The following is a 203,931-nucleotide window of genomic DNA, read 5'->3' on the forward strand; positions in this document are numbered from 1 at the left end:
TTAGGTGTATGAGAATGTGGTGTGGGGTCCAAACCTGCCCCCAGGCCCCCTCTCTCTCCTCCTGAGCTCACAGCACTGCTCACTCACAGCCATTCTGCCCTGCTCCAAGCCGCAGTGCGGGGACAGTGGTAGCTGTCTTGCCACCTCCTCTGCCAAGCACCCTGGCTGGGTGCCTTCAGCGGTGGGCGAAGGGCATTTCATCTGCTACTGGCACAGCTCCCCTCCCGGCATGGCTCTCGGGACCGGTGAGGCTTCTGTTTCTTGCAAAACTTTTGGTTGACAGAGGGTGAAAGTACATGTTTTTCCCTTGATCAAGGGCAGCAGCTGGAAGGTGGCCAAAGCCCGGGCTCCAACCTGCCACCCCTTGTGCTGAAAGCTGTTTCTCCTTTACCAGCCATCACCTAAAGTGCAGGGCTGGCTGCAGCACCCTGGCCCTCTGGGTGAGCAGGGCAGCTTGCCGGATAAATATCGAAGGGCATCTGGTGTTGTGTATCTGGCTGCATTAATCTTCCCCGAAGAAAGGAAGGGCTGCTGGAGAGGGGCCTTTTCCCACCTCGAGCCCCCTGTTTGCGTGGGTGTCACCCAAAAGTCTTATTTTGCAGGAGCTCTGTTGATCAATCTGTTTGCCCGCGGGGAAGCCGTGTCAGATGTTTCTGCAGCCGTGCTGAGCACAGCGGGTCCTGGGAGCCCCCCATGCCGCTCCTCGGGCTGTGGCTGGTGCTGGGCTCCCTTCCCAGCGTGTCCCTCCTCCCCCTCCTGCACAGGAAGGAAACAAGAAAGGAGATGGGGATCAAGGAGCCAAATGGATGTTGGAGACAGGCTCAAGTCCAGCCTCCCCGGGGCCCCCAGCCCTTGCAGCCCCTTAATTGCTTTGTGTGCAATTCTTCAACTCGTTCAAATTATTGCAGGTTTAGAAAACGGGCTCGAAGGGACCAGGATTTTCCATGAACTTGCAGATAATTTAATAGCAATGTTTACATCAAGCTGCTCTCCCAAGAGGTGTCTCGGGTATTTGGGATGCATGGGAAGAGTGATTTCCCAGCATGGGGTGTGGGATGGGGCTGTCTGTACAAACCAGACCCTGGAGGACTGAGGCCCCCCACACCTGCCCTTCGGGAGCAGGCACAGCTCCCTCACCGATTTATTTCAACCCTAAAGAAAACTCGATGCGGTGAAGAGGAGCATCCCGCTCTCCTGTGCGCAGGGCTGTGCCTGTCGCTGCTTCATAAACTCCCCATCTTTTCTGCCTCCTTCGGCACAGGCTAGGGCGAAGGAAGGGGCCCTGGTGCCTCTGTCCCTGTCACCTCTGCGGGCACAGGGCTTGTCCCCCTCCCTGCTTCCCACAGCCTTCAATGATGCTTTAAAACAGAGGGGCTCCCACCTGGGCAGTGCTGCAGGTGAGCAGGGTAGGGGCAGTCTCTGCCCCCCAGGGCCTTCCACCCCTTTTCCAGCACCCACTACATGTCCAGGGCAGCCCCGTGTCCCATGGGGAGGGCACTGGTCTGGGTGCTCCCCACTGGGGGTGAGCCAGTGCGGGGCTGGGGGATCCCTGCAGCACCGGTCTCCCTTGTACCCCAGCTCAGGCCGGTGCGGGCTGACCCGGGGTCTCTCCTCACCTGGACCATCGGGGCAAAGCATGAAGTAGGTCTGGTTTTTGGCAGGGTCTGCCCCCCCCCCCCCCCCCCCCCCGTACCCCTGGGTCACCCACGGGCTGGGTGCAGCCTCTGCTCCCACCGCGGCGGGGCCTGGGGCTCAGCCCCGCCAAGGGAAGGGCTCGCTCCGTACCGGGGGGATGCTCCGTACCGGGGGGATGCTCCATAGCGGAGGCTGCTCCGGACCGGCCACGTCCCGTGCTCGGATGCTCTGTACCGGGGACGCTCCGTGCCGGGACGCTCCGTTACCAGGAGGATGCTCCGTAGCAGGGATGCCCCGTACCGGGATGCTCCGTGCAGGCGCGGCCGCCGCCCGGTCCCGGCGGCTGCTTTAAGGGGAGGGACGGAAACCCGACCCGTCCCAGGGCTCGGCCGGGTCCTTAAAGCCTCCGCGGGGCGGCCGAGCCCCGCCGCGGCCAGGTCCGACCCGCCGGCCCCGCCATGGGCTCCCTGGGGCGCTGCCTGGCCCGGAGCCTGCTGCGGGGGCAGCCGGGCCTGAGCCGGCCCCCCGGGCCCCGCTGCTACGGCTCCGGTGAGACACGGTCCCCGTCCTGCCCCCGGCCCCTTCCTGCCCTGGGACCCTGTCCCCGTCCTTGTCCTGCCCCTGGGGACCCAGTCCCCGTCGCTGTCCTGCCCTCGGCCCCTTCCCTATCCTGCCCCTGGGGACCCTGTCCCCATCCTCATCCTGCCCTGGGGACCTGGTCCCCATCCCTGTCCTGCCCCAGAGGACCCTGTCCCCGTCCCCATGCTGCTCTCAGCCCCTTCCTCATCCTGCCCCTGGGGACCCATTCCCGATCCCTGTCCTGCCCCTGGGGGACCCCGTCCCCATCCTCATCCTGCCCCTGGGGGACCCTGTCCCCATCCTCGTCCTGCCCCTGGGGACCAAGTCTCCATCCCCTGCCTGTCCTGCCCCTCGGGGCTCCCGTCCCCATCCTGCCCCCATGGTGCCCACTGCCCCATCCCCTCCCAGAGCCCCCAGTCCCCCAGCGCCCCATCCCTCCATCCTGGGGGCAACCCCCCCAGGCAGGGTGTCCGGCTCACGGGGTCCTTCACTTCTTTGTGGTGAGGCCAGGGTCCCCTGCCCCCCTGTCCTGTGTGCCAGGACAGGGCAGAGGCCGGAGCTGGTGGTTCCCCCCGGCACCACCCTGAAGGTCCCAAGGGGTTTGGTGTCCCCAGTGCCATCCTGGGGGGGACGGGGTGGGAGCCTGGCGAAGCCGGGCCATGTCCAGCAACGCCCAGAGAAGCGGGTGAACTTGTGGGGTCGCTTATCCCGCTCTGCCCCCGCCGGCACCGGGCCGGCCTGGCCTCGCAGCCCAGGACAGGACCCCAAATCCTGGGGCTGGCAGCGAAACACCCTGGCTTGGTGTCCTCTCTTCCTCTGCCTTCCTCTCCTTCCTGTCCCTGCTGCCCATCCGGCAGACGGGATGTGCTGTCCCTTGGGGGACTTGTGTCCCCTCCTGCCAACGCGGCTCCGGCAGGGCCAGCGGCGGGGTGAGGGGGGTGGCAGCGATGTCGGACCCTGCTGTCCCACGGTGCCACGGGTGATGGTGATGCCAGACCCTGCCGTGCCACGGGTGACAGCGATGCCAGACCCTGCCATCCCACGGTGCTCGATTTTGCTCTCCACCAGTGGAGGGCTGCGGCCAGGGACCTGCTTTGTGCCAGGGCTGGCGCCTGGGCAGCGGGAAGCACCCGAGGCCGGGCAGGAGCGATGGCACACAGGGTGGCACCTGCAGCCCCGGCTGTGGGACACGGTGGTACGGTGCGCTCGGCCGAAACCAGAGCCAGCTTGTCCCACGCTGGGTTAAAGGGTGTTTCCCAGCCACGGACGTGTCCCCAGTGGCTGTCAGGGCTTTGCAGCTCGTCCCTTGGGTCCCTGCTGGGACCCTGCCAGTCTGCGAGGCACAGCTCGGCCAGGGGAACACGGCCCTGGGATGGAGACAGGGACGGGGACGGGGTCACCCCGTGGCAGCCGCTGCCCACTGGCACCGAGCAGCAACCTGTGGTGCCCCGGGAACAGTTTGGGGTCCTGCTGCCGCAACCCGTGCCCATGTCCCATGTCTGATGGTGACCTGTGTCCCATACCCGGCGGTGATGCCGGCCCCTCCGTCACCGCGCAGCTCCCCCAGAGCTGCAGGAGAAGACGCTGGTGCTGGTGAAGCCGGACGCGGTGCAGCGGCGGCTGGTGGGGAACGTCATCCAGCGCTTCGAGCGGCGCGGCTTCAAGCTGGTGGCCATGAAGCTGCTCCAGGTACCCATCCCCACCGAGCTGCCAGCCGTCCCCCCGGGGGACCCTGCTCCCCGTGCCCTGCAGCCGGCTCATGGGGGTGCCGGGAGGCGGGTGTCAGCGGGGGGCACTGGCCGGGTGTCCCCACCGTCACCCTGCGCTGCCGTCAGGCGGACCGGGGTCTCCTGGACAAGCACTACCAGCAGCTGCAGCAGAAGCCCTTCTACCCGGCGCTCCTCGCCTACATGACCTCGGGGCCGCTGGTGGCCATGGTGAGGGGCCGGGACGGGGGGTTTGGGGGTCCCATGGGGGTCCGGGGGGGCTCAGGTGTCCCCTGTCCCACAGGTGTGGGAGGGCTACAACGTGGTCAGGTCCACCGGGCCATGGTGGGGGACACCGACTCGGCGGTGGCGGCGGCGGGCACCATCCGGGGGGACTTCAGCATGCACGTCAGCAGGTAGGGGCGCGGGGTGGGCGGTGAGGCCGGCGGCGGGACCCCACGGCCACGGCACCGTCCCCGTCCCCACGCAGGAACGTGGTCCATGCTAGTGACTCGGTGGAGACGGCCCGGCGGGAGATCGGCTTCTGGTTCCAGCAGGATGAGCTGGTGGCCTGGGAGAGCGGAGACCGGGACTACACCTACGGGCCCTAGGGTGGCCCTGGCCGGAACGGACCCCCGGCCGTGGGAGGACCCCCCGGCCCCACAATAAATCCCAGTGCCTCCAGCCATGGCTCCGGCCTCCTCCCTCGGATGTCACCAGCAAGCGCTGTGTGGCTCTGGGGTGCACTGGGATGTCCCCAGGGGGCAATGGGAGGGACACGGGGAAGCTCTGGGAAGCACTGGTGTGTCCCTGGGCGGTACTGGGAAGCTCTGGGAGGCACTGGCATGTTACTGTGAAGTGCTGGGATGTCCCTGGGGGGCACTGGGGAGCTCTGGGAGGCACTGGCATGTTACTGTGAAGTGCTGGGATGTCCCTGGGGGGCACTGGGAGGCTCTGGGAGAACCTGGGATGTCCTCAGGGGGCACTGGAGCAGTACTGGGAAGCTCTGGGAGGCACTGGGATGTCACTGGGAGACTGGGATGGTACTGGAAAGCCCTAGGATGCACTGAGGTATCCCCAGGGGGCACTGAGGTGGTACTGGGAAGCTCTGGGAGGCACTGGGCTGTCCCCGGGGGCAGCAGGAGGCTCTGCAGGTCACTGGAAGAGACCGGGGAAAGGGGTCTGGGCTGGCAAGGGGGGGGGGGGTCCGGGTGACACTGGGATATCACTGGGAGGGACGCGGGTGTCGCTGGGATGTCTCTGGCACACCAGTATGTCACTGGGGACGCTGGGCGGCACTGTGGGACGCTGCTCCAGCCCGGCGCCGTTGCCAGGCAACGCCTGCCGACGCCTGCGCATGCGCAGGGCGGGCGGTGTCCCGGCGAGGACTACACCTCCCGGCAGGCAGTGCGGGGCGCACTGTCCCGGCGTGCTCTGCGGCGCGGCCGCAGCGGGTCCCGGTGCCGGCGGCGGGGTATCGCGCCGCCATGGCGGAGGCCGCCGCAGGCTCTCGGCTGCCGCCGGACGTGGACACCGACGACTGCCTCCGCGAGTACCGCTACCTCTTCAACCCCGATATCCTGGCGTGAGTGCCGGGGCGCTGAGGGCTCCGGGGCGCCGGGCGGAGGGCTACGGCCTGGGGGGCACGGCATCCGCCGCCCGCGGCCTGCGCGCTGGTCGGGGCCGCCTCGACCGGGGGCTGTGCCCGGCGCTCGGCTCTGACTGTCCCTTTGTTCCCCCAGGGGCCAGGTGGCGTTCATCACCGGTGGCGGCTCGGGCATCGGCTTCCGCATCGCCGAGATCTTCATGAGGTGCGGGAGCCCGGCGGGGCTGCGGGGTGGCGGCAGTGCCCGGGGGGGGGGCCTTGCCCAGCCTCCTTGGGCGCCGGTGGGACGGACGGCATACAAAGCTTCCCTTCCCTTGAGGTGGCTGTGGTAACGGGGCCTAGAAGAGGTAGGGTGCGAAGCCGGGGCAACAGAGCCTTCGTGAGAGCTGCGGGCAGGAGGTGTGGGCAGCCCTGCCTGCTGCAGGCTCTGATGGTTCGTGGGGGTGTGGGAGGCAGGGGCTGGCCTGTCACAGGGCTGGGACAGGTCTCTGTTGCGCTGTGACTCTCCCCGTCTTTGAGCTCTGCGGGCTTGGAGGAGCAGCAGTTCCTCCAAGGGCGTTGCGCTACTTCCCGCCGCTCACCGATGGAACTCCTGGTAAGCCCCGGAGGTCCGAGATGGCTGTGAGGAGCCGGCGCTGCGTGGTCCTTCTCACCAGCCCCTTCTTTGCAGGCACGGCTGCCGGACGGTTATTGCAAGCCGGAACCTGCAGCGAGTGTCAGAGGTGAGTCTGTGGGCTCCAGTGGAACAGGCGGGCAGAAGGGAGAGCCGTGAACGCCTGGAAATCCTTCTGCCCTCTCCTCTGGGTGGAGCTGGGAGTAGTGCAACAGGAGAAATGGCTTACCAGTGCTGCCCTGTCTTCTCCCGGCTCTAAGTGCTTCAGCACCAGCAGGCAGTGGTGATGGGCAGGATGGGTGCGGGTTTAGGGTGGGCTGCACCCGCCGCACCTCACGGTAGAGCTCAGTTAATCGTGGAACTTGCTACCTTCCCCTGCCAGCTTTGGGGGTGTCTGTTCCAGATATCGCGTTGCCTTTTTGTTGATGAGACAGAAAGAAACTGGTGAAGGTTTGTCAGCGGGGAAGTGGCAGAGCCCGAGGTCAAGCTTAAATCTCAGCTTCAAGTAGGACAAGACCCCCTTGTCCAAGGGTTACGTGGGTTGAGGTGGGTACGCTGAGCCCCAAAATCTCAATTATCTTGCGTTTTGAGATGGAGGGGAAGATGCAGGTCTGGAAAGAAGTGGCTGAAGAAGCTGTATGAGATCAGCTGCCCTACGGATGGCTGGGCAGGACAAACGCCCACCCCTGCGTGTCTGACCCCGGGCTGGAGTTTGGCTGGTCACAGTTTCCGTTCCTCGCCGTGGCTTGTGCTGCGGTCTCGGGCTGAAAACAGCCATGAGAAAGCTTTGCGGTAGCTGTGTGTGGACTTCACTGAAATACAATAAAGATCAAAACCAGCGCTTGGGAGTGAGCTGGCATGACCCAGCTGCCTCCCGGAGGTGGTTAGTGCTGTCATTTCGCATTCCCTCATGCTCACATGCCAAAAAACAAGCTGCAAAGCTCAGCAGCTTTTTAGTCCTCGGGGGCTGGAGTCTTCCAAGTACACAGTGACTGCTTGCCCAGGCTCTTGGCGCTCGGTGTACGTGTGGGCTAGTTGGGGCTCAAAGCTTCTCACAGGAGGGACCGACGAGCCCAAGCAGGAACGTGGAGCGTCGCTGGGTGTTGTGCGGGATTGCTGCTGAGTTTGCGCGTCCCCTGTGCTTAATTTGCTGGGGGGAGTCACGTTCTTAATGAGCGCCTCGGGGGTGGTTTGTGGCACACGCTGAGCCACAGAACTGGCCCGCTCTGCCTCGTGGGCAGAGACCCTGGCAACTGCTGGTCCACGTTTGCCCTTTTGCCTAGTGATGTTTTTTGGATCTAAAGGTTAATTATGTCTGCGCTCGTGCCAAAAATGCCTCGTTGGGGTCCAGCCTTTGTACTTGCCCTGCAGAGACGTTGCTCGGGATGTGCTGTGTCGATGACAGGCCACGGAGATAACTGGGCTTACCGAGTTGTGGCCTCAGCCCGGCGTTCGGTTGGGACACGACGTGCAGGAGCTTTCTCTGGCCACCCCAGGGCTTTAGCTGCAGGGTGCTGCCGGGCTGAAGTTGGCCGTGTTTAGGCAGGTCTCTCTCCTGCCTACAGTGTTTGCTGTGTGCTGACAGGGATGTGGCTCCTGCCTGACTTCTTGCTTGCCTGTTACAAGGTCTGGGTCTAACCCTTGTTGAAGGAGGGAGTCCCAGAAAGAATCTCACCTTTTTTTTTTTTTTTTTTTTTTTTCTTTTTGCAGGCCTCTAAAAAGCTGGTGGCAGCCACAGGCCAGCAGTGCCTGCCTCTGTCCCTAGATGTTAGGCAGCCCCAAACCATTATGGCAGCGGTGGATAAGGCACTGAAAGAATTCAAGCGGATTGACATCCTTGTTAACGGTGAGCTGCTGGAGTGGGCAGAGGGAAGATTTGGCACCGACTCACTGCATTTTCCTCCACGGGGATTGTGTTTGCCTAGTGTTTGGCTTATGCTGCTTTGGCCGGGGAGCATCTGGACAGCCCCTGGGAGCGCAGAGGGGATGGGCTCAGAGGAAGCGAAGACCTGTTCTTAATGCATGGCCATCCGATCATCCCTGCTCTCACTGCACCAGCACCCTCCTGCCCTCAGGCTTGCCGTGCTGCCGGGCACCCAGAGTCACAAGCTGTTTATCCCCTTGTCAGGGCTGTTTCCACGTGCTCTCCAGTCCACCCAGACAGTATCGCTCACCGTCCCTCTCGCAGAAGTGCCCTGAACCTGCCTGATCTCTCCTGGCCCAGTCCTGACTGTGCCCCCGGCTCCTTGTTCTTCAGGTGCTGCGGGAAACTTTCTGTGCCCAGCCAGCGCCCTGTCCTTCAATGCCTTCAAGACAGTGATAGATATCGACACCATTGGCACCTTCAACACCTCCAAAGTCCTCTTTGAGAAATATTTCCGGGTAAGTGGAACCAGAGCCAGAGGACTCGGGGGAGAGGCTCCTGGTAGGCAGGGGGGTTAGTGTCAAACAAACCACACTTTGCTCCTGAGACATTCAGGGAAGCGTGGAGGGCAGAAGGGAGCACAGCACCCGTGTACCCAGGGCTGTGCTGCCGGGTCTCTGCCACCCACCTTGCTCAGATCCAGTCCGTTCCCTCCCAGGGAGGACAGCCCCTGTGCAGGAACTGGGAATGCTGCCTGTCCCTAGCCCTGGGGCTTTTTAACTGTTGTGGCACCTTTCCATGCTCTGCCACCTGCCGGGGAAGAAGCTGTGATCTTCGGCTTCTTTTCCAGCTCTTCTGCTTTCCCTTGGCCTTTGCTTGTCCCCTGCATCTCCCGCCTCCCTGGAAGGGCCCCGCTGGCTGCCCCGGCTCAGTGAGGCCGGGTGGGCAGTGCTGCCCCGGTGATGGGTTAGCTACACAGAGGTGGCAGTGCCCACGGGTGACCGTCCCTCCTGGCCCAGCTCTCTTGTCCCCACCACTCCCCTACATGACCCCTTGTGCTGCTCCCTGCCTAACGCCACGTCTCCTTTCCTTCCCCAGGACCACGGTGGGGTCATCGTTAACATCACGGCAACGCTGAGCTACCGAGGGCAGGCCCTCCAGGTGCATGCTGGTACTGCTAAGGCTGCCATAGGTACCTAAACGCTCCTTGCTGGGGCTCTGTGAGCTGTGTGCGGCCAGTAAGGAAGCCGGTTCTTCCCGAATATTGGGATGGGAAGATGTCCTTGGGAGAGGCGAATACGAATCAGTGTGGTTACTACATGCCTGGGTTTGGGATGAGGCGCTACTCTCCCCCAGGGCTCTTCTAGGGCCCTTTGCTCTTGGCTAGAGTCTCCTGTGGCTTTTTGGCTCCCCCCCAAAAGTTACTGGAATGGCTCTGCTCTCCATTTCTCATTCCTGGTGTAATCCCTTCCCAGATGCCATGACCCGTCACCTTGCTGTGGAGTGGGGACCCAACAACGTTCGAGTGAACAGCTTGGCGCCAGGCCCCATTACAGGCACTGAGGGCTACCGGCGGCTGGGTGAGGCAACCTGGGGCTCCCGTCTCTGCCTCGGCGGTGGCTTGCTGGCGTCTCTCTGGGAGGGGACTGTGAGGGACCACCGGTGCCATGCAGCTCGTGGGGTGTGTGATGCGGCCGGGGCCGTTGCTGCTGGGCACGGCTGTCCTGTGACTCTGCTGGCACGTCTCTTTGGGGGAGCAGCCCTTCCCGCAGCCTCGGTGCCTCGCAGGGCACTGACGTTTCTCTGTCGAGTGGCAGCTTTTTGTGCTCTGACACCATGACGTAACGTGCTCCCCCAGAGCTCAGCCTGGCCAGCTGATGGTGTAGCTCTTGCAGTCCATCAGCGGAGTGCCAGTTCAGCCCTGGAGGCTGGGAAAGCTCTCTGAGGTCCTGTCTTGAACTCACTGTTGCAGCGCAAATCCCACTGCTAGGCTTGAGCTCGCCTCATTTAACTCTTTTTCTCAGGCCATTGTCCCAGGGCTGCCCCCAGGGCTGTGCTAGGATCTCATCTAGGTTCCCTGGGGCTCTCGGCAAGCCCCCTGCAAGCAGTGCTGCAGTGTCTGGCAGGCGGTGGTGGTGGGCAGGTGGTCCCGTGGTCCTAGCTGGCTCTTTCTTCTACCGCTCTTAGGTGGGAAATTTGCCGAGGAAGCAAGCCAGTTTGACACGATCCCCCTCCAGCGCGCTGGGAACAAGACGGAGATCGCCCACAGCACGCTGTACCTGGCGAGCTCCCTCTCTTCCTACGTGACGGGCACCACCCTGGTCGTGGATGGCGGGAGCTGGCTGACCTCTGCCAACAACTTCCCCGCCTTGCTGGGTATTGCTTCATCCTCTGCTAAACTCTAGGTGACGTGCATTTCCCCCTCCGTGGGATTAGAGCAGGGCTCGTGTCAGAAACCCTGTTGCCCCATGGTATAGGGGCATGGCTGCCGTAGCAGCGGGTATGGCATTACCTTCTTCAAGTGCCTTGGTCGCCTTGTAGCGGTACGAGGCTCTGCCTCTCCTGAGGCAGCTGCGTGGCACACGCCGTGTTGGGGAAGAGGGGGCAGATGCTGGGTGGCAGGGTCTCCGGGTGAGGGAAGCCAGCCCAGGTCTCGACTTAGCAGCCCTTGTTCTCAAACCTTCCTCTGCTTTTGGGCAGGTGGAGCAGGGTGACGACCCCCCCCGTGCTGTTGTCAGAGCAGGCACAGAGCAACATGGGGAACATCTCTGAGTCCTCCTGGACAGTCTAGGGATGACTTGGGAAGGGCTTGCTGGGTTTTTCCTCTGAGCCTGCAGATGACACGGTATCTCTTGTCGTTCCTGCTGGAGGATGCTTGTCTGGACACCTCTGAGTGTCCCCTGAAGCGACGTGATGCCCCTTTTCTGTACCCCACCAGCAGGATTGGGCACAGAGAGTGCTGACAGCCTCTGCCTCCTCTTTCTTCCTCGCCTGAGTTACTGCAGCGTGTCTTGTGTTGCGATTGAATTGCACGCAGGACTCGTGTTGGCTGCGTATGTCTGCAGGGGTGGGAAGGGAGCTGGCGCCTGGTTACTGGGGCCTGGCGCTTTCTGGGAGAGGGGTCTCCTTTCTTCTCCTCTCCCCCTGCTTGGGTCCTGCCTGGCAGCCTCTGTGAGCAGGGCAGGCCCAGGCAGGACTGCGTACCCACCTCCGTGCTGTCTTGCAGATTTCTGGGCTGCGGGAGCAAACAAAAATCAATGATGGATAGCCTGAGATTGACCAACGGACAGAAACGTGACCGAACACCGCTGCTCTGGGACATCTCGGGGTGACGTCTCCCAGAGTCGGAGCCGATAGCTGCCGCCTCTGATCAGCGACTGGTGGCGGTGGTGACGCTGCCGATCCTGCGCCCGCCTGGGGGAGGGAGCGCCGGGGGTGCTGGGGGGGGGAGCAAGCCCACCCCCGTTCTGTGCTGTTACTTTCTTCTGAGCTGACATGGCTGAGGGCGCAGGGACGGCGCCGGGTGGGAGGGCTGTGCTGTTCACTGTCCATTTGCGTCTCCCTCTGAGTTGCTTTCCTGGCCTTTCCCGAGTCCCAGGCAGTGCCGCCCATGGATATCCGTCCTCTTTCTCCCCTCTCCCCCATCTCAGCCTGAGAGCTGCCCAAGACCCCCAGCAGCAGCTCCCTTTTTGGGAAGGGGGAATAGTTCAGCCCGTCTGGGGTTGAGATCAGCCTTCACGCTGGGGCCAGCTCTGGCTTGGCAGCGGTAGCTGGCAGCTCTTGGAGGGGAAACAAGGACCCCAGCTGGCCCCTGGCAGGGGGAAATGGCCCCATCCCCTCCGGGGGGGGTTCCTGGATGGGGCAGTGGTCCCCGGAGGCTGACGCAGATGCAGCTGGGCTGTCCCTGTCCCAGGAACAGAGGTGGTGTGAGGTCAAATCCCACCAGAGCTGGCTCTGTACTGCTGCGGACCGTAGCACTGTATCTGTTGGGAGCCTGAGATGTCCAGTTGTCTGGCTGGCACCCATCTGTCTGTCACGCCAATCTCATGCTCTCTCATTTCTTCGTACAGACACTACAGCTGAGGGTAAATCAAGGGCTAGCTGAAATTCAGTCTTTTCCGAGCCGGGAGCTGAGCTGACGAGCTGCAGGGGCCGCACCGGGTCTGCACTGGGCTGCTGGAGCCAAACACGTCCCTGGTGCCAGCGCCTCAGGGGACACACACCGCTCGCGTGCAGCGGCCTCCTGCTGCTGACGGTGATTTTTAAGCTTATCCTGAATTCCGTCAAGCTTGTTTTCCTACTTGATTGCATTTCCTACTTGATTGTAGACTTGCCAGGTTTTGCTCCTTCCTCCAGGCCACGAATAAAGAACTTCCACCCTGAGCTGCGACACTTCTCATCTGTTTGCCTGCGCAGGGAGTTGATCCTGCAGCCTCTGACTGCTGGGAGCTCGGGCAGGTTTCCTTGTGCTCCTTGTCGTCTTGCGAGCCGGCAGTGGCAGGAGCTTGAGGAGGCTAAGTCACGTCTTTGGTCACTGCTGCACGAGCAAAGCCAGCACCTGTGCCCTGCCGTGCTGACTGATGCTGGTGGTCCGAACTGGGCCCTGAGGGAGGATGGAAAACCAGTGTTCCCACTAGCAGAGCCTTGTGCAGCCCCAGTCCTTGGTGGCTGTTGTGTCCCAAGCACTCCAGGCCAGCGGTGCTTGGGGACCTGCCACCTCCTCGGCCCCAGCTGGCTCTGGGGAGATGGTTCCAGCAGCCGTTGGGCCCATCAGCAGAGGTGATGGGGAGGTGCTGAAGGACTCGGTGAGAGACATGCCGACCCCTTCGGAGGGGATGGGGATATGGTGCTTGGACTGGGGTGTGGGCATTGTCCTTTGCCTGGGTCTCTCCTGGGATTTGCCTCCAGCCACAGTATCTTTCTTCCCAGATAACGGGACAAGTATTTTTCTCCTGGAGAAGGTACTTGTGTGATGTTTGTTGGTCCTAGCTGCCCAGTGCAGTCTTCTGCGCCCTGACCTCCCAAGCACAAATACAGGCTGGGCGGAGAATGGATTGAGAGCAGCCCTGAGGAGAAGGACTTGGGGGTGTTGGTTGATGAGAAGCTCAACGTGACCTGGCAACGTGCACTCACAGCCCAGAAAGCCAGCCGTATCCTGGGCTGCATCAAAAGCAGCGTGGCCAGCAGGTTGAGGGAGGGGATTCTGCCCCTCTGCTGCGCTCTGGTGAGACCCCACCTGCAGCACTGCGTTCAGCTCTGGAGCCCTCAGCACAGGAAGACATGGACCCGTTGGAGCGAGTCCAGAGGAGGGCCATGAAGATGATCAGAGGGCTGGAGCACCTCTCCTGTGAAGACAGGCTGAGAGAGTTGGGGTTGTTCAGCCTGGAGAAGAGAAGGCTCCGGAGAGACCTTATGGCAGCCTTCCAGTACCTAAAGGGGGCCTACAGGAAAGCCGGAGAGGGACTTTCCACAAGGGCATGTAGTGACAGGACAAGGGGGAATGGCTTTGAACTGCAAGAGGGGAGATTTAGATTAGATGTAGGGAAGAAGTTCTTCACTGTGAGGGTGGTGAGGCACAGGAACAGGCTGCCCAGAGAGGCTGTGGATCCCTGGCAGTGTTCAAGGCCAGGCTGGATGGGGCTTTGAGCAGCCTGGTCTAGTGGAAGGTGTCCCTGGCCATGGCAGGGGGGTTGGAACGAGATGATCTTTAAGGTCCCTTCCAACCCAAACCATTCTGGGATTCTATGACCTGCATCCCTTGTTCTGGAAGGCTCCACATATTTAACTGCGTCTTGTTTAACCACAACCAAGCGAGCTGGGGACCGTCCCTGCGTGTAGTAACAGACGTGGTCCCTCCCGGAGGCTTAGCTTTAGCCAAAGCCCTGGCAGCCCCTCGGTGAGTGTGGGGGGGGACGCAGAGACACTTCACGGGCTCCAGGGGGGGAATCTGTGCTGTGATGTGCTGACCTCAGGCTGGGGTGACATGGGGCAGAGGTGAAGGGAGAGCCCTGTGCCCACAGGGAGCAAGGTGAGGCTTCCACCCTCCCTGCAGCAAGAAGAGACGCACAAAGGAAAGGTGCTGCAGGAGAGGCAGCCCCGGAGCTGCTGCCACGGCCAGGCTGTGCCACGCTGCTCCGGGCTCGCTGCTGAGCTGGGCTCCTGGCCCAGCTGGCGTGGGTGCCACCCCATTCGGTGAGGACGGAGCCAGGCAGAGCTGCTTGCGTTGCTTGCCGGTGTGTGGAAACCTCCGTGGGGGCCACAGCCTGAGCGGAGGCCGGGGGTGTCAGAAGCAGGGAGAGCTCCTGCGCAGGGGCTCAGGGCTGTCCCGGCTCCGTGGCCGCTGAAGGAAGGGGGAATGCCGCAGGGCGGCAGCCTGGCTGTGCACCTCCAGTGCCAGGGGAAGGAAGGAAGGAGCTCTGAGCCCGGCCTTGATCCTGGAGCTGCAGAAACCCATCGAGGGGTGCAAAGCTGCAGCTCGCAGCGTCAGGCTTGCCCCTCCAGCCCTGCGGGCACGTTATCCCCCTGCCCAGCCCGGGCAGCAGCGAGCACAGGCAGGAAACCTGGGCGCTTGAGCTGTCTGGAAACTGGGGGAATTATAATTCCGAGGGGATTTTGCGGAGGATGGTTTAGGCAGATGTCGCCCAGGGAGGGCAGCCGGTGCAGCCGAGAGCTTTCCTCCTGTGGGACTGACAAACGAGCCCCCTCCCGCCCCGTGAGCTTTGGGGATGGCTACGATGAGAAAAAGGATCTGGAGCGGGGGTTTCAATCCTTCCCAGCGCCGGTCTGATCAGACGGGGTTTTTTTTTCCTCCCTCCCATCCGGGGATGCTGCTGAACTCCGGCTTTTGGGGCCAAATGTGCCGGGGCTCCCCAGCTTTGGGAAAGCCATGCTGGGGGACACGTCGTGCCCCAACCAGGCTTGTCGTGAGACGTCACACGCATCCATCACCTGGGCAGCCTGGCGACGAGGGGCCCTGGGCAGGCCAGGGACGCTCTTGCTCATCAGGTTTGCTGCTAATTATACCCAGGGGTTGCGATTCTGTCTGCTCGGCCAGCTCACGGGTGCGTTAGCAGGGTCGCCCCAGTGTGTCCTGCGGGGCCGATGGCTCGATGGTCCAGGCAGCGTCGAGCCCAGCAACGTGCAGGCGGGTGCGGAAGCGAGTGGAGGAGAGCACTGTGGCTGCTGGGCACCGACATTGCCGGCACCGGGCGGGTGCAGGCAGCCCAGGGACCTGCCTTCACCCCTGCACGGGAGATGAAGGTGCAAACACTGACGGGGCCCCGCTGGCGTGCGCGTGTGCGTGCAGAAATTGCCGGTGCACTGAGTCTGCAGGCTGCAAGCCCCTGAAGTTGTGAATTAATTCATTAAAAGGACAGCAATCGGACGGTGGTTTGTGCAGGCAGCCCTAGGCAGCGCGAGGGGTGTGTGTGCACCGCGGACCCTCGCCGGCGGCCGACAGCCTAAACCCTCTGCCTGCTCTTTCCCCGCGTCGTGGCACCCATTTCCAGACGCTAGTGGCGGCCGGTCGTGCCGCGGCGGCTGAGACCGGGCACAACCGGTGTTTGGTGATGCCGAACTGCCGTAACAGGCTGGAACCGTCAACAGCCGCGTTGATAAAATCTGTGGGTTCGTGCCCGTTACCGGCAGCCGTGCTGGCCAAGGGGGAGCTGGGGTGGCAGAGCCCCGGGCCGGGGCTCCGAGGGGCGGCTCGGCGGGGCGGCTGACGCTGGGGGGATGCGAAGGGCACGGGGAGGCTGGTGGGGTGCACGGGGCAGGGCGGTGCTGGTGGGGCGCGCAGGGCCTGGCGCACGGTGACCACCCGGTGGGGTGCATGGGGCCCGCTCTACGGTGCTCCCTCCGGTGCGTGGTTACCACCCCCCCCCCGCCGAGGGGTGTGCAGGCCCCGGTGCACGGTGCCCCCCCCCCCACCCCGGTGCACGGTTCACCCCCGGAGGGGTGCACGAGGCGTGGTGCACGCTGGTACCGTGGTGGGGTGCACGGGGCCCGGTGCACGGTGACCCCCCCGCCCCCCCGGAGGGAGCCGCGGGCGGCACGTGCTCGCGCACCGCGTGGCCCTTCCCCGCCCGCCCCGGGCCGCGCACGAGCCGGGGCGGGGGAAGGGGCGGGGCCTCCGCACGGTGTCGCGCCGCGTCGGGGGGGGGGGGGGGGCGCGCACTGGCAGACGAGTGACGTCACCGCCCGGCTACTGCGGCGGCTACCGGGTTGGATCTGGCGGTTCGCCGCGGGCTGACCCGGAGCGGCGGCGCGGGCGGGCGGGCGGGCGGCGGGGTTGTTTCTCGGCGCCGCCGCCTCCTTCCCACTCACCCGCGACCGCGGGGAGGAACCGCGTCCCCCCGGCGCTCGGAGCCGCCGCTCCCGGGCGGGCGGGGCGGGTCGACGGGGCCGCCCCCGGTGTCGGCGCGGCGGGCGGGGCCGGCGCCGCCTCGCACAAAGCGGTGTGCCCGGGCGCGGGCGGAGCTACCGCTGGGATCGCACCGGCACCGGCATTCGCCGCACCGGTACCGGGTACCGCCCCGCCGGGCGGCCGCGATGTGAGGGGGTGATGGCCGCGGGGCATGGCCGCCGGGCAGCGGCGGGGCGGGCGGCGGCGGCGGCCGGCGCTGAGCGCCGCCGGTGAAAATGGAGCCGCATCCGCCGGCGGCCGTGCCCGAGCCCCCGCTCCCCCGGGGGCCGCGGCGGGACGGGCCGGAGCTGGAGCTGGAGCTGGAGCCGGGCCTCTGGGCACCTGAGGCCGCCGAGCCCGCCCAGGGGCCGCCGCCGTGGTCCCCGCCGGAGCAGGGGAGCTCCCCGACCCTGGGGGTCCCCGCCGAACCCCCGGCCCGGCCGGAGGAGGAGCCGCGCCTCCGCCCCGTCTTCGACGCCCTGGACCGGGACGGCGACGGCTTCGTGCGTGTGGAGGAGTTCGTCCAGTTCGCCACGGCCTACGGTGCCGAGCAGGTGAGGCCGGCGGCTCCCCCCCCCCGAGCACCGGGGCCTGCACCGGGCCTGGGCCCACCCCGGGGCCCGGTGAGGCCTGTGGGGCCCTGTCAGGCCGGGGCCTCCCCTCACACCTGCCCAACGCTCGTGTCCGTGGGGCTGCGTGTTCCGGGTGCCCCCCAGGGAAGGAGCCGCGGGCGCTGGGCGTGAGGCGAGTCGGTGGCTCCCTGCCACGGGGCACCGGGGTTGGCGTAACCCGGCGGGGAGCCTCCGCACTGGGCCTTCGGTGGTCCCCTGTCTGCTGAAGGGGTGATGAGCAAAGGCGGCTCGTGTCGACGGCGGCAGCCCTTGGAAGAGCTTTTAACATGAGCAAGGGCAGCGTCTGCATCGCCGGCCTTTGGGTTGTCCCGGGTGAAGGGCATGCGTGGGCTTAAATGGAGGCAGGAGGTATGGAGGGAGCCCAGTGAAGCTGGAGCTCACCTTTCCCGGGTCCCAATCCGCTGGGAACAGAGCATCTCGGCAATGCCACTGGAAGCCCGCATCCCCTCTCTTTGTTCTCCATCAATAACACGTTTAGGTTTGTGTGAGCGGCTCCCATGTGTAAGGGACCGGCAGCGAGATCCCGGGATCTCAAGCTGCTCCTTGCCCCCCTCGCTGCTGAGGGTCCCTGCGTGGGCTTGCTGGCACCGTGCCGAGTACGGAGTACCTCGCTTATCACGGGTTTCACAATCCTGAATGCACTTTTTTTTTTTCTCCTTTCTGTTGCTTTGTACCATGGTGAGCTTGTGTTTCCTTGCAGCGGATCAGATGCGGTGTAATTTGAAGCTGCCTGGTATGACCCAAAATGGAGAGAGCTCTAGCAGCATACCAGGGGATGGAAATGAATTTGTTGACGTTTTGTACGTTGGCCTGTGCTGGCGTTGCTACAAGAAAAAAGGTGGTTTTTTTGAGGCGTGCAGGTATTGTCATGAAATTTCTATGTGCTCACCCAGGAGATCTGCTTTAATTCTCTAGCTGTAGCTGCTGTGCGTGTATTAAAGTGGCATGACAAAGCAAATCATCATGTGTGAAGGAGTGTTTTGGTGGAGGGTTTTTTATCTCTGTCCTCATGGTAAAAACACCTCTTAAAGATAAAATAGAGGCATTTCTTTTAGAAAACACCTCTATAAAGTGGAGACGTGTAACTTCTTTGTCAGATTGTTGCTGGTAAGGGGCACTGTGCAGACGGCATCGCTTACTGCCTCATTGCGTGATTAACCAGGTAGCGTCATGGCACCCGGGGGGAGTTACGAGATCATCTCGGCAATGCGCTCCTGCATCTGCCGGGTGAGAGAAGCTTTATTCAGCATAAAGCCTCTGACTTGCATCTTCCCGCTGCGGTCTGGGCGCTCTGTGCCGCTGCACATCCCCCCCCGTTGCTGTTGCTGGCAGAGAAAGCAGAAGCAGACGGTCCGCTCACGTCGGCGTGCGAGTCGCTCCGTGGAGGCTCACAGACTCCATGCATGATGGCCATCGCTTCGGGGCACGGTGGGAGCTTACCAGGGGACCGTTGGCCTTAGCGTGCCTCTCTCTGCGCGTTTGGTATGGAGCGGCCCAAGTACGTAGGAAATAAGGGCAGGCAGACCGCGGGTGCGTGGCAGGCAGGTCTGGCATTTGTTAGTGCCGGCAGCGTGTGTGGCTCAGCCCAGACCTGCCGCTCCGGCCCCGTGCAGCGCCTTGTGCCTTGATTCTGACATGGGAATTGTGCCGGAGCTTTAAAGGTGTGACAATAAGCCTGTAAAGTGCTTTGAGATCTTGACCTGAGTGAGGACTGGTTGCGAACTGTTAAGGTCTCTCCTAAATTGAAGCAGGATGTCCAGGGAGGTTTTGTGCCACTAAAAGCTGTCTGTTTGTATGGACCCAGCTTAGAAGTGGTTGTCTACAGGCTTCTTGCCTTGGCTGTCCCTTTTAAGTCGCTTGTTGCTTCCCACTGAGCACAGCTACCAGTAATGCTGTCCATGCTGAAATACGTTCTGCTTTTTAGATACGTGTATCTTCAGCAAGAGATTTGGATAGCTAGCTCTTGGTGTGCAGAACAACCGTCTCTCGGTACAGCAAGTGCTGAACGCCGTGGTGCGGTTGATGGGACAACGGCTGAGGCCACAGGTACTGGGCTCTCCAGGGAACGCAGCCTGGTACCTTTTGCAGAGGTATGACAGAAGAGAAAAAGTAATGTTTGTGATGCCTCTGTGTGCAAGAGGACTTAGTGCGAGCCTGCAGCTTAGAAAAGCAAGAAGGCACACTGAGTGTGGAGGAGAAGGGGTTGGTGATGGGGTCTGTAAGCTCCCAGCAGATGTGCAGGGTAATAAAGGGAGGAGTTCTGGGAAAGTTTCTTGACCTATTTTGTTTTAAGCAGACGTAACTTGGGCCAAAAAGGGGTCTTTTGAAAAATGGAAATCCAGCTCAGGTGAAAGTTAAAGGATAGGACCATCAGCAGGTGGGTAAAATGGTGTTAAGATGACTAAAAGGAAGCTTCAACATGTAAACAAAGGTTGTACTGTAACTGGAACTGGGAAGCTTGCAAGGGAGGTGCCAGGGTTTGATGGCTCATGAAGGTATCCGGTAGCAATCGGCAGGGAGTTAACGAGGAGCAAATTCCAGTCCTCTTACTATCCCTCTGGCCTCCTCGCAAGAGGAGGAGGAACCTGCTTCCTCTTCTCCCCCTCCTTCCTCCTGGCTTCTGCCCACACGGGTGGATGCGTGGAAGGTATGCATGGGGTGGTGGTGGAACAAACTGCTAAATTTAAGCACAGCAAGTCATCGCAGCCAGCTGATTCATTGAAGGGTTCAGAGAGGGTTGAAGGGTTAAGGAAAGCATGTGTGTGTGTACCCACATGTACCAGGGAGCTGGAGAGCAGCAAGTGTTGCCTTTAGTGTTCAGTAAAACACCAGAGGCATTTATGGGCTACTGAGCTCATTGCTGTCAGATTATTTGGCTGAAATGATTATTAGCTAAATCTCAAAGGAAAGAGACCAACTGGCATCTATTCCATAAAGATTACATGGTTGTGAATTTCTGTTATGATTTTTTTTTTTTGCTTTGCATGATGAAAACCATGGGTAGAAAAACTGGGGGGGCGGGGAGTTGGTTTGGTTTTTTGCTTAAGTAGCTTGGGTTGTTGAAAGACTGCCTTAAAGAGCTTCATGGTTGTGGTATTGGCGGTGAAGTGCTGGTGTGGACTAGAAGAGATCAAGGCACGGAAGTCTAGAGACAGTTTGTTCTTCTCTGAAATGATAAAAGTTGATAGGGACCGAGGTTATTGCCAGCACCTTCATATTAAAAGGTGTATGGAAAGGATGGTGCTGAGGTCCCAGCAGCTGGGGATGACACCCCCTCGATAGGGGTAGCCTTGAGCGGAGAGGATACAGCCATGTGATGGTCCTCCAGCAATCTGTAACGGGTGGCTGTTTGTCAAACACGGACTGTTGTGCCACTTGAAAAGCTTGCTGGGACCCATTACATGCTCCGTGGACTTGTAAACAAGATGCGGGGCGGAAAGGTCTTGAGGACAACTTGACTTTTCATGCAAAACGTCTGGACCGCTCACGGGTAGCATGCGAGGCAGTTTATAACGGTGTTGTATTTTTATTGTCTCCTTTCCCTCCCCTTTATCACTACACTTCACCGGGGATCTGATGCTCCCTTGGAGCTGCTGTGCATTCTGTAGCAGCGAAAGGGGTTCCTGCTGGCTGGTACTGAAGACTGGAGTAAGGTTGGTTTAGACAGTGAGTCGGGAGGTAGAGGCACACATGTACATAACTTTTATGTCACCTTGTGAAGCAAGAAGGGTTGTGTCTTGCAGTTCTGTGGGTTATGCAGAACCTAAGGCCATTGTGCAATGTTTTTAAAACAGCAAATACGTAACTTGGCTTGCTGCTTGTACAGTTGCAGTGTGTCTGTCCGATTGTGGTGACAGAGGCCAAGATTTTTCTCACTAGATTTGTTGCTAGCTAGAAATGCAGGGTCGTGTCAGGGTGGAGGAGAACCGAGTGTTTGTAAGGCATGAGGAGAAGCTATCCTGCTGGCATCTTGGGGTTTTTTTTCTTTTTTTTTTGTTTTGATCTAGAAGATAATTGGAGGTGAAAAAGCTGCTTGCACCACGTGATCTCGCTGCCTCTGCTCAATTAAGAGAAGTCCCAGAGTTTGTCTAACCTATTTTCAAATGCTCCAAGCTCTATGGCATCTCTGCCCTCTGTGCTCTGGCAGAGATCTTCAGCCTTTTTTTTTTTTTCTCCTGATGATCAGTTCAAGCTTCATTTCAATGTGCTTTGTTTTGCTTTTTTTAACATTTACATCCGTCAAGTATCTGTCCTTGACTACCAGTCTTCCTCTGCCCCCACATTGGCTAATTCTCAGCTGAGTTCTCCATATTCAGCTTTAAACTTTTCCTTGCGTGATGGTTTCTGAAGCTTTTTGTCAGGTTTGTTGTGCTTTTCTGACCTCCCACCACCTTTTCAGCTTCTTGTAATGAGGTGCCCAGCCTGTGCTGAGTGCTGCAGAAGAAATCACATTTTCGGGGTAGCCGGTGTCACTCCAGACAGTGGCTGCAGAGAATCGTGGGGTTTATTTTTAAATAGAATAATCTGCAAGATTTGGCAATTACTTTCTGGAATGAAGTCTGGATAGTGTCAAACTACAGCTTTTTAGTGGCTTCCCCCGGTGAATCCAGGCTTGCTTTTCCTGCTCACCTCCGATGGATCCCTCGGGAATTGTGCACAGACGCTGGATCAAATGCTTCTTACCTGCAGCATAGTCCTCTCTTGGAGTTGCTGACATTGCATCTGATCTTGGACGCCCTCCCTATTCCCCCTAGTCTTCTCCTACTTCCCTGTGAAATCTAATAGTTTGGATCACTGTCATGAGGAAACCTCAATTATTTGTGTTTTAAATTTTTTGAGGGTTCTTATACCCATTGAGCAGAGGAAACACTGGCTTTGCTTGTAAAGAGATTTCTAAAATTGTCTGGCATGGATTCGCAGGCCATGTAAATATGAGTGAAGCTTAAATTGCTTCCAACTGCGGTGCTGCTGCTGTACCTTTCGGAGGTTTTAATTGCTGTTTAACTTTGGTCTCTGCTATTGAGAGTGGAGCTGGGATTGCAGTGAGGGTGATACTGTGGGTGTATAATAGGTTTGAGCGTGCCTGTGGACATGCATGTGTGTTTTGGAAGAGGAACGAATCTGAAGTATTTTGCTTGCTTTGTCCAAGGGCCCAGTTTTGCACCAGAGAAATTCATGGCAAAACTCCCGTTCATTTTGCTGGTTCAGGCGTGAGCCCTTCCTCACCTCAAATACCGGGCTGGCTTGGCTGGGTGCAGACCGCAGCGCTCAGTCTGCCTCTGCCCGCCTCCCTCTTCAAAGGATGTTTTATCATCATTAATAACACATCTGTATTCTGTGGGAGCTCAAAGATGGGAGTTTTTCTTTCTCCCTCTGAGAGGAAAACGCTTCCAAGCCAACATATTTCATGTAATGTATTTTGGGCGAGGTGGTTGCTGGTTAGCTGAAAACGGAATTTGCAAAGAAGTGTAGTCATTTGTAAATGTCCCAAAGACTCCAATAAAGAGATGATTTCTGTGCTCCCGGGTTTTTGCTTCTCCTGCTAAGTTTTGGCTTTAAGCTTCTTGAAGGCGTTCCTTCTCAGATTGGCTGGGAAGGGTTAGGAGCGTATCATACCACAAACAGATCTTTCTGATGATACGTTTCATACTTAACGTTTGTGGCCGTAATCAGATTGATGGTTTATCCGGGCTGGATCAAGTCTGGCAGGACCGTGAATACTCAAAGGCATGGTTTGTCTGCACGGGCTGCGAGGAGGGCGGCAATGGTAATTTTATCCCAGCTACCAGTTTATTTAAGAAACCTTTTTATTCTTCCTTTCTCCTTCAGATTGAGAATACAGCTATTGCTGAGCAGTATATTGCTATATTTTAGTTACAGATTTTGATAAAAGTTAATGTGTTCCTCTGGAATTTGAGATCACTTCTGCAAATAAAGAAACGTTATTCCCCCTGCTTCCCAGAAGAAAGAAAAAGCATCAGTTCCACCTTTGTAGAGTTGGCAAATGCTGTGGGCAAGGGGGAAAACGTGGGATTTCCAGGGAAGTGGGGTGTGGATGTGGCACCCAGTAATCCCCAGCTGTGAGGCCAGTTTGTACTGGGTGAGCGCTGCCAAAGGCTGGGTCAGGAGCCCTAGCAGGGAAAAGGACCCCATCTAAAGGTTTTCAGTGTTGTGGGTTTTTTTAATTAGTTGTTAAAAATGCTTGCAAGGGCTTTTTCCTGGGGTTGTTTTTTTATGCAATAAAAATTCTTCCAAAGTTTTGCTTAATGTTTGCCACACGAGGTGGGGCAGAATCCCTGTAAGATAGAGGTGGATTCATGAGAGGCTTTCTACCTTCTCAGGAGCAGGGTATTTTCTAAGGCTATGACTAATAAAAATTGGATTGGGGTCATCATAATTAACTGACTGGAATATGATACTGCACCACAACGCAGTGATTCGGCTCTTTCAGAGTCATTTTGATCTGGTATTGCTTATAACTGAACGCTCTCAAAGCATTTCAGAGTTGCTTGTATCATTATGTAATTCAATACAGCCAGTAATTGATAGTCATTACAACAATTGCCTACATAATTTCTCTCAATTTTATTCTTGTTTTGACTTTCGTTTGCCGCTTGTTGTCACATGAGATCTGCTTTGAACTCGGAGACTTTTTTTTTTTCCCCCCTGGCTTCCAATTTTGCAAAACAAATGACTTACCATTAGCCGCAGCCTATGGCTCTGCTTGGGCAGGGGGATCTGCTTCTGCTGGGCCACCCTCAGCTTCCCCTCGCCCCTGGGACCATCGAGTTCCCGGTGCTAGAAAGCTGCTGGTACAGTCCCTGTGAGAGCAGGCAATGGGATGGGAGCGGACCAGGGTTTGCTTTTTGCTATTCCTCCTGCCTGGCTCCATCCTTCCAAAATCCTGCTTGGATTTCTGGTGTAGGGCCCAGGACTGGTTCCTCCACGTGAGCCTGGTGTGAGCAATGCCAGCCCTTCCCTCTGCTTGTTTGCTTAAATTCAAACACCCATGGAAAATGTGGGTACAATTCTGCCAGACTGGTTCCGGTGAGCTTCTCCTTAGAGGCAGTGGTGCTTCTCTGGTGGCACATTTTATCTGGTGTGCTGCGGTGTCGGGGTTTAACCCCAGCCGGCAACGAAGCCCCACACAGCCGCTCGCTCACTCCTCCCCCAGTGGGATGGGGGAGAGAATCAGAAGAGTAAAAGTGAGAAAACTCGTGGGTTGAGATAAAGACAGTTTAATAGGTTATGCAAAAGCTGCGCATGCAAGCAAAGCAAAACAAGGAATTCATTCACCACTTCCCATCGGCAGGCAGGTGCTCAGCCATCTCCAGGAAAGCAGGGCTCCATCACGCGTAACGGTTACTTGGGCAGACAAACGCCATCACTCTGAACGTCCCCCCTTCCTCCTCCTTCCCCCAGCTTTCTATGCTGAGCACGACGTCCTATGGTCTGGAATGTCCCTTTGGGCAGTCGGGGTCAGCTGTCCCAGCTGCGTCCCCTCCCAACTCCTTGTGCACCCCCAGCCTCCTCGCTGGTGGGGTGGGGTGAGGAGCAGCAAAGGCCCTGACTCTGTGTAAGCACTGCTCAGTAGTAGGGAAAACATCCCTGTATTATCAACCCTGTTTCCAGCACAAATCCAAAAGGTAGCCCCATACCAGCTACTATGAAGAAAATTAACTCTATCCCAGCCAAAACCAGCACATGCGGTCGGGGAGTGTGGTGCCAGTTAGGGATGCGGCAGAGAGCGAGCTCCAACAACTTGAAGCTTAAAATGCCATCTGACTCATCAGGTCCGAGCCAGTGGCTTGGCAGGAAGGCACGTTCATGGGGATGAATAGGATTAGGTAGTGATTTGAGATCTTGCTACTGTGTTCACATTGTGAAATGTGCCTGCTGACACAGATAGTGAATTTGTCCTTGGGGAATTGTGCATTTTGTACTTTCAATGACTCTTGCGCTCCCACATGCCAAAAACATTTCCACCTCCTCTTGGACTATAATGTATGTTCTCAGTGCTGCAGTAAGCTGCCCGGAGCTGCTCTCCTGACGGTGTTTTTTTGTGACATCTGCAGTACAGCTGTTTGCTTAACTAGTCAAACCAAGTGTGTGAGACAGTCGTGCTTCTCTAGTTGTTCAAGTCTGGCAGACCCCCTCCAAAGCTCCTCTCAGCCTTCATTTTCCACTTTAAAAGCATTGCATCTTTCATTCCCCTTTCAAATTCATCTTTAACAGGATGCTTCTGCCTAGAGGAGGTCAGTGCTGAGCTGCGCTGTAGCGTTGGTGGGGGCAGCAGGGCTGTGATGGCCCATGCATCGCTGGTGACGCAGGTGGAGGCAGCAGGGTGGTCGGCGCATGGCCGGGCTGTGTGACGATGGCGAAGCACGCGTGGGATGCTGCTGAAGGCTGATGCTTGCCACGGGTGCTGCTGAGCCGTAGGTCCAAGTCTGAGGCTTCCCAGTGCAGACAGGGCTTTATCCAAACACAGTGGGAGAGAGACATCGTGGATTTCATAAGGCATAAAAATCACTGTTTCTTAATATCTTTGCGTGTTTCTGTTTGACAGCAGGAAGATAGGAATACCTACAGGCCTAAAGGGAGCTCATCCTCCGTACATGTAGTGGGGGGTCACAGTTCATATCAGTGGTGCCTGGCATGAACCTTGTTTTGGGAACCCAAAACGTCCAAGCCCGAGGAATAGCCCCAAAGATGTAATGGGGCATTGGAAATGGCAGCTTGGGCTTTCGGTATTGCTCAGAGTTGGACAGAAATTGTCTCTTCTTCCTAAACTTTGATTCGTGATGAGGTTTCCCTTCTCTGTAGAGTCTCTGCTGGAGTTGGTACAGGTCAGAGAGTAAGTTATTAATGGCGTTGTGGGTTGTAGGGGAAGAGGAGGAAACATGACCAAGGGCAACCTTGGGGACAGCTTCCTCCCAAACTGCTGCTACTGCTAAGCTCAAGTGGATGGCATTTGCTCCGCAGGGGAAGAGCAGGCTGAAAGTGAGTTTAAGCAGAACTAAAAGAAAATCAATGCCGCATAAGCGGTGGTAGGTACTTCCGCGGTACGCTGCTGTTGTGGTTTTGGGGCTGGGCTGGGGTTTTTCTCAATGGAGGTGAGGAAGCGGGAGCCCCGGCAAGCAGCCATGCAGCAGGAGCGCTGCCGGCCCCTTGCCTCCCAGCTGCAGGTCTGGGATGGGGATCCACCGCTGCTGGTGTGAGGCTTCCTTGCAGCTGTGAATGTCCTGGGGTCGATGCCTGCTTTAGCCCTGGTTTTGGTCAGGGTCTTTCCCCTTCTCTAGGGAGAAACCTGCTCTTAAAGCAGAGAGATGCGTGGAGGCTGCTGGGGAGAAGGGGTCCAGGCTGCCAGGTATGCTCTGAGCACTGCTTCTCCCCGGCCAGCTCCTTATATTGTAACAGCAAAAACCCCTTTTATTTGAAAGAAATACCAGTGATACCAAACTGCTGAATTTGGTCGCTGAGTGTTATCTTATTTGAGGCGACTAATTAAGCTGAAGCAAGCAATCGGGTGGCAGTGGTATTTGATGCAAACTTGAGTGCTTGCTTAAATGACACCAGTTCTGGTGTTGCCTGCATGGGTCCTGGCTCTGGACTCAGCACTGCAGAGGCCACCGGGGTCCTGGCATGGGACAGTGACAGCTCTGGGGATGTCCTGTGGTGCTGTATGGGAAGAGCAGCACTGCTGTCTGTGTCACAAGGGTTGGTTACAGCTGGTGGCCAGGCTTTGTTTGTATGCTGAATGCCCCTCTGTTAGGTTACGTTGTGAGCAGCCTGGTAGTCTCCTGGTTTGTTGTTTGTTGTGTTTGTTTTTTTTTTTTAATAATGCATTGTAGTTCTTCAGAAAAAAGAGCTACTGTTCCTTCTGCTACAACATCCCTTGGTGAAATACCAGTAGTGTTACATTGAGTTTGAGTGACTGCTGCTTCTGGAAGGGGTTTTCAGCTTGCAGACTGCCGGGCTGTTCCTGCTTACTCTCTTCCCTGAGGAGGAGTAAAACTGAAGGGAGAGGACCTGGTGCTGGGAGCTGTGTAATCTGGCAAGACTCAGCGGAGCCGACTGCTGACAGCCCTGTGGAAAATCCATTTGCCAGAGTCCAATAGGAAACTGGGCTCAAGGAAAATGTGCAGGAGGTAAAAGGAGCCCAAACCAACAGTTTTTAGAGAAAAAGAGCTGTCAAGGGCAGGAAACAAATGGGGAGCATTTGCTGCGGTGGGGCGCAGGGCATGGTGCTGGACTGGGATCCACGCGGCTGCTCCGCGGTTCTGCGGTCCCGAGCAAACGCGATATGAAACGGGGGGCTGCTTGAGGGGCCCTTCTCTTGCTTGCAGAAAGTGTAGCTGTGTTGAAAGTGAAACTCTTCTAATGGGAAAATAATGTTCAGTTCCACTTTGGCTTTAAAAGCTGATCAGGACTTTGTGGCTTTCACCACCGCCTTTGGCTGTGGAACGATTAAAAGGCATGTGTTGCCTCCCTTTTGCATGGCCACATTCCTTATTTTTTCCAGGGGAGTGGCAGTTCTTCACCCTGCTCACTGTGTGTGCATGTGGAGATTGCAGCTGGGGGGGGTAAAAACTAAAATTTGGATATCCTTCTGGAATTCTTTTCCTATGCCTGCTAAATGAATGCAGTGACTAGCTCATCCTCTCCTGGCTACTTGGAGCTCTGGGACTACTGTGCTGGCAGGAGCACAGCGGAAGGATGCAAAGAGCAGAAGCAAGGCTTGTGGGAGGCTACTTGCCCTGAAAGGTCCAAGGGAGATGCTGGAGACCTTGGTGTGCAACAGGAGGGTGCTGGAGACCTTGGTGTGCAACAGGGAACTCGCTGTTGGACTTTGTGCTGCACCTCTTCAGGCTCCGTGGAGCATCCATCCCTTGGTGGGATCATGGGGGCGGCTGGCAGCACGGGTGGCATGGCAGAGGTGTAGCAGATGAAGGAGGGATGCTGGTGGGAGAGGTAGGACTGAAAGCTGAGAGTGCAGAGGCAGGTTCCCTGTGAAGGGCAGGTGACTTGGCTGCCAGCCTGGCAGAGACGTGCAAAGCCGTGGTGGAGTGTGGGGAGCAAAATCCAGACCTCTTGTTGCTCCTCTGTTTGCAGGAGCTGATGGGTGCTGGGCATGGTGAGATACCTGGGTATGTGGTGGCTGCTGGAGAAGCATTAACATTGTCATGGCAGGTTTTTTTGTTGTGGTGAGACTTGTACGCCCGGTGCTTACAATCCCACCCTGAATTCCTGGGCTTCCCAAGCTATGCATTGGCATCTTAGCCTCTTCTCCCTTCTTCTGAGAATCTACCTCTGAGCCCAGAAACAGTTCTGGGCTCCCCCCCCCAGCATGTCTGCTTTGTATACTTGCCTTTGCACAAACAGCCCTTTCTGAAGGCTGCGTGAAGGGTTGCCAAAAGGAGGGAAATAATTTGAAGCAGTTCTAAAAAAGAAATGAGTCTTTCTGCTTTGCTGGTCTCTGAATCACGCTTGTTTGTATTACGATAAACTTAGTTTTGACAGTGTGGCAGGCTCAGTCTGGCTGGGGAAGGCGAATTAGTTCCCTCATGCTGAGCTCGCTCTCAATATTTAGCTGCCTGGTTGGGGACAGGCTCGTGCCTTGCACTAACCTGGGCTTCACGTCTGCAGCCTGAGACGCTTCTTGTGCTCACCAGATTCCCAGGGTTTGCAAATTGAGAGATGCAACTCTGACTCCTGCTTTCGTGGTTTGCTTGTTTGTGCATTGGCAGTAATAGGTTTCTCCTGTTTCTGGTTATGATGATCTCTTTTTAGAGATTATAGCATGTAAATTGTATTTTGGAGAGGGAGTTAGTAAAAGCGAGTCCTGAGCTAGTGAGAGGATTTATTCTGGGATATGCCATGGGATTTTTTTGAGCTGCTTTCTAACCTGATTGGGAGGAAACAGGAGCAAAAGTTGCAGTCCTGGATTTATAAGCCCGGACAGTCTGTTCTGTAACCAAACAGCCCCCATCACAGAAATACCTGGGTTTGTTGCAGGGGACTTCACATGGAACTACACCAGGCGCTGCAAAATGTTCAGTGTCTTAAAATGCCTGGTCCTCAGTATGTGACCTCCTGGCATGTTTTATTGAGTTGCTTTTTGTCTGTTCAGATCAGCTCTGAAATCCTGCCTAGGCTTTCTGCCCCAGTTCTGCGCTCCGGCAGGATGCAGCCGTCCCGCCTCGAGCCCGGGGTGACTTCGGTTGTGGCTCTTCGCTCTTCCCCCAGGGGTGGCTCCAGCCTACATTAATGCATGTGTTTTATGTAAGAAGTAACCTAGCACTAAACTTTTTTTTTTTTGATCCAGTCTCTGACCTGTGTGTTTGGAAGGGTGAGAACAGGTTTCCTGTGTCATTAGAGGAACAAAAGCTAAAAACAAAGCCTTCGATGTTTTGGAGGGTGGAGGAAGAACACTTTTCAAGTTTCATTAAACAAATGAATGTGTTTATAGTAGAGCATCGCTGCTGAAGCCTTTGAGCACTTAGGTAGTGACAGGAAATCTGGAACAGTTGAGACAAACGCAATTAAATATGGATAAAACCATTTCAGTGTAACTTATGTTCCTGTTAATGTTTTCAAACCATCCTTGAAGTTGTTTCTTTAAATATGTTTTTACGCTTCAGTGACAACAACTGATGGACATTTTGGAAATAGTCATACTTGACGTTTGAGAACACACTTAAAAATATGACAAAATAAGGCTCCTGAAGCCATGGTGAGCGTAGAGGTATTAAGGCTGCTTGCGGATAAGCCTTGGAGCTGGTAGGGTTAGTCCAAAAAGGTCCTGTACTCACGCCTGTTACGTAGTACAGACCAGAGGAATTTCTACCAGCAGGTAAAAAACCCAAAACTGCTGAATATGGGTAATCTGGGCGGGCGAAGACATCCTGCAGTTCGGCTCCATGCTACGCGCCGAGGGTCTGGCTGGATGCACTGATTTGTTCTGGTTTCTTGTGAGAGTGGGCAGGAAGGTCTGGGTCGTCAGGCTTTTTTGGCTGCCAGCTCTTTAAAACATATTCTGGCTTCTCTTTCTTCTTCCTGTTGAATTTTGAGCATTGGAAGGAAAGTCTTTTCCTTTGCATGCTCCCGATGTGTGTAGCAGTCAGTGGCTTTGGGAAGGAAATGCAGGAGACTTGCTCCTCTGCATCAGCTTTGGGCTTGTTTTTGGCTCGTGGTTGACTTGGAGACTTCTTCCTTCCCCCTTCCAGAAAGGGAAAGTAATAGTTTGCTGGGGAGGGAGTTCTCTCCTGTTCGTCATGTTTTCCCATCTCTCTCCTCTGGTATTTCCTGCGCCTGCAGAAAGAGCCCGCAGACCCTGGGAGAGGCTGGCGAGCGGCATCGTGCCTCGTGGTTCAAGGCCAAAGTCGACTGGGTGCAAGATTGGTGTAGAAACTGCCCAAAGTAGGTGACATGCATCAAAAGTCAATGGTGTGCCGAGCAGCTTTTGTCTTGGATAAATAGGAGGAAGGAGGATTTGTTAGGCAAGTGGGTGTGTTAAATGCTGAGGATATCATCTTCCTGGGCAGGTAGGAAAGGAGGGGAGCTTGTGCCCTTTGGGGAACTTGCTCACTTTGTTTCAAGGAAACGGTTGAGCTGCTGGGGCTTCTCTCCCGTGGTTTGTGGGTGATCCCTCTCCTGTTCCAGTTCTTTAAATACTTGCAGGCTGATGGAGAACCACAGGAGGCTTATTCCCCTTTTCTCTTAAATAGTAGGTTTGATTATTTCTTCTGTAGCAGGAAGAGATGAGAATAAACCAGGCTCAGTCTTTATCTTTGTCTCCTTCTCAGAAAGATGTCTTGATTCTTGGTTTCAAGTACTAGACTGATCGCAGAGGGCCCTGCAGTCCTTGGAGTCTCTGGGACTGAAATGACAGCAAGGACCGGTGACCTGATGTGGGAGGGACGTTGCAGAAAGTGTCTTCACTGAGTGTTGCTTATGGTGGACCTTTAAACAGAGACTTGACCAGACACAATCTGCCTGCTGATCTCCTCCTGGAGCTTGTGAAAAGGCTCAGAGCGCAACACGCTCGCAGCAGCCCTGGATAAGTGCCGCCACTTGCAAAATAAATAATGCAGCTCTTGCACTGCTTACTCACAATTGACCATTGCTTCTCCCTGTAATGAGGTCTGCCCCCTTGAGGGTATTTTAAAGGTTAGTTAATTAGGTGTAATTGCAGCAGAATAAAAACCTGCTCTGAGGTTCTGCCTACTTTTTGTAGTGCCAGATCCTTTAACAACTTACGGAGTCGGTTCCTATAAACATTGCTGGAGCCAGTGTAATCCCGAGTTTTCAGCATTCCACTCAGCCTCCTTGTTTATATTGATGAAGCCGCAGAAGTGAAGTGCTGGAAAGGGTGTTCCTGGCTTTGGGATCCTTGCGACCGTGGTTCAGATCACAGCAGCAGTGTGGGAAATACGTTGCATGAAGCAACATTAAGTTATGCTCACATTGTCGGCATGTTAATGCTTTCTCAGCACCCAGCATGGGGGGGGGGGGGGGGATAGATGTGGTCTTAGCCCAGACAAATGCTGCATTAACAGGGATCAGTTCGTTTCAGCTGATCACATTGCACCCCATTGATTTAGTGACTGTGGGATCTAAAGAGAACGGCTGTATAGGGACAGCTATGTCTTTGGCAAGTTGCACAGCTGCTCCGGTATTTGGCTGCAGGAGGTTCAGCAGTTGCAGCATGTTTGCACATTTCCCAAAGATTAAAAAATACAACTACTCTGACTTCTGTATTTAGCATTTTAAAATAGTATTATTTTTTTCTTGAAAGGATGGGTTTAGCCCTGAGAGACAAAGTGGGTTTTTACAAACAAATGAGTACGTTGGCTTATACCCTTCTGTTAAATGCGGAGGGTAGAGATGCTGCATCCACCTTTGCATAACCATGAGAGATTTTTACATTGCATGTGCTTGCTCTGTTAAATTCCTGTGTACCACTTCAGGCCAAAGAGCTGGCTAAACATAGAGGAGAGCATCTGGCGTGAGCCCTCTCCTGCACTTTAGAGTATCGCTAGCTAAAAATCTCCTCTATTTGGCATTTATGCCAATGTGGCACTTGGCTTTCGCTCTGCTTGAGTTCAGGGATTGTGTGACTTACAATACTGTTTTGCCCCCAAAGACAAAAGATGTTCAGAGCAGATTTAGGCTTCTTGCAGACAGAAGAGGGTAGTCGGAGTTACGTGAGAGGTGCCTGGATCTCCGTGTCCTGTCTCAGTCAAGCAGGCTTTGTGGACTCCTGTACACCCAGAATTGGCCTGGACCTGGTTATTCAATGTAAATGAGTTTCCTATATTTAAAGCTCCAAGACCCACTGGATTTTAGGACATTTTTGATCTTCTGTTTTGCTTGAAACTCCCCAGGTTGTAAACTGGCAGAGGAGGTATGCTGGCACATGCAGTGGCTGGTGGCTGACAGGGCTCTGCTCCTGCTGTCCCATGTGTTGGCCCTTCTTGAGACCCTTCTTACTGGCAGTATGAAGTAGGTGAGCCCAGTACTGCTGGACATGGCAGGCTGTCTGCAAACAGGTCCTTGTAAATCAGACTCTGCTACAATCCAAAGACTTTGGATGGGGAGAGGTGGTTTGAGCAGCCTTTTTTTAAGGCCAAACAGAAGATAAAGGCTGGCTTTGGACATGCTTAACATAGCGTGGAGCCTTGCACCAAGCTGGGCAGAAATCCAAGCAGCAGAGCATCTGGGCAGCAAAGGGGAGTGCAGTCCAGCTGGAGAAAATGAAAAGTGGAGGCTGATAGAAAAAGCTCAGCATTGGATTCAAAGCGAAGTTTTATTTTCTGTTTGTACTGCTTCACAGTCCGTGTTCAAGCCGAATGTCCAGATGCGTGGGGAACGATGTCTGCATTCACTGTGCTTGATCATGCAAAGCTGATTAAACAGCTACACAAACGTTTTGGAAACCTTTCTGGCCTGTCAACAGTGATGGTGAAAAGCTGCAGTTACTCACTTCCCCTTGTGCGTACCCAGGGTCCTTGCTCACTGAAGGAGTGGCTGCTTTCCTTCCGTCGACTTTCCTTTAAGGCACCGGGTGGAACCTGGCCCTTTGGAAGCTGATGCTGAAGCTGCAGCTTGTCTAGTGTGGACCCTGCTTCTTTGCCTGGTCCTGCCTCGCTCTGTGTTTAAATTTGACCACGAAGGCTCCCATTTCTTCTGGAGGGGAACAGACAAGGGGAAGGTCCTTAAACCTGTTAGTCTCCTGGAATATTCCACTCAGGAGAGAAAAATTTCCTATTGGTAAATAGTTTGGGAAGAGGTGGTGGTAAGAAGTGCATGGAACTGGTGTGGGTTTGTAGGAGGGGGCTGTGTAGGTGTCAGGAGCCCAAGGTGTCTCCGTTCTCGTTTCATCCCTCCGTAGCAGAGCTCTGCTCCTTTTGAGCCGTGCAGTGGGATGGTCTTTCCCTGCCCCGGTCCCTGCCTTGCAGCCTGCTGACAACTGCATGTTCATGTTGAGGGGGCTTGTGTGCACAGCCTGGCTTGCTGAGCCCAGCAGTCAGCGGCAGAGGGGCCAGGAACCGGAGCCGGCCAGGATGTACATGTGAAACCACGTATTTTCTCTGCCCACCACAACCTCGTCGTTGGAATGCCTGCCTGAGGTGGGGGTACCCAACCCGCCCTTGCGCTGAGCAGTTGCTTTCAAAGCTCTGGTTTGAGTGCCTCAGTGCTCACTTTTTAGGCTAAACCTTTGCCTTTCTGTGGAAATAGTTTTTAGTAAGTGAAATGCAAATATGTTTTGAACTGCTCACAGGTAGCTGCTGCTTTTTGCAACAGTCCCCAGCCAGCGCTGGCTGCTGCCATCAGGTCAAAGTATGGCAACAAGTTCCCCGGTGAAGGTCTTTCTCTGGTGGTTGTGTTAACAGTTCACCTGATGTTTTGGGCTAAAAATCAAAGCCCAGCCAGCAATAAGCATACTGTGTCACCCAGTCAGAATCTGGACTGGGCTTACTGGTTTTGTGGACTTTTTCCTGGATGGACTGGTCTGTCCCTGTTGATTGCTCAAGTGGCTAAAACATGCCAAGCCAGATGCCCAGTTCAACCAGACTCTTGGTAAGACTACGGCATGTTGTTCCTTATCTGGACAGGTCTCTTGGTGTCTTTCTAACAGCTCTCTGGGTTCTCTAGGTCTCTGACATCTCTCTAGGTTCTTTTTGCACATAATCCGTGTGGTTTGTCCCTTTGGGGGCCTGAGAGTAGAAGTCGTCTGTTAAGCAGACTAGATCTTCACCCTCACTCAGTTTCCCATGACTTACCTCGGTGCTTGTCCTATTACTCAGAAGACTGAGACCAGACATCGAATCCTTTCCAAGGAAAGGAGGAAGCTGCAGGTGCACAAGTTCTTGGTGGGAGCTGCAGCCTGCTTTCTGGCCTGCCTTGAGTATTTGGGGATATTTATCAGGAATATGTCAGTATTGATTCTTCCTCTTTGTCTCCTTTGGATTTGCTTCCAGAGTCTGTGTAGAGTAAAGCAGTACTGAAATGCTGACTTACTGCTCTCGCTATGGTATCATCAAATAACTAGCTTACGTGGTGTGGAGGGCAAGACGTGGCCCTGGTTGTGGCTAGGCTGGAAGCATCATCCGTGTGAGATACCATACGTCTGTAGGAGCTGAGCTCCACCGGCTCTTCCTGGTGAGGTGCCTGACTGCTGTGGCCATTAGAAATCTCCCACCCTCATTTCACCCCTCAAAAGAATTTCTTTTTGGAAGCTGATTCAGCCCCGGTCTCTGCCAGAATACGAAGGAAAACTTCTGGCAGACTCAGGGGTTACAAGGAGGGTGTCTGCTGGCCAGCGCAGCCCTTGCTTCCTTCGGAGACCAACGCTTAAAACAAACGCAGTGGGTATTTTGTTCTGCTGAATCCATCTGCTATGTGGTGGAGACATGGAGCATCCATGAGGATAAAGAGAAAAGGCCTGCAGCTTCCTTTTCCTTTTCCTCCAGCCTGCTTAACAGGGCCACTCACAGCTGGGGAATCCCTCACCTCCCTGGAAAACTTTCGTTGTGTGGCTGCCAAGCCTTTGTGTTAATTTGAGTTTGGAGTTGTCACCATTGGCTTAGCTGAGGCTCGAAATCACTTACTGAACTGATTTTACTGTGTCAAAGCAAGGAAGCTCTTTTTGTGCTCCCCGTGGTGGGGAAGCTGTTAACAGCCGGTACAGCAGTACGGCGTGGTGGTGGCATACGTGCTCGGAGGGGGTTGTTGGAGATGGGTGTTGGTTGGCAGCAAATCTTGTTGGTTTTGGAAGGCAAACGCCCTGCCAGTGTGCAGAGCTCTTTCATACAGAGGAAGACGTGGTAGTGTGGTTGGTGCAATGAGTAGTTCTCGTTCTGTTGTTGAGATGCTGAATGACCACCCTCCTCCTCCCCAATCCGCTTCCCTCAGTGTCCCTGACCAGGAGAAATCCCTTACGGACTCGTGCCAGGAGCTCGTTCTGCCTTTGCCTGGGCTGTGCCTCGTCCCCGGCGCAGGGGTGAGCGGAGCCCCTTTGGCAGTTCTTGCCACCGGTTCTGCTTCTGCAGGCTTGTGTCTGTGTTCAGCTTAAGGGACATTGACTTCAGGTAGTTTAAACCTCTCACTTTCCACCAGGCTTTAAATCAGCTATTTAAACCACATCATCCTCTTTTGACTCTTTAATGCTCTGTATTTCTAGCTGCTCTTTCTTCAAGAAGAGTTTGTAACCAGCTACAAACACACACATTAAGCAAAACCTTTATTTTGAATTTTTCTTGCTGGCCAAAAGCAGGAACCTCCCTGTGGCTTATATCTGCCTGTTTTTAGCTTAACATTGCAGTTTGGTAGAGTGTTAACTTTTGCTTTTGTCCTAACAGGAGTGTGGTGTTAACTACTCCACTCTTGCAGATTAGTCTTCAGCTAAAAACAACAAAGCTGTGACTTCAGAACTGCTAAGATTTGCTAATCTAAAACAGTTTGAGCCATAATGCTTGGGGTTTTTCCCAGCTGTCCTAATAAGGTAGGGGTTTTAGCCTAGATGTCAAAATGAAGAAATGGAGAAAACTGGCAGTTACAACCCAGGAGCGAGATGCTGGAGCTGTTGTTGGCCGTTCCCGATGCGGGTGGCTCAGTGCCGTGACAGCTCGGGTGTGAACAAGACGGTGGCCCTCGGGAGGGGGGTATCGGAGTAATGCTGAGGACCTCCGTTTGGCATCGTTCAAGATCTTGATGTACCCTGTCTTGAATAGTGTGTGCAGTTCTTGCCTTTATCTTCAGAAAGGATGGAGGGGCTGGAGAGGGAACAGGAAACATGATTAAAAGGGCCAAGGGGCTGGAGCAGCTGCCTTGCAAGGGGAGGGTGGGCAGGCTGGGACCCCTCGGGGAGGAGAGTATGGTCCAGGGGATTCACACTTGCGCCTCGTCACATCTTTCGGTGGTAGAACTGGGAGGCAGTTGATGAAATAGCAGAAAATAGGTGCAGAAGAGTTAAAAGATGGCACTCCTGTACAGAGCAGGTAGTAAGCTTCTGGAGCGTGCAGGCCCAGAGGCAATGGAGGCAGGTTCAGATGCTCATGGGCAGTAAAGGGCCTGGGCAGGGATGTCCCCCCCAAAGCATCCCCAGCTCTGTTGCTGTGGGTGCTGGGAGATGCTGGGTGCTGGCCTGCAGGACACAACCTCTGCTCTCCCTGGACAGCTTCTTGGCAGGGGCTGGGGGACCAGGCAGGCACTGCTGATGTTCTTGTTTTCTGTGTGTTGTGAGCTCTTCTGAGTGTCAGCGACCACTCACTCTCAGTCTGGCAATGTTGTCTTGATTGGTTATTTAATGGTCAGAGTTCTTTTTAAGCCTGGACAGCAAATACAGGCAGGTTTGGATCAGCACAGACACACTACCATGGGCTTGAGCTTCATCAGTTGTGTGGCTTTTGTTTGTTTGCATCCATAATATCAGGGTTGTGATGTCTTAAGAAACATTTCTCATTTCCCCCTGCCCACAGCTTAATTTAAATACATAGGTGGCTCTTTTGCATGAACAAAGTACTTGTCCGGCTGCTCTGTCTCTTGCACAAGCGCCGGTGTGGGAGAGGTCCCTTGCTGGGGTATTGGCACAGGGCTTGAAACCTTCCTTGGCCCTGAGAAGCTGCCTGCACTGCCGCAGTGCTGTGAGCAGCCCTGCCTTGCATGTCCCATGTGTCATCGTGGCTGGATCTTTACAGAAACTATACTTTAGAGTGTGTCATGGTAATCACTTAGAGGCTTCTCAAGTCTGATTAAATGTCACTTGCATTTCTGTTATCTATATACACAGATAACAAATTAAGCTACAGCTTTTGAACTCAAAGAAGCTGCCAGATGCATTAACTGGAACCGACACATTCCTAAGAGTTGTTTTTATTAGTCTAAAATACCTTTGTTTAACATGGAAGAAGCCTGACTCATCCAAGTCAATGTGTGCTTTGTGAGTTCAGCAGTTTTGTTATCTGTCTACCATAAAAGTTCCCCAGAAAACTGGAAAAGATGCTTGTGTTGTCTTCTCCCTGTTCATGACGGTGTAAGCCGGCAGGCAGGCCTGGATCATGCTGGGGCTTGAACGTTTCTCTCGTGGCAACCCTGCAGGGGCACAGCTAAGGGTTTTAATGGTCTCAGCCCTGTGGTTTCCTCCGTGCTGGCAGTGTGCTCACCACTGCTGCGGGGAGGTGGGATGTCTGAAGCAGAGACGTCTCCTGCCTCGCCCCATCGTGTTTGAAACCACATGGACACGCGGGTGAGCAGCTCTGAGCATGTTGCAGATGTGATTTTTCCTGTATAAACACATACCTGGGTTTAAGAAAAACAAAACAAAAAGAAAGCAAACCAACCCCCCCTGCTGATGCATAATGAGTCAGGCTGGGCTCGGTTGTCCTCCTTATCCTTAGATGTTAAGTCTCCTCTTAGATGTGAGGTTTCCTTCCCTGGAAGGAGAGATTTGGTGATTCACCGTCTCTTTCCACAAGAACAAACCAAAACCGAGAGATCACCCGGGTGAGTCAAAAGGCAACTGGTTGTGTTCATGAGAGCTGAACAAATCCAGCACTGCAGACCGACTGAAGACTTCCTCCTGTGCGTCAGCTCCGGAGGAGGAGGAGAGGTCGATGTGTTTGGCAGGGCGAGGGCAGCAGTGCAGGCAGCCTTTGAGTACGGAGCTAATTGTGCAATTCCTTCTTTCACGTCTTACACTCTGCTTCCTCACAGGCTTGTTTCTGAGCTGAAGGATGCGGCTCTAAAATACACAAAGGTGCCTCAGTATCTCTTAAAATGAGGGTCTGCATTTTTTTTTAAAGCAGAAGGAATGTCTCGTTGTCTCAGCTTGAGAAGCATCAGTGGTGTAAAGGGTTTTCTGAAGGGAAGGCTTGTGGCAGCCTGGAAGGAAGGAACCAAATGCACCTTTCTGAAGACTTACTTTGGGCCATGAGGAATGACTGCAGTTTTGCCCTCAAACTTTAGCTTCTTCTGTTTGAAGAGCCCAGATCCTTGCCAGGTCTCACAAATGTCCCTTGCTCCGCATGTGTGCCTGCTCCGGCACCCGCATCCTAATCCTCGCTAGCTGATGTGATTCCTTTCCCCTTGGGCGTTGTCTAATTGTGAAAATGTTTCCATTATATGGCCTACATTCATAACGTGGAACAGTTCATTATCACTGAATCCTCTTAATTGGGCCCTCCTACTAGGCAGCCTATTACTGAGTTTTCCCAATTAAGATAGGACCTCTTTAAAAAACATAAAAATAAACAAATCCCTGGTGGAGAAGGACCACATTGCAAGAAATACTGCCCTAACCTATGTTTCAAGACTAAGCAATAGTTTCAGCACCAGCCAAGTACTAATTAACCCTTCTGTACTGATTACTTTTGTTCCCTTCAAGGCGAACGGCCACAGTTCGGTGTCAGTTTAAGAAATTCGCTGCCATTAGCTCAAATCTTTTTCTTGTAAGGAGCTAAAATTTGTTACAAGGTGCTTCTCTGATAGAAGCTACCGTCTCCCCAAAGGGCTCTATGGGTAACACTGCTTTTGTGGTTGCAGGTAAAGGACCTAACAAAGTACCTCGATCCGAGCGGACTTGGAGTCATCAGCTTCGAAGATTTCCATCGGGGGATCAGAGCTATCAAAAATGGAGGTGAGTTTGCTGCTGTGCTGCGAGGGAGGACAGGGAGATGCCAAATTTAACACCACAGGGGTTAACCGAGCTGAGAAGTTGCTTGGTGAAAACAAACTGGGTTTGGTTTTCTGAAAGTCAGTACTCTGTGTTGGGCGGAGAGGAAGGGGGAGAGGTTGGGTACCTTTAATAATAGAGTTGAAAAAGGTGGTCCAGCAATTGTGGTGGTGGTTGCATATTTTCCTGTTTATCAGGAAAGTTCCTTCCTAAATGTATGTTGGAAACAGAAAAGCCGTTGAGGGAAAATCCCTTCTGGTTTGGTGTGTGCTCTCACCTATGGTTTTGTGGAGGTTTGCTGCTCTGATAGAGGAGTGACTCTTGGCTGACAAGCTGCTGGAGATGTCCATCTGTCTGCTGCAGAGTGCAATATCTTCCGAACACTGGGTGCTAATGCGTTTGCCTTCACTCCAACTATTTGGAGGATCAACATGCTCAGAGAATTTCTAGCGAGAAGCACATTAAACAAGAGCTTTGAACTCACTGACTGGTAGGTAATCTTTAAACAGGCCCCCAAAACAGGCCTGTGACAATCCCCATGTTGCTCTCGATGGGCTTGTTGCGAGTGCTTCCAGAGCAATAGCTTGGTGAAATGTGAAGTATCTTTCTGGCTGGTTGGCATTTGAACTTCTTTGCTGAAGAAAAGATATTGTTGTTTCAATTTGGGATTCATCTCATTTTGGGGCAAGCGTGTTGTTAAGGGCAGGGTGTGAAAAATATTGGAAGCCTCCTGCTGAGCAGATGTAATTTTAAATGTGCAAATATGGATTAACATACTTGCACATTAATCAATTCTGTTCACAGCAATGCTTATCTTAAACTTCAGCATTGCTTTCATGCAGCAATGAACATGCACCATGTTGTCAGCCCTATGCACTGAGCATGCTTTTGAGCGCCGATACAAGCAAAGATGTGAAAAGACCGATTATTCCTATACAAACCGTGTTGTTTCAGGAGTAGAAAACCCTCAAAATAGAAGTGACTTCAGTTTTTCTGTTGGTTGTCCACCCCTCCTCCTGCTCCCACCTCCCACCCCCAGCTTATTTGTGCTCGGGAATGTAGGGTTTTATGGCAGCTCCAAAGTTTTCGTGGCTGGTGTAGCTTGACAGTGCAGCTGATTCCCGGTTCTCATGATGCAGGAGGAAATGCAGCATGCTATTAATTTGTAATAAATTGCTATTGGAGTAGAGTGTGTTTGTGAAAGCTCTGGCTTGTATTTCTCTTCAATAATTCATTGCTCTGGTATTGTGTTATATTAATTGAATGGAAAAAGCAGATCCAGACAAAGCTTTTAGGATCTCTATTTATTAAACTTGAAAGAGATTGATATGTATTTATTACAGTGGTTAAGAAAGGCAGAGCTCTCTAACATTGCACGGCATTAAACAGTTATAAAAGAAACCCAGGAGAGGGTACCGAGAGAGTTTCTTTGAGTCTCACCAGCTGAGCAGTTGCTCACGTTGAAGTGATCTTGAGGATTTGCTGCTGCTGTTGAGTCAGTCAATATTGATCATCCCTTTGTAAAGAAAGAAGAGGTGATGCTTGCTGGGTGTCCCTTTTCACAAGGTTTTGTTAATTAGCTGGGCCTATTTTTAGCCAGAGATAGTTCTGTTGCATTTCCTGGTACTCTGTCGTTCTTCGGTCAGTCACTGAAGTGAGACCTGATGTAAGCTTGTACCTTGCAGTGTCTGTTTTAATGTAGGTAAGGGTTTATTTCTAAAGATGCTCCACTTTTCTTTCCCTCTTCCCCCTCTCTTGGAGACTCTCCGTAGGAATTCTCCTATTCTCCTAAAGCTGTGATTTTACTTGAGCTCTTACAGTCTAGCTTAGCAAACTGAAGGTGCAGTTACAAAACTAGCAAAACTTGCATAGTCAGCTGCTTTTCTTACAACTGCTTTCGTGTTCAGTTGGCCTTTATGTCCAGGGAGAATACTAAACTCCTCGGTCCTATTCCTGTGCCAGCTCTTTGAGGTATGTTCCCACTGGCTGAGGAACATGCTGATCTAGGACTCCTTGAACTTGCCTCCGCCTTCAGTGCGGAGCAAAGCACCGTTTAACCACTCAGGCAGCGCTGAAAGCCCCGATGCCACCTCTCTTACCATGAAACAATTCTGATCTCTCTGCTGCTGTAATCTTTGTCTGGCCAGGTAATGTTGACCGGGGTGGGGGGAAAGAGCAAAGTGACTTGCATGCTATGGAAGCTGGATTTGAGACTTTCATGGGAGTCTTTAGGTAGTTGTGGCTGCCTTATCTTCTACCCTTCCCAATGAGAAGACTTAATAGGAAAATGTGGTCTTTGTGTATGTATCTGTGCCTGCTGCATGTATATATGATTGTCATTAGAGTGCTTTGGGTGGTGGAGTCTGAAGGGCCCCTGGGGTCTCCCCTCTGCGGGAGGGGGTGAGCCCGTGGCGCTCGGCGGTTGGGCTCAGTTCTCAGGCCCAGCTCCGAGCTGTTCCTCAGGAGCAGGCTGGCACGGGGACCGCGAGGGACTGCCTGGGCACGGGGAGGCAGGCTCGGAGATGCTGCTGGGACAGATTCAGCTCCTCGCAACCTGCTGTGTCCCAGCCCTTCCAGCTCAGGGGGTGGTGTGGCTGCTGGGACACCCTTGTCCTCCCCCTGCTCCACGAAGCGTGCGGTTTGCCTGCTTTTAAAGTTTGTGTGAATGGTGCCTGGACGACTGGCCAATCCTGCAATATGTAAATGGCAAAGCAGAGGGCGAAACTGTGGAACAAACATTGGCGGCGAGTCAGGGATGATAAATAACTCTGAAAAGTGGAATTTTACGGCCTTGTATTGTAAAACTTGAGAAGCTGATAATGTAGTGGAGGCAGTAATGATACTGGTTTGAAGGAGGAGAGTATGTTATAGAGCATGCTTAAAGAAGCCAGATAAGGTGTGTAAAGCCTGGGGAATCCACAGCCAGAGGAAAACCTGGTGCACCTGGCTACCATCAGTGAGATCCAACGGGACATCTTTCTAGTCTGCAGGGGAAAAGAAATGGGGAGGGAGCCAGCGTGACTGCTGCATTCATCATGCTTAGAGTCTGCAGCTCATGGGGGATCTTCTCTGTGAGAAACAGGTATGAGGGATTGTATGCAAGCCACTTAGAAAACTCAGACCAGGAGTAAGGTCTCTGTCTATTTGTATGGCAAGGAGCTGACCGTGGGACAGGGGGTAGTGAGACGGTGTCTATAATTTGAAGCCAAGGTGCCTGGACCAAAAAGCAACTCTAGTCTGCTGCGTGTTGGATGCAGAAACTGCTGGAGGGGAGTTAGTTGGCAAACACAAAATCCGGGTAGTATCAGCCACAGCTGGATGCAAACAAACAACAAGGGTTGTGCTCACAAGCAGATTCCTTTCTTTGTCAGCATATTTAAAACCCTTTTAAGCTTCAGATACCTGTTTTTTCTAGAGGCCTCTCTACATCCAGTAGGACATATTTAATGTCTCCTCTTTGTAGCAGACCAGTGCTCTTACTCGAACTCAAAAGCAGTAATGAACAAGTCGTGTAATTCACGCACATGCTCTGAGCTGAAACATCTGTAACATCTGTCTTCCAAAGAAAAACCCGCTGGGAATGGGCTCTGTGCAGGTACCCCCCTGCATGCGGGGGGATTGCTGTTGGAGTCAGTTCAAATAACCGCGATGTCAGGCAGGGGAAGGTGCGTTCCTGGAGCTCGCGGCCTCGTCCATCCCTTCTGCCGTGGCTTCTGATCCCTGAACAAAGGGGCCACTGTGCATTGAGAGCAGACAGTGCATCCACTGAGAAATAGATGTGTTCATGAGCTCAGGGGAGGGCCTGAGGATGGAAATAGTCAAATCTTTTTTCAAATGCTTCAACTAAAAGCTCTTTGGATTTAGGAAGATGGAAAATCCAACTCCAGAGCCAACACCCAAACCTGGAAGCTATAACAGAGTTCCTGTTTGCAGGGACAGCAGGCCGCTGGCAGGAGCGAGCCAGGGGCAAGACTGCAGGAGACCCCGGCAGCGCCAGCTTTGGGAGGTAGACGGTTCAGGAGTTGGCCGCCGTGCCGAACGAACGAGCCGCAGCTCAGCGGAGATACCCCCGTGGGGTTGAATAAGAGGCATTTAGCAGGAGGAGGGTGTTCAGCTTACCAAAGGCATTTGATAGGTTTCCAAACGACAGGCTGAAGGGAAAAAGTGTAGAACTGCAGAGCGAGGCAGGGCTGGGGCGGGTGCAGGGCAGGGTGTTGAACAGCAAATAAAGGGCTGGCCGGCAGTCAGGGCTTTGGCTGGGCTGGCTGGCTTGCTTTGGCAGCGTGCGGGCAGGCTGCTGCAAAGAGCCTGTGTAAAAAGCACCGTGCCGTTGCTAATTGGAACTGGCAGCAGCGTGAACTCGAGTCGGTCAGAGTCGTTGTGGGGCTGCATCACTCGGTTCCCGAGAGCAGCCCTGGGAGGATTTCAGTGGGTGTATCCCTGGAGCAGAGGCTGCAGTTTCTGCAGTTGGCATTTCGTGTTCCGAAATGGTTTCTGTGCTCCTGGTAGCTGGTCCTGGTTTCGGCTGGGATAGAGTTAATTTTCCTCCTAGAAGCTGGTATAGTGCTGTGTTTTGGATTTAGTAGGAAAATAATGTTGATAACACACTGATGTTTTCAGTTGTAGCTAAGTAGTGTTTATACCAAGTCAAGGATTTTTCAGCTTCTCATGCCCAGCCAGCAAGAAGGCTGGAGGGGCACAAGAAGCTGGGAGGGGACACAGCCAGGACAGCTGACCCAAACTGGCCAAGGGAATATTCCATACCATATGATGTCATGCCCAGTATATAAACTGGGGCAGTTGGCCGGGAGGGGCGGATCGCTGCTCAGAACTGACTGGGCATCGGTCGGCGAGTGGTGAGCAATTGCATCGTGCATCACTTGTTTTGTATATTCTAATTCTTTTAGTATTATTATTGTCATTTTATGATTGTCATTATTATTATTTTCTTCCTTTCTGTCCTATTAATCTGTCTTTATCTCAACCCACGAGTTGGGGTTTTTTTTTCCGATTCTGTCCCCCATCCCATCCTGCTGGGTGGGGAGAGTGAGTGAGCGGCTGCGTGGTGCTTAGTTGCCGGCTGGGGTTAAACCACAACATAGCTGGATGCCAATTTGGGAATTTCCTGAAAGAAAAGCACATATCCAGCCCTCCCCCGGATGAAGGCCGGGAGTGTTACATCTTAAAAGCTTACAGCCAAGAGAGGGAACTGCGCATCAGTTCTCCAAACCAGATCTGAGTAATTATCCCTGCGTTGCTCACCGCACGTGCAGGTCGTGCTCTGCAGCCTTGCTGCAAGGGGAGCAGTAGTGTTCCCCGCTCCCGCGGCTGCACTGCTTACTTGCTGATCCGGCGTCTCGCAGACGCCTCTGGATCTGATAGTGCTTAGATGACATCTCTGAGAATCACGGCTCTGGGTGCTCGTGAACCACTTAGTGCTTGTATGAATCTGCTAGACAGCACGCGGTGGCTGTGAATTAATTTCTGGAGAGCCAGGCTGGCTGCTGCCCTGGTGACACGGATCTGCTCTGGCTCCGCAGAGTGTTTGAAGGTGCAGAGCGTGTTGGATATCTGGCTCCATCTGGTAACATAAACCACTGTTTGGTTTGTGTGTAGTTTTGTGTGTGTCCCCCCCCCAGGATCTGCATTGCAGATGGCTTTTGCTATGCAAAATGAAAGCTTTCCTTGCACAGGGATAATTCCAGAAGCCAAAGCTTGCATTCCCTTACACACTCCCAATCCAGTAATTATTTCTGAGGCTGCGTTTGTGTGCATCTTCAGTGGTCTCTCTTCCAGACTGATGCTGGAAATATGGTAGTATTTGCAACAGGCTACTGCTGACATCTAAGCATGCTTTCTCAGTGGGGGTACCCAGGCCCAATTTAATATTCAAGGCGTTTGCTTTTTAAAAGGAAAGTCTTCACCGAAGCTTAGCAGATGGAAGGAGAGCTTGTGTGCATGTTTGACTAAACTCGGTGAGTATCTGGCACTGGTATGAGCACTTCCTACGTTCTCATCAGATCTGCTGATCTCTTTATTCATGCAGCATTGCTGCAGTGAAGACTGTCCCGCTGATCTTGCCTGTTCCTAACCCTGGTTAAACCATCACCGATTAGGGAGACGGCTCATTTGATGGCTGAAGGTAGGACAGATGCCTCTTTGTGTACAGCTGTCGTTCAGGGAACGGGGGCTGCCATGAATGGGAAATTAAGATTGATTCATGAGCAAGAATAAAATCAAAATTGCTCTGATTATGTCTTCTGCATTTTTTTTTTTTGCATTGCATCTTGCTCGGCTCTGGCAGAGATATATATGTATGTACTATATGTACTGCTTGTTGGGATAAGGAGTTTATGAAGATGAGTGTTAATTCTGCCCCTGAAAGGAGTGAAGACTTAAATGTCATTTTAAAATTTATAGTTATACTTGGGGGAAAAAAAAAAATCCCCCCACTGTTCTTTGTAGGGCTGTTCTTTGTAGATCAGAGTTCTCCTCATCCCTGTAGTGCAGAGGGATGCTCGTAGCACCATTACTGTGCTTAAGTTTGGAGTCCACGTGCTCGTCGTCTGTGACCCCTTCTGCGAGGGACAGAAGCAGCCAAGCCCTTCTTGGAAATACTGAACTTGCTTTTTTTTTCTTGAAATAGTGGTACTTAAACACTTGTCTTGGAAACCACTGGGCCTGCCCATGAAAATGTGTGAGGGCTGTCTATTGAGTCTATGTAACTCTCCCTGCTCACAGGGGATGGGGAATTAGGGGTGGACATGCTAGTCTGTAATGGAGGCGAGCTGCTTTGGTGGTACCCTGTGGTCAAAATGGCCTGAAGGTCTCTCTCCATCCCTCTGCCGCAGATGCATCTCTAACGGGAGAGGGTCAGGGGTATCTGGGGGCACAGAGGCACTCTCCTGTGAAAGGCTGCTGCTCAGGGCATGAAGGGAATAAGGGTGGGATGGAGGTCCTCTGCATGAAGGCACAAATAGATGAAGAACTGAGCAGCTGTGAGTCCAGCCCAACTTTCATCCCTAGAAGCTGTTCCTAGGCGAGGGGAGGACACAAGAGAAAGCCTCAGGGCAGGTGGCACTGGGGTGTTTGCTCTCTTCCCCCCAGCCCACATCACGCTATGTCTTTGGAAAAGTCAAGTCAGTCTTCTGCTCCTAGGAGCCCCAAAATGCTGCAAAGCGCGTGCGGCTGCTAGCCCAGCCTCAAAGAGGCTGCCTCCTCGGATGCTATGGCCAAATCCTTTGTTATCATGCCCCTTGAAATAAGGGGACAGCTGTACCACTTGGACACCTATCTCTGCAAATGTAGCTTTGTTCTCCACACTTGTTTTTAATAGCCGCTTGTACCCCCGCTGTGGCTCCTGCATTGCTGCCACTGAGCGAAGTACAGGCTGCGTGGCTGGAGGGTGAGGATGCTCCTCAGCTCGCCCGCAGCCCGTGTGGGGCAGGGAGCAGCTTTGCTACCTCCACGAGAGCAGTGGAGAGATGGGAGGTCAGTGCATGGCACTCCCAATGCACATGCTTATCCTCTGTTTTGGAATACTTTCATGCTAGAAAGGATAACTCCAAACCGGTTCAGCTGGGAGGAAGGATATTTACTTCTTAAAAGCAAAACCAGGAACAAAAACACCACCCACAAAACTATTTATCTCCAGCCGTGCAGCTGCCAGGATTCAGCAAGGTTAACTCTGACTACAAACTTTCCCCACGTTAGCGTAAGCAGGGAGATTTGGATGAGCAGGGGTAACCGCTTGTTCTCCTTCAAAGCAGGAGCAGTGGCTGGGGCGGCGGGGAGTGAGGAGATGCTCCTCAGCTGTGAAACCTGTCCCGCTGCTGAGCTGTGGAGCAGCAGTGAGCAGAACCGCGCAGCCCACATTGCCCTCAAGCTCTTTTAAGTCACTATTTATTTCTGCTATAATATGCTAGGGAAAGGACTCGGATGCTGATGGGGGGGGGGAGGCGGCACTTCCAGCTCTCCATGGCTTTTTTTGGTTTGCATTTCTCTTAATTTACGTAAACAGTTGGTTTTATTCATTTTTGTGACTTGGCAGCTGGGTGAGGGGTTACATCAGGGACGAGGCTGGCCTGCTTGATGTGCGCCATGCCTGAGCAGGGAGCATGTCTTCCCAAAAACAGCCTGGCAGATGACATACTGCATTGACCTACTTTCGGGAGAAGCACAGAAGTGTTGGAGAAACTGTGTCCGTAGGCCTCCTCGCAGCTCTGGGATGAGAACGGCAGGGAATTACTCAAACGTGCTGCCATAAAACTGCTGCTAAGGCTCAGCAGCCCTCGGGGTACTGGGGAATGGGAGATTGGCACGAGAATCTCTCTCATTTTGAGAATTCTTTCTTTATGAATATTTTGAAGCATATGCCAGAGAAATCTTGCTGCGTCCGGTCACCGTCATGGAGTGTAACAGGCTGCAGGTCCAAAATACACACGCAGTCCAAGGGAAATCTAGTTCATAGCACTGCAAAGCTGCCCCTCTCTTACTGCGGTGAGCAGCTGACCTGTGATAGAATGCCCAGAGCATCACCATTTGTACACAATTCCTTGTGAGGGGAAAGCATTACTGTGTAGCCAGATCTCTTGCAAATCACAGCAAATTACAGAGGGAAGGACTTCCATGTGTCCTGATGAAGTAAAGGGAACTTGTGGTGGCTGCTGAGACCCTCAGACCATAACTCAAGCCTGATAAAGGCAACCTGGGGTGAGTTTAGATTGCAAATGGAAGGCCTAAGTTTGATGCCCAAAAGAAAACTAATTTCTCTGGCAAAGGAGAAGAAAAAACACTGCAGGGACTACCTGTTTTCTTGGGGAGATGGTCAATATAAAAATAGAGAGCAGTGTTTTATTAGAGCCTTGGAGTGATTCTTAGCACACTCTTCTATGGAGATGACTAAAAAGAAAACAAAGGCAACTTCTGTTAGAAAATAGACATTTCTCATCATCCATCTGCTGTCTCAGTATTTCTCCATTATAATTTTTATCTTCTGTGTTGGGAGTATGCTGTTTTGTTCCACATCTGTTGCTGCTAATACTTTTGGGAGACTGGGCTAGCCTGCAGTTTGGGGAGTGCGTGGGAAGAGGCTGGGCTGGTGGCTCCAGATGGGTGGTGGTGGTTTCGGTCCTGCCTGTTTTGATTTCTCAGGTTTGGATGTTAGCTCTGGAGTGAGGGATTATTAATGTGTGGCTGAACCCAGGAAGCTGGGGAATGTCTCCTTCATCCTCACCAGAAATGTCTGGCCAGAGATCAGGTAGCGTTGGCTTCCCGAGCTTAGGTAAAGGAAAGTAGGTAGCCCATCATTCTGTCTCTGCATCAGCAGGCAAGCCAGAGCTGTCAGACCATTTCTCGTTAGGAATCCAGTCAATCTGGTGTTATTAGTGAAGGGATAATTACTCACCTACGACTCTCGCTCCTCCGAGAGCCCTGCTCGGCTCTGTCACAGCCTGGAGGCTTGTGACTGTGCGGTGAGTGTATCCTTGTGACACCTTGACAGATTGATGTGGCAAAAGCTTGGTTCTTCTGAGTGTTTCCTGGTCTCACTCGTAGACAGGAGAGGCTGTGTGTGATGTGGCTTTGCTGGGAAATTGGTCCTAATTGCAGAGCCGCTGGGTTGGGCTGTGATGGGTGAGCAGCAGGCGGGCTGGCTCCGGTGGGCATCCCCCTGCATTGAGAGAAACCTTCCCCTGGTGTTCTGACTAACCATGGCTCGCTTCTTCATCTTGGTCCTGTTCTGCCTGTACCAAGCCATGTCTCCTCCTGGGTTGGTGTGTGTCCCTCGGATGTCTTTCTCCTTGATGATCATCTTTGCCAAGTGCATACAGTCTGACTGCTGCTGTAAATCTGTCTAGCCACTGGGCAGCTTATTTCTCCTTCAGATAGGAAAGACTCCTTCTAACAAGCTGACCAGTGCTGAATTCACCGATTAGAGATTCACAGGGCGGCAGTGAAGGACTGCTGTCAAGGCGGCTTTGCTCCTGTGCTGCTCTTGTGACTTTGAGAGCAGAGCTGTACTGAGTCAGCGACTTGCGTTCTCCCATCGCTTCTCCACTTGCTTGTTTTTGAAACATGTTTTGGTTTTGCATGTGGTTTTATTAATGCAGTCAATAGTTACAGAGAGGTTAGCAGAGATAATGTGGCAACTTCTAATAAAAACGCTTCTGTTGAGGCGGTAGGAATTGGGCAACGTCATGTTTGTAATCTCTCAGCCCCTTGGTTCCCTTCTTAGAGATCTCGTACTCTGCATTGAAAAGGTCTTAACGCTTCTGATGCAGTCATGTTCCTCAGCTGGCCTCCTTCCATCTGCAAGAGAGTGGTCAGGCACAAATAAGGGTGGTGGATTCTCTTCTAGCCAACAAAATGTTACCAAAACCTTTTTGAAAACTGTCCGAATGAGTTTTAATAAAAGTTTATATCCCTAGTAGTTAAGTCGGCTTTGAATGAAGCGCTGATGATCCCTGCTGGTGCCTGCATTGCATAGTTTGTGGGTTTGGAGTGCTGCATTAAGTCAGTCATTTATTTGCATTGTCTCAGTAACAGCAGGAAGGAAGGGCTGTCAACCTGTGCGATGTCTCTGACACTGTCCTCGCCTTGCGGAATCTTATGCTGGAAAAAGGGTTAAAACCCAATCTTATAGGACCCTCCTCCATTACTTTGTTTTTCTTTGGGCAATGTTTCTTTTACAGAAGCCAGTTGGAGCAAAAGCACTTTAAAAAGTACAGCTTCCCTCTCCTTCAGTGACACGTGGGACACAGTTTGGCTCATTTTAGAAGGGATTTTTTGGCAATGTTGAGTGTTAGGGGGAGAAACAGGGAAGGATATTCAATCATGTAGCCTTCAGGAGCATCTTCCTGTCAATCTGCATAGCTTTCAAGGGACTTTGAAGGACAGGGACTCCAAACTGCTCTGCTATGGCCAGCAGCAGGAGGGCAAACTGGCTGCTTGACACTCACTATAATAGACAGCACATTTTTGAGCAACACAACCATCACTTCTAAGACATGGCTCAGAACTGTGAAATACCACATTGGAAAGAATTCTTCCTGCAGGTGTAGTTTAATGTCTTCTCTTTGTATTTTCTTTCCCTAATTTCCCCCCAAAGTCAGGCTGAGTTCTGGTCAGGACCTAGCCTCTGATCTCAGACTTGCCCACTTTATAAATAACTGTATTTAGTTTTTACTGACAGTTTTGCAACTTACCTTTTGAAGTCAGAGCCTTGGTTGGAGTAGGTGTTTGTACAGTTGTTGGCCAGCCTTGCACTTCACCCGTAGATACGTCTTGCCCAAAGGCAGGTGGGTGGTTCTGATCCAAATCACTTACCAGGGCTCGGCGATTGCTTTGAAAAGGCTTTTAGCATCAGCTTTGCATTAGTTGTCCTCAGCTTGCGGTATGGCTAGTGGGGGGACAGAAATGGCACGTAGGACCTGCAGGTGCTGAATGACAAATACAAATGTCTGCATGTTATGATTTGCAAGTGCTGTAGGTGTTTTAAGGGCTTCTTTTAGTGCTCGCATCCAGGCCATGGGTTCTTCTGCAGGCAAGCTGTGCCTAGATTCACGCAGGCATTGCATTGATAATGGTATTTAGCTATGCTTAAAGGTTAAGTACATTGCAAGCACTTCTCAGGAAGCTATGAGCTGTGAGCTGGGGAGGATTGAACAGGTTTTAACTGCTATCTTGATTTCTTCATGCGGGAGCTTTGAGCTGGAGCTGGTGTGGAAGGCTGAAATGCTTTGTGGTGGGATGGTGCCATCCAGCCAGTGCCCCAGCTGACGTGAGTGGCCTCTAGTGAGCGGGCTGAGAAACTGCTTTGTTTCTGGCCATGTTACCTGGTACGTCAAAAGCTCTGGTGCATCCGGGCTCCTGAGCCAGGGTTCTCTTTAATTTTATTTTGTTTGCGAGGCCATCTTATCTAGGAGGTGCCACTTATCTTCTGTGTGCTCCTGCCCAAATCAGGCTGGATGTGGAGCATCTAGAAGAGTTTCTACTTCAGTGTACTCAAACGCTTGACAAGAGACGGGCCACTGGATGTCCCAAAGGTTGTGTCTGCATTGAGTGTGCTCTGGGAAGCTAAGTTAGGATGTTCTGTTGCTTGCATAGTTGCATGCACTCTTTCCAGAGGTCCTGCCTCAGTCTGTTCACAGAACAGGGAACAAAGCTGTTGGCTGCAAAATCCAGCTTTGTTTCCTGAAACGTAGAGTTGTTGAAAGTAGAAGCTAGTGTGAAGGAGATGGAGGACATCAGGAGGTCTCCTCACCAGGGCAGCTTGTGCTATTTTGGAGGCTCGGTCTCTCGGCCTTTTCTGCTGGTATGTCACAAAGTGGCTCTGAACCATGTGCTGGTGGCCACAAGCCTGCTCCCCATTTTCCACACCTCCGGCAGTAGAGCCTTTGTTCCAGGCTGACACAAGTCTGGAGGAATTTGAGCTGGTCTTGATGACTAGCACACACTGAAAAGACAGCTCAAATTGCTGAGAATTAAAAACGAAGACCCATATGTTAAACTCGGTACCAAATGTGGTGGCTTCCTGCCTCTGGTCCGTCGCTGCAGCAGAGGCAGCAATGCTCACCTGATCTCCGAGATGAAGTGAAGGCAGCTAGATTTATGCTTCCAAAGTGCTTGCATACCATGAAGTTAATTCTTTTTATTATGTCTTTAGATGGTATGTATAAACAAAACTTGAGGGCCTGCACTGTATGAAGAGGATCAAAAGGAATATGTGATAAGTACCAATCCGTGAGCAGTGATATTCAGGAAATGAAGGACTGCTAAAGCGCATTAGCTGAGAGGGGCTCGGATGAGGATTGTGTAAGCAACCTTAATTCTGACACTGCCTCCTTGGGAGCCTGAGCTTGCCACTCAGTTATTCTGTTGTGTAATTTTTGGTTGTAAAATGATAGCCTTCAGTAAGTGCTCCTGGCCCGTTGTCTCATCTCTGGAGGAGTCAGCAGGTTGAGCTACAGGAAAAGCAGATAGAAAGCTGCTCTTTCCAGCTCTGATCAGTGCTACCACTTTGTATGTGAGCATCAGATTATAAACGTACTCCTGGATCACCTATGGAAAGCAAAAGGGTGGATGGTTGGACTGGTGCTAGGCTTTATCCTGCAAGGACTAACAACACATGGGTGCTTGAGCTCCGGTGAAAGCGCAAGACCCTGAGCTGCCTCTGGAAATACTGGACAGTGGCTTCCCCTCTGTCTCTTTGCTCTGGATGCAAGATCCTCCTAAATGCCTGTAACTTTTTAATACTTGGCTGTGTGTCTTTTTTGCCACCTTGTTTTCAAGCAGCGTGCCCAGTAAGGGAGTGCGGTTTATATCAGTTGTCTTCTCTTAAGCCAACCATAACTTCGTCTTGCATTTTTTTGGGTCTGTTTTGTTTTGTGCCATTCGTGCAGGTTCCCAGCTCTATTCCTGCATTGAATAATTCGGGTCTGTTAGCTGCACATAATCCATACTGTTTGAATCACTTTGAGTTTGTGGCTCTGTGGCTTGCAGCAGTATGTACAGTGTGTGTTGGCAGATGACTTAAATACTTCTGAAAGGCTCTGTTTTTCTAGGTCATTCCTATATGAAGCCGATTAAAACTGGCTCTGTTTCTGACCTGTGTGTCACTACTGTACCTACAGCTTTTCACTCAAGGTGCCTTTTTACTGAAATCCTGTCTTCTGAAAGCAGTTTTTAGAATCTATTTCAGGAGCCTTCTGTACCCCGGGACTTCTGTTCCTGTAGCTCTACGCTCTGTTGTGCTTCTTGAAAAGCCCAGGTTACTATTGCATGTCCAAGCCCTTTTGAAGCACAGCGATTCTCCCGTCAGCACAACGAGATGGCGAAGGGTGCATCTCTGGCCGCTGCCAGAACTCAGCACGCATTCACCCCTGCGAAGAGCCCAGAACCTTCTTGTCCTCTAGCTGCATGTATGCCGTACGTCCAGGAGAAATCTCCGTGCAGCTGGCTGTGTCTCTGCTGTTGGCAGTGCTGCTCCTCGGAGTTGGCCGGTGGCTCTAGAGGCTTGACAAATACTGGACAGAGGTTGCCCTTGGTTTGCAGTTGGCATAAAAGACGAGAGTGAATACTCCATCAGTGGGAGAGCACGCAGATTTGTTCAGAGGTGATCCTTGTCAGAAGCTTTACATAGCAGTGTTTGGACAATGATTTTTTTGAAACGCTGGGAGGAATGAGGGCATCTTAAGAATAGAGGGAGATGCAGGATTTCATGCAGAAGCATAAGCCAGCAAGAAACAGGGCAGCACTGGGGAACACAGAAAATCAAATATGTGGGAGAAGAAGTGCTGTGGCTGACTGGTCAGAGCCGGACTCACGGCAAAATTTGTATGACGGCGAATCTCCATCTGCCAAGTGAGTGGTGTGGTTGATGCGATGAGCTTGGAAGGTGGTGATCTCAGTGGGGCTTGAATGAGCACATGCTGGGCAACAGGAAGCTTCAACGCAGGGATGGGAAAAGGTGTCAAAAGGATGCTGCAGGTGCTTCATAGTAGACTTGATTTGCTTTTTACATCATCTCTTTTTTTTTTTTTTTTTTTCCCAAAATCACTTTAGCTTCGCTGGATGATATAGTACATGTGCCTGGTCTTACTGGTTACAATTACTTGTGTAAATTCTACATCAGCCACATTACTCTGGTAAAACCGTGCTGCCGCAATAATTCAACTGAAGCTTTATCCAGATGCTTGGTATCCTGCCCACGTATTCCGGTCAAATAAATTAGTGCAATTAATTTGGGAAAAAGACGTAGCATATAGCTTATAGCCTCTTTGCAGGGAGATTGTTGGTCAGTAAGGCTCTCTGTAGGGTCTCTTGGAGCCTGATTTTTTTTTTTTTTTTTTTAGCTTTGAGATTTTTGGCTGTGCGCGGATGTAATGGGACTAGCAGTGGGAGTGACAGATAGAGCTGAAACCACAGGAGAAGCTGGTCGTGGACGCTCAGGTGTGAGGACAAAAGGCAGTCCCTAATGCCGTCTGCATCTCTGGGCAAAAGCTGTGATTTTGAGCAGCATTGGAAAGAGGTGACTCCAAGTGTCCTGACCACATCGACTCTCAAAGAGGAGGAAGGAAAGAGGTCAAAGTGAAATCAGGCATTGGTGTAAGAGATGAAAGTATGCTTTATGGCGTGAGGAGCATGGAGAAGGGGATGTGAAGGAGAGCAAGGTGTCGGCTGGGATTTGGCTTTGAGGTCCAAGGACGAGAGCAGAGGGAATTCGAGCGTTTGTGCTCACCATGTGCTGCTGGAGCTGGGCTGTGCAGTGCTGCTGCTGGTGGCCCACGGCCATCCTCTTGTGCCGCTCGTGGTGCAGGATGGGGAGCACAGCCCTCCGGCTCTCACCGCATGCCTTTTTCTGCTCCTGGTGGATGGTGCTCTTCACATGGGGAGTGCCAGTTGAGCAGCACAGGTCTCTCGGGTTTTTTGGCTCTTTTGGACAGGAATTTGAAAGCTTAATGCAGCCTGTTGTGCTGGAAGTCTTGCAGGCAAGCTCTCCATGGCAACTCTCCCTATACACAAAGCACCATATGGCTTTTTTGGAGGGGGAGGGAATGAATCGAGCAGAAAAGTCAACCTTTGTTTGTGGTGGTGTTTGTCTTTGCTCTCTGATGTAGAGCATGGGGAGGCGGAAACAGGGAGTGCTGTCTCCTGGGCATGGCTTCTGCTGGCCACGCCACCAGCAAGGGTGCAGGTGACCTCTGAAATGGTCTTTCCTTGGTTTTTTACAGTGGAGCTTGCTGTAAAAATAAACCCTGCCTGCGCAGAGACCCCCTCTTTGGGCTGGGTGCTCTGCAGACAGATGGAGCAACCAGTCTCATGTTCGTCCCTACACCAAGAAACACCTGAAGGACTGGGAAGGCTCCAGGAGCACTTGATTTGGGCAAGAGCTGTACAGGAGGCAGCTGATGTTGGGGAGCTGTTTGTGCGTTGTCTGCCCATGCTTTATACCCCTGCTTCCAAAGGGAGCTGGAAGCCTTCACTTGACTGTAAATCCTCCCTTTTCAAGTCCCTTTGGAAGGAATGAGCGGAATAAATATCTTTATCTGTGTCTGTAGAAAAGCAGGAAGCTTTTGTGTGCCTACTTAGAGGGGGAGGAAAAGAAATGATATGGAAATAAGCAGAAGGGAGCAGCCTGTGCCTGGCTCTGCTGCCTTCGGGGTGCTCCGTGGTTCCCGGGGCTGCTGCGGGGTACCACCAGCAGCACTGGAGATAGCCTTGCAGGGTGGGCACCGGTAAGGCTGGCTGGGTTGCCCGGCCGTGCCCGGTAGAGGTGCAAGATCAGGCAGCTAGAAGCACTGGCAGCTGCCCAGCACCCAGCTGTTTGGCTGGAGTCTTGCCGCTATCGGCTCGGGGATTCAGATGTGCTGCAGATGAAGCATTTGCGCTGTGCTAGGGCATGCTTGGAGGCTGCAGAGAACAGAGCTGTCATCGGGGCTCGTGCTGGGTGGGACATGCTGCAGGGCAGAGCCTTGGCCGGGCACAGGACCAGGGCACTGTGCCTGCAGACTGTGTCCCAGTGAGCTGCTCTGGCTCTTTGGATGCTCCTGTGCACGTCACAGCCACCTCTCTGGAGGTGGCCGCTCCCTGCATGCTGCGGTCTGTAGTTGGCAAGAGACGTGGCTGGCTGTCCCTTCTGTTTTGATGATGTGACATGGATTGCCTTTCAGGAGCACTGTTTGGTTTTCCCAGAAGTGGGCAGAGGCACTTCTTGGTGAGACCCACTCTCAGGTGCTCCCATGGCTTTGCAGCAAGGAGGTCGCTGTCCCCATCCCCTCGGTCCTCCCTGCTGTCAGCAAGGAGGCTCTCAAATCCCAGAATAGCGACAGGGATAACTAATGGGAAAACTCCTCCTGATTGTAGGCTCAGACCCATGGGTGAAGCTGTGCAGGTGGGGACAGAGTAACATTTGAGGAGAGGGAGAATACCATCTTAAGATACTTCAGTGCAAACCCATTAGTTAGAGTAGGAGGTGGTCTGAGGCTGCCTTGCCTTGAGCAGCGTGCTCAGGCAGCAGCGTTTTCACGTGCGTCTTGCTGCCTTGCTCAGGGTTACACGCAGGAGCTCCGGCAGCTGGAAGCACAGCTCATAGCAGCACCGCTGCCCGGCGCTGCGAGCAGGGAAAGCGGTGGGGATATTGAAGTCATAAATTGTGAACAAGAGCACATTTCATCTGCTGAAGCCATGACCCTGCCATGTGCTTACTGTAGAGCACAGCATTGTATGCTGGTTTCTGGAAAAGCAATTTGGCTTATAGCTGGTTTTGATTTACAGTCTAACCCCTGGGAGCCCCAGACCCAGGTTAGGGGAGGGCTCGTTTCTCCGTGCCCCATGCTCAGCTTCTGCCATCCCCATGGGTTGCCGGTACCCATCGGGTTGGTGGCTTCAGTATCTCCTGGGGCCTTGACTGTGTTAATGGTGAGCTGAAAAAGGCACTGGGGAGGGTGTTTGGGTGGGAGGGGTGTTGCTGCAAGCCTGACTCCTTACTCTCTCCTGTGCCCTAATCCCTTGACTTTGTACTAGATGTACAGATCCCTTAATGAAAAATGGCCTTTCTTGATATCTGGAGATGGACCCAAAGCGGGAGCCCTGGCTGTGACTATATGGGGAATATACCCTTTGAGGGAGGCCGCGTACAATCCCATCTGAGTGGCTGTGCCGCTCGACTGCAGCAAAACGTCATGCGACTTACGTGCCCCTTCGGTTTGGACTTGAGCCTGGGAGCTGTTTGAATTGGCTGTGCTACCAGCCTGCTGGGAAGCCACCAGCCTGAAGGATGCAGAGAGCAGACCCTGCTTTGTAGCTCTGCTCTCATCCTCTGCCTTGAGCAGCTGTAGAAGGAAAGCCTGTCCCTCCCCAAATCCGGGTGATCCCTGAGCTCTCCTAGGAGCACTGACATAATGACTCCCTCTGCCCGGCCAAGTTTATCAACATCAGATAAACCTAGTGCCGCAACGTTTGCAGCTCCAAGGCATGTGGTTTTGAGCCTGCTATTTATTTTGGGACTGCAGCATCTGATCTTGATTTGGTGTTTCCAGCCTGTGATCTAGGTCGTGTGCTGGATCAGGCAATAGCTGTTGCTTCAGGGAGCACAGGGAATTTACGCTCCCTTCCTCAATTGAAAGGCTTGGAGAAATGCTGCTCTGCTCTGCTGCAGATGGGTGTTTGGGGATGGGAGGAGTAATTTTTTTTTTTTTTTTAAGAAATCTCCTTGAAAACCTCCTATTTTCCTGTCCCCCTGTGAGGATGGCTCCTGATGTGGCTGGCCACGGGAGGAGCAGTAGATGATAAAAGCTTCGGCGCAGCCTGCTTTCTCTGCGGTTCCCATGGTAGTTGGCTGTCACACATAGATCTAATGTATTCCCTGCCCACAGCAGGATTAAAGCCTTCTGGGAGAAGAATAAGAAGATGCAGGAAACGGAGATAGGGAAGAAACCAGGAAAAGGAATGGAGACCATGGCGGGGTAGGGATGAATCCAAGTGCTAGCCCCATTGGAGCAGCAAGGGGCCTCATAGGACCTCTGCCAGGGAGCAGCTGTCCCAGTTGCCTTCCACCCGAGGTGATGGTGGGATGCCTGGAAGCAGAGGTCTTTTCTGAAAGCTGAAGGTACCGGTGCGTGCAAGAGGAAGTTCCCGTCCTTCTGCTGTCGTGTCTTCCAAAGCTGTCCTTCATTTGAGGGTGCGCGTTTCCTTTTGGTGATTCTCTTTCTGTTTTTTATTTTCCTCTGCAGATCCTGACAGCCAGTTGTATGATATGGGATATACCCCTGAGGAGGAAGCCCCAGCCTGTCCTGATGAGTTTGATGACTTTGTCACGTTTGAGGCAAGTATGAGCGCTGTTAACTCCCACAAATGCCGACTGTATACAGTGTGAGACTTGAGCATGGAGGGTTTGGCTGGGGGAGAAGAGCATTTGCTGTGACAGGGCTCAGGGATGCTTAACATGTAGTGAAGACGAATCCTTCAATCTGCGGGTGACTGGCCCAGAGAATTTGCCCCAATTATTTGGTGCTGTTTAAGTTAAAATTGGTGTTCAAGCAAAAACCCACGGCTAGTGCTGTCTTAGCTTGCAGAATTGCCAGAGCATGGTGCCCTGGGTGAAAGAGGGAGACCCTTTTTGCGGTGAAACACTAGCGATACAGGAAGGGTGCCTGCTGCCGTTGTGGTTGTCTTGTTGGTGGAGTTTCTGAGGTTGGAGACCTGAGCCTGATTTTGAGATGTACCGGCCGGGAGCCTACCTGAGAGGCACAGCGGAGCAGTCGGACGTTGGCACTCGGTGCTGTTTGGCCAGTAAAAGGCAGAGCAGAAGACAAAAATGTAGATTTTTCTCTCTATTCTTGGGCTTGATCAAGGATGCTTATCTGACATGTTTTTTTCCTTTTGTTAAAGTTATAACCTCCATCCCTCAGTTCCCTCCTGTAATCCTTAGCACAGGAGCATATTGCAGTGATGTCCTGTATCTGCTCTCCCCAGCTAGAAAGGAGGCTGCTGCTACAGTGACCTGTTGTCTGTGTTTATGGGCTTTTGGGCTTTGCTTGGTAGGCTTCCGCTGTTCCTGCTCCGTGCCTTCCAGCCTGGAGCAGAAGGGCCTGCAGGTGCCTTCTCAGCAAAGGGCCGGCTGGCTCCCTAGTCCCATGTGGGGACTGAATAGCTTCCTTCCGCTTTTCCTTTTCCAAACGTTCCTCTTCAGGTTTTTGACTCTTGTGTCTTGGTAGCCTGGATGTTTTTATCACACAATTTGTCACTTGCAAAGGGACTCCCAGCCTCCTTTATGTTGCATGCAAATATACATGTCTTTGCTTTGTATAGTCTGTAATATGTTATTTTGGCCTCGTGACTTCTTGATGAAAGGCTCAAGCTATTCTTTTGAGTTTCCTAACAATAAAGTGGGTGTTGGGCAACTGGTCTTGCCCATGTTAGTGAGAAGCACAGGTCCATCACTTCAGATGGCTTGAAGCTCTCACTTTGACGATTTATGCTTGACAGTCAACCAGGTCATCATCCCATTTCGCAGCCAGGCACGGGTGTTCTCTTGAGCCGGTTTGCTGGCTCCTGTTCTCGATCAAGTCAGTGGACTTGCACTGTCACCCTGAGCAAGTCGCTTATTCCCTTAGGACTGCGTGGATGAACACAGCCTTAGGAGCACGTGATCCCGGGTTCTTCCCCCAGAAGGCTTTCAAGGCTGTGTTGAATATTAGATTATTTTTCCTTTTTGAAAGATAGTTACAAAAGCCAGTGATAGCTGGGTAGAAGGGGGCAGGAAGGGAGATAGGTTTTCGTATTCTTTCTCTATCTAGTACAAGGTCACAAATGTGCTTTTTAACCGCTGGACTGAGCGGTTTAGAGGCTGTGACAGTCTGCGTCGCAGTGCTCGTGCAGGCAAGGGCTTTTGCTTCTTGCTTCTCAGACCTGCGTCAAGGGACAGTCTTCTGAGATTCAGAGCAGGGATGTTTTCTAAGGGCTAGTTTAACATAGATGAGCTCTGTCAGTGCTGCAAGCTATTCTGGGCAGGAATACCAACAAGCCAGGTGTGTGCCCCGCTGGGATGAAATACTTCTGCTGCTGGGCCATCGTTTCCTTGAAACGACAAGGTGACCCAAAGGAAAAAGGTGATGAATCCTGAAATCTCCTTTTTCGGAAAGATGTAAATGGATTCGTATACTGAATTCAGGGTAATCGTCTAAAGATCAGAGCTCTGTCAGTGTCTACGTTTAATATGCCGGGGAAGAATTACCTTTGTTGTCTTGGATACATGATTCAAAATAATTTCCAGCCTGCAAGGATTTCGTAGAGGTTCAGCAAATAAGAACATGATCGAGAAATACCGCTCAGCGTTGTGAGTGTAAAAATAAATTGGTGTCTTGGGGCGCGTGGTTTTTTTGTTCTCGTTCAGCTGAGCAGTGAGCTCCCAACGTGCGTTTTATTCCACATGTCCTGTAGTGCTGTACCTTGGAAAGCTTGAGCTGTTTCAGGGAGGGGGGGATGAGAGAATCCGTCGTACAAAGCAACCTGCTGGGAGCAGCAAACGAGTGTTTTTCACCAGTGCACCGTGCTGCCCTGCGTGGCAGAGCTGTCTGCTGGTGGGGGGGGCTCCGGCAGGCCCTTCTTCGTTAGGGGGAGCAGGCAGCTGCTCTGGAAATTGTTAAGACAGAAAACAGAATAAATGGCCTTTCCCAATATATATTCCACCTTGCTTGGATTCACCTGGAAGAGAGGAGGGGGGAGAAAAGCACCCTTCCAAAAGTGAAGGTGTTGCCTTTCCTCCAAGTAGATCTCCCACACCACCAAAAAGCAGTTTGTATTCTCAAATGTCCCCGTTTCAGACCTGGGAAGATGGTGCACAGCGAGCACGCAGCTCTAAAACTTGCCGCTACGTGGGACCACCAGGTAGTTAAACAGACTCTTTAACACGACAGCTTCTTTCTCGGCCCCCAAAACGCAGCTGGTGGACTTCAGACACGGGGTGAGCCCCTCTTGCTTTGGCAGGGCCATGGGGTGAAGGAGCACAGCTAGCTTTTCTCCTCTCATGTCACATCAGAGGACGTTTGAAAGGTGAGCTGAAGGAGAGGTGCTGTGTTTGCTGTGCTGTGGTACTGAGAGTAGTTGTGATTACTGGATTTGGAGTATCGGCTGTGGTCCCCCTTAAACAGCACAAAATTGTCAGTGGCTTGAGTGCTTGGCTCTTACAAGTGTTGGGGCCTTGACAGGCGAGCTTTTCTCCTAAATGTTTGTTCAAACAAGTGCTTTGTAGTCTACATGAAAATGTCTTCTCTTTGTTAATGAGGTTGCTCTTCTTGGTGACTCGTCCCCTCTTCTGGTGGCTGTCATCAGAGCGAGCTGAACGTCTGTGGAAAACCCGAGTACCCAGTCTTTCAGTGAGTATTTGCTCTACAGAGAGAAGAACCAACACTTGCATCTTCCAGTAAGGGTGTAAAAGCCTCTCGAAGGGGGCAAGGTCTGAACTTTAACACTTCACGCAGGGACCTTTGTAACGTCAGATACTTCCACAATTCAGCCGCTGGTGTGGCTCCTGATGTGGCGCGGAGCTTCTGGCTCTTGTTGCACCTTGCCAGGTCTGCCCAGCAGACAGGTCTCTGTTCAACTGTTTTCAAAGAGGATTTCTGGTTGCATGGCTCCGCTGAGACAGCGGCTCTCAGGGGATTGGAAACACGGGAGCCTGGGTTCCTGCAGCCACATGGCTGCCTGTGCATCCAGCTGTGCTTGCAGGGGGCTCATCGCAATCCCCAGCGCTCCGCTCTCTCACGCATGCAAGAGGAATCTCATCCCCTGTACACCCCTCTGGAGCAGGGAGAGCATCGCCTCGCCGGGGTTACCCGCCTGCAGCCCCAAGTAGTGTGTTTCCCCGACCGAGGTGGAAGTGTGGTGGTTGCAGGGCAGCTGGATGACAAGCTTACTGCTTTCTACTTCTGCAGGGAGACAGCACCAAAAAATAATGACAGCCTTTTTGGCTACGCTGCTTTGTAGAAGCTATGTAAAGAGAGCTTGGAGTCTGTCTGTCCAGACACTTGAGTCCTCGCCTGTTTTGCCCCGGGCTGGGCTAGTGCAGCTTTGCTGCTGACTAACTGGAAGGTAGGAGTTATCCTCACCTCTCTTGCAAGCTTCCATGAAGCTTGTGACTCAGTTCTGAGGTGCACAGACTTGTTTGCAGTGCCCTGCAGAGGGGAAAGGTGAATGTGGAGTTAGCATTCTTGATACCCGCTGTGCCTTGCCCTAGGACAAGGGCTCTCTACCCTGGCTCCTGGGGCCAGATGAGCCCACTTGAGCAATGCAGAGCGGGAAGGCTGACTCGCCCAAAATGAAAAGCCACAAAAATTCGGTGTGCTGCCGGAGTTACGCTGGGGTTGGGCATGGAGATGTGTAACTTTAGGTGGGCTGGAGGAGAGGCAGAGCCAGTGCAAGGCTGTGCTCCGTAAAGGCTGACCGGGAGCACAAGAAATAGCACAAATGCTGATTTTTTTAGCCACGGGAACTTGTGCTTTGGGCCAGCAAGGTCATAGGAAGGTCCTTTTTTGAGATCTGCAAAACAGGGCAGCTGAAACTCCTGTAGGTGAGAGGTGCGGGGGCAGTGGGGCAGGCGGTGCTGTGCGCCTTGCGCAGGGCTGTTGCCATCTGCTGGGCAGCCGCTGTGGTTCCTCTTGGTAGCAGCCAGGAAAATGCATGGCGCTGAGCCGTGCACAGCCGCAAGAGGGGAATTTTGCTTTCTCAGAACAACACCGCTAACCAGACGTGCAGCAATACTAACTAGGCATGCATGTGGGCACCCTGCAAGCCTTACCCACCCCCCCAGGCATGTCTCCTCTGGCTAAATGTTCAGTAGCAAGTCGTAAAGCACAGTAGGAGTGGATCTGGGGAGTAAAATGGTCGTTGGTGAGGTCTCACATCTAGTTTTGTGCATTTTGGGAGGAGGGGATACTCCCGGCTCTCTCCAGCCTGCCTGTCCGCAGACACAGCTGGCGGCTGCTGAAAGAACTGTTGCCTCTGTTAAAGTTGGAATTTCTTTTCATGTGGAGCAATTGAATTTAATGCTTCTTGAAGGGCAAAAATCAGAGCGAGGCAATTTAAATCCACGTTGCTGGATTTCTCCAGCTGCTCAGAGTTTCTGTGAAGGGGACCGAAGACTGGTAGGAGTCCAGCTGTGCACTGGTAACACAGAAGCTGTTGCTGAGAGCGCGTAGTGTACCACAACTTGGGTGTGCAGGAGCCGTTCCCTGGAGGCATCAGCTATCATTCCTCGTGGCTCGTGTTTTGCAGCGAGCCCACGTGGGGTGGTTGTACGAGTCTGCTGTAGACTCGCTGTCCCTCCTCCTGGTAGCCCAGTGGACCTTCTGAGCCCTCCTTTCTCATTACAGACTCCCCAGGAAGATATTTGCCTTCTCCTAAGGCAGAGAGCTGTGCCTGGAGAGCAGAGAGTATTTGGAGTATGTGTTTTCTGCCTTGGTGGTGGACCTGCTTTGCAATCCTCAGCAGTTTACGTGAGGTTTTTCCTCCTCTGCCTCTCCATACCACTGTTACCAGCGGATGCATGTCTGGTAGAGGCCAGCCAGTCTGAAAAGATGGGGTTAAGCTTTGCAGCCTTCAGAGGCAACCTGCCTCCGAGCTGCCTGCTGCTCGAGGGGCTTGCAGAGCCAGGGCAGACCTGGGGTTCAGCTCAGCAGCTCTGCCAGGGACTCTGTGAGCTGTTCCCTGCCTACCCTAACGCAGGTATGAAGGCCTGCGGTCCTTTGCCACGCCGGCACTGCTGTACCACCGCAGCGGCGGTGGGGATGGGAAGATGGAGAAGAGACAGCAGCGTGTGAAGACTGTAGCTCTTCACCCCTTGGCTCAGGCTTTCTTTACCAGTGCCGTTCCCCTGCCTGGAAGGACTGCCCTCAATGGGCTTCTCTTCGCAGCATTGACCCAAAAGCATCATCGTGTCCAAACAAAAGAAAATCACGAATCTCCCTCCGAGTCAGCTGCTGGAATTGGTGTTAATTTTGTCGTAAACAGCTGCTGCGTTCAAAATCTCGTAGGTGGCCAGAACTGCAGGGCTGTGAAACGTGACGGATGCAGTTTTATGTCTGTTCATCGTCCCTTGGGGAAGCATGTGAAGCCCTGAGCAATGTCCCCAGTGTCCCCAAAGCCTTTCTGTTCCTCAGTGCAGAGAGGTGAAGGGAGCTGCCTGTCCCGTTCACGTGTGGACCACGTTTTTCGCAGCAAACAAGTGTATTATCTTTGTATTGATTAGGCACAAGAAAATACAGTAATGAAATTACTAAAATTGCTGGACTGAACTCCAAAATCAGTCTGTGGTGACAACTTTGTAACAAAAAGCCTGAAAATACCAAGGGAATTCATGTATTGTGTTGACTCATACTGTTTAGAGGAAAGGATGGGAGCGTAAATCGGGCACAAATGTCCCTGAAGGCAGGACTGTAATTCAGGGTTATAGTGAGAAATTTCTTTGCTGGTTGGAAAAGATCGTATTTGAAGTGTTTGCCTTGTGCAAGATAGGTTGGAAGGAGTTTGGAAAACAAGGACCTTGAAACCTTATCTTGAACCGTGAGCGCAGTGCATGGGATGGAGAAACGTGGGAGCTGGGTTGCAGCACACCGGGCGGGCTGGGGCACAGGGAAACAGCAACACCAGGAGGCTGCGAGCGGGCCAAGCAGTGTTGGAAGCAAAGGTGTCTCAGTAAGAGCTTGAAAAGTAAAACTGGCAGTGGTTGGGGTTTCATACTTAGCTTTACTGTAGGGGTATCTGACTTTGGCTTCCTCGCAGTCATGCTAGACCTTCCCTGAGGTCTTGCAGCACACACAGAAGAGCTTGAGAGCAAAAGGGCTGCGACCTGTTCAGTTGAGTAGCAGATCCGGACAGAGCAAGGAGGAGAGCTTGGGTTAAAGCATAACTCCACTGCTGTCGTACTCGTTAGCAGGAGTCCTTGCTTTGTTTGGACTCAGCACAGAAGGTCAACTGGTTATCAAGGTGCAAGATGCTTCCAGTCAGTGTTGCTGAGTAGTAGGTCCTGCTCGGGGCACTGTGCTTCAGGAAGGATGTGGCCTAGAGGGGAGAGCAAGGATAACCCGGAGAAAATGTGATTTGTGAAGGTAATGGAAGGAAATAAGTTTGTTTATGCTAGACAGGCATGACTAAGGGAGTCTGAGGTTTGAAGTATGTGAAGTTTCTGTAGAGAGGAAACAGAAAAACAGACAAAACCCTCAGAACTTCTGGGTCTGAGCGGTGCGTTGCAAACCGTGCACTGTCAAGGACTTTGTCTCTGTACGCCAACAGCTGCCGTGGGGAAGGGAGGATCCCGTGGATCGGGTCACACTGCGGTGCTGACTCTGATGGGGTCCTCTGTTTGCAGAAAGCAGCTGCTTGGGTGAGGGCAGTGCAGAGCTCGGGCAGCGGTGGGGTTGGTGTTTGTAAACTCTGTTAGCACCCATGACCGAAGCACCGGCCCTTCTTTGTGGTCAGTATTGTCATCGTGTATCGTAGGTTGCCGTCTGAGTCACCCAAACAGCGATTGTGATTGCTTATCAGTAGCAAAGTGCTCCTTATCTTCCACTAGTGAGCAAGGCAAGCTTTATTTGTTTTTCTATTTGTAGCTATAAGGAAGGAATTTGTCATTTAGTGCTTAAATATTCACCAGAAATATCAGGAAGGATGAGATAAGCCCTGGAAGCCTCTATAGGTCCTTTTCAAAAAGAACCTTTTTAATTGGTGATGGTTTCATGGGAAGAGAAAGCATGCGCACCTGGAGCGGGGCCGGCCGTTGCGTGGGGCTTCGAAGGCGTGCTTTTATTTTGGTATTCCTGTAACCAGGAGGGCTGCAGTCACACGGCAGGGAAGTTGTGCATTAGCTTGCCTCTCCTTATCGCGGAGCCCGGGAGGTCGGGAACAAAAGGCGCTCTGTTCGGGACCGGTGCTGAGTCGGTAAGCCTCGCGTCTGGCATCTCCTGGATTTTGCTTCCCTCCTGCCTTGCAGAAGCAGGCAGCAGCTCCTGGCGGTGTGCACTCCTGGAGCTGGATTTGACTTGGGTGAGGAGGCGATGTGTCCGCAGGTGGGTTTTGAGTGCTAACACGAAACGAGGAAGGATTGGGTTTCTAGAGGGAGGCAGGTCTCTGGCCCTGGGGACCTGAGGAGCCGGGAAGAGGCAGGTTGGGCATTCACCCAACTTGGTCGCTTGCTGTTTTCTTACTGAGTATGTTGGCATGTGCAACGTGTTTAGGAACGGTCTTTCCTCCCTATAGTCCATGGAGTGTGTGCACACGATGGTATCTTCATAGTCCTCTCTGCCTGGGTCATCTTGGGGGAGTTGGACCAGGAGGGACGGTGGCTGCAGGCTTTCGGGGTGCTGAGGACAGTCTGCAAGATCTGGTGTCTTGTGAGTTGTTTTTTGGTTTTGGGGTTTTTTTGGCGGTGGTTGTTTTCGATTTGCCCCAACAGATGCAGTGCGGTTCTCTTGCCCAGCCTTGAGGGGTATTATCGAGCGTAGCAGCCTCAAAACCCAACTTCAGGGGCTGTGTTGTGAAGGTTGCCTTCACCCTAGGCTGAGTGCAGGCTCCCTGGCTTCTCTGAAAAGTGGATATTGCCCAAATACGCGGGAAGAGGCAAATATTGTGGCCAAAGGTTGGTGCCTTGCTGCCTGTGGCAGCCTCTGATGTGGATCACTCGGGCACCTCTGATGTGGGATCGCTTGGTGGCATGATGGGTTTCTGGCTGCCAGCACTCGGAGGCTGAGCTGCCATGGGGTGGTTTGGGGGTGGTTGTATTAATGTAGACTCAGGTGGGACTATAAACACAACTTACCTCCCTTCTCCCTGGCTTTAAATTGGTTGAAAGCCAATTTAAGCACAAGTTGCCTGCTGCAAGGCTGGGCAGGCGCGTGTCCCCGGCGGGCTGATGCTGCAGCGCCGATAGCTATGCTGGGCTCGGCATCGCTGGCCGGGCTACCTCTACGGGATGCTGCACCCAGGAGGTGGGATGCTCTCTTCGTCTCTTCTCCTTTTGGACAGAGCCTGTCCTGCAGCTGTGGTGTGTGGGTCTCCGAGTGTTCGCAGGGCACTGGCTCGGCTCCAGACAGGGCAGCGTTCCCAGCCTGGTGCTGGCACCGGGGCCCTGGCCGCAGTCAGCAGACGAGGGTGTCCTTGGAGGGTGGTTTTTGTAGCCAGTCTGTCTCCCACTGTCTGTCCTGTGTGCACTCAGAGCTGGCATTTGTCATAGACTCACACTTGCTGGGAAAACAGAGTTGTTTTTCCTTTTCCTCTCCCCCCGCTTCCCTTTCTGAGCTTCCAAGTGTTTGTGGCCAAGGACAGCACAGCTTTGGGATGCCAGGACGGCTCCGGGCATGAGCGAGGGACCAGCCCTGCAGAAAATGTCCGGGAGGAACTTCCCTGGGAGGCAGACTTTGCCCTCCTCTCCAAGGCAATGCCTTACCAAAGCTTGGGCTAAAGCTTCTGGCTGTCACAGATCAAAGCTTAACTTGTCCCTGCCTAGACCTTGCAGGTAACTCCCAATAGTCTTGTTTCCTCTCCTCATACTCAAGTGGCTTTTTCTAATCAATGTGGGTTTTATAGCACTTTACAACACTTAATCAAATGGTCTTTACCCCAATGTGTAATCAAATGCCTGGAACAGATGAACTACTGCTGGAGAAGTCTCCTAAAGGTTCTTCATCTCACCCGTTTTATCAGGGCACATTATGTCATCCTGATTTCATCCATTTATTTCCTTTTAGAAGCAGGAGGGCTCACTGCGGGCTTCCAAATCCCCGGCGTTTTGCCGAACACCTCTAATGATCAGAGAGTGTATGATGTCGTGCTCAGCCAGGGCAAACAGGGCTGGCACCAGGGGAAATGCCTTGTGGAGGGGTTGGGGTCGGGGATGGGAACTTCAGTCGAACCATGATCCTGTTTCAGTCCGGGAGCTCTGTGTGTGTGCCCCAGTTTTAAGGTCTGAGGTTTACCTGAAGCGTCTAAGGGTATGTTTTATTTGATAAAAACTTAAAATACACTGATACTGGTGACACCAACCCCATTCTGAACACGGTAGGGACGTTCCTGGCCAGTCCCCTGGGGCACTTGTAGCCTAGCCTGGCTGTCCCAAGCCCACAGATGTCTTTAAGTGTATCGTGGGGTTTTTAATTTGGAAAAAAGTGTTTACATTCTGCCTGCTCACAGAAAGGCAAACTTGGCTGAATTAGAGATGTGGCAGGGGGGGTTTAAAGGGTCAGCGCACAAACCAGCTGCTCGTGAGGCCATAAAAAAAGAGCTTTCCGCAACCTGCGGCTGCACCTTTGCCCAGGGCACAGGGGCTTGGTTTTGCTTTGCTTTATCAAGCATTTGGTAATACTTTACCTAAGTCTCCTCGTTTTGCCTATCTCCTCCTTGCATCTTCTCTTGATGTTTAGTTACTTAATCTGTAATGAAATGTAAAGCAAAGTTCTCCATGCTCGTGCTCAGGAGATGGACTTTGTTTACAGTTTCAACTGCCTCTTAACTCATTGACCATGTAGGTTTAATTTTAATAGGGCTCTTGCATTTGAAATCTCATCTAGGCTAGTATTTACAAGAGAAGAATTTTTCTCCTTTGCTAAATACAAAGAAAGTTTGCAAATTGTGTTACGGGTCATCTTTTTAAAAAAAAAAAAAAAAAAATAAAAATCGCTGCACGTTCTTGGTGTGGCTGAAGGAGGATGGTTAATGTGCTGTTCTGGTGGCTAGTTCTAGCTCTAAAGGGTTGCTCCCTCATTCAGCCTGTCCGTACCGGTATTTCCCGTCAATAAGATGTCTTGTAACAGTTTGATAGATAAATCATCTAACTAAGGGCACTGATGCCCTGAGCTGTTCAGCTCCTGGTTATGCTTCATGTTGAGAGGGTCAGCAATGGTAACCACAACAGGGTGTTTTTTAATCTAATTGCTTGTGGGTTGGAGTGTTTTGGGTTTGGGTTTTTTTTTGTTTCTTTGCAATAGTTGTCTTTACTTTGTGCTCATTATAATACTTCAATGTATACTTAAATTTAAGCTTTTCCAGTGGGAAGGGGTTTTTTTTGTATTTAAAAAAAAACCCAAACCCTGCAGCATTTACTTTGGAGTCTGCAAGCAAAGTTACTTCCAGTTTGGCATTAGATCTTTTTCAAACAGGCAAAAAGTATCCCTTTGAAGCATGCAGGGGATTCTGCAGATGTGGATGGCTGCTGTCATCTCTTGGGCCCTCTCTGCTGCATCGGGTCCCCGCTGCTTCCCACTTGGCAGAGCCGTGCCAGTCTGGCACAAAGCGTCATCGCTGCTGCAAGCACTGGGGACATGCGGTGCACGCTGGAGATGGTTTTTTTTTTTTCCCCCAAAGCAATGGGGAATTACATAACCAATGTTGCAACACAACATTGTCCGATACGCTGAAGCCTGACCTCTCCTAAACTTGGCGTGCACTGCAAATAGCTTGGAAAAGCACTCGAATTGCCTGAGCACGCCTTCCTCTGGAGGCTGGGGAGCTGCTGGGCTCGGCTCAGGGATGGTGCAATGTCCTCGTGTGTCAGTGAGCAAGCCGGCAGACCAAGCCTCCGCTTCCAAATCTCCCTTGTCCTCCTTCTGCTCGAGCATTAAGAGCCTGAACAGTGTTTCTAGGAAGTGCAGTATAAATCCAGTAAAGCACTTAAGCAAGTCCCCGGCTTTAGGTATATAAGTAGTCTTGCTGGATTTATGCTTTTTAATGTGGGTAGGGATTTTAGGAGGCTTTTGTTTTTATCTTGAAGGCTAGTGAAAGCCGCCTTCTGCCATGCTAGGGATGATGTTCGCCACAGCAGCCTCTCCTCTGTTTGAATTGAGTTCACTTGAACAGCCCTGTTTTCTCCTGATACTGACTTTAGACTCTGGTTCTGTGAAGGTTTAGGTCATGTTTAACTTCAGGGTGGTGTCCGTAAGTCAGCATGGGTCCCTGAAAGCTGAGCCAAGCTTCCATCTAGCTGTCTGTCTGTCTCCATCCATCACCCAGCTGAGTGTGCTCGGTTGGTGGAGGGGCAGATGAGAGCGCTCAGCAGGCAGCAAAGCCCCGGTGTTGACTAGGTGGCTTTGTTCTGCTCCCCAGTGTCCATGTAGAATAGGAACTGCTGTTGAGCAGTTCTCTCTCCACCCCTTTGAGGTTTTCAGAGCACCTGTACGAGTTCTTGCTATCTGTTTTTGGTCTCACACGTGTTGAGGCAGCCTGGGACTTTGTGGGTGAAACAAAATGAGGTGTTGGTTGTATCTTGAGCTGCTTTGCACCAATGAAAGCTGCAGAAGTTCTTCGGGCTGCGGAGTGCTTACCCAAAGGAGGAGAATCAGGCCGGTGAGAGCAGCGTTTGCAAAGTCTAGGCAACAGAATGGCAGCGGGACGTTTGTCTCTCTGGGTCTGGTGCTCTCCTGCCGTACAAATACGGCACGTGCCCTAAAAGCTGCTCTTCTACCGGAGGGCAACATCTGCAGCAATGAGCAGGACTCTTCCATCCTGCCGTATACATACCCTGCTTTGAATGGACAGCTCTAACGTAATTTTTCATTCTGCTGTCATAAGGACAGTATGTCTGTGTATTTTCTTTGCAGCTGCTGTAACACAGGGCTTTGAGAAATCTCGTTGTCTCAAAAATGCTTGGAAAAAGCACTGAAAGCAGCTCTGTGTGCTCTCTGGCAGAAGAAGAGAGGTTTACTTCAATGTTGGTGCCTGCATTCAAAATGCTGCTGCTTTGCCCTGCTGCCATGCTGGAGGGGGTGCAGCCAGCAGCTGAGCAAGTTTGATCCCGTTGGGTGAACTTCAGATGGAGCAAATGGCTCTTCATGAGCATCTTTTTCTCTGGAGGCCAGGCAGGAAGGCTCCCATCCCTCTGCCCGACACCTCCGGTGACAGGGGATCAGCTGGAGCTCAGCGCCAACACTAACAGATCCCACCATGATTGAGAACCCAGAGCCAAAAATGATTTGACTTGTTCTGAGGTGCGCTGGGGAAATCCCGTAAATGCTGGGAAATGAGCTGGCACTTTGATGGGTAACAAGAGCTTTTGCTTTAGGAGGACGTTTCTTCTAGTGCTCCCACGGCTCTCCTCCGAACATGGGGATGGTTCTAGGCTCAGCACCATGTGTGTCCAGGGAGGACCATCCCTGCCCACGCATATGAGCAAGCAGGCAGGACCGAAGACGAACGCCTGCCTGAGGGCCAGAATTGCGAGGAAAACGCAGTTGTCTGTGCTCGTAGCATGGTGTCTTAAAAACCAAATCGTGCTGCTTTCCTAGAGCCTGCTGCAGGTAGGGGATGTGGTGAAGGAGTGCAAAATATTCGAGATGCTGTTCCAGCTGAAGTGCAGAGATTTGAGTGTCCTGCTGATGCAGTCCCTGCAAACAAGATGCTGTAATGAAGATTTGTAAACCAGCTTATTTTCTGTTGAAGGATGGAACGTGCCCTTGTATTACTACATGGAGGGGAAAAAGTGCTTTAAGGGCTAACTCGTATTTTTGAATGGCGGTTTTTGCAGAGAATTCAGATTAAGAATGTGTCGTCTTACAATGGAGGAGGTCAAAGCAACAGTGATCAGAACTGCTGAGTAAGCAGTGGGTAGTCCCTCCTGGACTCGACAAATCCATACTCGCTCACAACAAAATCTCCCTCCAACTCTTATTTAGTGTATATTTCTGTAATCTGCTTTCCAAACACTGCTGTCGCAAAGCATGTGCGGCCCAAAGGCCATGGTGCACCCCGGGGTGGCACTTGGTCCTTGGACCTGGAGACAGAGCAGCACCTGGACATGGGGTTTGGCTCACACTGGTTTTAGGAGGTTGGATTTCTGTGCTTAGAAATGCAACGCAGCACTAATTAGCTGTCCCGTATGTGTTTTGTCCTGCTCCGCGATGAAACCGCATAGCTATACTATCTTATTTCTTTCCTCTTGTGTTTAACAGGCAAATGAGGTGACTGACAGTGCTTACATGGGCTCAGAGAGCACATACAGCGAGTGCGAAACCTTCACGGATGAAGACACCAGCACACTAGTACATCACGAGATGCACGACGAAGTGGAAACGGACAGTGCCATCGACTCCACCGTGCACTCGGAGTTCACGGATCCCATCGAGGAGCCGGAGCATGGGTGAGTGGGAACGGCCAGGAGCAAAACTCACCGTACGGGGCAGGAATCTCTGGCAAACTGGGAGCAGACGAGGACCAAGGGAGATGGAGCCTGAGGATTTAAAATAAAGTGGGCTGAGTCTCTCTTGCTGAAACTGGTTGGTTCGTTCTTTGTATTTGTAACTTCATGCAAGACCAAAATAGCTCTTCTTTAAGAATAATGATAATAATTAGACTGCACCGTGTGTAGGCTGTTTTGGAGCTTGGCCTGGCAATCTCTTTGAGTTAATCGTTGCTTGCCTTGGGAGAACTTCTGTACCCTCATTAGCATCTTTAACCTCTAAAATAAGTTCTCAGATGATCCAAACACCTGAAATACTTGCAGTTTTTAATCTATCACTTAAGCCAGAAATGCAACATATAATTTTCAAGTCAGGAGGGGAACTCGCCGTATTTTTGTTTTACCTAAACATGTGTGTGCCCTTTGATGTGCAACCACCTCCTGTAACAACTAGTTTTAAACTTGTGCCTGAAGCACAGAAGTGTGAGCTAAGATCTTCTTCCCCGGGTCTGAACCGCTGCTGGCAAAACTGCTCCTGGGCCCGCCTCATTTCCTAGATTTTGCAGGAAAAGTGGTTTTTGGGGTGAAACTGGGCTGCAGGCAGGAGGGGAGGGAATAACTCTTTTAATAGTGACCCAAGAGCACTGGTCTGTGCTGAAACCTCTGGAACCATCATTGCTGAAGGTCTGCTAACGCACAGAATTTTTTTTTTGGCCAAAATCATGTCACCCAGACTTGGTGCTCTGGTGAGTACTTACAGTTCCCATTGCTTTTAGAAAGCACCGGGCTTCCCTCCCACCCCAAAATGACATCTGGGGACGTCAGAGATGCGGTGAGCGGTCAGGTGCTGCTGGGCGCTTGGCACCGGGGCTGAAAGGGTGCTGTGGATTAGGGAAGAAATGAGATTAGCTGGCTAGGCTCTCCTCGCCCGAGCGCGTTCAGCTCAGTGACAGTTCAGTCGGGATATAACTGGCTGCCGAGCTCCCCGACCACCGAGCGAAGGGTCTCTGGGGGGGCCATGGCAGCCTGCGTGCGCTCTTGTCCTCTGAGGAAAATGACGTGCCTCGGATTCACCTGCCTGTAGGTACAAAATACTTTGCTGGGGAATTTTTTTTTTAAGGTTGTTCTTGAGGCTTCGCTGCTACTCCCAGGGTGGGCTTGGGAAGGTCGGGTGTTCTTTGGGTGCTCTGTCCAAGCGCAGTGGTGCCTGTTGCCAGGTGTGTTAAATGTGCACACGTTCCAGGTAGCCAAAAAAAATCAAGGAAAAAGTTCATTTGGCTTAAAGATTTGGAAGGCTTGAGATGGAAACCTCTGGAAGTCTATTCCCAAGTTGTTGAGGGCTGGTTTTGGTGCCATCAAACCCCAGGCAGGACAACAGTTTTAAACCTCTAGTGCCCAGAGCTCTTCCAGGGGACAGTCCGTAAGTACAATCCGACCAGCGCAGCTGATGGACTGAATCAAAGCTTCAATGCTGCTTTTCAGTAGCTGTTAAAGCTCAACATACCTTCGATGGTTTGAGCTTAAGTGGTTATTTAGGCTGTGTGTAGTAAAGATTAGTTGGACTCTGGATCTTGAAACTCCTAGAGCCCCAGTAGGTGTATATGAAATACTATTTATTGCCCCAAGCATCCCTGGCTGAGCGTTTCCAGGTGCCTGATCAGATCTGCTTCTGTACAGTGCTTGTCAAACCACAGCCACAAATTTAGAGATTTGGGGTTAGGTTTTGCTTGTGAGTTAAAAATTCCACCCCCTGCCTTCTATTCCTGGAGAGATTTCCGATTGCTTTCGGCAGTGGTCTGCTGGGTGCAGCGTCTGACTCACCGCTGGGGAGGATGGGTTTCTGACGGATCTCGCTGCGGGAATAACAGTGCTCCTCAGGTGCACAGGGAGGATGGGCAGATGCCCACAAGCTGGACTGGACTTGTCTGCGGTTAAACAGAGATCTGCTGCTGTTTTGGCTGGAGGGTTGACATGTTTTTATTAGCGGGATAAGGGCAAATCCTTCAGATGGTGCAGGTTTTTGTCATAAATGGCTTATCTGTAATCTTTTTTCTTTCTGATTTAGTACAGCAATCTAGTTATGCCCCCATTTTCCCTCTCCTAGCAAGTGGATGAAGATGGGAACATAGCCTGAAATATCAGTTTTTATAATAATGCGATCCTTTGGGTTTTTAGCATTGAATTTTGGAGAGGAGAGCGGTGCTAGTCCCCCCAAAACACAAACCTGTGGCTCATAGACACATGGGCTGCTTTCACAGCCTGGTTCTTACAAATCCCCCCTGCCTTTTCCCCTCCAGTTTAATTTTAAAACCTCTGCAGTCCTGGGCAGGAAAGTCCTCTGAGAGTGGGCGCATGCTGCCGTGGTGGCTTGACTTCATACAACGCTGTGCATGTGAAGAGACGCTTACAGAAACGATGACTTCTGTGCTGAGCTGTGTCCCCTCCGAACCAAGCAACGTCCCAGGACCTGTGCTGGGTGTGTTCGGTGTTTAGGCTGAGGCTTAACACGCTACAGCCTTCTAGATTGGTGTTAAAAACACATGAAACAGCATTCCCTCTCCCCAAGATTGTCATGAGTGCCTACAGCGTTTTCCCAGTAGGAGCAGGGAAAGGCTCCTTTGTCTTGCCAGGGGGTCTGTCGCTGCCGGGTTTGGCAGCTGCCTGTAAACTGCCAGGATTTGTGTCATGGGGAGGTTACAGTGTTAAACCCCGGTACTGGGCTCTTGATAGGATTATACAGCAATAAGCAAGCGTGAGCCCGGCACATAGGCTGACGGTGTAACTCGAAACATATTTAGCGTGTGTTTAGGACATGCCGAGCTTTTTCTCTGCCGTGCTTTTGGTTGCGCCCGTGCCGTGCAAGGGCTTGCCACCAACCCTGGGTACTGTCTTGCAAGTCTGACTGCCCCCAAATCCTATGTTGCAACTGCATGGGGAGCTTGTGTGAAAAAGCATTGGTTTGTTGTGAAAAAAAAATTGCTGCAAACTTCCTGGTGGTGCCTGGGCTGCCCCTTCAGTGTTCAAGGCACAGGGTGAATTGCACTGTAAGGAAGAGCTAGTCTGGTCTACCAAAATGGGAGACGTGACTTGGAAAGCGAATGTATCGTGCGCAATCGGAAAGGCTGCTGCAGTGGCCACCCTCTAACGTCTTCCCCTCTGTTCCCGCAGATCCCATCCGCACGACCTGCCCCTTGGCTCGGACCTCAGCCACTCCATCGTTACAGTCATTAGCGGAGAGGAGCATTTTGAGGATTACGGAGAAGGGAATGAAGCAGATTTGTTCTCGGACAGCTTGTGTAATGGGGAAAGCAGCTTTAATAGCTCCTCGTTCCTCTCTCCCAGGTAATGCTCAGCACAGTGCTGGCAATGTTTTAACCGGTTTCAGTTGCTTAGTGCCTTCGCCTATGCTTTGTGTGTGAGAGAGTTGTTTCCTTTGGGTTTGCACATGTCGGCCTGCAAGAGGGGGTTCCTGGCAAACTTTGGACACAAGGGGATAATAGACTCGGAAGTGGAAGAGGAGTTGCCTCCCTCAGTCTTTTCTTTTCCTGAATAGTGCCCGTTCTCCCATCCCGAGGCACTAATGCCTGGCAGCAGGTGGAAGAGCAGTCCGCATTTCACATGCGTCCAGGACAGCATCACATTCCCACTCCCATTAGGGATGTGGCTCCTCGCAGAACCTTCCAGTAGAGAAAACCACTGTGCAGCTTTACTCCTGGTCCATTGGATGACTTTTTTTTTTCTTTCTCTTGTGCTCATATTTTTGGCTTTGGTGCTTGGTTGGATTTGCACAAGCTGCGGCAGCCTTCCTTCTCTAGGCAGCCTAAGGGATACGTGGAGCAAGAAGCAGGCTGTAGTGTTTTCCTGCACTCTTTGCATTAGGGTCTGAAACCAGGGAAATGTTGGTTTTCCAGCCTGTACAGGGTAGTCTGAGGAGCTGGTATGACAGTACAAAACCCGTGAATACTTACTTTCTAAGGAGAAAAAAAATATAAAAGCTGGAATGATCAACCACTGCTGCAGCCCACGAAGTCTCTGCGATGACTGATAACACCGAGGACGTGTTCCTCCATCAGGCAGCGCATCTCTGCGTGAGGCGGGAGTGGTCCCTGCCAGCCACATGCTTGTCTTGAAGATAAGAACATACTTTTTTCCTTTGGGATGATATGTGTTTGCTGTTTCTGCAGCAGTGTAAACCTGTTGTAATTTTTTTTTTGTGGCTGTCTGCCTGTTTTCTACCAGCTTCCCAAAGCCCTTCATAGAGTTTGGGCGATTCTGGTTGCACAGGGCTGGCAGGGAAGAACTGCTGTCACATCTCCACACCTGCGCTTTGCTGCAGGCCAGGGCTCACTTTCTTTCTTTTTTTTTTTTTTTGCTGGTGCAGCAGCAATTTTGAAGATGTTAACTAAATCTGCAATAGGAGGGTGTTGCTGTAAAGCATGCCTAACCCATTACTTCAGGAAACCGGTGCTCCAGTGCTTGATGGGATGGGATACCCTGCAGCGGAAGGGACACGTCGCTCATCCGCGCTTGTCCTTTGATTGCACTGTGCAGAAATGCCGAGTATGGCTGTCTGTGCTGGTGCTGCAGCATAGGAGGTGCTCTTGGAGAAAAAACAGCCTTGGTGTTCGTTTTGAGTTTCTCCTTGAGGGTGGGCCTCCAACCTAGTCCAGAAGGCTCCTGGCAAGAAAATACTCAGCTAAAGGAGCTTTGCAATCAGTTAAACTTTTTCTTTAATATCAGTCCGGAGCTCCCAGGTTGCCTGCGCTCCCAGTGTTCAAATCTTGCTCTGTCAGGGCACAGTCTCCCCTCTGCTGCTCTGTCTCTTTGGATCTTATCCACAAGATCATGCTCTGCAGCATCTTTCCTCTGCTGGGAGGGCCTCACTCGGCACGTGGCCACGCAGCTTGTGGTGGTTATGCTGGAGACTCACTGCTGGGGCTTGCTAGGGAGGCAGGCTGCAGATAAACCCTGCAAAACCTCCAGAGTTAAGAATGCGATTCTGTTTGAAACAGAGGATTTCCTCATGCCTTTCAGGTCTAGCCCTTACCTTGGATTATCGTTGCGTGCGTGAAGGTTCTCTGGGATTGTGCTGGTTTTTCTGAACACAGCCCTGCTGCCCCAGTGTGCTTAAACGTAGTGAAACCTTAAAGAACTACAGGATATCACTGGTTCAGGATGAACTTTTTTTTGGCTGTGGTTTGAATGCGAGGAACAGTATCGCTTGTAAACAATCCCGTCTCCATGCACCCTTTCCATGTTACAAGAGTCTCTAAACAAGAATAACGTTGACAAATTTTCCTGCCACAGCTCCACATCTTCACCAGAGGACTAATACAAAACCCAAGAGCCCTCAGGGAACACTATGGGGTATTGCATTTTCCCGCTTAGTCCTTGCGTGTGTGTTTGTGATCCTTCCTCTTGGGTTGCCACCTCTTCCCTGGTACATCCATCTGGTAGGAGAAGTCTCTCTGCCACGCTTGGTGGGAAATGAATGGCCGCTGAAAGGCAAAGCTCCTCGCGTGCACCCGTTTCAACTGCCAGCGTGCTGTGTCAGTAAGCACCGACGACCTGCGGAAGACGAACGTTACTCCACGAGGTGGAGGGAGGAGGCAGGAAGGCTGCATATGGCGCAGAGGGTGGCAGCTTGCCACGAGGGGTAGGTGGGGACGCCCCAAGGCGCAGTGCGGTTGAGCTCTCGCCCACTCAACGGGCAAGCAACCAACGCCGCCAGAGGCCAAGTATATCTGCGCGCACCCGAAGACTTGCCAGGCTGGCCTGTGGGTTCTCCTCTGCGCTTCTCTTCCCGTTTTGATTAATGTTTGTTAGATTCGGGTTCACACCTCGCCCAGGGATGCACCCAGCCGGGTGAGCTGTTTGCGTGTCCCGGCAGGGCGAGGAGGACTCGCTGAACGGGGCCCACGTGCAGCCAGGCGCAGGGGCAGAGCCCAGAAAAGGGCACGTCACTACTTCTTCCAGGTGCCACAAGGCTTCTGTCACCTCTTATTCTGCGCAAAGCCTGAGCAACTGAACTGACTGCTGGTGGATAATGATTATCCTGAGTCCAAACTTGCCCTAGAGGGTAGCAGGAATGTTTTTTCAATTTTTTTTTTTTCCAGGAATGGGAAGAGATGAGCAATTCGGCATTTACTGTGGTCCAGTTGCCTGTTGTAAGGGGGCTCGGAAATACTGTACAGACGGCACAGACTCAGAGGCCTGACCCTGGGGGTGGCTGGGCTGCTGACACCCCACTGCCACCAAAAATGTCAGTGAGGGATTATGGAAAGGTGCTGAGCAAGGGGACCCTTCCCGGGGTGTCCCACACACTCAGCATCTCCCGGGCCAGGACTTGCCAGTGTGTATCTGTATCACGGGGTTGACTAGCCCTTTCAGATGCCTTTTGGTTTTAAGCTTGCTTGTGTTTGCTCACACCTTTACTTGTCTTTCTTATTGAACTGCTTTGTTTTTTCACTATTAACCTTTCTTTGATTAAAATCCGTGGCTTCCAGAAGCATGTTTTCCTGCAGAAAGGATTGGTGGCGTATATTTGGCCCCAAAGTAACTCCCACTCTTTGCTGTTCAGAATCCCTCGGCCAAACTCTGTCCTGCCCAAGTCACGTCAGGTAGAGGAAATGGCTCCCTGGTTTGCCAAGTGTCGGTGAATGCCTCGGCAGCTTGCTTTCCACGTCAGCAGCTGAAAATGAAAAGCTGATCGGACCCGTTAGCTTCCCGAGCTGTTAAAGTCCTGTAGACCCTCATGTCCCCATGCCAAACGATGTTCCCTACAGTGAGGCAGCATTGCTGCTTAGCTTCTCTGCGCTTCACTTTGTAGGAGAGAGCGGCTGAATTGCAGCCGCCTTTTTGAGCTTAGCTTAAAAGCTCTTTGCAATGAAAATCTGACTCTGTGCATTACTAACGGTGGGTCCGCAGCAGCACAGCTGCTCTATTTTTAAAGCATCTCATTGGAAAATGGTGCGACTGACTAAAGGATTTGGCTCTTGCTCACGGCGTCCAGTCCAGCAGCGTGTGAGTTTGGTTTGCATTTACCGAGGCAAACCAGGACCATTGCTAGAGCCTCCTGAGACAGGTTGCTTGGAAAATCGCGTCGGAAAATAAACTTTGTAGTCATGTAGGTTTGTGGAAAGCACGCACCTCACCTTCCCTGGGCTCTCGAGGGGTCCTCCACAAGAGCTGGTTGGCACAGGGGTTTGGAAACGTGGGTCAAGCTCAGCTGCTGTAAGTCTCTGGGAGGAAGGTGATGGAAGTCCTGCTAATTTATAGCAACTCCATATTGACTGTGATTTGGCTTCTAAAATCGAGGGGGGAGGTGACCCAACCTGCCCTGAAGTTTTTAATTGCAAGTCTTGTATCTCACACCAAAAGCTCCCCTGCCCAAACGTACACTCAGCTTGTGGAAGCCACGGATGAAAATCAGCCCTGTCTGTTCTGTCCTGTTAAAATGACCCTTGTGATTTCTCTAGCACCAATCCGCTCGCTGCGAAACTGCACAGCATTATCGCAGATGAAGCATTTGAGTTTTACTGTAGCCAGTGCCACAAACAAATCAACCGCCTCGAGGATCTTTCTACTCGCCTGAATGATCTTGAAATGAATAGGTAATTGGGCTTGTGTGTGGCCATTTCAGTGTTGGGAATGCTGTTCTGGAAGGGAAAACTCTCCTTGTTTCGCACAGCTTTCCTTTGCTGGTGCATTGCTTGATTCCTGGTTGCGAAAGGGGATGAATTTCACCAAATGAAGTGAGCCTCTCTAGGTGGTGAAGGTTGTAATAACGTTACGGAGGGTGAGCAGAAGTTTCCTTTAATCTGAGCCACGGAGGCTGGCAGACAATGAGAGTCTTCCCTTCTGCTCTGGGCAGCCTCTTTGCATGTCCTGCTGAGTGGTGGGTGCTTCTCCACGCTCCGAGTAATGCAGTCCTTGCATCAGGACTTGAAACCGTAAGCTGATCGTGTACAGTATTTCTGTCACCGAGGAAAAGACTGCCAGGTCTTCTGGCCGGTAATACCCAGCGTGGAGGCATGCCTGAGTTGCTGGTTCAACCTGGAAGGGCAGGTACAGCCCGTCCTCCCGCAGCAGCAATAACCTGGAAACATCAACTTGTTCTCTGTGGCTTGGGACCTCTCCTGTAGACGCTCTCGCTTTGCAGCAGTAAAATCTTGTTTCACCCAGCTTCTCCAGCTGCCTGCCCACCTATGTGCCACCACTAGCCGGGTAGACATGATAGATGCCGGGGCCTTTTGCGTAGGAACTTCACGAGTTTTTGAATGTAACGTTTGAGGTCTACCAGCCAGCAGTGGACTTGCTGATTTGACAAGTGGGGAGGGATTTCTATTTGTTTGTTTATTTTTTCAGACCTGTTTGCAGTCCACTGGGTGGAAGGATGGCGGCATTAATGATAATCATTCTTCTCACATCTGGTGTGCTTTTTCAAGCCCGGTTTTTAGTCATGCTCTTGGCCTCTATCTGTCCTCTACAGGGACAGTGTGACATGGGAGCTCTCCTTGGCTATGGGAGGACAACTGGAAAATAAATAGGAGCTTGACCTTAATTTTTTTAATGGAAAAAGTACTTCTCTCCCTTTCTCTTTCTCGGGTAAATAGTTGCCTTTGCTGTTGGAGGCCTTGAGGGTCAGTGATGGGTCTCAGGTTATGCAGTTACTAAGGGGAACGCTGGACTTCCCTGGATGCACCAGTAGCCCCACTCCATTTCAGGCTTTCTCCACCAAATTCACCTGCAAAGCTGAACTAACACCTCAGAGCCTCCTGTGATGGATGGGATTTCCAGAGGAGGCTTCCCTGTCCCGTGGTGTCGCAGTGGAAATTCCATAGGTTTTGATTTAACGTGTGCCCTTTGAGCTCAGGGCGAGTAGGTATGGTTCCTCCATCTGTGTTCAGGGTTTCCCGTGCACAGATTTGCTGGAAACTTGTTCCAAGTGCCCCTGCGCGCTGACCAGATGGAAGGGGCATTGCCCACCCTTTCTGCGGTGAGGACGTGAGAGGTGTCCCCGTGCAGCATGCGGGACGTGGCAGGACCTGTTGTTTGCTCCCAGCATCACCAGCAATGTGAAGCCCTCGGTGCAGGGGACAAGTCCTAGACTGCAGCCGAAGAGAGCAGCAGAAACTGGACCAAAATCTGGGCCAAGCAGCCTCGCACCATGCCTGGCAGGCGAAGCCTGGAGACACCCGCTCCAGAGGATGCTAGCAGCTGGGGTGAAGCCCAAGCCGCCGCGTAACAGCCTCACTGTTAAAGGCTGTGGGCGTATATACAGTGTTTTATACTTGGAATAAGGTGGGGAGCCTGGTCCCAGCATTGGGGCACTGCTGCCCGAGCCCACGGCACGGGAAGGCAGGGAAGAAATCCACGAGGAACTTGGGATGAACCAGTTTTGTGAAAGTATGTTTTGTTTTAGTGCCCTTGAGGCAGCAGTGGTGGGTCTCATCCCCTCCAGAGAGCCGCAGGTGTCGGCACTGCTTGCCGACAAGCTGTTTGCAGAGAAAAATATTTTTTCTCCCTCCGGTGCTGGGGACATACGTGACTCGTTACAATTGCTGGCAAACACGAGGGCCTGACCCCCTCCCCTCGGGCGGGTGCCGAGCGTCCTTGAAGCCCAGCCAGCCGCCGCTCTTGCGCTCCTTGGAAATCTGGGGTTTGAGGATGCACTTTTGACACGAGGGCTGGTAACCCTGACAACAGCCCCTGGTCAGTCATTGTTTTTTTGAAAAAGAAAATTGTCCTCAGCTATTTTTAATTCCACCTTCTAAGAACTAATATAATTGTTGCAGTTCTAGGCAGGAATGGCCTCCCAGATGATTTTATTTATTTTTTTTTTCTTTAAACTGAGCTAAGCACCAGGGAATGCAATTGTTGCTTCTCCGCTTGGGCTAGAGCCATGTTTGCTGCAATCGTTCAGTGATGATTTGGTATCAGAGATGTGTCCCAGTGGCATCTGTTTGACAACAGTGTGTGTTTGGGTGGAAGATGAGGAGTGAGATCCAAGCCCCGCTTGCTTTGCTAGCTTGCAGCTGCATCGATCACGACCAAAGGACTGGAAGGAGCATCTTAGCAAGTAGCCATTTCTGAAAAAAGGCTTTTTTTTTTTTTTTTTTTTTTTCAGCGGGGAAAGCTTGCAGCCCCGTCTTGAGGGGCCGGGGCAGGGTAACACAGACCTTGGCTGTTCGTGCTGTGGGTCACGCTGAGCATTAGCTAAACCCTGACCGCTGTGGTATGGTGGCAGCTGGCTTGGGCATATACAGAGCCGGGGCGTGTGATCTGTCAGCTATCTGTGCAAAGGAGAGATCGTACCCCTCCCTAGCAATTATAATGGTGCCCGTGCTTAAAATCCAGAAAGGGACACGATCAACAGCTCCTAAAATCTCTGAGCTACAAGTAGGCAGCAGTTCTCTGGTGATCCAGAGCCAAACAGTGAGAATAATCTTTGTGAGAAGTGCAAACCGGTGTGCAGAGGGATAGAAGTGCCCGTTTGCAGGCAGGAGGTGCGCCCTGTCCCCCAGCCGCCGGGCAGGGAGCTCCCCGGGGGAGCGGCAGGGGAGGGAGGGCTGGGGTGCTGCGGGGTGCAGGAGACGTAGCTCGGTCTGGCATCGGCACTGGGCTGAAGCCCACCAAACTCACTGCTATTATTAGCACTTTCCTTGGGGATCAGCTTTCAGGACAGGGATCAGCCGGTGAGAGGATACCGTTGCTGGAGGCGGTGAGGTTTTCTGCAGCTTTATTCCATTTGGTTCGTTATCGCCGCATTGTTAAATAGGTGAGCGGTTTCCTCGCCTGCCTTTTACCGGGGGGGTGGCCGGACTGTGTGGGTGGTGCATGCCGCCCGGGCGCTCCCCTGCCATAGCAAAGGATGTGCCCCAGAGTACTTGCAGTTTCCTGTTTCCCTTGCTCTCCGCTGTCAGCTTTCCTAACTCTTTCCTGTTTTTTCTTCATTTTGCAGTCCAAATAAAAGACTCTCAAGCAAGAAGGTGGCAAGGTAAGCTCATACTGCTATTACTGCTTGGTGAGAGGGGTGCCCGTACTAGCTGCTGGGCCCGTGGAAGGAAGGCTGTCAAAATAAGTTTGCGGTGTCGTACTTCTGGACGTGTTGCGTAGCACTGGGGAAAAGCGGGTTTAATTCTGATACAGTTTGCAATAGCTGTTTTTTCTGAAATGGAGGTTTCTCACTCGTGCATGCAGCTGGAGGCTGGTATCAACCTGATTTCTTCCAGGACAAAAGTTAGGGGTGCTTTCCCCCCTCCATCCTGCCAGTGCCCTAGCAGGGGGCATGTGGAGTGGGGAAGGAGTCTCTAGAAGGGCATGTCCCTCTGGACTGCTTGGCTGGGTTGTCTCCTCCGTGGTGTCACCATGGTGGGTCTCTGGAGTCTCCAGAAGAATGGACCAGTCAGTACACCCACTCAGAGGGATTTCTCCAGCACCCCAAAAAAGCCAGCCACCTTAGACAACTCTCTTGGTTCTGTTTTACTTTGCTCAGTGTAATCCTCAGCACTTGACTTTGCAGGAGCAGCCCTCCCTGCTCGGTCAGGGGCTTGGGGGAGTTCCTGGGGGCCGGCTGCAGGTAACCCCACCCTGGGGTTTAACGCTGTGCTGCTTCTGTCCTGCGGGACCGTCTCATGTGACGCCGTCGCCCTTTCCTTGTGGGCATTTTTATCCCTGACTGCACAGGAGAAGCTGCAGAGTTTGCTCTGAATCACTGGGGCAGAGGGTCCATCCCTTCTCGATGACACCTGGTGCTCACCTTTCCTTTCCCAGCTTCACTGTCCCTCCTGTTCCCGTGTCATCGTGCTTTTAAGAATACACTGAGGCTTACCTTGGCTGTCCTGCCTGCCTCTGCCCCGCTCAGGAGGGAGATTGCCCTCTGCCGTTGTTGGTTTTCTCTTTGCTAGTTTCCGAGCGGGGCAGGGATGCTGCAGAAGAATACGCAGCTTGATTTGGGTGATGTTCGTAGCCCCGTGCCCTGGGACTCGATCTGCTCCCTGCACTGACCTGAGCGGCTTCTGTATGCCTCTTCTCCCGGCTGTGCTCTCACACCTTTCCCTTCTCCATTTTTCCTGTGGTCAGCAAGTCTCCCCTGGCACGATTTCCCCTCCTGGCAAGGAAGCAGGTCCTTGATATTACATTTCCTAGTTCTGGTCATCTTGCTTTCTAGATCTTTGTTAAAAACACTGGCAGGAAAGAAAGTTGAAGGGAGCAGCCTGTCCCCAGGTTTCCTGTTTTAAGACTAGTATTTGTCCCATGTCTGGCAGAGCAAATTTAGGGAGGATTTGAGTTAAACTTTTGGGAATGGAGATGACCTGTCCTATGGGGGATTGAGCCCTCCTGGCCCTTTGGATTTGCAAGATGCTTTTCTGAGACTGGGACATGTGGGCTTAGGTCAATATTGGTTAATTCAAAAGCAATCGAGTTTAGTTTGTGATAATGAGAGAGATAGCAGGGTTTTGCTGCAGAGTAGAGCCAGATCCTTAAGATCAGCCCAAAGCAAGCCCTTTGCAGATACTGCAATTACTGAATAATACCAAAACATTTGCTTTTAGGAAATTGATTTTATTTTGGTAAGGGCTCTTTCCTGATTTTTGTTATCCGGGTTCTGCTTGTGCCAAGAAATCTCAGCTGCTTAGGCCCTGTTGTGCTTGGCATGATTTAAATGACAAATGTGCCTGAGACTTGAGAATCTAAATATATACTCAGGGTGAGGATGCAAAATAAGGCTGGTACTCAGCTGTGGTCTCTTCGGTAAATGTCAGTTACGTTTCATGAATATTTACATGAGCATATTGCATAGCAGGGTGAATTTGAGAACCCACATTACAAATTCCTAGGAAAAACTGGGGTTCAAAGGGACCTCTGTGGTTTTCTCGTTCACCTCCTGCTCAAAGCAGCGCTGGCTTCAAAGGTAGGTCAGGCTGCTCATCGTTTGAGTTGCGGTGGGAGAGCAGAGTGTTTTTCTCCAGGCAGCATCTGCCTGGGGTTTCACAGAGCTGGAATACAACCACCCCTCTCCGTGCGATAGCAGTTTCTTGTGCCATGAGATGATGGAGCTGCTCTGCAGCGATACCATGAGGATTAAGCGCAGATCAGCCCCTCCACGGAGTGTCCTTTAGATCGCCGCAAAGCTGTGGCCGCCAATGTCGCAAGGCCTTGCTAATGATTAGCTCGCTCTCGGCTGTCGCAGCCGGTGCAGGGAGGTGGGCTGAGGTGTTTCACAACAGGTTCAGGGCTTTTTATCCTCTCCCTCCCCTTACACCCACTGCCCCCCACTTCTTATTAGCCTTATCAGTGGCTAGAGCGGAGTACTCTGTCCTTTACCGGCTAATACACAGCCTTGGTACATTCATAAAGAAAGAAAGTGAAAAGAGTGAGCTCCTATCTCTTCCCATTCCAAAGAGCAAGAACAAATGATCATGGTATGAAGTTCCAGCAACAAGTGTCCACGTCTACGCTTCCCTCGCAGACGTGTTCGTTCAGCTGGTAAGCAGCCACCCGCTCAGCCCTGTTATCTGGGCACACCGAGGCAGTGAGCTTCATTGCCCGTTGGAGCTTGTGGTGGTGAGAAGGACCTGGCCCATGCCATCCTTTGCTGTAAATCCTGCAGCCCAAGAAGGAGCAGTGCTATTAAATCCCCTTGGAAAAGGAGGTGGCAGCTGAGGAGGGGAGAGAGGGGACCAGTATCCTGCAAGAGTGGTTGTCATCTGAAATTGCCGTGTCCTGCAATGTTCGCTCTAATGTTCGTGTTGCTGTGGGTTGGGGTGGTTTGTCTCTGTTACAGACAGTTGCATCAGACGAGCGCGTTGTCCGTGGGCGTGATGGAGGAGTCTTACCAGGATACGCTGGAGTGTACGGAAGAGGACATCACGGACAAGGTAGGAGCAGGGCTCTCTACGCTATCCTGGAGCACGTAGTGGTTTGCAATGCTGTGAGCTCCCCAGGCAGGAGTTAGGCTGAAGCTTCTCTTACTGCGCCGCTGGCACTAGGTAGATCAGTGCAGGCAGGACGTACGAAGCCCTCCGCATCTAGGGGATGGAGAATTAAAGCGCTCCGAGTCGAATTGCAGAGGTCCTCTGAGTCAGGAGGTGGCACTGGTGCCTTCTCCCGGGGGGTGGAGGTGTGCTGCCCCGCTTGCAGCGAGGGTGGCTTCCCTCCAGCTCGCCGGGAGGAGGGGGTAGCTGTTTGCAGGCTGTATTTTCACTTCTGCTTCACATAAGACGTTCTCAAATTCTGCTTTTCTGAGATGAGCAAAGACGCCTGATGCTAAACAAGGACTTCCTTTCCTGGGCACGCTCTTGCCACTGCTGCTCGTGCTGTCAGGATATAAAGCTGATTTTTGTGCTGGTCCTGTTGGGTTTTACTGGGGTGTTAAAAAAAGGATTATAGGACAAGATGCGAGCTGGGCAGGAGCACAAGAAAGCTTTTATTTGAGCACCCTGAGCTAAATATAGCTAAGGGAAAGAAGGAAAGTTAAAGATAGGTGAGTTGTGGCTTGTGTAAGCGTTTGCTGCAGTCCTGAAACTCCTTGAAAATGGCTTTTTAATTCTGGAATCACAAATAAAGAGCTGCACGGAGCAGCATGTGAAGAGGAATACATATGTGTGTAGCTGCACTCGGATATAATTATAATGCATGGAAGACCTTTAAAAAATTAAAAATCAACATTTTTCCAAGTCTGAAAGTTGAATAAAACACTCGCATTCCTTAAGGCATCTGGCTTGGGAAACCATGTATGTACTTCTGGAAAGGCCTTGTGTCTCTGCATATTTCTTTTTTTAATACACTTGCGTGTCGCTTGCCCTCCTCCCCAGAGCGATGGTTCGGGTTTTGCAGACGTGCTCCTAATTGCCTCTCTTTCATGATTGTTCTTGTATGGGTATAAATGGGATTTTTGGGACCACGAACTCTGTCCTTCTGTGGTTCCCCACCCACCCACGCTCCGGCTTGGGTGGGAAGTAGAGGGCACTCCCGGCCCCCTTTGCTCTTCAAAGCTGTGCACTATTCAGGGAAATCGAATGAAAATGCAAATACAGCTGAAATAAGCCCTGTATAGGTATGGGGAGAAAATGCTCATCTCTGATCCTTTCCCACCAGCTAGCATTGTTTCCTCCTGCGTGACTTTATTTACATATAGCTGAGAACCCAGGGTCTTTCAGTCCTGTTTCAGGCAGCGGGTGGTTATCCCCGGCCTCAGGGCTGCACTTGGATGCGGCGGAGCTCTGGTGATCCAGCTGGGGTCTTTCCCTCTAGACCTCCTTGTAGGATATCATCCTGAAGGGTATGAAGAAAGGAAAGAGCAAAGCGTTTGGCCCCGTATTGGTACGTGGGAGACATCAAAAACTGAGAAACCAGGATGTAAAAGGATGTTTTAAAAGGATACTTTAAATCAAGGCACGGCTGCCTGATTCCAGTGCCAACCATCCATTTTAAGTAGTTCACCCAGGAGCAAGCCCCAGTGGTGGCTCCCGCAGCTCAGGCTGCCTTGTGCGGTGAAGAGTGGGATGCAGGTAATGCCGGGAGCTGTGTCGGGGTGACCGGCTCTGAATCAGTGCAACAAACCGAGGCAGCCCCAAAGCGAGCGGGGAGCACCTGCACGGTGCGCTGGAGGTGGTGGGAGTTGCTCCGGCACTTGGTGCCACTTTGCCAGCGGGTTTAAGCACGGGTGGCTGATCCTCCCCTCTCCCGTCACACAGGTGGTCTTTCTGGAGAAGCGAGTGACGGAGCTGGAGAAGGACACGGCCGCTAACGGCGAGCAGCACAGCCGCCTCAAGCAGGAAAACCTGCAGCTCGTGCACAGGTAAGGGAGCCCCGTTTGTGCCGTGACCAAAATGCAGCTTAGCATCGCCTGTGGTACCTTTTCTTTTCCCCCTCCATGTACTGCGGCACCCCGTGCCTTCCCTGCGGGCCAGCTGCCTGCCTGCACGCAGGCAGGAGCTGCTGGAGCTGTGGGGAAAGGAGGCAGCAGCAGAGGAGGGAGATGGACAGAAAATAGCAGGAAAGCTTCACAGCTCTGCCCTTGATGATCCGATCCCGCCCTGGCAGAGGGCAGCCGTGGTTAAATCCAGCCGGGGTTCAGGCTGCCTTCTCTGCACGAGGGCTGTGTGCGGGATTGTGGCATCCTGCACACGCTTTTCTGGGTCTCTGGCAAATCCCCAGGAGTGCAGGAAACGGCTTGCGGCTCAGCCGGGACAAATGGCGAATATCTCCTTTGCAATGTTCTGCTCAGATGCATGTAACTATAACAGTGCTTTTCAGATTTTTTTTTTAATATCTTTTTTTTATGTGCTTCCCCACCCCACGTGTCCATCCTGAAAGGCCTCTGTGGAGCTCTGGAGCTCCAGGGGTTGGCTCAGAGGACTGCAGGGAGGGTCATGCTTCTAGGAAAGCTTCCCATTCAGGGAGGATATATACTTCATACTCACTCTTTATGGACTCTTTCTGGCCCCTATTTCACCCATTAGGTCTGGGTGGAAGGTACAGCAGTGTCGTGGTTTAACCCCAGCCGACAGCTAAGCACCACGCAGCCGCTTGCTCACTGCCCCCCCACCCCTGGGATGGGGGAGAGAATCAGGAAAAAAAACTCGTGAGTTGAGATAAAGACAGTTTAATAGGACAGAAAGGAATGAAAAACAATGATAATGATAATAATAAGTAATATGACAATAGCAATACTAAAAGAATTAAACTATACAAAGTAAGTGGTGCACAATGCAATTGCTCACCACTCGTTGACCGATGCCCAGTTAGTTCCCGAGCCGCGATCCCCCCTCCCAGTTAACTCCCCCCAGTTTATATACTGGGCATGATGTCATATGGTATGGAATAGCTCTTTGGCCAGTTTGGGTCAGCTGTCCTGGCTGTGTCCCCTCCCAGCTTCTTGTGCCCCTCCAGCCTTCTTGCTGGCTGGGCACGAGAAGCTGAAAAATCCTTGACTTAGTATAAACACTACTTAGCAACAACTAAAAACATCGGTGTGTTATCAACATTCTTTTCCTACTAAATCCAAAACACAGCACAATACCAGCTACTAGGAAGAAAATTAACTCTGTCCTAGCCGAAACCAGGACAAGCAGGGTCCCTACTGCCCATCTCTACCCTCCCCACAGCCAGCCTTGATCCTGTTGCTTTCGGATTCTGGCTGGGGTGTAGCCCTTTGGATCCCATTTGATGTAATCGCTGTCTTTACTAATCTGGCAGGCTTCTCTCTTCCAGCGGCGTGTTTACCCTCGGCAGATAAACCCGGCAGGAGTTTATCTATAGGTCTATAAGACTGTTAAGTAACAATCGTGTCAGGGAATCGAGCGATTCAAACAAAGGTTTCTCTAAGCCCTGATAAACTTTGCAGCGAGGGAAATGTTTTCACTTTAGCGGCTTGGCTTTTATCAGTCAGCTTTTAATCAAGTAAAGCCCCGAGTGTACTCGTTGCTGGTTGAAGAATAAGTTCATCTGGCAAAAGCCTTCCCCACCTGCCTATGTAAAGCGATTGCATAAACTCCAGCGCAGCAGCCTCTCGGCGAACCTCAGCTCTCGAACCGCTGCTGGGGCTGGGTGATTTACTGCAGCGCAGGGGCGTGGGCTACCTCTGCCTGCTCCGGAGGGCAGATAGGCGTGCTGGCAAATACCTCTGCCCTGTCTGAGCAAACACGGCCGCTGCCTGCGCTGTCGCAGCCTCAGGACCGCGTGGAAATTGCTGTTATGCTGGCACACGGAGAAGGTTGACCTGCAGCTCCCCTATTTTTTTGCTGGGGACATGAGAGTGTGAAAAGGAGGAGGATTGGGGCTGTTGTCTTGTCTTCTCGGGGCAACAAGACTACTTCAGGGCAGAGTAAAGGAGCCCAAAATGCTAGAAACGGCTGAAGGAGGATTTCTCTGTCATGGCCACTACAGGTGAAACCGCAGCCCTGGGATTTACGGTTGGATTCGACGATCTTAAAGGTCTTTTCCAACCTAAATGACTCTCTGATTCTATGAGATTCCGATTAAGTAGCTTGTTCTGGGTGATGCTGTGACTGTGACCCACAGGCTGTGGGTTATAAAATGATGACTGTGCTTTCACCCTCACCTCACCCCCTTGTTGGCCTCCCCCTTAAAAAGGGTTGTGATGCAGCCTGGAGACTTAAAAAAACTAGACAGAGGTAATACCAGCATGGACCACCTGGCTTATTTTATTTGACTGTCGTGTTGGTCAGCAGTAGTGTCCTTGGGGATTTCATGGACCGTGTCGCTTTCCCACTGCATCTGCTGGGACGAAGTTGAAGCCCTCATACGCCCGCTGCTTGAGATGGTGATGCGGTGTACTTTCCCTGAAAGCTCGCTCTATTTTACAGTCTGCTTCTCCCAGCTCTCCTATGCGGTGGGAGAAAGGCTGGGAAGAGAGTCTGATCCCTCCCTTGGGATGCCAGCGTGCCGGGGGTGAGCCATCAGCAACAGATAATCCTCTCTCTCTCTCTCTCTCTCCTCTGAGCAGAGCAAATGCTCTCGAGGAACAGCTGAAGGAGCAGGAGCTGAGAGCTGACCAAACACTCCTGGAGGAGATCAAGAAGCAGAGGGAGCTGCTGAGCAAAATGGAGAGGGAGAAGAGCATTGAGATTGAGAACCTGCAGGCCAGGTGGGGCTGGGGCAGGGCTGGGTGGTGGCAGGTCTCCTGGACCCGCGTGTACACACTGGAATAGGTGTACAGGCTGCCCCTTTGCAACTGCAAAAGTTGGGGAGACAAAGTGCAGTAGACAGTGAGTTTAACTTGGTTAAAGGTGTAACTAAAGTCATTATGAACCCTGAGTTTTGGCTGCTTCTCCTACCTTCGCTCCAAAATCAAGCCTCTCCGTGAATGTGGTCTCAGACTCTTTATTTGAATTTCCCTGATGCAGTTTAAATTTAGCTCACATTCTCTATCCGTGCGCCTGCCCCGCAGTGTGAATGAAGAGGTGATTTGTTAGTGCTTGTTCCCATGAATGACCTGTGGAAGTACGTTTGATGCACAGAAGTTTTCCACCTTCATGGAAACATGCAAATATCTGGGAAAGAAGAGTTGTCCAACAAGCCCTGTCCCGGACAGGGTGCTTCATGCTGCCTGTTGGCTTCCAAAGGAAAAAGTAGTGTGGGAGAGGTTTCATTTATTTGATGGGTTTTTTGCTGCTTTTCCAGAATGTGTTTTGCTATTGTTCAACCCTTGCAGTAAGTGAAAGACAAAGGCAGTGGGGTTTTTTACCAGGCTTGTAGCAGGACAGTTACAATGACAAATGGATGTTACTTTACCTGGAGAATGCAAAGCTGAAGCTCTCTCTGAACCCCTGCTCTGACTCTGCCCGGGCGATGTGTCTGCTTTTTGGTGCCTAGTGCTGAGGCTTGCCCATGGACTGATGAAGCCCTTGGCCTAAAGAATAGAGTTGGACCTGATTGAGAAGGGCATGGCGCTGGGCAGCGGACTTGCCAGAAGTCGTGTCGATGCCCTGCTTTTTCCCCTGGGAGCAGAAATAGTGGAAGTCTCAGGGTTTGCTTTGAAAAGATAAATACCTGCTGGCTTGCCTTCGGCAGGTCCTGGTTTAATATTCCTAGCGATGTTTCAATCAAGTCTCCTGCACTTGGGATGCTTGGGTGAGTTTCTTACACGTCTCTCTTACTGTTGCAGGCTGCAGCAACTGGACGATGAGAACAGCGAGCTGAGATCCTGTGTCCCTTGTTTAAAAGCTAACATTGAAAGACTTGAGGAGGTGAGGACCGTGTGTGCTTGGGGTGCCCAACCGGAGCTGTGTTTCTGGGTTCCAACCTGCTGCCTCACATGGCTGGAGCTGAAATTCTCCTTTACACAAAGGGCCTACGTGAGATCCGTTTAACGTAACGAGGAAATCAGCTGCTCCTGCTTTCCAGTCCCTGCACACCTCGCCTCGGAGCAGAGCTATCCCACACAGCTATCTGTGCAGGTTCCCAGTCGTTTGGCTTGCAAGCTGGGATTAACAAAGCCCTAATAAATCTCTCTGTGACAGTGCAGCCTGCGTGAAGCCGCAGCGTGCAGCGGTGGCAGCCCTGTCCTGGCTGGTTAGGAGGGGACTCGTGCCCTCTTGTGGAAGCTTGTCCCCGTCCCTGCGGCTGCAGCCCGCAGCAGGACAGTCCGCTGCAAGGGAGGAAGAGGAGTGGGCATGCTTCATCTCCGTGTACTGCCCGAACAGATATGCCCTCGCTGGGATTTGCAAGTTGAGTCTTCAAGTCTCCGTGTTATCTCCCAGATCCTCTCCCCTCTCGCCCTGCTCAGGGTTCAAGGCCGTGCAGCTGCTGACGGGGCCAGGGTGGGAGGCTTGCCGAGGCGCCGCAGTCTCCGTGGGATGGACAAGATCCTCATTTTTGGAGAGAATGTGGGTTGCAGATGTAACATCTGGTACAAAGGCTGCGTTTTGTTTCTGTTCAAGCTTGTGGCAGATGTAAGATTAAAATTTAAAGTGAAATCAAACCTCTCGGCCCAGCTGAAGGCCCTCAAGCATTTCATCCCCTCGCAGTCTTTGAGCCTGTGGGAGAGCACTGCAGCTCTATCTCTGCCTGACGTGGCCACGATGAAGTGGTCTTCATCTGCCAAGACCTTGTAAGCACAGTGCATTGAGGCTGGGGGTAGGAAAACCACTGTGGGTCTGAGGATAAATTTCCTGCCTAGGTGTGTTTCAGCCCCGCAAAGCTGATTTTGATCCTTAATCTCTCTGCAGAGCAGTGCTGCTTTTTCTCCACAGTTAATGGGATTAACAAGGAGCAAGAGGTGCAGTTGCTGCCCCTCCCTGTCGAGGAGAGAAGCCCTGCTGATGAACTGCTATCTTGTCCGGTGTCTGAAATCAGCATTTCGTTGTCAGCGTTGCGTTTCCTGCTGGTGCGGTGCTTTTGATGCTCTGCTCCATGGACCGGGACACCCCAGACCCAGCAGCTGGAGCTCCCCCTTGGAGCTGCTCCTCACCTCTTCGTGGCACGGGCCATCCAGCCACCAGTGTTTGGCTGGGGTCTTGTGGCGTTTTTGGCTTTCTGAAAGGCAAAACCTTCCTCACGGGGAGAGCCAGGCTGGAAGCTGTGAGCCTGGGGAGGGGATGGATTGGTCATAGGCAGAAGGGTGCTGTTGTCATCACCAAGTGACAAGCTTTACCTGCCATCTGAAACGTTCAGCCAAGGCTTTGAGTATAAGAAGGGGACAGAGCGGGAGAGCTGGGCTGTATGTTTTACATCCTGGCTTGAACTGGTCATGTTCCTTCTTCGGTCAGTCCTCAATTAAATTCTTTCATATCTGAAACCAAGAGTGAGCATCCCTAGAGTGACTTAAGATCTTGGATTCGTGGCTTTTCTGAAATTCAGACCTAAGGAGCCTTATGATTTAATGTCTCTTCTTGGCCTGTAGCCCCTGTGCTGGCCCCAGTCCCGCCCAAGCCGTGTCCCATGCCAGCACCACGCTGCCCAGAAAGCCGCACAAGTGCGGATATTTGCCTGTGTGCATTTATTCTTGAGTCATCTCTTATTACCTCTCTCTTAGCAGTGCTATTTTGGTGTGTGGCTCTTCTTGCTGCTGCCAAAGCACTCGGGCTCTGAAGCCCTCAGACAGCAAATGAAATCCCAGCAGGCAGAGCATCCGAATGCGTCAGCGAGAAGAGCCTTCCCCGCGGTGCTCAGCGTGCGCCGTGTCCTTGAGCGAGTGGGAAGAGCCCTGGCAGCGCCGAATGAAGACAGGCCCTGTGACTATTGCCTTTCGTGTCATTACAGGAGAAGCAGAAGCTGCTGGATGAGATCGAAGACCTCACTGTGCAGCTCACAGAGGAGCAGGAGAAAAAGAGGAAGATGGGGGACAAGCTGAGTCAGGAGAGGCACCAGTTTCAGAAGGAGAAGGAGTCGACGCAGGAGGTAAGTAGAGTCGGGGCTGCCTGCCACAGCCCTGTCCTGCTAGTTCCCCAAATTAGGGCTATGTGGGGAAGCTGGCCTTGGCAGCCTCTCCAAAAATAGGTATAACTGGAGCATTTGGTCCTGCCTGGGCAGAGAAAGGTCGCACAGCAGCTTAACTATGGAACATCTATCGCTTTTGCCTGTGTTAAAATTCAGCCGAGCGTGTCTGCATCTGCACACCCAGCGGGGCTGTGCCACCCTGGCCCGTTCCCGCGGGGCCCGTTTCTCTTCTGCATCGAAGGAGCGGTGGCAGAAGCACGGTGACGATGGCATGTGGAGCCAGCAGGCGTTAGCAGGCGGGAGGAGAGGGGTGCGAGGCTGCTTGGGTGAGAACTGCCAGCTCCTGTGTGCTGGGGGGCAGAAACACAGCCCCCCTCCCTGGCCCCTTCCAGGCATCTGTGGTTGATAATTCCAGCTGGAGGCTCAAGCAGGGCTTGCTGTCGTGGTAGGACAGGAGCTTTGGGCCTCAAAGTGGAAATTATTGTCGTTGTGATGCTGAGAGTACTCGGGTGAGACGGGCGTTCACAGTGTCCTGCTGCCTAAGCAAGCCCCCGCGTTGCTGGGCAGGGTCTGCTGCTGCAGACCCAGAGCCAGCACCTTTGGTGTTCCAACAAAGAAAGTCATTCCAGGGCTGCTCTCACGTATTTAAGTAGCTCCCCCTCTCCTGTTTGCTAGAGGTGTTGGAGAGGAAGGGGAAGCCATGTGCCCCCCCAGAAAGAGTCTGTTAATCCTGCTGCAGCAATCGATGGGGTTGCTCCCAGCTGGGGGACAGCCCGTCTGTCACACCAGCCATGACCAGTGCGAGCTGCCGGACTTGCAGGGGCTGCGGCACTCAGTTGTCCTCTTCCCTTGTGCTGCAGCTCATCGAGGACCTCAGGAAGCAGCTCGAGCACTTGCAACTCTTCAAACTGGAAGCTGAGCAGCGAAGAGGCAGGAGCAGCAGCATGGGGCTCCAGGAGTACAACAGCAGGACGCGGGAGACGGAGCTGGAGCAAGAGATCAAGCAGCTCAAGCAGGTATGCAGGGCTGGGCAGGGAGGGAAGCATTCTTGGCTTGCTCGGTCTGCAAAAGGGGATGCTGATTCCCTGACACTAAGGAGCGGTCAGCGGGGGCCTGGGGGCTCCTTCCCGAGGAGCTGACCGTGGATCCAGCAGCCCACTGCTTTCTTGCTCTCCTGTCCTGGGACAGGAGAGGTTGGCTCCTTCTGCTGAAGGACAGCATGTACACTCAAGAGCCCCTCTCTCTGCTGCGTCCCCCGGATCTCCCCAGCATACCCCATGTTTCCAGAGGTTCTCCAGGCTCTGCCGAGACTGAGTCGGGAGACCGTGCGCTGTTCCCGGCGCTGTGTGAGCTGCTGGTTAGGATGAAAGCCCCTGCCTTCCCTGGCCGGACCTGTTCTGAGAGCACCACATGCTTCAGCAGCATCTGGTTTGTCTGTTGTGAACAGGATAACAGGAACCTGAAGGAGCAGAACGATGAACTGAACGGACAGATCATTAACTTGAGCATCCAGGGAGCCAAGAACCTCTTCTCGGCGTCCTTCTCTGAATCCCTGGCAGCGGAGATCAGCTTGGTCTCCAGAGACGAGGTACGTGCCATGGGGTACTGCTTACCTCAGACCACATCTTCCCGGGGTGGCTAGTGCATCTCCTCTCCTCTCAGCCAACCGAGGGCCTGGGAGGAGCTGATGTGGCCCTGTCTGTGGTACAGCTCGCTCCCAAAATTCACTTGAAAGCTGTCGTGAGCAAAGAAATACCCACGCAACTATTTGAAAAGCTTGCAGGACTTACCCTGCCTGCCAGCCCTCCTTCCTGGGAATAGGGGAAGCTGCTCCCTTCCAATTTGCTGATACTGGCAGCTCGGCTTCGCCTGCCCTGTGACAGCCTTCCTCTTCTGGGACAGACCAGCCAGCACGGAGTGTGTCTGTCTGTAGCTGTCTTAAAACCCCAGGGAGCTGGGACATTTACCCTGGAGATCTTGGCTTCTCTGGCACGTGTTCTCCCTGCTCCGTGGCCGTACCCCAGATACTGGTGTGTGAGCCCACGTCAGCATCAGAATTAAATCTTTCAGACCCCAAGAAGTGGGGAAACACACCTGGATGTTTTGGGGTCCAAAGGGAGATGCGATGCTCCCTGCTTTCTCCAGGGTCCCACCTGGCTGAGAACTTGAGGAAGGACAGGAGTGAGCAGAACCAGCAGCTGAAGGCGTTTTCCCTGGCCGCTTATAAGTGGCCGGGAACATCCCAGGCCGGAGTGAAGAAGGAGGGAAACCTCCGTGGGTGCACAGAGCCACGAGAAGCCCCGCTTCTGTCCCTGGGCAGCGGCAGGCAGTGACCGCTCACTCTTTCTCCCTCCCTTTCAGCTCATGGAAGCAATTCAAAAGCAAGAGGAGATCAACTTCCGCCTGCAGGATTACATCGACAGGATCATCGTGGCCATCATGGAGACGAACCCCTCCATCCTGGAAGTTAAGTAAGGGCGGCCGAGAGCCGCCGGCTGTGCGCTCGTCGATGGGTGTGGATTTGGTGCTCTGAGAGGATAAAGAGGGACTCGAAACGTCTTTGCTCTTGATGAAGGCACAAGGAAGCATCGCGTCAGGTCGGTGGGTGAATTAACCAGCGGACTGGGGAAAAGAAAACCAGCAGCAAGGTTTTGTTGTCTGACTCCGTTATTTTGAAACCCTTCTGGTTTGGAGGGGTGAAAGGGAACCTGGAGAAGAAACACAGGCAACGGACAGCTGGAGGAAGCTACCCCTGAAGCTGGGAACTGTCCCGACAGCGGCGTCAGACCCTCTGGCGTGCGGGGTGCCAACAGGAGCTTGCCACCACGAGGGCTGTAAGGAGAGGGTTTCTCTGAACTGCGGGATAACGGGATGGAGAAGGAAGCAGCAGCGCTGACGTTTTCCCTTGCTGCCCTGTCCAGCCCAAGTATCTGCTTTGCCAAAGTGTCCCTGACACACTCACTCACTGGGGCAGATCTGGGAAAGAGGGAAACGTGTCCTGGACTTGTAGAGGGGGTTTTTTCTTGGGTTTGGGTTTTGTTTTTTTTTTTTTTAATTAACTTAATGCAAATGTCCTCATTCAGCTGACGCAGTTAATCCTTGCCCTGCCGCTTCTGCTCGGGAAGGGGTTGCGTGCAGAGAGCTAGCTGGCTCCTCTCTCGCTCGCCGGTGGCAGAAAGAGGCAGGGGAGCGGCTGTTTTTGGGACAGGGCGTAAGCGCACTTTGTCACCTGCCTCCTTATTTATTTTTGCTGTCCGTGGCTCACTACCGTCGGCACGCCTTGGCGTTCACGGCTCCGCTGCCCTCCTCCCCGCTCCCGGCTCTTCTGCCGGCTGCCACGGCGTCTGCGGGTGTCTGTTGAGCCGGGCTGGCTCTGGGAGGAGAGGTCCCCTCGGCCCCAGCTGCAGACACACGGGTGCTGTCTGTCCAGCCTGCAGGGACTGGGGGAAAGGCTGTGACTCTTCAACTTGCACTGGAGGCTGGTCCTGGCCGCCTCTCCCCATCCCAGCTCGGCTCGTCTGGCCCGGCGCGGGGATACGCAGCGGCCGAGGGAGGTCGGGGAGCTGCAGCGGAGAGGGCTGAGCTCTCAGTCTTGCCTCCCAAGGTCCCTGGCCTGTGCCATTCCCAGCCGGAGCAGGGCTCTGCTGGTGATAGCTTCAGTCCTGGAGGGAGAGCCTGCTCCGGCCGCCTTTCCCTGCTGTTTCCCTGTGCTGCGGCAGGGGATGGAGCAGCCGCTCTCATTTCTCAGCCGCTGGCATCAGCCTGGGCTTTCTCCATGCCGTTGCGGAGAGGAGACCCGAGAATACAACAGCAGCAGCTCCCTGGGAAACAAAAGCCATGTTTACATCAGACAGCTTTTGGCTTGCTGGTACAAGCGGCCGTGGCGTAGCGTGACCCTGGGGAGCAGCGGCTTGAACCCACCGCTCCTCTCCGGCTCCCGGGAGGAGACAGCCAGCAGACTCCCAAGGATCCGGCTTCGTTTAGTACATCAGGGCCCCAAAAAGCGGTTCTTTTTTCCTGCTTGTCAGGTTTTAGAAATGCCAGAGTGGCCTGAAAACAGAAGCCCCGGCGATCCCTTGGCTGCCGGCGGGGGGATGCCTGCTCCTCCCCAAAACGCTTCCACGCACGCGGCACATCTCTCTTCCCGCGGTGGCAGAGCAGCCAGCTCGCCGTTTGTCCCGGGAGGGTGCCGCTGGCCGGGAGAGGTGGCAGTTGCCGCAGCCTTAGTCCCTGCCGGGGGGGTCCCCGGTGGCTCACGGGTCCCCTGCGCTGCCGGCCCCGGGGCCGAGACCCGGAGCTGGCCGAGCCACCGCCGCCGCCGCCACCATGACCCTCCCTCTTCCACCCTCTCTTTAAACACATCGCCTCTGGGTGCTCAACCTCCCGCGGCCTTGTGCGAGGTGCAGCGGGGTTGGGGGCGAGCCCCAAAAACCTTGGGCGAGGGGGGGCACCCAGCGCTCCCGCACCCAGCTCCCGTACACCCAGCCCTCCCCGGCATCCACTCCCCTCCCTGCCCCGAGTCCGCGGGAAGAAGCCACGTAATGTACATTTCCAGAGAAGCTTTGGGTGTAAATCAGTGTATACTTGGAGAGGGAAAATTTTTCTATCTTGTAGAGTAGGTATTTTTATAGAATGAAGGTTGATCATTTTTTTAATACTTTAAAGAAGAGAGAAATGTATCTGTGTATACACAAAAGCATATATATATATATGTATAAATATATAAATATCGGAGATCTGCCTTTCTTGACTCGGGATCACGGATCCCCAGTTCTCAAACAATCGTCTTTTTTTTTTTTTTCCTGTCGCTCACAAAGAGGTACTGTAACTGTAAATAAGCACCGGGAAAAAGTTTTAAGCAAACAAAGCACTGACTTGCACATTCACCATGCTTTAAAGTCCCTATGGAAAAAAAACAAAACAAAAACTGTACTTCCCGAAAATGTTCCTCTTTCCCCACCGGTATGTGAAGGAAGTCCCAAAAAAAGAGGCAAAAACAGTATTGTCTTAAATGATGTATCAATTCTTGTCAGATTAAAAGCTGTTACTATTCCTGCCTGGAGCTCTTCTTTCCGCAAGGGCGGCTCCGAGCATCGGAGCATCCCGAGCATCCCAGCGCTGGCTCGCCAGCGGGGCTGGATGGGAGTGGAAATGCCTCTGCCCCGAAGAGTGCCCTGATCTTGGGGGGGGGATGAGGATGGGGGAGGCTGGACCTGGCTGGCTTCGGAGGGGCCGAGGTCAAAGGGAGCCAAAACCTCCCTGCTGGCCAAGCCGTGCCGGTGGGAGCTGGGGGGGATTCACCCTTTGCTTTCCTGGTGGGGTGAGGGACCTTCGGAGCTGGCCCTGTCATCCCGTTTTCCCCCCCCCCCAGGGCATCCTGCTGCTCTGGAGGGTTTGGGGAGGCTGAGACGGGGCCAGGCTGTGGCTTGGCACCGGCAGGGACTCGCTTGGGTCTGCTCTGGGTGAGGACGCAGAGGCTTTCCCTCGCCCTTTTTTACACTGTGCTAAACCCCTCCGAGCACTCAGCTGCTCTGAACCACTCTAAAAATCCCTTAAATGCTCTAAACCACCCTGCTAAGCTGCTCTGCACCCCTCTAAGCTTCCCTCCGCCTCCTCCCAGCCCCTGTAAGCCGCCCCAAAGAGCTCTAATGTGCAAAATAGCCTCTCGGCTCCTTGGAGTGCCTCCGGATGACTCCAGACTGTTGCTCTGAACAACTCCGAGCAGCCCTGGAGCGCCCGGAGCTGCTGCAAAGAGCTCCGAGTGCTGCTGCGTGCTGGGAAGTGCCTCTAACACGCTCTGAGCTCTCTAAAACACCCCAAATTATTTCAAATTGCTCCGTGCTCCTCTGAACTGCTCTGAGGAGCACCGAGCTGCTCTAAAACATCTCTGAGCTGCTCTAGAACACCTCTGAGCTGCTCTAAACTGCTCTACACCCCTCTAAGCAGCTCTAGTGTGCAGCAAGATTTCTCTAAACACCTTTAAAAAATCCTTTAAAAATTCTTCTGAAAAGCTTAACCTCCAACAGCTTGAAGCTGCTCTAGAAATCGGGTAAGTCAGTGGCTCCGGGGGCATCGGTGCGGTGCTGGGTCGCCTCAAGGAGCTGTAAACTGCCTCTGAACAGCTCGGAGCTCTGGACGGACGGAGCTCTGGGCAGCGCTGAAGCACTTGAATTGCTCAAATAGCTCTCGGGCTCCTCAAACCAGCCCTAAAAGGCACCAAGATGCTAAAACTGCGTGGAGCGGTTCGAAGTAGCTCTTAAAAGTCCTCTCAGCTCTTCTAAAACTCCTTGAAATAGCTCAAAATGGATCATAAAAAAGATCGCGTAGCAGCTCTGAAGCACTCTGAGCCTCCTGTGTGTGGCTGTGAAATGCCTCAAGTGCTCTAACGCTCTCTGAAAGGCCCCCGAAACTCCTCTGGACCTTTCTAATGTACCTCTCCACAGCGTTAAACCTTTTCAGTAATGTCTCTAAACTTCTCCAAACGGTTTGAAACCACCCTAAACCCCCTCTGAATGACACCGAAGAGGCATAAGCAACCCTGAAACGGCTCCATGCTGCTCTAAAACTCATCAAAAAATATTTGTAGCTGCTCGGAAGCACTCAAGTTCTTCCGCACATCCTTTGAAAAGGTCTCTAAACGTCTCAGAACCTCTCCAGCCTCTTCAAAGCTGCTCCAGAAAAGCCCTAAAGCTCTAAAGATCTCTGTGTCCTTCAGAACGGCTCCAGAACCACCCAAGCACCTCCGGAGCTGCTCCGAATCACTCTTCCACAGCGCTGTGGTGTCTTGGCACCGTGCTAGCGAGCCTCTGGGCAGCTGCAGGCAGCTCTGAGTTATTATTTATTATAAAAAATTAAATGCATTTAAATAAATATATTTGCAATAGGGTTAGAGATTTGTGGAGCTTTCGTAGCTCCAAAACTCCTCGGGGAAGCTGAGCTGCTTCTGAAACGCTGCTCTAAACACCGCTGAAGAGCTCCAGCTTCTCCCTTCGTTACGGTGGGATGCTCTGGCTGTGGACGGGTGAAACCGGCAGGCACCCAGTAAGGGTTGGAGCCTGGTTGTGGTGCCAGGGGTTCTGGCCCCGCCATGTGGGGTTCCGGTACCTCCCCGCCGCTCTCGGCCTTGGCAGCAGGAACGCGATGCTCGGTGCTTGCAGCCCCAGGGTGGGCATGGGGTGCTCTGCCGGTACAGGCAGGGTGTTGGGGGCAGGCAGGGCTGCCACGAGCACCCAGCCTGGCTCCCTGTCACCCTCCGGCCCCTGCCACCCAGCTCGGTGGGCTTGTCACTGCGCCGGCACGAGCCATGAAAGGACAAAGCCACCAGGAAAGCAGAGCCGCTCTTTCCCAGCTCGCCCAGGACCCGGCCCTCGCCCGGCGTGACCCCGAGGGCAGCAGCGCTCTCCCATCCCAGCCCCCTGTCCCTGCACCCAAAAAGCCGCAGGGCGGCTGGTGAGAGCCCATCCAGCCCCTTCCCCAGGGAGCCAGCGGGCACCTCCAAATGCCCCCAAAACCTGGCCACGACCAGGGCCACCGCAGCCATGTCCCGCATCCCCCGGCAAGGACGCCGCAGCGGGGCCGCATCCGGCAGGACCCCGCGGGGCTGGGGCCCGGCTGAGCCCCCCGCCCGGGCCCAGTGCAGGAATGTGCTCCAGCCGCCGGGTGTTTACTCGCGGCCGGGCGGCTGGAGGGTGGTGAAGAGCAGAGCTTGCGCTGCGGGACCCCTGTTTGGAGAAGGGATTTCCAGCTCCTTCCCCTTCCACATCTGCTGCCGATCCCGGGATGGGGCTGGGATGGGGGGGTTAACCCTTGGCAGCCGGGGTGGGAGGGGGAGAGATGATGCCCCCCACCCTGAGCATCCCACAGGGCTAAGGGGGGCAGCCCCGGTGCAGACCCTCACCCTGGGGTGCTGCCTGCATCACCCCGTGGGACTTGCTGTGGGCAGGACAACTCGGGATGCTCACGGGGAGCGCGGTTCCCTGCAGGTGGTCCCCAGGGATGCTCCAGGAGCTCAGGCATGGGACAGGAGCCCAGGCAGGGACAGCCACGCCAGAGGACCCTAACACGCCAGCAAACGCCCCACACACCCAGCCAGGAGGCAACGACAGGCAGCCCTGCCTGCACCAGTGCATTTTTCTCCTCTGGCTGCAAGCTGGAAATCCCTAGGGGAGCAAGGCCTGTGGTGTACAGCCTGCCTGGGACCCTGCAGCCTGGCCACGGCCCCCCAGCCTGCCAGGGACCCCCAAGCGATGGTGGGGGCACAGGCAGCACCCACAGTGACTAAGGACCAAGGCAGCTGCTGGGTGCAGCCCTGGAAGGGGGAGCACCGGGGGGGGCAGGCAGGTGAACCCCCCTCGCTTGCCCTGCGCAGGGGCCGTGGAGCCGGGCGTGGGGTCCCCAGCTCCGGCCATCGCTGCCAGCCTGTGCAGGGCTGAGCGGGCAGGGGCGGGGGGCATCGTGCCCCGGTGCCCGGGGTGTCCCCGGCCTGGGGCTGCGGCATCCCAGGGCGCTGGGGCCGGTGGGGGACCCCGGCCTGGCGGGATGGGGACAGGGGCAGCGGGGGCCCGTGGGATGGGGCCGGTGCCGATGGGGCCAGCGGAGCCCGTGGGAGGCGGGGGGGGGGGGGGGGACTGGCGGCGGGGCCGGCGGAGCTCCGGGGCCGGGCCCGGGGAGCCGGGGTGGGGTGGGGTGGGGGTCCGGCCGGGGCGGGGGCGCGGGCAGCACCTCCCCCCTCCCTCCCCTCCCTCCTTCCCCTCCCCCGCGCCGGTCCCCTCCTCCTTCCCCTCCCCGCCGAGGGCAGCCGGCGCCGTCCCGTCCCGTCCCTTCCCGGGGCTCGGCGGGCTGAGCCGCGGCTCCGCTCCGCTCCGCTCCCCCCCGGCGCTGCCGCCGCTTCCCCATGCGGGTGTCTCGGGTGGGCGGCAGCCGCCGGCCCCCCCGCCCCGGCATGGCCCGGCTTTCCGTCAAGGAGCACCTGGACGGGATCCTCTCCGACTTCGAAGGTGCGGCCGGGGCTGCGAGACCCCCCCCCCCCCGCGGGTGACCCCGGGGGCTGCGAGACCCCCACTCGGGGCTGGGTATCGGGGGGGGGGGGGGATGCCCCCCGGGGACTGGGTATCGGAGGGGGGGGATGCTGCTGGGGCTGGGCGTCTGGGGGGGATGGGATGCCCCCCAGGGGCTGAGCATCGTGGGAGGCTGCGAGACCCCCCCCCCCGGGGGGCTGGGTAGCGTGGATGGGGAGATGCCCCCCGGGGGCTGCGTGTCGTGGGGGGCTGCGCATCGGAGGGAGACGGGATGCCCCCCCCACCCCGGACTGGGCATCGTGGGGGGCTGCGTTCTCCCCCCCCCCCGCCCGAGGCTGGGTATCGTGGGGGAGGGGGGGGTGTGTGCCCCCCGGGGGGCTGTGCATCGTGGGGGGCTGCGCTTCGTGGGGTGCGCCCCGCGTGGCGCTCTCGGTGGGTTGTGCCCGACGGGGCGCACCCTCAGGGGGAGCCTGGTGGGGTGCGCCCGTGGGGGGGGGGGGTGCGTGGGTGCTCTCGGGGGGTGCGCCCGTGGGGTGGGCAGGGGAGTGGGCAGGGGAGGGCTGCAAAGCGCTCCAGGGAGGGTGTGTGGGGGGGTGCTTGTGCGTACTCCCCCCTCCGTGTTCGCGTGTGTTGCGTGTGCGCGCTCCCCGCGTGTGCCTGCTCCGACCCGCGGCTGCGCTCCCCCCCCCCCCGCTTCCCGGGCGGGCCGGGGGCTGCGGGGGGGGGCCGGGAGCCGCGTCCCGCCGCGCTCCCCCCCCCCCGGGGCGGCCCGGCCGCAGGGACGGCGGGACGGGTTTGTCTTTCTCCCGCCCGCGATTATCCCGGGCCGCTTCCCGGAGGCCGCGGCGGGAGGGCCGGGGCCGGGGCCGGGGCCGGGGCCGGGGCCAGGGCCGGGCGGGAGGGGCGGGCGGCGAAACCCGACCCCGGGGCTGCTGCTGCCCTCGCCGGGGAGGAATGTGTGCACCTACCCCGGGCACCTTAACCCCGCCGCTGCCGGGCCGCCCCCACCCCCTGCAACCCCCCCCGCCCCGATCCCTGTCATCCATCCCCCCCCCCGCCACCCCCCACCTTGCCCTGCATCCCCCCCCTTTTTGCTGCCACCCCCCCCCACCCATCACTCCGGGCACGGTCAGGTTTGGGGTGAAAGGAGGCATTTTGGCGTGCCCCCGGCAGTGCCGAAGCAGCGAGCTGGATGCGGGGAGGGGGATGCCGACCCCATGGCCCCGTGGCCCCCGGCAGCCTGGCCGGTGGAGCAGGGCAGGACCGGCCGGAGAAATACCTGCCCGGGGGAGAGCTGTCATTAGCAGCGCCCGCGCCCTGGCCCCTGACCCCTGCCCAGCCCCGGGCACAGAGGTGAGCTGGGGAGGGGACAGGGACGAGACCCCCACCGCCCCGCTGCTCCCGGCGCTGCCGGCACCGTGGCCAAGCCGGGGCAGCAGCCGTGGGGCCGAGGAAGAGGAGGGCGAGGGTGGCCTCGTGCCAGCGGGTGCCATGCCGGGGCAGGCTGGTACACGTGCCGGTGCGGTGGGGATGAAGGGGTGCAGCGTGGGCCGCCCCCCCCCCCAGCCTCCCCGCCGGAGGCAGCCACCCGCCGCTTCGCAGCGGGGGCGAGGAAGGCTGCCTGGCAGGGGCCTGGGCCCCCCGCGCTCTCCCGGGGGCCGGGAAACCGGCTGGCAGCACCAAACGGTGCTGCTTTGGCAGAGCTGGCAGGAGCATGGCTCCTGGGGGGGCCTCACGCCGCGGCGGGAGGGAGGGAGGGGGCGGCTGCATGGCAAAGGCGCTTCCTTCCCGCGGGGGCTTCGCGGGGGTCCCGGCTGCTCAAGACCTGCCACGGCGGTGCCCGGCTGGGCTGTGGTGCCCAGGGGGAGAGAGCCCCCCACCGCTGCCAAGCACCCGGCGGCTGCTCCGACAGGAGGCTTTGTACCGGAGCCAGGCGCTGTGAAGCCCACAGGGTGGCAGGGGGGATGTCTGCGGGGGGGCCCACGTTTGCACCACCAGCAGTCCCGGGGCTGCCGCGTGGGCTCGTGGTTGCCGTCACTGCTGCGAAGCCACGTGGGAGGCATGGCTGCAGCCTCCCGCATGGACTGTAACGTTACTGCTGCGTGGAGTGATAGCTCTGGCCTGCCTTGCCATCAGTAGGCTTCAGGGTTAATGCCCTGTAAGGGGGCAGGAATCCTTCCCAGCATGGCTGTTTGAATGGATGCAGGGGGAGAAGAGGGTCAGGCGGGGATCTGGTTACTGGAGGCCAGATCCCTTACAGGGGGAATAAAGCAGGCAGTGTGCTGCGCGGGGAGCCGGCGGCACCGGCTGGCCGGGCGCAGATAAACCGCGGGGAACAATGATAAAAACCGCGGGGAACAATGTGGCAGGGCCAGCAGGCTGCCGGCGCCGAGCTGGTTTCCCATGCGGGACGGGCTCACAAACGGCCCTTTGGCACCCGGCTCCGCGGGGGGCACCTCCGGGTGCTGGCACGGCACGGCTGGGGGTCCACGCACGGGGCTGGCCATGGGGTCGGCTGGGGAGGGGGCAGAGCCCGGTGGGTGCCTGGCCATGGGTGCCATAGGGTGCCACTCTCATGGCACCATCTCTCTCTCTCTCTGTCCCCAGCGCTCAAGAAGTCGTTTGAGGCGGAGGATGGGGACGAGGTGCCCGGCTCCCCACCGGTGTCCCCACTGCCCGCAGGCACCGGCGAGAGCCGCCGGCCGCTGCAGCCCGGCCACCCGCCCCGCTCGGGCACTGCCGCTGGCCCCAGCCCAGCTCCCAGCCCCGTGCTGCGCAGCCGGCTCAGCACCAGCCTCTCCGCCAGCCGAACCAACAGCAGCGCCAGCACCGGCATCGCCCACGTCACCTCCTTCCAGACCCGCCAGGGCTTCGCTGCGGGGCCGGGCAGTGATGGCGAGAGCCTCCGCAGCTCGTCCTCCAGCCTGGAAAGCCCCGCGCCCACCGGGCCCCCTCAGCCACCGGGCACCCCCCCGGCCACCGGCCCCAGCCTGAAGAAGGTCCCGTCCCACGGCAGCGTCTTCCCAGTGGAGCTGGAGCATCCCCTCCGCGGGGCCACTGCCAGCCACGGCTCGCTGCCGGCGCTGGACCTGCACATCGCTGAGGAGCCAGGGATGGGGGCCCCCCCACCAGAACCCCCGCCGTGGGGCACCCAGAGCCCTGCGACCCAGCCTCGTGCCCGCCAGCCTTCCTCCTCCTCCTCCTCCTCCTCCTCCTCCTCCTCCTCCCCGGCCCCATACGATGGCACCGAGGCAGCCTCGGGGCTGCCCACGCTTCCCGAGGGGCCGGGGGGGCGGCTGCCAGGGGGCTGGAATGCGGCCCCCCGCACGCTGCCCCAGCCACAGCTGAGGGTCAGCCTCGACGCCAGCCCCGGCCTGGCCCGCCGGCCCCCGCCGCTCCCCGGGGCCAGGGGGAGGCAGCCCCGGCCCCCACCGCCCCTTCCCCGGGGAGGGCTGAGGGGCTGCTGCCGCCGGCAGCCCCCCAAGCCGCCCCCTTCAAGCTGGTGTCCCAGCCGCAGACGGTGCAAGTGAGCTCCCAGCCCGCCTTCCTCGGGGGGCTGGTGCTGGTGCCGGCCTTGGGGACCCCGGCAGCGCCTGGTGGAGCCGGGGCGAACCCCCCCAGCGCCGGGCTGGCGGGGCTGCGGGGACCCTGCGCAGTGGCAGCGGCTCCTGGCGAGGCTGCAGACAGCGGCTGGGCTGCGGTGACGCCGGAGTACGGTAGGACTCGCTCCTGTCCCCTCTCCCCACCGGGACCCCCTTGCTGGGCGCAGCATTGCCAAAACCCACCGGTGAGCCTCGCTGCCTCCACCCGCGGTGCCGGTGCCGGGGAGAGCATTGATGCAGGGTGATGGTGATGCTGGGAACAGAATGAGCCCCGCCGGCTCGCTACTCCCCACTGCTGGGGGGCCACGGGGCGCGTTGGATGCTCCCCGGCATGGCGCGGTGCATGGCGCATAGCAGGGGGGCTGTACCGCGTGGAGCCGAGCACGGTGCTGGCAGCACTCCCGGCCCGCCCGGCCCCGGGGTGCCTGGCAAGCTTCTCACGCCGCCCCGGTGCTAATTGTTTTTCCCGGCACGGGGAGACAGGTTGGGACACATGTGCCCCATCGGCGGCAGCGCCGAGTGCTGGGGCCCCGCGCGTGCCGGCTATCGCCGCGATCTTGTCCCGCGTCCAGTGCTTTCTTCCCTTCTCATCCCTCCTTGCCTTGGCACGGGGACGGATCCTGTTCCTCCCTTCCCGTGGGGGCGGAGGAGGTGGCGGGGGGCCAAGGTGCGCTCAGGCACGCTTGGCATGCGCCTCGTGCCGGGGGGAAGGACACGGGGCTCCCCGGCACAGCTGTGCCCCTGGCTCCCACCGTGCCGGCGTGGGCACCGCCGAGCCCGTGCCCGTCCCCAAGCACGGGGCGGGGGACCTCCAGCGTCCTCCTTCCCGGCGGCTGCTCTGGGGAAGGCTGGAGGGTGCTGGGGTGACCGGGAGATGGCCCGCCGCTGCCGGTGCTCCCTGTTTAGGTGCTTGAGGCTCATTGCCCGTCTCGCTGGGGTGTCATGAGAGCCGCCGTCGCCGGGCTCTAAGTACTGACGCCGGCAAAGGCATCCATACATCTGCTCCGGGCTGGGGTGAATCATCCCCCAGCAATGGCCGTGGCCGCCGCTGCCCAGCCAGCCCGGCTGCCCCGCTGACCCACCGCTGCCTGCGGCACCCGGCCGGGGCGGAGGGGACGGTGCTCGGGGCCGAGCTGGGGTGATGGGGTCACAGGGGGATGGTGCTTGGGGCTGAGCCAGGGTGATGGGGACATGGGGGGACAGCGCTTGGGGATGAACTAGGGTGATGGGGACACGGGGGGACGGTGCTCGGGGACGAGCCAGGGTGATGGGGACATGGGGGGACGGTGCTCAGGACCGAGCTGGGGTGATGGCGGGGCGGCTGAGTGTGGCATGCCCAGGCTGCAGAGCGGGGCGCGAGCCGGCGGGCAGCACATGGGCACCGGCTGCCCTGCAGATGGCACGGGACTGGCAGGCGCTGCTCGGGCACAGCGGTTTCTCTGCCAGGAAGAGGTGGGGACGTGCCGTTTCCTTTCCCGGGAGGCCACCATAGCCCCCAGCCGGTGGCACCCGTGGGTGGCCGTGGGGCAGCGTGGCACGCTCGGTCCCGCACCCCGTGGGAGGAAGCGCCAAGCGAGCCGGCAGCCGCCGCATTTCACTTCCACGCCGAGCGAGCGAGCGCCCGGGTCGCCCACGCAGGGCCCCGGGCGAGGAGGAGGAGGAGCGGAGGAGGAGCCGTGGGCTGCAGCCACCCTCCCCGCCTTGCACCCCAAGAGCCATTTGGCCCCGGTGACCAGCTCTCAGCAGCAGCAGCCCCGGCTCCGGCCAGCTCGCCCAGGTAGGGATGGCGGCGGTGGCAGTGGGCAGGGCAGCATGTGGGCAGGGGGGTGCTGCCGCCGGGGCAGGGTGAGCCCCTCGGTCCCCGATCCCCTGCGGGCAGGCACAGGGTTTCGGCTGCCGGCTCACTTCTGCTTCTGCTCACCGCCAGCAGCCGGCGGCCCCCAGCCCTGTGCCGTGGCTCCCGTCCGCTCCACAGCCAGCCGGGCAGGATGGCTCTGAGTCTGGGCACAGATGGGGATTGTCACCGCTGTCCCCTTGGGTCGCATTCGGCGCTGGGAGAGGTGCCGGCATTTCTGGGTCACGCTTGGCTGGGCGGGTAGAGCTGCGTTGAGCTCCTCACCGGCACGGTGGGCACCTCTCCCTCTGCATCCCCAAAATCCTCCATCCCTTCGCCAGACAGGTCAGCTCCCGTATACCCACCCGATCCAGAGCCACACTGTCCCCATCCAGTGCCTGGTTCGGTGCGGCGGCAAGCAGCCACGCCGGGAGCTCCTCTCCCGGCTCATCCTCTCCCAGTGCCCTCCACCCCCAGAGCCTTATTACAAGCGTCCCTGGGGAACTGGCCAATTAGCCCCGCATCAGTAATTAAATCTGAAGGAGACCACAGACCCGGGATTACTCGTCCCTGCCTGGAAAATAAGAGCATCTTTAATGAGTCCTCCAACAGGTCTGGCTGCAGGAGCCATTAGCCCGGGAGGTGCGTGGTGATGCCGAAGAGCTTCCATGTGGCCACCTGGCCACCGGCCATCGCCGATGGGTCTTTTTGGCAGTGAGAACAGGGATACGGGGGGCTCCGGCCCCGCGGGGGATGCGGTTGTGGGTGCAGCACCCAGCGCCGCCACACGCCCTGCGGCTCCGCCCGCCGCCCCCTCCAGCTGTTTGTGTCTGCTCGGCACTGCTGCCGGCACGGCCTGGCATGGCACGAGGCGGTGGGCGATGGCTGAGCCCCTACGTGGGTGCTGCACCCCGGGGAGCACACCGGGGAGCTGAGGGGGGTGCAAGCACCCCATCCTGCCTGCACCCTGCCTGAACCCTGCCTGCGGTGGCCAGCCACCCTGGGTGGCTCCAGGCAGCGGCTGTATCACTTGGTTCTGGATCTGTCCTGGCAACTGCCGGGGGCTGGCAGGGACCGGGGTGGGGGTGCAGGGGGGCCGGTGTCCACCGGGGAGCTGTGGCGTGCCCAGGTGAGCATTGGGGGGGTCCCACCTCCCTGCCTGCCTGTGGAGCACCCCGTTGGGGCAGGCAGTGCTGGGTGGGTGGGTCCCCGCAGGAGCAGGCACCCTGCCCGCCCTCAGCCCCTCCGGCCGGGTGTCACCCGCTGTCACCAGGAAGTCCCCGGCTGTTTCGCCACTTCCGAGGAACACCCCGACCCGCGGGGCACGGGGGGGGGGGGCTGGGACACGCGGCACTGCTGTCCCCAAACCCGCCACCCTGCCATCGCCCCGGCGAGGCGGTGGATTTGCACCCACCAGTGGGCACGGGGTGCTGGGTGCTCCCCACCCCCCCACCGGGATGCTGTTGCCATGGCAACAGACATCTTTGGCTCCATCATCTCCTGGTACCCCCAGGCTGGCTCGAGCTGGACCCTGCCCACATGTCCCTCATCCCCAGGCTGCGTGGCACACGGCCGCGGCCTCGGTAGGGCGGCTCGGCTCCCTCGGCAGCCTCGGCCGTCAGCAAGCTGCCGCTCACGCCTCGCCGACGCCAAGAACCGGCTGGCACATATGTGGCAGGTGGGGAGGCTGTGGCGCGGGGGGACGCAGGCGCCGTGGGGCACTGCGGCAGCGGGGTGGGCGGCAGGGCCACCACCCCTCGCCTCGCCTCGTCGTGCCCATGCCGCGCCTGGGGATGGGTGCTGCTCCGGAGGGGGGGGGGGGGGCACGGTGCAGGGTGGTCCCCTGTGCCAGGGAGCCGATGGGTGCCAACGGGGATGGTACTCACAGCCGAGCGCTCCTGCTCCCCTTCGGTGCCACCGCAGCCACCCATGGGGGTAATGGGTGCCATGGTGGGGGTGGGGGGTATCTCTGTGCTGGGGTGGGGGTATCTCTGTGCTGGGGTGGGGGTATCTCTGTGCTGGGGTCCCTGTCCACGCCGGCCTGGCTGGAGGCTGAGCGGTGCCGTGTGCCGGGTGGGCACAGCCGGGCGGGTGCTTTCCCCACTGTGCCGGGCAACCGGCAAACTCGGCGTGGGGGCTTGGCTGTGGCGGGGAGGGGGCTGCGGGGGGGGGAGGGAGGGAGGGATATTGCCATGCTGGTCATGTGTGGGAGCGGCAGCCTCGCCGGAGCCGGGTTTGGTGCCAGCCGGGGGCTGGCGGAGGAGAGGGGGCCGGGCTGCGGCGCTGATGGGGACAGGGATGCTGATGGCGTCCAGGGGATCCCCCCCAACCGTAACGGGGTGCTGAGCGAGGGCACCGCGGCGCCGAGGTAGGACCTGAACAATGGCCGTGCCGGGCAGCAGCAGGAGGAGGAGGAGGAGGAGGAAGAAAGGGGTCGGAGGCCCCCCAGGCTGCCGCACAAAGGGCTGGGGTGGGCGCGGGGCTCTGGTGGCCCCCAAGCTGGGGCACGCTGCGGGCACAGTCCCCCGGGCAAACCCCGTGCGTCCCCGGGGCTGGGGGTTGCACCGGTGCCTGCGCTGCCCCTGCCCAGCACCCCCCCGGCAGGGGCCGGTGCCCGGGTACGATGTGGGGTGGCATGTCCTGCCCTGGGCCCAGAGCCCCCCGGGTGCGCCAGGGCCGGAGCGGGTGCTGCAGGAGGTGGCCTCGGCGTGGGTGGCAGCATGGGCTGGGTGAAGGGTGCCGGCGGTGGCCGCGGTGCCCGATGTAGCCACCTCACAGAGCAACCGGTGGCATCGCGGGGGACGGGCAGGGGTGCCCAGTGGCACGGCCCCCCCGAGGATGCCACTACGGCACCTCCCCGTCCCCCTCTGCCTGCGGGGTGCCAGGAGGAGCGGCGTGCCCCGTTGCCATGCCGAGCCTTACCGGCTGCCAGGAATGTGCCGGGGCTGCGTGCCCGCCGGGGCGGCTGCTGCTGGGGCAACGGTGCTGGCGGAGGGGTGGGCACCGGGGGGGTCCGGGCTCACCCGCCTTTGCCCACCCGTGCAGGGAGCAGCCTGGAGCCCGAGGAGCGCAGCATGGAGCCGCCGGCCGTGCCGGAGGAGGAGATGCCCCTCACCGCGGCGTCAGGCCCGGCGGGTTGCCAGCTCTTCGGTTACGTGGGAATCGAAGCCGTGCTCGACCAGATGAAAATCAAAACCATGAAGACGGGCTTTGAGTTTAACATCATGGTTGTGGGTGAGTGCCGGGGTTTGCTCCTGGCTGGGGTGGGAATCCTGGCTCCGATGCTGCCATGCCAGGGGAAATCATGCTTTTAAGGGATTTTAAGGGATTTAAGCAGCAATAAATTGAAGAGGAGCAACATCCTGTAGCCCGTAACGTAGCGATGCAGATGGCTGAGCTCGTCTCAGCCTCCAGGGTGCCCCCAAATGGGTACCGAGGGGTTATCATCTTGGGGAATAAATTTATTGGGGGAGTAAACCGGAGCTATCCCAACCTCTGGGATGCTCCCAAATGGATACTGAGCTGTTATTACCTTGGGGGAGTAAGTTTATTGGGTGGACAAACCAGAGCTATCCCAGCCTCCGGGATGCTCCCAAATGGCTACCAAGGTGTTACCATCCTGGGGAATAAATTCATTGCGGGGGACAAACCAGAGCTATCCCAGCCTCCGGGATGCTCCCAAATGGATACCGAGGTGTTATTGCCCTGGGGGAATAAATTTATTGGGGGGGGACAAACCGGAGCTGCCGGCATCCCCGCAGGGCAGAGCGGGCTGGGGAAGTCGACGATGGTGAACACCCTCTTCAAGTCCAAGGTGAGCCGCAAAGCCTCGCAGCCCGGGCAGGAGGAATGCATCCCCAAGACGGTGCAGCTGCAGTCCATCACCCATGGTAAGGTCACCACCGTGGGGTCATGTCCCACCAACCCTGGGGAGAAGCAGGGGACCCGGGGGGGAGTCTGAGGCGACATCTGCGGCCTCAGACACCCCCCGCCCTGGTCCCCTGCTTTTCCCCAATGCTTCGTCCCCGCTGACCCAACTCTGCCCCATAGTCATCGAGGAGAAGGGTGTGAAGATGAAGCTGACGGTGACGGACACGCCGGGGTTCGGGGACCAGATCAACAATGAGAACTGGTAGGACACAACGGGGTGCAGCATCCCAGCTTGGTGGGTGGCAATTTGGGGTGGGGGTTGAGCTCAGATACCGTCCCCCAACTCCTCATCCTCAGCTGGGACCCCATCATCAAATACATCAACGAGCAGTACGAGAGGTACCTACGCGAGGAGATCCTCATCACCCGCAAGAAGAAGATCCCGGACACCCGGGTCCATGGATGCGTCTACTTCATCCCCCCTACGGGTCACTGGTGAGTCCCCACTCACAGCACCCGTGGGTGTTCTCTGCTTGGTGGTGCAGGTCACCCTGGGGTGATACTGGTGGGGTCACCCTGAAGTGATGGTGGTGGGCTCACCCCAGGGGGATGGTGGTGGGGGTCACCTTGGGGTGATGGTGGTCCTTGGCAGGCTGCGCCCACTGGACCTGGAGTTCATGCGGCGGCTCAGTAAGATCGTCAACGTGGTGCCGGTGATTGCCAAAGCCGACACGCTCACCCTGGAGGAACGGGCAGAGTTCAAGCAACGGGTGAGGGCAGGTCCCCGAGGGGCTCCTGGGGTGGTCCGTGTCCCCCCCAACCCCGGCTCAAGCCCCGTATCCTGCAGATCCAGGAGGACCTGAAGACCCACGCCATCAGCGTGTACCCGCAGGAGGACTTCGACCAGGACCCAGATGACAGGGTGCTGAACGACAGGATTCGGGTGAGTGCCGGGATGCTGGGATTGGGGATGCCGGCCCTTGGGGACTACGGTGGGGGAGAGACCCCCCCGGGGGAGCCCGGCAGCACCCTGGGGTGAGCGCGCTCCTCTGCGCCGGCAGGAGAAGATCCCCTTCGCCGTGGTGGGGGCGGACCAGGAGCACCAGGTGAACGGCAAGCGGGTGCTGGGCCGCAAGACCAAGTGGGGCATCATTGAAGGTGAGCGGAGCCCCTTGTACCCCCCAGCCCTGCCCAGGTATGGGGGGGTCCAACGGGGGTGCAGGGAGCAGCACCCATGGGCGCATCCCTGCCTGAGTGGGTGCTGGGGGGTGCGGATGGTGGTGTGGAGCCGTGCCGGTGCTCCGGTGGTACCCAGAGCCTGCTGGGATGCGGTCCCCGGGCATCCCTCCACCGCCCTGCCCTCCTGCCCGCACCCTGCCAGCCCCGCTGCCCGCTCTGCCTTGCTTTTTGCAGTGGAGAACCCGGCGCACTGCGAGTTCCCCCTCCTGCGGGACCTGCTAATCCGGTGAGCGGGGCACGGGGCGGGGGGTGCTGGCACCCTAAGGGGGGGACAGCGGGGGGACGGTGACTTGACACCCTTCCTCCCCGCTGCCGCCCCGGGCAGGTCCCACCTGCAGGACCTGAAGGACATCACCCACAACGTCCATTACGAGAGCTACCGCGTGCGGCGGCTGAACGAGAGCAACCGGCCGGTGCTGAGCCCCCTCAACGGGCTGCCCGGCAAGGGTGAGGGTGGCAACGATCTCTGAGCCACCATGTCGTCCCTCCCCGGAGCCGCCGCTGGACCCCCATGGCAGTGCCCATCCCCTGCCCACCAGTGGCTGTGCCCGGACCCTGCCTGGGGTGAGGAGCCCACACCGGTTTGGGGTGAGGAGCCCCTCGAGAGTGCCAGGCTGCCCTGGGTTGGGTCCCTTGGTCCCTCATCCCCAAACTCCGCCATGGGCACAGACCCCCTGGACCCTGCGCGACATTAAAGGTCAACCCGGAGCCTTCAGCCTTCGCCATCATCATCCTCCTGCTGGACTTCCCCCTTCTAACGTGCCGCCACCCTCCTGTGCTGCTCCGGCTGCTGGGGCCATGGAGCAAGACACCCCCCCCCCCACGGTGCTGCCGGGGTGCCCAGTGCCAGCACCGGCCAGGCACCCCAGGGAAGTGGCGGTGCTGCCGGTGGGGTGCTGGTGGTGCCATGGGTGGCCGGGGTAGGCAGGGTGTGGGTCCCCTCCCCACCGTTACCCCACCTGCCCTGCCCGGTGACAGCAGCTGGCACAGCCGGACTTTGAGCCGCTTATCAGGTGGCGGAGGTGCCGGGAGGGGTGCGGAGGTGCCGGGAGGGGAGCGGAGGTGCCACCCGCAAGGGTGTGGGGGGGCTACACCCAACCGCTCCCCGCTGTGGCACCCCCCTGCCAGGGACACCCGGCACTGGGTGCAGCCCCCCAAACCCTTCGGGCGAACCCCGTGGGTGCTGCCCCGCTTGGCTGCCGACCCCGGCGCGGCATGGGGATGGAGGTGCTGGGGCAGCCCCCCCCGGGGCTCCGGGGGTGCATGAAAGGCCCCTTTGTGCCTCGCGCCGCAGACAGGGCCAGGGCGCAGTGCCAGGATGGCGGCACGCAGCAGCTCCCTGCCCCCCCGCCCCGCTCCAGCCCCGCCGTGGGGCTCGGCGTCACCGCAAGTGCCAGCACCCTTCGCCCGGCCCCACGTTAATGATCCACCCGCCCGTGCCGCTGCTGCCGCCAGCCCCCAGCAGCCGCCTCGGCGAGCCGTGTCCGGCAGTGGTGGCGGTGGCGGCAGCGCCGAGGGTCCTGGGCACGGGCAACTCGGGGGGCCAGCGGCTCCCTGCCCTGCGCCCCACCCCTCCATCCCAGCACCCAGATAAGAGCGGCTGCCGGCAGCACCCATTTCCCAGTGCACGGTGTGGGTGGGAGAGCTGGCCAGGACCATGGCTGTGGCGACGGTGAACCTCCGTGCCGTGACCTCCTGGGTGGGCATCGCCCGGCTCTTTGCCGTCGTGCTGTCCTGCATCGCCTTCAGCTTGGTGGCCTCCACCGGGGACTTCAGGGGTCCCTACGGGACGTGGTGCATGTTTACTTGGTGCTTCTGCTTCGCCGTGACGCTGCTGGTGCTGGTGCTGGAGCTGCTGGAGCTCTACCCCAAGCTGCCGCTCTCCTGGGACGACTTCACCTCGGCTTTCTCCATGCTAGCAGCATTGATGGTCTTCACCACCTCGGTGGTCTTCCCCTCCACCTTCATCAGCAGCCCCTGCAGCAGCAGCAAGTGTGCCCGGCAGGCCGTGGCCACCACCGTCTCCTGCCTCTGCTTCCTCGCCTACTCCCTTGAGGTGGGGCTCACCCGCGCCAAGCCGGGGGACATCAGCAGCTTCCTCTCCACCGTGCCTGGGCTCCTCAAGGTCTTTGAAGCCTACGTGGCTTGTCTCATCTTCTCCTTGCTGGATACCTTCGGCTCAGAAGCCGGCCTGCAGTGGTGCGTGGCCGTCTACTCCATCTGCTTCATCGTCACCCTCCTCATCATCATCTTCACCATCGGCCGGTGCCTCACCTACATACCCTGCCCGCTGGAGAAGATGCTGGTGGGCTACAATGCCCTGGCCCTGGTGATGTACATCACCGCCACCGTCCTCTGGCCCCTCTACAGCTTCAGGGGGAGGAACCGCCCTGACCCCTGCGGCAGGAACTGCTGGTGGGACAGGCACCTGGGGGTCACCTTCCTCACCATCTTCAACCTCATCGCCTACTTGGTGGACTTGGTCTACTCCACCAGGATGGTCTTCGTCAGGGCACCTCCCTAAGGGCTCCGGGTGGTCCCGGTGGGGCGAGGGGTGGTGGGACGCGGCTGGGTGCTGGTGCCAGTGCAGGGCTGTTGGCAGAGCTGAGGAAGAGGCTGGACGCCTCGGAAAGCTCCTTCTCCCCACGCCGGAGCAGAGAGCCGTGGGGTGCTCCCGGGGGTGCGCTCAGCGCCGTGCCCCACGGGCTGACTGGCGGGGGGGCCGGCCGGGGGGGACCAGGGTGCTCCCGAAACCCTGGAGCTGGGGACAGGGGGCTTTGGGATTAAATTGAGTCATTTTTCACTTTGCTTCTCCCTTCTCTTTCTTCCTCTTCCTGGCTTTCTGCGGGATCCTCCCTGGCAGCACGGGGGGGGCTTAGGGGTGAGAAACCGGGGGCACCGGCAGCACCGGGGGGGGGCACTGGCAGCGGCGGGGGGCACTGGGCTTCAGCAAATCCTCTTTTCTCCTCCTTGTTGACTTGGCACCAGAGTGAAGCAGGGCATGACCAGGAAAAACCCAACCCGGATGCCTTTGCCTTGGCACCGGCACAGGACCCTGCCGAACGGGTTCGGGAGGAATGCGGCTGCTGGGGGGGGGCTGAGAGCCCTCCAGGTCCTCATCACCCATACCACCAGGTCCTCGTCACCACCGCCGTCACCCCAGCGGGAGCCCCGCTGGGTTTGGTCCCAGCCGCGCTGGCAGGAGCCCCGTGCCCGCTGCTTTATCCTTTGGGGGCTGCCGGGGAGTCTCCTGCCTGGGGGGGGGGACACAGGGTAGGGGGGTGGCTGTCACCCGGTGCCACCAGAGCTGGGGGTGCTGAGACGTGCCATGGGGAGGACGGTGGCACCGCAGGCCTGTATAACGAGGAAGAAGGCAGCAGAGCGGTGCAGGCAGATGGGGACGGGTGCAGGCAGGGGAAGGTGTGCCCGGCAGGCAGAGCTCCTGGCACGGCGCTCCCGGATGTGGGATGGGTGCCCTGCAGGGCACCCAGGCAGGGTTGGGGCCACCGTCCCCAGCTCGTGCTGCTCCCTCTGCCGCTGCTTCCCCTGGCCCTAGCCACAGCCTGAGGCCATGCCCGCTGCCTCGGGGGCTGCTGGGGCCACAGGCCAAGCCAGGCATGGCCTAAGGCCCATCCCCGCCGCCTCGGGGCTCGCTGGGGGCTGCGGAGCGGGGTCCCCACCACCACGAGATGGCGCAGACCGGCTGCCGCGGAGGCTGTGCCGGGGGAAGGCGGCAAAAGAGCCCGGACCCAGCCTTGGACATTGCATGGCACCCATGGGTGCCATGGTGCCTGAGCGAGTGGGACCTCCGTGCCCTGTGCCAGGGTCACTGCAGTGGGGGGTCCCAGCACTGCCGGTGACAGCAATGCCCCAGGCTGCAGGGCGGCCCAGAGGGTGTCCCCTTGGCCCGGTCCATATCCCCACGGCCCGGTCCCTATCCCCACGGTGGCCATCACCCCGGGACCGCAGCACCCTGGCACAGGGTGGGCTGCTCCCCTGCAGCCCGGGCAGTGAGGCCGGAGCGTGCCATGGTGCCACACAGCGAGTGGCACGGCTTGGCTTTCACCCTGCCGGCAGTGCCGTGGGAGCTGCTCGCAGCCTCCGAGGCAGAATTTTTGGAGCAAATAAAGGGAAAACCACACCGGCCGGGCGCAGCTCTGCCCAGCGCCCGAGCGCGGCTATTTTTAGTGCTCAGGTTGATTGAAATTCATGGAAGAAAGAGGCAGGGGAAGCGCCGTGACGGCGGCGGCTGTCGCCGGTTATGAGTTGTGGCGCTTCGTGCCGGTAACGTGTTCGGCTCTGGATGGCATGCGGGTGGTGCTGGCACGTGGGGTGCGGTGAGGCTGGGGTGCAGGGGGCTGGGCTGGCAGCGGGGTGCAGGTGAGTGGGGTGGAGGAGTAGGGGTGCAGGAGGAGGTTTGGGGGGCTCCCAACTCCCTGCACCCGGCTGGGGGGAACAGCCCAACGGGAGAGCCCAGCCCGGGAGCCCCGTCGGGGCTCTGCGCCTGGAGGGGGGAGACCCCGGTGCCAGTCTGTGCCGTGCTGGGGGAGCCCCGGTGCCGGTGCAGTGTACCGGTGCCAGTGCTGGTGTGGTGCCGGTGTGGAGCTGGTGCCGGTACCAGTGCCGGTGCTAGTGCGGTGCCGCTGTCGGTGCAGTGCGGTGCAGGGGTGGTGCAGGTGCCGGTGCAATCCGGTGCGGTGCCGGTGCGGTGCAATGCCGATGCCGGTGCCGGTGCGGTGCCGGTGCCGGTGCCGGTGCATTCCTCCCCCTAGGGGTCGGTGTGCCGCGGCGCGGGAGGCGGTGCGGGAGGCGGCGCGGTCCTGCGCACGGCCCGGGGCGGCCGGGGCACGGCGGCGGCGGCGGCGGCGGGGAGCGGGCACCGCCGCGGGCCCGGGTGAGTGCGGCCGGGGCGGCGGGAGCCCCGGCCCCGCGGGGATGCGGCGGAGCGGACCGGGCGGCGGGGGCCGGGCGGGCGGGAGGGGAGCGGTGGGGAGGGGGCGGCGGAGCCCGGGCCGAGGGGAGCGGTGCCGGTGCTGCCGGTCCCGGCCCCGCGGTCCCCCGAGCCCGCGGGCCGCCCGGGCATCGCCTGCTTGTGCCGGCAGCACGGCCGGTCGGAGCCCCCGGGCAGCCCCGGAGCCCACCCCCGCCCCGGACGGGACGTTCCCCCCCCCCCGGGGCAGCCCCGGACCTCCCGGGCCGGTCTGAGCTCCCCCGGTGCCAGGATGGGGCAGGGGACACGGTGTCCCTCGGGTGCCCTGTGCTCCCGTGGGTCCCTGGGGTGTCCCCTCCCTCACTGCGCCCTGCCGCACGCTGGGGCTGCCTCTGTCCCCCAGCCCGGGGCAGCGGGGTCCCAGGGCTGGGTGAGGAGTCCCCCGGGGGGGCTTACGGCTTCCCGCAACCCGGCACCAGCACCCAGCCCTCTTCCCTGTCAGCAGAGTGCCCCTGTGTCCCCCAGGGATGCCCCTGTGTCCTCCTGTGCCCCCAGGGACAACCCTGTGCCCCCCAGTGCCTCTGTGGCCCCAGGGATGATCCTGTGTCCCCAGTTGGACAAGCTGCCCCCAAGACAAACCCCTCTGTGAGCCCTCATCTGCCCCCTCCAAGGCCTGATCCCCCATTCAGGGTGACTGCCTGGGGGGGCTCACATCCCCTCCCTGCCCCATGGGGCTGGGGGCCATGGCCAGGAGCCCCCTGAGCTGCTCCATTACCCACCTTGAGCATCCCCAGCCCCGGCTGAAGCAAGGGCCAGGGGGGCAAGTGGGGCAGCCTGGCAGTGCCGCTGGCTGGGATGGGTGCTGGGAGACAGCCCCAGGGTGGGTGCTGGCTGGGATGGGTGCTGGGGGGCAGCCCTGGGGTGGAGGCTCCAGCCTCTGCCCAGGGAAGGGATGTCCCAGAGCAGGGACATGACCTGGGTGCTCCCCGGGAGCAGCCCTCCGGGGCAGGCCAGAACACGGGTGCCCAGAGGTGGGTCCCCGCAGGCATCAGCAGGTCTGATCCCCTCCCGGCATCCCTGCAACCCTCTCGCTGCGCTGGCCACCGCGGTCGGGTGTGGATATAGTACCCCGAAGGGATGGCACCCTGTTCTGGGGGGACACGTGCTCCAAGGCAGCTGCCTAGGGGAGTGGGTGTCTCTCTGGCAGGGAAGGGGTTAACGCCAGGGGAGTTTCGGGGTGCCAGGGTGTCCCCAGCCAGGTACACCCAGGCTGCTTCTCGCACCGGTGACCTCATGCCACTGCCATGGCAACGGCTCATGAAGTCACCGGTGCCGAGAGCGGGGCGGCCACCTCGAGCGTGGGGTGATGGGATGGGAGAATGGGAGGCTGCCGAGCGCCGTCCCCCCGCTCTCACTGCACCCCCCGGGTCCCCCCAGAATGAGCTGTGCCCCCGCCAGTGCCAGCGCCTCCGCCTGACCCCCGCCCTGCCTGCCCTGCCTGCCCTGCCTGCCCTGCCTGCCCTGCCTGCCCTGCCCGCGCCACCATGCTCATCAAGGAGTACCGCATCTGCATGCCGCTCACCACCGAGGAGGTGAGTGGGGGGCGGCGGGGGGCCGGGGCTGCCTGTGCCCCTGGGGCCGGGCAGGAAAGGGAGGTGTCAGTTGAGAAGAGGGGTGCAGAGGTGGGGGGAGCCCCAAGACCCTGGCCATGGGTGCCAGGGACAGCTTGGCTGCAGGGACCCACCGATGGAGGGGGCTGTGGGTAGGGGTCCCATAGCCATAGCAGTGGGGTGCCAGGGGATCGGGTCCCTGCCTGGAGAGGGCTGGGGGACACGGTGGCCCCCTTTGCCGTCCCCTTGTGGCACGGCTCGTGGCAGGGACCATCTGCCTTGGCTGAGCCACCAAGGTGTGCTTTGGCCACGGCTGTTGGGCTCGAGATGCTCCGTGCGAGTGCTGAGCCGTGTTTTGGGGTGCAGGCAGGGGAGACGTCCCATCCCTGGGCACAGTGACCTTGGGGCACGGAGCCCGATGGCAGCACCGGGGTCGAAGCGCACCGGGGCTTTGGGTGCCCGTGGCACCGCAGCGCTGGGGGCGGCTGCTCTGATGGGGAGCACAGGCTCAATCCCTGCTCCGGCAGGGACCCTGAATCCCCATCAGCAAACCGCGGCGATAGCCGGCGGCATCCCCGGCCAAAGGTCACTCGTGAGCGCCTGGTGCCGACGGGGCCGTTTCAGGGAGCGGGGAGCCGCGGCGGCAGTGCCCGCGCCGGGCAGCACGAGCCCTCCCCGGGCACCGGTTTTGTGTTTGCACCTGGGGAAGGTTTTCAATGAGGCGGAGAGGGGCGATAAGATCACGCTGGCGGTTAGGGTGATGGATGGGATCTTCAGCAGAACAATAAAACACTTATTGCGCGGCTGCATCATCAAATACACACACACATATATATATCTCCATATACATATCTCTCGCTCTATATATACATATAGTTTTCCCTGGTTCCCAGGTAGCTTGCTGAGCAGAAAGCTTCCAGGCACTCTGCAAGGCACTCGGACACCGGGGAAGAGCAGGGAGGGCAGGATCCGGCCCTCGCCCGGGTGCTGGAGCAGCCCAGGGGCAGGGGGGTTGAAACAGGGTGCCCCGGGAGACCCCTGCCCGCTGCACAGCTCGGGGTCTGTCACCCCTTTGCTCTGTGCCTCAGTTTCCCCGCTCAGTGGTGCAGCTGGAAACCCGTTAGCCCGGCAAAGAGGAGCCCATGCCAGCACTGTGCCGGCAGCCGGCTCAGCCGGGAGGGTGCCGGGGCAGGGGATGGCAGCGCTGAGGGCGGGCGCTGTGGTTGCAGTACCGCGTGGGGCAGCTCTACACCATCAGCAAGCACAGTCACCAGGAGAGCGAGAAGGGCGAGGGCGTGGAGGTGGTGAAGAACGAGCCCCACGAGGACCCCGTCCACGGCACCGGCCAGTTCACCGAGAAGCGCGTCCACCTCTCCAGGTGAGGCTGCGGCTCCGGCAAGGGGTGCTGGGTGGGGAGGGGGTCCCGGCACCCTGGCTCCGTGGGGCAACACTGCGGTGGGGGGCATGGGCAGGCATCAGGGTGGCCCCATCCCTCCCTCCAGAATTCCCGGGGAACATCCTTTCTGGGTCCTTGACACCCTGCAGTGTGGCTGCACCCGTCTCCCAGGGGTGCATCCATCTTCAGGGGCTGCCCCTGTCTCCCAGGGGTGCACCCAAGTCCTGGAGTGCACCCATCTTTGGGGGCTGCACCCAACTTTGAGGGCTGCCCTTATCTCTCAGGGTGTACCCATCTCCTGAGGTGCACTTATCTTGGGGGGCTGCACCCATCTCCTGGGGTGCACCCATCTCCCAGGCATGCACCCATCTTCAGGGGCTGCACCCGTCTCCCAGGGTGAACTCATCACCCAGGGTGCGCCCATCTTCAGGGGCTACCTCCCAGGGTGCACCCATCTTCCTAGGGGTGCACCCCTCTCTGGGGGCCGCACCCATCTCCTGAGGTGCACCCATCTTCAGGGCATGCACCCACCTTGCAGGAGTGCACCCCCCTCCGGGGCTGCACCCCTCTCCCGGTGGGCACCCATCTCCGGCTACCGGTGGGTGCCTCGGCTGCGGCGCGGGGCTCGGCGGGGATGCCCAGGCTGCTGCTCAGCCCGTCCCTGGGGGTGTCCCCATGTCCCCGCGCGCAGCCCCGGGTGCCCGTTGGGCAGCTGCTGGCACCCAGCACTGCTGTCCCCGTGTCCCCGCCGCCGGCTGCGGCATGGGCATCGGCTGCTCCCCTGCCGGGGAGTCGCTGGCGTGAGACGGGCTATTTTTAGCCGCGGCGCTCACGATTCCCCTCTCGGGGATGGTATTTATAACGCCTGCAAATTAATCAAAACCCACCTCCTGGCTCCCCTGGGGGCCTGATCCTGCCCTGGGAGCGTGGGCAGCCACGGGGTGCTGGGCAGGGTGGGTAGGGGTGCCTGGGGGCAGTGGGGGCACCCTGGGGTCCTCGCCCTGGGGAGGTGGAGAGGGTCCTGGGGAAGGGGTCCAGCAAGGGGGTGGGGGTCTCTGGGGAGGGGTGGGGGTCCTGGGGAGAGGATTGGGGCACTGGGGTAGAGGTGAGGGTTCTGGGGAGGTGGCACGGGTCCCTGGGGGGGGGGTCCTGGGGTGCAGGTGATGGTCCTGGGGTGCAGATGAGGGTCCTGGGGAGGTGGCGGGGGGTGCTGGGATGGAGGTGAGGGTCCTGGGGAGTTGGCAGGAGCTCCTGGGATGCAGATGATGGTCCTGGGGAGGTGGCAGGGGTCCCTGGGGGGGGTGCTGGGGTGCAGATGAGGGTCCTGGGGAGGTGGCAGGGGTCCCTGGGGGGGGTGCTGGGGTGCAGATGAGGGTCCTGGGGAGGTGGCAGGGGTCCCTGGCAGAGTCCCTGGGGTGGAGGTGAGGGCCCTGAGGAGGTGGCAGGCATCCCTGGGGGGTGATGGGTGCAGGTGAGGGGCCCTGGGGGGATTCTGGGATAGAGGTGAGGGTGCATGGCAGGGTGCTGGGGTGGAGGTGAGGGTCCTGGGGAGCAGGTGGGGTCCCTGGGGAGGGGATGGGGGTCCCAGAGCCGGGGCCGTGCCATGCGGGGCTGTGTTCGGCAGAGCAGGGCCGGGTGGCACTGGGCAGGGCTGTGCCCGCCGGCCGTATCCTGCCCTGAGCCGACCCCCCAACGCCACGGTCCCCTGCAGCAAACTGCCGAGCTGGGCGCGGGCGGTGACCCCCCGCATCTTCTACATCACAGAGAAGGCCTGGAACTACTACCCCTACACCATCACCGGTGAGCCCGGGGCAGGGGACGGGGATGGGCGCCTGGGCACCGCCGGGCACCCTGTCCCTCTCCGGCAGCGGCAGTAGGGTGCTGGGAGAGCCCGGCCATGGCTGCTGCCCCGGTCTCACCACTCCCTCTCTCCCCCGTGATGCCACCCGGCGATGCCACCCCACGATGCTGACGTGCCATGGTGTCCCTGCAGAGTACACGGTAAGGAGGTGGCATGGGGGGACCTGGCACGGCTGGGGAGGGGGCACTGGGGTGGGTGTCCCCCAGGGGTGGGTGTCCCTTGGGGTCAGCATCTTTGGGGCTGGGCATCCCTCGGGGATGGGCATCCCTCGGGGATGGGCGTCCTCGGGGATGGGCGTCCTTGGGGATGGGCGTCCTTGGGGATGGGTGTCCTTCGGGGGTGAGCATCCTTGGGAGCGGGTGTCCCTTGGGACGGGCATCCCTCGGACCCAGCTGACAGCCACTCCCTGCAGTGCTCCTTCCTGCCCAAGTTCTCCATCTACATCGAGACCAAGTACGAGGACAACTGCGGGGACAGCGAGAACGTGAGTCGGCGCCGCAGCTGAGACCTGGCAAACTCATCGCGGGGACACACACACACACACGCGCGCGCGCGTGTGCCTGGTGCATCTCACCCTCCCTCCCCTCCCCAGATCTTCCGCAGCGATAAAATCCTGGGCGACCACGAGGTCTCCTTCCTGGACATCGCCTTCGACGAGATCCCCGAGCGTTACTACCGCAGCCTGGAGGTAGCACGGGTGGGGACGGGGGGAGCTCCCCGGGGTCACCCTCTTGTCCCCATCCCTGAGGCGGGGGGGGGGGGGGGCTCACGGCCCCACTCTGTCCCCCAGGACCCCCGTTTCTTCAGCTCAGCCAAGACGGGCCGGGGGCCGCTGCGGGAGGGCTGGCGCCAGCACACCAAGCCCATCATGTGCTCCTACAAGCTGGTGAGCGTCAAGTTCGAGGTGTGGGGGCTGCAGACGCGGGTGGAGCAGTTTGTGCACAAGGTGAGGGGGGGCCGAGGTCGGGGGGGGGGGGTGGGAGGACATTGGGGGGGGACAGTGACAGGGTGCTGACCCCCGCCGTGCCTCGCAGGTGATCCGGGACATCCTGCTGATCGGGCACCGGCAGGCTTTCGCTTGGGTGGACGAGTGGTGCGGTGAGTCCGTGGGGCCGCCCCGGCGTTGCCGGTGAGGGGGGGACACGGTCCCCGGGGGTGGCCCCGGACCCGCAGGGTGGGAGGGGGCTGTGGGTTTAACCGCCGATGCCACTAACCCCACGGGCAGCTCCCGCTCTTCCTCCGGCTCCTCTGCAACCTGCTGCCTGCACTGCCTGCTCTGCTCCGCTCCCCCTGCCCTCACGCCTGCCTGCACCCCCGCACGCTGCCCGCTCCCGCGCACGCCTGGGGAAGGCTTGGCTGAAGCGGGGGACAGGGAGAGGAGCCCCAGCATCCCTGCCTGTGCTGCCTGCACCCCCGGTCTGGCAGGGAGACACGCTGCAGGCGGCTGCCGCATACGGACACGAGGACGGGAGCCCCGGGTTTGGTGATGGCCGGCAGCGCGTGCTGGCAGCGGGTGCCGGCAGCGGGCAGGGGGCCGTCCCGGTGAGCGACTCTCTGCCTTCCAGACATGTCCCTGGAAGAGGTCCGGGCCTTCGAGACTCAGATGCAAGTGGCCACAAACCAAAAGCTGGGGAGCCAGCACCCCTAACCCCTGTCGCGCGGGCAGCCCTGCCGCACGCTGCCTGCAGGGGACGGAGAGCCCAGACCCCGCCACGCTGCCTGCAGGCGGGTGCAGGCAGGGGGGCTTGTGCACGGTCCACGCCGAGCCCCCCGCACCCCGTGGCGGAGGGTCCCCCCCCGCCCGGCTGTCGTTCCCGCGCGTCCCCTGCCTGCGCTGCCTGCGCTGTCTGTCCGTCCCTTCCCCGCTGCTGGCTGGGCTGGTACCGGAGCAGGGGGCTGGCTGCACTGCCCAGCATCCCCCTCCCTGCCCGTCCCCCTGTCCCCAGCCCCTGTCCCCTTCCCGGCACCCAGCTCGATGGGGAGCCGGTGCACGGGGCGCAGGCTGCCCCGGGATGATGGGGTGCAGGATGCGGCCGTGCCGAGCGGCCCCAAGCCTGGCTGTGCTCGGCAGGGATGACAATGGAGGAGGTGCGGCGCTACGAGCGGGAGACGCAGGAGGCCACCAACGAGCTCATCGGCCTGGTGGCACCCACCATCTCGGTCAGCGAGGTGGGGCAGCCCACGACCACGCACTCGGCCCCCGCCAGCACCCCCTCCACCCCCCTCAGCGACGAGGCCCCCGATTTCCTTGCTCCCCCCAAGACTCGCCCGCGCAAGAAGTCAGCGCCAGAGACCCTGACGCTGCCCACACTGCGGGAACGCGCTGGCGCCGAGTGATGCCGGCAGTGCCGTGCCGTGCCACCTCCCTGGCCGGACCGTGCCAGCCCCGCCGCCCACCACGGCCCCTCCGACAGGCGCTGACCCTGGGGAGGGACCCACTGTTGGGGCGCAGGGAACTCCAGGGGGGTACTGGCCTCCCCAAGCCATTGCGGGTGCCCACGTGGGACGTTGCCACCGTGGCTGTGCCGGACCCGCTGGCTGCGCAGGGAGGGGATGCCAGGCCAGCGTGGGTCCCCGGCAGTGTCTGGCGATGCTGCAGGGGCCGGTTTGCTCAGCGCCGCCCACCCTGGTTTCCTCAGGAGCTGCCGAAGCTGCCGAGCAGTGGGGCTGTGGCAGCCGGTGCCCGTGTGCCGCGGCCGGGCTGGGCGCCGGTGCCGGGCTGAGCAGCTGCGGGGCTTGGCGAGCGATGCTGGAGCATCACCCTGGAGGGTAGGCACCGGCACAGGGGCACAGCGCGTGTGACAGTGACAGTGACAGCCGGGTGCTGGGCTGGGGCTCCCCGTGGGAGCCCGGGGGCCGCACGGCCCCGTGCACGGCAGGTCCCGCAGTCGGGGTCCCCTTTGCCGTCTCTCCAGAGGCTGTGGCCGCCCGAGGCGGGTTGGGGCAGGCTCAGCCCTCCATTTTCTTTGGGAAAACAAAGGCCTTTTTGGAAATAAAGCTCGAGACACGGCTGCCGGCTGCCGGTGGTGGTTTATTTGGCACTATAGAGGGGTGCCATGCCTGTGCCGGGGTGCTGCGTCCCCTGGGACTGGATGTGTGCGGCGAAGGATGGCTGGATCGCCGATTCCAGGACGGGGAGACGGGGTCGTGTGGCGGGGCAGCGAGGGGCTGGGGGTCGGGCGGGCAGGGCAGGCAGGACGGCGCTGACTGCACAGGCTCAGCCCAGCCCTGGGGTGATGCCCCCAGCCGCACCGGCAGCACTGGGCTCCCCTCCCTGCCAGCCATCACCGTCTTCCAGCTCCTCGGCACCCGGCACAGCCGATGTCGCCGGCCCCAGGAGGGCGATGTAGTAGGAGCTGCAGTAGACAGGCGCCTTGTTGGGGCTGGAGTAGACCTGCTCGGGCCGGAGCGAGGCAAAGGGGTTGGCGGCATAGCTCATGATGTGCGTCTCAAGCTCCACCAGGATCTGCAGGGAGGACTTCAGCTCCTGCTCGCTGCCGAAAGAGGACAGGCCCCGTTACCGGCTGGCTGTGCCGGCACGCCGGGGGCAGCGGAGCTGTGCTCACCTGTAGACGGTGAAGAGGACGGGCAGGCGGTAGTCCCGCAGCAGCAGCAGGGTGGGCAGCCAGCCCGCCAGCAGGTCCGGGCAGGCATGGAAACCTGCGGGGACACGGCAGTGAGGGTCCCACCTCCCTCCCATCCCACCCTGGCCCCAGGGGAAAGCTGGCCCTAACAGCACCCGCTCCGTGCCGGAGACCTCCAGGGTGCGCGGTGACGCTGGCAATAGGGTTTGGCAGCAAGGTAGGTCCCATCTCCCCACCCGCATGGGGAGCACCCCTGGCTCTGGGTCCTGGGCTGAGCCACCGCACCGAGACCTGAAGGCAGGGACCCCTTTGGGTGCTGCTGGCACCCGCTGACGGGCAGGTGGGTGACACAGGCAGGGCGCTGAGCGCCTGGGGAGGGACGAGGCAGCCAAGCCCCACGGGGTCACCCTGGCTGCTCCGGCTGCCCATTGCAGCTTGGTGGAAAGCCCTGGGCATGTCCCAAGCCACCAGCAGGCTCAGCCCCAGGTGCTGCCAGGGTGCTCAGGGTCTGCCCTGCACCCTGTCGGGGACATCCCTCTCCAGGCAGCGGGGTGGCGAGGGTCCGGGCCCCTCCGCGGTGCAGGCACTCACCCGGGTGAAAGCCCACCACCAGGTCGGGGCGGGCAGCCAGCTTGGTCTCCACATGGCTTTCCCAGAAGTCGTGGTAGAGCCCCTTGTAGCTGCTGAGATAGACCCTTCCCCGGGGCGCCGGCGTGGCCAGGGGTGGTCTCATGATGGGTCCATCGACCACGTCCACCCCCACCATCACCACCTCCATGCCCCGGTGTCCCGGGAACATCCGCGTCAGCTCGTCGTAGTCTGTCAGCCGGCTGTTGAGGGTCTCGACGTGGGACGCCCCCACCACATGCACGGTGAGGGCCTTGGCGAGGGGGTCGATGCCGAAAAGCCGCAGCCCCAAGCCGATGGTGAGCGGCCGCGAGTGGAAGTCGGTGACCAGCCGCCGGACGGATTCACGCAGCTCCCCGTCCTCCGGCCGGGGCTTCCCGGCATTAGCCCACAGGAGGGTCATGTACCGCCCGGCCAGGATGGCACCCAGCTTCTCCTCCAGCCGCTCCTGCATGGAAAACCAGTCCTCCCAGCCCTCCACATCCCGGGCGGGTTTTGTCCAGGTCTCCGTGGGGAAGGGGATGTCTCCTGGGGAGGTAAGGAGAAGCGTTGGAGGTCGCAGTGGTGGCCCCACAGCCCAGGCTGCCTGTCCCACCCGAGCTGCGGGGGTGCTGGACCCAGCCATGGGTGCTGGAGCCAGGAGGAGGGACCCCACATCCCTCCACGGGACCTGTGCAGCCTGGAGGGGGGGGTGTCAGGCAGGCTAGGGGTGGGACACCCAGGGTGGGAGCAGCGTCCCCTGTCCCACCTGTGAAGACGAGCCACTCCACCAGCCGATCCAGGGCCACCAGCTTCAGCTTCTTGCAGAACTTCTTGTGCAGCGGCCAGTTGGCACGCTGGCACGCCATGCCGCAGTAGTACACGTTCTGGCACCTGGGGAGAGAGGCAGCGTGCCCAGCCGCGGGGGACGGGGGGGGCCCAGGATCCAGCCTGCCAAGCCTGGCTCCCTGCCACCCCCCCTCAGGGCTGCGTCGCTGTTTTGGGGGTGCTCTGTGGCTGGAGGTGGGGCGTCGGGGCCAGACACCCCCAGCTTCACCCCGGCTACCGGATTGGAAACGAGGGGACAGATCCAGCCCCATGCCATCAGACCACCTCCTCCCCTCCCATACCTCTTGCATCGCCGGAGGCTTTTGGGGTCGGGGAGGGCATCGGGGAGCTTCTTACACTCGGCGCAAAACTTGAAGGTGTCCTCCATCTTCTGGAACATGTCGAAGTAAGTCCGGATGCCGAAATCGCTGCCGCTCTTCCTCCCATCCATGGCAGACCTGCAGACGTGCCGGGGGGAGGTGAGCAGGATCCAGCCCGTGCTGCTTTGCCGTCATGGCGGGGCTGACGTCCGCCCTCCAAGGCTGCCAGGATTTTTAGCTCCAGCCAAGAGTATCCTGGCCTGGGCTGGGTGGGGATGGGGAGCCGGAGAATGGGCTGGTGGAGGGGTGCACCCAGGAGCCCCGTCAGAGCACCCCGCATGCAGGCTGAGCCGGGAGAGTGGGATGAGCCGGGGAGATGCTCCAGCTGCAGGGGGACACATGGGATGCTCTGGCTGGGGCAGGGGGGGGAAACATGCACCCGTGGCAGCACCCATGGGTGCTCACTCACTTGTAGTCCTCGTAGCTCTTCATGTTGAGCTTCTGGAGGATGACGTGGGACAGTCCCGGCACGTTGCGGTCCATGGCCTGGAAGCCCAGCGAGTCCACGTCGGGTGCCCTCGCTGCTGGCTCCTCCGTGGGCTTCTTGGGGTGGCCGGTTTTGGGGGCAGCGCCTGTGTTTCGCTGGGCCATGGCAGCTGCGAGAGAGAGGGGTGCAGGCGAGGGGGCCGGTTCGTGGGCCCGCGGGTGCTGCCGGGGTCCCCCACGCCGCCCACCGCCCCGCGCCGCCTCCCGCCCGCCATCCCGCTGCTCGTCCCCGGCCGCGCCGGCGGGGAGGACGGAGGAGCCGGGTGATGCCGGGCGGCCCCGGCACACGTCCCGCTGCCAGCGAGGGAGGGCTGGGCTCAAATGTCAGCCCCGAGAAGATAGCGGTGGAGAAGAGCGGCTGCGGCCCCTCCAGCAGGAATTGGATAGCGGAGCTATTCTGGTCATCCCCTCCCAGGGAACGGGCCAACCCGCTCCGGGGGTCCGGCACCCGCCCCGAAAGCTGCCGGTGGTGGCACTGGGGTCCCTCAAAACCCCTTCTGCCCTGGAGCTGCCCCCGCACTGCACCCCTGGGGGCAGCTGGGGTGGCTGCCCAAGCCCCTGGGACCTCTCCCCTGTGTCCCCTGTGTCCCCATGGGGCCTGCCAGCCCGCTGCCACGGGACCCCCTACCCTAGCCCAACACGCGGGGACCCACTTCTCCCTCAGGGCCCTCAGTGGGGTGTGAGTGAGCGGCTGGGTGGGCACCACAGCCGCTGCTAGGAGGGGCTGGGAGCCAGGAGTGGGGCTGGGGCAGCAGCAGCTGGGCTCCCCAGGGGCACCCCAGGCTGTTGGGAGGACATGGTGCTCCCTGCAGCACCCCCCCCTACAGCTGATACGGGTGAGGTTGGGGGGACCCCCGCCCCACGGGGCACCCCACAGGGGCCTGCTAAGGGCTGCCCACACCCATCATGGCGGCGGCAGCAGCTTCACGGACACGCCCCCCGACACGTGGTACAGAGCTGGGATCTCGCGAGGCTTGAGGGCGGCGCGGGAGCAGCCGCGTCGCCGTGGTTACGCGACGCAGGCCCTCTCACCCTCAGGCAGGTAGGTCCGCGGGTTCGCGCCCCGCCGCCGCCCCGCGCCCCCGGCCGCCTCCTGGGGCCGGTGCGGTGAGGGGCTGCAGGCCGTACCCCGAGGCGTGAGGGGCCCCCGGGCCCGTCGGTCACGGCAGCAGGCAGCGCTGAGGGGGCTGCCAGCCTCTGGGCAAACGCCGGTACCCCATGCCCTGGGCTGGGGTAGCTGGAGCTGGGGGAGCGTGAGGCTGCGGGGTGTCCTCGGCCCAGCCATGTCTCCAGAGGGATTGCATGCCCGCCGGGGCAGAGGCTCCGCAGACAAACCTGTGGTGTGGGATGGAGCCACGTCCCCTGGGCGCGTGTGGGAGCCGCGTGGGGATGGGCTGGCAGCCGCAGGCCTTGGGCCCCACAGGCTCTCGTTTAAGTGAAACAAGAAGCAGAAGAGAGCCCAGGGCTGTAGCCTGCGCTGGGGAGAGCCCTGCCGAGAGCAGCCCGTCACACTGAGCCCTTCCCATGTGCACGGAGGAGCTGAGAGCTGCAGCTGGGTTAAATTTACAGAGCCGGATAATTTTTGCATTACATTTCTCCCTGTCCTCCCCTTGCTCCTCATGAGAGATTCGTCACTGACAAAGCCCTGTGCTTTCAATGGTGTTTTGACAGCCAAGCCCTGAATAATGCTAGCAAACACGGCTGCTGTGTCCTGCAGACGTTTCTGGGAGAGGAATAGAGCAGTTTCATGTTTCTTTCCTCATTCTTTTTCCTGCAGAGCCATGGAGGTCCCTGCGGGGCTGTCTGACAGAAAGGAGTCCTCTGCCTTGCCCGCTGCCGCAGCTCTTCCCAGCGAGTCACAACCGACACCAGCAACACCAGTACAGATCACAGTACTAAAGGCGCAGGACCTGGTAAAGTTCTTCTGAAAATGTCTCTACTGGTTTAATAAATGAGGCCAGAGCGATTCTGCGTGCTGTGATCCCATTCGAGGCCAGGTGTGAGGTGATAAGGCTATAGGAAGGAGCGGTGAGAATATCGGAGATTCAGCGATGCCACGCTGTGGCTTCCTCCTCCCTGCCGAGGGCTTGTTTGCACGGAGTAAAGGCTTCTGATTCACGTAGATTGGGGAACACACCTCCTCAGCAGCAGTCCAGAGATGCTGTGTTGAAATGTATCTCTCCACCTAACTGTATGTAAATGGCAGCTTTTTTAAGCAAAACACAGTGAAAATGTGTATCAGTGAGACAAATACCTCTAAAAAGATCTCACCTTGCATATAAAGTCAGATTTTCATCCCAGATACAGCTGTTTAAATTGTATTTAAACCAATAGGGTGGCTCTAGTTTTAAAAAGGCAGTGGCTCCAGTGCAGTTACAGGGCAAGATTATGAGCTGGTTCTGATCAAACCATGACTACCGTGATTTCCATGTGCTGCGTGATACACCCAGCTGTCCTTAAAGTCTTCTAGAGGAACTGGCATTTAGGAGGGAATGCGGAGGAGAAGCTCAGCCACTGCTGCAAGCAGAAAAATGCAAATCCCTGCTTCTGCTCTAGCAGCAGACAAAAAAAACAAACCAAAAGCTCCTGCCTGGGGTTTTTTTGAGGTTTTTACAGTGTAGTATTTGAGTACCTCTCACACGGATAGATTCAGCAAACAGCATCTTAGGTGAGAAGTAGAAGGTAAGAGGAAGGAAAACACTGCTGAAAATAATAGACCGGTGGACTGATTGCATCCGGAATGTTGCTTTGCGGTTCTGATTGCTCCATCTTCGAAAAGGCTATGGCAAAAGGAGGGAGGGTTACAAAAGTGCAATAATAGGAACAACAACATGAAAAAAATTCCAGCTATAAGAAGTGTGGAATCTGCTTAATTAGAGCTAATGCAGAGAAGGATGAGAGAGGAGTCTAGGATAATTAATGGTACAGAGAAAGGTTAATTGGATTCTTCTGTTTAGCTGTTCATAGAATACATGCTCAAGGAGACAGTCAGAAGGACTGAAAATTAAAACCAAGTGACTGAAATCTCTTTTTGTGCAAGAGCCAATATGGAACTAATTACCCCAGCGACTTGGAGAGAGGGAGCTGAGGGAGAGGCCCGTGGAGGTTAGGCATCCCTGTGGCTCAGGACTCAAGACAAGCTGGGTTTGGGTACAACGGTCCTCGTGTTCAGGGCGGCAGCCGCCCTTCCCTGCACAGAGGAGTAAACCGTGTTTCTCCTATAGGGAGGCTCTTCGGTAACTGCCTGTCTCAGCACTTCTTGCACTGCTGTGGAGGTGCCCGGTGCTGCCCGCTTGGCCGGGGCTGCCTGGGCACGCGGATCCCCGCTGCGATGTGCTGTGCTCTCACCATCCCTGTTTACCCGTGTTTAAGCCCCTCTGCGGCGATATTTTAAAATTCGAATCTCCTCATCTCTGCTTAAAACAAGTCGTGTGAAGGTGGTGTTAACAACAAATTGCAGAGCTCCCCAAACAGCTTGCTGGGGCCCTTCTTTGATTTCAGGGTATTCTGCAGCCACGCGATATACACAAGTGTCCTGTGAGCTCAGCCGTGTAGCTCAGGAGCTACTTAGGAGACGACAAAAGTCTCAAGCTTCCTGGAAGCATAAAAATATCAATGGGGTATTTTTGGATTTGGATTTTAGATGTGTCTTTCATCGCCTTTCCTGGGGTGAAGCCTGGACCTCTCCATCTCCCCTGCCCTTCCAGCAGCAGGTCTTGATAATCCTTGGGGCATCACAGCATGGTGGAGCAGGAAATTTCCCTCCTAAAGACAGGGAAGGGTGAGGTCTCAGCCCAGCCAAGCTCTGCTCTTCTTCCCCATTCCTGTAGCGGAACAGCCAAAGATCCCCACCAGTGAACCCTGTCCTGGGCGCTGAACTGAGCTGCCTGCCAGGGGCAACTTTGATCCTGGGCCTGTTGCTGCAGAGCCAACTGCTTAATGTGCTGTTTGTTTGACAGAAAACTATCAAAAGCGACGTGTCAGTTACTTTGGTGCGTGTGGAGTACAACGGAGCGATCTTGGGAGACTCCTCCAAGACTGATGTCTTGCCAAACGGGACAGCAAACTATAATTTCGTGACCAGCTTTGAGTGCAGCCCCGATGGGCCCAACTCCTTGGATGACATTGCGCAAAACCCTGTGCTCTGTAAGTACCTGCCGCTGAATCTCCCTCCTTGGAGGTGGGTGCTGTCAGCTGCTCCGCTCTGCCTGCCTGCCGCAGGAGTCACTCGTTCAAGAATAGCACTTCAGCAGCAGCGGTGGGAGGGTCTCAGCGCTTCTGTTCCCGTCTCTGCCAGCTGGAAGAATCCCCTTTCATGTTGGCCTGTGCTCCTTGGCTTCGCTGTTCTTGTCAGCCTTGGGAGATGAAGTAGGAGCGTGTGCCAGAGCTGACACAGACCCTTTGCAGCCCCTGAACTGCTGGTCTGAAGCTGTCTGAGAAACTCTGCCAGCTCTTCTCTTTTTATCTCTCTAGTCACAGTGATAGAAGTGTTGCAAAGGGAGAAGAGACAGAAGGAGAAGACCGTGCCCCTTGGCCAAGCTGTGGTGGACCTTCTACCTCTGCTGCAAGGTACAACATTAACTTCCACAGCCCTTGTAACCACGTCTTACTCCCTGGCACTTTTTGGTCTTTGCTTATGCACCCCTGACTATAACTTACCTCCTTTTGACAAAATGCACTTCATATAGAATCTGTAGAAAGCTGGGTCTGGGGGAAGAGGGGGTGACATCGGTAGCTCAGTGTTAGGAGTTAGGTCATGATTTGTCTACAGAGGGTCTCACTTTATGCTGTTCTCATTCCTGTTTCTTCCCAGGACAGTGTTCATTTAAGGTCTCGGCTCCTTTGTATGCAGTGCCTACCTCTCCATTAGAGAGCCTTCACCCGGAGGCCAAGGTATGTGGAATTTGGAACTGTTCCTTCGCTCATTCGGCCCTCTGCTGCTTTTTAATGGGAAGGCGAGCATGACTCAGCCACCTAGCTCATCACGGATATATTACGGCCCTGTACGTTACAAGCTTGGAGGCCTTTCCTACTCCCATTGACGTCTGTCCCTAGTTGCCTATGATAGGTGAGGTTGTGCTAGGAAATGTTAACGTGTGCAGCTATCAAATTGCTCTGGAAAAAATATTCAAGATGGAAAGCATAGTGCTGAAAAACCAGAAAAAGACAAAGGCAGGATTACCTGCCCAACTTCATTAGTCTTCCTTTCTGTGGATAAAATCTCTCAGAGTCCGTTATTGTACAAGCTCTGACTGCCTTTCCTGCAAGGTCCTTATTCATTCAGCCGGTTGAAAGGTACGCAGTGAATAAAGCAAGGAATGAAGTATGAGACTGGGAAAATGTGTCTCCTGAGTCTGCCTGCAGTTAGCACTGCGAGTGAATTGGAGGGGCGAATATTGCATTCACTTTTCTGTGTTTAAGAGGCGTTACATAGTAAGCAAGGCAGGGGGGCACTCATTAGCGAGGAGAGATAATAAATGCTGACCAGCTGGTTTTTCGTTGCACACCATCCATCCAGGGTTGGGACAGGTAATTAAAGACTGCACACAGCGCGTGGAGATGGGGCAGAGTCAAAGCGTGGCCCTAGCTTGGCATGCTCTGAATCACCAGGGGAAAATCATTGTTTTCCATCCCTGATGTTCTTTCTCTGTCGCTCGTTTTATGAGACCCTGACTCTTTCTCCCTGGCTCGTTTTATGAGACCCTCGGGGCGTATGCCATGCCTCAAGCAGGCTCCGATTTAAACAAACAAATATCACAATTCAGACAAACTGATCATGAAATTCCTTTCCTGTGCTGGTCTGTTTTCTTTTACATCTGAGGTGAGGAATAAGATAACATCATACATTCTGGCCTTGGCTTTCTGCTTGCTTCTCCCTCAAGAGCAGGAGAGTTATAATTGTCTAGTTACTGGCTCGACTTTATCCTTGTCTCACAGGGCAGCCTTGAAGTGACAGTGTGCACCAAAGAGCCCTTGCTTTCTGCAACGCAGCTTTCAAATGGTAACCTCCTGAGCGTCACGCTGGAGGCAGCTTATTCTGTCCCCGAAGCGTTTGCTGCCACCGGACCCCTGCAAAACTACATGGCTTGCTTGCAAGTACCAGCAGCTGGGGAGGTGAGAACTGGTCCAGGCACGGTGAGAGGGGTTTTGGCTGCTACAAAGTGGATTATTCTCCCACACTACACACGGTGGAACAAGTGTCCAGGCCAGTGGGGTGTACAGCTCCTGTGCTTGTGCAACAGCAGCCTTTGTTGCGAGTGCTCAGGGTCTCTGTGGCGTGACGTGTTTCTTTAACACAAACGAAGGTCTGCATTGAAACTGGCAGGTTTTTTTCCACGTGGCTATTTATTTTTTCTCCATTCTTTGTATGTGTGTGATGGAGTGCGTTTTCCAAGCCAGGCCCCTGCACTGCTGCTTTGCTTTGTTAGATCCAGCTCAGAGCAGCTGGCGCTTGCTCCTGCTTGTGTTGGAAATGCAAGTCCTTTCATTTTCGTGTCTCTCTAGAAGGAATTCCCCTTGCTCTTCAAGAATGGCATCCTGAAGCTTGCTGGTGAAAAAGAGCCATTACCCCGGCCCAAAAAATGGCCCCTTGCTAACATCATGGCCCCTGGCGCTCTGAGCATACCCAACTCCTTCATTGTTGGTGGTCCCTATGAGGATGAGGATGGAGAGCTCAACAAAAGAGAGGTGAGGAAGGACTGGCAGTGTCATGGCTGGAAGAGAACCAGCAGGTCTCACTGAAGGGACTGAGAAAGACTTGCAGAGACTTGTTACGGGAGGAAGGCAGGTGGTCGGTCCTCTGCGCAGGGTCCAGACACGGTAGACGGTTCCCCTGGGACAGTGGGCGTGCTAACTCACCGCAGGAGAGTTCCCTAGGGTGCCTGTGGCAGGTCTGGTCCCCAGAAAGCTACCCTCTCCTGAGCTGCTGGGCTGGGAGTTGTATTATCTCCTTGTGAGCCAGGCTCTTAATACTAATTATTAGTATTAATACACCGGGCTCTGGTGTCTGCACGGAGGGCTGCTAACTTACTTTTCTAGGATGGGCTGGGTGTGGTGAGTTGGACACCTCTGTCTGACTCACGTTCTCTCCCAGGGAACATTTTTGGGGATGATTTGGGGATGATGCAGGCTGTGGAGATTGCTGTCCTGGCTCTGACCATGCGCTCTTTCTCACAGGACAGGGAATTTAGGATCCAAGCAGAAAGCATGAAGAGAATTGTATGGGACATGGAAAGGCGTTGTTACCTGGATCCCGCTGCAGTAGTCACGTAAGGGACCTGAGAACCTCCCTTCCAGCACGGAGCGGTGGGGAGAGACCACCCCAGAACGCACTCCGCTGAGTGACCCAAGGCAGGGAGCAGCAACGTTCAGGTGCTCTCAGACCTCTTATGTGGTCAAACTGTGGCTCTGCCTCGCCTCCCGTGGCTCCTGTGGCTGTCTGCTGGCCAAAGGTGTTCACACGAGCAAGGGAGCAGCTAACTGCCTTTAATTGCTGGCAGCAGCTTAGTTCTGCTATGGTGGAGAAGATGAATTGGCTGTAGCTGCTGTCTCCAGGCTGTAAATGCTCGCTCATGCTGCCAGCAACTGAAGCTGGTGACTGTTCCCTTCGCGGTTTGAAGGAAAGGGCAGCAGAGTTATGGTGAGCAGACATGGAGTAGGGTGGCCCACACAGCTCTCCTCTGAGCTGCTAATTAAGTTTTGCTGAATTCCCAATACATTAAAATCCTTTCACTCCATGTGGGCACTCTTCCTTTGCTTTTTTATTGGATAAACGTTACCTTTAATGGCTCCAGATATGCTCAAGATCAGGATGAGTATCCTATTTCTCTTTGAATCCTGCTATGTTCTTGGCCTCGGCTGCATCACGGCTGTGAGTTTCACAGCCAAATTACTCTCGTGTGGAAATACTCCCCTCTATCTGGTTCGATTTTTTAAATTTTTTTTTTCCCCTACACTTTCATCAGCCTGCCTGCTGGTTTCAGAGTTACCAGGCACATTGAATGGGAGCTCAGGGTCCGCTTGCTCCGTGCGATTCAGGGTTTATACCAAAGTTAATCATGTTCCTTCTTCTTCGTTTCATTTCTGAAGTAATGAGGGGAGAGAGAAAACCTAGCGTGTTGCTCTCACAATTGTTTTATAGCTGGTTGTGCCATAAATGCATGCAGCGGTGGATGGAGAAAATGCACCGAGCCTGCCCCAAAGCACACGCGTTCCAGTGGCCCGAGGGTGCTTGCTGTGTCTCACGGGAGCGGGTCGGAGCAAACCCAAGGGGGGATGTTTTGGGGCTGCTGGGGCAGAAAGGAGGGCGGTGTGGCTCTCCAGCTTGGTTTCTGCGTCTTCTCAGTGCCCTCCTTTGTGTTCAGCCTGCAGAAACGCATTGCGGAGTGCCGGTACTGGCCCGTGGAGGTCTGCAGGATGTCTGTGGCCTCACCCAGCAAAGGGAAAACTAGCAAAGCTGACAAGGTAAAAGTGGGGAGGGATATGTTGTTTTGGCTTGTGGAGCAGCATTGTGTTATCGAGCATTTTCCTTTCAATGCCTTTGTAATATCAAAACCAGCCTTGAACCAGCCAAAGCGAGTCAGAGAGCTAGAGGCTTTGTAAAGGGATTAATCAGCCTTATAGAGCTGTTAAATAGACAAAGGATAATATTTTTTCCTTATAGCATACAGAGCTTTTGCGGACGGTCTGTGGTAGCTTGGTGGAAAGGGGTCAGGGAGAGGGTGCTTTTTGAGAATTAAGGTAATTCACTGAGCTTATCTTCAGCGAATGGGGCTTTGGAACATGTTGAAGAAATTCATGCCTTCTTTCTCGGGGTGTAAATAAGTTATGCTTTTGCACATAAACTGGGGTGGTTTAACAAAGAAACAGCCCCTTAGCTGATGGTTCTGCTCCTGGCGGCTGGTCGTGTGAGAGCTCCTAATCTGTTCCAGGGCAAAGTCATATAAGTTGGTATAAATCCCTTTCAGCACTCAGTGGTGCCAGGATTTTGCAGCTCTGACGGAGATCCTTCTCCCTTACCTTCACTAGTCTGCTGCTAGCCTGGACTCTCAGACCTCCTTAGCTACCTGATTTCTGTCAAACCCGAGGTGCACAGCTCTGGCAGGGTCGCTTGGTTTTCTAACCACGCGGTTGATAATTTTGCAGCTGTATCTCAAAAAGATCATCCCGAGGAATGGCAAAGTGTGGGCATTAGAGAGAAAAGCTGCCCTGCTGGGATTGGGATAAAATTGATATTCTACATATTGAATGACTCCAGTGTATTCGTCCACGTTGTCTCGGCTGCGTGCCAGTGACGGAGAGCCACTGGCTCATCAGGTGCATCAGTTTGCTGTGGGGCCCCTTCTTAATGGGATCGGTGACCTTGTTTCCTTAAAGAGAATAACAGTCCGTTCAGTATCTCGGTCCCTTGCTCTGCGTTTCCAGGGAGATGAGGACAAGCAGATTTTCTTCCATGGCGTGGCGTATGTCAACATGGTGCCTTTGCTGTGCCCTGGTGTGAAGCAGATCCGAGGCGCTTTTCGTGTCTTTACCTACCAAGACAGCGAGGTGTTCGAGAAGGTGAGAGCAGACCGGACAGCCAGGCTCCGCTCCAGCTCCGCAGCTGTGTTTGCACAGAGTGGGGTTGGGAGCGGGCAGCATGGGCAGCGTGGTACTCAGAGGCTGGCTCTGAAACTTCACTGCCCTTCTGGTGATGGAAAAAAATAATGAGACAAGCTTTTAGGTGCGGATTTCTCAAAGGCAGGGGATTTCTGGGTGTGCGGGAGCAGGTTTGGGGGCTGAGAGAGGCTCTGAATCTCACTCCGCTCCCTTCTCTGCCAGCAGCTGAGCAGAGAGAGCTGTAAGAACACTCCTCTCTCCCCAGTCTGGAACATGGGCAAATGAACTGCGTTGCTGGGAAGAGCAAACAGTGGCTCTAAAAGGATAGCGTTACCCCAGGCAACAACGAAAAAAGCTGTCACTGGAGCTCTTTCAGCTGTAGCTCACGGAGGTTTATTTGTCTTTGCGTTTCTCCTCTCTCTGTTACTAAGAGTGACAGTTACATCTCCATTTTCCCACAGCACTCCCAGAACAGACCTGAGCTTGTTTCAGGAGGGCAGATGCACAGCCTGGTTTTTCTGCCCATGGCCCCCGTAGTGCTGCTGTCCAGGCCGCAGGAGCCGGGTGAATTACAGCCCTTCTCCCTGCCTCCATGCTCCCGCTGGCTGTTGCAAAGCAGGGCTGGGCGCACAACTGTTTGCTGCTCTCTGCTTTGCCGCCGTGATTAATGGCCTCTTGGCTGCCTGGTACTACTTGTCCTGTAGCGTTTATCTGTCGCAAGTGATGTGACACATGCTCTCTCTGTCGTTCTCGTTCTCTGGTTTTGTGGATGCTTTGGGCTGCTCCTTGGCCTGGGTCTAGACGGTCTCGGTATAGCTGCTCCGTCCTCTCCCCAGCATCCCCTCAGTCCTTGCTAGCCCATAAACCAGTGACGGCTGGGAGGGAACCGCCTGTCTAGGTGGTCACGCAGTGTGTAAACAGATAATCTGAAAAACCTGTTCCTTGCAGTTCACTGACGTGTGTCAGGGAAGCTGCTCCACACCAGAAGGTGAGCCAGGAGCCAAGAGTCACTGCAGGGCAGGCAGGGGCACCCAAAAAATTGCAGAGCGGACCTGGTGAGGGTAGCCAGATTCGTTTAACAGTCCACATCACCAGGCGAGTCCATAGCCGTGAGGCAGGTCCAGGATCAAGCCAGGAATTCAGGCCAGTGGGTCAGGATCAGGGCAGCACGGGGCTGGGTTCCAGCATATCTACCACATAGCTCAGGCAAGAATCAAGGGCCAGTGCCTCAGTGAAAATGCAGCTCTCGAGAGCGGACAGGGAGACCCTACTGAGGCTTTCTCAGGCAGCTCTTTTCATAGTCTAACCTGAGGCTTCACAGCTATACGGTGTCAGAGCTGGCCTTGAGCACCAGCAGCTAAACTCCTAGGAGGGGAGGATGAGGTTGCATAGCTTCTTCATGCATTTAGGACCCTGACAATGTGTTTTGTGATGTGAGAGGTTAAGGTCAAAGGGTGGGGAAGCCTAGTTTGTCCCTTGATTCCCTCTGTTCCCTCTTTTTTCCAGACCAAAAGTCAGCACAGTGTTTTCCGGGATCTGAGGACACAGCTCAGTCTGACTAAGGAAGGGTCGTGGACCCCAGGAATCAGTACTCCCCTTTCCAGAGCTGTTCCCGGCAAGACTCAGAAGGAAGACAAAGAGAAAATCACCAAAGATAAGGATTCCAACAGAAGGGTAAGGTCTAGAGCGGCATATTGCAACACGACTGCTCCGTTTCCACATCAGAGGTAGTTGGGGCATGCAGAAACCAGGGGCCGATGCTGTGTTGCCTCAGCCAACTGAGAGATACTCATTATCTTGAAATTTCAGTACATGCTGCCTGAACAAATGTACAACTCGCATCCTGAACTTGCGAAGGTGTGAGGTTTATTGAATCTGAAACAAGAGAGGCCTTTTCTTTTTCTTCAATAGATGTCCAACGCGCCCAAAATCCAGTTGTCAGATGCCACTGTAGAAGCTGAAAATGTCACATATCTCAGCCTTGATGGACAGGTAATTATGTATCTCCAAAGAGAAGGAAAGACTGCTAGACCATCACTGCGCCGGTGTCTCACACCTTTCACGCAATTAAATTCTTCAAGAGTGAGTTGGACGAGGGATGTTTCACGTAGATGCTGTCCTGGAGTTCTTCCAGTGACGTCCAGCTGGAGGGCAGTCTAGCATTGGGCTAGAAGGTCTCTGTAAATAATCAGGCGTTTATTTAAACGGATTCCTTCATATTTTGGCTTCTTCCTCAAAAGATCTAGAATGCATATTCATTCTGCAAGTAGATTGATTATCTGGGCTTTCTCCTTTTTCCTAGACTGGTTTCTCGAGCTGAATTTTGCTGCTGTAAATCATTCTGAGGGCAGGTTATAAAACAAGCTGTATCTCTGCGGTTTGAAGAGGTTTTGCTGGAAGATCTGTAGCTATACGCTCAGTCTTTCATCATGCCAGTAATGGCTCTAGACAGCACGACATTGAGAGAGCAATGTTTATCTTCACAGCAATACGTTGAAGCAGGAACGTTCCTGGTGATGGAGATAAAGCTGGACAAGGCCTTGGTACCAAAGCGATTGCGAGAGGAGCTCACCAGACGGTGTGTGAAGACGTGCTGTAACTCTGGGGCTGACAGCTCATTTCTGCAGGATAGAAACAGGGCTGTACAGCGAGCCACCCCCTGGGAGCGCTCTGTAAGGACCAGCTGAGGGCCTGAGCCAAAGCCCACTGGAATCAGGGGGAGGATTTGGCCAGACTGCTTAAGGGATGGCATCTGGTGTGTTGGTAAAACACTTGTGTTCATCCGAGCTGGCATCTCCCTGCCATTCCTCTCAAAAAGAGAGACACCAGAGCAGCACAACAGTGTCTGCGTTCTCGTCCGGGCTTTGTTTCCCATTAATCCCCGTGTGCTTGCCTCTTGCGTGTGATGTTCAGCTGCTTGGTCAGGACTGGTCACCAGCATGGACTGCCCTGGGTAGCACTGCTTAACTTCACCATAGCATTCTGTCATTTTTTCCTTTTCGGAAGTTTTCTCACCATCTTCTACTCATTCCTCAGCTCTTACATTAGTTTTCACGTCATTCCGCTGTAGAGCTGCTCTCTCATCTCTCCTGCTTCGAGTCTTCCACTGTCTGTTTGATTTGAGGCAGTTTCCTCCTGTCCAGTGGTAGCCCTGCTGCGTTACAGTCTAGGAAAGGCCTAGCGTGTATAATTTATTGAATAAAAAAGAGAAAATGCAGCATATGAATAAAGTATAACAAGTGCAGGCGGTATGTCTCTCTCAAACAGAAATATAAGCAGCAGCCGTTCTTTGAAGGGCAAGTATGTGTGTTGTCTTCTGTGCTGCCTGCTGTCTTCTAGGAAGAACAGGTTGAGGAAGGTGAACCCCCCCTTAGAACAGACCTTCTCCTGGCCCGGTTTATACCATTTCTACTCCACTGCAACTTGCATGAATTCAGCGTAAGCCCTCCTCCTTCACCTGCCATGCGCAGCTGCAGATGTCAGGCCTGAAAAATGAGCCCTCCTGAGTCGTGGGAAGGGCTCTGTCTTGGGGGGCTCCAGCTGATGGCACGTGTGTCCTGGCAGACGAGATCAACAGTGAGGTTCTTTTTCTGGAAGGATTTTTAAATACATGTCTTAGTAGCAAACCATAGCTCTCTCCCTTGGGTTCCATCCAAAATCCTCTGTCAGCCTCCACTTGGCCCTCTTCGCTCGCTTGCTCTCCCCAGGTTGTTGTTGGTTTTCTTTTTCGCATCTGAAAGCGAAGCAGTTTGGTTTTCATCTGTCGCACTGGCGGAGGTAAGATGTCAGTGACGGGTGCCGCTCTGAGGCTGGGCGAGGGTGGGACTGTGAGCGTGGGAGCTGCGCTACCCACTTGTTCAGGCTTTTTGGCTTCCCGAGAAGCGGTGACGGGTCTCTGCAGGGCAAGGGGACCACTCAGGGCCACGGCACTAGACCGCACAGCAGAGAGCATGAGAGGGTTTTGTGTGGGAGAAGTGGCCAGGGCTCGGGACCTGGAGAAGGCAGCTGGTCAGGGGCTCTGTAAGCTGGCAGAACAGTTACAGGAGTGGTTTATATTTGATGGGGAATAAGCAATTTGCTTTGCTAATTGGGTAGGAGCCATCACAGGGATGTGACACCTTTGCTTGGTGGGCTGGATTGTGTTCTAAGGACCGAAGGTGTTTTGGTATCAGCAAGCAGGAAATCTTGATAAAAATCTCAATGAATCAAGGCTGTTTTGACACCAAGGTTTTTAATAAAATCTTAGTAAAAATTATGGTAATCCTAAGGGGTTTTGATCAATATTTGCAAGGTCACTGTAACTCTAGTAGTGGTACAGACAGGGTTGGTGTGGTGTCTAGGGGTCAACGCATGGCCAAGGGATGAGGTGCCGCAGCTGCACTGTGCGATGTCGGGAAGTGATGGATCGGGTGGCCTGGGATTTACAGTGATAAAATTCTTCAGAGCTTTCCTCAGGTTGGTTCCTTTCTTACAGCTGTTCTGGCAGACCCAGGAGGCTGTGAGTTAAAGAAAATCTGCTTCTCTAGGAGAGTGTTTTTGATTGCTAGCAATAACAAAGGTTAACCCTATTATGATGAGCTACAAGCATTGAACGTAGGTGCCTGGTCTTTACAGTTCATTCTTGGTCTGAGACTTCAGTTTTCCCCCGCCCGGGTCCCCGTGAGGTGTCTCAGGGGTACGATGACAGGCTGGAGCCCTCACGCTACAGGCTGCCTGCACCCAAGACAAGCCAACGTTGCTGGCAGTGTATCTGGCTGATCTCTTCTGTCTTCTCATTGACAGGGTCAAGCAGATGATTCCTCCTCGCCCTCCACTGCCTCCCCGGACTGCAGGAGCCAAGAAGGTACGTGCAAGAGCCCGTGGCCTTGCCACCACTCTGCCACCTCATCCTGCCCTCATCCCTCTCACACAGGAGAATCTTTATTCTCAATCTCAGCCCTGCAGCAACACATAGATGAAGTTTGAAGAGGAAATACACAGAAAAGAAAACTTCTGGATGTGTTATCTTCACAGTAGCATGCCTTGTGAAATCGTTCCTGGGCTGTGTCGTTCACGTTCGCAGCCCGTACGAAGGAGAGAGATGTAGCAAAGGCAGGGAAGGCTAGCAGTGTGGGGGTGTTTGGAAGGAAACGGGATGCTGGGGAAAGAGCTAACAGAACCTTACGTTTACCCCGGGCAGTCCCAACAGTTTCTTGTCTCAGACTAGCCCATGTGCTTCATCAGACCCAGACAAATGGGAACAGAATCAGCCCCGACCACTCTCAGGTCACCCAGAATTTTTGAGGGTTTTTGTGTGTGTGACATCCTCAGAAAATGGTCCGAGAGCGCTGGCTCGTCTTCTGTGGGTCCAGAGCAGCCGTCAAAGGAGAATGTCCTCGGATGGCCCCTGGCCAATGGTAAATTCAAAGCAACAGCGGGGGAAGAAGCAGCACTTCAATAACTGACCCCGGTGCTGCTGCAGAATTGATTTGTGCTGGACTGTCGGGAGTGCGCAGAGTGATACATTTTGATTACCGCAGCGCATGGAAGCTTCTGCCACTGAGATTCTGGAGATTACAGACCCTGCTGAAGAGGGCTGGCCCATGGGTTTAAAAGACTCCCAGCAAATGAGATATATTTTACTTACAGCCAATTATACTGCTATAGAAGAGATGACGATGACTGAAATACTGGCTTCTGATTGAAAAATATAGCAGGAGCAATACCTAATTATGAAGGAGCTCTTTTGTATTTACATGTCGATATTTTTGCAGCCCTCGGGCATGGACAGGAAAGGATGCATGACAGACTAATTGAGGCTTGAGTCAGGTGGAGTTTATGGGAGGCACGGGCTGTGGCAAATAAAATATATTTCAAGGTTGATGGCATAAGTGACTTGTGAAGTTTGATTACTTATTTATTTCCTAGGCGGTGGAAGATTATCACAACCATGTCACGAGCATTGCTGTTGCCATCCTAAATGAATACCATGAGCTCTTTGGGAAGCGGCTGCCTGACTGGGGAGCGATAGACCACCAAACCCTGGAGGAACAGAAGCGTCAGCTCAACTTCGAGCTCAATACCTCTGGGAAATATTTTGCTTTTAAGGAACAGCTAAAGGTAAAGAGTCCATTTGTGCTTTTCGCTTCCCTACTTGTTTTGTCTTGGCAGTTTCTCTGCACCTCCATGGTGGTAACTTAGGATGATGTGTTGCTCCAGAATCCCTTCCTGCCACCCGGGGCTGTTGCAGCGGGCATGGAGGGGACAGGTTTTCCCCTCTAATGGAGCAGGCACCAAGCTGCTTTCGTCACACACCAGGAGAACCGTTCCTGTCAATGGTGGGGAGACTCCAAAGCTGGTCACATCCATTTGCCCCATGCTCATAGCCTGAGGAAGGCAAAGCTGACTGCTCTTGCACACTCACAGTCTGCCCTGGCAGAAAAAGGAGGTTCCCCTCTCTCAGCTGGTCGGCCTCAGCCACGCTCTGCCCAGAGACCCCCTCTCTGTGCCGAGGGGACGAGCCTTCCCACATGTTGTCCCTAAAGGGGCACTGGTGTGTCAGGGAGAGCCGGGGCTGGGAGGTGGGAAAGGAATTCACCCCGGCTTGCTGGTTTTAGTTTTATCAGTGCTGGGCTGGATGTCTTCCTCAGAACTAAGTTGGAGCTTCAGGCAAAATCAGTGTGTTCTGGCTCTGTATGATTACGGAGCTGGTGCGGGGCACAGGGGGGACCTGCCTTGTCCAACAGTCGCGTGTCTCCACAGTATGCTGTAGTGAAGATTGTGAGGGAGAAATACCTGAAGACCACGGCATTTGAGACCCAGGAACAGTTCCAGGCATTTCTCAGTGAGCTCTACGTGTACCTCGTGGACCAGATGCATATTGCCCTGAACCAGGTAGGGAGAAACCTGGGTGATTTGGGACACGACTTCACTGTGGATCCAGGGCTAGACACTGCGTCTAGTGAAGGCAGGGGGACTTTTGCCTTCAAGACAGAAGCAGGCTCATGCTTTCATTTGCTGCCGTTATCACATGTCAGCCCCGAGCCACACTCAGAGGCAGGGTCCGGTGCATCTGTATCCCACTGCTACTAAATCCTGATAGCGGGATGTGTGCGAGATGCCACTAGTAAAAGCTGCTGTAGTTGGCTCGTGGTGAAGGTGGCTGGGTCTGTGCCATCTGCCCCTCACCCGGGCAGAGCACAGACCTTCCAGCATGAGCTGGGGTCACCAGTAAGTGACACTGCAGAAGTTTGACGTGGTCTTGATCTAGGGGATGCTTTTACTTGTCACAACTGCAAATAATGGATAATGCCCTGTCCCTGTGAGGCAGAGGTACCTGGGAATGACAGGAATGTGTCCCACCACAAACAGGAGCTGGAACAGCTTGCCTTTCCAACCCGCCCAGCCCCAGCCACCTCAGGCTGTACTCGGTGCAGTGCTAGACTGGGGACTGCTGCTGTACTGGGATCACATGAACCGTTCTTACCCTCCCCAGGGCTAACGCTCTGTCTCGTTCCCTACCAGCTACTGTCCGAGGAAGCTGCTTCTCCTGCCCCTCTGTCCCGCACAACCGAGGAGCAGCTCTGGCTCTTCGCTCACGAAGCTGAAGTCAACAAGGACTACAAGCTGGCATCTCTCTACCACCAGCAGGTAAAGGAGTCCCTCTGTTCTTTCCTGCCCGTCTCCCATGTGTCTGGGCTGACAGCCAGCACGCCATCGTGGCGGCGTAGGGCCTGTGTTGCTGACAGCTCAGCCAGCCCTGACTGTTGTGTACGGAGGAAGGAGATGAACGTGACCGGGATACTCAGGCTGAATGTGTGAGGGATTTTCTAGGGAGATGCTGCTCTCTGGAGGATGTGAGACAGAGCCTGGCCAGGTCACTGAGGACTTCAGGCCGGGGAAATGGGATGAGCTGGTCCAAAAGGTGTGCTGGGTCAGCACTGGGGACACTGGGCCCTCTAACAGGAGGCTAGGAGGAGGTCAGCTGAAGCTGGAGGACATGTGTTAGGTGAAGGAGGCTTAGAGGAAGCCCAGCACGATCCCAGTTAAGGGAAACCCTAGCATGTGATAGACAAGGGCTTGATTGTTGCTAAACTGGGCTGGGGTGGCCAGAGGAAAGCTGTGATCATTCCAGCGTTGTCTCCCCAGTCCGTTGTGTGTGCTGAGCATGATTGCAGCAGTCCTCACTCCAGCGATGATCTCTTTTGTCTAGCGGATAGCTCAGGACCAGCGCAACATCCAGTACTGGCTGGACTATGGGGCGTTCTGCCTCCTGCTCGAGGAAACAACCAAAGCCCAGGAGTGCTTCCAGCAGGCTCTTTCTCTGGACCCCCATCACATCCAAAGGTGCTGTGTGTTCCCGCTGGGTGGGTGGGAGGGTGAGGGGTGTCCCCCACCCCACTGCCTGGGGCCTGCAAGGCTAACCTGTGCGACCCTGTCCCCAGCTTGCTGCTCTGTGGGATTGTGGCTGTCGTGCTGCAGCACTATGAAGAGGCAGAGATTTTCTTTGAGGATGCCTGCTGCTTGGAGCCATCCAGCATTGTAGCCTGGACGCTTTCAGGTACAAAAGCAAGCCAGCCGGTGTGCTCGAGGCATTCCTGTAGAGCTGAGCATCGCTCCTGCCCCTGATCCTCTTCTCCCTGCTCTAATCTGAGGGCTAAGGGAAGGATTTTGCTAAGGGTCAGATGTCTGCTTATGCTGCTCTTTCTGTCTCCCATAGGTTTGTTTTATGAGCTGCAGAATAATAATATTCAGGCAGAAATGGCCTTCCGTGAGGCGAAGAAGCTACTGCAAGCACAGCTCGCCAAGGAGAGGAGCATCCCTGAGGCTGCTGAGGAAGAAGGAGGGAAAAAGAACATTTCTGCTGGGTGTGTGAGGTCTTCCAGCCCAGGCTCAGAAGAGTGCTTGCCAGGTAACGGCGGGCAAAACCAGGAGGTGCCCTAGCACCAGCAAGGAGGGGGCTCGGAGCACTGTGGGAGGTGACAAACAGTGAAAGGAGAGGAGAAATTTCTAAGTATTTCTAAGAGGAGAAATACAAAGGGTGAAGGAAGAAGATGTGGACTGTGAGCTAGAATAGACTGACCACAAACTACACCAGCGAGAGACAACAGCGGCAAGTGTGCTGCTTTAAATGATGAAGCTTTCTGAAAGCAGCACAGCCGATGCCTTGTCTTACCCGCAGCCTAGCAGAGGGACCAGTCTTTGCATTTATTATCCTGCCCCAGCCCAGTGCCGCTGATATACCCATGTGTGGGCAGCGGCCAGGGCGGCTGAAGGAAGCGAGTGTGCTTTTTGAGGCTTTGGGAGGGCAGAGCTACCCCTGTGACAGTCGTACATTAGGGTTCTCCGTGTTTAGCTTTCATGAAAGCTGTTGCTGTGACTTCCCAACACAGCTTGGAAAGCACTGCCACACCAATTCAAAGGGCAAAACAGCTGCTCGGTGGTGACCCTGAGCCGAAGGCTTCCTTTGGAACCCCGCTGATTCCAGCCTCACCCCGAGCCAAGACTTTCTGTCCTGAGTCCCAAATATTTGGCCAGGCTGCGGGAAACGTTGGCTGGCTTTATTTTTGACATTATCACTGCTCCAGGCAAAGTGCCGCAGGCAGGCAGGCAGGCAGGCAGGCCTCGTGTCATATGCCTTTTTTGCTCCTTCTGATTATGAGGGAAGGGATATTGCCTCATTTATACCTGTTTCTAGCTTCACATGGTAATCTTGTACTCAAAACCCCAGACCGAGATATTGCCTCCTGCAAAGAAATTTCTTCCCAGTTCTGAAAATCTGATAGATCTTTTATATTTTCTCTCTTCCCCATTTCTGCGGAATCACGCTCCAAGCTGGGCAGTTTATGGCAAACTCTTTCTTTGCACCTAATGGTTGTTGGGGATTTCATTCCAGAGAAGGTTCCAGATGGCTCACCTGACAAACTGCCAGAGGTGGTGGAGCCTGCCCTGGCCGGCACGGCACCCGAGGAAGAGGCTACTGCACCGGCGGCAGCCCTGAAAGGTTAGGGGATGGGGGCCTGGCGTGCCAGGGAGAGCCCAGTGCCGGGAGGTGGCCTCGTGTGATCAGAGGGGAGTAACTTGGGAGTACTGAGCCGTGGCCATCCTGATGCCAAGGCAAGACATCAAGGCTTGTTCTCTCTCCCTAGCCAGGGAATCTCCAGGCAAAGCAGGTTCATCCCAATTTTCAGAGCAGCACATCTCAGGATGGACAGCCAGCGGGTGAATGCAGCTCTCTCCCTACATGTCACTGCACCCAGCGGCCTTCATCGGCTGCTCGCATGTCTCCCTCCTGAGATGCCAGCTCTTAAACCGTCCCTACATATCTCCTCTGGTCATGTGTTTTGTGATCTGCCTCCTCTACAGCTCCACTCCCCAATGGGTGGCAAAAAGGTGGCAGTGCTGGGTGCTTCAGGCCCCACTGGGCTGGTTTGGGGAGGCAGGGGCCTCACTGTAGTTACCTCTGACAAGCTTCAATCATAAATTCCTACCTTTTCTTCCTCTGAGTTTGGACTGGAAAATTAGTGGGTGAAGAACATCGTTTCTTTTCACATCTCTTTGAAAAACTTAAGCCCTTCAGAAAGAAATGCTGAGTTAATCTCTGCTTCAGCCTCCCCTGCCACCTCCTGGGTTTTACACTGTGTTGCTGGGATTCCTCTGTCCCCACCAGGGTCTCAGCCCCTGCTCTTGCTTCAAAAATAAAAAGCCCACTTTGGGACTGATGGAGACACATTTTCTTGCAGCACCATCCCCTGGTTCAGGACTTAGCCAACCTCCCTGCACAATCTTCATGAAGGCAGTGGAATTCCTGATGAAAGTCAATGCTGTCCAGGTCAGCTCAGCGTGAAGTGGAGGAGTGGGAAGGGAGGTTTGGTCTCCTTCCCTCGGTTATTACCAAAGAGCTGGTGGCAAGCTCCAGCAAGCCCCCTTCTTGGGCTCAGAGAACAAGCTGTGCCTACCCCAGATGCCGAGTGCAAGAGGGAGCAAAACCACCGCTGCCCAGAAAAGCAAAACTGTGGCCGGGCAGAGTATTCAGACCAAAATGGTGGTTGTGGACACAGTCATCTCAGGCAGGCGAGGTTCTTGGGGTGCCTCAGCTCAGCACTGCTTGCTGCCGAGGGAGCAGCCAAGTCAGAAATGGTGCAGGTGCGCTCTTCTCTGTACATTCGGAGATGAGATGCATCATTGCAATGCCTCCAAGATGCCAGTACCCCTTTCTTGTTTCAGATGCTTGGGTATGTCAGTGTAATTTTTGTGTCACCTGTGGAACGTCCCTGTCCCACACAGTCATCTCTGTGGGATCTCTCTGACTGCTTTTTGCTGCCTGCCTTAATTTTACATGGCAGAAAGAGTTGCTTAAAGCAAAAAAGAACTAGGAGTAATGGAGGTAAATATTCAAAGGAGGGGGAAAAAAAAAAATCTCCTGTCTGTTTTCTGTTCATGGAAGTCAAATAGGTGCGAGTCAGTCCTCCTGCCGTGTCCTTCTGGGGGTGCCCGTGGTTTGCCTGCTCTCCTAACCGCGACGGTGTGCCGTTCCTCCGCAGTTTGTTCACAGGGCGCTTGCCCACGAGCTGCTGAGCCTTCAGGGAGGCCCTCCTGTGCGTACTACCTGGCGCTGGCCCAGACTTACTTGCTGAAGGAAGATCTCTCCAGATGTGAAGAATGTCTCTGCGAGGCCGTTAGGATTGACTACATGGTAATTCCGTGTGCGTTCCTGGGGTGCAGCACGGTGTCCCGAAGCAGGACACTGGCCAAACACCGCAGCAGACTCTGCCTGTGTTGTTGCTGCGTGTGAACCTAGAGCCCACGCTTCATTTACACTTGAGCAATTCTAATGTTAGTCTGCAGCAGTTTCTGCAGGGGAGGACAACCATAGCTGATGAACCACATCAAGCTGCGGCTGCAGCACTGCCCTCCTCATTACCCCGCTTATTACTCGCCTTCTGTCATCTCCTACACAGACAGGCGGCATTTCTGAGCGAGGACTCCTCTCTCTGCAGTGTCTGCCTTTCTTTTCCCTTTGAACACGTATATCCTGATCCTCTTTCCCTCTGTCGGTGGCTCAGGTTCCGTTTCATGAGAAACAAGGTTGCTATTCAGCAGAGAGGGAAGGCGGCTTTGGAGAGTCAGGTTGAATGGAAGGCAGAGGGGGCTGTGAAGCTGACATCTCCAAATGCTGTTTGCATACTCACCAGAGCTGGGGAGCCTTGCACGGGCCAGGACACCGTGCAGGAAAGGCTGGAGGGGACTCCCATTGCTGGTGTTATGCAGGCAGCCCACTGACTTGATTTTAACTCTGTACGTAAAATCTGTCCTGCTATCATCAAACACCGGCCAGCTCTTCCTTTCTGCTGATTACAGGGGTCCCTGCCCCTCTCCCAGGTCTCTCTCCCTCCCGTCTCCCAGCCACGTCTCACTCCTGGGTTTGTGTGCACAGAATCCAAATGTCTGGGCTCAGAAAGGGCACCTGTGCTACCTGAAGAGGGACTTTGGTGAGGCAAAGGAGTGCTACGAGCGAACCGTCAGTTTTGTGGAGGATGCTGCGGATATGCACTTCGTTTACCTGCGCCTGGGCTCCATCTACCTGGAAGAGAAAGAGGTGAGGAGCCAGCAGGAGCGGTGGAAGAGAATTTGCCACAAAGCAAATAGCAGGAGATTCCAGACCCCAGGTACAAGACACCATTAGCTGTAGCTATAGCCAAGACCTCGCAACACAGCAAACCCTTCTGGAGTGCTCAGCTCCTTGGAGCATGGACCTGTCCCGTTCCTTTGTGCCAGCTCCAAGTCCCAGTTGCAATGCCTCAGGGTGCTGCCGAGCCATCGTCGGGGGCAGCGGGCAGGCTCTCAGCCCCCCGAGCAGCAGTTGGGATGGTGGGTGTCTGAGCCTTACTGGAGATGGGGTGTTTGGCAAATTCCTGAGGGGGGGGGGGGGCTGTTTGTGGAGCGATGCGTTTGATGCAGAGACAAACGCGATCGTCTCTCTCCTGACAGTACGGCCGGGCCAAGCAGACCTACCTGCTCGCCTGCAAGAACTCTGCGTCCTGTCTCACCTGGCTGGGGGTGGGAATCGCCTGCTACAGGGTAAGTGCAATTACCTTCAAGTCATTTGTGCTTTTAACTGGCTCTGCGGCACGGGATGCAGGGCTTGCTTTTGCGTGATCCCCTTTAATAAAGTAAAGCTTGGCTGCCTGTGAAACCAACGCTCCTGAAGGCCATCGTGTGCCGTGTGCTGTCACGGTCCCAGCGTGGCACCCCGGGCTGCTCGAATGGGAGATGTCAGAGGACAGTCACCCTCAGCAGCTGCTCTGGGAGCAGCAATCCTTCCCCCCCTCGTCCCGCTGCCAGGGCCTGCCAGCACCTCCTTCCCCAGGATGTCGTGGCAAGCACATAACGCAGGCCTGGGCTTTGCTCTGAGTGCCTGCCTGCACATGACCTGCATGTCACCACGAAGGAATTGAGCAGAGTATCAGCAGAGAGGAATCTCGGTGCTTTCCCTGCCCAAAGGAATCCAGCGCCTCTGAAGGGCTGCCAAGGACACCCAGCCACCGGCAGCGCGGTATCTCCCAGAGGTACACCTCGCGAGGTTCCTCCAAGGGAGTTTGGCTGAGGGATGCAAGCAGGGAAAGAACTTGAACTTCTCTTTCCCCCTTGGCCAAATGCATGCCTCCTGGGAGGCTGCGGACTTGAGCCAGGGAGATGAGCGGTGGCGTGGGAGCTGGCTGCAGCCCACCGGGCACCAGCTATCCCTGCCTCCCGGCAGCCACCGCGCAGCAGGAATAGGGATCAGGACCAGAGTCATGTTTCCTCGCGGAGCTGGACCACTCCGTTTCCCAGTGTTTGTGCTGCTTTCCTTACAGCTGGGGGCCGATTTGTAAATACAGCGTGTGCTCCCACGGGGGTCGGGAGTCAGCGGTGAGAGGCTTGCCCTCCAGACCGGAGAGCTGGATGCTGGCACCGAGGATAACTGGTTGTCTCTGCCCTAAATCTTTCCCCTGCATCCCTATCAGGGAAACCCAGCTAGATGCTTTTGTTGCACTGATTTCTTCGGCTGTTAGAGCAGATGCCCGTTCAGTTCTGAAGCCCTTTCTGCCTGCTGGTTTTTTTTTTTCCAACGCCTCTCCTTCTCTCTCTCAAGCTGGAAGAGATGGTGGAAGCAGAGGATGCTCTCTCTGAAGCCAATGCCCTAAATAACACCAACGCTGAAGTGTGGGGATACCTCGCCCTCATCTGCCTGCAAGTGAGTGCCCAGCCAGCCAGCGGCTCCCACCGCCAGCCTGGTAGAGCTGAGGGGGTTTCATCGGCATCTGTTCATGAGCCTGAAGAACACGTTGTAGATCTCGGTGGTAAAAATAGTTTGGGGGCTGCGCTCGGGGAAAGCGAAGCATTCGGATGGCAGAAGCGGCGCCCTTCCTCACCGCCTGTCGTAGCCTGACGCGCTTACTCCCCTGGGGCACGTCCTTCGTGCTGAGCTTCCTTACGACGTGTTATTTCACCGAGAACCTGCGCCTTTCCTGCGGGCTGGTTTCCTCACTGCCTGCTCTTGTGTCGTTTCTCCAGGGAGGACGGCAGCTGGAGGCAGAGCAGTGCTACAAATACGCCGTCAAGGTTGGTGTCTCTGCACTGCTGCGGGGTCGGCAGGGCAGGCAGGACAGGCAGGGCAGCACGTGGGCTGCCGGCGAGCGGGAAGGAAGCCGGCCCAGAGCGTTCCCTTTTATCCTGCAAGTTTAATTTGCCGATGTGGGATAGAAAATACGACGTATGAAGACGCGGCGTAGGAAAAGCTGCCCTTTCGGGGCTCTTGGCCTCGCCTGCTCCCCTCCTGTTGGTGTCCCAGCTCATCACCGATACCGGCAGAGCGAGGAAATGGCCGTTCCTGGGGGGGGGTCCCCGGGGGGGACCGGTGGGTCGCAGCGCTGCAGCCGGGGGTGCGTGTGGGACTTGTCTGACCCCCCCCCCCCCCCCCCCATTCTTTTCCCGCAGCTGGGCCTGACGAACGACGCGTTGCTGCGGGAGATCCGCGCCGCCCAGCAGCGGCTCGGCTTCGGCAACCCGGCCCTCTGAGCCCCCGCGCCCGCCGGGGAGGCCGCCCCGCCGCTTCCCCCCCCCCCCCCCGCTCGCTCCGGCGTTGCCCCCCCCCCCGCCCGTTATGTGGCCCCGTCCCACATAAACTCCCGCCGCCCCGAGGGCTCGTTCCCGCCTCTACCGCCATCGCTCCGCGGCCCCAGAGCGGCGGGTACCCCGGGCCACCCGAGGGGCGGGGCGGGGCGGGAGGGTGTCACGTGATGCGCTGCCGCCCCCTTCCCCGCGGGGCGTGGCGGCGGGCGGCGCGCGCGGATTGGCGGCGGCCGCGCGGGACGGTTGAGCCGGCGGCGCGCGCCATGGCGGCAGGTAGCGGCGGGGCGGGGGCGCGGAGGTACCGGGGGCGTCACGGGGGCGGCGGGTCTCGGGACACGGAGATAACGGGGGCGTCACCGGGCTCGGGGGCGACACCGGAGCTGGGGGGACTCGGAGCACGGGGATACCGGGGCTGGGGGGCTCGGGACATGAGGAGGCTCGGAGCACGGAGGTAACGGGGGCGTCATCGGGGCAGGAGAACTCGGAACACGGGGTTACCGGGGCCGTCACCGGGCTCGGGGCACGGGGGCGACACCGGGGCTGGGGGGACTCGGAGCACGGGGGTAATGGAGGCGTCACCGAGCATGGGGACGACACCGGAGCTGGGGGGACTCGGAGCACAGAGATAACGGGGGCGTCACCGGGGCTGGGGGGACTCGGGGCACGGAGATACCGGGGGGCGTCACCGGGGCTGGGGGAGGGGGGGGGAAGCTCGGGTCATGACGGGGCTCGGGACAGGGAGATAACGGGGGTGCCAGCGGGGCTGGGGAGACTCAGGACACGGAGGTACCAGGGGCATCACCGGGCTTGGAGCACGAGGGCGACACCGGGGCTGGGGGTACTCGGGACATGGAGATAACGGGGTGCCAACAGGGCAGGGGACCTCGGGACACAGGGGCATCGGCGGGATCCCCGGTACAGGGGGTAACGGGGGGCGTCCGGGCGGGGGTACCGTCCCCCCGCCGATCCCGGTACCGGCAGCCTGGCAGCGTCCCTACCTGAACGTCTTCAAACACTTCCGCGTGGAGGAGTGGAAGCGCTCTGCCAGGGAGGGGGACGTGGCCGCCCTCACGGTAACGGAGGCACCGGCTTGGTGGGGTGGGGGGGCACCGGCCACGCGTGGGCAGCGCTGACCCTCTCCCCAACCCCATCACCTTTTTCCGTGGTTTCGGAAGGACGCGAGGCTGAAAGGAACCGTCTACCGGATCCGGGGCTCCGTCCCCGCCAGCAGCTACCTGCAGCTGCCCCGGACGGGGACGCAGTCGCTGGGGCTGGCGGGGCGCTACCTCTACCTGCTCTTCAGGCCCATGCCCCGCAAGCACTTCGTCGTCCACCTGGATGTGACCACCGAGGTACGTGACACGGGGGCGGCCTCGTTAAACTGCCGTCGTTAGCGTCGTGGACCGATTGAAGGACGGGGCGGGTGGCAAGCGGTGGCCTTCTGCGTTTGGGGGGGGGTGTGTGCAGAACTTGGCTGGTGTTTGTTGCTGCTGGTGGGTTACCCCGGGCTGGAGATGGTTTCCATCCTCGTTGGTGGCATCTCTGCTGGGGACAGGGGACATGGAGGGGACAGGAGACACGGCCACCCGCCTTCTCCTCTGCAGCATTTCCCTGCCGAAGCCACCAGGGTGACTAAAGCTCTGCGCTGTGTGTCTCTGTCTTCTCAGGAAAACCAAGTGGTTCGCATCTCTTTCTCCAACCTCTTTAAGGAGTTCAAATCCACAGCCACCTGGCTGCAGTTCCCCTTCATCTGCGGCGCAGCCAAGGGCTCGGTGTACGACTGCGCGGCCAGGGCGTCCAGGCACGGTGAGGAGCGTGCGTGGTGCTGCTGCCGCTGCTGCTCGCGGCGCGGTCGGGACTGGGCTGGCCCATCACCGCCGAAATAAATTGTTAGGAAATAAATCAGTTCAGCCGTTGACTCAATGCGTTCGAGGAGGGTGGAGAGTGGTGGTCCTGAGCAGGAGACCTTCAGCAGCTGGAAGGTCGGAGCCGTAGCTCCCGGGAGGGATGTCCCCCGTCCCCGTTCTCCCCAGCAGTGGGGTGCAGTGTCAGGCCGGGCATGAGTCCACGGAGGCAGCGGGGCTGCTTGTCTGTCCTCCCCCACCCCTGCGCTGCACTAGCGAGCTACGAGGCGCGTGTTCCCATCTCCCATCTTGGCACAGACAAGCCAAGCCTGGTGGGAGTCTTGACTGGTAAATACTTTTTACTTAACGGTGTTAATCTTGCGTCTCCCGTTCTGCAAGGTCCACGGGCCGAGGTCTGTAGCATCTTTTTCCAGTTTCCCTTTTGCCAGCTGCCGCTCTCCTCCCCAGATCTCGTGGGAGCAGCCCCTGCTGACGTGCGCTGGACCTGCCTGGTGCTCGACCTCCACTCCATCCTCTCCCTCTACCTCAACCGCCGTTACAGCCACCTCAAGAGCGTCAAGCTCTGCTCCAACCTCCTGGTAAAAAACCTCTGCACGAGCGACTTGGTGTTCGACCCAGGTAGGAGCTGAGACTTCGGGGTGGCCTCTGGTTTCTCTTGTGATTTAAACCCAGCCTGGATGGAACCCCTCGGTGTTTAAAGCCGCTTTTACAAGCGCGGTGCTAGCAAGGCTGTTAGCCCTGGCAGAGCACTAGGCTGCCGTTACTGTAGCAGTACGAAGCAGAAAGGGCAAAATACTGGTACGACGTTAAGTTGGTGAATACAATCTCCCGACCTCTGGAGGAAAGCGTCCTCTTATTTTCCAGCTGTAAAAGTGAATGATAAGAGCAAAGTTAAATATCTTACCAAGGTTAGAATTTTTTTTCAGGGGAAAAAAATTAAAGATGTTACCAAGCCTCACTTCTCCAAGGCCTGTGCTTTTATCTGCTGGAAGAGCCTGTGGGTTTTTTTTCCTCTCAGAAATCTTCCAACCTCCTTTTTTTAATCCACCTGCTCAGTGTGGCAGAGATACTTAGATCAAAACCTTTGTTTCTGCCTTTCTTTTTTTGTGCTGGAAATCTGCCCGAACCGACTGGCCTGCTGGAAGGCATCAGTGAGGAGGAAGTTCTAGATGCTGCTTTCAGATTCCTGAAATTTCTTCTATCTTGAAGACTTTCATAAAGTTACAAAGGCATGAAGGAAATGAGAGGAAAATGAGAACAGAGCCTTAATACAAATCACATGAAACTGCTGAATCACTGAATAGAAAACTAAGTGAATCTTGGGCCTGGGGATTTATAACTCGATACCAAGGGTTTATGCTCTGAGATCTTCTTTGGAGGTCGAGAGTTTCAGGAATACTCCTGTGCAAAGGTGCGTTAGTTTGTTACAGACCTCTGGGTTGTAATCTTTGTTTTTCAGGTGTTCTCAAAGAGGGAAGTGGTTTGCGCCCATGTCCCACAGGAGACGTGATTTCAGCCAGCTCCACGGGCCTTGGAGAACTCACTCTCTTTATCTTTATCTCTGTGCTGCCAGATGTGACCTTCTCCAAGGCCCGGCAAGCCGACCCGGCCTGCCGCGGGGTCGCTCCCATGCCGCGGGAAATGGCTTTCCCTGTGCCGAAGGGAGAGAAGTGGCACGACCTCTACGACTACATCAGGTACGGCTGCTCCCGGCTGCGTTTGAACCCACCGCGGCTCTGAGACCTCCCCGTTCCCCGGGGGAAGGCAGGATGGGTAACGCCGCTTAAGGAATGACAGATCCGGACAAACCTGGGCCTCGAGTGGAGACATTTTGGTCACCGCAACTCCAGCATTTAGGTGTCGTTAACACATCTACCCTGGTCTAAGCTTAATTGCTGATCGGTGATGTTTTGGGGCAGGAAAAAGGCTGTAGAGCACTCCCATGCTTGGCGTTAAGACCAGTCCTCTCTCCCAATGATCTCTTGCTGGGATTGCTCCCGTGGCTAACTTAGCATAATGCAAGCCTTTCTTCTGTGCGGTGCTGTTCCTCGGGAGCTAAAGGGTAGTCTGACAGGGGCTGCTGAGCTGTCACCGGCCGTAACGCCTCGTCGGGAGGCAGACGTAAGCGTACCTTCCTCAGCTTCGGTGCTGGGCTACCATCGGTGGTGAGGTTTTTTGCCAGAGAAAACTGTGTCAGTCATAAATTGCAGCTCATCGCAGTTAGCGGTGTTGCCTGAAGCGTGCAGTGCCAAGTTAACCCTTGGAAAGTAACGGTGTAGATCAGACCTGGGAGATGCTTTAATATCGCTATATTTGGGGGAGGATGGGGCAAAAGGGGGAATCTTATAGGAGACAGCGAAGAGGCTTTTGTGCCAGGCAGTGAGTTATCAAGTGGGATTCCCGGGTGCCAGTGCAATATCCCCATTACAGGGCGCCTTCCTCTGATTTTGCTCAGGTTCCCATCCGACGGGTCCAAGCTGCCGTACGACTCCATCCAGAAGAGCTGTTCCGGTCCTGCGGCAGGTGGGAAGGCTGGGGACAGGAGCTGAGGCTGTGCCACCCCGGGTGGATGCCTTCGGTTTCCGAAAGAGCCCAACCCGCTCCTCGTGTCACCCAGGTGGCCAAGTTTCGGGGGACCCCATCCGCCAGCTGCCCCAGCCGGTGACGCTCACCAAAGCAGTCCGTGACCGACTGTCCCTCATCCATCAGATAACCAGTCCCAAAGCTGTAAGTGCACAGTGGAGGAGGCTGTAACTTCTTGCTTTCTGCCTCCCGTGGAGTTTTTCCCCACATTTTGTCTTTGAGTTCCTTTATTTAGGACGTAGAAGCTGCTTGTTGTCGTTCGCAGCTGATCCGGGCAGGTCAGACCCCGATCCGGGCACGGTCTGTTGACCGCAGCCCTGCAGTTAATGACTGGGTGGTTCAGTCTGGCGTGGCATTTATCTTGTCTCTGCTATGCCCTAAGTACCTCATAATCTCCAGACATCTATCCTCCCTGTCACAGCTGAGGCAGCAAATAGTTGGGTCTTCAAATTATAGATAGGAAATGAGGACTGGAGACTAAAGAACTTGATCGGGTGCCCTCAGAGAGCAGAGCAGTGAGTGGAGTCCGGGTTGCAGGCAGCTGCCCTCACCGCTGCTTTCCCCTTCCCTGCTGGTGGTGATGCGGGAGCTGGTGCTCAGACTGGCTTACCAGACAGCGTGGTGATGGGCTTTTGGAGAGGGACTGGGGGAAGCCATCCTTCTCACGCTGTGGAGAGGGAGAAAAAGAGGAGTGCAACCACTTTGCTGTTCTGAACCAGGATGCGCCGAGCCAGCTGGCCGGGCGCTTTTAGCCTCCTCTGCTCACTGGGCAGCTCTTCCAGAGACTGTTCAGGGCTGGATCTTTCCTGGGGCTCTCGTTTGCTGTCTGGAGGAGGTGAACTGTGCACGCACAACACTGGGAGTGTAGGGAGAGTGGCTGGTTATCGTACCTGGCCAAGCTAGGTACCCAAAGGGATGCTCTCCCTCCACGTTGCTTCGTCCTTGTTGGTATCGCTGTGAAGAGTCACTCGGGAGAGACGCGGGTGTCTCCCTGTCTCTGCCTTTGCAATGGGTGGAAGGTGCTGGGAGGAGGGCTAATGTCTGTCTGAGGTTTTGCTCTTTCTCAGATGCCACGCTGGTGTCCTGTAATTACAAAAAGCATCCCTGAGGTTCACCTGACAGCCCCAGGCCCTCCTCGTGGGGACGAGGAGCTAGAGAAGAACCAGAGACCGCACAGTGCGGGGGACACTGGGCAGTCCCTGGCAGTCAGTGATGGCGGCATCCACGTGTATGCTCACCGGAGGAGCAAACGAACCATCCGAGCTGTCCGCACCAGCTCAGAGGAGGTGGGTGAAGCGCTGAGGGGTCACAGCAGCCCAGGGGTGCCTTTGGGACGCCGACGGCTGATGCTTGTGAGCCCGGCAGAAGCAGCAGAGGGAACGCAAGCTTCAGGCTGGAGTTTCAGTTAATCCTATGGAGTCCTTTTGCTGGCGTTAGTTTTTCTGACTAGCATTTCTCCTTTCTACTAGTATCTTACTTGCCTTGAAAGAGGGACCCTGTGTTCAAACGCACTGACCTTAAGCCAATAACGTATGTTTACTAATTTGCCCAGAGCATGTACAGGAAGGGCCCTGGACCAGGCGTGCCGTCCGGCAGGAGAGCCTCTGCCTGCAGGGTAAGAGGACAGCCCTTCCCGCAGCACCCACCGCCTCCCTGGGCATCGCCAGGGCGCTGGGAAGGGCTGGCTCTAACTCCCCAGCCTGGGTGGGAGAGCTGCTTAACACTGGGAAATCCCAGCTCCTCCTTCCTGCCAGATTTGTCTTCTGCCAGGTTAAATACTTTAAAACCATCCCCTCTAACAGGAGAGAACCCAAAGCTGCCTCTGTGCTTTAAAGAGAAACTAGCAATGGGGGTGGAGGACCTCAGTCTGGCTCTAAGTGCGACAGTGCTGTCTGGTTTTTTTTTCCAGAGGCTCTTACCGGATCCCATCCTGAAGCTGAGAATGATTATTGGTTTTGGAGGCTGCAGCACCAAATGGGTCAGTAGCTCAGACGATTTGAGGAGTTGATCTGTAATCACGTGGCCCGGGTATTGATTTTTTTGGAGGCATGGAAGGCAGCTGAGTGCCACCCTTCCTGCACTTCTTGATGGAGAAAATGACCCCAAAGCAGACAGGCACGAGCTTATGTTTGTGCACGGGTCTTCCGCTGTTACAATGGTGAATTAGGAATTACGGGGGCCTTTTAGATCTGACGGCTTCTGCGTTTTAACACGTTAAAATTAGAGCTGCTTTGTAGGAGTCTGGAAAGGAAGGGCTGTGGTTTGGATTGTTTCCGTGGGGCACTGTGCCTTGCAGGAGCCCAGCCTGCGGTCTGTGTTAGGGTAAAGAAAGGGTCGTTTTAGTTCAGCCAGTTCAAGGCTCTGCCAACAACATCGTTTTCCTTCTATCTGCTGTTCGTGTAGCAGGCACGATTGGTACGGTAAATCCACTGAATTAAGTAGAATGTTGGCTGGGCTCTTAGTTTTCCTTTGCGAGTTAGAAGAGTACTTGTTGTATGGGAGAGCGTCCTCTCACCTGCGCACGTGCAGCAGATCTCCTGTTGCAGAAATCTCTGCGGGTCCAGCCTAGGCGCTGGGGCACCTCTGGAGGATCTGCAGCCCTCCCGTTCCTGTCTCGGTCCTGCAGGCGCTGTGGACTCGGAACAATGCTGCAGTGGTCTACCCCTGCCACGCTGTTATAGTGACCTTGCAGATCCAGACCGGAGAGCAGAGGTTCTTCATCGGACACACGGATAAGGTCAGCGTAACTCTCCTTATGAAGCCCTACGGCAGCGCTGTGCTGGTACCCCAGATGTAACCCCGGTCCCAGCTCTCCTCTAACCTGGTTGCTTCCCGCAGGTGTCGGCGCTGGCCTTCAACGGGAACAGCACCTTGCTGGCTTCCGCGCAGGCTGGCACCCTGAGCGTGGTGCGCCTCTGGGACTTCCCGACGGGCAGCTGCCTCTCGGTGTTTAAAACCCACGTCCACTCCCTCTTGTCCCTGAGGTGGGTTGCAGCCTGGGCGCAGGGATGCGTTCAGGTGGGTTAAGCGTTGCAGCACGGCAGCTTTTCTGTGCTATTCACACGTGATAAACCAGGGGTGAATTACAGCTCTCCTTCAACTGCCTGTGTTTATCACCGAGACCTGCTGGCAGCTTGGCTCAGAACAGCCGATACGCTGCCAGCTCCCTCCTGAGCTTATCCCTCAGGTCTCGCTGTCTCCCATACCCTGAACTTGTCTCCTTTTATTCCCTGCTGAGACGCACCCGGGGTACAAGGAGCTGCGTTTCACCACGTGGCCTCTTCTTGCAGCTTTTCCTACAGTGGAGCCGTTCTGTGCGGTGTCGGAAAGGATGGGCACGGCAAAACGGTGAGAACTGCAACTTGGTTTTGGAGGTTTCCCTGCCCTGCGAAAAAGCAACGTGAGGTGGCTGTTCTCCCAGATTATGTAGCTATTTTGCAGACAAACCTCTGCTCTGGGCTTTCCTAGACATGTTCTTCACTGTAGTCGGAGGGAGATCCCTTTCTCCTTAGCTGCTTAGAAAATACTTTCCTTCTACCTGATGCTTGTGACCGTTCGCGTGCACGTTCCTCAGCTGCAAGCAAACAAATCCTTTCGGAAGCAGCCTGTGAGACCTGCTCGGCTTGAGCTTTGGGGCTGTTTCTGTCCCTGGTGTGGTCCCAGCTATGAGCCCAGGCCGGGTGATGAAGGCGGCTGTGTGATTCTGCCTGCACCCTACGGGGATCGCCGCAGGCTCGTGCGCAGCGTTGCCGCCCGCCTCCGCAGCCGTTCCGGCCCACCGGGCTGAGGGTGACACACGTTTGTGTGGCATTTCAAGCTGGAAGGCTTGCAAGTACATAGTGAAGGAATGGAAGTTGAAATGGGAGGTTCAGCACCGACTGGAGCCCCCAAACCCTTTTTTTTTTTTTTTTTAATATCATTTAGGGCAAGATGCGAGATTTAATCTTTCAGTTCTGAGCATCGCAGGCATCGCTGCTGGAAGGGATGCTGGGCACTGAAGCTGCCACTCACCGATGTAGCTAGGGGATGACGCAGATCCCACATGTAGCAGTCAAAATTGTTTCATGGGACTGGGGGTTTTGCTTTGTCAGTGGAACTGTTTTCATCCACTGATCCCTTATTGACGACCACCAGCAATTAGCTGTGCCATTGCTAACTGCGTACTGCCTGCAGGAAGAAACAAACAGTGCTCCGTTTTTTTTCCCCAGCACGTGGCAGCGGTCCGTGATCCGGGTGGGAGCTGACGAGCTGAAACTGGAGAGGGGGGGGATCAACAGGGCGAAAGCAGGATGGGAGAACGAGGGGTGCTGGGGGGCTGGCCAGGAGCACCTCTCCCAGGGTGATGCCTCAGCCCATCCCCGCCTCCGAGGTGATCCTGGGTCTGTTTTTAACGCTGTTCTGAAGTGCAGAGCATCAAATCACCTGCATTTCTTCACTCATCTCCCCCTTTCCTTTGGGGAAGGGGTTTGACTCTCTTGCCCCTCGTGACGGGCACTGCGAGCACGCAAACCTGCATCGGAGCAAAGTGCTACGAGAGCCGGTGCAGCCGGACACGTGCTACCTCCAGCTCTCGTGGACCGGCTCAGCCCTGGTACAGCTCTTATATCTCAGCAGGCAGAGTTCCCACTCCTCTGTGGATTTTCTTTCCAAGTCTGAGCCCTGTTGCCAGGCAGCTCTGGGATTTAGAACCTATAATTATGGATGCCAGATGAGTATATTGCCATGAAGCTTTGCAAAGCTGTTGGACTGTCCTAAACCCTCTGTGCGAGAGGTTTTTTTTTTTCCCCTGCTTCAACTCTGTTATCAATACTTTGTGCCCAGCTCTGAAGCAGGCTCCCGTACGTGCAGCTGGTCAGCTGCTGTGATGAAAAGCTCTTTTGCTGCCAAGGTTTCCACGTTTGAGCAGCTCTGCCATCGTGTTTTCTTGCTTCAGATGGTGGTGGTGTGGAACGCTGCTCAGGTGACCCGTGGCGGAGAGGTTGCCGTGCTGGCCAAAGCGCACACGGATGTGGACATCCAGGCCTTGAAGATTGCTTTTTTTGATGATACCAGGTAGCGTGCAAAGAAAATAAATCAAAAGCATCGGTTCTGGCATGGCTGGGGCTGGGGGCAGGTCTTGGTGCTGCAACCATCCAGGCTTGCAGGAGCAGGGTGCTGCGGTTTCCATTCCTGTTCTCGGTCCTCGCTGTCAGGCAGCGGCCCTTGGGGCACTGACCTTTCACCAGGGGCTTGGAAAGTCCTGCCCTGGTCCTCACGCAATCTCTCCCGGGACAGGATGGTGTCGTGCGGCCGGGACAACGTCAGGCTGTGGCGAGTGCGGAGCGGAGCGTTACGCTCGTGTCCCGTCAATCTGGGCGAGTACCATTCCCTGGAGTTCACCGACCTGGCCTTCGAGGAAGGGCACGTGGCCGAGCGGGAGCCGGAGGACCGCACGCTGTAAGGGGCTGCTGGGCTCTGCCGTCACTCGTCCTCGGGACAGCCTGCCAGGAGGGAGCTCTACGGCTCTCGGCTGCCTTTAGCATCCTCCTTCCCTCTCCTCTGCGGGAGCACGGCGTTTTGCTTGGGTTTTCCCTGCAAAATACAGGTGCCTCCTGGAGCTGGGAGAGCCTCTCCCCTCCTCAGTATGCTTCACTTCCCAAAAGAGGTTCAGCTGCCTGCAGAACAGCCCAAGAAATGGGTCTTTCCTCTTGCTGTACTGATGTTTTGCTGTATTTAGTGAATCCCTCCCCAACCTGAGGCTTGTGGTTAGCTTTCTGTTGGCAGCGGGAGGTGTGTGGTGCGTATCCTCTCGCATATAGACAGATACACACGTTTTTTTGTTGTTTTATTTTAATCATCAAAGCCAGACCTTTGTTGCTACCGCATACCGTTCCCTAAAGGCAGAGCTGTTGGCTCAGCTGGCCCGGCCTTCCCCCGGGCTGTGTCCTGTGGCAGAGAGAGATTCTTTTCTGAAGTCTGTGCTGAGCTTTTGGCTCTTTTGCTAATTAACGTTTCAAAGGGACAGGAAATAAAATAGGAAGCTCTGACTTGGTTGGAGATTTGTAGGGTAGCGCATGGAAAGGTGCCCTTGGACACCTCGTTGACCTGTTAGGTTACTGTGAACCAGAATTGCTTTCCATCGGGCAAACAGTTTTAACGGGTAAACCAAGCTGGGTTTTTACTAAACCGTGCCGCCACGGCTCCTCTTAACCCTGGCGTGCCGGAGCAGGGGTCTCTTTCCTTTACAGCTTTGTCTGCAGCAAGAGCGGCCATGTCCTGGAGGTGGACTACAAGAACGTCTGCATGAGGAGCGCGCGGCGGCTCCTGCCCGCACGGCCCCGGGGCTGCCAGCGGCAGGACAAGGCAGGCAGCGGCGCAGGTAGGAGTATCTGCAGGCAGGGAGGAGGAGGAGGCTGGCAGGGGGAGCGCCTCAACCATTGTCAGGGGCAGGAATGAACTCAAACAAACCTCTGGTAAAATAAACCAGCTATTTACCTACTGCTAAGGATTATTTTGGGTTGATTAGATCATTGCTAGCTATTTGCCGCTTAAGTACTGCAAATAATCTTCCTTAGTACAGCAAAGTATCATTTTAAGAAAGAATTTTAGCATTTTAAATGCTGATTGCACTTTCAGAGAAACACTACTTTTAGAAACATGAAACAAGGTCTTAATTTGCTGATGGGAGCCTTAATGTAGAGATGGAAAAAGAGCTAAGCAGACCAACGAAAAAGATGAATTTGGGGATTTTTCCATTATTCAGCCTGTGCAGAGTGTTTGGGAAATCTTTGTTGCTGTATACTAAGTAGTACAGCTTTCAGCTCTTCCATTAATTTTAACAGCGGGAAGAATTCACTTTCAAGTGTGATTGCTCTGATATCTTAAAACTTAGTGCAGAGTTTGCTTTGACAAATTGAGCTAATTAATCCAGAGCTTGCCCCTTTGAGAGGTATGTAACTCCGACTCTCACTTCATGGGCGAGAAAACGCCCAAGAGGAGATGAAACGATGTCCTTGGGTGTCCTCCTGGTAGCAGTGCTGGCTCTCGCCAGTGCTTTGACCAATGGACTTTATACCTGAATCAAAAAATCCCAGTTTCTGTAGATCTGTATTCTCTCTCCCTTCTCACTACGCTACAGAGAGGATTTGAGACATGGAAATGAAAGAGTTTTGTATCTCAGGCAGTTAATCTAGGACACCCCTTGCTGCAAGATCCTGTTCGAGGCAAAAATATGGCAGGGTTTAACAAGCGGTAAGAATTTTCTGTGCCTGGCGAGAGTTGCACGATGGTAAAGAGGAGTTCTGGAAAGGGACGGGGACTGAACGTGTTTTGAGTCCTGAGAAGAGCTAGCTGAGACTCTTCAGCCTGGACTGTCAGTCACCGCGGGATTCCGGGCTGCTGCTTCTGAGACTTCAGCCACTGGTGCGGGTGGACCATTGGACTCGGCTCTCGGATGGGGCAACCCTCAGTTTGAGTTTTCTTGTTTCAACTGTACAAGGTAGTGTCGTTTTTTGGGTTTTCAGGCCCTGGGATCGCTATAAACTGTATTAGCATCTCCTCAGCCTTCTGTGCCACGGGTTCAGAAGATGGCTACCTGCGGCTGTGGCCACTGGACTTCTCAGCCGTTGTCTTAGAGGCAGGTGAGTAGAGCGGGGAGCGGTGCTTCTGAGCTCCACATCTCCATCAGCCCGCCGCTGTGAAGCCAGAGCTCCGCTGCCACGTCTCCTAAAGCAATTCTCATGAACGAGGGCATCTTTTATGCCTGCTGTCTCTAGAGGTGACTGGCTTGGAAGTCTTTTACTTCAACGACGATTATTCGTGTTCATTCTTGTAACTCGTAGGAGAAAGGCAGGATCTCCTGGGTGAGAGCAGGCACTCCGTCTTGATTTCTGTGCCCTTGTACCCATGGCTTGTCTGTCCATGAAAAATTAGGGGAGAAGTCGAGCAGTCCTTCACTCTTTTTGAAACAATCACCATAACAGCAGAGCCCGGGGACTTCTAGAAAGGGTAGAGGCTCATTTGTCACTAAACTCAAACCTGCAAGCGTTTAATCTTCAGGTCGTGGGATGTTCGTTCCTGTGTGCATTACTTTCCCAAATGTGAATCTGGTTCGGTAGCTGTGTTCCAGCTGCTGCTGCTCCTTTTCCAGAGGGATTTGCTGACTCCTGTGTCTTTCCCCAGAGCACGAAGCTCCGGTGAGTTCTGTCTGCATCAGCCCGGACAACCGCAAAGTCTTGTGCACGACCGCTGCTGGGAATCTGGGCTACCTGGATATCCAGTCCCGGGACTATAACACCCTCATGCGCTCTCACGAGGACTCCATTTTGGCATTCTCGGTGGAGGGGATTTGGAAGCAGATGGCAACGGTGTCTCAGGACAATACCATCCGAGTCTGGGATCTCGTCTCCATGCAGCAGGTAGGCGGGACGAGAGTCAGTAGGTATCTCGCATTTATTAATAGTCTGCCTAGTCTCTGTTGGGTCTGGTTATCAAAGCTCCACGGTTCAAAAGCCCTTAAATGTCCTCCCTAAGGCATGGGGGAGTACCATTGGCAAGAAATCCTTTGGAAGCATGGAGTTCTGAGAGTTTTAGCTTAATGCATAATTTGGCCTTAGCTTCTGAAGGTATTGTTAAACAAAAATATTTTCTTTTCCTCCATCTTTTGAATATTGCTTTTTAACACAAAACATAATACCCAAGGGCTTTATCTAAATGCCCAAAGACCCAGGACTTCACTGGGCTTCAGATCCATCGAGGCAAGATCAGGTTTCTGTTGTGGGACACGCTCACGGTGGAGGTCTGAGGCGGTTTTGTTGTTAGGTACGGCTGCCAGGTCGAGCTTTATCCAGGTTTGTGCCCGCGGTGTGTCTCTTCCCCGCAGCTGTATGACTTCGCAGCTGCAGACGAAATGCCGTGTGCTGTGGCCTTTCACCCTACCCAGCAGATCCTGGCCTGTGGCTTTGACAGCGGGATGGTGCGGACCTTCAGCTTGGCTGCCTCCGATCTCCTGGTAGAGCACAAGTAAGCCCTTGCAAGTGGGAGCTGCACCGGGGCAGGTATGGGTCTAACTGGGTGTCCTGGCAAGAGCCACGGTGATGGCTCTTCCCTGACGGAGGTGGGAAAAGTGCTTTTCTTGAGCTTGACAATCCTCACGTCCCAGCTGAGTGGTTTTCAGGCAGAGATAGCCTGCTGTGCCAAGGCTCTGCGTGGTAAAAGTCCAACCTGGGAAGGCTATGAGGGCTTTCTGTATGACTTTCCCGGTGGACAGTTGGCCAACAGTAGGAAAGAGCTTGTCCTAGAGAGCAGCTGAGCAGGGAGCCCTTGCAAGCCTCGGCGTGGGAAGCGGAGGATGCTCCAAAGGGAGAGGGAGCGTGTCCCATCCAGGGATGGCTGGAGGGCTGCGCTTGCTGCTCTGTTTTCCAAAAAGTTGGAGTGTTGATTGTCCTGGGCCGCTGCAGGCGCGAGCATGATGGGGTCCTCTGCCTGTCCCTGATTATTTTGTTCTCCTGGGTTCTTCACCGTGTTGCACTCAACGTTGCTACTGTTTTCTGGAGGTTGGTTTGTTTTTTCTCCTCCCCTTTTTCATGTTTTCTGCCTTCTTTCAGGCAGCACCGCACTGCGATCACCGGACTGACCTTCTCTCCAGATGGCAATTTCATGTTCAGCTCCTGCTTGCAGGGAACTCTGGCTCTTTACAGCTGTATGGCGCAGAAAAGCCACGTCCTGAGAGTCCTGGGTAAGACTCTGGGGTTGCGGGTTGTTTTTCTTCTGTTTTTTATTAGCACAGACATCCTAGCACTAAAGCCAAACTAGAGTCGGCCTGCTCAGAGAGATATTTTCTGATGAACCTTCTGAGCTGTGTCATTTGTGTTTATACTGTACGTGTGAGCAAACCCTAGTGACTGCCAACCCTTCCCTACCCGTCCTGGTTCAAAGGCTCTCAGCTTGCTTGGTGTTACGATTTCGTAAACGGGCTGGAATCGCAGAGATTTATTCATGCCCAAGCCCTGACTCTTTCCGTTCTGTGGATGTGCGGTTTAATTTGTTTAAACTGGATTGTTTCCCTAATCCTGCTTGCAGCACGGCTGCGCAAAGAGCCGTGCTGGTGAACGGAGAAGGTGGAGAGCTGCAGGCAGGGGAAGCAGGGCAGGGGCAAGGCAGTTTGGAAACATTAATGTCGCATTTAATGTACGCTTTTGAAATGAGCTGTGGCAGCACAAGCGTGGGCAGGGAAAGGGAGCTCTGTTATGCAATATTTTACAAAGAGGAAGATCCTGCCCCAAGAAGTGTGCAGTTGAAGTAGGTGGTGAAGGAATAGGGGCTCGGAGAGATCAGGGAATTTGTCCAAAATCACCCAAGTTTGGTGTCGGTGCTGCAGCTGGACCTTCACATTTTGACTCTGCTCTGAAACAGTGTTCACTGCCTGGCCATGTGCCAGGGACAGAACAGTGGAATTTTGGTAGTGGAATAAATGCAGAGAATTGCTGTGATTTTTAGACCTTTGGGTCTGTCTGCCCACTGGACTGACATCGGCGTGCTGGCGTTCGGCACTGACTTCATTCTGCGCAGGGTTCAGACACCCAGGCTGCAGCTGAGATCTCACATTCATAGCTCCTTGTCACAGCTTCTTGTAACGTTAAAAAATAAACACTAAAATCGATTTTATTCCCTTGACTTTGTTCTGCTCTCCTTGAAAACACCGCACGTTCAGTCAGGCGACAAGCCGTGTATCTAGCCCTTGCCTTTGAGGTGGTTCACTGCACGCTTTGGGTTTTGCAGATAAAATTTGTAACATCTACAACGGAGGTTGCTTCTTTCTCGGGCCAGAACGTTAACCCAAGGCTGATTCGGAGGCAGGAGAAGCTGCAGCTACCGGTCAGCAGCACCGTCACAGAGTGAGCTGGCTGCAGCGTGGGCTTTGCTCCTCTCTTCACTCTCTCTCTTGCTGTGGCCCTCAGGCAATGTGGTGGCCCGGGATGCCGGGAACGGTCCGGATGCTTTGGTGATCAGTGGGGACAGCCGTCTCTTGGCCTTCGTGGGTCCCTCCAAGTACGTTGTGACCGTGATGGAGGCCTGCTCTCTAGATGAGGTACCCAGCAGGCTCCCCTCGTTCCTGGGGGAGGGTGGGGAGGGGAGCGGGCACCACAGGGTGCCACGGGCTGGAGGGGAAATTCCCGTAGGCTGCATCAGATGAGAGAGATCAAGGGCCTTGGGCACCAGCAGTGTTGGAGAGGGCCCTTCCCTCCACAGCAGATGCTTGCTCAGGGTGCTTACAATGAGCTTTGTTTTCCATTCTGTGAAACAGAAACAACAAAGTCAAGGTTTCTTCTTCTCTGGCTTCATTCCCCCCTAGAAAGATAGTTTGGAGAAGTGTTGTGTAGACTGTCAGCTCCGACCTCTCTTTGTGAGCGGCTCTCCTGGGCAGCAGGGACATTGCCTGGGCCTGCAGCCCTCATTAGGTGGGAAGGGAAGGGTCTCGGGGGCTCCGTAGCCTCGTGTTAGGAGAGCCACGAGAGCAATCCTGAGGCTTCTGCAGTATTTGCTCCAGGACGTTTGTTCGGTAGCTCCTTGTTTCACAGCTGCTGAGGGTGGACATCAGCATCCTCAATTTGAACAGCACGGCCTTGGACTCGGCAGTGAGAGTCTGCTTTGCTCCTGTGCCTCGAGGCGAGCTCCTGGTATCCACTTCTTCCAATAAAATCCTCGTGCTTGATGCAAAAACGGGACGACTGGTGCGAGAGGTAGGACACTATGAAATTCATGCGCTGACGTCTCATGTCGTGTGGGGCTTGGGCACTTCATGTCACTGTAGGGGGCTAAATGAGAGAACAGCTCATCCTGGAGTTCACAGGCTTCAAGGAAACACATGAGCAGCAAGCCTCTAGCTATCCTGGTGTGGTCGTGCTCAGGGTGAGCCTGAGCTTGTCTTTGTTTTCCGTGCTGTCACGCTCCTGTCCTCTTGCTGAAGCATAAGTAAGGACGTGAACTAGCTCAGTTAACGCTGCTGCTGCCGTTTCTTGTCCTCAGGTGTCTCCCGTGCACAAGCTGTCCTGTTCTTCCTTGGTGTTGAGCAAGGATGGCAGCTACCTGCTCACTGCTGGCGACAAAGTTATCAAAGTGTGGGACTATCAGATGCGCTTCGATATCAACTTCCAGGTACTGCCCACAAAGGGAGGGAAGGGGGTTGGTGTTGCCCTGATCAAGCATTTCTAAATCCCTGGAGAAGAGAGCAGCAAACGCCCTCTGTGTGACTTGGCCCGGTGTCCCCAGTCCCAGTTTGCCCAGCAGCTGAGAAATGCAGCCCTATTCCCCCACTGTAATAACGCCCGGCACCGAGCGCAGGCTGGGGCTGCCAAAGCACCGCGCGCAGTGAGACCCTCTGCGAAGGACAGAGGTAGATGTTACCTCTGTGCTAGGGACGGAGCCACCCAGAGAAGAAAACGGCTCGCCCAGGGTTTCGGAGGTATTGAGAGCTGGGATAAGACCTTGGGGGTTTTCAGCTTCTGCTTCCTTCTCCAGATCAGTGTGCTGAAGGTCAACCCTAGGTTGACCAACCCTAGGTCTGAGCACTGTAGGTGTGGGGCTGGCCTCTGAGAGGATCTTCTGCTGAGGGGTGTAAGGCCCTGGCTGCGCAGGGCAGGGAGTGGAGTAACCACCATCCTGATAGGACAGGCGTGGTGACGGAGAAGGTCCAGGCGTGCTCTCTCCCAGGTGTACATCGGCCACTCGGAGCCGGTGCGCCAGGTGGCCTTCACCCCAGACCAACGGCACGTCATCAGCGTTGGAGATGCCGTCTTCCTCTGGGATTTCCTGGCTCTGCCTGCGGAGAGGTCACCCCCAGCCGGGTAAGTGCACGGTGCTGGGCAGTGCCTTCCCCTGCTTCCCCTTACCTCCCCTGCCCCGTCCCCTCTCGGTGTAACGCCGGTCTCCTTGCCTTTCCAGGGCTCGTTCCTCCGAGTCCGCTCTGCTGCCGGGAGCAGGTGAGTTTGCCTCCTCCCATGAGTTGCGCTGGCCGGCAGGTCGGCAGCTCCTCCACCGCTGCTCTTCATGGCAGAGGGGAGGGGTTGGGGGGTTTTGGTTCCCTCCAAACCAAAGAGGTTGGGGAGTCAGATAGCGGGGGGGCTAACCAGCTAATTAGCCCCAAAGGACAGTCTCCAATTAACTGGCACCTCTCAGTGGGAGTCTGCCAAGGAGGGGATGTTCTGAGCAGAGCCGCTCTGGGTTTTCTGGCAGGTCTTTCAGCTTTTGCCTTCTGTCTTTCCCTGCCTCCATCTCTTCTGTCTTCTTTTTCCCTGCCCGCACTGTCCCTGTCTCTCTCTGTCCCTCCCTTTCTTGAAAGACAGAGGAGAAGTGATTCCTCCTGTGTAGGAGGAAGCTGGAGAAATATGCTTGGAGGTATCACCATTGATCAACCCAGGATGAGAGGATCTAAGGGATGACGGAAGTTACACAAACCCTTTTCTTTTCACAGATGGGAGCTCTGAGAAGCTAAAGGATGCCTCTGAGACACCTCGGCAGACAGTGCCTCTTCCACTGTTGTCCTCACCACCGTGTTTGGATGTCAGCTCTGTCCACCAAGCGGGATGTCAAAGTAAGAGGAGCTGCTTGTAAGAAAGGGGAAAATTAATCCGGTTTTAGGAAAAACTCCTTGCCTAGTTCAGCAGCATCCTTGGAGCCGTCCCTGCCCGTGATCCCCTTCCCGCAGACTGACAGACCAGTCTGCGCTTTCCTTCCCCTGACTTGGCCAAAGCCAGCCAGAGGTGTTGGGGTTCAGCACCGCTTTATCCTCTGTTCTCCTCCGTAGACTAAGCTGCTGGCACAGCTTCTCTGAGGGCTACGGGAAATACCTTGCTGGACATGCCCAGGTGTCGGGGTTTAACCCCAGCCGGCAACGAAGCCCCACACAGCCGCTCGCTCACTCCTCCCCCAGTGGGATGGGGGAGAGAATCCGAAGAGTAAAAGTGAGAAAACTCGTGGGTTGAGATAAAGACAGTTTAATAGGTTATGCAAAAGCCGCGCACGCAAGCAAAGCAAAACAAGGAATTCATTCACTCCTTCCCGTCGGCAGGCAGGTGCTCAGCCATCTCCAGGAAAGCAGGGCTCCATCACGCGTAACGGTTACTTGGGCAGACAAACGCCATCACTCTGAACGTCCCCCCCTTCCTCCTTCTTCCCCCAGCTCTCTATGCTGAGCACGACATCCTATGGTCTGGAATATCCCTTTGGGCAGTCGGGGTCAGCTGTCCCGGCTGCGTCCCCTCCCAACTCCTTGTGCACCCCCAGCCTCCTCGCTGGTGGGGTGGGGTGAGGAGCAGAAACGGCCCTGACTCTGTGTAAGCACTGCTCAGCAGTAGGGAAAACATCCCTGTGTTATCAACCCTGTTTCCAGCACAAATCCAAAAGGTAGCCCCATACCAGCTACTATGAAGAAAATTAACTCTATCCCAGCCAAAACCAGCACACCAGGAGGAAATGTCTGCTTTGCCCTCCACCCTCACAGATGGGCTGGTACACGGAACAGGAGAATGACACTGCCGGTCACACATGAAGCAGTCCTGAAGGACACGGATGGCTCTGTCCTTCCACTAATTTTTCTCTTCAGGTATTTTCTCCGAGTCAGAAAAGGAGGAGGAAGCAGGTCTGCCAGGCAGCAGCAGGATGGTGGCAAACGGAGACAAAGATGCCTCGGTCCTTGTGGTGGAGTCGGTCAGAAACGAGGAGCTTGTTGTTGTGAGGCCCAAAGTGAGGCAGGAGAGCTCAAGGTCTCCTGGAGAATCGGCAAACGGTAAATCGGAGTATTCCCGTCTTGTACAGAGCTTGGCTCCTTAGGGGCACGATGTGTGCACGCCTGCATGGCAGCTTGGTCTATCCCTGAAAAATAAAGATCATTATTAATATGGAACAGATAGACCCGGACACGTGCTCTGAGTTGTGAGACGAAGAGCAGCAATGTGTTCCTCGGGGCTCTTCCCTTGGGTGTGATGTACGAAGGGAAGTCAGTATTGAGGGAAACTCATGTTGGTCCCCAAGACTGCTTGTTTTTCTGGCCCTTTCCCTGCTGCTGCTTCTAGGCACACCAGCAGCATCTCTCCAGCTTGGAGCCAATATCATCTCCAAGTGGCACGTTCTATTAAACCCGGCTGAAATTAAAGCTCCCAATGTCTCTATTAATAGATGCACGGCCTCAAAGCTGCAGCAGTTCGTGGCGAGCTGCCAGAAGCAGGCAGCTGCCAGCGCTCAGCCCCAGGCAGGACTTGTTGGAAAGCTTCAACATAAAACTCTGCCTCCGCCGCTCTCGTTAAAGACCTCTTTCTAGCTGTGTGGCTTATGCTTTCGCAGCGATGCCCAGGGCACGCAGCGTGGATGCCCTTAGGCTGTTTGCAGGGTGGCGTGGCTGAGCGGGATGATGGGGGGAGATGGATGTTCCTCCTTTGCTCCTGGGGAGCTGGTGCTTTTCCTACAGCCGGTCACGTAGTCATGTAGGAGCTTGTGTGACTCTGCAGTCTGATTTTTTTTTTGCCTCGTGTCTGTGTGTACGCACATATACAGCATCTGAACGGACAGCAAGCCGCAGCCTAGCCCAAACCGTTCCCAGGAGCAGCATCCTATAGGTACTGTTTTCTTCTTTGTGTGGCAGAACCCCGAAAGGAGACCAAAAGCCCCAAGTCCCAATGCTCCGTCCGCCCAGATTCCTACCGGCATTTCACTCCTCGCTTTAAGGCATCGGTGCCCCCCCAGGTGAGAGTTGTGCCAGGGCTGGTTACCTGGGCAGGTGGCGAACAAGCGTTTTGGGGCTGGGGTAGGTGGATTTTCCAAATTGTTTCCATTTTGTTCTCTATTTGAAAGCAATTTGTGAAATATACCCCTGGGCCTGATGTTCAATTAGCAACTCCTAACATTAGTTCCCCTTTCTCCTCTACACGCAGCTCTTTCCAGACTAGTAAAAAGAGAGTTGTGATCAACTCTCTTTCTGTTCAGCTAATCTGCATACATTTCTATTCAAAAGAAATGGAAATGGCAGGCGCTATTGAAAGCGAAAGACGAGTGAGCAATGGAGTGATTCATCGTGCACCCATATTTACGAGCAGATGCGTTGGCAGAGCAGGCTGGGGAAGGCGATCCATCGAGCATAGTGAAGATAGTCAAGGCACAGCTCTCGCTCTGTTAACAAACAGAGCAATAATAAAACAGAAACTTAACCTTTTCCTAAGCTCTGCTGTTCACGGTGCTGAGAGAAAAGCTACGTTCAGCTTGCACCCTCAATTCTCTCCTCTGTCCCTCCACCTGGTAGCATTTTTTTCCCCCCGCTGTCTTCCTATTGAAACATCTACATCCCCAAGTCAGCAAAACCCACTGAACTCTTTCCCAGCAGGATTAGCAGCTGCTCATCGGCTGGGCAGTTGCTGCCAGCCTGTTTTGTGCCCCATCTGAAAGCATCTCTGCCTGCTTTTGCTGGTGCAGTTTCTCTTTTGTACGTATAAGTGTGCACTTTGGTATTCATCTGTTGATGTGCTGAACTTGAATTGTGTGAGTATTGGCAGGAATTTGCGTGTCGGGTGTGTGAGGATGTGTGTGTGCTTGAACGCACACTTTTTCTTACGTGGGTGTTGAATATACCTGACTGGGCCATCCTTCTAGAGCTTACTTTAAGCCAGTGTCTATTTTTCTTGCAGAGTTTCTTATCTCCTCCAGCTGGCAGTGAGGTCTTGAAGCTGAAAGCAGTGATCGGCTACAATGGGAATGGCAGAGGGAATATGGTGTGGAACCCGGACACAGGTACACCGGGAAGGCTCTGGAGGGGCGGGAGGGCCGTGTACTGAGCCAAGTTATGATCTCCTAGCTGTTGGGTGAGGATTTTTGCTTTAACACAGGGGTTCTTTGTGTTGGTAAAATCCAGTAACCCTTCTTCTTTGCTACGGGCAGACTCAGGCTTCAGTTGTTGAGTGGATAGAGCAGAAGGGAAAGCTCTCACAAAGGCCATCTTGCCTCCTTTCTCCAGGCTGGAGTGATGCCCAACAGCTTTGCTTTGCTTTGCTCAGGTTAGGGGAGTGAGATTTTACTCCACTCTCAACGTGATGGGAAGGATGCTGACAAGCTGCGTAGAAGAGTCAGCTTTTACGTATGACTGAAAAAAAGAATTCTCCTGAAATTGCAATGTAGGTTGTAGCGGGTGCTCTGTGTGAAGCCTTTACGTGCAAACATCCCGTCTCCTCCTCCTCTGCTAGGCTTCTTCGCCTACACCTGTGGCTGCGTCATCGTGGTTGAAGACCTGCACTCGGGATCACAGAATCACTGGCTTGGCCACGCAGAGGAGATCTCTACGCTCGCCGTCAGCCACGATGCCCAGGTAGGAGAGGCTTCTGCTGCCCCGGGCTGGGCTTTGTCTGTGTCACTTTGGGCTAAAGGAGTGTCACAGACTAAAATCCCCTTTGTCCGTTCCTTCTTCTGCCTGCTGCATGGAGACCTGGGGTTATGGAAATACAAGAAACGGTTTTGGAGCCTAGCTGTCCGTCGTGCTGGCTCAGCGTGACAGTAAAGGCTGCTCCCTTCCTCTGGGTGACGCTGCCATTCCCTCCTGCCGTCAGCTGATGGTTGTTCTCACAGAATTTTCCATTTGCCAACCACATCACTTTAATTTGAGACTAATAGTTGCTAAGACTAACTAACTAATGAAGCGTTCTCTAATTACTTACCAAGGTCTCAGTGACAACATATTGTTCTGTTAGGTTCTTGCCTCTGCCTCAGGAAAGAGGAATGGAGACTCCCATTGTCAGATCTGCATCTGGAACGTCCAGGATGGGGCTTGCACGGCAAGTCTCTTCCATCACGAGACGCAAGTACAAGCCATGGCATTCTCTCGGGATGATAGATTCCTTGTTACCCTCGGTGAGTACCCCTGTAACCCCAGGTGTGGGTGCAGGAGTACACCCTAGAGTAGACAGCTCCTGGGAGGAAGATGTGTAATACCTGCGAGATACGTACCAGGCTCGTGCGTATGAAGCTGTTGCTTGGTAGCCTTGGGACAATGGATAATGCAGCACGTAAAACTGGAAGTGATCTCGGGTCCTCCCGGGAGTGACCGCCTGCAGAGGTACTCTTTGCAGCTGAGCGTGCTTCCAGGGCGCTGTCGGCAGCGTTTCGAGGGGAAGCACGCACCCTGTGCGTCTCAGCCGCAGGCATGAACGCTGGGCTCCCCCCAGCTCCCCTTCCGTTCTTTCTCATTGCCCCAGCTAGCTTGTTTTTCTTGAAGTTACAGCTTTCTGCTCCTGGCTCACTAGTGCTTGTTAAGCCTGTGTAAATAGTTTGCAGTTGCTATATGTAGTGTCCAAAGGGAAAAGCCTTCTTCTGGACTTCTTATTGCTGCTTAGGTGGAATTGCATAGAAGGAGCCAGGCTTCAAACTGTGAGCCTCCTGCCAGGCAGCGATGCCAGCACAAGATGGACGCTCAAGCTGTCTGTTTTGTTTAGGCAGGGGACATTTAAAGGACAAATATGCAATTAGTAAGTTTTTGTTTTGCATGAGAGAGGACCTGTGGAGCAGGCAATACATTCTCTCTGGGCTGGTGAGTCTGCCCTTGGAAAAAAGCAAGCTTTGCTGGAGAGAAAGAGAGCTTTGTGCTCTCCACGGAGCAGCGTGGGAGAGGAGCCCTCCTCCTCCTCCAGCTCCGGTCTGGGCTGCAGAGAAGAGAAAAGCTGGAAGTCTCCACTGAGCTTGTGGAGCCTGGGAAAGGCAGCAGGAGAGCACTGTGCTCCGGAGCTGTGTGGGAGCTGGGGATGTTTGCCATCACAAAGGCCAGTGCCTTCTGCTGCCACCCAGATACAGTGGCTTCCATTAAGGTCAGCTCCCATCTCAGCTTTGAGCTCAGCAAAGGTGACATCCCTTTCTTACTTCAAGACTGCTGTTAGCCCTGAGTGCACAGTATCACTGCGGGGCTTATGTGGGCCATACGTTGAGGTGTGCAGTAGCTCCTAAGGATGTAGAAACAGCAGAAAACCCGCTCTGCCTGCTGAAATCCCTACCACGCCAGCCGTCGGCTGGTCTGAACGCTGGCTGCAGACCCCGCTGCAGGGCCAGATTTGCTACAACCTCCAGCATGAAGTGTTGGGCCAGTTATATCCGTCCTCAACTCAGATGAGGACCCATCATGTCGTACAGCTTTTGCTGAGCACGCGAGGAGCCGTGTCCATGCCTGGGACAATGTTCGCAGCAGTTGTCTCCGAACAACTGGGACAAGGGGGTGACACAGTTGATGCGTGCGTGCAGTCTGTATGCTTGTGAGCATCCTCAGGCTGCAGAATTTCCTCCTACTGTCTTTCCTGTTCTACCCAGGGGACTACAGCGATCAAACCATTGCTCTGTGGAATACCTACACTTACGAACTCATGTCGTCGACTCGTATCTCGGAGCCAGTCCATGACGTGGCTTTTAGTCCTCTTTCTCACAGAGAACTGGCCTGCGTCGGGAAGGGAGCCGTGATGTTTTGGCTGTTGGAGCAGCAGGGAGCTGATGTCAACCTCAAGGTAAAGCTCAGTTTTACTGTCTTTTAAAATTTCTCTTCAGCATCTCTGACTTCTTTTCCAAGCCCCTGGTGAGTGCGATGGAGGCTCTGCCCCCACAGGTCTGTGAGAGGTGATGATTTCTCTTAGTGAGATGATGTTGGCTGGCCGCGAGTAGTTTTCAGTTGTATTTGAGGCATTAACTGCGTGAATTGAGGGTAGGAGGAGGTGGGTTTTTTTCCTGATGTAGGTAAGCACCATATTCTCTTTCATGTTTCTGTTTTACGTGCTCCGGCAGGTTCATCGCGCCCCTGCCCCGGACATGTTAGGGCCGGTGGAGCTGACCTCTCTCTGTTACGGTGCCGACACTCTTCTTTATAGTGGGACCAACTCAGGCCAGATCTGCGTGTGGGACACCGAGACTAATTGCTGCTTCATGACGTGGGAGGCCGACGAGGGTGAGATCGGTGGGTGCAGATGCCCCGGGCATCTGTCAGGGCTGTAACAGGGAACTTGTTAGGAAAGAAGAGCAATGAGCTTGCAGATCTCCAATTTCAGCTGTGCTGGGAAAACCAGTTTGCTGTGTCGGATGCGAGATGCGTGGGGTGACAATGGATCTGTGACCTGGGTTTTCTCGGGGTCCTGGGTTTCCTGGGGGGTTCACCTCTAGTCTGTAAAAATTCTGGGTATTGGGCTGTAGAAGATCCCCACTGCTCTACCCGAATGAATCAGTGGCCTGGCTGGCAGGAGCACACCTTGGGCGATGGCCGAGAGCGGTGGATATTCACGGGTGCCCTTCGTTCCCCCGTGGCCTCCCAGGTGTGCTGGTGTGTCGGCGCAACAGGCTGGTGAGCGGCAGCAACGCGAAACGCATCCGCCTGTGGGCAGTGGCCGCCGTGCCGGAGCTGAGGCTGAAAGGTCCCGATGCCAGGTAGGAGGTCGTGGCCCCAGCGTCCCCGCTGCGCTCGCGCCCGTCTCACCGTGCTCTTGAGATGCTCTTCCCCTCATCTGGCAGCTCCCAGGACCTGTCTGAGAGGTGGCTTTTCACGGACAGACATCGGCTCTGCCTGCAACCACGCTGCTCCTGTCGCTCTTCATCCTTAGCTTTTCCTCTCCATCCCGTGACTACTGATTCTTTCTGTCTGGATCTTTTTACTGAATTTTTGCCACAGGTAGCCGAACCCTCTTAATACTGGAAATGGGTGGAGTTTATCATGCCTGAAGTTTGTGTCGGTGATTTGTAGGAACTCCTTTAAGAGAATTAGTGAAAATACATTGCCTTTGTTTCTTCTCTCGCGCTGTTGCATCCCCTATTTTCTTTCTTTCCTATAAAAGATGGTTGCAGTGCAAATGCAACGGTAGTCACTGTTCAATGTACAGGAGCCCCTCATTGAACCATTTAGCTGCAAATACATGACTGGGCTCATTAGAAAATTGCATTTAAAGGAGGCAGAGTGGCTGTTCCAACAGTTGAGCCAGTCCTTTCTCGCATCCTCCTTTCCTCCAGGTCTAGCTCGGTCCTGCTGGAACATGAGATCACCCTCGATGGGACGATAGTCAGTGCAGCCTTTGATGACTCTCTAGAAATGGGAATTGTGGGCACCACCGCAGGAACCCTGTGGTACATCAACTGGACGGAGAGCACAAGCATCCGACTGATCAGCGGCCACAAGAACAAGGTTAGAGGGGCTGGAGTGGTTTGTCCCGCAGAGCAGCGAGTGCTGTGCCTGCTGTCTGTGCCCTGGGAAGCATGTGCAGGCTGCAGAAGCGTTCCCTGGTTTGGCCATGGGAGAGGTCAGGGAGCTGCAGGGCTCGCTAGTGCTGACAGGACGACATGGAGGAGTCTACAGGGAACTGTGCGCACTGAGGAGTCCAACATCAAGAAGTCTGAGCTCATCCGCTCTGGCCTTCGGTGTTTTAACAGCCTCAGCCCGGGAGGAGCTGTGGGCCTTTCTGCTGGAGCAGAAGAATGTAGTTTGCAGTCACTAAAGCTTCGTTCCTGAGCGCTGCGACTTCTGCCTGCCTTCTGTTTACTAGCTGGACATCCATATTGGATAACGTTTTCTGTGCCTAAAATATAAACAAAAAAACCAGGCGAAGAATGACTGTTTTGAATTTTGCTGCTGTTTTGGGGTATCTTTATGCTACAGAAAAAAGATTTCAAATGCTAGAAGAGAAGGTATTTTACTTACACCTACGTTGCATAGTGCCTGGTCCTAGCTTTGGGGTTAGATTTACTGGTTTGCATTACAAGCCTAGTTGTCAGCCCAAGATTTAAGGACAAAACCAAAGCACCCCACCTTCCTTTACGTCTGGGGCTTCTTGTCTGATATCTCCCGTGAGAGGGGTCCTGGGGGATGAGAGGGCAGAGGAGCTGATGTCCTCTCGGCTGCGGCATTTGTAGGGCCCCTGTTCCCCATCTTGTTTCTCACTGCAGGTGACTGAAGTGTGCTTCAGTCCTGACGAGACTCACTGCGCAACGTGCGGGGAAGACGGCAGCGTGAGGATTTGGTCTCTGGGCAGCATGGAGCTGGTGGTACAGTTTCAGGTGCTCAACCAGGTAATTGTTCGTGGTACGTCAATCTCTTCCTCTTGGTAGAGGGCCCAGTCCACTCCTTGGGATTGCAAGGACCGCTGTGTCCTTGCGGAGCAGACTAAAGCTGGAGAAATACTTGCAGGTGGAGCTTTTAGTTCGCTTGCTGTCTTCACTGTGTCATTGGGTCTCTGCCCTGGTTCCTTTGCAGAGCTGCCAGTGCCTGGCCTGGAAGCCTTGTCCCGTCGTTGCGTGGGGAGCTGAGAGCCAGCATGTAGTGGCAGGGTACAGTGATGGCACCATCCGCGTGTTCAGCATTTCCAGGACGGAGATGGAGCTGAAAATGCACCCCCATGCCGTTGCACTGACGGCAATTGCCTACTCCACAGACGGTGAGGCTGCGTGTTATAACAGTGGGGAGACGTTGCCTCGGGGAGCGATGGCTTGGTTGTGCCTGGGTTACCCTGACCTCCGGCCGCTCTGCGTACTGGTGACCTGCCCAAAAACCTGGGGCCAGGGAGAGCCAGAGAACTTGTATCAATGAGCTCTGGTAGCTCTGCCAGCTGAGCCTGTGGTAAATGGGACACGGGAGGTACATTGGCAATGGTACAGCAAAGGGGTTCGGGTACAACAAACGTGCCTTTGTGTCCTCCTGCTTACAATCTACAGCGGCTCTTCTTCAGCGTGGAGTTTTAATGGGTGTCTCCGAGACATCTCATCTTACCCAGCCCTTGACTCAGATGTTCCCAGCCTTTCATGGTGTTTTGGGACACCGGTATCCCATGACCTTGGACCTTTCTGCTATGGGCTTTTTCTTCTCCTACAAGAAGTGTCCCATTCTCTTCTCTTTCCTCTGCCCACAGGCGAAATGATCTTATCGGGGGGCAAGGATGGGCTCGTGGCTGTCAGCAACCCTCGCACCGGAATGACTATCCGCGTCCTTGCTGACCACAAAGGCTCCCCCATCACCATCCTCCAGTGCACCAGGAAGCAGGTGAGACCTCACCCTCTGCCCCGGCGCTGCGCAGGAGCGAGTCCCCGGTGTGTCACTGCGCAGCTGTTGGAAGCGGCGTGGCCAGGTCGGTCAGCGAGTTTGCTTCGTTGTCCCTTGCTTTTCCTCTTCGGGACCCCATCCCCTCCAATAATTTCTGTTCAGTTCTTCTAGGGATATATTCAGTGGAGTAAAGCCCACGCATTGCAGGTGGAACCCTGAGCGAGGCTGTGCCTGCGGGCAGGGGGACCTTTGGTGGCTGTTGTAGACACACCGCACGCAGACGTGATGTGTGCCTGCGCCGCAGGCTCTCGGAGAGCAGCACCCCTTGAGAGCAGCCCGGGCTCTGAGCTTTCAGCCCCTGTGCCCCCAAGAAAGGGCTCGGCGTGCTTTCCCCGCTTCGCTCCTTGGCAGCCTGGCCTCCTGTGTGTAGCTGGCTCTTTGTACGGTTCCTCTGTGGAGCTAGGAAGACTTGGTTGTGCAGCCGTGTGACAGTTTTAGCATCTTCTTTGTCCTTCTCTTCACGGAGAGTCTTTTTTCTTTGCACAGCAGAAATGAGAATAATTGTGCCTGAGTTCTCAGGCTTTAAAATCATCTGTGCTGCAAGGCTGTGTTCCCTGGTAATTCTAGACTTAGGAGATCCTCCTCAGTTTTAGGTGAAGGACATTGTTAGGGGACACGCGGTATGTGCAAGCACTCCCCTAGGAGATGTGCAGATCCAGAGGGCGTCCCGGGGAAGAGATCTGTGTTGTTCAGGCCAGGCACTCACCCCTCCTCCAGCAGCCTCTTCTGCCGGGGCTTTCAGCCCGAGCGTGCCGCTGGTTCCGGTCCCACCGTTTCCTTGTCCTACTTTATCATGATAAGTGACTTTAAGTACTGCCCAAATGGAGGTTAATCCCGGCGTTGATCCCCCTACGGCATAAGCCTGTGTTCCCGCAGCTCCTGCCCCACGCTAGCTCTAGTGGCAGCTTTCCCTAAAGCTTCTGTACTGCCAGAGTCACAGCGTTGCGTTTATCTTCCGTAGTACCGCGACTTTGGGGTGGAAGGAGGCGAGCTCTGGCTGGCTACCAGCTCGGACCGGCGGGTCAGCATCTGGGCCTCCGACTGGCTGAAGGATAAGTGCGAGCTCCTCGACTGGCTCAGCTTCCCGGCTCCTGCCGGCCCCGAGGTGAGCGTGGCGCCTGCCAGCCCCTGCCTGCTCGTGGCGTGGGTCTCGGCACCAGCCGAGCCGGAGGAGGGATGCCTCAAGGCTCTGAGCAGGACGAGGCCAAAGAAAGAGCGTGTGCTTAGGAAAGTCATCTTCGTTAGTTCTGCTGCTCATAGAGTATCTTGTTAATGCAGCTTCTTGCGTGTCGAAAGGCAGCAGGAATTGTAGCAGTGCCTAACCGCCGGGAAGCACTGACTTTAGTAAGCGTGAGGAGTCAAAAACCGCATCTGCACAGAGCTGACACCCCTGTGCTACGCAAAACAGAGCACAGGCAGCAGCGAGCACAGTGTGCAGAAGATGGACCAAATCATGAGCGTGCTGCTAACTTTGACACTCCCAAAGAGCATGAATATTCAGAGCCAGGAGCCCAGTGATGGGTTCATAGAGCCAAGTACTCTAGCCCTGTGTGTCTGTGATGCTTTGTAGAACCCTTTGGCTCCAACCCTGGTGTGGGATTTGGGCAGCAGGACACCTGCTAGAAAGGGATGAGGGTCTGTATCGGAGAGGACGTGGAGATGGTCCCCGGTACACGTGACATTGGCATGTAGAAGGGAGCTGGGTCTTTTCGGGGGGCAAGCAGTGGTGCCTCAGCCTGCCACCCTCAGGGCCCAGCACCATCCGGGCCCATGCAGCAGTTGGGTCCTGTCAACGCTTCTTCTGTTTGTTTCCAAAACGATGGATTTCCTCTCCATGAAGAAAACTCGTTACAGGTCTCCCCACAGTGAACAGGGGAAGGATTGATCTTGCATCCACTACTAAAGATCTATCTTCTGGGCCCTATTTTCTTGTGTTAAACCGATCCATAACCCAATCCCGCCTTCAAGCCCATGTAGCAATAATACCTCGGTGGAAATTCAACCTGTTGGACCCTCATGTGTCCCATTTTATGACAGTAAACAATTTGCTTCAGGTTTCCGTGGCAGTGTGTGGTTGCTCCTTGCTTTGCCGTGAGCGCATCTGAGACGGCAATGCAAGAGGGAGGAAACAGCCTCCATCATACTAATTTCCCGCTGCTCGGACACCCGCAGCCCAAGGGCTTGTGTCCCTCTGCGCTCTCCTTTTGTCCCCCACTGTGCTGGGTCGGGCTGGAGAAGCTAGCCTCCAATTTTGTTCCCTTTGGTTTCCCTCACCAGGGTCTCGGCAGCCTCCCACCCAGCCTGGCCGCCTTCTGCCCTTGGGAACCCGGTACCCTGGTCTACGTTGGCTTTGGGATGCAGAAGGAAGCCTTGTTTTACAGTCTGCGCGAGAAACAGGTACCTGTGCCCTGCCAGGGCAGCGCGGGCGCTCCTCTGCTGCTGCGGGGCCGTGGCTCCGTCGAACGAGGGGCAGCGGGGAGGAGGCAGTGCTGCCCTGCGTGTAAAGCCAAGTCTGAAGGTGTGGGGTGGGCTCGGGCAAGCAGCTGCTCAGGGCAACAGCTTTTCATCTCAGAAACTCCCCGAGTCTGGCCCAGGTGAGCGGCAGGGCCCTGCCCCTGCCTCGGGCTGTGTCTGGGCAGGCTGCCAGTCCCCGCTGCTGCCCTGCTGCCTTTCCATCTGACTGGAGGGGAAGGCGTTTGCTTTCAGGAGCGCTAACGGTCTCTAAATCGTTGAGTCTCCTCTGGAAAGCCGATGCCTTTGGCAGGTTTCTGAGCTCTGAGAGCTGCTGCGCATCTGTCAGCCTCCCCTTTGAGAGGAGCCCTTTACCCTCCTAACGACTGTCACTGCAGCAGCTCTGGTCTCCCGCCTTCTCATTCCTGAGGTGTCGGTGTGTTTCTCTTGCTGGAGCACAGGTAGTTGAGAAGATCTCCTTGCCGTACTTCGCCACATCGCTCAGCCTGTCTCCTGCAGCGCGCTTCATGGCTGTCGGCTTTGGTGGTGAGTATGGGAGAGTGCTGTGGGCTCTGCTGCCCAGGCTGCCTTGTCGCCAGGTTACCTTTGGTGGAGAGGGATCTCCCCTTCTTCCTGCGAGTCGGGGGGAAACCAAGCGTCCTTTTTCCTTTAAACAAGAGAGATGTGCACAAACACCAGCCCATATCCTCAGACCCTGGGAGCTACGGTCCTGGGACTGTGGGCAGGGTATCCGTCGGGCAAGGAGAAAGCTCCAGGAGACTCATAGGTCGGAAATGAGATGCATGAGCTCAGTCCTGTTTGTCAACGAGCAGGATTTGTCACTCGAATGACTTCTTGGGGTTATGGGCTGTCTTCATCTCTGTGGCTGAGCTACAGCCCGGGAGGCAGAGGCACGGGGACAATCAGCACCCTTCTCCTGTCAAGGGCACCTTGCTCCTGTAGCTGTTTGTATCTGCCTGGGGAGGCAGCACTTATGTCCATCCCACTCTGACAGCAGCCCCTGGGGCAGGCGTGGAGCTCACCCCGCTCTCAGAGCTGTGGGGCACCGGCCGAGCCCAGGGCCAGGTGCTTGGGGGGGTATAAGACAGCAGAGCTGCACTAACGGGTGCCGCCACATCCATTAGTGCAGTGTGACAGTCTCACACACAGCGTGGAGCTGCCATGTCATGCTCTCTCCCCATTACCAGCTGTTAATTGCCTGCTTGCTTTGGCAAGAAGCTGTCCCCTGTTGCTCAGCTTATTGACTCACAGCTCAGCAGCCAGGAGAGGGCCAGGGGGGTGACTGGGAATGGTGCTCCTGGCAGGGACAACCCCCATGGTGGCAAAGCCCCCTTCCCCCGGCACTGAGCCCCTTCCTTTCCCTACAGAACGGCTCCTGAGGCTGCTGCGCTGCCCCGCCAGCGATGCGCAGGACTACGCCGGCCACGATGACGCCGTCCACCTCTGCTGCTTCGCCCCCTCCGGCCGCCGCCTCCTCACAGCCTCCCACAGCGCCGTCCTTGTCTGGGAGCTCACGGACAGCTGAGCAAGGAGGCCTCTGAACCAGCGGCCTTCTCCAGCGGGGGAGGAAGGCGGGGAGGAAGGCCGGTGGTGTCCTCCGGGCCAGGCCCCAGCTCCCCTGGCCAGGCCCCGGCTTAGGCCTCACCCAGGCCCCAAGCAGGCCCCAGCCGTACCCTCTGCTCCGCCCGCGGGTTGCGGGGGCCGGTCGCGGCGGCGGGCCCGCAGGCCAGGCCCGGGCGGTTGCGGGATGCGTTTTACGGCCCCGTTTGCCCTTTTTGGTTTTTTTTTGTTAATAAAACATGGAAAGCTGAAAGCAGGAGGTCTGGGGGTGCTGCGCGCCGGCCCCGCCCGCCAGGGGGCGCCACTCTGCCCGCGCCGCTCTGCGCCGCCGCTCGCTGGTGTGGCCGGAAGCGGGGAGGGACGCGGCGGCGGCGGCGGCCCCGGGAGCGGCGGCGGTGCCGCCATGAAGCGGGACGTGCGGATCCTTCTGCTGGGGGAGGGTAAGGCGGGCGGTGGGGGCATGCCGAGGGGAGGGCTCCCGGGGCCCTGTGGACGGCCTTGGGGCCCATAGGGTGCCGCCCGGTACCGGGAGGGCCTCGCCTGTGAGGGAGGCCGGTGGGGAGCCGGCCGTGGCCCCGGCCCCCTGGTGGGAGCTGGCGGGGCGGGAGACGTGTCCCCCACCGTGACGGCCCCGGTGTCGGGCAGCCGCCGCCGGTAGCGCTGCCCACCGGTCGCCGTTGCCAGCCCCGCGGGCTCCCGTTTCTGGCGGCTCCTGCGGGCGGGGCCCTTCCCGTGAGCTCCCTCCAACAGCCCCGGCTCCCCGCCGCGGGCGAGCCGGGCTGAAGCGCTGCACCGCTTTCCCGGTCTCCACCCCGAGGTCTCCCGCAGGGCAAGGACACCGACGTCCCCTTTACCCGCGGGCCGAGCCGCCCCGGGCCCCGCGGCTGTGACCGACTCTGGCCGCTGGCTCCGATCGTGGCTGCCGCCTGCTGCCGCCCCCGGCCCGCGTCCCGCTCAGGCTCTGCCGGGCCGGTGCCAACGTCTTCCCTTTCTTTCCTAGCCCAGGTGGGGAAGACATCTCTGATCATGGCTCTGGTGGGCGAGGAGTTCCCTGAAGAGGTGAGTGTGAGGGCAGGGGCCCCTGGGCCCCCTCGCTGGGTGCCCTGCCAGGCAGCGGTGCGACGGCTCCGTCCCGAGCAGCGTTAGCCTGAGGCGGGGTGTCTGGGAGGTTCACACAGCTCCCTGGGGACTGGTGACAGCCACGGGGCTGGTTTGGGTGAGCTTAAGCCTGTGAGGACTGCGCGGAGCTCCAGCTGAAACGGTGTTTTCTCCAGTTTGTGCTCTAATCCCGGACTTGGGGCCCCGTCTGCCCTGGGGAGGGGCGCAGGTACCTCCCAGAACCCTGCTCCCCGCTGCTGCAGCTAGCACGCTGTGGCTGGGGGTCTCTGTGTCCAGCAGCGCAGCAGGCCGTGGGGCTCAGCCTCGCCCCGTGTGGCAGCGCCGTTTGCTCCCCAGCTCGGCCTCGCTGCGGTGGCACTGGCACAGAGCCCTTGGAAGGGGCCGAGCCACATTCCTGTCTGGAGACGGGCTTGGTGCTTTGAGCTGGGCCATCAGCGAGGAGCAGCATCCAACCTGCCTGCGTGTGCCCCTTGGAGCCTGTGGCTCGGTGGCTCACTGTCCCATCGCAGTTCGGATAGGGAAACGGGATCGGTCTGGCCGGGCATGTTTGCCGCATGCCGTCACGTGGCTTCTTCCGCTGCCCACGAGCAGATGGTGCCCTCTGTGATGTTTGCGCTGGGAAGCATCAGCTCCAGGGGCTTGGGGGAGGACCGGCTCCGTGCACCTTCCCGTGCTCTCACAGCAAAGCCCGGACAATCAGCTTAGCGCTTCTCCCAGCTGCCAAGAGGTCAGGCCGGAGAGCTGGGGGAACGCTGAGGGCTTATCTCCCGGAGCTGTAGCGAGGACGGCAGCGCTGACTTGTCTGAAAGACAGCTTCCCCGGCGGGACTCAGCGCCGTCAGGAGCTGTGTCTCGAGGGAGGGCTCGGGGCTGGGAGGCGGTCGGAGGTTTCACCACGAGGACACTGGCTGTGCGAGGGCTGGACTGTAGCGAGCCGCAGCGGCAACTGCAGTCCGGTGGGCCAAGAGCGATCCGTGGTCCGGAGCTCATCCCACCCTGGTAGGGAGGGCGCTGGGCAGCAGCCGCATTGGGATCTGAAGTCCCTTGTCACCCGTCCTCTTGGTTGCATTCAGCACGGCTGGCTGGACCAGAGTCTGCTGGCTTTGCAGGTGCCCCCTCGCGCGGAGGAGATCACGATCCCGGCTGATGTCACCCCTGAGAAGGTCCCCACACACATAGTGGACTACTCAGGTAGGACCCCGTCCCTCCTCGCTCCCTGCCGGCCTCGCTTCTCCCCTTCTCTGTCTGGCTGAGGGGAGTGGGAAGGGGTCCCCGCTGCCGGGGATGGTTGGTGATGGCTCTCTTCCCCTTTCAGAGTCGGAGCAGACGGAGGATGAGCTGCAGGAGGAGATCGCTAAGGTGAGCGGGGCTGGACGGGGGTGTTGCGGGACAGGAGGCTGCGGTGCCTGCAGCCTGCAGCCGGCGAGTGACACGTGGCTGCTCGCTCTCCCCATTAGCCACCCGGAGATGTGCAGGCGGTTGGTTATCTGTGGATTAATGCTATCGGTTTGTTTAGAGGTTTGTTTAATCCTTCTCTGTCTTGTAAGCTGTTGTATGTGGCTTGTCCTAGTCCTCGGGGAGCCTCCAGAAGGAGAGCGGTGGGGGGCAGCTCGCTGCCCACCAGGAGGTAGAGGAGGCTGCTGAGCAGATAATGTGCTCGTAGCCTCGGGATATTCCCAACGGACTCAGAAGAGGGAAGAAGCAGTTGCTGAGCTTGGATGAGATCCCCCTGCTCCCTACAATAGGTCCCTGTGGCTGCCTGATGAGGCAGTGGCACAGAGGAGTTGGTTTGGGAGCTGGAGCCTTGGGGAGCACTGGGCAGGGAGGAACGAGGGCTCCCATGTCCCTCGGAGCAGGCATGGAGGAATAATCCAGCTGGCTGGCTTGGGTGGGCCCAGCTGCTCTTTGCCCTGGGATTAACCTTGCACAGAGGAGGACCTCTTGATTACGGATAATAAAACTGTCTCTCCTCTGCGTGTCTCACGTGAGCAAAGCTATTTAATCTTTCCACCTCGGCGGCTAACGGCCAAGGAGGTGGGCTGGTGGGCACAGGGGTCCTGCTCCCTCCACCCAGACAGCACGAGTGTACAGAGGCTTAAAATGGCTCCAGGAAATCCTGCCTAAACCCTTGTGTGTCCTCAGGATTAGCACTAAACTCTCTCCTGAAAGGGCCAGTGATCCCTCCTGTCTGCTTCAAATAAAGCATTGGTGTCAGCGCTGTCTGCACGGGGTCAGGGAGGGGAGGAGGGCAGCGGCCGCCGGCCCAGCACGGGGCACGGGCAGAGCCATCGCGGGGGGGACGGCGAGGTGTGGGAGCGGGGAGCCGGGGTGCCAGGCGTGGAGGCAGATGCGCTCACGGCGGCTCCCGAAACAGAGGAGCCAGTCTTTGCTCCGAGCAGCCCGTTGTAGAGCTCGTGTTGACGGCGGGCGAGTCATTGCTGTCGGAGGGCTGTGTGTACGTGTGCACGCTCACGCACGCTCAACCGCTGCTGCCGGGTTTCAGTGCAAGCGTGACAGCAGCGTGTGGGGCCGGAGCTGCCTGGCCGTGGGGCTGGCCTGCGGCTCCGGCAGGGCTGTGCCTCGGGCTCGGGCTGCCTCCCCGCTGCGGTGGGTACACCGCCGGGACCCTCGCTCACCACCCTCTGCTGCTTCTCTCTTGCAGGCCAACGTGGTCTGCGTGGTGTACGATGTCACCAAGGAGGCCACGATTGAGAAGGTAACGGGTCCCCTGCTGGAACCCTGAGCGGCCCCGCTCCGGCAGCAGCGCCGGAGGGGAAGGGGTTCCCAGCGCTGGGTCCTTCCATGCTGTCCCGGCTTTTTGGTGTGGGTGGGTACTGATGCCCCCCAGCCTGTGGGGGATTTGGGGTTTGAGACCCCTCTGCAAGCAGAGGCAGGCTGAACACAGCCCAGGCTTGCTCCCACGTTGGCTGTTGTCCTCATATGCTGGGGGGCAACAGGCTTGTCGCATCTTTCTGCTGGCATCCAGCATCCCTGGGTCTGCTCTGCCTGCTGGTGCGGGGGAATGCCAGGGAGCAGATGGCTGCAGGGCCCTGCTGACTGCTGCGGCGCCTGTGCTGGGAGCTGTGCTGGGAGCTGTGCTGGGAGCTGCCTCTCCCTCCCCAGGCTGCGCTGACAGGCCTTTCTCTGTGCTCGCCTTTCAGATTCGCACAAAGTGGATCCCCATGGTGAACGGGGGAGTTGAAAAGGGCGCCAGGTACCGTGTGTGGCGTGCTCCGCGGGTGCAGAATTGGGGGATTCTAGAGGCCGTGGGGTGCCCACCACCCTCGCCTCTTCCTGAGGTTACTGAGATCAAACCAACTTTGTGGCTTGTGGCCAGACCACTTGTAGCAGAAGAACGTGGGGGCTTTTCTCCCTCGCAGATCTAGCTGAGGCAGAGGGCCACGGGAGAGGGTTCCTTCCCCCCTGGATCTCTTCTCAGCCAGGCAGGGAGAGGACGCTGCCAAGGGAATACGGGAGCACAGAAGCCGCAATCTGTGTGGATTGCTTAGGCAGAAGGCTGCTGTGCTGGATTAAAGGCTCCTGAACATACTGTTGCTGGGTGAAAGCGTAAGCGGGATCAAGCAGTCTGTTTCTCCAGATGGATGCTCCCAGCCGTGGGAGGCAGGAAAGCTGCTGTGGACCCTGTGGAGGAGGGTGGGGAGGCTCTCCGGCCTGCTGTTGGGGAGCGCGCGTGGCTGGGGCAGGGCCGAGACCAAGAGAGGGGTGGCTTCGCTCGTGCTCTCCAACACTCCGTCTTTCTTCCCCAGGATCCCCATTATTTTAGTGGGAAACAAGTCTGACCTGCAGGTGGGGAGCTCTATGGATGTCATCCTGCCCATCATGAACCAGTTCTCAGAGATCGAGACCTGCGTGGAGGTGAGGGAACTGGAGGGTTTCTGCAAAGCCTTCCTGAGGGGTAGGAGCGCTTGTCTGGTGTGAGTCAGGGAGCCTTCGTGCTTGTGGAGAGCTGCCCTGCTAATGTTGCTCTGCGGAAGTACTTCATCTGCGTCTTGAGGGTCTGTGCTTTAGGTTTTCTGTCCCTTGCCTTCCTTGCAGGGAGTGGGTTTCAGTGTCTGCCCACTCCGGCTCTCTGGCTGTAACTGGTGTTGGAGCTACGTGCAGCCCCTGTTGAGTCTGGGGCTGTGGAACAGGCGCAGCAAAGGCAGAGCATGAGCAGGAGGTTTCCCTTTTGTTTTTTCCTGATAGCGGACAGACATTGCTTTGTGCTTTGATGCGCAACTTGTCTGGCTCGGGGAGCTCGTATCATCCTCCTTCTGCCCCTTGTCACCAGCCCATCGCCTGTCCCCGCTCACAGGGCTGTCTCTTCCTTTGAATCCCCAGTGCTCTGCCAAGAACCTCAAGAACATCTCTGAGCTCTTCTACTATGCCCAGAAAGCTGTGCTGCACCCCACCGCCCCCCTCTACGACCCAGAGGAGAAGCAGGTAGGAAGCACTGCCGGCAGCCCCCGGAGGAGTCTCCTTCCCCTCACAGAGCTCTGGTTGCTGTGCTTTTTGCCCCTGGGTAGGAGGGTGGAGAGTTTGGGTCGACGCAGCCGGAACAAGGGGAAAAGCACCCATCTCCCGTGCTTAGCGCAGCCAGCTGAGCATATCCAGGCTGGAGAGATCTGCAAGGACTAGGGGCATGTTGGGGCAGAAGCCCTCATGCTCCAGACCATGTGTTAGCCATGGTGGGAAGGGTCCAGGAGAAACCTTCCCTGTGGGCTGTCCTGCTTCTGACTCCCACCTCCAAGGTGGCTGTGTTACTGGCCTAGCTGGACCGTGCTCCCAGCCAGTGCGGGAAGGGAACCCCTCTGCGCCTGGGGTTTCGGGAGGCAGGAGGAAGAGCCAGGCTGAAGGTGGTGCCCTGTTTTTGTCACCGTGGTTTGTCCATTTTGCAGCTGAAACCTGCGTGTGCACGAGCGCTGACCCGGATTTTCAACCTCTCAGACCAGGATAACAACCAGATCCTTAGTGATGATGAACTCAACTACTTCCAGGTAAGGCTGGCTGCGAAGCTGAGATATTCCCTAGTTCCCTGTGGAAAGCCCCTGGGGTCCCCTTTCCTTCCAATACCAGGCAGAAAGGCTGCCCCTCTCCTGACACAGCCGTCCTGTTTGCATCCAGTGCTTCTGCTGTTGCACAGCTAAAGCACTGTAGAGTGCATCTCCAAGCACACGGGGATCTGTAGGTCCTCCATCTTCACTAAGCTTGGGCCAACTTTGCTCTGCTGTGGGAAGAGCAGGAAGCTCTGGAGATGTTGGGAGTCATGCTTTATTGGGATGCTGAGGAACAGGGGTTTGGTCAGGGTGTAAGGCAGTAATCCCTAAGCTGGGTGGATTTTCTCTCGTAGAAACACCGTCTCCTTGCCAGGGCAGAGGGATGCTGGCGAGACAGAGGGTTGTGCTGTCTGTGTGCTTTGCTGATGATGACCTTCTTTCTCTTGGGAGGTAGAAGTCCTGCTTTGGAAACCCCCTGGCTCCCCAGGCCCTGGAGGACGTGAAGATGGTTGTGTGGAAGAACACCACAGACGGGGTGCAGGACAATGGCCTGACGTTGAACGGTAACAGCACGAGGGCTCCGTGCCCCTTCCCAGTGAGGGACGGAGGGACCCATCTCCTTCAGCACGTTGCGTGGGGCCCTGTCCTTGGGCAGAGCCTCTCGGCTCTCATTCCAAGCCTCGTTATTCCCTCTTGTCAAAGCAAGCCTGAGCCTGCTGTGGCTACTAGAGCTTTCTGTCTAAGCAGCCTGTTCTCCCAGGGAAAGCGTGGTCCTGAGGAGTGGATCCCTGAGGCTGAGTGCTTGGTTGGCTCCGCTGTGTCTGACTCACCTGATCTCTCCCACAGGCTTCCTCTTCCTCAACACGCTCTTCATCCAGAGGGGCCGGCACGAGACCACCTGGACCATCCTTCGCCGCTTCGGGTACGACGATGAGCTGGTGCTGACGGATGACTATCTCTACCCACAGTGCGTATCCTGCCGTGGAGCGGGGTGGGCAGGGTGTGACGTTCCCATCCCCGTGGTGCGCAACTTGGGCACCCCAGCACCTTTGCTGGCTCCTTTCTGCACCCTGGGGTCTACTGCGTTCCTCAGCTGAGGCTGAATCCGCAGCCTTAGCTCCTGGTCAGGTTCGTGCTCCTCACCTTCCCCTCTGGGCCGGAGCTGACACGTGGGGTTGGCGACGAATACAACGGGCCTTGGAGCTGCTGACTGTGCTGCTGGCTCTGATGTAGGCGGGCAAGGAGGTGGGGAATGAAGGGCCTGTCCCTGACTTCTCTTGACATCAGCAAGGGGCTTTCGAAGGCTGTTCTGTCTCTGCCCGAGCTGAGGCAGAATGACTCTTGTCGGGAGCAGCGAGCTGTCAGCGTAGCCCTCCTGGCTGATTCTGTAGCTGCTGTCTCTTCTCTCCTCTCTGCCACCCCGGAGGTGGTGATCTGGCAGGAACGAAAGGGTTTGGCTTGTGAGCTGCTTCATCCTCTCCCCAGACAGCAGGCTGCGCGGGGAGGCGACAGGGCCCGGGCTGGTGGAAAGCACCCCCGGGGGTAGTGCTGTGCCCTACTGAAGCCCTGGGCACGAGGCAGAGCGAGGGCTACGTCGTCTCCCTGACTGCTTGGGCAGCGTGGATGTGCCGAGGAGAGGCCACTGTGCACCCTCAGGGCTTCTCCCCAAAACAAGGGGGCTGTGTCAAGGAATAGCCAGGCCTGGAGACAACCGCTGGCCTTGAGCAGGGAGGAGTGGGGAGCTGTGTCCTCTGGGTGAGATCTGGGTTGGCCGAAGACCCGCTCACACCCTGCCCTTCGTTCAGGGCTTGAGGAGGCTCACTTGGGTCTCTTTCCGACAGGTTTCGCCTTCCCCCCGGCTGCTCCACGGAGCTCAACCACTTGGGCTACCAGTTCCTGCAGCGGCTGTTTGAGAAGCACGACAAGGTGGGCAGCGCGTGGTGGGGCTGCCTGGGGAGGGGATGCTCTCTGCTAGGCTGGCACATTTGCGCGTAGCTGCTCTCCTGTCCACCGCTCTGTTCCAGGGAGCAGGCGTAGCGCCAGCGAAGGGCTTTCCTCTGCCAGGGTGCTCCCTTTGCGGCTTCTTGCCGAGGCTTTGGGAGCAGGAGGTGGTCACAGCGAGCCGTAGGTAGTCTGATGGCGTGTCAAGGGCATGGGGTTGTGGTCGCTACCCTTGACCAAAGGGCAGCCAGTAAAGTTTGGGCCTTTGGGGACGGGTCTAAGTTGACGTCAAACAAGTGTAGCCCCTCATAGTCCCTGGCTGCAGCGCGTGGGGTGGCAGGGAAGCGGGCACAGCTGCTGGCCTGCAGCCACAGACCAAGCACGAGCATCTGCACGGCTGCCAGCCCTGAGGAGGGGGTGCCAGGCCGGAGAGAGGGAGAGAAAGCAACTGATTTGTGCCGTACTCTGGCTCTTTGGAGAGCGCAGGAAGTGGATTTGTTGGATCTGCATGCACCTTCTCGCACTGGTAATTCAGATGTTGATGTGTACCTGGGGTACGGCAGCTCTGTGGCCACGGGGAATTGCAGCACTGAGTCGACACACGTCCCTGTCTGCCCAGATGCCGGCAGATCCTCTTCAGGCACGCCAGCGTGAAGGCGCTGCGCTGGCCGGTGGTTAGCTGGTGGCCTGGTGGCCGCATGCAGACCTTGGGTTAGTTACCCTGCGGCGCAGAAGGCCACGCTGGACCGATGGAGGCTGCTGGCCCCAGGGAGGCTCAGGGCTTGCGGGGTGAGCGTGGATGGGTCCTGCCCGGTAGCAGGGCTGGCACTGGTTCCAGCCGCGATCGCAGAGCAGAACCGGCCTGTCTCTTGTGCAGTGGTGGGAGTCCCTGGGGCACAGGCTCTCTGCACGCTCACGCAGCTCTGGCCTTGCTTGCGGTTGATTTCTGCCATTGAAAGCACCCTGTGTCATTCTGCAGCAGCAAGCAGGGTGGCTTTTGTGGCAGGGACCCTCTCTGGACCCTGACAATGCTTGGTGTGGCTGCAGAGAGCTGCCCGTGTGTGCATGGGCTGTGTCCCGCCTCAGCTGCTGACTCCCCTTTGTTTCGGCAGGACCAGGACGGAGCCCTCTCACCCACAGAGCTGCAGAACTTCTTCAGCGTCTTCCCCTGCGTGCCCTGGGGCCCCGAGCTCTACAACACGGTATGCACCACTGATAAAGGCCTGCTTTCCCTGCATGGATTCCTCTGCCAGTGGACGTAAGCTCAGTCCCTCTCCCCTGCCTTTAGTCACATCGCTTAGCCCTTGCTGACCTCGTCGGCTTCCCGGTGCTCTCTGTCTCTCCAGGCTCGTGGCTTACCTGGATGTGCGGCACTGCCTGGAGTGCCTGGGCTACCTGGGCTACCCCATCCTCTCGGAGCAGGACTCCCAGACGCAAGCCCTTACGGGTACGGCCATGCCCTCCCCTCCTGTCGCGCCTTGGGTCCCTCCTCTCGCTCACCCAGCCTCTCTCTTGCCAGTGACCCGGGAGAAGAGGATCGACCTGGAGAAAGGCCAGACCCAGAGAAACGTCTTCCTCTGCAAGGTGCTGGGAGCCAGGGGCGCAGGCAAGTCCGCCTTCCTGCAGGCCTTCCTCGGCAGGAGCCTCGCGGTGAGTGGCTGCTCCCCTCTCCGGCCGCGCTGCGGCAGGGCGTCCCGGCGGAGCAGGAGGCAGAGCCGTGAGGCCGTTGAGCGATCTGCCGCGTGATGGCACCTCCCTGCCCACGGCCAAGGCCCCGGCATCCCGGCAAAGGGCTTCACACCCCTCTCCGTGCCGGCGGTGCCGGTTGCTGTGGCTCTTGCGTCCTTAATTTTGCCTGAGGCAGTGGGCCCACTCCCTCTGCTTGTCCCGAGGATCTGGAGGGGCTGTGCCTTTCCCGGGCAGCCGTATCTCCCCGAGGTGACGCTGGCTTTCCCTGCTTGTTACAAACGGCCTCACGTCTCGTGGCAGACGCCGGCTGGCCTTCAAGTGGCTGTTACACCACAGGGGCTCGGGGCAGCGTGAAATGTTCTCTCTCCCCCAAGCGCTGCTCTTGCTCCCTGCTGTCTGAGACGGTGTTTTTCATCCGTGGCAGGCCCAGAGGGAGAATCCAGGAGAGCCATCCCTCTACGCGATCAACACGGTGCAGGTCAACGGTCAGGAAAAGTACCTTATAGTAAGTCAGGGAGAGGAGGGAATCGCTGCTGTGTCTGGCTCGCAGCCGGGCTGGGCTGTCCCCCCCCATATTGCTGCAGTGCCATCCCGGCACCCCCGGGCTGGGCTGTGGCTGCGGTTACGCCGGCACAGTCCGTGCGCTGGTGTGAGAAACAGCCGAGCCCCTTGAGATGGTGCCGTGCCACACGTCCTTTCCCCTCCTGCCCCAGCTGTACGAGGTCAGTGCCGACACGAAGTTCGTGAAGCCGTCGGACGCAGCCTGCGATGTTGCCTGCTTCATCTATGACCTGAGCGACCCCAGATCCTTCAGCTACTGTGCCAGTATTTATAAGGTAGCTGGCAGGGGCTCTGGGGGACTTCAGCCTTTGCGTGGCAGCCCCGCGTCTCCCAGAGCTTGGTTGCTTACCCCTCGCCGGGGACTTCTCCCTGTCTCTGCAGCAACACTACATGGACAGCCAGATCCCCTGTGTCTTCGTGGCCTCCAAGACAGACCTGCCAGAAGCGAGTCAGCAGCCCGGGCTCTCTCCCGCCGAGTTCTGCTACAAGCACTGCCTCCCGCCACCCTTCCTCTTCTCCTGCCACGGCCAGGGTCCGCCCGGCACCACCGTCTACACCAAGCTGGCCACCGCCGCCACCTTCCCGTTAGTATCCTTCCCGCGGAGGGGGCTCTCGGCCAGGAGCAGAGCTTGGGGAGGGGGGCTGTGTCCGAACCCGACCTCTGCCACGTTGCTTTTGGTTTGGTTTCTCTCTAGCTCTTGGTGTCGTCTGCTCATACAAGTAATTGAAACAAAAAGGCCGCTTCTTCCCCTACTTGGAAAGGGTGGAGGCTCTCTTCTGCCTTGTGTGTGTCTCTGGCAGATTTATTAGATAGATCCTGCCACGGGCGTTTTTATTTTTGAAGCCTAAGATAAAAAATGCTGAAGGGGAGTAGCCAGCCTAGTTTGCCAAGGCCCGCAGAGGGAGGGTGGCAGCTACTTTCTCCTGATGAGGTGGATCAGACTGAAAAAGACGTCAGTGAAGCGAGACCTCTTGTTCACACAGCCTTCCTTTGGGAAGGAACCGCACCTGAAAGGGGCTGGGTAAGAGGGTAGGGCGGCAGCCAGGCCGGTCACGGGCGGGGAGCGGAGATCTGGGAAGGAAAGCGTGTCTGCGTGTGGCATCGCTCCGCTCGAGGGGCGGAGGGGGCTGAAAGCTGAGGGTCGGAGGCAATGCCGGGGGCAGAGCCCTCCCGGGGAGAACGTGTGGGTGCATTGGAAGACAGGATGGGATTACTAGTGAGTGGTTTTCCCTCTAGCTTCTTTTCAATAAACAACTTTATTTTTAGAGCTGACACTTTTTTTTTTTCCCCTCTGCAGTATTAAAATTTAAATATTCTTAATATATCTTAGGGTATGTGGTATAAATAAATAACGGCGTAATGGAGGGCCAGGGATTGGCTGTTCTCCCCTGATTTAGTGGAAAATGAATAATGGATATGTCTTTCCTCCTCGGAGAGGAGCACGTTGATGCAGGACAGCACGTGTTTAGGAAGGGAATGTGTACGCTTGGGCGGGACTGGGCCCCTTCCCTTGCTGCCCTTAGGTCGGTGTCCCCGGCTGTGCCAGCGTCTCCGCTTGCATCCGCTTCTGGGTCTCTGTGCACTTGGAGTTGTAAAAGCAACTTGACCTAGAAAGGAAGATACATACCTCCTTGCTCGTACTAATTATTTAGGTGTTGGTGTGCTATTTCCAGACCATGGGAGGGTAAAGCCACATCCGTCCCACCAGCGGGGCGGGGAGCCATCGTTTAGCTTGATGATGATGCCGGGCGGCGGGTGCTCAGGCTTGCGGGGCCGGGGAGCCTCTTGGTGCTCTCTGCCTTCGGCTGGGCTCTGTCCCCCAGCCTGGAGCTGCGCCGTGGTCACCCGCTGTCCGTCCCCCCCAGGGACACCCCAACCTCCCTGCTTGGGGTGGAAGCGCTCCGGGCTGTCGGGGAGCTTGGCGTTTGTACAGCAGTCTCCGTGCACCTCGCTCACTGGCCTCTTCTCTCTTTCCTTGCAGCCACTTGAACGCCGTGGAGCTGGGAGCTGCGTCCTTCTGGCTCCGGGTGGCTCTGGGGGCCGCGGTGACTGCTCTGGTAGGGTTCACGCTGTACCGCGTGCTAGCCAAGAACAAGTGAGAGTCGCTCTCCGCCCCGTCCTCCCCGTGACACCAGCCTCCCCATCCCGAATGACGCCCCGGTGAGGGGCCCTGCCTCAAGCTGGTCCCTGGTGGGAAATCCTCCTTTCCCTTCAGCCTGGATTGCAGGACCAGTAAAACCAGACTTCCCAGCACCAGCAGGATAGATCCCCCGGCACCGGCCAGCCTAACCCTGCCGGCCTCTTCAGCCTCCTCGCCCACGTGGCTCCTGCCCGGCCGTGGCAGCAGGGGCCAGGCGGCTCTGCCTGGGGGCTCCCCCTCACCGGCAGCTGGAGGATCACCCTCATCTTTTATTCTGTTAAATTTTTTTTAACGTTTGTTTTTAAGCTCAAACATGAGTGTTTTAGTATCTGTTTGGGCTGGGCACATCCCTTCCCCAGAGGGCTGTGCTGGTGCCCTCAATTCTTGGGGGGGGGGGCAACACTCCCGGAGCCCCTGGGACCTCCAGCAGCGGCAAGAGCTGTCGAATGGGCTCATGGCTTCAGCGCCCTGGGGCACACCTCCATCCCCTGGCCCTGTTTCCCTCAGCCAGCGCTGGGAAAGGCAGCCGTGGAGGGCCAGGCGTTTACACCCCCCAAACCCCTGTGTTTTGGGGTCATGCCTGGCCCCTCTTACTGGGACGCTGTGGTTGCAGCCCCCAGCCCCGGGCTGCAAGGGAGGAGTGATACCCGGGACTCATCCCAGGCTCATTCTCTCGTTTCTGCGCAAAAATACTCGGAGTCCTGCAGTGTGCCAGGCTCTCGGCCCATCTGCCCTCCTCCCCTGCCCGGCTGCGTGGCCTGTCCCCTCCCCACCCTGCTCTGGCCACCAGTATTGATGGCCACCAGTATTCGCAGGGCCCCAGGAGCTCTGGTAAGGGCTGCGAGGGCGTAGGGTGCCCGCCGCGCTCCCGAAGGCAGGCTGCAGTCCTTTCCTGGCAGTGCCGTGGCTGAGCTGGTGCCACGCCGTGCCACACGCTGGCACACGGCCCTTGTCCTGCTGTCCCTTCCGTAGGGCCCTGGCCGCGCTGAGGCTGTCCCAGAGTGCGAGGCTCTGGGCGTTGCATCTCCTAGTACGACTGGAAGCTCTTTCCTCCCCTGTCCCCTGCCTGTCCCCGAGCTGGCGTTAGCTGCCGGGGCAGCTGCTGTGACTTCAGCTCAGCGCAAATCTGGGGCCGGAGTCCCACAGTGTCCCTGTCTCCGAGTCCCAAAGAGCGAGGCCGGCACGTGCTGGCCCCCACCCTCAGCTCGCACCCATCCCTGGGCTCTCATCTTTCCAGGGGGTCAGCTCCCGGCTCGGTGACGCTCGCTCTTAGGCTTTTCGAGCACACTCAGGGTAGGTTTCTTTGCAGGCAGCTGGTGGGGCAGCACCGAGGTAACAGCCGGAGCTGCTTTGCTGTGTGTTTTGTCTATTAAACTTTTTATCGTGGCCTGGAGCCAGTGAGGGGGTTGAGAAGTCGTTGGGTGGCAGCCAACATCTCTTATGGGGGCAGTCCCAGGGTGGTGCCCAGGCCCCAGCGCTGGCCCGATGGGGGGGGGGGGGGTCCCTACCTGTGCCAGAGCCGCTCTGCCGGTCGGGCACCCGCTGCCATCGCGCTCGCTGCTGGCCCGTGGATTCACGGCACTGCCAGGGCCGTGCCCTGGCGTTTCGGTATCCCTTCTCTGTGCCCGAGCCTGCCGCGCGTGGCTCTGCTAGCCAGGCCCGTGTCTGGTGGTCTGACCCCCGCTCCCGGCACCGGTCCACGTCTGGCAAAGCCATACTGTTTTAGGTTTGTTCTCTACAACAAAATAAATTTTTACACACCTTCTGCTTGCGCTCCGTGTCCTGTGTCTCCTGGGGAGCAGGACCCCTCGCCTCTGCCGGGGGCTGTGTGAAGCCTCCCTTGCCTGCGGTGTGAGTGAGGAGACCCCAAGGGCCTGGGCTGCCCACCCTGTTTGGGGACAGTTACAGGGATTTAGGGCAGGAGCTGAAACCTCGGGGCTTCAGGCTCGGGGCCAGCCCGGGGCTCCTTGGCGTCTGGGGACGCGGATGCCTCTGCAACAAGTGCCAGCCAGCGGGCAGAGATGGGGAAGGAGGTGGCGGGTCCCCGTGTCGCTCCGGCAGGACCTCACAGGCGGTGGGAAGCGGGAGGCTTGGCTGCCTGCGCCCTGGGAGCCGTGGCTCTGTGTGCCCATCCCCACACGGGGTTAGGGGCTCCCCGCTTCCCCGCGGCCGCCTTCCCCCCCCCCCCGCACGCTGCAGCTCCCAGGGCTGTGCCGCCTCCCCTGCCTGCTCCCGTTTCCCCGTGGCAGCTTTTCCCTCGGCTATTTCTGTCGCTGCAGGCTCAGTCACGGGCGCTGGGCACCAGGAACGCAGGCGCAGCTGGGGATAAGGCTTTTCCCAGCACCTTTCCGAGGCCTCTGCTCTGAGGCTGGACAGGACTGGACCGCTCCCCCATGTGCGAGGGGGTCCCTCTGGGCTGCTGGGGTGCGAGAGGAGACCCTTCCCACCACGGCAGACCGGGGCACCCAGGGGTGCTGGGGCAGGGAAGGGGAGGGAGCATGGCCGGTACCGCCATGCAGGGCGGAGGCGATGCCAAGGTGGACGGGACGCCGGTGCTCCCTGGTGAGTCCAAACCAGGCTGGGCCCCATGGGAGCAGCAGGCCCACGTGCCGTGGTGCGTATTAATAGTGCCGGCGTGCCGGAGCCACGCACGCCGTGCTGGGGCAGGCGTGGGGCGGGGGATGCACATGGCAGGGCTGTGGGAGCTCACCCATGGCCGCACACAGTCCCTGCCGAAGGAGCGCAGGCGCTGCCGTGCTGCTGGGCATCTCTGCCTGCCCTGTGCCAGCCGTCATCGCCGCGGCATCGCTGGCCTGCACGGCCTCCTGCCTGCTGCCTCCCAGCCCCTCTGCCCCGGCGCGGGGACAGCCCCGTGCCACGGCGGGGCTGTGAAGCCCGGAGCTCCCCTGCGACTCGCGGTGGGGCTGAGCTGTGGCCTGGGGGAGCGGGGAGGGTGCCGGGGCTGGGTCCTGGGGGGATCGCCCCGCAGGACAGGGCGCGTGGGGGTCCGGAGGCAGCAGGCCCGGCCCGGGTGCTGCTGTGCACGTCATGTCAAGGGTGCCAGTTGAAGGTACCCAGTGCTCTGTGCTGGCGCAGGTGCCAGGTCGGGTACCCACGGGGGATGCACCCAGAGTTGCGCTGGCCTCTGGGTGCCGGGGTCAGGATGGAGGTAAAGTTTGCAGTCGCCTGTGCCAGATTCAGCAGGTACCCGGTGCTGGCATGCTGGTACCCGTACCGGCATGCTGGTACCCATACTGGCATGCTGGTACCCATACTGGCATGCAGGTGCTATACTGGGATGCAGGTGCCATACTGGGATGCAGGTACCATACCAGGATACTGATTCCTGTAGCAGGATGCAGGTGCTGTACTGGGATGCAGAAACATGTATGAGGATGCAGGTAGTGTACTGGGAGGCAGGTAGCGTACTGGGATGAGAGTACCTGTACTGGTATACACGGATGCAGATACTGTAAATGGAATGTGAGTTCTGGTACTGGGATGCAGATACTGTACTGGGATGCAGGTACTGTACTGGGATGTGAGTACCAGTACTGGGATTTAAATACCGTACTGGGAAGCAGGTACCCATACTGGGAAGCAGGTACCATACTGGGATGCAGGTACCATACTGGGATGTGGGTACCATATTGGGATGTGGGTATCAGTACCGGGGTGCGGGTACCCGTACCAGGATGCAAGTACCCATACTGGGATGTGGGTACTGTACCAGGATGTGGGTACCAGTACTGGAATGCAGGTACCATACTGGGATATGAGTACCAGTACTGGGATGTGGGTACCGTGCTGGGATGTGGGTACCCATATCGGGATGCACGTAGCTGTACTGGGATGCAGGTACCCCTACTGGGATGCAGGTACCGTCCCGGGCTGCCGGTGCCCGGTGCCGGCTGGCTCCCCGTGCCGTGTCTCGGGGCGGAGCGGGGCGGGGCGGGTCCCGGTTCCCCGCACGGCGGCGGGGAGGGAGGGGGGGGGAGAGGCGGGGGGGGGGAGCCGCTGCGCCGTGCGCTGCGGCGGGGGCGGCTCCGCTCGGCTCCGCTCCCGCCCCCGCCGCCGCCGCCGCCGCCGCCCCGCTGCCATCGGCGGCTCCCGGCGCCGCCGCTCAGCAGCTCGCTCCCGGGCCCGCCGCAACGCGGGGCTGGCGGGGAGAGCCTCCCCCCCGCCGCCCCCGCCGCCCGCGCCGCTCCCCTGCCCGGTTCGCCGGCCCCGGGCGCGGGGGAGCGGCGGAGCCCGCCGCCCGCCGGGTGCATGGACAGGAGCTCCCTGCTCCAGCTCATCCAGGAGCAGGTGAGAGCGGCGGGAGGAGATGGGGGGGGGGGGCACCGGGCAGCGCTGCCGAGGGGCGGGAGGGCACCGGGCTCCGCTCAGGGGGGGCCGCCGTGCGCCGGGCATCGCTACGGGGGAGGTGGGGGGGGGGGGGATGATGCTCGTATGCACCGGGAACGGCTGCCGCGCAGCGGGTCTGGCAGGCACCGGGCAGCGCTGCCAGCCCAGGGCGGCTACCGCGCCCGCTGTCCCCCCCTGAGCATCCCCCGGTGCCCCCCCATCGCTGCCCCGGGGGACCCGGGCCCCCCTTGTGCCGCTGAGACCGCGCAACTCAGCTCACTTGTGGCCTTCTCCTCGCCCCAGCACTCCCCGCTCTGTCTGCCCCGGGCCGGATCCTGCTGGGTGCACCCTCAAGGACGAGGGGTGCTGGGCAGCTGAGCCCCAAAGCCTGCGGTGGTGCCGAGCCCCAGCGCTGAGTGCAGGATGGGGCCCGGGGTTGCCGTGGGGCTTGGCCACCCCAGTGAGACTTGCCTTCATGGGGGGCTGCATCCAGCCTCGTGACCCGATTGCAGGATCAGGCCGTGGAGCATTAACACTGCGTAGCGTTGGGCTCCGCTCCGCTGGCAGGATCGGGCCCCGATGCGTTAACACCCGCTGCACCCCGTCCCCGTCCCTGCCCGGCTCTCGGCCCCGAGCAGCTCCCCTTGCGCTCGACCGCCTCATCCCTCCATCCCCACCAGCCCCGGGGCCGAGCTGGCGGCTCTCCCCCGGGGATGGGGAAGGAATTTATTGGGGGGTCAGGAATATTAACGGTCCCCCTCGCCCTCGGCTGGCTCCGTGACCTTGGCTGAGTCCCCCGGCCTCACTGGCCTGGGAGCTGCGGTGCTGTCCCCCATGTCACCCCCACCCTCGGGCACGGGGGCTCTGTGCACCTCCGAGCCCTTCGGGGATGAGCAGCATCTTCCCCGGGAGAGAGCAGGACTTGGGAGAGCCCAGCAGGGCTGAGGGGTTGGGGGGCTGGGGATCGGGCCCCCCCCAAGGGGCTGTAGGGGGCCAGTGGAGTTGGGGTGGGGGGAGATGCACCCCGAAAGCAGAGAGGGGCTTCCTGGCTGCTGCCGGGGCTCTCTGGGGGCCAGGGAGCTCGGCGTGTGGCAGCGCGTGGGGACAGCGTGTGCCAGGTCCCGGCGTGGCACACGCACGTGGCGCCAGTGGGGCAGTGTGTGTGGGGCATGGGGGACGGGTGGCACCGGGGGTGCTCCCGCACCCCGATAGCTGGGGCTGCTCCCATGGGCTGGCGGCTGCTAGGAGGATGCAAGCACTGCCCGCACCTCGCACCCTGCACCCTACATCCCACCCTGCACCCCGCACCCTGCACCCATGCGTGCCTCGGGCAGAGGCTCCGGGCAGCCGGATCCCCCTGGGAAAGAAGCTTTGGCTGTTCCCTGCCGGGGCCGGAGGGAGGGGGTGCACGCCGGGGTCGGGGTACGATCCCATGCCCCAGCACTCCCTTTCCTGCCCGTCCCATGAGGATGAGTTTCCTCTCCTGCCTTTCATTCCCTGCAGAAGAAAGGAGCAAACCCAACGCCATTTGAAGGTTGATTCTGCAGGGTGCAGGGTCCCGGCCACCCTCGGCAGGGCTCGAGCTGTGCTCCGGCCATCGGTGCCCTCTCCCTGTCTCCATCCTCCTCGTGCCACCCTCATCTCCGCGAGCAGGACCATGCCGGGTGCCCGATGCTGCTGGGTACCCCATGGTGCTGGGTGCCCAATGCTGCTGGGTGCCCGATGGTGCGCGGTGCCTGGAGGACTCAGGGTGCCCAGTCAGTGCTGGGAGCCCCGGGGATGGTACAGGGTGCCCCGGCACAGGGTGCCTAGCGTGGTGGAGCCCAGCACCTGGTGGTGAGGGCGCGCAGGAGGAGGAGGAGGAGGAGGAGGAGGAGGAGGAGG

The 203,931-nt window shown here is 56.6% G+C and overlaps 10 protein-coding genes across 20 annotated transcripts; 9 read left to right on the top strand and 1 right to left on the bottom strand.

Moving 5' to 3' along the window:
* Nucleotides 1-2,093: 2,093 nt before the first annotated feature.
* On the top strand, nucleotides 2,094-4,595 carry LOC127022479 (nucleoside diphosphate kinase, mitochondrial-like). The gene is given in 6 exon segments (XM_050906096.1): nucleotides 2,094-2,184; nucleotides 3,773-3,903; nucleotides 4,050-4,151; nucleotides 4,225-4,252; nucleotides 4,255-4,336; nucleotides 4,411-4,595. Coding segments are annotated over 6 exon segments (555 nt in total). The 3' UTR covers nucleotides 4,532-4,595.
* An 812-nt stretch (nucleotides 4,596-5,407) lies between these two features.
* Nucleotides 5,408-11,442, top strand: DECR2 (2,4-dienoyl-CoA reductase 2). Of its 2 annotated transcripts, none has more exons than XM_050906093.1 (9): nucleotides 5,408-5,505; nucleotides 5,663-5,731; nucleotides 6,197-6,248; nucleotides 7,850-7,985; nucleotides 8,397-8,521; nucleotides 9,102-9,195; nucleotides 9,479-9,583; nucleotides 10,191-10,408; nucleotides 11,230-11,442. In XM_050906093.1, the coding sequence occupies exons 1-8, from the start codon at nucleotides 5,408-5,410 to the stop codon at nucleotides 10,406-10,408; spliced, it is 897 nt and encodes a 298-aa protein (XP_050762050.1). In that variant the 3' UTR covers nucleotides 11,230-11,442. The 2 variants fall into 2 exon arrangements, with proteins under 2 accessions (XP_050762050.1, XP_050762049.1); XM_050906092.1 differs by having other exon boundaries at nucleotides 10,191-10,379.
* A 5,225-nt stretch (nucleotides 11,443-16,667) lies between these two features.
* RAB11FIP3 (RAB11 family interacting protein 3) lies at nucleotides 16,668-98,832 on the top strand. Of its 5 annotated transcripts, XM_050906084.1 has the most exons (15): nucleotides 16,668-16,961; nucleotides 39,084-39,177; nucleotides 57,945-58,036; nucleotides 71,643-71,830; nucleotides 75,038-75,211; nucleotides 79,348-79,482; nucleotides 82,833-82,868; nucleotides 85,659-85,752; nucleotides 87,571-87,674; nucleotides 90,345-90,485; nucleotides 91,506-91,587; nucleotides 93,602-93,739; nucleotides 94,639-94,794; nucleotides 95,226-95,366; nucleotides 96,140-98,832. In XM_050906084.1, exons 3-15 carry the CDS (start codon nucleotides 57,968-57,970, stop codon nucleotides 96,251-96,253), a joined length of 1,572 nt encoding a protein of 523 aa, XP_050762041.1. In that variant the 5' UTR covers nucleotides 16,668-16,961; nucleotides 39,084-39,177; nucleotides 57,945-57,967; the 3' UTR covers nucleotides 96,254-98,832. The 5 variants fall into 5 exon arrangements, with proteins under 5 accessions (XP_050762041.1, XP_050762038.1, XP_050762039.1 ...); XM_050906081.1 differs by lacking the exons at nucleotides 16,668-16,961; nucleotides 79,348-79,482 and having other exon boundaries at nucleotides 39,121-39,177; XM_050906082.1 differs by lacking the exons at nucleotides 16,668-16,961; nucleotides 39,084-39,177; nucleotides 79,348-79,482 and adding an exon at nucleotides 41,337-41,360.
* Nucleotides 98,833-102,710: 3,878 nt separating this feature from the next.
* SEPTIN12 (septin 12) lies at nucleotides 102,711-114,110 on the top strand. Its single transcript, XM_050906071.1, has 13 exons — nucleotides 102,711-102,774; nucleotides 105,403-106,000; nucleotides 106,106-106,210; nucleotides 106,246-106,511; nucleotides 111,277-111,465; nucleotides 111,993-112,121; nucleotides 112,282-112,363; nucleotides 112,459-112,596; nucleotides 112,754-112,871; nucleotides 112,949-113,044; nucleotides 113,163-113,259; nucleotides 113,515-113,566; nucleotides 113,666-114,110. Exons 1-13 carry the CDS (start codon nucleotides 102,720-102,722, stop codon nucleotides 113,808-113,810), a joined length of 2,070 nt encoding a protein of 689 aa, XP_050762028.1. The 5' UTR covers nucleotides 102,711-102,719; the 3' UTR covers nucleotides 113,811-114,110.
* A 784-nt stretch (nucleotides 114,111-114,894) lies between these two features.
* LOC127022477 (myeloid-associated differentiation marker-like) lies at nucleotides 114,895-115,887 on the top strand. Its single transcript, XM_050906094.1, has one exon. The coding sequence runs from the start codon at nucleotides 114,998-115,000 to the stop codon at nucleotides 115,862-115,864; it is 867 nt and encodes a 288-aa protein (XP_050762051.1). The 5' UTR covers nucleotides 114,895-114,997; the 3' UTR covers nucleotides 115,865-115,887.
* Nucleotides 115,888-119,741: 3,854 nt separating this feature from the next.
* LOC127022475 (cytoplasmic phosphatidylinositol transfer protein 1-like) lies at nucleotides 119,742-125,985 on the top strand. Of its 2 annotated transcripts, none has more exons than XM_050906090.1 (9): nucleotides 119,742-119,862; nucleotides 121,110-121,258; nucleotides 122,988-123,076; nucleotides 123,270-123,277; nucleotides 123,550-123,621; nucleotides 123,730-123,825; nucleotides 123,928-124,083; nucleotides 124,172-124,235; nucleotides 125,209-125,985. In XM_050906090.1, the coding sequence occupies exons 1-9, from the start codon at nucleotides 119,815-119,817 to the stop codon at nucleotides 125,472-125,474; spliced, it is 948 nt and encodes a 315-aa protein (XP_050762047.1). In that variant the 5' UTR covers nucleotides 119,742-119,814; the 3' UTR covers nucleotides 125,475-125,985. The 2 variants fall into 2 exon arrangements, with proteins under 2 accessions (XP_050762047.1, XP_050762048.1); XM_050906091.1 differs by having other exon boundaries at nucleotides 124,703-125,271.
* A 168-nt stretch (nucleotides 125,986-126,153) lies between these two features.
* On the bottom strand, nucleotides 126,154-129,236 carry MSS51 (MSS51 mitochondrial translational activator). Its single transcript, XM_050906080.1, is given in 7 exon segments — nucleotides 126,154-126,631; nucleotides 126,704-126,797; nucleotides 127,313-127,876; nucleotides 128,097-128,221; nucleotides 128,458-128,613; nucleotides 128,945-129,215; nucleotides 129,218-129,236. Coding segments are annotated over 7 exon segments (1,506 nt in total). The 3' UTR covers nucleotides 126,154-126,354.
* Nucleotides 129,237-135,087: 5,851 nt separating this feature from the next.
* On the top strand, nucleotides 135,088-153,657 carry CFAP70 (cilia and flagella associated protein 70). The gene is given in 24 exon segments (XM_050906069.1): nucleotides 135,088-135,135; nucleotides 135,526-135,708; nucleotides 136,198-136,284; nucleotides 137,344-137,484; nucleotides 138,445-138,579; nucleotides 140,125-140,292; nucleotides 140,530-140,610; nucleotides 141,105-141,196; nucleotides 143,401-143,461; nucleotides 144,526-144,717; nucleotides 145,360-145,491; nucleotides 146,122-146,247; nucleotides 146,810-146,943; nucleotides 147,042-147,157; nucleotides 147,317-147,487; nucleotides 148,493-148,600; nucleotides 149,340-149,428; nucleotides 150,141-150,189; nucleotides 150,192-150,292; nucleotides 151,034-151,195; nucleotides 151,588-151,677; nucleotides 152,732-152,833; nucleotides 153,154-153,201; nucleotides 153,577-153,657. Coding segments are annotated over 24 exon segments (2,682 nt in total). The 5' UTR covers nucleotides 135,088-135,102.
* A 317-nt stretch (nucleotides 153,658-153,974) lies between these two features.
* WDR90 (WD repeat domain 90) lies at nucleotides 153,975-185,499 on the top strand. The gene is made up of 43 exons (XM_050906210.1): nucleotides 153,975-153,984; nucleotides 154,585-154,784; nucleotides 154,887-155,063; nucleotides 155,379-155,517; nucleotides 156,024-156,194; nucleotides 157,150-157,273; nucleotides 158,032-158,099; nucleotides 158,194-158,303; nucleotides 159,227-159,445; nucleotides 159,712-159,774; nucleotides 160,069-160,137; nucleotides 160,786-160,896; nucleotides 160,998-161,143; nucleotides 161,450-161,507; nucleotides 163,093-163,211; nucleotides 163,434-163,595; nucleotides 164,387-164,505; nucleotides 165,662-165,778; nucleotides 166,320-166,555; nucleotides 167,020-167,159; nucleotides 167,744-167,874; nucleotides 169,097-169,227; nucleotides 169,718-169,879; nucleotides 170,166-170,294; nucleotides 170,850-170,983; nucleotides 171,081-171,118; nucleotides 171,610-171,729; nucleotides 172,741-172,923; nucleotides 173,776-173,876; nucleotides 174,812-174,914; nucleotides 175,364-175,485; nucleotides 175,865-176,024; nucleotides 177,468-177,658; nucleotides 177,933-178,101; nucleotides 178,454-178,565; nucleotides 179,142-179,313; nucleotides 180,072-180,194; nucleotides 180,379-180,559; nucleotides 181,031-181,161; nucleotides 182,183-182,326; nucleotides 183,499-183,618; nucleotides 184,134-184,218; nucleotides 185,061-185,499. Exons 1-43 carry the CDS (start codon nucleotides 153,975-153,977, stop codon nucleotides 185,216-185,218), a joined length of 5,658 nt encoding a protein of 1,885 aa, XP_050762167.1. The 3' UTR covers nucleotides 185,219-185,499.
* A 148-nt stretch (nucleotides 185,500-185,647) lies between these two features.
* RHOT2 (ras homolog family member T2) lies at nucleotides 185,648-198,012 on the top strand. 5 transcript variants are annotated; one of them, XM_050906072.1, is made up of 19 exons: nucleotides 185,648-185,693; nucleotides 186,254-186,312; nucleotides 187,481-187,562; nucleotides 187,687-187,730; nucleotides 189,034-189,087; nucleotides 189,533-189,585; nucleotides 190,139-190,247; nucleotides 190,713-190,814; nucleotides 191,270-191,368; nucleotides 191,823-191,931; nucleotides 192,215-192,335; nucleotides 193,210-193,294; nucleotides 194,422-194,567; nucleotides 194,656-194,756; nucleotides 194,829-194,959; nucleotides 195,423-195,503; nucleotides 195,712-195,834; nucleotides 195,941-196,143; nucleotides 197,542-198,012. In XM_050906072.1, the coding sequence occupies exons 1-19, from the start codon at nucleotides 185,657-185,659 to the stop codon at nucleotides 197,657-197,659; spliced, it is 1,857 nt and encodes a 618-aa protein (XP_050762029.1). In that variant the 5' UTR covers nucleotides 185,648-185,656; the 3' UTR covers nucleotides 197,660-198,012. The 5 variants fall into 5 exon arrangements, with proteins under 5 accessions (XP_050762029.1, XP_050762030.1, XP_050762032.1 ...); XM_050906073.1 differs by having other exon boundaries at nucleotides 194,829-194,956; XM_050906075.1 differs by lacking the exon at nucleotides 191,270-191,368 and having other exon boundaries at nucleotides 194,829-194,956.
* The last annotated feature ends 5,919 nt before the right edge of the window (nucleotides 198,013-203,931 follow it).

Source organism: Gymnogyps californianus, chromosome 15 (genome assembly GCF_018139145.2).
Source record: "Gymnogyps californianus isolate 813 chromosome 15, ASM1813914v2, whole genome shotgun sequence".
Taxonomy (NCBI): domain Eukaryota; kingdom Metazoa; phylum Chordata; class Aves; order Accipitriformes; family Cathartidae; genus Gymnogyps; species Gymnogyps californianus.

Bases quoted from the DNA above. Each gene is read 5' to 3' on its own strand.
- DECR2 (XM_050906092.1), top strand. From the start codon at position 5,408: ATGGCGGAGGCCGCCGCAGGCTCTCGGCTGCCGCCGGACGTGGACACC. The intron at 5,732-6,196 runs GTGCGGGAGCCC...CCTTCTTTGCAG, and splicing joins ATCGCCGAGATCTTCATGAG to GCACGGCTGCCGGACGGTTA. The intron at 6,249-7,849 runs GTGAGTCTGTGG...TTCTTTTTGCAG, and splicing joins ACCTGCAGCGAGTGTCAGAG to GCCTCTAAAAAGCTGGTGGC.
- RAB11FIP3 (XM_050906084.1), top strand. From the start codon at position 57,968: ATGGGATATACCCCTGAGGAGGAAGCCCCAGCCTGTCCTGATGAGTTT. The intron at 58,037-71,642 runs GCAAGTATGAGC...TGTGTTTAACAG, and splicing joins ATGACTTTGTCACGTTTGAG to GCAAATGAGGTGACTGACAG. The intron at 87,675-90,344 runs GTAAGGGAGCCC...TCCTCTGAGCAG, and splicing joins AACCTGCAGCTCGTGCACAG to AGCAAATGCTCTCGAGGAAC.
- SEPTIN12 (XM_050906071.1), top strand. From the start codon at position 102,720: ATGGCCCGGCTTTCCGTCAAGGAGCACCTGGACGGGATCCTCTCCGAC. The intron at 102,775-105,402 runs GTGCGGCCGGGG...CTCTGTCCCCAG, and splicing joins GATCCTCTCCGACTTCGAAG to CGCTCAAGAAGTCGTTTGAG. The intron at 106,001-106,105 runs CTCCTCCTCCTC...GCCAGGGGGCTG, and splicing joins CCTTCCTCCTCCTCCTCCTC to GAATGCGGCCCCCCGCACGC.
- LOC127022477 (XM_050906094.1), top strand. From the start codon at position 114,998: ATGGCTGTGGCGACGGTGAACCTCCGTGCCGTGACCTCCTGGGTGGGC.
- LOC127022475 (XM_050906090.1), top strand. From the start codon at position 119,815: ATGCTCATCAAGGAGTACCGCATCTGCATGCCGCTCACCACCGAGGAG. The intron at 123,622-123,729 runs GTGAGTCGGCGC...TCCCCTCCCCAG, and splicing joins ACTGCGGGGACAGCGAGAAC to ATCTTCCGCAGCGATAAAAT. The intron at 124,084-124,171 runs GTGAGGGGGGGC...CGTGCCTCGCAG, and splicing joins TGGAGCAGTTTGTGCACAAG to GTGATCCGGGACATCCTGCT.
- WDR90 (XM_050906210.1), top strand. The intron at 181,162-182,182 runs GTGAGACCTCAC...TATCTTCCGTAG, and splicing joins TCCAGTGCACCAGGAAGCAG to TACCGCGACTTTGGGGTGGA. The intron at 184,219-185,060 runs GTGAGTATGGGA...CTTTCCCTACAG, and splicing joins CATGGCTGTCGGCTTTGGTG to AACGGCTCCTGAGGCTGCTG.
- RHOT2 (XM_050906072.1), top strand. From the start codon at position 185,657: ATGAAGCGGGACGTGCGGATCCTTCTGCTGGGGGAGG. The intron at 185,694-186,253 runs GTAAGGCGGGCG...TTTCTTTCCTAG, and splicing joins GATCCTTCTGCTGGGGGAGG to CCCAGGTGGGGAAGACATCT. The intron at 196,144-197,541 runs GTTAGTATCCTT...CTTTCCTTGCAG, and splicing joins GCCACCGCCGCCACCTTCCC to CCACTTGAACGCCGTGGAGC.